The sequence below is a fragment of the Drosophila hydei genome, unplaced genomic scaffold, assembly GCF_003285905.1.
Source record: "Drosophila hydei strain 15085-1641.00,03,60 unplaced genomic scaffold, DhydRS2 tig00008114-arrow-pilon, whole genome shotgun sequence".
Classification (NCBI taxonomy): domain Eukaryota; kingdom Metazoa; phylum Arthropoda; class Insecta; order Diptera; family Drosophilidae; genus Drosophila; species Drosophila hydei.
The window spans coordinates 3,423,004-3,626,813 of NW_022045827.1; the positions used below are offsets into that span (position 1 = coordinate 3,423,004).

Here is a 203,810-nt window from a genome sequence, read left to right on the forward strand (position 1 = left end):
GACTTGACTACAAAAGTTTGAACTTTGTACTATTCAAAGCGAAGTGCTTAATACTTTGGTAGTTTATTGTAACATTACGTATAATTTTGAAATCGATGCATGATTTAAAAGACTATTCCAGAATACATTTGCTTTTACTTCAGATGAAAGTAATATAAAGAAATAAAAGAAGTAAGCAAATCAATCAAAATTTGTATTTTATTAGATGTAAACCTATATATATTTATTTACATATATTTATTTATTTTTAATCGCATAATTGTATTATGCAAATAGAAGAAAATTTGTAGCTCTTTATTTTGCCACTGTAATGCTATTTTTCGTAATCATTGCCGGAATCGCCGCTGGCATTGCTGGTCTCCTGTCATCTCGTGGCGCTCGCAAGATTTGGAATATTCTGCATTTGACCGGGGAGTGAGCGATTCGCATGAATGAATGAGTGAGCAGAGGAGCCAACCGCCGCAACAGCAGCAGTTAGATCTAAAACAAGCGACCCAGAGGCCAGTCGATACCTTCGTCGATCTGCAATGGCATCTTAGAGTATATTTGGTTCTTCAAAATAAAATACAAACCATAGATCGGACGCCCAATCATAGCGTTAGTCGATCGTAAGAGTCATGCATATTTTCCAGGAATTATGACGAGCCTTAAACGAGTGTGAGAGCGAGCAAAACGGACGTATTAGTGAATGAATGAATTTGTTCAGCAGCCGGCCAAACGACCTTACTCCCACTCCCGCCGCACCGCCTCGTTCTGTCACCGACCCACCACACCACAGCTTTGCTCAAGCTGTAGTTGAGAAACCTGTGCCTGGGGAACTCCATGACGCGCTCTTCAAATTTGTTTGTTTGTGCGCTCGCGTCGTCGTGACTCATTCGGTTGTTCAACGGCCGCAAATGACTACGTCACAACGGCGAGCGTAGATAACGACGAATCGCAAGAGAGTCGCAGATCCAAAAGCTTTTAAATTTTTTTTTTGTTATTATTGCGATCCCTCTAGCGAAAAGCGCACCAAAAGCGGTTTGCTATACGTTCGGGCTAGCTAATTGAACAGCGTGCTTAAACAAGGAGAGCAGCCCAAAGAGCGCGAGAGAGGGAGAGCGGAAACTTGTGAGCGAAAGCTTTTTGGCGTTGACGTTATTGACTTCGTCATGACTATCGTGGTACAATTTTGCCGATCATTAACTTGTCATACGCGAACCTGTGCGGATGCTTGCCGATCGCAACGTAACGGTTACTGCAGAGAATTTTCCATAGCGCGATTTTTCGCGATGTAAATTGAACTTCAACCGGCTTTGAATTAATAAAATTTCCAAAAGCCCCCTGTTCCTAATCTAAATAAACGGTGTTTAATACGCGCGTGCATGAAGAAAAATAATTGAAATAATAATAAAAAAAAAATATAGTGTGAATCACCGCGTTGGTTTTTATAAAATCCTAAGTCCGTTTGCAAACAAAGCGGACCTTGGCTCGTGTTTTTCCAGCATCACCACAACAATGACGGGCTCAAAGAAAATCGAGATAAATAGTCTAAGCTGCAGCTGATATTTTGCAGTGTGCCAGTGTTTCAGTGTATAGTCAGTTCCATGGCCATTCTGAGCAGCCAGATTCAAAGTTTAAACTCAAACAAAACGTTAGATAGGCACGTGAGTGGGGCAGTGTGGTCAGTGCGGTCAGTGCTGGTGCCGAGCTCGAATGCCATGCACCAAGATGCCCGACCCAAAGGTGTCGGTGCATCATCATCATCTTCCAAGGCGACAACGGCCGCAGAGACGGCGGCGAAGCAAGCGGCTGATCATCATCGACGACGACGACGACGTCGACGCCGCTGCAGCAGTAGTAGCACAACTACTTCCTCCAACTCGGATACGGATTCAGAGAGCTCCACAAGCAGCAGCAGCAGCAGCAGCAGTGGCAGCAGCAGTCGAAGCAGAACCAGCAGCCACAGCTCTCATTTACCTGCACCGCTGCAGTTATCCTTACCACTCGCTGCCTCCCACCCGCCATCACCTATTCCAGCAGACGCGCCGATTGACTCGGACACAGAGAGTGAACCGGGCACACCTGTGTTGGTGCCCGTGGATCCGCATGCCTGGACCACCGAGGACATTGCCAGCTGGGTGAAGTGGCTGACGCACAAGTTCAAAATCGAACCGGAGCCGGACATCACCCGCTTTCCCAAAGATGGCAAAGAGTTGTGCCAGCTGACTCGCGCCGATTTCTGGGTCTGTGCCGGATCCAGACGCGGCGGCATCCTGCTGGCCAAGCATTTCGCCTTGAGTCTTTACCATGCCACCGGCAGGGAGACAAGTCCCATGCTCAACGAGGACGAGCCAAGTAAGTAGAGGCGTTAGGTGTTCCGTGTTTTTCTTCTTATTTTCGGCACAATCTATGGCCACATAAATCTGATCTGTCCAGATTGAGTTGCTTGTAATTGGCTGCACGTCGGCGATTCCCAGTGGCACGCTTAAGGTCAAACAATGTATAGCAAGGAGCAGCAGCAGCTGCTTTGTTATCCTTTGGTCCTTCTTTGTGGTCGGTCAGGCATCAATTGAATCCTTTTTGCCGCGCTCTCAATGCAACCTAATGGCAACTGATTAAGATGCGGAGGCGTTGATAGCAACGTTACTTATGTCCCTCATTGATTGTTTTTCACACCAACCCCCAAACGGTAGACGAACGTCTTGGCTATTGATAAGGCGTCAAATTAATGCCAACTGGGAGTGGGTATTCGAAAAGGGGTTGGGTATGTGTGTGTGGGTGATATGAGCATGTGTGGATGAAGTCAAGGACAGTCAGGATTAAGCTGACTTTTAATTAGATCTAAGCATTGCAGTAGCAGTTCGTTAACTAGAACTTTTAGATGAAAATTTTTATCGACAGTTCAAATAATTTTTACAATTTTTTTCTTTTTTAAATATTTTGTTTACTTTCATATATAATATATAGGTAGAATATATGTAATAAATAGATGGAGCTTACGCGATAAGGTATATATTCGTGTTCAGTACCAATAGACCAAATAACTTCGGCCTTATTGTCGGTCGGTCCGTCGGTCTACCTCTTCCTCGGTCCGTCGGTCCGTCTCTCCCTCGTCTCAGTCGATCACTCCATCACGATTTCCATGGAATGCACAAATTATATATCAGTCCCATCTTATTTGGGCATAACTCGATTATTTGCGTCAGCAACGTACATTCAAACACACATTCATATATATATATATACTATATATGCAAAGTTGCCAAATTTCTTTTTAATTTTTGAAACCGACTTTCATCAAATAAATCAAAATATATCAAGCTTATATTCAATGGAAAAATAGCTATTAAAACAGAGAACAGTCACAAATAAATCAAATTTAAAAGTAAGATAAGTGACTTAAGTGATTCTGCTAGGCATACTCACAGGATGTTTCCCTCCTAGCAGATTGACTGCACACCTGGAACAACGAGGTAAAGAAAACGTCGCCTTTCGCATTGGGCGTAATTTAACACATACAAACAGTCACATGCGTTTATTCTTTATACAATTCTATTAATAGAATTTCGATTTCAATTCCAATTTAATTTTATTCGATTCGTCTGCGAGACGGTGCAGCTCGAGATAGTGGCTTAACCGCTTTTCTGCGGGTTCAAATCTTCGTAGGAATTTTTTAATCTGACTCAATCCATTGATATGTATGAGTGTATGAAATTATTTTTGTGTGTGCAGTAGTTTTTGAATCCATTTATAGAGATATTATCTTACTTCAATGCATCTTGTTAGACGTTCACTGTTCACTATATTATATATATCTTAATAATAGTATTTCATAATATGTGCATTAAAGGATGGATAAGCGATTAGATTAAACTCTTGTATTTTGATTTAAATTTTTTAATATTTTTGTGAAAATTAACAACTATTAGCATTGAAAACTCACTGAAAATAGGCAGTAAATATTATTTATAACCTGCTACTGTCATATTATAATAAAATAAGCTCAATGCTTATAACAACTCTTAACTTCAGCTGAAGTTAATCAGCTGAACAAAGCGTTTTAATTAGCGAGCTAGCACTGTATCAAGTAGATGTATATATTTATATACTTGCACCTGCTCTGACAGCATCCTTGCGACGTAATCGCGGGCTGCTTACAACTTTTGCCTCATAAACGTAAATCTCTTGAAAAACGCCTTCCCAGCGACCGCAAAGTATGCAACACTTTTTCTCGCAGCTCGCTCGACAGTTATTAACTTCGCCGTTGGGGCGTGTGTGTGTGTGGGCGGGGCTGCGGCTCGAGTGATGAACTTAATAATAAACGATGTAAATATGATAATTTCTCACAGGATGTGGCATCTAATAATAAAATCAAAATAATCCCCGCCAAGCGCCGACGCGCAAAAGTCGCAAAGTCAGAAAATTCAACGCAAACGAAGGCAGGAGCCGGCATTCCTGCCAACTGACAACAGCTCAGCGGGCGGTCAAACGTGTGGGTGGAGTACAATGATGGTCGGTAGGTCGGTCGGTTGGGTGGGGCAGGAAAATATTCAATTCGTTGCATCCTTCCTGAGATTTGGCATTGGTATATGTTAAAGAGTCGCTGTGTCTCTGCCAATTTAATTGATTTGTTTTTTATGCCAAAGAGGATTACATGTTGTTCTGCCAGAGCTTACAGCTGAACTACACGAGGGAGAACGGGAGAGTGGAGGGGGAGTGGCAAAGCTCGGCGAGGGTTGAGTGGCTGCACGTGGCCTTTTGTGACTTTTGGTCCAGCATTTACCACCAGCTGCGCAGGTGAGCTGCGCCTCGGCATTGCTCGTGTCTAGATAGCTATACATCTATATACCATACTACACTATATATATATATATATATATATATATGTGTGTATATATGTCTTTTGATATGGCGCATAGGGCACTGGGCGCCGCTTTGTTTGGCAGCAGTTGCCACATGGAGTTCGTTCGAAACAGTTCGCACTTTGCGCTCTGGCCCCAAACAAATAAAAATATAAATAAATCGCACTCCGTTTAACAAGAATTATGAAAAAATATCCAGTTCTCAATAAATAGACTAAATTTTAAAGTGAAGCCAAGACATAAATTTGTAAATTGTTCACTTTTCGCATTACATAAACAGAAATCAGAAAAATAAAATATAATTGCAATAAGGTCAATTCCGCGCAAACAAACATTTATATATTGTAGAATCGACTGTTTCTGGGAACATGTCGCTGTAGAGTTGCTTGTGTTTCCATTCGATTCAGCGTCTCGACTCTACGCGCTATGAGCGTCAGCGTCGATGTCGGCGTCATGTGGCGCCTCTCGGAGGATTTGAATAGGCGCTTCGGGCTGCGCATGCAGCCTGCACCGCCGGCAACACATCATCCGCACCACCATACAGCCGTGCATCACTATCATCATCAGCACCACCATCATGGCCATGCTGCTGGCACCGCTCATTCCGGCCATAGTTCCATGATCTTCAATGGTAAAAACATCTGGCATTTCCGGACACGAACTGCCATAAGAATAGAAATACCGAAGCTTAATAGAAGTCGAGGAAGCAAATTCCAATCTCTAACTTGCTCGCTCACTCGCTATCGCCAGCTCCCTCGCTCTCGCTTTCTGTCTCTTTTCGCGCGCGTCTCTTGGCGGAACTGTCTTCTCTTAACCATGAGTCACCTGGAATTATGTTGCTTTCGTGCAGCCGATAATATTTTTATATGAGGGGAACTTTCTGTATACCCTAGGCAGATAGCAAATTGATACAAATTAGTTCGATCGAGCACGTAATTAAGTATGCTAAAGTATATAATCTAATGCATATAATTGGCTAAAAATAAACCTAGTTTAGTGCACTAAAGCTTAGTCGAGTACAAAGGGAGCATGGTCTAGTGTCAGATTGATCAGTGACAAACTGATCCCAGTGGCGGTACCTAGCTAAGATTTTGTATGATTCAGTTTAATGGGAGGGCAAATAAGCTTATCTATATTTTTTAAATAAACAACTTACACAAAATCGATAATTTATTTTGTTTACGTATCTTAAAAAATTAAATAAATATTTATGCCACAAGCTAAGTTTTCGTTGCTTAAAGACGTTAAGACTTTAAGAACTTAAATCTAGTAGGCAGATAATATTAAAACAAAAACAATTTCCAACAATTAAACGTTGTTAATTAATTTAATATTATGAATTTGAATTGACATCTTCAAGCACAATCATTTAATACTCAAATATTAAAAAAGTTTGTAAATAACTTAGATAGACCTTAGGCTGTTCAGATCTAGCTTAAACACACCCGCGTTGTTAGTTGACATTTAAGTAGAGAGCTATGCTGCTGCAGGGTATCTTCAGTTAAGATCACTGTTGCATGTGCAGTCTTTGAGCTGACACCTGCTTGAGAGCCTGCTCTAGGCATTTCACGTCTTCTGATGGCGGGAATATCCCAAGCTCTTGTTCGAGGATTTATGTGTGCTTGCGGTTGTTTTTCTGTGGAATCGGGCATGGTCGGCTTATGGTCTTTCATTTGGCTTGCATGCCACGTTACCAACGCCTTGTCAAAGCAGCAACAACCCCGCCCGACCTCGCAACCATTGAGCAGCAAATCTCGTTCCATACGAGTTCTAGCGCCCACTCGCTCACTGTTGTTGCGTTTGTGTGTGTGTGTGTGTACCTATATAAATTTCTGTATGTATTTGTTGCTTGATTGTCTGTTTGTCTCTGTTTGCGGTTTTTTAGATCCATACAAGCTGCTGAACGCTGCCTCGCACCGATTGGTCGCTCAGGGCTCTGGCGGGCAAATACAGTTGTGGCAATTTCTGTTGGAGCTGCTCGCTGATTCGTCGAACGCCAACTACATCTGCTGGGAGGGCCAATCGGGCGAGTTCCGGCTCATCGATCCGGACGAGGTGGCCAAGCGTTGGGGCGAGCGCAAGGCCAAGCCAAACATGAACTACGACAAGCTGAGCAGAGCTCTGCGGTAAGTCTCAACGAACTGGACCAACAATTCCTGCCCACTGAGTCATGCCAAAAACAAGTTTTCAATTGAATCTGTGATTTTTTTTCTGTTTTCATCTCTTTGCAGCTATTACTATGACAAGAATATTATGACCAAGGTGCATGGTAAGCGGTATGCGTACAAATTTGATTTCCATGGCCTGATGGCCGCCTGCCAGGCGCAGGCACAAGGCTGTGATCCGGCTAGCAGCATGATTAGTTCCTATAAGCATCATCATCATCATCATCATTCGCATCCACATGCCGCCGCTGGCGGTGGCCCACATGCGCTGCCCGCGCAGCATTTGCCACATCACTTGGCGCATCATTCCCATCATGGGCATCACCCGCATGTACATCCGCATCAGCTGCTGCATCCACATGCCGCTGCCGCCGCCGCCGCAGCTGCCGCTGGAGAACTCACATCGCCGGCTTCGAATTGCTCCAGTTTGGGATTTCCGTCACCCTCGACAGCCTCGTCGCTGCCCTCACCTGCTCAGGTGTCGTCCGTATTTGCCGGCCCTGGCGGTTACACAAACGTCGTGTCAACTGCCACGGCGGGCTCCAGCCAGTCGTCAGAGCAAGAGCCCCGAACATCCACAGCCTCCTCCAATGTGACCTATGAGCAGCGAATTTAATTGCAATGGCAAATGGCCAACCCCAATTTGTCAGGGGTTGCTTTTTCATATGGGGCGGGGGTCAAGCTTGCGCACGGGCCGCCCGCTGCGCACAAGCCAAGCCAGTTGCTGTATCTCCATCTCGCTCAGGCCGCCAGGAGTCATACTGTAAAAAGGTCATTTCGCTTAATGCCAGCTACTTTTGGTTTAATTACGTAATTTCTCATATGTGATAAATACATGGAGCAATGCAGCCAACAAAAAGAAAAAAAAACACAAACAACAAAAACAAAAATTAAGGAAAAGGAAGCAATACATGTAGAAAGTATCCAGGATCTAACCCGGCCTAACTAATTTGTTACAACGTCTGTTAAATGTTGCTTTTAAGCCTACATACTTTACTTTTAATGCGTGTGTCTATGTATATAGAGCTCTCAACATATTATTTAAATAATTATAATTATTCATAGATTGGACATGAAAAAAAGAAAACAAACACAAAATACACAAATAGAAATACACTCTGAGAAAAAAGAAAAAACTTGTTTCAATTAAAGATCCGAAAATTTAACTACAAGAAAAGTCTTATTTGATATACATATTTCTTATAGCTTATCTTCAATTCGATATATAATTTGTAAATTGCTTAACGTTTATTTAACACGCAATCTTTACATACATTGTTTCTGAGTATAGCAGTAAAAGTTATATAAAAGCGCTATTGTAATGGCATATTTTGGGATCTTAGATAGCGTAAACAATGCTCAACGCTATGAAGACCAGGCTAAAGCAAATGAAACAAATGCGATCGACGGCCGTGGCCAACAGCATCCAGTCGAATTGTAGGGCACGCGCTGAGGGCACCCCAGTAGGATTGATGTCCAACGGATTGGTCACATCGTCCACACTATCGTACAAATTCTCATCCATCTCCTTGGGTACGCCATTGCTTTGCCTTGCAGGCTGCTCAGCCTCATTGGTAAAGTGCGAGAGCAGTAGACAAGTGCCCAGTTTGCCATTCAACAGACGCTTCACTAGGTCCGGCACGCGACGCTTATGCTGTGCCGTGGCCAGGTAGAGCACTACAACCTCTATAATCGTGGATATGCTGATCAGCAACAAGCTGGAGCTATAGAAGACAACTGCAAAGCAGAATAGGTTAAGCAAATAAATACGAAATGGAGTTGTTCAGTTTACCAACGAGCGGCGTATTCCCGCCTAGCACGGGCAGCAGCTGGGCAAAGTACATGAGAAACGCAGCAATCATTAGGATGAGTATGCCATTGAGCAGTATTTTCTCGCCCATCTTCGGTGGCAGCCAGAAAGTGGCCAGCGCCAAGAGCACTATGCAAGAGGCTGGCGTAAAGATAACCGCTGTATACATGGTGGAGCGGCGCTGAGTTGTAAATATAAATTCAACATAGCTATAATAGTCCTGGTGCACAAACCGTGTTCGGCCGCTGACAATTTCCCACTCGCTCGATTGCACCCGATCATCATAATTGATCGCCTTGCTGTAGGCCGCATTGAGATTGCTCACCGACCAGGTGCCAATTTTAAGCTTGCATATCTGTTGATCGTACGGCCAGTTGAGCATGTTCAGAGCGCAATAGGCCGTATAGACAGCTGGTGGCACCCACTGGAAGCTGCCATCATTGGAGAGTATCACCTGTGTGCTCACAGGATAGTTGCCCTCATCGGCAGCGGCATTGAAGATCATAATCTGTGGCTTCCACACTTTGCTGTCTGGTATATGCAACTTGGTAATGTTGTCATACTGCTTTATATTCCATGAACGTTGCTCATCGACCCATTGCTGTAATGGTTGTTATCAACATGGATTTATTGACTGACTAAGCGTGCCTTTGTTACAATCTACACTTACCACGTTCAGCCAACAATGGAGTGTGATCTTGCCGTTCAGCTCATCGATATCTATATAGTTCACCGATAGACCAAGGCTTACGTTTGCCGCTTTGCCTTGAATAGTGGGCTGAACGTTTACATCGTAGTTAACGAAGAGATTCATTTGTAGCCGATCTAGGGTGCTCACATTGGCCGACTTCGTATCAGGAGCATCTATGTTTTCCGGTTTGCCTGATCAGATGTGGGACATAGATAAATGTGTGAAGTATTTATATTTATTGCACTTACAACTGGCGCTTGGCACGGAAACGAGCAGGCACACCAACATCAACAACAGCAGCCTACGACCGGAAATCAACGTTTTTATCTTGGTCGACATTGTTCCTCAAGTTCACAATGTGCCTGTTTTTTGCTTTTTTGTTTTTTTGTGGATCAACAATTTACTTATTCTAATTTTAATGTGAGCTCATCGGTCTCTGGATAACGACTGAGCGTTAAATCGAAAGCCACCAGAGGGTTTCGCACATGGCTGCAGCCTCTGATAAAGCTAGCGGCGTAACTGCCACCGAGAATTATTCAAGATAATACCAGCGCTGACTTATGCAGTCGTCTGTAAGTAGCAGTAGGAGTACGTACAGTGGATAATGGACCCGCCCACACAAAATTATTTGGCAACTAACCATTTCAAAATTAAAGTTTAGGTAATAACGGCTTATTAGATTTAACAGCTGATAATTCTGACAGTGCCATTTTGAGCGTAACACATATATGTTAACGTTTACAATTTATAATTTTCTAAATACTTCTTTAAGTGAGTTGGCTCAGCAGAATTGTAGTACTTGAGTATATTATTATACAAATAATATATTATTATACAAAAAATATACAAATATTAAAATATAATATAAACATACAGTTAATTTTAACCTAAATATATGCTACCGTGCTCTTTTTTACCCCTTGCTGTTTAAATCGATAAGTTATCATGCTATCGACCATCCCTAGCGTTGACGTGTGCGTCGTTTGCAGTTATTGTTGTTGTAGTTGTTGTGTGGCTGCGTGTCACAATTGTTACCCTCTAATCGCGAGCCGAAACGATTTTCAATAGAAATCGTCAACGGCAACGAAAATATAAAGTTAAACTTAGCTGATATAAAGTCAACATAATAGTAGACATGGCGGAGGAAGTCATTGGCACAGTGAAAAATGCAATTAAAGGCATACTGGAGAATGTTAATTCGAATGCAAGTGCTAATAAAAATGAAACAATTACAAACGAAAAGAAGCCATCGACGCCGGAAGGTATCGCCGTGGCGTATGGCAGCCTGGTCATAATGGCCATGCTGCCCATTATTTTTGGCTCCATACGCTCCGTTAAGCTGCACAAACTGAAAAAGGTGTGTGATTGAACTGTTAACCGCCCTTTTTTGCTGCATGCTTTCACTCTCTACTTAATTTTCACGTTTCATAGTCGACGGGCGAGAAGGCAGACACAATGACCAAGAAGGATGCCATGTACTTTCCACTCATCGCGTCAGTGGCGCTGTTTGGGCTGTACATGTTCTTCCAGATCTTTCAGAAGGTCCACATCAACTTGTTGCTAACCGGCTACTTCTTTGTGCTGGGAGTTATTGCGTTGGCCCACCTGCTCAGTCCAGTTATCAACTCGCTAATGCCAGCCGCTGTACCAAAAGTACCATTCCACATACACTTCACAAAGGGCGAAGGCAAACACAAAGAGGATATCATCAACTACAAGTTCTCCACGCACGACATCGTCTGCCTAATCATCTCTTCGGTCATTGGGGTCTGGTATCTACTGAAGAAACACTGGATAGCCAACAATATGTTCGGTCTGGCCTTCGCCATTAACGGCGTCGAGATGTTGCATTTGAATAACTTTGTCACGGGCGTTATATTGTTAAGTGGACTGTTCTTCTACGACATCTTCTGGGTGTTTGGTACCAATGTCATGGTCACAGTTGCCAAGAGCTTTGAGGCGCCTATCAAGCTAGTTTTCCCACAGGACATTCTTGAAAATGGGTTTACTGCCTCGAACTTTGCCATGCTGGGTCTGGGTGATATTGTCATTCCGGGTATCTTTATTGCCCTGCTGCTTCGATTCGATGACAGCAAAAAGCGTAAGACGCGCATCTATTTCTATTCCACGTTAGCTGCATACTTCATGGGTCTCATGGCTACGATCTTTGTGATGCACGTCTTCAAGCATGCACAGCCAGCGCTTCTCTATTTAGTGCCCGCATGCATGGGTACCCCTTTGCTGGTGGCCCTGGTTAGAGGCGAGCTGAAGGTGCTCTTTGCGTAAGTCCCCTCATGAATTAGTATCCATATAGAACCATAAATAAACCTTAAATGTTTGTCCTCCACAGCTATGAAGACCATCCTGAAGAGAAACCGGAAAAGAAAGAGAAAAAAGAGAAGGATGAGAGCGGCAGCAGCAGCGGCAGCAGTAAGAAGAAAGATTCCAAAAAGGCAAAATAATTCATTTAATGAATTGCAAGTGCCGTTCTCTCTCCCGCTTCCCCTTTACAAAACCCGCTTACAAGTCTTCTATTATTAACTAGTAACAAGTAATAAGCAAATCATATATTTTATATTTCGTGATTGAGTTTCTTTATTTAGCCTCTTAAGCTTTGTATTTCTATCAACCGTAAAAAGACGATCTGACTGTTAAGAACTTAGGATTATTCCTTGACAAGGCACAACCACCATTGCGTTCGATTAGGCTTAAACGCTTAGAGATCATAGTTTGCAAATCCTTTTATTTGAACAAAATCAAAAGTCCATAAGTCTATTAAAATGAACTGTAACAAAATTAAGTACACATAAGAACAATAAAATAAATTGAAATATTCCAAATCAGCATCGACAAGCGTTTACACAAATGTTCCGTTGCGAGAAATATCGATAATTAAACAGAAATCAGTGAGACTGAACTTGATTAAGCCAACCTATATATTGTTGTCTGGTATTTTCCGGTTTTTTTGCTCACTCGTAGCCTGGTCACACTTTTTTTGATGTGCAACGTATCGATGTATCAATATTTTCTACCATCCCTAATGCAAGCCGAAGCCGTCAAATTGCGCTAATTTTGTGTAAAAAATTTTCAAGTTTGGTAGAAAAAACACAAAATTGCAAGTAGTTTTAGCTGTTTAAGACAGCAAAGGCAATACGAAGGTATGTATGCAAATTAGGAATGAATAATTTGCAATCTTTTAGCGTTAATAGTGAGCATATTTTTTTTGCACAGACGCAAGCAGCGTGTACATCGTAGGTAGAAGCAGAGAGGCAAAAAGGAGAAACGGCGATAGATTTTACAAAAGCGACAAGCAACAGTAGGTGCAAAACCCACGATGTCTGGAATTGCAATAACACGTTTGGGCGAGGAGCGTAAGGCTTGGCGTAAAGATCATCCGTTTGGGTTTGTGGCACGGCCAGCTAAGAATCCCGATGGCACACTGAATCTCATGATCTGGGAGTGCGCCATTCCCGGAAAGAAATCGACCCCCTGGGAGGGTGGCTTGTACAAGCTACGCATGATCTTTAAGGATGACTATCCAACCTCGCCACCGAAATGCAAATTTGAGCCGCCACTTTTCCATCCCAATGTCTATCCATCAGGCACCGTATGCCTCTCGCTGCTGGACGAGGAGAAGGACTGGCGTCCTGCCATTACAATCAAACAGATTCTTTTGGGCATTCAGGATTTGCTAAACGAGCCCAACATCAAGGATCCAGCACAGGCGGAGGCATACACCATCTACTGTCAGAATCGATTGGAATACGAGAAACGCGTACGTGCTCAGGCGCGTGCCATGGCTGCCACCGAATAGAGTGTAACCCACAACAAGAAAACAGGCATCAACAGAGAATACCGCTACTCTCTAAGAAAGCACACATACACTTACACAAATCAACGTTTATAATGGGCAGGCAGTCAAGTGATCATCCAACACACACACACACATACACAAACAAAAAACATTTAGGAACGAGGCATTTTCGTGAATGCCTCTTCTAATTACAAAACATTTTAATAACTCTTAAGTTGATTTAAAAATAATAAAAAAAAAAAACAAAAACACCATGAAAATTCGGTTTGCACCAATTATAAATTATATATATATGCATATGAATTACATACAATTACAATTACATCATGTAGAATTCCTTATTTCACAGCACTGTAATTTTCGCATTAATTGTGTTTCAATAAATTTATATGATATATGTAATAATAGGCAAACGTTGTTTCAATAGCAATACTATGTAATCATTCGAATTGCACTCCGCATGGCTAACAGAGTCGAAGCTGACGTCACCTTTTGCTAACGTGGCATATATACTTGACCTTTAATGCTCGCCGATAATCTATTTGAGAACATCTCTACAATTGGCTAGTGTTTGATCGAAAGTGGGTAAACGAGTTGCGGGGGTGGTGGGGTTAAAGGAAATTCTTATGAAATTATGATCGAACGCATTAAATTTTATTGCTCACCCTGAAAGTAGGCAACACTAAATTTATTTTTTGGCAGCAAATGAAAATTGATTTAAAACAATTGAAAATTTATTATTGATTTGATGAAAGTAAATAAAAATTTGTTTTTTTTCAGATATTAATTTTCGAAGATAGCCAAGAGTTGAGTTATGAGTTAATATATAAAAGATCAAGGAATGATGCTCTTTTCAAGATATTCGTGAGTCAGTTGAATATATAACTTTGAAATACCAGTTCAGCTGCGATCTTGGTAGTAGGTCGGAAATTTTAATTGGTCGGGGCATATTGAAAATATCACTCAAAAGTGAAGAGCATAACATATCTGAAATACTGCCGACTTAACAAAATATATAGATATCTATAAATGTTAAAATAAATAGGTTTTTATATTTCTAACTTTATAGCTGAAATTTTTTAAAACAGATTATAAAGTATAAAATATAAATCGAAAACCATTTTAAAACACTTCATAATACTTAGTAATACAATTATTATAAATTCCACAGAATTAGTCATAGCAATATTTTGTATAGTTTATTTTGAATAAATTAATTACGTTTATTGTCGCACACTCTTAATAAATACATACAGTACACATACATATATATATACATTGCCTATATGCATATATATATGTATATATATTTAAATTACACAGTTTTATTTGTTATATAAGCTTGAACGCTGTTGGATTTACAATAATTATTATGCATATTATTGGATCTATTAGGATTATATACCGTTTAACCCAACCGTGGAGAGTTTCCACTTGGTTTTTGGGTAGTTCGAGGAGCATACTCCCTAGATATACTATATCTATTTCGATATCGAAAAACTTGTAGTTTCTTGCACTTCAATTGTGATTTCTTCTCTAAGTGGTAAGCTTTGGCATGCATTATATGTCATGATTTCTACAGAGCATATATATATATATATATATATATATATGTCTTTATGTATATCTATATATTGCCTGGATATTATTAATCAGGATCTATCTATCTTCGCAGGGGGAACAGTTGGAGATTCTCCGGAAATACTTTCGATACTGTGTCGGTGGTTGTGGTGTTGGTGGTTGATGTTTGTGGTGGTGATGGTGGTTGCGTTTTGTGGTTGGCTCAGAAGCACTTGTAGTACCATTCCAGTTGCTTGCGCTGCACCTCCCACATCAGCTGGCTCTCTCAAATGGCCGCCTCCTGAAGATTCTCCTTGTTCTTTTGCAGCAACAGCAGCTCGCTGGGCGACTGCAGTGGCATGGCGGTGCCACCAACGCCCACAGTGGGACTGGGGCTGTCACTGGCCTCCGGTCGGTGTAGCTTGCTCTTGCAGTAGAACTGTTTGTGTGCCAAAAAGGTCTTCACATAGTTGAACGATATGTCGCAGGTGGAACAATATTTCTTCATGGCCTCCGCGGCGCTCGGCCCCAGCGGCGAATTCGCCATGGGCGGTGGCAGTGTGGGTGCGGTTAGCTCAATGCCCATGTCCAGCGGCTCGGCTTTGATGTGCGTGTGCGGCGTGCCAATGGGCGAATTGTTGTTCTCATGCACCAGACCCAATGTAGCGACAGGTGGCTCCAAGGGCTCCGACTTAATGTGGAAACTAAAGAAGAAAAATAAGTTAGCTTGAGTTAAGGAATTGTATGTATTGTAAAATACACTAGATACTCTAACTAAGAAACCTATTTCTTGGTTAGGGTATCTTCTAGTTGGCCACTGCCATTAAGAATGCTTACCTGGCCGCCTCGCGCTCGCCATTTACCAGGGCTACCTCGGGCAGGGCATGTGCTGTGGAATCCTGCTCACGGCACTCGGGTGATATGGAGGGCGAGTTGATTGCCACGTGTGGATGCAACAGTTTCATGTGACGCAGCTGTTTGAAGAGAAGATTACAATTACAATTAGAGCTGAGTCCAGCATTGCTGCTAGTCAGGAGTACGCACCACATTGCCTTTGTAGGTGGAGGCATAGTTGCAGTGATCGCAGTTGAAGATCTGTGCCGCGTGCTGTTCCAGCTGTTCCTGGGCCGCTGTCACGGCGGGCAGGTCCAAGCCCATGGCCGGGGGTAGCGGTGCCGCTGCAGCTGCCGCATCCTCCTCGAAGATGCAGGTCATGTAGTGCTCCTCGTTGACATCGCTCGTCTTCTTATCGAAATGGGTGCGTATGTGGGTGCGCATGCCGCGCAGCGTATTGCCCTTATACTGGCAGATGCTGCAACGGAATGCTTTCACCGTGCCGTGCATTTCCATGTGCTTGCGGGCCAGCGCAGCGGTGGGGCTGACCACACCGCAAACGGGACACTTGTTCACGCTATTCGCCACACTGGCCGGCGGCAGCTGGGGCGCGGCTGGGGGCGTGGCACAGGGCTGGCCATGCTCATGCAGTGTCTTGCACTTAACGCACTTCTCCTTGGGCAATGGCAGCTGTGGTGTGGCTGCCTCGGCTGGCGTGGCTGCCGCTCCGCCCTTGGGGCAATAGTAGTTTTGATGTGCGCGCAGATTATCCAGCGAGGTGTACTTGATGCCACAGGCGGCGCAGATCAGCTGCTGATAGGCCACGGGCGTGGTCTCCAGCGCGGAGGCACCGGACCCGGCTACGCCTGGACCCGGTGCGGCGGGCGGTGTCACTGCATTCTTGACGTCACCATCCGCACCTGTGTCCTGGTTGCGCGCGGAGCAGTAGTGCTGCTTGTGCGCCAGATAGTTCTCGTACTTGCAGAAGACTATGTTGCACTCCTTGCACTTGGACACGCCCTGCTTCACATAGATCTGCGGCTGGCTGTTGGACGCGTTGGCTGCCACGCTAGCCACAGCCGGAGGAGGTGCAGGCCCAGTTGCTGGGCTGAAGCCTAGTTTGCTGGCCAGCTCGGCGGGGCTGCTGCCCGCCACAGCTGCAGCGGCGGCTGCTGCCAACTTCAGCGCCAGCTCCGGATTGGTCTTGGCCAGCAGCGATTCGGATAGTGCAAAGTCGGCGGGCAACATTGAGCGCAATTGCAGGTTGTCCAGCAGATGGGGCACTGCCAAGGCTGGCGGCGACATGGAGGAAGCACTACCCGCCCCAGAGCTGCGTGGACTGATCGCACGTCGCTTGGGCGAGGGACTCATCGATGGGCTGCTGGGCAGCGAGGGCGCGCACACAATCTGTTCCGGCGTAACGCTGCCACCAGTTCTGGCGCTGCTCTCCAGGCTCTCCTTGCCGGCGCTGAGCAGCGCCTCCTCCATCAAGCGGTGGCGCTGCAGCAGCGGCGAAATTGGCGAACGACGCAGCGACAAGTCTAGGGGCGTGGTATCGCTGTGCATGGAAGAAAATGCGGAGAGCGCGTAAGTAGAGATCTACGTGGAGTTTAAGTCTGCTTTACTTACCGTACGCCGCTGGCTTCCTTGCGCTTGGGCTCTGGCGGACTGCTCTTGACCTCCGCCTCCAAGACGCTGCTGGCGCTGGGCCGCTCTGGCTCCAGGGCGGGCATGCTCAGCTGATTGCTGCTAGGCATGGGTGTGGGCGTTGGCGTGGGCGTGGCATTGCCTGCCAGCGCATTTATATTGAGCGCCGTGGCCAGCGGCTTGAGTGCTCCATTGTCAAGGGTGAAGCACGTGGACTCCGGATTGACAATACCCGACGTGGAGGTGGTGCTGAAAATGAGGTTAAGACAAGAATCGGTCAAGCAAAGCTCACAAATCTAACAGCTGCAGAAACGACGTCGATGCGTTCGCTGTTGGCTCCAACCAACAGCAAAACCACGGACTAACTTTCAACTTTTTGTGGGCTTTACTCACAGTGGTCCTGGAATGAGGCTGGCTGCGCGTATTAGCGAGCAGGGCACTATGATGATGGGATTGGTGGGCAGCGCCAGGAAGGGCTGCGGCGGTGCCACCTGCAGCGAGGCGGCCGCTGCAGCAGCGGCAGCCGCAGCAGCAGCAGCCGCGACCATAGCAGGCGTCGGCGTCTTGTTGCGCGTCTGCGGACTGTGAGCGCCGCTGTGCTTGGCCGCCGCGGCGGCAACTCCCACTGCAGAGCCTGCCGTGTTGCCAGTGCTGTTCGCCTCGGGCTTGGGCGTCAGCTGGCCGTCGCTGCGACGGGAGCTGCAGTAGTGCTGCTTGTGGGCGCGATAGGTCTTGATGTTGTTGAAGCGTATATCACAGTCGCTGCAGTAGCGATCGATTTGCTGAGAAGGTGCCATGGAAATCGAGTTAGTTTTATTTGGGCTAGACGTTGACTGGCTGGTCAACCAACTCACTTGACTAGAGCTCTCCTCGAGCGCGCTGGCCGCAGCGGCAGCGGCGGCGGCGGCCACAGCCACACCGTTGGCGGCCAACCCGGACAGGCTGTTCAGGGTGGGCGCTGCTGGCGAGGTCTGATGCATGCGCATGTGGCGATTGAGGGAGACCTTCTTGTCGGCGCTGTAGGAACACTGCGTGCAGGCGTACTGCTTGCCCGTGCGCGCTACCTTGGCTGGTGGCTCCGAGCCGGAGCTGCCGCCGCTGGAGCTGTTGCTGGCATTTGGATTGCCGCCGCCAGCAGCTGCGGCTGCTGCCTTGTCGCCGGTGGCCGACTCCTCGTCGGCATCCTTGTTGCGATGCGAGCAGTAGTAGGCCTGGTGCGCCTCCAGCGTTGAAGGCGAGCTGAAAGCTATGCCGCAGGGCAGGCACATAAAACGCGCCGGCTTGAGCAGCGGCTCCACTAGACTGCTTGGATCCGGTAAGCTCTGCTGCTGCTGCGACTGCTCAGGCTTTGCCAGCTGCGGCGGCGGACCGAGCAAGCGTGGCTCCAAATTTAGCTCCTTGGCATCGGGCTTAAGAGCCGGATCGGAAGCGAGCAGCGCATTGAGACGCAGCTTGGGCAGCACCAAGGGCGGCGTGGGCGTTGGTGGCGGACTGGGCGTGGCTGCCACTGAAGGCGGCGTTGCCGGCGAATCGGCACGCTCCAACTTGGGCACGAGTTCAGGTGGCGTGGGACTACGTGGTGGAGTCGTCGAGCTGTCGGCCACATTTTGTTGTTGTGCACTGGCCTCCTGGGCGGCTGCCTGCTCCTCCTCAACCATTTCCTGATCCATGTCAGTCTCCTCGATCTGTTCAGCGGCGTTGCTTGCTTGCTGCTGCTGATCCAGCTGCTCGTCCTCGGGCTGCTCCTCCAGCTGCTGCTGTTGTTTCTCCTCGCTCAGCTCGTGTGCGCCCAAATCTTTGGAATCTGCAAAGATGTTAAAGATGTTGCAATATGAACGAGACTAGTTGAGTAATAGGAGCTGAGACTTGAGACTTGGGATATGTTACTATAAAAACAGTTTCTAAAGCAAGCCAACATGGCCATTTGATATATCTCCTGTTCAAGGCAATTGGATGCAAGTTGAAACGTGGGATCGAGGCGAAGTTGATTGTATTTCGGCCCGCTCCCATGGCAAATGCCATGTATGTGTCAAATGTGACCAGAGGTTAGCAATTATTATCGAACAAATTGTCAGCGATGCGAGAGAGAGCCAAGCGACAGGCAGCTGTGAAAACAATGCGACGTTGTCCCAGTTGAGAATCGACTCTACTCGACTCGCAACTTGAATGCGAGCCAAGCAGCGAGGCTGTCGGCCAAGTCGAACGGTCGAAGTCGAAGTCGAAGTCGCAGTCGAAGTCGAAGACCATTTGGACCGTTTATCCCGCTAACGCATCTCGACGCTGTGCGGATTACGTGGAAAAGCCGGCGAGTGGAAAAGCGCATGGTGGCCAGAGAGTTAGCACACAGTTGATGATTAGAGCGGCCAAGCTGACATCTGATTTGTATTTTCTTTGGTCACAAAATATTATAACGACCAGCGATGCGACGGATAAGCACAAGAGTCGCAGTCGCAGTTGCAGTCGCGGCAGTTGCAGTCAACAGACAACAACATGCCAGCAATAGATATGAAGGCGCCGATAAGCGGCCCACAGAGCTGGCCGCTGGCCGCTGGCCGCTGGTCGCAGCGTACTGTACGCTACTCGTGCGGGCCGCCAATGCGCGTTGACCTGTCAATTGTTGGCTATTGAAATGTCAGCGCAACTTGTTGCCAAGCAGCGAGGCAGCCAGGCAGCCAAGCAGCCAGCAGCTTTCGAGCTTGTTTGCAACTGCAACTGTAATTTGTTGTGCAGCAAGTTCGTCGCCTCAGTCTTTTGATTGCTTAGGACGCATTGACGCGTCGGTTGCGCCCACCGCGCGTTTCGCCCTAATTGCAGTGTCGATTTTCACGAATTCACACAAAATGCTGCACGTGAACAATCAGACAGCATCTGCGTTCGCCATCTCTACCCAAAAACTCTGGAGAAAAAAAGAAGCAAAAACCAAAAACAAAACTGAATTTCAGCTCCATTGAAAGCCAACGATGGCTTCAGCTCTTTTGGGGTCCTCTGTGCATTCCAGCGCATTCTGCTTATTTGTAAGATATTTATTGCCATCGATTGGTGCGCGATAAGCAGCACACGTAAAGTGTTTGCCGGTTACGGCGCAAACTACACGCCAGCAACAGCAACATCAACAGCAGCAGCAGCAGCAGCAGCAGCAGCAGCAGCAGTCGCAGCAAAGGCTGTGCGGGCTAAGCCAAAGCTTAGCTAACAATGGGCCTGGCTAGCAGCCCAAAAGCTGATGTTGCTGTTGCCAGCAACAACTGCTGCTGCTGCTGCTGCTGCGGCTGCTGCTGCTGAGGATTAGCTCTGCTCTGCGTCATTTTATTGTTGTTGCTGTATCGTTTGTTTAGCCATTTCGTAACGTTACGCCACCTCGCACACCTTTGCTACACACACACACACACACACTCACACACACTCACTCGCACACACTTGCATCGCCAACGCCAACAATTGTTTATCAATTTGTTAAATCAGCTGCGCTGCGGCGTTGCCGTCGCAGTTGTGATCGATCCTCGCCGATAAGCGACACACACACAGCTTGAAAACTGTGGCAGAGGCAAGCGCAACGGCAGGGGCAGGGGCAGAGGCAGGGGCCAAGGGGATGCTTCATTTTATCAGCCGGCAGATTATTGTTGCTGGTTTCTCACTTGGCCAGCATTGTTGCCGCTGTCGCTGCTGCCGCTGCTGCTGGTGGGCGTTGTATGCAGCCATAAACAATCGAGCAATTTGGCTTAAACCGGGGCCAGTCTGTAAGTAAAGCAGCGGTTGAGGGGTTGGGGGTCTCCAAGGGTTGAGGGGCAGAGCAAGGCGACCCTTTGTTCATTTGTCGCTGGTGAATGCCGGACCGCCATCGCGGCTAATCGTTGCGAGCCGAAGGTCAGTTAACTCAAAAAAAAAAAAAAAACTAAAGATAGAGTGCTCTAAACGGCAGTAGATAGCTGAAAGATACCCTGTAAAAAGGCTAACATATGCTGCACTTCTGTTTATATCCATTAGCCCCGCGCTTAGAAGCGATATTTATAGATATCGATAACAGGAAATCAGCTATCGATAGTCACAAAACTTGCTCAAAATTGTTAAGATTAATCTCTTTTACATGCTCTGTTATAGGCTATAAAGTCAGGGCATATTAAGCAAGTAATATATATCAACTTCTACATATGCTCAGATTTACAGGGTATCTAAGCCAGCAAATGCAGCTACGCAGCTTCAAGCTGCGTCTTGGAATCTTGATTGTTGTGTGGCGAAGCAGACGCAAGACTGTGCAGCTACGGTCGCCGCCAGTTGGTCTGGTCGGCTCAAGTCTGGGCTGTACTTGCCACGGTTGCACGGGGCGTATGCGTAATGTTGGTTGGGGGGGCGTGCTAAGAGCCGGCTCGCTTTGCATGGGGCGTGGGAGTGGAAGCCGCAGCAGGAGCAACTATTTTAGTTGCTTATAATTAAACAAATTTTCCCAGCGGAAACAAATTGAAAAACGTGAGTTGGCCAATCGCAGCCAGAGCGACGAGAGCGCAGTGGAGTCAGAGCGCTGCTGCCTGATAACGAAAATCTTCATTTTCGCGCGAAAATGTTGCCACCTTGTGGCAATCAACGCCATCAGCAGCGGCAGCAGCAGCAATGGGACTCCACTTGGGCACAGGTTCGCCAGCCTTCGGGGGCCAGCTTTTTATCAATTGTTATTAATCAACAACAAAAGCCAGCAAAAACAAATGCAGAGAGCGCGCTAAATTCAGCAATTCGCCAACTCGCGAAAAAAGGCAAAGAGAATCGCGTTGCGGGCAACATTTCATTTCACACTTTGGCTGCAAGTTCATTGCTAATACCCTGTAGTCTTTGCGAAGGCATGGATGAGTGCAACAAGTGGCAGATCTAATCAGTGAAACTATAAATTATGCAGCAACTTGTGTGGAGATCAGTGACTAAGTTAGTGATCATGTTTATCCCTCATCTCTCAACTTCTAAATATAATTTCGCATACTCGATATTGTGCCTTGTAGATAAACTGATAAATAATAATCTTTCTGTAGAGTTTGTTAAACTTTCATGCACTTTCCACAATTTATACAAAAAAAATTCACATTTTTAACTTTTCATAAAGCTTCTTAGTCATGCAAAGCACATACTTTTCTTTAGGCAGGGTATCTTGCAGTCGACTATTGCATTTGCAAGAGTTGCATCTTGAGCGTTAACCCGTGCAAATAATCAACATTCTCATATCTTGGGGGCTTCGCGGAGCTATTCGTGATTTACTCGCAGTTTGCGTTGAGCTTTTTTTCCTGCTTCTTCTTCATCTTCTCTTATTCAGCACCTCCTTAGCGCTATGGGAAACGGCGGTCCAGTGAAATTCTTTGATCACTGCGATAAGCAATTTAGTTTCACAGTTTTTCGCTCTACGTTTTATAGCCTTATTACATTTCGCTTGAGACACAAATAAATTGTATTTGCTTTATATTTCGAACTTAACATAGTTCGTATAATTTCGATGAATAGAAAAAGGACTTTCTAAATGTGTGCAATGGTAATTGCTGATGGATTATAAATATTTCTGTAAAGTATTCATTGATGTCGTAATTTTAAATTTAATTATACTTTTTTCAATCTACAAATCTATCTTAATTAAGCATTGTAGAGTTTAAACCTTGATCAAGTTACTTAGCTTTGAGCAATGTTTAGCTGTTTAAAACACTCTTTTTAAATAATAATAAAATATTTAATTTATTTATTTATGTGTAAGAATGACCTAGTCCTAAACCTTTCTGCTTCTCCTCTTCAGCTCTTTGACCATACACAAAGTCAAGTCTACTTGCTTTAAAGTACAGCAGATCACTTCGCATTAGTTACTTGCCTCGATGAATAATATGAAGCTCGTCTCACTGCCACTTCGAACGCGAACTGCGATACAGATTTCGACCTAGCCTCTAAAGTTCAGAGCTGGCGACTAATTTAGCGCACGTAGCGCAGCTTCACGTAGATGTCACCAGGCGAATGGGCATACAAAGCATCGACGACTGGTTCAGCGAGGGGGCGGAGGCTAACCATGTACTCCAATCTGCAATCTATAGAAGCTACAAAAACACAAAGTCTGTGTCTGCTTTGGCAGGGCAGACGCGAAACGGAACTGGAGGACGGCAGGCAATTCCTCGAAATCAAGCGAGTCTCCAAACTCTTTTTGATGTCTTAATTAAAAAACGTGCAAATGATGCGACAGGGGCGCGGCAAGGGACGGGGTAAATGTTTGTCTGGGCCTGTGCACAGAGTTCAATGTTGAGCAATTGATGCAACTGTTGAGATGTGTTGCTGTTGCAGCTGTTGTTGTTGCTGCTGCTGCTGCTGCTGCTGCTGCTGCTGCTGTTGCCAGTGCGGCACGGCATGCTGATAAGACTGTAGGGGCTAGCGGGGGCTGCAGGGTTTTGGGTTAAGAAATTGTCGCAGTACTTGAAAATTTCGTGTGAGCACGCTCAGCGTCGATTGTTGCTGTTGCCAGCGCATGATCGCTTGATCAGCAGCAGCCGAAGCAGCAGCAGCAGCAGCAGCAACAGTTGTCGTCTGTTAGCAACACACACACACATACACGCTCGCATTCGGCTGATCAATTGCGATCTACAGTTTCAGCTGCTGTTGCTCCCACTATCTTGTGTGTTGCTGCTGCTGCTGCTGCTGTTGCTGTTTCCGTGCCTGTTGCAACTGTTGCACAAATTTAAATTGACCCAAGTGCAAGTTTGAATGTTGCTAATCTATAATCGCTTTGCCAATCCGCGCGCGTATGTGTGTGTGCTTGTTGCACTAACCATGTTGCTGTTGTCGACTAGCAGCAGCAGCAGCAGCAACATGTTGCTGGCAGTCTCATAATTTGCGTTTATTAAACACGGCCTTCATTTGCATAAACGTCCGCTTGTTTACAGGATTAACATCACAGCGCAATGTTGCTGGGCGCATCAACAACACAAACAGCAGCTGTTGCTGCAGTTGCAACCAGAATCCCTCAGTTCGGCAGCAACATTGCAATTGCTGTAAACAAATCACGCTTCTGGCAGATCAATCAAATACATTTCAGCAGCACAACAAACTCACAATTGTAGCCAGCCATTGCTGACAATTCAATTGTGTGTATTTGCCTCAGCAGCAACAGCAACAGCAACAGCAACTCATAGACACGACAGCAACATAAATAAACTGAGCGGCTATGCAAGGGGAACAAACGGAAATTTCTCTCGCTTGCCCTCGTTTACAGTTACATTAAATTCGTGAGGGCGGTGACACGCCCCACCAAAGTGTCGTAGGCGTGGCTGGAGAGACGGGTTGCAACTGCGAAATCGTGTCTGGCATTGTGTTAACTTCATTGCTTCAGCAATTTTTGATGACTTTGATGAGTTTATCAACCAAAGCAGCCACGACACAGCGAGCGGGACATGGACAGCAGCAGCAAGGGAGTGGTAGGTTGTCCAGTTGTCGAGATATTTTTAGCAGTAAATTAAAGAGGCGCGAACATTGCTGCGAGCTGTGTGAAGAACGCGCACAAAAATTGCAACAAACCAAAGACAAAAACGGACCGCACACACAGAACCGACTAAAGTTGGTAGTGGGGCAGAAGTAGGCGGCAAGTTGCTAACAAGATGCGCGCAGGCAACGACAACGACAGCAACAGCAGCAACAAGCAGTTAGCAAGAGTACAAAGCAAAATGCCGACACGCAGCCGCCCAGAGCCAAGTCCAGTTGGCAAAAAGAACGAACAATATAAAACAGGCCACGCAACATGCGGCAGCAACGAGCAACGAGCAACGAGCTTGCCACCGCGCTCGAGTGACTAACAAAGCGGCGCAGCAGACACATCATTACCTACCAATTAGGCGCCCAAAAAGCGCGCGTGTGTGCGTATGTATGTGCGTGTGTGTCTGTGTGTGTGCTTATGTGTGGCGTAGCAGACGCCGCGCTGCTCTTTTGGTGGCACAATAAACGTTTACAAAGAGCAACAACAACAACGACAACGACAAGGGCAGGTTGACTGACAAGGCAGCCAAGGCGAATAAGCCATAATGCAGGCACAAGCTGAGGCGGCATTAACAACAACAACAACAACAACATACGGTGGAGGCTGGCCTACCTGGCTGCCTCTACTTGCCGCTGCTGCTGTTGATGAAGTGCAAAGTGCTCGCTAACAGCTTGTAATGAGTTCAAAGTGTGGCCTTTTATGCAAAACTTAACGAGCAGCCCAAGAGGCAGATGGAACAGCAGCAACAACAGCTAAGCCAGATGTGTTGCTGATGCTTTTCTCATAAAATGCCGTGTGAGACGACGATGATCAAAGTTGAGCTTAAAAAAAAGCACATGTGTAGTTAAGCGATAATGACTGTAGACTAGGGTCATGCTTAAGCTATATAAATGAGGTGCTTTGCTGATTCAACAGTGGCGCCACCTAGTGATGGATAGAAAAAGTAGCGAAGCAATTTCATTCAAGTTTTTAAATAAACAAAGATTTTAAATAAAAAGTAAACTATTCTTAATTGTTTTATATTTTTGGAAATTTCAGAACACTGTCAGTTCGCTTTTCACACATTTTGCAACACTAATTTCTAAATTCTTAGCCCAACCAAAGTAGTTTAACATTATTTATTCTATTTTCACTAACTTGAAATGAGTTTATTCTGTAGCCACATTTAGTGCACTGTCATTGGGCATTGATCAACACTTAAACTGGTATTTACGCACACTTGCACACATAGAGCTGACTCAACAAATCAGCTCAATCAGCAAATCAGCTACGAATTCAATTTGAAATAATTCGATTTATGTGCGCTACAGTTGCGATTGTTTGCGTTTAGGACGCGCCGCAGAATGTTGCACAAAGCACAGGCACGAATTGTGGCAATCAGAAATGCCAACAAGCAACGTACACAATAAACATATTACAGCTAAACGCCAATTGACGAGGGTCACTCGATAGCATGCAAACAGAAGTGAATTGAGTAAATCGAAGAGGTCTACCGACTTGCGACTAGCTAATTGACAGCCATTTGAATACCCTCGAATGTGACAACGAATGACAAGCATGCCACACATGCCACTCATGCCACTCAAACAATTTATTCACATTCATACATTTTTGTGGCAGGCTGGCAGGCAGTCAAAAAAAAATTAGGAATGATGAAAAGTCAGCCCAAATATAATGCGTCTACTATCACATAAAAAAATTACAACATAAATCTCACACACGCACACACACTCACGGACAGCTTTTGGGCTGCTGTATTAAAAATAATATCGTCGTCTGGTCGACAAAGATAAGAAAATTTATCCAAAGGATTGTGTGGTGTTATGGCCACCGCAGAGAGCAGCCAAGTCGTTTGCCAAGCCAGACAGTTGGGCAGCTACCCCAGGACCTGTACCGAGCCCCAACCCCTAACCGCAACCCTGACACCAGCTAGCACTTGCTTTGTCCGCCCTTAGCCGTCAGCTTTGCTGTGGCAACCGCAAGGACAAGGCCAAGCTGACAACAGCCACCCACACACTCACACTGACACTCACACATTTTATGACCAGTTCAAGTCGAAGTCATCATCATCATCCTGCTCGAAGCTCATCATCCGCCAAGACAGCAGCAGCAGCAGGACTCGAGCCGCTGGCTGTTTGCCGTGCTCCGTGATCTGTGGCCAGCGATAAGCTGTTTTTTTTTTGTTAAAGCGAGCGAATAAATTTCATAAATGCTCGCGCGTAAAAGGATTACGAGGCCAAGTGCCTGCCAGCCCCTACCTCAGCTCCTCCAACACCCTCTACCTCTCTCTGTGTGTGCGCAAATATTTGGACACATGTGCTGCAGCCCTGTGTAATTTATTGTTAAAAACTCAAGTAAATTTTATATGGCATCGCCGCCCCTTCGCAAGGGGGCAACTAGAGCAAGTGGAAAGGGTAGAGCTGTTGCTTGGGGGCTGCCAAACAGTTGATACCCTCATAACTCATTAAATGTCTCCCTAGGCCTAGCCATGTATAAGCTATATAATCTTAACCAAAGTAATCTAATTTTTTATTATTATTTATGGGCATAAGTAGGATATTGTGTAATATATTATTTAAATTTATCAATATTAAATGAAAATGATATACATTTATCAAGCAACTCTAATAATTATAATTTTATATGCAATTTAATTCAGTTAAAATTTGTAGATGCAGCAGCTTGATTCAGGAGATTTCGTTGATTTTTTATTAGAATACGAAAGAAAATGTAATCTACATATATTTAGCTGCTGTTAAAGTTAAAATTAATGTAAAACTCTGAAATAAATGAAAGTTTATTGAAATACCTAAGATAAAATGTATTCATATAGAGACTGCATAGATCTGTGGTTTGGATAATGATCTTAGAGTGCAGCTGTTCTACGGAATCGATATATTCACTATTGTGAAAAATAATAATGTTGATATTAAACATATTTTACAATGTCTAAAGATCTAAAAGATCACTCATAAGCTTTTTCTCTTTTTACTTTATGAGATAATAATTCCAAAAAAAATTGCTTGACTAAAAAGAAAAAAATTTTGAAAAGAGTTTAAGCTTGTTATTACCCTAGATCTCTATTTGGTAAGATTGTAGCCTTTTAAACTATTTTCTTATGTTTGATAATGTATCTTATATATTTAGGATAATATATCTTTTAAATGTTATATATCTTATATGCCCTTTTTTCAGTAAAACTATCTATTTTATATAGCATATTTGCCTTACTTCTATATACATCACGTATAGCTTGCACCTGTATCAAATGTCGCACATATGCCTTTCGATTGCTACGTACAAACACGGCTATATGAATCTGTCCGAAATGAAAAAATATTATTGATTTGCTTTAATAAAAAAGCTCTGGTACAAGTTTAGTGACAAACTCAATTAAACCCTTTCCAAGGCTCCCATTTTTTTGCGCTGTAATCCTTGATATCCCAACACACACAGAGCCACAGCGATGCACTTAATCATAAATACAAAATATGAGCAGGCGCCAGTTTCAATTCGAGCGAAAGTTGCCTTCAGTTCCGTTTCGTTCCACTCACAATTCAGCTCAGTTCAGTTCAGTTCAGTTACCAATGCGGCCACCGTGCGTATGCGTAATGCGAGCTGGAATGTTGTTGTTGGAGACGATGGACGCTTTTGATAAGCCAGGCGCGTAATGGATTTTTGTTTTAGCCATACTGTTGAGCGATTGTTAGGTTTCGTATACATATACATATATATATATATATACTTATTTATTTTGTTTTTTTTGTTTGGTGCAGTGGCTGCTGCGGTTGACTATTTTGTAGCCCGCAGCATGGGTTGCAATGCGTCCCGCATGCCAAACTTGCGCTGTTTTGCTGCCTTCAACTTGGTCGCGATAGTCAACAACAAACAACAAAAAAAAGCAACAAAACCCGAAAAAAAGCAAACAACAAAAAGTCGGCCGTCAAATGATTAATTACATGCCGAAAAGCTATCTAACAATTTGACTTGCTGTCTGTGTGTGTTTTGGATTGTCATTAAGCCAGGCCAAAAGGAAGACAACAACAACAACAGCTCAGGCGAATAATAAAAAATTATGCTTCAGATAAAATGCCATTAGAGTCTGGCGCTCCACTGTGAATGTGTGGGTAGGCAAAGGGGGAGTGCCAGGCAGGCAGGCAGCTCACTTAGCGCCATTAGAAGACAAGCAGCCAGCAGCAGCAGCAGCAGCAGCAACAGCAGCCAAGAGCAACCAACCAAAAAACGCTGCCAACAACAACAGCGGAGGCCAGGCCAGGCGCTGGGTTGCTGCAAGTATGCAATTCTGCCAGATAAGCCGAAGCATTCATGAATTTTATAGATAAAAACCACACACACACATGTACACACATACAGCACACACACATAGAGAGTGAGCAAGTGAGATAGCACAGCTTGTAGATGCGCTTACAGTACATTGCACAGCAGCAACAGCAGCAAATGAAGAGCGGCAAAAGTGAGCAGCAGCAGCATCATCAGCACCAACAACAACAACAACAATCATTGCAAGGTTGCCTCGTTGGGCGGCCACCTCCCTAGTTAGGGGCTGGGCAAGCCACCAGCAACAAACAAAAGCCACAGCTAAGCGCATGTAGGAATGTTACTGTGGGGCGTGCACGACTAACAGTTGAAACGAGCAAGCGCATCGAATAAATACTAAAATAAATACTGAATAAATAATTAATAAATAATAAATAATAAATAATAAATAATAAATAATAAATAATAAATAATAAATAATAAATAATAAATAATAAATAATAAATAATAAATAATAAATAATAAATAATAAATAATAAATAATAAATAATAAATAATAAATAATAAATAATAAATAATAAATAATAAATATAAATAATAAATAATAAATAATAAATAATAAATAATAAATAATAAATAATAAATAATAAATAATAAATAATAAATAATAAATAATAAATAATAAATAATAAATAATAAATAATAAATAATAAATAATAAATATAATATAAAAATAATATAAAAATAATATAATAATAATAAATAAAAAAAGTTTAACGATGATTTATTGAGCTTGCAGAGAATTGTTGCTGTGAATCATAAATTTTAGTTTTTAATCAGCTGTGACTACTCTTGCTTTCACTTCTGATATTACTACACTTCTAGGCTGTATGGATACTGACAATATCGAATGTTAAAAGGAGAATGTCAATGCCTGTTTTAATAAACAAACTAAATACGAACTATGATCATTAGCACTATCCATGCATTGAGCTGTCATTCAGAGTAACAACAGCTGCACAAATGCATAGATTGAATGCACTATAAAACTTTAGACGTAAGCACAATAAGACAGCTTTCGGATGTCAGTGTTGGTTAACGCATAGTGAATTAATTTCCATGCGAAAAACAGACTCAAACTATATTTAATCGTTTTCTTTGAATGTTGATTAGCCACGCTGCAGTTATTCTAAAAGCAAATTCAGATTTCTTGACATTTTGCAACACTAAACTAAGCAAACAGTTGTTAAGGCCCTTCAGGTGTTTTATGCAAAAGGCAAAAGCAGTTATCTGACATTGAACAGGCCAATGGGCAGCTGAGGTAGGGAGAGAGACACTGAGAGCGAGATAGGGCGAGCGACGAGGCTGAAAGCAATGTGACTCTGCGCTTTGCAACACTCTTTTTTTTTGTAAATCTCATTGTTGTTGTTGTTGTTGTTGTTGTTGCTGGTGCTGCTGCTGCTGGTTGGTCTGCTGCGCTGCCATGGAGTGTCAACAGCTAGATAAAGATTAGCGCAGACAAACGCCCACTTTTGGCGCGCTGTTACGCCCACTGGGCCACTCGTACTATCTGTCTGTATGTGTGTCTGCCTCTCTCTCGCTCTCTGTGTGTGTGGCTGCTGCAAATCTTTCACTGACGCAGCACAAAAAGGCCACGTGGTAGGGCCCAAGCGCGGAGGGAGTTAGGGCAGCACCAATGCCTGCCGGCTTGGGGATTATTAATGATGAATGCTTGAGAAGGCAGCGAAATGGCGTGGAATGTGGTGCCAGCTACCCGCAAGCCCGTCTATCCAAACACCCCAGCAAAGGTCGCAGGTTGACCAGCCACACTCACAACGTCGTTATCGTCGTCATCATCATCATTATGAGCAACAACATCATCAGTTGTCCATTGAATGTGAATTGGCTCGAGTTTCAGGTTTTAGGGTTAGGACTGAAGTAGGGCATGCGGCTGGGGTAGGGTTAGGGCTAGGGGTTAGAGTTTAGAGTTTAGGGCCAGGGGTAGGTGTGCGGTTTGCGTTGACATTGCTGATGATTATGAAGTGATATGAAATTGATGCCAATGATGATGCCAGTTAAGTCAAAACACGCACAACTTGACAGACACTTCAGAGCGCGGGGGCTGCCATCCATATCCTGTTACAAAATATATATACAGTTATATAGAAAGGGGTTGTCAACTGTCGCTGCCAGGGTGGCTGCTCGTCCGAAAGGGTTCGCACCAAGTTGAGGTGTCAAAAACGCAACCGCAGTCGCAGCTTAAGCGGGTGGCGCGGGTGGTGCGAGTGGATTGCGGCTTTTGGATTTAGCCGACCAATCAACGCTTTTGGCCTTGCACCACAGCTGATAACGAAGCAACGCAAAAAAACATGAAAAAACGAGGAAGAAGCCAAAGTAGAAGTGGCGAAGTATGAGAAATTGGTATTAAATTAGAAGGATGGCTCGCGCTGACACTGGATATGCGAGCAGATTAAATTTTTATTGGCAAAATATCAGCAGCGCAGCAGGCGACAACTGCGAGAGCCACTCGACACACACACCACACACACGCACACTCACAACAAGCAATTTATGTTTGGCATTAAGCGTTTTGGTGTCTGCCACTGGGAAATGCGCTGCTGACTGCAAACTGATAACAGTTTTTGGCCACTACCAAAGGGGTAATGGGTGGTGGCAGCTGGGTGGGTTGTTAGGTGGGGCTATGGCATGGCAGTTGGGCATAAAGTTGAGGCATATTCAAGCATCACTCACCTCTGCTGTCGACGGTCATCTCTTCTGTGGTATCGGAACAATCACCTGCAATGGCAAAAGAGTTGAAGCGTGTGAGTGAAATGGCACTTGAAATACACTGAGCGAAAATGGGGGGCTTAGGTGTAAGAAGAATTGAAAAATGTATGCAAATTTGAAAATTATTTAATTTAAAAAAAATTATATATAAATATAATATATAATAAAATCATGCAATGAGCAAAAATAATATGCAAATTTGAAAATTATTTAATTATATATATAATTATATATAAATATAATATTTAATAAAATCATGAAATGAGCAAAAATAATATGCAAATTTAAAAATTCTTCAATTAAAAATAAAAATATTATATATTAATAATAAATATAATATATAAACAAATCATGAAATGGTTAAAAATAATATTGTTTTGAACAAAGTTTTATTTTAAAAGATTTTCCTAAAAATACAAAATGTTTAATTATATTTTATAAAGAAGAATCTTATCAGAAATGAGGAGTTAGAATAGAAACATTTTTTATAAAATACTATTGAAGAGAAATCTGCTATTTCTTCCGACATAATGGGCTTAGATCAAAATGTTAACTGGTTAAAATTTGGTTTAATTTATGAGAATATGCGTACTGACGCGCCTCCTTCTGTCTGTTACATACATATTCACAAAACCAATATACCCAACCTAGAGTAAGGCCACAGCCAAATAGCCTCACAGAATTCATTGGAAAAACAATTCCAATATTATGTACAAAGCAACTATCAAGTTATTACCATATATTTTCGCTAAGTGCAACAGTTTTTAGCGGGAAATAAGCTAAATCTATGATAGCTGCAGCCGGAAGATAAAAAATCGAATGCAAACTTTTGTTTTTGCTTTTGTTTTTGTTTTTGTATACATGTTATTCATAATACACAATAATTGCTTCAAGTGAAAACAATGTTTGCTCAATTGTTGTTGTTGTTGTTGTTGGCCATATCGCCATCGTATCTGTTAAGTACGCACAACACAACGCGCGTTTCCAGTAGTTGGCATAGCCAGAGCCAACAGACGCAGACGCAAACGAAGACGAAGACGAAGACCATGTCCAAGTCCAAGTCCAAGCCAGAGCTACACTCGATGTTGTTGTTGTTGTTGTTGTAGTAGTGGTTGTTGTTGTTTTCTCGTTTTGATTATATTTTGCTGATACTCACTTCAAGGAATTATAATAACAATAATAACAACAATCCGCAGAATTCCTCGTCGTTTTTTATTTCTCCTTCATTCGCCAGATTGTAGATATCACACACACACACTCGCACACACACACGTGTGTATGTTTGTCCAGGAATGAATGTGTAGCCACACAGCGCAGATAGTCGACTGATAAGCAAAACCCAAAAGCTGCCTCAACTCAAGCTCTGGGGGGGATACTCTCGGCTTGAGTAGCTGCTGTCTGCGCTTGGAAACTTCAGCCGACAGCGAGAGAGAGAGGGAGAGAGAGGGGGATAGGAAGAGAGAGGAGGGAGAACAACAGATAGGGAGAGGTAGCTGCTTGTTGCACCCACGGATCAACCTTGTCTCACCTTTTGTTGCTGTTGAATGGCTGCTGATCATGGCGCTTCTATATATCCGTTAAAGAAGGGGGACGATTTGCAGGGGCAGAAGAATTACAGCCTAGTTGCAGCTCCAAATTGTGTTGCAGCTCTAAGTTTGTTTAGCACTTGCCACAATGTTGCACATGTTTTATTTGCTTTAGCTACACAGACACAGACACAGACACAGACACACACACGCACGTAATTTCCGCGGCACTCGCGCTTGTTGACGAAACAAAATGATTGACTGATTGAGCGTTTGATTGACGTGCACGGAGCTCGTTGCTGTTCGCTTCGCGTTCTACAGCTAACTGAGCGCAGCCCAAGCGGCTGACTAATGAAATTTTCTGTCTGCGCGCGGTGTTGCTCTCGCTCACGCTCTCTCTTGCTCGCTCTCTCTCTCTCTCACTCTCGTCTGTCTGTCTGTGTATCTGTGAGATACAAATGTGAGATACCGAGGCCAGCCGAATGACGACGACAACAACGACGGCGACGACGCCGCGTCGCAGTCGCCGCGCACAGCTGATGTTTGTTGATGACTGCGCGTTGTTCCCGATACCTCTCCTCTGGCGCCCTCTCTCTCGCTCTCACCGTCCGTCTCCGTCTCCGTCTCCCACTCTTCCTCACTGGCAAAGTTGTTTATCTTTCATTTGCTAGTCTGCCAGTTGCGTCTATCTGCAGCCCTATCTGCCCGCCTGTCCGCCTGCCTAGCAGTCCTATTCGAAGTCGCAGTCGCAGTCGCACTCGTCTCTTGGATTCGTATCTGTATCCGACACACACACACATATACACATTTGCTTGCTTGCTGGCTGACTGAAATAAGATATCTGCTCGCTGCTCTCGCTGCTTCCTTCGCCCAGCCGCAACGAACGTCGTTCGAAATTATTCGAAACAAAAACTGATAAAGCACTGATAAGAGCGCAGCGCGGCGCGCAGTTAGATAACATCGAGCAAGCAAGCGAACCAGCCAGCCAGCCAACCAACCAACCAGTTGGAGAAGCCAGCCGGCACAGGCAACTAGCCCAGCCAGCCCAAGGCAGCCAACCAGCAGCAAAACGGATACACACACACACAAGCACACGCATACAGTTGCAATTTCTGTGCACTTACAGATACAGATACAAAGATACATTCAACAAAGCCAAACGCTGCTGTGTGTGTGTGCTGGTAGATGCTTTTGTGCGATATCGCGTCGCACGGCTAATGGAATTCTGATTATTGCTTAGTGATAAGCGTTTTGTGTTTAATTGTATCTGTGTATCTGTATCTGTTCTCTTTTTTTTTATTTTTGTTTTTTCTTTTTTTGTTGTGAGCTCATATACACTGCGAGAAACGCATGTCTAGCTTTGTATGCGGCTGCTGTTATCAACCCTTTCATTTCTGCAGCGTTAATTTCCTGTCACCCAGCACCTGCCCCCGCTTCTGAGTGGACTCCATACACCACGCTCCTTCGGCTCCAAACGGGGCTTCATTTGCCTGGGGGTCGCTATTCAGTTTTCATTGTGTTTATCAGCAAGCGTTGATCTATTTTAATGTTGATTTGGCTTCCAGCCATACTTCCCTTTCTCCCTCTCTCTCTCTGTCTCTTTGCCTTTCTGGCTTGTATCTCTGGCTCTTATCTGCATTTTGGTTTATTTCATTTGCCTGACTGCTTTTGCAGATGCAAAACATTTGCCAGATGCTTATCAATTGCTCTCACATTCTCTCGCCGCTCTCTGGCCGCTCTCACTCAGCTGTTATCGCTCGATGTTGCGCCTGCGTTGTAGCCAAGCGTTAAAGCCAAACACATCACCTTCCACCCTTCTAGGCAGCTCCTCTAGCCGTACCTTGGCTGCTGTTGTTGCCTTTAATGACGATTATCTCGTTTGCCATTGTTGACTTTTAATTAGATTCATTAAACGTGCCGCTTGCCGACGCCACCGCCGCCCAGCCTTGCCGCCTTTGTACCCTTTTGGCCATGGCAACTGGCAGACACGTAAGCTCACTTATACTCTTAGACATAGAGTACATAAAACTAAGGACAGCGCCAATATATGTCATACAAGTATTTCGAACTGACACTCAAAAAATAATATATATTTTTAATAATCATAAAAATATTCAAAAATTGAAGTTAACTTTTTTATAACCGAAATTTCTGCAAGAAATAGAGTTCATAATTTCAGCATATTAACTAGAGACTATGCTACTAGTTTCGTAAGGGTATCTCAGCTTCGACTTGTCATAGCATTTTCATGTTTTTCTTATAGTTTGGAATACATTTTCACATTTTGGTGGGTGTTTTTCGAGTTTGGGCTGCGATAAACACTTCATGCGTGAATATCTGCAAAAGGTTTTTTCTTTTTGATAAATGCGCTTAACGTTGTAATTGTTGTTGTTGCTAGTTATTATTGTTGGTGTTGTTTCTAGGGTGATGAACTATCAACAAGCCGAGTCGCTTTGGCTGCGGCTGTGGCTGTGGCTGTGGCTGCGTGGCTGCAGTTGCGTTCAGCTCTGAGCAATTGTTTTGCAATTATGTTTATGTTAAGTACAGCTGTCTATGTGTCTCATTGTGTGTGTGTGGGCATGGTGTGTGTAGCTATGTGTGTCATTGTTATTACGTGCTCATTTATTGGCATAAATATGTATGTATTTGCAGCTAAATAAAGTCAGATCAACGTTGGCTGATAAATGTAGGCAAAGCCACGAAAACGGTTTACAAAAATAAGTATGAATGGCAGAATGGAAAGAGTGCTGTGACTTAAACATACCCTGTAAACCAAGAAAAGGTGAATTTTGAAAGAACGATTTCTTAAAATTGTTTCCTTAATTATTTTGAACGATATGCTTAGGTAACTTAATCATATCAATTGTGATTAATCGATATTTATCGATTATTGGTGAGTAATTTGCATATGATAAAGTAGTCAAATAATAGATGTTGGTTCTTAAGCTTGCACACTATAAAATTCGATATTATATGTCAGACTTGTTATTGATTATCGATATATATCGATAATTCGAATTCTCTCAGCATGAACTGCGATCGCTTTAAGAGAAAGAGTCAAGACAAATTCAATTGATCGTAGTTACATTCATTATAATATACCCCTTGATTTCCAATACGTACAGCGTATACACACTTACAGTCATTTGCGCAATTTTACGCTTAATACCCCTCTTTTATTCCTTTTTCTAGAGACTACACAAATATGCTGCAAATAATAAACCAAATCAAGTTGTTGCAGCAATTGCAAATGACGCAGCAGACGCAAACACACACACACACACACACCTAGGCACACCCGCTCACACACACTCACACATACAAAAACGACCCGGCTCGACCTCGATATACGCGGCATGGAGCACAGCACAGAGCAGAGTTTAGCTCAGCTCGAAGCGAAGTCGACGCAGATGCAACCGACTGATTAGATCCTGGCGCTGATAAGACGCCGCAGTTTGGGGGTTATTTCATCAGTTGTTGTTGCTGCTGTTGCTGCTGCATTTGTTGTTTTTCCACACGCTGGCGAGTCGCGTTATTTCATTTCGTTCGCCTCGCAGATGCGTCGTTAAGATTAGCAAAAGCAGCATTTGCCCCATGTTGTTGTTGCTGTGGCAGAGCACATAAAAAAGGGAAACAAAACAACAACAGGCAAACATTTATCATGAAATAAATCTATTTAAGTTTTTTTGTTTCTGTTTTTTTTTTCTTTTTAGTTGTTGTTGCTGTTTCTTGTTTTGTGTTTCTTTGTGGCACAACTTGAACAATTGTTGTTGCCGCGAGTAACTTGAAACTTGCCTCAATGTGCGCAGCTTAATCACCATTGCAGAGTATTATCGCATAATTACGCTCAGCTCTATCGCCACTAAAGGGTATATTTTAGTCGAGTATGCTTAAAGTCATCTGTCCGCTGCCTAATCAGCGTGTAGGGCATCTGTTAGACTCATATAAACAGAAATATGATACAGCTAATGATATTATCTTAAGATAAAAACAGCTTCATCAGCATTAAGAGCAAGAGATAAACTTATTTTCTTTTTATATAAACGAAGCTTAAGCTGCATAGGGTATGCATCTGTCTTATATAATATAATCAGAGTTTATAAACATGATACTACGTATTTTACTTATCCGCAGCTTCAACTTTATAGAGGGTATATTTCAGTCTGATACTTAGGCTTTACTTCTGTTCAAACTCATTTGCTCAGGTGCTTTAACTTTTTTTTTCGAGTTTTCTAGCTGAACTCGTCACGCCCAATTCTCAAATTTCCCACTTTAAACCTTTATTCAGCATATTTACGACGACAACTCCAACTCCAACTCCAACTTCAGCTCAAGCTCGAATGACTTCATTGTAGCAAAATTAAATCAATTAACATAAACACAAGGTGTGACTCCCCGACTTCCCACCTTGAAAGCAAAGCAGCCAGCCAGCCGCACGGCTTTTATTGCTGCCACCGCTCTCTGCCACATTTGCCACCCGCCGACTTGTGCAGCGCCTTTTCTAATCTGGCAATCAATCAAAAATGATTTAAATTTCATGCCGCGTTGCCGAGTCTTCAAGTATTTTAATAATGCCTTATTGCCGAGCCTCGACTAAGTTCTAAGTTCTCAAGTCTGCCAGGGCATACAAGCGCCGTGGCTTAACCACTAAGCACAACAGACTCACAGAGAGTTTCAGACAACACAAACAGCAGGTGTGAGTGTCTGCGAGTGTATTAGTTACTTGTACTAGGGCAGCTGAAAGGCGAGTTTATTTGAATGTTTTGATTGACGAAAGTTATATAGAATTTGATGAGAAAACTCTGTTTGCAATCGTTTAGTAACTCTTCTCATCTGTAGCTCAAGATCAAGTCGATAATAAATATTACACTGCTAGAAATTAATTTAATCATATTTTTGTATAATTTAGAACATTTTTAAAAGTCTTAAAGACCCTTTATATATCATATTTATACTTTTTTTTTTTAAACTTAAATTATATAAAACTTAAAAAGTAAAATTTATCGCAACTTTACAAACATTCTCCAAGCTTTTCTCTCGGTTTGCGACATCTACGCTGATTCATCAATCAAACGGAGTCTCAGAGTTATTTGAATGATTCGTGTTCTTGTTTTATTGAACTCATTTTGTCTTCAACTTATTTTTTATACGTTTATGGTATTTGTTGCTGTTGCTGTTGTTGTCATTCATAGAGCTCTAAGTGGTCATAAAATATGCTTAATGCATCAGGAAGCCGAGGCTATGCGGGTGCCCATTGCAGAGTGCGGGTGCGCTTTGCACAAGCCCCCATACCCCTTGCCCTTTCCACTTGCCCCTCCTCCTGCCGTGCTGGAACGTAGTCAATGTCGTAAAACGTAAAACGTAAAGCGTTATCTACCGGCCGAGCTGGCTGCCCCGCTTGGCCAAAAAGCCGATGCCAACTCATTTTCAGTTGAGTTGAGCTGAGTTGAGTTCAGTTGGGTTCGGTTCGGTCGGTTTGGGTTCGGTTTGGTTCAGTCAGCCGTTGGTAAGTGCGAGATTAAAATATTGGATAAGGCAGCAGCAGAAATGCACACAGCGCGATAACGAAAATCGAAATGGAAATGGAAATGGAAACGTTCCTTATGGGCCAGCAGACGCCGCCGTCGCTTTCGAAATATTTGTGCGTTATCGACATCGCCTGTTTTGAATACGTACGGCTCTTCCGTCTCCAACTACGTCTCCGTCGCCCAACTCGCCGTTTCTCTGTCTGTCCGTAAGTGAGTGATAAACACGAGTTATCGCATCAATTAGTTCGGCGTCAACTTGACGTCGTTAAAGCCAGCACGGCAAGAGACAGAAAGAGAGGCAACGAGCAAAAGAGAGAGAGAGAGAGAGAGAGTGAGTGAGCTGCTGGGACAGAGGCAATTTAAAAACACACGGTTTGAACAGCGAAAGTCAAAAACGCAGTCATAAAAATTCAAGCCCAAACCCAAATTGAGACTCAGACGCAGGCTCAGTCTCAGTCTCAGCCTCAGTCTCCGAATCAAACTTCGACTCAGACACCCAGTCAGAACTTGACAAAAGTGTCAATGATCCTATAACCGATATTGAGACGACGTCAACCGACGCCGACGCTGACGCCGACGCCATACGCAAATTGAGCTCAAAAGTGGCTTGTAAAACAATAAACGTTTATAATACCCTACGAGTAGGGTAACTTGAATTTACCATGAAATATGTAACGAATAGCAGACGATTCTACTGAAGCCTAGATTTATTGACTTGCATAAGAGTTTGCATAGTTTGTATAGATGTGACTATTTGTTGGCTTACTTTGATAGGTTAGTTGTGTCATACAGATCGTATCGACCGAAGACAAAGCTCCTTAGCCTTCCATCTTAAGCAATCTAATGCAAATTTATAATCTTTTTCTATGTTATTAGACATTTACTTAGGTCTACCAGTTTCATATATAAAAAAGTCTTTGCTTGTTAAGATACTTTTCTCAAATGTTGCTTTAACTCCAGCCTAAAAATATTTCAATATTGATATACATTCATTCTATATGTCTGTTAGGGTATTTAATACTCTATATGCTCTATTGTGATTCATTTTCTGCCTTCGAACGGTTCTGATGAGTCGTCGCCAGCATTAAATGAGCAAATGACGGGTGGGTCGCAGGTAGCAACTGTTTGGGTGAGCGAGAAAGAGAAAGAGAGATAGAGAGAGAGCAGAAAGCATAGAGCAGGACTGCATAGTGCCGAAGATGCAGATAGAGCACACACATGGTAACCAAAGCTAATTGCCGTATCAAGGCAAAAGGACCAGCACACAATGGCAAGAGCCTCGCGCTTCCTCCCTCGCACTTTGGTGCGTCAAGATCTCGAGTGGATAACGGTTTTTTGTCGTCGGGCGGGACGCTATCGCAGCCGGAAGTGCCATCATAAAAGGAAGGTGCAATAAAAATATATTTTACACACGCTTCGGCCTCAGACTCAGCTACATCGGCCTCAGACTCAGCTACATCGCCCGGGGTGCCAGCTAAATGCCTAACCGTCTGACTGGTCTGACTGTCTCACTGTCTGACTGCTTGATCATCCGACGGCGACGATGTCAATTGACGGCGGCTGAAATGAAACGATTGACTCAGCACCGAAATTCGAATACACTTACGAAAGGAATTGGTTTTATTTGTATTCAGACAGGATTTCATTATCCAGGCTCGACTGGGAAAGGCTTTTGTCATTCGCTTTGATCAGGCCAATGCAACACTTTGTAATTGGATCACTTGGTATGACAACGTCTTACACAATCTCTCGATTCGACAGCTCGCTGACACCTCTATTTGAGTTATGTCCTACAAACCCATTTGTATAGCAAGAGGATACGCTGTGTGAAGGGCATGCACATATAACAATGTCTCAGTCAAAAGTCTCTGTGAAATGTGCGCCACATGTGATGACAGCCAAGATGTGGCAGCAGCAGGTTGAGGCATGTAGCAATGAAACAGGGGCCGCCGCATCGGAAATGTTGCTCTTGGCTTATCAGTGCACATTCCTTTTGCTGTTTCGTATTGTTGCCAGTCATTTCTTCTGTCTGTCTGTGTGTGTGTGGGTCTTTGCTGGCAGAAGACAGCTCAAAGAGTGCGTGCTGTGGGGGCAAGCTACTTAAAGTGCCAGGCGGTCGTGTGTGAATCATAGCCTAAAGTGTCAGGCAGCATCATAAAAATCATAACCATTTATGTCGACAACTTGGCCCAAAAGGCAGTCCTATGGCCGGCAAGCGCTGACCTGGGCAAGAGGTCAGCAGGGCAAACTTTGGCATGCTTAGCAGGCAGATGCTTATCGAAGTGAGGTTTCTGGCAAATAAAAAAGCAGTTGGCCGTCGCAGAACTTCAAGGATAATAACAATTTTCCTAAATTACAAATTACGCAAGAGTGGGCGTGTATAAGGCTGTATGTAAGTGTGTGTGTGTGGGTAAAGCTGGTCAGGTTCATTAAAGCAAACTCGGACACGCACACACATAAATCGCTTATCCTTTATCCTGTTGCTGCTGCTCTTGCTGTTGCTGTTGCTGTTGGTGCTGCTGTTGGTGCTGCTGCTGTGACTGGGCCATGATAAATTCTCAGTAACTGCGACTGCATGACAAACTGCAAGGAGCACGCAGGACGCAGCTGCCGATAAGCAAAACTGGGCATGGGCCAAGAAAGGCAGGAAGAGGCAGGGTGTACAGCAAGGACAACCGATGCGTTTCTATACGTAGCTGTGCGCGCGGGGCCATTAAATTGACAAAATACCAACACACACACACACAGCAGCCACAAGATAGAGATAGTAAAAGAGAGTGAGAGCGAGGGAGGGCGGTGTCGTGGGGCCAGCAGGGCCAAGCCACAAAAAGGACATTCCTCAGCGCAGAGCAACAGCAACAGCAGAAGCAGCAGCAGAGCCAAGCGCCATATTTTATATTTTACATTCTTATCGCAAACTCTCACTCAGCCATTCAGCAGCGGCAGCGAGCAGGGCAGGGGGCGTGGTACACATACACACAGAGTAAGAGAGCAAGAGAGAGAGAGAGTGAGAGAGGCAGAGCAAAAGCCAAGCACAAAAAAGGAATCACCTCGACTCGCCGGAGCTGGAGCTGGAGCTGGAGCTGATAACACCCGCGCTAATGGGACCAAACAATGCCAAATAGAGCAGCGCAGCAGGCAGTGCAACAGAGAGAGAGAGAGAGAGAGAGAGCAGCAGCAAGGACAACAGAAAACGAGGACACAACAGCCACAGCCACAGCTCCAGCTCCAGCTCCTGCTCCTGCTCCAGCTCCTGCTCCTGCCCCTTACCCAAAGCTAGGCTAGGCCTTATCTATGGCCATCAATCAGGCGAGCAGCGAGCGAGCGATAAGCAAAAAGATTTTAAATGGAGTGCACACACAGCAGGCAGTCAGAGTCCATGTGTAGTTGGGCGGTGCAGGGTGGTGTTGGTCGGTGGGGCATCTGCTTGGGGTATTCACAACAGCGTCGCCTCGCAGCGACTGTTCAGCGAGATAAGCGAGCGAACGCGACAGTGGGCAATGCTAGCTGGCTTTTTAGTGCAGTCTGTTTTGGCCAGGTGGTGCTGCACCACCCAAACAGCCAGCCAGCCGGCTACCCACTAGTCGGGCAAGTGGTAACAGCAGCATGTGCGAGCGTTTCAACATTTTCACTTGCCTTATCAGCGGGCGCACCCGTTGCTGGCCAAGCCAGGCAGCCTGCCAGGATGTGCCGCAGTTGCTTATCGGCAACTCGACACACACACACACGCGCATACGCACACAAAGACTCAGCAGCTGAAACAATGACAGCCAGTTGACAGCAGGTGCGGCGCATTTTCTAGGCATAATGAAGTCCTTTTCAGTGTTGGAAAATGCGCGTTTCGCATTCAATGAAATTGTTTAATGAAATGATTCGCTACGCGCTCTTCACCCATTTGGAGACCTCGTTGTGAACAGCTTTTATGCTTCAGCTCAGGCGCTGTCGATTGATTAACCCCACTCACTCTGTGTATGCGTGTGTATGTGTGTGTGACACGCCCCTGCCTATTTAACGCTGCCTTTACTTAATTAACTGAAGTGAAAATGGCGAACGGCTTTCTGTGTGGGCCATGATAAACAACATTTTGGAAAATCCTGTTTTGGGACTGACTTAAAGTCCCCAAAAACAAGCGACACGAACGGACGCTTGTGAATTAAATACTCTAACCAGAGATATATGGACTTAAGCAGTAAATGTGTAAGGCATTGGAAAATATTTAAAAATTAAGAGAATATAAAGAAAGCATAAAAGAGATTTTGAATAATATAAAACGAACTATTTGTGGCTATGTGAACTCAGGTTTGATTTTAGTTATACATAAAACACAAGCCAGCATCACTCAGATCGAATGACTATATATAACTGAGCTCTTGCAGAAATTTGCTGTTGAAAATGTTGGAAGTCTCAGTCAAGCACTCCTAATTTATATTATATTATTATATAAATCAGTATTATCTTGGCTTCTTTATCTAAATCAAATTTAAATCTAATCGGTTATATGACTTGGCTAATCTTATGACTTATTTAAATAATTTGAATTCCAAGCTTGTAACTTGTAATAATATTATTAATAATATTATTAAAATTTGTTAACAGACATAATTTCCATTGCCATTCAAAAATTGTGCTATTTTCTTTTAGAATCTATTAGAGTATTTCATTGGAGGCCATGTCAAGTCTAAATGCTTTCTTTTTTTCTCTTGTTGTTGCTAGTTGCACTAGCAAGCAGCATGTAGGGTGAGGGGGATGGTGAGATTGTGGCATGTTAGTTGGTTTGGTAGCCTGGCTTATCGCAACGGAATGTGCCAAGCCATTCGAAGCTCGGGGCAAGCGATAAGCAAGCACACACACACACACACAATTACACATATTTAGGACGCAGGACTCACTAGTTTTAGTTCTATTAGGGGGGGAAGTGGGGCATGGGACATATTCTATTTCTTGTGTGCGTGCCTGAGCGATACAAAAGCGCGTCTAACAAAAGGCGGCAGGTGAGCGCACAGCCAGAACAAGAGAGCTAGCGGTGATAGAGAGAGAGAGAGAGAGAGAGAGAGAGAGAGAGAGAGAGAGAGAGAGAGAGAGAGAGAGTATATATATTTTGGGGGCGTTTAGACTTCAGTTCCCAGTTCCTGTTCCTGTTGCCGCCTCTCCGGCTCACACACACGCATTCACGCACACATACAGCCTCACACACGACTTGTGTGTGCGCGTTGTGTTTGTGTGTGTGCCGATGTGTGTTGCGTAGCAGGCGCTCAGCAAATGCTGCAGCAGGATGCCGACTTGTTGTTCCTGCTGCTGCTGCTGTCGCCAGCTACAGATACGCAGATACATTTGTATCTCACACACACTCACGCACACATACGCAGTGATACGAAGTTCAACTACGGATACTCAGCTTGGGCTTTGTTTTGCATGCACACACCACTTGCTACTCCCCTCTTGGAGAGGCATGCCACATGCGCTACGCTTGTTGCTGCGGCATGTGGCATTTGATAGCAGGCAGCCAGGTATTTCGTTGACCCAGATTACGCAATCGACTTGGCTGCACGGTCGGAAAAGAGCGCAGCGCCAAATTTATGCTTAAATTATTGGATTGAGCTTAAGATTAAGAATTACTTAAATCTTAACTTAGGGTTATTAAAATAAATAAAAATAAAAAATATATAATAAAATTAATTTTTAGATACGGCATGAATCTTTAATTTTTAAACTCAAAGTAACAAATTAATTAAGGGATCCATACGTTCTTTAAACTTCAAATGAAAGGCATTCAAAGTCTTAAAATAAAATTGTTTCAATTCAATATTTAGTTGAAATATTTTACTTTTATACCAACTAAATTATTAATCAATTCTAAAATTCCAAACAATTTTTCTTGCAGTGTACACGTGTGTGCTGCGAGATACATGTCGCAGTTGTCGTCAATGATATGTGTTTCGCATACCGCTTGGGCCGAGATAGAGATACATTGAGCTTGTGGCACGTGCAGTCAGCTTGAATTCAGAGGCAGCGGCAACTGATTAGCTCGCAATGCTGGCTCACAGCTGCTAGACATGATTAGCTATCTGCATGTATATATAGATCCCCCTCTCTCTCTGTCTCTCTGTCTTGCTCTGTCAATTGGCCTGCATGCCTCTTCTAATTAGCCAACATCACGAAAACGTTGCCAAAAAGTGAAGCAGCAGCGCAAAGGAAGGGAACATGCTCAGAGCTAGGCCAATTGGCTCGGCAAACTAATCGTTATCGATTATTTCTCAGTCGCTGCTCTGCGCATTGCCCAAGTTTTTAATGATGATTGCCCCTGATTGATAACACGTATTACGATTCGCAGCACCCCGGAGACTGTCGGCCCCCTCCACTCTGACAGCTCGTTTGTATATCATTTCATTTTTATATTTTGTCGTTTTCGCTGGCAAGCCACAAAATAATTTGGTTTATTTTCGGTTGTAATCGATGTTTACCACTGGGCTCGATGCCAGCTGGCGATACGACTGATGGATTCTTTGATGATAAGTCGAGTGGCAGCAGCTACCTCTTCAGCCCGCCAGCCCAACTATCCTTCCATTAATGGTCAAATATAATCGTTGAAGAATGACGAAGCAAAGATACTCTCACCCCTTCAGGCATTCTGTTTAGGTTGTGAGAAATTTCTTATAGGAAAAAATATTTTGACAGTCAATAATTACCCAAACGAGATCGATAGCTACAACAAAGAATCTGCAAGCCATGATACACGGAAATGTTGATAGCCGGTGACCGATAAATATCGATACATGTAAGTTTTTATAAATATATTAGTTGAAAGACTATAAGGAGACCAAGTCATAGAGATTACATTATGAGTAACGCCGTATCGATAAATATCGACAGTTGAAAACCCTAAATATCGATATTTAATCGATGATATCAACAAGTAAAGAGTATAATCAATTCACTTATTGTACAATTGATAAATACCGTTCAAAAATAATTGACAACAATCATCTATAATAATGACCTATGTCGACTATCGAAAGTTTTTATAAATTTAATTGCGAAAAATCAATTGATTAATTGATTTAGATATTTGATATATTTTTGGAGATATCTGCGGATCTGGATATGGATATTGAAACACTTTCGTTTTCGTTTCTCATTAAAATGTAAATCAACTTTCTATGGCCGTCAAATCTCTTGTCCATATAACTAGTGTAACCTAAATTGTAACTTCTATTCGTTTATTTTTTCGATTTTTTTTTTTTTTGCCATAAAGGTAAATTTAATGGGCTCGACTTGAGAGCGGAATTATGTGAATTCATTTCATTTACGACTGCCATAACTTATGCACATATATTTGTGACTTGATTTGAACGTTGTTTTGGACGTTGTTTTGGGTGTTCGATTACACAGGCAACCGAAGGCATTCGAATATCGCTTAATATTGATGAGGCTTCGGTTTGAAGACCTCTCTGGCGCCTCATGACTAAATAACTAAATGTGCCATGAGCAAACAGAGTCATAAACTTCGAGTTTATGACTGCAGACACAAGCACACACACACACACACACACACACGCACACAGGTATACATATCGACGACTATCGAGTGCAGAGCGTGGTGTTTATCGGCTGCAAAGGATCTCTGGGAAAGCCAGAAACGAGTTATCGTCGCTGGGCATCTTTTGGTTTAGTGTTTGGCGGGAGTTTCTACCTTAAATGGAAGCATTGTAGCTGGGTAGCTGGGTAGCTGCCAGCAGGATATTTGCCAATAAAGGCACAACAGCTTTTATAGACACACACACATAAACACAAGCACACACACGTAGCTTTATCAATCAATCTTAATTAATCACAGTGCGCAGATCTCATAAAGTCTGACAGAAGGGGCCTCTTTGGGCGTGGCAGTGGCCTAAAACAAAAAGTTTCTTCGTTCGCAGCAAATCGATGGCAAAAGTTTGAAAAAACTTTGGCGAGAATTTAGCGAGAAATGCGAAACGAAACAGCGCCAGAAATGAAATGTTTGAAATTATTGTTAGGCGGCCCTTATCGGTCGTGCCACAATCGGGGCATGCCACACGGCAACAGCAGCTGCTAAGCCGCAAACAGCTAACTGAATAAAAGTTAACATTATTGATTCCAAGGCAGTTTCTCACTCTGTATGTATGTTTAAATGAGCAAGACGAAGGGTTCGTATTTATACACTTAAAAAAAAAAAAGATAAATCTAAAATTTAGTCGAATTGTAATATATGCTAATCCTATTATTATAAGTATAACTGTCTAATAACTTTTTGGAAAAACTATTTTTAACTAAGAATTTCTTTTAGCTTCTACTTAATTTCGTTTTTTGTCTTTGATTTAAGTAAAAACTTATTTGATTTGATTAAAAATTCAATTTTAGTAAACAACTATAGCATTTTTTCGTCAAGTGTATTCATAATTATTCATATACGGCTTGCCACACCTGCCCCAAATACACAGTGCCACATGGTAGCCGCTGCCGCAGGGCTTAGCCTCGCAGCGTTTATCAAACGCGCGACGCCGTCTGCGGCTGATAATGAAGACGCCAACGCCAGCGACAGCGCCAGCGCCAGGGCCAGCACCAGCAGTTGCAACAACATCAGCGTGTTGCATCAAACGAAGCCGCCGGCAGCGCCAGCACTCGAGCGCCACTTAGATGAGATGTCTTGATGTCTTTCATGCCCATTACCAACCCCCGGCTCAGCTTATCAGTTCACAAAGAAATACGAAAACCAAAAAAAAAAGAAGGTAAATAATTTTCATTAAAATGATTTATGAAAATGCAAAGCGCGCTGACCGAGCAAAGACAACGACGGACGCCAAGCCCAGTGAGCACCTGGCGGGGCACCCGGGGCCACAGTGTGACAAATCGAGGTATTTAGTGGATGAGCTGCAGCGAATGTGAGAGCGATAGAGAGAAAGAGAGAGAGGGAGAGCGACAGCGTCGGCACATAATTAATTACAATTTAGTTTATGAACTATGAAAGTTGGAGCATTGATGGATGCCATCGATAAAGTTGACAAATTTAGCTTTTAGCCGTTACGAACTAACGGAACCGGCAACGACGCCAGACTAAGCAAATGGTCGAGGTTATCTTTAACCAAAAGGCGCCAGCAGCAAAAAAAGACAGAAAAACTTGAAAGCTTCAAGACGCAGGGGGAGGAGAAGAAAAAAAGCGCACAGTCAGCTAGAGCAACAAATCAAGCAAAGCGCACCCCAGTCCAGCCGAAAAGGGCTCAAGGATAACAGTTTTGTGCTGCGCTAAGCGAGAAATATTAAAATATAATAATTTTGTTTATCGCAAGTGAAAAATCGCCATTTAACGGCAAGCAGCAGCAGCAACGACAGCAACCAGCTAAAGGATAAGGCAGTCAAGCGGGCACAGCTGATAAGAGCGCAAGAAAAGGACGCAAGAGCAGACGAGATATATTGTTGTTGGCGTGTTTTGTTTGTGTTTTTGTTGAAATTCGCGACCGGCATGTAACAGGCGCACAGAAAAATACAGAAACGGCAAAATAACAACACATTTGCAGGCGAACCAAAAAGGCATACACAAAGACGACGTCGACGACGAAGGCGCGCCAGGCAATCGCCAAAGTGTCTGAGTGTGAGTGTGTGAGAGCGCGCGCAAAAAAAGAAAACAGCAACAAAGATAAACAACAACGCAAGAACAAACAAACACACGCACGCACACAGACGCAGAGCCGGCGAGAGAAACGGCAACAGCAGCAACAGCAGCAGCAACTGTATTAGCAAACAAACAACAACAGCAACGAGTAAACAAGCAGGCAAGCAAAGGCATACACACACACGCACGCATACACTAACACACACTGTGAGCAAACAACGTAAGCAAAACGTAAACAGCGACCGGCGACGACGGCAGCGCAGCCGAAAAGGCAAACAAAACAAAACAACGACAACAAATGCTTTGCTCACCCACCCATATAAAAAGTGCAAGCAGTCAAAGAACAAGAGTAGCAAAGGTGTGTGCGTGTGCGTGTGAGTGAGTGTGTGCTTATCCTGTTCGTAGGCAAGAGCGAGCGCGAAAGCGTGCGAGAGCTTTTCGCACCGAAGCTGTCGCGCGCGCAATTGTCTTCGTGTCAGCTTCGTGAGCTTCGCACTATTGTTGTTGCTTAGCTGATAAATCTATAAATCAAAGAGAGTGAGAAAGCAAGAGAGTGAGAGTGGGCAGAGAGCGCGTGAAGCGTAATCAACGCTACTAACTTAATAATCATTCGTATTCGTATGATGTATGAATATGCTTCAAAAGGGCTTAACACAAGAAAATATGAAACTGTAAATAAGTATTTAAAGGCGGGCAGAATTTTATGAAACGTAAAACTGGCGATAAGCTAAGTCGCAAGATGCCGCTGCTGCTGTTGCACATGCCGCATCCTGTCATACAAGCAGAGTAACAGCAACAACAAGCCGAATGCACACAGTAGCAAAAGTCGAAGAAGAAGAAGAAGCAGACAGGCAGGCAACTATTATATGCAACGTCATTACGAGTTGATTACGAAGTTTAGACGTTGCCGCAAGGCAAGTGCCGAGGCGTTGCAGGAGTAGGGCGGGGAGGTGTGGAGGGCGGCTGAGTGTGTATGTGCGTCTTGTTGTTGTAGTAAGTGTCGCACAAGGAAGGCAGCAAAAATGATACATTTTAATGCGAATCTTGATAGCAGCACAGATTGCTGTAAAAAGAGGAAACAAAACTCCAACACACTAACACACACACACACACACACATGCATGTGCTGCAAGCGAGTGCACACGAGATAAGCGCGCTGCTCATTCGTGTGACAGCTGAAGAAGTTGTAAGTAGAAGCAGGACCAGCAGCGAGGCGGGGGCGTGCCAAGTTTGCAATCACTTGAATATTGCATTAACAGGCACGTAAAGCGCGCACACTCACTCCCACACACACACCCAGGCATACACATAGCATGCACTGGCAATGAAGACGTTTCAAAAAGAAAAAGTAAACTCTGCGCAACGCGCGTGGCAACCAAAATAAAAAAGTTTGCAGCCACTGTTGCGTATACGTAACATAATATTGCTCATACGCCGCATTTGGCTGCCAACAGAGTGCAATGTGATTTCCTGCACACTGATCGAAAATTCACGTCTAAATTCTAGTACTTGTAGATTGAAATACCAAATGGAATTTCAATATGTATCCTTACTAAACACGAGGGGAGTTTAAAAACTTATTTAGTGAGCGGAATGGAATTTAGATAGGTTTTAGCATTTAAGTAGGCAACTCAAAAGTTTTATGCTTTCTTTAAGAATTTCAAATACCCTGTGACACCATTTAATGCACTGCATTTCTCTACGTGTAAGTTTGAGGCATAAGCAAAAGGGATGTTAGGCGCTGCTGGGTGTTTAAATAGGATGCAAAATGCTTGCAAGTAACTGATTATAAGCTGCTTGCCTGCCGGCCTGTCTGCCTGCCTGGCTTATCAAACAGCCCAAGCACATGCAATGGGATATGCGAATGCACAGAGTTTAACATTGGGTAGTTGGTTAAAATGTGGGGGTGGGGCATATTTTGTAGCTGGCTGCGCCGGCTCGTTAGATAAGCAAAGCTGTGCAAATGATGGCAGTTGTGCTCCACATACACGCACACATATATAGAGCTGTGTATATAGAAAGATATATATTTTCATAGTCGCATATGCTCGTTATTTGAAAAGTTCGCCAATCAGTAGATGAGATGCGCCGATTGCGTTCATTCCGTGTCACACACACACAGACAACACACATGCACAACATCAAAATCGTAAATGAGATCGAAAAGCTGCGTGTTACGCCGCTTGTTTGTCTAATTACACGTATTAACAAGTTAAACTAAGCTAATTTTGAATGTGCAGGACTGCAAGCTACCTTGTGCAGGCCATATTTGATAAGACAATATTTCTTTATTCTGATATATCTCCTGCTCGACTACAATATACCCTACCCACACGTATTCACGTTCAATTAATATAGAGCTTAAACATGATAAAAGTGTGGCTGGGAAGTGGGCTAGTCCGTGGGTGATTGGCTATTTGTTTGAGTGGGTGTTTTTGGGCTGTCAGGACAATGCCTAAAACGCAGCTGGGCTCGCGTTCGTTGTAATTATAGATTATATCTCGATATAAATACAATTTATATAAATTGAATTAAACACAAAACAATTGCGGAATTGTTGATCAAAATGCAATTTAGAATCGAAATTGCTGCCGTTGATTGCGGCCCAGTAATTTGTGATGTTTGCAGCAGCAGCAGCAGCAACAACAACTGCAATTGCAGTCTCCTGAATCATTGTATGTCCGTTCGTCCTGCTGCCCACAATTAAACCCACTGATGTGTAAACTTAAAAATTCCGATAATATTGTCAGCATTTTCAATTTGCGCATACAAAAAGCGTCAGCAGCAGGCGCAGTAGCACGCCTATATTCCCCTACCCACACACACACACAACAGCAGTTGAACAATGCAAGGCGCAACAGTTGGGCAGGTCCTTGTCGAATGTCGCCGAGTTGTCAACACGCCAAAGAAAATCCCAACAACAACAAAAGCTGCGAAATTGAAAAATAAAAGCACAAGTGCGAACTGAATGGCAATATGCGAAAATATAAAAAAGGAAATGAAAACATGTGCTCAAATTCGAAACCTGAATACCCTTCCTTGAATATGTAACATATGTGTGTGTGAGGTGTTAGCTACTTAATAATCATGTGGCAATGATTTGCTAAAGAAGAAATGAATTTGACATTTTGAGAACACAAAATCCTGCTAGATTCATATAGCTATACTTAGCAATACGGAACTATATCAACTTCTCAGTCAAGACACAGTTCATATGCCTCAAGATAGCTACAACAATAAATTACACATTCGCTGACAAATTTACCAGACTTTTCTATTAGGGTATATACAACACAAAATATATAACTGTGAGTTCAAATTAAAATGCAAGCGATACGTGCAACATTTCGTGTGAAGCTTTCAGCAGCCATCGCCGTAGCTTCAGCAGTTTTTTTTTTTTTGGTGCACTCTAGTTTAATCAACAGGCAAGAGGCAAAAGGTCAGCAATATCTTACCTGCAACAGAGAGAAAGAGAGAGTGAGAGAGTACATGAAATAAATGAGAGAGAGAGAGAGAGAGTGAGAAAGAGCTGTGGCTGATAATGTGAGCACAAGCTGTTCAACAGCCTAAGCAAAGGCAAAAAGTAAATCAAATAAAAGAACTGAAAAACTAAACACAAAAACTGAACCACAAAACGTAGGCTGAAAACCAGATTGGGGCGGCGCCACACACTAAAAGAGAGAGAGGGAGATACGTAGATAGGTAGATAGAGAGAGCAAGAGCGCGCGAGAGTAGGCTAGAGAGCGGAAGACTGGGTGCCAGTGGAGCCACCAATCAGGGCCTCGCTCCAATGTCAGCGGTTGAAAAAGAAAAAGAAGAAAAAAAAACACAAATTCAAAATGGTTGACGCGACGGCAGATCCAGCGGCCCGATGCGACGATAAGGCGCTAAGTGCGTCCAGATCAGACAAGACGAACGAGCCAAGGCTTTCCCAGCCCAGTCCCAGCCCAATCCAGACCAGCCCGGTCCAGTGCCAGCCACAGAGCTGGTCCTTGAGACAAGTTTTTGCCTCAACTACAGACATGCCGTGCATATGTATAAACAACTACTCATGCATACATACATACATCCACGTATATATCGTTTTCAAGAAACTCGTTTTGGATCTTTTAGTTGCGCATTTGCATATGTAGTTGACGCTTTTTATGATCTTACAAACAGCCAATTATCGCTGAATCTGTACTCCATGCTCAACTTCGTGTTATTTTCTTTTCTTTTTCGTTTTTGGCTGGCATAGTTCATAGAATTGTTTAATATTTAAATTATAAAATTACATTTAAATGCAAAATTAATAAAATATAAAACATTTTAAAATTTAAAGCATTTTTAAAGATCATAATTTTAAACTTTTTTATTGCCTTGATTTGTGTATAAGATTAATTTGTATTTTATATATAGATATATATAAATTACGTTTAAAAAAAAAAAACAAATAAAAATTAAAAAAATGATGAGAAGATATAATATTTTTAAGGTCTTTTTTTATTAAGTTTTAATTAATTTTATTTGATTTAATTTAATTTTAATTTTAGTTAATTTCTTCTATATCCTAACAGAAGAGAATTAAATATTAATATTGCAAGAAAATTTGCATTTAATATTGATATATTGATATACTGAATTGCAATTCATGCAGAGCAATGCGATCTTAATGAATATAAATTGGATATGGATATAAATGACTGGAACTATAAATCGAAATAAAGACAATATTTCATCAGCTTTTCAGTCTGAAGGCAATTAATTAATTTTGCGCAAAACTAAACTCTTCTAATTTATGCAATCAATTAAATGCTGACTGAAATAAAAATCGTTTTCAATTTCAGAAACACTCAAATTTATCGTACACTTAAGATCAATTTTGAATGCATAGATCATAATGATCAAATTATGATTATAATTATCTTAAACTGGTTCAGTTGAAGCGCGCCAAAGACTGAGGCCAGATGCGAGCTGGAGATAAGCAAAAATAAATAATAAAAAAACAAGACGATGACTTCATGCGCCAATTTCAAATTAAAATTAAAAAAAAACACAATCGAAACAAAAAGCAAATCAAATCGAAACGAATTTTAAATCACACCTCGAATGAAACAAAAATCACTTAAGACCACAATCTGCATACGCTCTTTAAGGCAATGTGTGTGTGTGTGTTGAAGATGCCATAAATTACGAGACAAAATATTTATACGAACAGATATGCAAGCAATTTTATCAAGCTGGCGAATCTTGAAAGCGGCGACGGCGACGGCGCACGCTGCGTATACGGAATTTTATCGTCAATACGACAGGCCGGACGAACAGCAACAACAACAACAACAGCAACAAGACAAAGCATTTGTGTTTTTATCATAGCTGAGCAGCCGAAATAAAAGAGCACAAGCTACACATACACATTGTTTACAAAATATATAAAGATATATATATATAACGATATCTATATATATTAATGGGTATTTCAATAAAATTAGAAATTTATGGAAATTGCGAACATTCGGCAGATAAGAAACTTAAAAGCTTAAAACTAAAATGTGTTGTTAATGCGCCCAGATTGTTGAGCGATGCAAATCGAAATCGATTCGATTTTAGAGAATGGAATATGTAAATCCCAAATGTATACGTAAATATATATATATTTGTAAATATATCTGTGTGCGTGTGTGTGGTGAAACACAGTTAATTTAGGGCCAGGGGCATGCGGGGCTCAGATGCAATCGCGCATCCTTCAGCTGTCAGCAGGGGCAGCATGTAAAAAGCTTGTGCAAATATCACAGCTATAAAACCGACATAAAAACAACAACAACAAACATGAAAAATTAACATAAACTGTGTGTGTGTGTTTTTTGTCAGATATGTGCATATATATATATATATATACATGTATTTGTTTGTCTATATGATTCCGTTGCATCATCTGTCAGTGTCAGCGCAATGGCGTTTTGTCCGCTTCCGTTGTACGCCGCCATTTTACATTTTCCAACACTGTTTTTTGTCTCGCTTTTTGTTTTCTGATTTCCTATTGCATTTGCCTTGTTTTTTAGTATTTTTGCTAAAGAACGCGTTTTTTTTTTGTTTGTGATGATATTTTTCGATGATTTCCATAGGGACTTTAATTTGCTTATATTGCATTCGTTATATATTCATATTAATATTCTTATCAGTCAATTTCGCTTAAATAATACCCAGCATTCCTCAGCGAGAAGTGTATTTATTGTATATCTGCTTCCGTTCCTTTGTTTCTTTATATCATCATCTCAATCGATTCTACGACTGTAAAACTTTTTAAAAAACTCTCTGGCAACTATCAGTTCAGAAACTCTGCGTGTGATACTATTATTTTTAGGTACTACAGGGTATCTACAATCAGTTCTTTGGTTCTTTATGCCTTATCCCAATCTCAATTAATTCTGCAATTGTAAAGCTTAGCTGCAATCATTGCATATATGGATATATCTATATATCAATAAACTATGCCAAACACGCTTCGATAATCCGTTGTTACCGTAGAGTCTCTTTGAACAATTCTTTGGCATTGTAGGGTATCTATCAGTCAATCACTCTGTGTATGAAAAGCCTTCTTACTGTGTTGCAATTTGTGTGTTTTGTAAAGTTTTTAAAATTTCAGTCGCATTATCGTCGCTGTTATCTGCGACTCAGCTGGCTGCTGCGGTTTTTATGTCCGCCCACAAATTTTATGTGACCTGCGATAAGTGCGATATAAAGAGTATGCAAGCACACATATATAAATATATAAATATGTAAGTATATATATATTTATATATAGCATATTAACGATATGCAAATGCTTCCTCTGATCCGAAAGCAAAAGAACTTAAGCGGTTCAAAGGGAAACCCTTCACCCGCATCTAACAACAGCAATTTGAAAAGTCCAAAACAAAATGGCGTCGCTGCTGGCAGTTGATTGGCCCAGAGCGCGCTGCCTTATCAGCGGGAGATATCAGCGCCGGCGCGGAACAGATAAGATAAGCCCCATGCATGGCAATTGATAGGGTATTGTTGGGTGAGAAGCGCCTTCGGGTTGCTTTGGCTGTGTTGACCTAACGAGCGCTTGGCACGCGATATTTTAATTAAAATATTAAGTAGAAAAGCCAAGAAGAGAGAGAAATTATGTTTATGAGAAATGAGCAGCTAATTGGCAGTCGAAATGAGCAGCCCCAAAAGTTGGCAGTGCAATTTATACGGCTTTTGCTACGATGTTGCTGTCGCTGCCATTATTTATCATGCAACAATAGCTGCAGCGGCAACCCAAACAACAACTACAACAGCTTGCAACACGTTGCAAATCCAATCAGAGGCAGCATAAGCCAAATGCAACCACAATCTCCATTGTTGTTATTAGAGTTAAAAAGCAACAACCAAAAAATAGGTACCAAATCGGCATCAATTTAATATGGCAGCTACGCGAGCGGACGGCGTGGAGGGGGGCGTGGCGCAGCCAAAACTGATTTCAATGCAATTCGCACCTCATAAATCACGAAACGTGTCCCAAGTGCACGGCCAGCCAAAAGAAGTTTCGGCTAGAAGAGATTGCAGCAGGTCAGGAAATGGCTGCCCGCCAGATGAGGACGGCAGATGCCAGCAACCAGCTCCAACTGCTAGCAAGCTAAGCTAAGCTGAGTTGGTGCAAATGCAATGCCTGACTCTTACAACAATTTGTTTGGCATGCCGTAGGGAGATCTTCTATGCAACACTATGCAACAAATTTAAAACACGAACATGTGTGGGAACTGCATTTCAAAGGAAGTATTTATTGGAATATTAAGAGTCTGGAGCTTCTGGGAGCTATGTGTGCTTAACCTTTTCTTTAGAGTATTACAAAAGAGAACTACCACAGCTAAGTATTGGTTGAGGTACAAGCAGATAGACTGTATAGAAAACATATATCGGAAGTACAAAAACGACTCCCAGAGTTCTTGACTTCAGGATTTTAGAATTATTTTCAAGACCGACCCGAGTAGAAATTCCTACAGCTGGTGTCTAATATACAGCAATCTCTATTAAAGATTCCTTTTTGGAAGAACTAGTGAAGCTAACAGAAACAGCGACTATGTAGCTAAATATATTTGGGAGATGATGTCAGCTAGTCTCCTTCTCCTTAGTTAAGTCTTCTCACTTTCGAAAGAAACATTGTTTACACTACACTTTATTGATATCATTTCTAATAACTCTATTGATTTCAGCTCCCTGACAAATAAATCACAAAAAACATTAACAGCAGAGACAAGACACATCTGGAAGCCAAACGCCCTTAGCCTACAAGTAACTTTGTCTCTATAACTGCACGAACTCCTTTCGCTACAGCTGTCAATCTCTACGGATAATATGCATATTTAGTAAGATGATCGCCTTAAGTTTAATAGCTCATGCAGTGCAGTGTAGACGTACAGTTAGATTGCCTGCGAGAGCGTCTGCCATTGGCAGACATTGAGGCTGCAGCTGGGACTGGGGCTGGAGCTCTGGAATGTGTGGCCATTAATTGAAAATGCCTGGGCTAGCAAAGCAGTTAAGCAGTTAAGAACCAAAGAAGTTGAGGCTAAAATGAAAGATGGTGTCGAATCGTGCACACACACACACACACACAGGCAGAGAGAGACTCAAATGAGGCAGAGACTGACTTCAGCTGTGATCCATACACACCAATCACGATGGCATGCTAACGTTGCGAGTGTGCAACGCCCCCAAGGCAGCCAAGGCAGTAGACGAGCAGGGAGGGAGCAGCAGGAGGCGAGCAATGAGACAGGAACTAAAACTGGAACTGGAGCTGAAGCTGGAGCTGCTTTAGCTGCTCGTGCTGCTGGCTGGGCTTATAAGCTGCTGATGATCTGCACTGATGCTGTTGCCGCCGTTGATGATGCGGCTGCAACAGTTGCTGCTGCCTGCTGCTGCCACAATGGGACTGGCAACGAGCCGTGAAAGTGTTATAATGGGAAGAGTACACTCGACTCCAGCCGTGGCAGCTGCACGCTGTTTGGCTTTGGCTTTAGTTCTGCTTGTTTCGCTTCCACTGATATCATAATCACAATCGCTAAATAGGCCACGCCCATATCCAGTACGGCCAGCCAAGCTGCACTGCGATAAGCAGCTGTATGGAAATTCGCAATTATTTACACAGCAAGAAAACTAAATATTGTTATAAATTGAAATCCTTAAGCATAGACTTAATATCAATATCAAAAATGTTAGCTTTAACTGAAAGTAAATTCTATTTTGGACAATTTTAATTTGTCTGCGCTAAAAAGTAATAATGAAATTTCATTTTAAAGTCGGCTTAAAGCATGGGTAGCGCCTTGAGCTCAATGCTAGACCCAGATAGAAGTTTTTCATCGACAATTTGAGCTACATTTTGTCTATTTTATATTTGCTTAAGAATATTTTATCTAATATCATGCCAAAAGCTTCACATACTTAAGGACTAAAAGTTCTTAAAGAGTTTTATAACCCATCAGCATTATATTCTCTTCAATGGTGCAGCTCAACTTTTTGCTGTGTAAGCCAGCATCTTGGCCAGGCCCACAGAGAAGAAGAGGAAGCTGCAGCAGCAGCAGCAGCAGCTGTGGCGTAAATCAAAGCCCAAATTCGTATACAAATACAAGCGCCCAGTGGGTGCCCAATTCGTGCCGGCAACGATTTGAAAATCCATCTACAAATTGTCTGCGACTCCCAGAGAAACGAGAGTCCAGAGAGTTGAGGCCAGAGCCTGTTACCTCGGCCTGACCCTTGCTGAACCAGCACGCTCGACGTTCTTTTTTTGCGCTCGTTCGCGTTTTTTTTTTCGTTGCGGTAATAACAACGTGGCTGCAACTATTTGGCCAGAAAATTAACACCTTTTCAGCTGCCTCCTGCTGCTGCTGTTGCTGCACGAGCTGATTTTGCATTTGCGATGAACGGGGAGAAAAGCTGCGATCGCAGCTGTGGCAGTTGCCTAATTGGCATGCTAAACAAGCTGCGTTCAACACGATCTACCAGGCGTATCAGCCAGACAGTCAAACAGTCGGACAAACAGACAGACAGAGAAACGGACAGACACTTCGACTGCTTCTGCAGTGTCATTGTCATTGTTGTGGCTCGTTTGCGCCTTAAATGCGAGCATCGAGACGACATCGAGCACAGTTTCACACGAACGCCCACACAGCAGAGCGGTTCAAACAAAGAGAGAGAGAGAGAGAGAGAGAGCAGGACAAACAGTCAACAAATGCTGAAATGCTGACGATGACCATCGCGCGACCCGCTGCCCAAATCCCAAGCCCAAACCCACACTCACTGCTTGCCGTCGCAGCTTCCCATTGGATACCTCCAGCTCGAGCACAACAGGCATAACAAAAATGAGAGTGAGAAAATTCACAGTTTATCAATTTTCAAGATTCGTATTATTTAAATACACAATACACTGCTAGGCCAGGCAATCTGGAGTATATTGGCTATGCGCAATGCTCGTTGGTATAATTGAGTGAAAGAGTAATCAAACTGCAGCTGCATATGTCAGGGAAACTATCAAGAGCGAGGAGTAATACTTGAAGTGGAAACTAATAAGGGTATTCAGTCTAAGTCTTTATATATTTGTGAACTCTGCACTAGAGGGAAAGGACTTAACTATCATAACTGACATAAATGTGCCAATTAATAAGATCTTTCCATCTTTCTTAAGTCCAAGAAAACTATTGAGAACGATTATCTAACTAAATAATAAGAGCTTCTATAATTATAATAATAAGGGCTTCTATCTGGCTGCGTCTAAAAGTCTTCAGCTAGAGCTGTACATTGTTTATGCACTTCAAAATAAGTATCAGGAAGGTTCTCTAACTTGATATAGCTAATTTTCAGTATATATCAATGCTGGCTCTGTCTGTATCTTTGCAAGTTTTCACATTCAAAGCCAAGACTTTCAGCAGCATGAAGCCAGCTTGGACTTAAAAATTAAGTAAAGTATAAGTCTAGGTTGTACAGATCGCTTAAAGATTCGCAGCTTAAAATATGTGCAAATTCTTTTCATTAATTCAATATTTTACCTTTTGCTTTTTCTGATCTCAGAAATTTGAGAAATCATAGAGCGATTTATTGACTAATACACAAATCGAAAAAAAATCTAGAAAACAGCCAATGTAAAAAATAACAACAAAACGAAGAAAAACTCGGTTAAAATTGCCTACAGAAGCAGCAGAACAAATACTGAGAATTACTTGGCCCCCAAAAGGCAGCGATAAGAGCGAATTTTGTTTTGCAAAGCTGAACTGAGCTGAGCTGGACAGCAGTTTGCCAGTAACTAAGCCACACACACACACACATACTCGCACACACATGTATGGATATGCATGACAGATAACAGCATGAAAAGCGAACAGAAATTGAAGTCTAAAATAAAAATCAGCGCCACAAAATCAGCTGCAGCAAAAAAAAGCCGAGGCGACAGTTGCCAACAACGCGAGAGCAGCGAATCTGCCACAGCTACGCCCCGCACTCTGCACGGGAACACGCCCCTTGCCTTACTGCCTCTACAACTCCCTCATAGTGTACACTAAGAGAAAATGCCAAAACTTTTAAATATGTTTGAGAATTTCTGTATAAGATATTTTATATAGTTTTATCTTATTATGTGAAATGTTCTAATTTTTAAGCTAAAGTCAAGTGATGCGCGTTCCATTCAAGACCTGGGGTAATATTTTAAAATTGAAATTTTACGAGGCCATGAATTCTGCTATTTAGACCATAATATTTCGCTGAGTGCACGCGCACATAGGCTGGACAACGTGGAGTCCAACATTTTGGATAACAAACTTCAGATAGCCACTCACTCAGTCAGCCAAAAGCTGCTTGGCCTTTTTGTTGCTGTTGTTGTTGTTGTTGCTGCTGGTGTTGTTGTTGTCTGTGGACTTTTGCTTTACATTATGATGACGCCGACGTCGACGTTAGCGGCCGCCCAGGTCCACGTCCAATGCCGTGGACTGGGATGCTCTGGAACGCGCGCTTATCGCCTTCTTCTTACTGCTGCACTCAGCGCTAATCTACATGGAATTATCGCCACACACACACACACTCACAGGCAGGCTGGCTATGACTCCGACTCTGTGTGTGTGTGCTGCTGCGAGACATTGAAAATTAGCGTCGCCAAGTGAATCATGCGGCTTGGCATGCCGGTTCACGGATAAGGCAACGCTGCCTGCACTTATAAAATAATTATAAGCAGTCGAATTAGCTCTACCTCACACACACACACACACACAATCTCTCTCTCTCTCTCTCTGTTTCCTTGCTCATATGTCCCACCTGTCGCTAGGGCCTGGCTGGGAGTCTGGCAGCCCGGCGCTAAGTTATCGCCGCGGCCATTTTGAAGAGCTGTTTTTTATCAGCAGCTGAGCTCATACGAGCAAATGGATATGAAAAGTGGATAGTGACATGAAACGATATGCGGGCCATACAAAGCTCTAGGTAAAGTGTCTTGCAGCGAGGGTTACCTCTCAAGCTCTCAAGCACCTTTTACTAACAGCGAGTTCAACATATCGTTTTATTGATATCTAAAAGAAATTGCTTTAAGTTTTAAAGCTACAAGCTTAAAGTCTAAATTATACTGTTGAGATCTTTTCAAAATTTAAATTATTAACTTTCAATTGAGTAGGCGAAATTCTGCTCAAAGAAATGCAATGGTTAAATATTATATTAGCTTTATGGACTTAATGGTCAAGGTCTTGAACGGCAATTGATTTTATTTGGTATTAATTACATCCACGATTTCAGAGGCAACCCGTGTAGAGGAACATTTTCAGAATTGGCCTTTAATTGTATTTTTCTTCTTTTATTTTGGTTTTCGCGCTGTAATCGAAAAATGCCTTTAACTTTTTGACGTTGACGTCGCGGCCTTATCTCTGACCCCGATCTGCACAGAGAGACATTAAACACACACACGCACACAGAGAACGCTACAGTGGGCATGGCAACGAAATGTGATGCCGAAACTGAAATCAAAATCGAAAGCAAACGAAATAATGACAGGCAATGAAAATGAATGTAAAGCACAAAACAAATGCCACGCAATGTACCACGTAAATCATAAATGCTATCAGTCCAAGAGATCGACAAACGGATGCTACAGAAGCAGCTACAACAGCTACAACAAACATAATTAAGAGCAAAGCGACAGCAGACGAAGCTGAAGCACAAAACCAAATGACGACCCAACCAAGCGATAGATGGATGGCTCGACCCCCAGCTACCCGCTCATACTCCCCTACCTAGCTAATGGCAGCCGTATCAGCAGCAGGCCAGGCCATACCATGCCATGGCAAGCCAGACCAAGCCGAAGCACTATTAGCTTGTCTAGATGGCTGCGATAGGCGGCGATAAGCGGAGGGCAAGATGAGCGACTCTGGAGGCTGCCTGCGCGCTGCCTCGTGCTGATATCAGCACGCCAAATACTCAGCATGGAAAGAGAGCACAATACTTGAACGAAGCTGTCGATACCCTAAGCAAATCAGGTATGAAACATAATTGAATAAGGTGCGATGCTTCACAGATGAGTGGCCTATAGAGATAAAGAACTAGCCAGGCAAAGGGGCTTAAAATATTGATTGATTGCTTATAAGTAAATGTTTGTTAAATTAATAAGAATAATAAGTTATATATGGAAAATAATTAAAGATAATAGCTAAAGCTCTTAATGAAAAGGTTTCTTCAACAAATTCATCTCTGCCCGCCCCCAGCTGGATCTTTTTCCAAATGTCCTTAGTAACATCTATAAGCGAGTGTTTTGCTAGGGTATCACAACAAAAGCAATTAGCCCCGAAGAAGCGCGAAAATAAAGGGAGAGTGTGTCTGAAATGGAGAGTGTTTGGGTAAGAGAGCAAAGACTGATGATGGCGACAAAAAGTCTTTATTTATTTTTTTCGTATGCTCAATTTGATTTCCAATGAAATTCATATTTAGCAGCATTCTTATCAGGCTATCAATAAATGAGTGTGCGAAAGAGGAAGAGCAGCTAGCTTGTTTGCATGCCATCATAAGAGCTATAGACTTATCAGCTCGATATTAAATCTATCAATGTTCAGGCTGCAATATGCATCGTTGGCCCTCCATGGCGTATGCGCAACTTTATCTAAATGCCATTTAAGGCTCAAAGACGCGGCCCACTCAAGTGGCAAATGGCAAGTGGCAAGTGGCAAGTGGCAAGTGGCAGGCGGCAAGTGGCAAAGCATAAGCCAAGCGAGCACACCTTTCAACAAGACAGTTGCGCACATTTGTGGGCCATAATTAAAATGTTTTAATACAAGCGGCCAGACACGAGCCGCAGACCCTGCCACTTCCACTTGGCTGACATTCAAATTGCATGCGCGATATCCTTAGTCCGGCGGGTGGAGACTGGGGCAGAGGAGGCGCAGGGTTAGCTGGAACGAACACGTTGTTAACATTAATTTTGCGCCCTGCGGCGACGCGCGCGTCACAGTTGCAACAAACGCGCGGCACAGACGACGCTGGCGACGGCGGCAATTACGCTAAACTGAACAAACAGCGAGGCTGTAAACAAACACGCATCCATCAGCCAAGAGAGACAGAGCGAGTGAGTGAGAGAGAGAGGGAGAGGGAGAGAAGTGTGGCAAGTGAAGCACTGCAGCCGGCTTGCAACAGGTCTCCACTGGAACTCGTTTCATTCTCTGAGCCTCTTTATTTATTTCTTTCATTTTATTCTGCGCGGTTTCGTCTCGCATGCGATTCACTTGGCTCAGGCTTGAGCAGCGCCTAATGGCGCCTGTTGCCATGTAAATTATGCTTCCTCAACACTTCACAGAATACCCTGCAAAAGGCTGATAAGAGCAGCGAGTTACATCAACTGTTGTGACAACTAGAAAAGGGTTAGCTAACCTGATAGGTCAACTATTTGACTGGATTGGTTGATATGCCAGCGTTCACCTAGATATCGACATGAGTTGCAGCTGCAAAACATTTCCATCAAGATATTTGCAGCGACAACTCATTTCACATTGACTATATCGGCAAAAGAGCATCTGAGCTTCGATATCTAGAATCTTTTACAGCTGCTTTAGTTGCATCCATTTGGAGCTGCACTTGGAACTGCAAAGGCGACGCGCTGGCGACGCATTCGATTGCCCGCCAGATATTCGCTGCTCCAAAGTCGCTCCTCATCGCACCTTGCCCATGCAGTCAGCCTGTCCACGTGTGCATATCTGTGTATCATAATGGAAGACGAGACTCTGAGGCTGGCATTTAGATAAGCTCTGACGGCGACTGCAGCGTCAGCTATCAGCCAACGCTCCCCTCTCTTTCTCCCTCTCTCCCCCATCTCTCGCGCTCTTTCTTCGACTCGAATGCAAGTTGGCCATTCAAATGATTACGCCTAAAGTGCTCCAAGTCGAACGAGAGACCCAAACTGAAACGAATCGCATGAGCTGCTCTTAAGAATGAAATCACATGATTGAGTTTGTCAAAATTGGGCAAACAATATTAAAAATTAAAAACGAAAAAGCAGAACAACAAAAAAGACACGAATTTGTCGACTTATCGAAATCTAAAGATCGTCGAGTATCTCTGGCAAGAAACACAATTCGAAATTGAGCTAATGAGATTTTTGTGTGTGCTACGATGACGCGATGCCAAGCCACAAATGTCTTTCATTCTTGTATTTACCCTGCAGCAATTGAAAGTGACTAACGGCAGGGTATGTTGGAAGAGTATATGAGTAAGCAACATCTCATTCGATGTGTTTTCATTAAAATAAAGATAATTGACTGCAACATCGATAAATATCGATTTAATGTTGATTTCTGTTTAAAATATGATTTAATAGTTTATACAGATATATTCCAGAACTGAGATATATATTCTAGATTTTGTAGATATAGAAAATATATAAAAATACAGATCAAGTCTATCTCAATTGTGGAAGGCTTTCAGCGTTACATCAATATACTTATACCTAAATATTTTGTAATAATATTTAAATATTTTTTTTGCTTACACCACATTTAAAACTGCCAAAAAATAACATAAGGTACTTCCCAGTCGACTACACCCGGCTGGCCACTCTTGTTCTTTTATTTTTGGCAAAATTTGCGATTAGAATCTGGTGATATTACTAACCTCCCACCAAGACCCCTCTCTATAGCTGTTGTCTCCGAAAACTCGTTCGTTTCCATTTTGGAACATGAGTGATTCGTTTTTAATCTTTGATTTAATTAGCTGTGTACTTTTCGTTGCGCTGTCTCTCTTGCGATAGACCGCATTGCCTTCCACTACCCCCGCCCCAACCCTGCCTCGTGGGTGCTGCCAACTCGCTTTCAAGACGCTACAGATAAACAAAATGGACGTTTTTGGGGCTGGGCGCTTATCGCAGCGTGTGATCGGCGCAAAGCTAATGGCATAAATAGATTTCATATTGTGCTCCCTTAGCCACAAACCCCCTGCAGACTTAATTACTCACACACACAGGCATACACACACAGAGAGCAGGAGAAGGGGTGTGTGTGGGGCTCGATTGGTTTGTTGTTGTTTTTTGTGCTTCTCTGATCAGCACATAAAATCTAGAAATATATTTTTATGGATTTTTAATCGATTGCCGCCGCTTGCGAGACGCGACGCGCCTGGTGCTGCATTTTGGCCAGGGCCATTGCCACCGCCAAGGGGCTAGGGCAATGTATAGCGTCCCCATCGTAACGCTTAAACTGCCAGCCATTCATTCGATTTGATTGCCTGGTGCGTAGACAAGCCGCATAGAACGTGTGGGCCGATGAGGGGTCTGCAGCACAGATAGAGACATTCGAGACAAACGTCGTCGTGCGTCGTTTATCGTGTAATTAGTTTGCTTTTTAAAGCCAGCTGCAGCTCACCGACCTGCCCGAGCACCTGCAATTGAGACATCCCAATTTTGGTTTAGGCGTAGGCAGTCGTCGCCCACCCCCTGTTGCCTGCCACCCCCTGCTCCGCCTCCATGCCTCCATGTTATCTCTAATGACAAATGTTTGCTTAAAAATCTTTTAATTGCACTTGTTTCGCTTTTCGTATTTCGGGCGGGAGGGCTTTGTCGCTGCCTGATAAGCCAAATTAATCGCAGCACTTAAATTTTCATTTGAAATGTGCCTATGCGCTCCGATTTCGATTCCATTGCGATTGCAACTTGAAGTTGAGTTGTGCGTGTGTGTGAAATTGAAGAAGTATCAGCAAGACAAGTCACTGGGCGTCTTGAAGAGGGAGGCACAAGGGAGTTGAAATGGCTAATGAAGAGGTATTCGAAAAAGTAATCAAAGATTTAACTTTCAGAGGTAGTGAAGTAGTAGCAGAAGCAACCAGACAAGTGCTAAAAGAGAGTATCGAAGAGGGTGTATAAGCAGTATTCGCATAGGCAACGCAAGTCACAATCGAAGAGTTAATCGATGGGATAATCCAAGCAGTAGTAGGAAAAGTATTCGGAGAGGCCATAAAACATTAATCGAAGAACTATTCAAAGAGGTAGTAAAATGTGTAGAATTGGTCTAAGTTAAAGATGAAGAGAAAGGATCTTCAGATATGGAAGGATAAGTCGTAGACATACTAAAAGCAGTAAAAAAGAAATAAAGTCATAAAAGAAATAAAGAAACATTCAGAGATGGGACAAAATATGAAGAGACCAGAAGATAATCGAATAGAAAATCATAGAGCCACATTAAGAAATCGAAAAAGAAGTCGAAGGAGTAATAAGAGATAGCACAACAAGTAATCAAAAATGTAGCTAAACACATACAGGAGCTGATGCTTAAAGGGTAAGCGAAGTGGTACTCGAAAGGAAGGCAAAGAGAGCAACGGTTGGGGGATGGTAGCAAAGTTGTCGCTGTTGTCTGACTGCAAATATAAATTTAATCAATTTATCGCACATACCAGCTGCTGAGTCAGCACAGAGAAGCAGACAGAGTGGAGAGAGGGAGAGAGAGAGAGAGGTTAGGCGGATACGCGGCATCCAGTTGCAGGGGAAAATGTTGTAATTAATAATTGATTGATGAGAAAGCAAAGCTAAGAGTTTGCCAAGACAGGATGCTTGAAAAACTTGCGACCACCAGGGCATTGGATTATCAACTCGAGTTTTTTTGCTGGGATCCAAGGGGTCGCAGGGGTCTAAGAGGTCTACGAGGTGGCCAGCTTAATCAGAGATGTGGTTAGATGAGAAGGAGATGAGAAAGAGAGACAAGACAGCGCAAAACGTTGAGACAGACAGACAAACTGGCCAAGGGGCCTAGGGGCAGGCTTGGTACGGTTCGGTGTGGTACGGCTGGTCAATTAAACGGCGGCTGTCCAGTCGCTGCTGATCGCTGGGAATAGATAATAGGACCTTGGCTGAACTTTATTTCAAGATAAGCGCGAAAAAGATTGATAAAGAAAGGCCGAAATGAAATTGAGCACAGAAGAGAGCCTGACAATGATGAGAAGGCAGTTGAGTTTTAATTAAGTGGGTGGGGAGCACAGCAAGCGCCAGAAAGCGAAACCAAGCAAAGCAACAGATGATAATGAAGACGATGATTATCTAGCTATGTTGGGCCAGCAAATCGGCAAATCGGCCAATCTTAAGTGCCACCAACCAATATAGTCTTGAAGAAGGGTAACTATATGAGCAAAGGCCAAGTGAATTCCTTTTGGGTTATAGAAGTCGCCGACGATAACAATAACGATAACGATTATCAGTGAGTCGGCGACACTTGAAGAAATTCAACTGATGGCGATAAACTGTAGAAATATGAGCAATGAGATTTTCAACATGATATAATAATATTCATAGCCACACACATACACACACAGATAGATGCGTAGCTCTATAGCGGAAGCAATTCCCGTTGATAAAGGCACAGAAATCAGTGCAGCGGTCCGATAGTTATCGCGATAGTGATTAGAGCTCAAGCGTGGAGACAGACTGACTGACGGATTGACGGACCAACTGGCTATCAACAGCTGACAAAGATTTATGACTGGCCGACAGTTGTTATCAATGCCAGGCGACAGCGATTCTTATTTCATATCGCCCCAGTAGGCGGCTACCGACTTCTGATGATTGCTGATTTAGATTTCAAGCGGTTTTTTTTTTTTTTGTTTGGGAGGGAGCGGGGAAGCAACGAATAAAAAGGAGAAAGAAAATGGAACTGATATCTGATGGCATCGCCGCGCTTGCCAAACGAAAATTAATTAGGCGTGCGCAATGATATCGTGGCCCATCCAAAATGCCTCCGCCAACTGCCCCGAAGCCCATCAACTGACAACAGTTGCCAAAATCATCAGCAAAGCGAGGCGAACCAGATCGCTGAGCGATAGCGAAACAAACAATATAACCATATATAAACCAGGTATACCAACACACACACATACATATATGTGTATACATATATTCGTATACTAAATGGTACACTCAGCGAAATACAAGGCTTTAATTAAACACTAATGTTCTTTAGCGCTTAGGAAAGGGGATATTAGCTTTGATTAAGCATTATTCAATATAAACTGCTTAAAGTATGAAGAATGTGCTTGAATAAAGTCTTATAGTTCTTAGTTTAAATAAAGCTTTGCAATTGAATATTATGTTTCTAAAATATGAATCATGCTTTGTTTTCAAAATAGTTCTAGATAAAAAAGTCACAAATTCTTGAAAGAGTTAAAAATAGACAAGAATTTGCATGCTTTAAATAAACATTAAACCATCATGAATGCAATAAAATATTAACTTATTTAAGTGTTATCATAAATTTAAATTGGCAACTTGAAGTATTTCTCTTATCACAAATGTTATGAAATAAATGAAATAAAATAATTTATAAATTTAGCTAAAAATATAAAATTTAAGCATGAGCTGAGAAATTTTTAAATTTAAGTATTCTTTATTTAAGTTAAGCTTCAAAAAGACTAATCTAAGCCAAAGAAAATTATTTATGCACGATTTGAATAGCAAACAAGTCGCCTTTTTCACAGTGTATCCATACATAATCAGCAATTTTCTAGAACAAAGAGCAATATTTCTTAATTATATTTAAAAAAAATATGAAACGTTCTGAAATAAAGATACTCTTCATTTCAATCTTGACCAAGCTCTGACAACATTTGCTCATACATTGTCTACCAAAAATTCCTGTCACTTTTCTCAGTGTATTCAGGTCAAAGAAATGACGTTCTAAGCCTCAAAAATGTTTCTCTTGACCACAATTGAATAAGATTTCCACTAACCATTTTTGTTGTAATTTTTTTCTCAGTGTATCCATATATAATCGCATAGTAGCTGCATACTTGGCGTTGCCGCTGCCCCGGCTACAATCCGACAAGCCAAATCACATTGACATTTTTATCATTTGTTGAAAATCTTTTGAAATTGTTATAAAACAGCCAGACGACGAGCTACAGCTACAGCAACAACAACGACAACTAAAAACTCAAAATACATAAAACAATTTTTGTTGCTTTTGTTGTTTGTTGTTGCTGTTGTTGTTGATGTTATTGGTCTTGTTGTTGTTGCTGTTTCTACAATTTCTGTCGTTGTTTTCAGTTCATTCTCATTTTGAAGCAAAGCGCGACAATCTTGCCATCAGATCAGCTGATAAGCGCGAACTGTACAAATCATACAACAACAAAAGCAACAACAACATGGCTATCTGTACAGCGGACAGCTGTTCAAGTTTGTTGTTTAGCTTTTTCACTCTCCGCTTGTCTCTCAAAACTGACTACAAAACATTATCACAACTCGAGCATCGAATTTCGTATTTATTTCGATTGATATGAAACTGAAAACCTTGATAACGCTTGCTCAGCTCAAATCAGCTGTCTCTGAAAATTGATCACTCACCAAATGGATCTTGAAAAATTCCATACGATAGAGTCATGCAGGCATACCCAGATAAGCGTTATATTTTAAAAATAAAAACTATATATATATATATATATATATATATATTTATATCTATAAGATATTTTAGTGGCAGTCGCCAGTCTTCGTCTTCACACATTTATTTCGAATGACAAATTAAACAAAAATATAAAAAAATGAAAACAAATTTAAAAATAATCAATAATTTATCAGTTCATACATATATATAAAAAGAGCGTTATTTTAGGAATTTTGATTTGACTTTTGATTTTATGATAATAATAAATAATATTTTTTATTAAAAGAATTTACTAAAATATCAATAGCAGTTAGATTAGCATTCGTGACTTAATCTTAAGATAATTATATATTTTAAAGATTGTGATCGTATCTAAGCTTAAATGCATAAGATTAAGAACCAGATGTCGTCAGCGGAAACTTTTTTCATTAAATTTGCTATAAAATAAAAAATTAAATGATTAAAGCTACGATCGAAGCCAAAAGTGAAGCGACACTCTTTGACCTACAGCAAACACATATCATAAGCCAACAAGTAAGAGTGATCTAGTCGGGAGTGTAACATTTACTTGATGCCTGTGCACAGCTGCTATTTCACTTATTTTACGCCTCTTTTATTTATCCATGACAAACAACACATGTACACACACACACACACACCCAAGCACACGCACACGCTCTGCTTACTGCGCAGTTTACGCAGTGACAGCGCTTTGGCTGCAGTATGTGCTTTTAATGAGAAATTATCTTTTTTCATTATTCCTGTTTCATTTCGTTTGGCTTAAGTATTTCCTATTCCTATTCTAAATTTGATATTATAAAGCAAGTGCTTTTTAGCTAGTTCAGTTTCGATAAGCGACTCGACTGGAGTCGATATCGCAATTGTTTACGGGGCTGTGTGACTCAAGACTCAAACGTTCCCAAGTGCCCCCTACTCCCCCGCCCCCTCGCGTGGTAACTGCTTTATCGCAGTTGATATGCAAATGCGCTGTCCAAAAAGCAACAACAAGAATTGAACTTAATGCGAGTACACAAAACGAAAACAACATTTTGTAATTTGTAATGCAAGTTGTTGTTGCTGCTGTTAGTTGTTATTGTTATTTATCTGCTGATATTTCCTGGTACGATTTCACAAACGGTTAATGCAAAAAAAACAAAAACAAAAACAAAAATAAAAATGAAGAGAAAAAAATTAAATAAAATAAAAAATAATAAACATCAGCATTAACAACAAAAGCTTATCGCGCTTTTTAAAACACAATGTCAAAATGGCCAAAGCTCGTATCGAGCTTATCTGCCAGCTGTGCTCGTCTTCCCCTCCCTCTGCCTCTCACGGTCTTTCTCTCAATTGTCGATGGTTCATCATCGTGAGCCGCAGCCGCCGTGGATAACAAGCACAGGGTGCATGGCGGCTACAGGGTGGCCTTGGTAATTGGCTATCTAGCGCAACCTGAGCTTTAACTCTATCAACGGGCTGCAGCAACTGCAATTGCAAACTGCAAATACATATGTACATAGATATGCACACTCACAGACACATGAATGCTGCTATCAACACTGAAATAAGCCGCATGACACGTACCCAGCGATTGCTGACGCGCTCACTCGTTGAGTTGAGTTTTTTCTTTCTTCTTTTTCTTTTCAAGCCCGGAGTTCTACTTGGAAAATTGGAATTGGAAATGAAAATGGAAATGGAAATTGTCGCCCGCATGTTGTTGTGCTGGTCGCGTCTGTTACTCAGCGACTCTTTCTACTTCTACGTTTTGCCTAGATAATAACAGCCAGCGCACAGCTGGCAATTAGCATAAAATTAGTGATAAAAGTTTATTAAAAATTTATAAAAATAAAAACAAACAGTGGATGGAAAATACCAAACGCAATGTTTATCTATTTTGGTCTGTGACCTGCAGCCCAGTTGCGGTTACCAACACTGGGCACGACAACGGCGTTGCCATATCACCCAAGCTAACGGCAATAGCAACAACAACAACAGCAGCAGCGGCAGCTAAGACTTTTGCACAGTTTTCGTTTTCTGCTGCTGCAGTTGTGATAAAAGTTTATCGACTGCGCGCTTTAAAGCTATAGAAAAATGTCAAACAACAACAACAACAGTTAGCAATAAGAACAGCAGCAAATGCGCTTAAGATAAGTATGCAAAACTAACAGAAAAAGAGACAAAGATAGTGAAAGAGAGAGAGAGGGAGAGAGAGGGAGAGGGACACTACTTGGCCTAGCCTGCGATAGTTCGCTGTATGGAAGAAAGCAAACGGCGCAGGTGCAGCAACAACAGCAACAACAGCTGCATAGATAAGCGCGTTAATTTATCGTAACTGTAACCGTTGCTTAGTTGGGCTGTTAAACAGTGTGCACACACACATATACATCACATGCATATTTAATATATGAATGTATGTAAGTGCTGTATAGCTATAATTCTTCCTATTTTTAGAATGTGTGTGGCCATCTCGCAGAAAGGATAAATCGACAAGTTGTAACCAGTGTGTACATACATTTGAATGCTATATTTATATACGTATTTATATGAAGTGTGTACACATTTGAATTGAATGTTCCTTCGGCAGCGTAAACATATTGTATTTTGTGTATATTATATATTAGTTGTTTGAATTATTCCTTTGTTACGCAGTGTGTAAGCATTGAATGTATTTACTCTAATTATGATAAACATCGCAAAGTATACATATTTCAATGAACATCTATCCTACATATTTATTATTGTTGCTCTCCTTACTGAGTTGCATTGTTAACCATATTGACTTTATGTATTATGTCTATGTTTTTGGATAGTGTGTCCGTATTTCATTTAAAGTATATTCCAAATATGTATTATTACTGTACTGCATGTACAGATCTATTGTTAGCTAGGGTGTATTTTTCATAAGCACTTATTTGTTATATAAAAATTCCATTATATATATTTCTATTACCTTTCGATCTTAATGGATGTAAATATATATAAATAAATTGATTAGTTCAGGGAAATTCCATACATAGTCTTTCATTTCATGATCAAGAATACAGTGTATACACGCACATTAAGTTTCAGTCTCCTGTTTATATTAGTATTATACGATCAGTATGTACCCATAAAATTATCGATATATTTAATATCTTCTGTAGAATAGACTTCAGTTACTATTCATGAATAGATAATTCGTTTCTTTTGCATTTTTATCCAATCAGCGTGCACACACACTCCATTTACACCAACTTCGGGTGATATCATTGTTTACAACAAAAACAAAACAACAAAAAAGAAATATAAACATAAATAAATAAGTAGAGAAACAAAAGTACAAGCAAATCCAACTCAACCTGAACCGTGAAACGTGCTCGCGATAAGGAGCGCTCCAACGTTGGAGCCGTTAGCGATTAGCGAAGACTTTTGGCTCGTTGCTTCAGGTGGGGCACGTATTATCGATTCCAAAATGCATTCATTGGTCAAAGCGAATGCTCTGGCTTAGCTCTGGCTCATATATCAAATGACAAACAACGAAATGTAATTAGTTTAATACACATAATAGGGAGTGTTCGATATCCGTCCTAGACCCCTAACCTACCTCCTTCCCTCATCGGTCAGGTGTCTCTAAATGTGTTAACAAAGAAATTTCATTTAAATAAAAAAAAATAAGCTCAAATCTAGTTGACAATCGCATAGCTCATTTTTTTATCATTATTATTATAATTATTTATACATATGTATACATATGTACACATACATTAATACATATCTATATGTTTTTTTTTTGGGTTCAGATCGTTCACATGCTTCACGCGCGTAATGGAAAACCCCAAAACATATATTACGAGCTGACATAGCTGTTTTTTTTTTCTGTATTTGTAGCAGGTGTAAATGGGCGGGGGCGGAGGAGCGGTTCTCACTTACCTTTATTCAACGGCTTTGGATTCGACTGTTTGCGTCGTGACATTGTTTGCTACCAATGCAAAGTTGGTGGGGTTGGGGGCTGCTCCAATGTGTAGAGCTGCGTCCAAGTCGGCGTCTACATCAAATCCGTTTGCCCATTCGACATTCACATTTACCGGCGGAAAATAAAACACGTTAAGCACCTTTATTTCTTTCCAATTGGAATGCAATTCGCATGCAGTTATCAATAATATTTGATTTGATTTGATAATTTATATTTATAATTTCTTTTTAATTATGTACGTGATTTGCATTGACCTTTTAGCGTGCATATTAATAATTAATTAATTTTAAACGAGGCGCGCGACGATCGCGAGTTCATGTAACGGTATCGCTTAAAGGGAATCTGATTGGCAACGCAATGGGCGGGCGTTCTATTCCAATCAACTTATGTGTCTTATTGGCATTACAATTGTTGCTTATAGCTCGAGTTGCTGTTATTATTGTTATTGCTGCTGCTGTTGTCGCGTGTTGCGTCGGCGTCGGCGTAGCGTGGGCGTGCGGCGAACAACGTCCGAACAGTGCAAAGTCTTGCTCACAACTAAATGCTGCCGTCGTCGACGGCGACGTCGTTGCTGCGCTGCTTTTGAAGCTTTTGCCCCAAGCAGCGAACAGCATAGAAACCGGTGAATTCGCTCTCTCTCCCTGGGTCTCTCTATCTCTCTGCTTCGTTGGCTCGCTCAGTTGTTGATTGCGCGCGCATTCTGGCAGCTTTTCCATTTTGTTTTTACTTTATTTTTCATTGCACCGCCCGCTTTGGCCGTCTGTTTCGTCGCATGATAAGAATCAAAACAAAAAGCCGAAACACTACGCACGTTTAACATACAATTAATGCCATTATACACTTCACTTTGCTAACACTTTGCAGCTGTTGCTCTCTACTTTTAATACATTTTAAATGTGTTGTTATAATTATAAATGGCTTATTTATTACACAAATCAAAAAGCATACCGGCAGAGACGCGTACGCGTGTAGCGCGGCGAATTGCACTGCAGCTGTTCGCTGCGCCACAACCTCACCTAATATTGTGAAATATCGCAGCTACTATCGATAGGTAAATTTCTGACAATTGGCAACGCGGCAAATATTAGTTGGCAATGTTAGGTCGTTAACTTAAATATAAAGCATACATTCAGGCTGTTTTATTTTAGAAGAATTGAACATAATTTTGATTCGATTTTTTTGGAAATTGTAATTATCTTATCAGAAGTGGCTATTAATTCTTAGTTTTATTATTTACAACAGTTATTAAAATTAGTTACTTATTCGTGATTAAATCAATAATCTGGAATCAATTTCAAGATTAGAAATATAAATAATTTTTTTTTTCCATTTATTATATCATTTGTGTGAGAAACGTATTGGAATTGTTTAGGTTCCAATTAGATTTAACTGTTGTGTACAGTTATTACCCGTATTTCCAAGGTATTTGCAGTCGTGCACATTTGCTACGCACGGGAGAGCAATTTATTCACAGTTGGTTTTATATATTTCTCAGCTTTTTTTATTTTTTTGAGTTGGGGCTTTTTGTCTTCTAATTTGCACCTATTGCATTTTAATGGAAATTTTTGGTGCTTTGCATTGGACGCTCATAGATTTGAAAATGTCGACAGTGCCGGAAATGAAATGCTTCCTCCTGAGCGCCACGTAACGAAGGCCAGCTAAAAAAAAGGGACATTTGCCAAGGGTCACAGGGAAGGGAAGGTTATGGGCCGGCTGTGACTCGCTTATGCATTGGGCAATAAATATGAAGAAAATGCGGGAAATAATCCGCGGTAACATATGGCGCAGCTGATTAGCCGAAAGCGTTTAACATAACTCTGCTGCATCCTACAACCAACCGCTGCCTGCTTCCCCCGCCCCTGCCTAAACTGCGGTCAACGTCGTTAATGAAGTATTCGCCACGTTGGCCTTCGCTGCGTTCATTCGCCCCGCCTTTTTATGTTTGACTTTTCGGGCAGCGATTGCAATGCAATTCGACATTCGCCCAAAAACCTATAAATATCCAACAAACCGTAAGTAGCTGTAGCGGTAGATGTATCTGTAGCTGCATCTGTATCTGTGTGCTGAACTGCCAATGTATCTGTATCTGCAACTAACTAAGTATCTGTCTCTGTGCCTCCTTTGAACAATGTATCTTTATCTGTATCTTCGCCTGTGCATGTATCTGTGACTACAAATGAGAAAGTATCTAAGGCTGTAGCTCTCAGCATCTCTAATCAAATAGCTGCAGCTGTGTCCTCAACTGCCAATGTACTTGTATCTCCTATAAGAAATGTGTCTGCAACTTCTTTAGACAAAGTATTTGTCGCTAATAGTATAATGGAATTGCAGCTGTATCTGTATCTGTGTCTTCAATTCTTAATGTATCTGCATATTTAACAAAGTATCTGTCTCTGTGGCTCTCATTAATATCTTTATCTGTATTTTCTACCGTGGCGCCCTGTAGTCAATGTATCTGTATCTTTATAGGCAATATATCTGTATCTACAATGTATCTGCATCTCCATCTCCTCAAGCTCAATGTATCTACTTGTCGCAATGTATCTATACTGCTTATCTATCTGAACATCTTGTGAGCAAGCTACGTATATTTGACTCTGACTCATCTAGTAGCTGTCTGTATCCGTATCTGTAGACAACGTATCTAAGATCATGTTTAAGTTTTGGATTATGTTTCCTTATTTATATTTATATATGTCAATAGACACAGCCTTCAGTCTGTTTGTTACTATAGCTTAATCTGTATTTGCGATAGCAACTGCAGCTGTATCTCTGCCAGTGTGTGCATCTGTATCTCTGGCTGCGTACATCTGTGACAGCCTCTATATCTGCTTGGCCATAATCATGGTGCATTACACTCTCGCGGTCAAAACGGGCTGCGGCCACTTCCAGGTCAAGCAACTTCCTCAGTTCCGAGGTTGTCCGCGACTGCCTCGGTTGATGCCTGCCGCTGCCACTGCTGCTGCTGCCATAACTGAATAATTGTATCGCATACGTGACGATATCATTGACCCAAGGGTGCAGTTACCTTGTGCTCCTGTCATTCATTTATATTTTGTACAAATACCCTGAGTCACAGTGTTGCAATGGGGTATATTGAGTGCCAAGCTTTGCTCTTGATTGTAAAAGTGTGTTCTTAGGATAGCTGAAACTCAGATATAGCTTGTAAGCAACAGTGTATCTTAGAGTAGTTATCATAGGGCTAACAACAGAGAGAGAGAGAGAGAAAGGGGGGCGTGTTAATGCTATATCATTAACTAAATTCAAATAGTAATCATCAAGTTGATCAGCTCTTTCATAATGATCGATAAACATATATCTCAGTCACAGTTGGTATTCACAGTTTTGAGTTCATTGAGGAAACTTCATGCACTTTACCCAAGGTATTACGTACCCAACCCTAGTCCAGCTTATCCTCAATTTCTCTAAAATATCTTCTGAAAATATCAATTTGAATGTCCCAAGCTCACAGTTTGTAATTCTTTTACAGTTTTAGAGCCACTTTGGATATTGCTTTCGACTGTATTTAAACGCTGCCCAGCGTATTACGCCGTCTCGACAACCCGTTTTCAACGTTCTGACTGGTTTTTGTTTGTTTCGAAAATGTGTTTCGCCTGGAGTGCGTTGATCCGCTGCCGCTGTGCCAGCCCTGGCGCAGAGGCTGCTTTTAACCTTGTTAGCCAGACAGTTACGGCTACCCCCACGCCTCGACACGCCTGCCACTCATCCAGTCGATCCCTTTCTTTCGAAGAACCAACAACACTCTCGCTGTTGGGCTGCTTCCAAAGAGATCATCACACGCCCCGTTATGATTATCATAATCACGCTCAACTTGATCATCGCTAATGATGCATAAATTAAAAGAGCTGATGAAATTTGCCAGACAATTCGCATAAGCAGCCAAAACTGCATAAAAATATGACCAAAAAAGAAGACAGTTGGCAAAAGCGCAGAAAAAAAACGAAAACAATTAACAAAAAAAAGAGAGAAGCGAAGAAAATAAACTAAAATTATGCAGTTATTTTTACACGCTGTGTTGTTGGCATTACAAGGCGGTCATGCCACGCCCACCCAGAAATGTTGGCCACAAAGTCCATTTGGCCAGGCGCCCTGCCTTTGAGGCTATTTATAAACACCAACAACAACAACAATAATGAGAATAGCAATGCATTAGCCAATGTTGTTCTCAGCAGCTGCTAATTGGCTCTATGTGTGTGTGTGTGTGTGTATGTGTGGGCGGCTGCCATTGCGGTAGGTTCACGCTTGGCACACGCTGCGTATGATCAATACGTATACGTATTTGTTTGCTTTATGGTCAACACGGCATATCACGCATACGACCCGTGTGGCCCTAGCATTGGCTTCCTTTACGCTCCGCTCGCTTATCAAACGAGCCAATTTTAAAGTCAGCTTCGTATCGGCTTAGCTATTTATAGCGAGCGACTTGAAGTGCTTCCACTCATCATAATAAAAATAAAAATTTGCTCGTCTACCAGATGCCCTGTAGCTAGTGTCGAAGTCCAAAGTATTTTCTTTGATTTTATTTGTTTAGTATGTTCAATGTTCAATGCTGTGCCAATGCTAAAGTTAAGCTAATTTGCTTAGAAATCGATATATATCGAGCATTAGGATATCATCATGAGACACTTTTTACCAACCTCTATTCAAAGTTTATATACTTCCCTAATCAATTTATATTTTACAAATCGATAAATAAAAATAAAATAAATAAAAATAAAATAAAATAAATAAAATAAAATAATCGATAAATAAAAATAAATAAAATAAAGTACGTAATCTAGCTACAGGGTATTAAATATAAGAAAAAACATTCTTCAATATTTGAAGATTGCAAATTAGTTTTGAAGCTTGTTTGATCGAAAGTTTCATTGATCAACTGATTGACTAATGGGTTACTTCCTGCTACAGCTAGCGCACCACTGCCCAGACGCATGTTGCACTCCACTTGAGCGGTCTCAAGGGGTTTTCCTCTAATCTGAATATCTGTCTGCGATCGTAAGTCAATGCATGACATCATTCCAAAGTTCAAATCAATATACATTTTGCCAGCTAAATAATTGTTGTTGTTGTTGTCGATGTTGTTGTTACTGTTGCTGATTTGCGACCGGCCTGCTTTACATTTTTTACACTCGAAGCTGGCTCAGGGTCTGGGGCTGGTGGTTCAACGTTTTCTCAATTTTGTTTTGCGCATTGACCTTTTCGCGTAATTTGTTGCTGTTTGTTGTTTATTTCGGGTTTTTGTTGCAATTGTTGCTTCCTCGTCAACGCACATTTGTCCTTGCCAAGTGCCAACGCCTTGCGGCACATGTTTAAAAGGTGATCTTGAGCCTGGGTGTTGCCTTTCAAGTTGAAATATATAGGTTCGCAGTATAGACAACCTTCTCTATCTCTCGCTCTCTCCCCCCTCTCTCTCTCTGTTGCTCTTTAGTTCCCACTCTTTCGGAATGGATCATCCGATCGATTTATGGCCCCCAAAGTCACAACACACGATGCATAATTTGCAAAAATATGTTAATTAGATTTTGTTTGTGCCTTCCTTTGTCATTAGACTCTGCCTCTTCTACGATTTGATTATAAACCGAATTATTCCACGCTATGCGCACTCTGACTGAAATAAACTTATAATAATAATAAAAAAAAAGGGTATATATTTATCTCGCATCTTTTATGACATGCCCTGTAATTTAAAGAAAGTTGTTCGAATATTTATCATATATATGAACTTATTATTCTTTTACTGTTCGGTCTGAAGTTGGCATTTTATCATTTAAAATTTGTAAAATGTCAAAGCCGCACCGAGTGCTTAATTTTAGTAGTTATTGATATCGATAGGCACTGCTTTTTTGAGTACAATAAGCTCTGACGTCATAAATGTATGGGATTTTGCCTAGGTGGCAACGCTGACTTACGATGTGTTGGTGCGTAAATTTGAACAAATCAGGTAAGTAAAAACAAATAAAATGAATATAAAAATATGTTCAAGACTTTAAATATCAAATGAAAATTTAATAATTCAGATAACTGATTTACTGGGTATCTGCGTGTAGTCCATTGGAGCTGGAATCATTATTATTTGTTTATGGAAACGCGTCGCGAGTTGCTAAAAATAAATAAATAATAAATAGACGACTAAATGTTGCTCGTGCTGCGATTAACAACAACAATGATAACAGCAACAACAATAATAAACAGAGAAAATGTGCTAAATTGTTGTTCGCAACGAATTGCATGAGATTCGCAAGACTCGAAGCCGGATCATGCCTTTTAGTGCCCACTGTGACTGGTTTTCGATCGCCGTAGTCGATCAACAATTGATTTTTAATCACAAAATGCGACTTTGTAATATTTTGTTGGTTTTCCTTTTGCTCTTTGCTATAAATAAATGTTTCACATATTTTATAGCCGCCGTCTGCAGGCAAACCTTTCAAAGCTGGTCACTCTGACAAGGCCGCATTTGCGTCACACGCTTTATGGAATTTGAATTTACCTATCTGCTCATTGAAATGAGGCTTTGGACTCATGAAGACCTGTTTTTTTCACATTTGTCCAAGCCAAACCCCTCGCAAAACAGCAGCTCTTTGACCAGTTTGCATTCCAAAAGTTCTAACAAAATGACAGTAAAAATTGACTATAACTGACACACAAACATAATATTATAATGCAGTCGGAAATTGTACTGTCAATTGTAAATTCTTTTAAATTATTGCTAACATCCTATGAACAAACCTAAGACTTCTAAGAACTTTGATCTCGACAAAACAAATTCTTAAACTAGCAATTGTCATTGATAAACCGTTTTTGGGATTACTTTATTCAAATGTTTTCTCTTCATTGATAGCTCTTTATGTTTATATGAAATCATGCACGCATTTGCTAAGGCTCACTCAGTCGAGCAACTGAGCACTCAATAAATGCGTGGATACGTATTATCTCTTCACAGTTATTGGCAGCGATAACGCCTCACCCACACACACAGACATACACATATACACACACATTGATTGCTGTACTCATTGGTGATCGTCATGCGACCACATTCGTCACAGACGAAAAATAAATATCGACTAAACGTCAAGCACTTGAACAAAATGGAATTGTAGTTCATCTCTTAATATGTCAAACCATAAAATACCCTGTAAATTGTTTATCAAAAAGTGCAGTTGAGCAAGTACTAAGTGAGAAAAGTAGAGCACTTATGCAGTGAGAGAAAAGAAACTCTTTTGCTCTTCCTCTAAGAGATATAGGTTTCAGATCTCAAAGACATTCTTCCAATTTTGATTGAAAATAAAAAAATATAAGTATACACTGAAAGTTGTTATTTAATGGAAAAAAACAGCTCAATAACTATAGAAACTTAAAAAGGCGAATATATTTTAAATATGCCAATCGATATTTATCGATTTTATTTTAAGAAAGATTCTTCTGCAGAGACTGTATTTAGCTCAGATTAAAACTCTAATACAAGCTCGACTAGTCAAGCTAGATATAAACTATCTTCAACTGCATGCTTCAATACACCCATTTTCCTTAACTACAGGGTATCAACAATAGCAAAACACTTTGAACAACTGACAAGGTGTGTTTGGGTGGGTATTCATGTCTTGTTGTAGACTAAAGCACTGCGCACTTGGGTTGTTTCCATTGTTGACTGAGCGCGCAACGAGCCTCCAAAGGTACCCACTGGCAACAGCAACAGAGAAGAACAGAAAATCAACAACGCCAAATCCCAGGGGCAGTTATCGACCCACAGTCAACGAGGTCGACACTCAACAACGCCCCTTAAAGCTTGTCAGCGAAATGGCAAACATAAGCCAACGTAGGAGTTGATAAATAAACCCAAAATAAACGCAGTAATAATAGTAATAATAATATTGATGCCTGATTAGATACGCAGTAATTTGCAGCTACCTGCACGAGTAGCGCTAGATAAAAGATTCAACTTCCTCTATGAGAAGTTTTTTCCTGACAAATGATTAACTGTCCGTTGTTCGTCGTTTTCTATGTCCAACATCTTGTCGATTGAGTCACTTGAATGTATTTCGCAACTTAGAACGCCTGTTAGTCACTTCGCGCCTTGTTTGCAAAACAAAGTTTTTTGATTTAGAAGACTTTCTGTGTTTTACTTAAATGTTTAAATTTCAAATATAGATGAAGCGGGTATTTCGAAATTATATAAATAAATGCATATTTATTGTAATCTTCTTAAAAACATGAAGTTTTAGAATTCCCAATTAGTTCAAGACTCACTGGGATTCCCAGTTAGATAAAGACTTTAGAAGTATTAGCCCAAGTCGAACTGCTGAAACCCCAGTTACATACTGCTTGAATAGCTAAAAAACAGCCAACAACTCGCTGATATCAAAGAACTTATGTCGAGCGAATGTTAGACAAGCTGATTGGATCAGCTCTGCTCTAAGTGCCGATTAGCTGCATGTTTATATACCCTATAAATGGTTAATTTGTAGTAGATAATCGCAATCCATTCACCTGTTCGCAGTACAGGAAAGATTCATTCAAAGCAACCAATATTGATATTGCACTCAACAGCTGCATATACCCATTGATGAAGCCACCCCAGCGGGCATATCACTAGTGCAATCGATTGAAAGTATATTTGACCGAATGTTCCGTCGTAGCTTGGGTCGCACGCCGATTTGAATGATGGAGCGTGATAAGCGCGATCGAAGATAAGCCCGCTAACAGCCACGCCCACCTCCTGTATGGGGCGTTGTGCCCATGCGCCGTACAGCTGGTCAGCCTTATCACAGTTCCCGCAATGGGCTTGGCCTTTCACGGGGGAGACGCATCAGCTGTACAATTGTGCCGCACGTCATCCAAATTGTGAATAACGCAATAAGATAGCTCGCTCACTTACTTCCTCTCTCTCGCTATTGCTGAGACACTCCCGCTCTCACTCTCTCTCTCTAGCTGTTAATCTATTTGCATTCACTCTCTCTCTCTCTCTCTCTCTCTCTCTCTTCCTTCGCGCTGTTCACGTTGACTTCACGTGCCAATCAGCCGCAGAATAAGCGACCTCGTCATCATATATACAAACGCTCTATCCGGCGTATGGGGCTAACTACCCCGTATACCTTAAGCTCTATATGCTCACATTTATTTCTGTTTCAGTTTCTACCATACAAATACATATATATATATATATACTTTTATACTCGATTCACAAATATAAACAGTTTATTAGTTTTTGCAATGACCGTATTATTTATAGGTCCGTAATTACATTTCCGCAGTAGGAACAGTATTTTTATCGATAGCTTTTCGCATAGCCACAAATATTCATTTTGGGCTTTCCAGTTATTTTTAGATAACTCGAAAACTTTAAGAGTTACAGACAGCAGATTTGTTATGTAGGTTCACGGAAAGGATACAAAACTGAAGACAATTAGATTTCTTAGATTTCTACTTGCATATTAGTTCATATTGCTGTTAGTCAGCAGCCTAGGGTATCTGCTAGCCGAACACTCAGGTCACTTATTTAATAATTTTTTTTTTGATCTTATTAATGATGTTGTTTGTTGGTTTCCCATTTTGAATACTCACGATTCGCGATCGGCTTATAATATGCACGATAATGTAGATGATCACGATGATGGCAACTACGTCGACATAGGCAAAAATACTAAATAAAACATAAAATATATAAAAAATAATATGAAAGAAAAAAACAAAGAGATCTGCCATTGCCCCATTAAAGGCGTTCAGATGAACCGGTTCAGGGTCAATCGACTGAGTCGTCGGCGTCGTCGTTGTTTGCTCCGTCGTCTTCGTCGCCTGCCTTCCTGCCACGGACAACGACTTTCAAGTTCAGTTGGAACATTTGGCAAGGGCAGGAACTGGGCCAAGGTCGGCCAAGTGGCCAGAATAATGCGGCAAACAGAATAGCAGGTAAAAGGGGAATGCCAAGCCAAGGCAAGCCGATTCATTCCCAACATTATCATCGCCAGCGGCATCTTCATCATGTTGTTCTGGCAGCTGGGTAAAACCTTGACGCCGCTTTGTACGTAAATTTCCACTGGCCTTCGGCTAGAGACCTATGTACATCCGATCGACCCCAAATTGAAGTAAAAAGTTCTCAGCGCAAAGCTATGAAGCGCGATAGAGACGTGAGCATTGGCTAAGCGCAACGCATCGCAACGCGTCAGCCAGCACGTAGGCCGCCGCTAGAAGAGGGATTAGGCGGTACACCAAGCAAATGATATGTCACGGGATAGTTATTATGAAAAACTAAAAATAATAATAATTGCAGTTGAAAGAATACAAAAGTTAACTAACTGAAAACTGGCGAAGGCCAGGCCGAAATCTTTTTTTAGACTTAGCCTCATAGTATATCACAGAAAAAGCCCCTAAAACATCTCAAAACCAATAAACAATAAAATATTTGATCAGATTTGAAAAGCTAATAAATTTTCGTCTTTGTGAATCAGTGCATAAATTTAGTCGCAGCTTTAGAGAAATTGAAAAACAATTTTACGAATTGAAAAGTTTAGAATCAGCTGCTGATGAATTTTCAACTCGAATAGGCCAAAATAACTCAACATTGGAACAGGGCCAACTATTTGTTTAGTTGATCAACAAATTGATTTAGTTAATTTATAATTGCGCTAAACGAAATTTCATTGATTGTATCCGTAGGTGAGGCAACGAGGGTAACGCGCTGCATTGTCACGAGCTGTTTGGAGCTGCCCCTGTTGCTGCTGCTGCTGCTGCTGCTGGGCATGACGTCATGGAGCCAAATTGTGATGAGCATTTTGTGTGGCGCGTGTGAAATAAAAACGCGGCAAAAGACAAGTTCGGGGGTTTTACCCATTCGCATTCGCATTCGCATTCGTATGCCAAGAAAACTCAACAGTAAAAGAAGAAAAAATACAAAATATATGTACATCTATTCAAAAAGCGAAATGTGAATGACTTGAAGTTTGGTGAAAATGAAAATTTGGAAATTTTATGTTGGATTGCCGTTGCCGTGGCGAATTTTAGATTCAATTCAAGCAGAATACTAATGACATGCCCAATAGTAACATTGAACACTCGTTGTGTACATGTTCCGTTTAGCAGCTGACGTCACGCTCACCTGTGATTGACGTCCGCTGCTAAAAGACACACAAACAGCCAGCACACATAACATTTAGCGCTGCTTGGGGCAATGGAGGGAAAAAACACAAAATGTTAGCCAGAAAGCTCGAGTTCATTAATAAGGCATATGGTAGAGGCCTTGAACCATCATCCGTTGGCCCTGCGACGTCATTGGCAACGCTGCTTCTCTGTATGACCTTTGGAGCGCAACAGGAGAAATAGCGTGTGACGTCATTGAGAGCCTGCTGCTGCTACGTAACAATTACATCAGGTTACGTCAATGCGCAAGCTCTTGCGCTCTCTCTAGCTATCGTTCTTATGCTCTCTCTCGCCCATTCTCTGCATCTGGCAACCCTGTGCGTCGGTGGAAACAGCGGCCTACGTGCACTTGAGAAGGTGCGTGGGCACGTGGACTTTGGGTGGTCGTTCGTCCGCCCCTTGTAGCTTGTGGGCTTGCAGTTGGTACGTAGGTGGCCTCCAAATGCGTGTCAAGGCAAAAGGCGTACAAGTCCCGCACTGAACTTGAACTGTCGCCTGGAACCGGAATTCTTGCTAATTTTAGATGCCCTTCGCAATGCTGATTACATTGAAACGTACATAGCTCAATAAACAAACGCAGAAACATATCATAACTATGCTTGTGTTTGTACTTAATTTGTATGGGTGGGCCGCACCTCTCAATGATGGGGTAGGCTTTCAATTGTGTTGTGCTCTGTGCATTCAAAAAAGATAAAAATATAAATAAAAAAATATTTCCACTGCAGCAAAAAGAAGCAGCAGAGGCAGCCCATTTACACACCCACGCAACATTATTATTGCACTTGAGTTCCGTACAAAATTTAATTCCGTTTCCAATAACAAACAAAACACGCAACAACAAATACCCACTCCCGTAAACACTCAAACACGCTCACGTACACACACATAGACACTCACGCACACACACACGCACGCACACAGCCAGCCATAAATAGTGAAACAAGCACGCCGCCTTCTGCTTCGCCCCAGCCCGACCGTCCGCATTGGCCTACAGTAGCTACTGGCTGCGCTGGCAAGTATCAACAAATGTTCACGTGAACATCATGAGGTCAACGCGTGATACACAGTATGATAATTCACAGACACACACACACACAGGCACACTCTCTCGCGCGTGTTTTGTATGGCGTGCTAGTTTCAGTTTCGCTCCCGCTCCCGCTCCGTTGTTTTTGTTGCGCAAGAGCGCCACCATAGTATGAAATAGTCACAGCTGTTTGATGGTGGCTCTCTTTTTGCTCTCCCTCTGTCTCGTTTGTTGTATGGCGCTCTGCCGATTGGCTATAAGTGGCACGAGCCCCTTTTTGCTTGTGAAACTGTTACGAATATAGCCAGCGTTGCCAGACTCAACTGCGTTTGACTAACTCCTTACGAATTAAGTGTAACAGGCTGATAAACGTGCGCATTAATTTATCATATTAATCGCGACAAGCCAAATTATTTGACTCAAGCTGTGCTCAATTTTCCTCACAGCTGGCAACGCTGCGTGCGCTCAACTGGTGAGCGTAACCATAGACTCGGCCCCCCTCTCTCGAACCAACAATCAGGTTTCGTCCATCAATGAAATCTGTCTGTGTCTGGAGTTTTGCACGACTTATTTTGTGTTACCCGCCCCTTGTCGAACAATGCGGCTAATGTACATGCAAATATATGCAGTCGGGCTCAGATATTGCTGATCCAATGTGTCGTCTGTCTGGCCAAAGCCACTGACCAGTCTCAGCTCTAGCCTGTTTCTTCGACGTTTTTATCTTCTGCTCGAAGCGCTTAATCACGAACTTCCGTAGCAACAAATGCGTCAGCCGCAGCTTCAGCTTTGGCCGCGTCGTCAATGGAATGGCCGGGCCTTAGACTCAGCCATGGCTCCGGGGTGTGTCTGTGTAGGCCTCTCGCCACTGCCAACATGCTGCATACATATATGTACATCTATGCATGTGTATGTGCGCGAGAGCTGCCTTTACTTTTCACGCTTTATGTGCATGAACAGCAGCTATGAATAGATAGCTCCATGGAATTTTGTGCTTTCCCTCAAACGCCCCGCGGCCCATTGCCCAGAGGTAAACAGCTGATGACGTACATGCGCTCGTTACGTGCTCTCTCTCTATCCCGCTTCCTCTCTTTCTTATTAAGCCCACCGTGCGTGGGCACAGACCTGACCTTTTGCCGCCAACGCGAGCTCCATGTTTCAGCTAAATGTCAGCCCGCTGCGGAGGCGTACTGTCAAATTCTTAGCTAGATTCGACAGCGTGCCACGATCCTTAACTGAAAGTTAAGCAAATCTTAAGAACAAATTACCTTAACACAAAATGTATACATTAGCTGCAAATCAAGTTTAATAAATTTAAAAAATAAATTCAAATAAAAAAGGTGGCGTCTCGTGCTCGTCATATATGAAACCGTGGGTTTTCGAATTACCTCGTGCTTGGTTCGTGACACACGCACGTCTCTAGTTAGCACTGCCCACGTTGCCAACGCCTGCCCGAAAAGCAGTTACAATTGTGTCCTCCCATTGCACTGGTTGCTTTGCCGACCCATTCGATGACGATTTTTGAAGAGAGACTCCCAGCACACCCGCGCACGTTGAAGAGCAGCCCACTTACAACTGATTACGTCGGCAACATGCGCTCCCACTCTCACACTCTCGCACCGTGTGCGTCTGTGTTTGTGCGCTGCGACTGCGACTGCGACTGCGATGGTCTGGTGGAAGTTCGCAGTCTGTGTTTTGTTCATTCGTCTGTTGAATTCTGAACGCTACGGTTCGCTCACTCGGGCTCCTCTAGCAGCCGCATCAAGTGAAATAAAAGAGAAAGAAAAAACTTTATAAGAAGCCCCTATAGCTTGTGTAAATCAAAAGTGCTAACACCGATTTAGATAAGTGATAAGGCGGACATCAACTGAAAGAGAAATTAAAAATTTAAAAAAAAAAGACTCCAGTGCCCCTGCAACAACTGTTTGTGCAGGTGCCAAAGATAGTGTGAGCAAGTGCAAAGTGCATCTAAGTACAAAAAAGAAAAATAATTTGCCACCCACACAAACACACAATGGACATGGATACGTTGCTGCTGCCATCGCCGCCTGCAACGCCCCCGCTACGGGATAACAAAGTAGAAAATGTAAGTCTAAGTGACTCAGAGCTCGAAAGAGACTGACCTACAATGTGGGGCGTATAAATGAGTGTAACTGAGTGCAGTGCAAACTAATTAAAATTAAATGCGAAAAAATGCAGCCCCCACACACACACACAAATGCACTCGTATATACAGTTACATAGAATTCCCGCATTTTATTCGTGCCCCCAGACAAGACGCCTTCGCTTTTGACAAATCACGCAACAAAAAAAATACATGGCAAGGCAAACCATTAAGTGTAGTGCTTGCTTGCTTGCACTCGCCGTGTTTCTAAAAACAAAAGTCTCGCATCTCGCTCGCACCGCAGTAACGCTATGCGATCACGCAGCGGGCACGCTTTCACGTGAACACCGCATGCACAGCGAGTGATACAGTACATACACACACACATATATAGACCACATGCACACACACAGGGCGAACATTGGACTCCACGGCAATGTGGAATTGTCGTAGTTATTTGCGCGCCTTGCTTGCCATATGTGTATGTGTGTGTGTGTGTGTGGCTTTTTGCTGAGAGCGTCTTAAAGAGAGCCGCCTGCTGACGTAGTCAGAGCGCATTTGTTTGAGAGCATTTGCCTGCATGAGTGTGTGCGTGTGTGAGCAAAAACGGTGCGAAGGTGCGTTGCCAATTAGAAACAGCAAGCGGTAGAAAAACAAACAAAACCAAGCCCCAGACAGGCAGCGACGTGAACAGCGACGCTTCATATAAAATATGTCACATTTTTTTGCTTTCTGGTTATCGGGCGCACAAGCAAGCAAACAAACAAACAAAACAGACACACGCACACCAAGCGAAGGCAACGTGCCGAGCCCATAAAAAAAACAGCGTTGAGCGTTGCTGCCAGCTGCGACGCATGCTGCAGAAATTTTTAGTGCATGCTTTTGGGCTGCGTCTATAATTCGAAGGGCGCCGTCGTGACTTTCGCAAGTTAGACGAGCAGCGAAAAAAGATAATCATACTGACTAGTTGCTACCCTGTAATCAATTCGACTTCACTTAACTGCTCGCTAAAAACAATCGAATTATATTTATTGATAGAGTCCCGCGATTAATTCATAAAATGACTCGTTTCGTATGCCACCCGATTTCAATGCTTACAGGGTATATCAATAAGTCGTAATGTTGCGATGGCATTAACCCCACGTGAGGCGCAGCAAATTTGCGTGGGGGCCGCTGTTGCGGGTTAAGGTTAAAAGTGAACGGCCTTGTCGCTCTTAACCAACGCCAGCGTCGACGTTGACGTCGACGCCCGCGCACATAATTAGCGAATTTTTCTCTGGGGTTTTTTGCACTCGCCAAAAAGTTATTGTAGGTCAACGTCAGACAGGGAAAAAGTGAATGGGAATGCGAATGTATTTTTGGGGCCAGAGGCAGTGAACCCGCCCGCCCATGTCTATTGAACTCAGTTACTAATCGAACTCTTCTCTCTGATCTTTCTTATTCCAGGCCGCTAAGGACAAACAACTGGTCAAGGAGAATCTGCTAAAGGCCAAGCTAAAGTTGGTCGCAAATCAGCAAAGCCAAAAGAATGGCATCATTACGCCCAATCCCTCGGACACCGAGGACGATACCGCCGACGTGCGGCCATGCAAGAAGGCGCGCCTAGAACAGCCAGCGGTAACATTGACGCCTCCGCCAGATCAGCAGCAACAGCTTAAGTCGGAGCACGAACAGGATGCAGATGCACTGGCTCAACGTGTGAGCGTTATAATGCGTGTGAATAGCCTGGGCACCGTCAGCTCATCCAATGAGAACAGTTCCAGCTCCAGCTGTTCGGCTGTTAGCGATATGAATGCCGCACTCGCCACTCCTATTTCCGATGACTACCCCGAGGAGAACGTTTGGCGTAATCTCAAATACAAAATGAATCGCAAACGTGCCGCCGAGGTGGCATTGCCCACACCCGCTTCAACAGCAACAGCAACAGCTACAGCTACAGAACAGCTGCCCTTGGCCACATATGCTACAACAGCTTGTCCTGCCTACACAGCAGCGCCTGCTCCTGATTCACAGCTGCTGATCCTGAGCAACGTGGCAGCCGCTGCAGCCGCCGCTATTGTGCCAGCGCATTGTCAGTCTTCATCCTCGAGTTCCTCATCTACATGCTCCTCTTCCTCATCCTGCTCTTCGGCAGGCAAACGCATTACGGCCGCCCAGGCAGCAGCTACACGCAGCCGCATCTACGAGTGCAGCTTTCCGGATTGCGGCAAGAACTACTTCAAGAGCAGCCATCTGAAAGCCCATCAGCGCGTCCATACGGGTGAGCGTCCATTTATCTGCAAGTGGGACAACTGCGACAAGCGCTTCTCCCGCTCCGATGAGCTCTCACGGCACAAGCGAACACACACCGGCGAAAAGAAGTTCCAGTGCGGCGTCTGCTCCAAGAAGTTCATGCGCAGCGATCATCTGTCCAAGCACGTGAAACGCCACAACAAGGACAAGGCGAACGGTGTTAATCGCAATGTGACCTTCGCCTCAACAGCCGCCGAGGTAGCAGCCGCTGCGGCAGTCATGTGTGAGCCCACGCTGCAGCTGCGGGCCATCGCACCAGCCACCGCCAGCTCCAGCTCCAGCTCCGCCTCAAGTTCAGTACAAACGCCCGCCACATCCAGCCACTCATCCAACAGTTTGCACATCTACAGCGCGCAGGATTTGCTGCGACTGCAGCAGCAAGCGTCCACATTCGTGGGTACCTTTGCCTGCCGATAGGCAATCCAACCACAATCTCATCTCGACACAGTATGACCAGCTCAATCAAGCTAACTCTGGAGCAGATCCACATGCGGGCCAGCTGGCGTAGTCTTAAGTCTAGTTAGGAGCTACTTCTTGTCATCGTTATGTTAGGAGTCACACACAAGTTATACCCATATTAGCAAATGGATATGCCTCACACACATTCACACTCACACGTTTTCATCCACACACACATTTTAGTTTAGAGCTCTTCTGATTATACCTAGTGCATACACTCTATATACATATATAGCTACAAAATCTGTGATACTTAAGTTTTCTTAACACTTTTTCTATTGTACAATAATTATCGCTGCTAAAATTTTTATTCTGAACAAAATTGTATTTATTGCTACATGCGAAGAAAAGATACCTGGCATACTTAAATAGTCTCCAAGGTCTAAATCTCAAGAAAACATAAAAAAACATTTAAAAAAAAAACAAATACAATGCGAAAATATATTTTCCATATAATAATTTAAACCAAGTCTTTCGAATGGGTTCAAAATGTTTCTTATTCTATAGCGGAGAGTCAAGTCGCTTCCTAAACGCACAGCGAAGCTTTCCTAAAGTAATCTAAATCTCTAAACGATTTATAACTCAGCTATTATAACCGTTCAGGCTTCATATGGACTATATCTTATCTTCAGCGGATTACAATATCATATCAGCTTTATCATTAACCTAATTTAGCACATCTATAAAATGTCTGCTATTGTAGTTAGTACTCGTATATACTGAATATAACTATGCATTCCAATCAAATGAGATTCGAGTTATACACCCAGTAGAGTGCTCAGCTCACATATGACTCGTGGCTTGGATTGGGGCGAACAGGCCTGGCGCACGGCCATTTCCCAGGTGTCCAGTAGGTGCGACAGTGAATAATTTTTAGGCAGCTTGGACATGCGGGCGATCAGCGCTTGTTGCACGGTCTGCAGAAACGGAGTAGCCGAGTATTCCTGTTCGGTGAGCGAGCAATCGGGCGATTGCCATGGATACTCCTCTGGAACGCTCACGCTTACCGGCGGAACGCTGGGCAAACACTTATCGTCCAGGCAACAGATCAAACGTATTGTCTTATTATTGTTTTGAGCAGTCGTATCTAGCTTGACCTTGAATTTCGTATCTAAACGCGCAATCTCGCCCTGCAATACATGTGGCACATCTTGATCGAACGGCGATGACTTCTCCTCCAGGTGCGGTTTCTTGGCCGGCACAGGCGCACAAATGTCTGTGCCAAAAAGCAGCTCTAAGCTGGGACGGAAAGTGCGATGCAATGTATGATTAGCCAGCGGACTTTGCAGCGTAGTATTGATGACCTCTAGCAGCGGGTTAGATGATTTCTGTGAATTGATTACAAAGCATTAGCCAATGAGTTTTTCATCAAAAGGTTGACTTACGCCAAACTGCTGACCCGAGTAGGACACTAGATCCATCTTCTCCAGTGCCTTCTCACACTTGAGCAACGTATCCAGCTGTACCCGCTGCGTCGGATTGCAGAGAATTTCCAGTAGCTTGCTCATCTTTGTCATCTTTTCAACATCTGCAAACGGAAAATACAATTATAAAAAATTGTATGTGAACATTATGAAATGAACTCACTGGTTCCATCATTGCTAATCTTGCCCAGCATGCGCTTTAGTGGCTCAATGTATTTGGTTAGCTGCTTGTACTTTTCTCTATACAGCGCTTCCTCTTGTGGATTAAATGGACTGTTGCCCGTCACTTGACCGGGCGTATTGATCGATGCACTTGGCGACTGCTGCCGTATGTTGCGCTGTGTGTTCTGCATCATCATTTGCGGGCTAGACTGGGGCACCAATGCAGGGCTGGGTATCATTTGTGGTGTGGGCATCTGTGGGGTGGGTGGCTGTTGTGTAGGCGTCTGATTACCCACCAATTGTTGTTGTTGCTGCTGTTGTTGTTGCTGCTGCTGCTGCTGCTGTTGCTGCTGCTGCTGCTGTTGTTGCTGCTGCTGTTGTAGCTGCTGCAATTGTTGCTGTTGTTGCAATTGCTGTGCGTCCGCCGGCGAGGGACTGGAGCGCATAAAGGGCTGCTGCGGCTGCTGTTGGCCACCTACAACTCCACCCCGATTGCCCGGAAACATTTGGCCTGCCTGCCCCATTGTCATATTCGGCTTCTGCTGCATGTTTGGTGGCATATTTACATTCATGCCGCCCATGGGATTCATAGCCCCGCCCTGTTGCACTGCATTTGGTGGCAAGCCACCGGGCCCGCCCACCTGTTGCTGCCCAGCCGGGCCACCTACGACATTGTGCTGCTGTTGCATATTAGACGGCATGCCCTGCATGCCTTGATTTAGACGCATCATCGGATTGCCCATGCCCATCTAAATGACCAACATATATTAGTATCTGATCACTACAGAATAGTATCTACTTACCACCATCGGCGACATTTGATTGGGCATACCGCCAACTGCACCGCCCGTAGGTCCACTATTCGGTCCCGGGCCCACCATTTGATTGGGCATGCCGCCTGCATTGCCTACAATCTGTCCCTGGCCTTGCGCCACAGCGGGTCCCATGGCATTTAGCTGCATGCCTCCTGCGCCACCAGGTCCATTACCCCCAGCCATTTGCTGTACTTGAACCATTTGCTGGCCTCCAGCGCCAGCGCCCATTGGCAACTGTCCGCGTATATTCGGCATCGGTTGCATTTGCTGTTGCCCGGGCCTTTGCTGATTCAGCGTCTGCAACAAATTGGAGGCAGTCCCTGGTCCACCAGGACCAGCCATTTGATTTGGACCAGGTGCACCGCCCATTGGCATCAATTGAGGATTCCGATTGCCCTGGCTGGCCAGATTTTGTAATGCATTCAGTGGATCTTGCATTATATTTTGCTGTCCCATCTCTGCATTGGGCGGTGGCTGTTGCTGTTGTTGCAGCTGCTGCTGCTGCTGTTGTTGTTGTTGCTGCTGTTGTGCCTGGGACTTGCGCTGCGACATGTCCTTGTAGTGCATAAACAACTTGGCCACCAGCCCCAAATACTCATCCTTGGTGCGTGACTTGCGAAATATGTGATTTTCCATCATGCTAGCATTTTTATTGGGCTCCGGCCCATTCTGTGGCAACATATCATGGCTGCCAAACACATCAGAAAATGTTAATTAAGTTCCTTATGCGCAGACAAATCAAATACTTACATTTTAGAAATGACATTTTGCCGAAAATTTTGACTCTGCCACTCTTCAGCCATATTTAAATTAATCAATTGTCTTTTAAATAAATAAATGAAAATTGAATTAACAATTCACTCAATCACTGTAATTTATGCTTCGGCTTTCCAGCGTTATCGATAATGCATATCGAAGAAATTTGCTATCGCCAAGTGGCAGCGCTCGGCGTTTGTTTACATTTTGAAACAATTCGTTCCGCTGACGTGGCAACACTACATTTGTTTTATATCAGTCTGGCAGGCTTGCCCTACTCACTAATTTGTGGCGCGCAAATTCGGGACAAAAGAAAATAAGAAATAAACATTTACTAACTAATTATGAGCCAGTGCTCTTGTGTTTTGTTAACTGTAAATACAGAACGACATGTTCAATTAGCACCAACTCAAGCTTATGTATGCCATAGCTGTCAGTCAATTACCTGACTAAAACACCTGTATGAAGTTCTCTGCGACACACCAAGTACATACAAACATTCACACATGCACACATACATACGTAAAACACTGAGAACAGCTCGCGCGCTCTAAACTTTTACTAGCTTTCGTTTTGGCGCGTGCTTCTGCTCCGGCTCACCGTTTTTTTACCGTTGCTCATTCGTATCTTGACTTTCAGACAGAGTGCACGTCCGTTTGCTCGCTCGTTCGGCAGTTAGTTCGTTCGTGAGTGTGTGTTTATTTCTTTGCGTTGTTATTAACTTTTATATTTACTACGTCTACGTTCCTCGTATATACATATATGTATTGTATGTGTCGGTTATATTTAGTTCTCTACAATTTACGCGCTGATATTTCAATTCGCCACGCTGCTGCCACCTGTACAGCGTTCGTTTAGTGTCTTCTGCCGCTGGCCCCTCTCCAACAACAACAAGAATAGCAACAACAATCATAATAATTGGAAACGCTGTCAATGCCGGCTGCATTCAAAGTCGCGATTTGTGTACGTGTATTTGTATCTCTAACTTGAATTCGTGCAAAAAGCGTCGTCGACAGCAGAAGCAGCAGCAGCAGCAGCAGCAGCTGAGGCCACCAAATTACACAAAAATTGTTTCATAAACGTATCTTTTTACAAAACAACAACAGCAGCAGTAACCAAAACAAGTAAAATAGAGTGTATTATCAGTTACCTTGGCGAATGAAAATTTGTGCCAAGCAGCAGCAGAACAGCGGCGTCGCCGTTACCGTCGACGTTCTGCGTTTACATGTGTGGTGCGTAGAAAAATGATAATTGAATGCAATAAATAAAAATTCCCTGCAACAACAATAACAACAACAACAAGAATAATATCAAATTATATCATAACTAATAGTGCACACAACGGAGCACAACAATATAATCAAGCGAAACGACAGATACAAAACAAACACACACAACAACAATAACAAATAACAAACGGCAGAACGTTTAAGTGAGCAGCAGCGACAGCAGCAGCGACGCATCGTCGCGACGTAGGCAGCGACAGCGAAATAGCAACAAAATGTCGAAAAACTGTTGAGGTTTGTATTTGTATGTGTGAGTCTGTAACATTAACTTTGTGTATGCTTTATGAATGCCGTGCACTCTACTATATATATGTGTATGTGTATTTGTATGTGTTTGTATGTGAATACGTGGTTTATTTGCTGCTTCAGTGCATACGCTGGCTTCATGCCCCCTCTGCGTTCTCTTGCACATTCACTCTCTCTTTCTCTGTCTCTCGTGCTCTTCTCCTTCTGTCTCTGCTGTAGAGTGTGGCTTATGCTGCCAGCGCCGCAGTCGACGCAGTCTTGGGGTGCTCTACTTATTCTGTTCTTTTGGCATTTTTTTTGCGCCCCAATAGCGACGATGTTGATTACGGCCTACAGCCCAAAATGCCCCAACACACACGCACACGGACGCGCGCGCACACACACACACACAATCACACGAATTCAGACAAGCCATAACAATGGCAGCGCCAACAGCAAAAGTGTGTTGACATTTTTGTTGTTGTTGCTTTTGTTGTGTTTTTCCGTCTGTTTTGCTCTATATGTATGTATGTGTAGCTGCGTGTGTAAGTATCTCTGCCGCCTGGCAAGGGTAGTGTATGTGTTTAAATTATCAAGCTGAGCTTGTCAGCGCTAGCAGCACGCATGCACATACATACGTACATATGTATATATATGGAAATACAGCTGTATAGCAGTGTGTACACGTGTATACATGTGTATAAGTATGTACATATGTGTGTATATATAAATATTCGTTTGTAACTGTGCCGGTGGGCTGGAACTTGGACTGGTAGTGCGCAAAGGGCTTCAATTCACGACTACAAATGACAAAAAGACAAACAGACGGTGGAGAGAACGCAACCTATTGATTTTCAATCAATATTTATGGTGGCTTCCCTCACCCTGCGCTTCCGCTCGTGGCAAATGTGTCTTTTTCTTTCTGCTTCGGTCTTTTTAGCTTTTGTTGTTGTTTTTTTCTTGTCGTACGCTTTACTGTTCGATTTTTGAATACTGTCTTGCATTTGAATTGCTATTGCTTCTTCTGTGGCTTCGGCGCCAACGCCGCTGTTGCCGTTTTGTTGCTGCTTCTTTTTGCTCTATTCTGGTTTCACCTTTGGGCGACGCGAGACTCACTCACGCATGCATAATCAACAACTGTATTATTTCTGTGTGTGTGTCAGTGCGACTGCGCTGCCAACTTTGCTGCTTTTGCTTTTGCTATTGTTGTTGCTGTCACTGTAATCGCGGCTTTTTATTATCATTTGATTGCGCTGCTTTTATGGTTGCCGTTGTTTTTCATTTTTCTTGCTCTTTTGTCGCCTATTTGTGTGTGTGCTTCATTTTTTTGTCAATTCCCTTTTTGCAACGCAACCGCAAGACCGTTTTTGGCTTTGTTTTTATATCAATTAGTTTCTGTTGCTGTTGCTGCATTACTTTATTTATTTAATTTTCTTTTTTGGCTTTGTACTTATTTAATTTGCTGCGTGGCCACGTTTGGTCCTATATTTTCACCTGGGCTGTCAACGCCATTGGCTCAAATCATTTGCCGTACATTTTCTTAATTTGTATTTTGTTTTGCTTGTTTGTTTGTCTGCTACTTGTCTTGTTTGTTGTTGTAGCGCCGTTCGCCTGTCGCTTGTTTGTCACGCTTCACCATCGAACCGTTAGGCAACGTCGCCTACCGTTAATGGGAGCGTGTACTGCATTTGAGCCGTCGCACAGTGTAGCTCACGCATGGAAAGCCAGGACATAAACTGGGTTATGTTTGCTTTTTGTTTTATCGAGGAGTGAAATAATAGACATATTTTTTATGATATTTACTTAATTATAGCTATCCATTAATGTTGAACTATTTAACAATATTTATTGTTCAACTTAATTTATTAATCATTCATTTGAAAAAGGAAGATTAAAATTCACCTATTTTAAGTTAAATCTTTACAAAAAATATGATTTCGATATCCCTTGATTTTATTATTAAATGAGAGTTTAAGAACGTTTTTTTCTTAATTCCAATGTTTGTCAACGCTGCTCCACTGTGCATCCATGCAACTGTCATGTTTGCTTATGAGTATACGTATTGCATGTGTGTACATGTGTACGCCTTTCATTTCCGCCGGCGCTGTCAAATGTGCAGAGACGTCAGGTACCAGCTATTCCTTCCCACTACCCACCCCGTGAGCCAAACCCTTTGGGGCTATCCAGCCGGCGCTTTAGTTGTGTGCGCCACGTTTTCTCACCACGGCAACCACTTGTTTTCCCAAGCAAAACAACACACACAAACAGACACACACACACATGCTCAGAAAAAGCGCTCACTCATTCACTCTCTCGCACACATAAACCCGCCCTGCTTTAAGCAGGACTTTCCGCTCTGTTTGTATGTGTCGTCTGCGTTGACAGCGGCGCCAGCGTCACAGTTAACGTCAGCATCTGCGTCGACGCCAGCCGCAGCCGCACAATTCACACATTCCGTTGCGTCTCTTACGTCGCGGCAACAGATGAAAAAGTTTCTCGCGCGCAAGCATTCGAAAACCACAAAAACGCTGCGAAAACTTTAAATAGAATTTCGTTGTTGTTTTTGTTGCGTTTGTTATTGGTTTTTATATCGAGTTATTTAATTTACAAATTACGCATACGCAGCGCTCGCAGATTATCAGCCTGTAAATAGACTACACAATCGAGTGCGGTCAAAAAACGTGCACGGTCCATCAACTACAGTAAAATGTAACCTCTCTCTCTCTCTCTCTCTCTGTCTCTCTTGGTGTTTCCCTTTGTGTGTGCGTGAGGCTGTTGCGCGCGTTTTTTCTTGCTCTGTCGCCTTGAACATCAACATATGGCAACATAATTGTCTCGTTTCTGAAGTCGCATTCAATTTGTGCATAAATTGTGTTGTTTACGGTGCAGTTTTGTTGTTTTATTCAACAGTTTGTTTATGGAATAACTCAATTTAATCTAACATCTGGCCTGGTTAACGTTATATACATACATATGTAAAGGAAGAAAACAAGCAGTGCTTTTTGGTTTTAAAGTTCCATTTAAAGTTACTCAAAATACTTTGAAAAGTTTATAAATGTTGTGTGAAGAAATTTATTGTTTTAAATGAAGGAAAATATGAAATTGTAGTAAAAAGTTTTTATATTTATCTATGTGAACTAACGTTTGAGCGAAGCTATACTAATGGCACTTGGTACAGATGCTCTTTTTTTGGGAATGTGCTCAGTGTATGCAGTGGAATCGAGTAGCATAGATTAACTATATCATATAGCTGCTTTATAAATAGATTCGTCATAAAATAAAATTAGTTTTTTTTCAGTGAATTGTCTGGACAATAAAAGCTTAATGACAAGACTTTATATACTATGTAATATCAGCTGTTGAAAAATTGATAGCTTTGATGCTTAAGTTGTTAAGTCCTTAATACCGTTATAGAATATTAGGTAAGAGACTCAAACAGGCTAGTTAGCCACGGCAAACTATACAAAACCTATAGAATATCAAATTTTATGCTACCAGCAAAGATCTTAAAGTGTTTTGTGTCTTCTGTGTCTCAATCGCCATACAACAACTCTTCAGTGTCTATAATACATATTGCATGGTATCATCTAAAATTGCTAAGAGTATTTTAAATTCTGCAGCTTAATGTCAATGGCATTACGATTTTGATCGCGATCTCATTTATCGATTGGCATATAATGATGATGATTTGGCCAATTGGCTACGCTCAATTAGCTTAAAAGCCCATCAATAATTGTGTGTGTGCTGCGTAGTTGACCATTAGGTGATTAGTGCAGGGCATCCAATCCAATCTGTTAGCCATCAACAAGCTAACCAGCTCCTCGGGTCATATATAGCCACATATGGCCGTATAGCAGACGTGTATTCGCGAACAAACGAAAGTGAATTAACATAATGGATTCCGTGTACTACAGTGCTGCAGGGCCGCCTTGCATTTATCATACAAATTGCCAGCGCAGGCGGGCGAGAGGGGGGCGTATACGTGCTGCAGCAACTGAGGGAACGTCGGCTGCAACAGCGGCGGCGGCGGCGGCAGCAACAGCAGCTGCCACTTGCGCTTTCGCTGACCGCTGCCTGCTGCGTCTGCTGGTCACAGGTGGTCAGCGTCGTCGTCGCCATCATCATCATCATTATCGTCGTCGGATTGTGTGTCAGTGGGATAGACTTAAACGCAGTTCATTATTTATGCAGGCAGAGGGCCAGGCAGAGAGGAGGCGGTGGGAGACCGCAATTAATATCTCTACTTTGAAGCACATGTGTGTGCGTGTATGTGTGTGTGTGCGTGTGTGTGGCACACTTTGTTGTGGGCGTTGACATTGAGAGTCGTCCGGCGACACGCCCAATCGTGTAGTCCAGACGTGCTGTCGTCGGCCAACTGTCCCTTGGCACAGTGGATCAAAAGTTCAAGTGCGACAATAAAAAACTGCCTTTTTTTTCATTAAAGGCATACTCAAGCTTAAGCGAAGGCTGTACAATTTTTACGCAAAAATTAGAATATCAGGAATACTTATTCTTCATAGAAAGAACAAAGTTTTCCAATCTGTTCGTCTGTTTAAATGCGTCCAACTCGAAAACTATAAAAACTAACTTAATGAAATTTAAGATATGTATTCTCGCATATATTTTGCAGAGTAGACCATGATTTTTTTTAACTTTTCTTAATTTACTATATACAGACTAACATCTATTTTGGGTATACAAATTTTACAAACTTAATTTCTTGGAAATTTTATATATTACTGAACATGTTCTCTTCTAGACACTTCCACTTAAATACTCCAGTTTTGTAGTCGTATATTACCTACTAGACTACTCAGTGTGAGCTATTTTTTTGTTGAGCTATTGAGTGTTAATTGAATCCACTGTGCATTGTTCATCCGCCATGTTGGCCCTGCGTTTGATGGCAGCAATCGTTAATATTTAATGAACAATCGCATTTCACAAAGTTGACGCGAGTACGTTTCAGTTTTCTGACCTGAACGGGTTGGAGTGTGTCGAATGCAGGGAACGAAGGGGCCTGGGGTATTCCCGTACAGATAGCCAGCATTTAGACATCAACCCCATTGACACACTTGAATGAGGACCTTCGCGTGGCTCGTAGTGCCGCGAAATGCGACATTTATGACCATTAAAGTCGCCAGCAGAAGCAGCTACAACAAAAGCAAAGGTGGAGGGGTTAGGGGGGTTAGTGGCCAGGGGCTTGGGGAGGTTTGGTTTGGGGCTTTTCCATTTTTCATTTAAATGCCATGGAATAATTGCTTTTTCCTGTAGTGCAGCGCACATGTGTTGCCTGCGTGTGTGTGTGTGTGTGCATGTAGGAGGGGTAGAGGAAGGGGCAAATTAGGTACACTGTAAACAAAGCGGGCATTACATACATGCATACACATACACACATACACATATGTGCATGTGTTTGAGTAAACTGTCCACTTTTGTTCTAATGCCCTTCAAAAATAGCATAAATAACAATGTTTCATTATGTCAGCTTAGGCTTAGTCGATGTTTTATGAACTTTGGTACAGGTATATAGAAAAAAGATATATGAGGGATATATGCGAGAAGAAACCAAATTTAAAAGAAATTTATTCACTCTAATTTGCCAGAGATCATATGCATAGTCAGTATATGGAGCAGTTGCACAGAGATGCTGTAGGAGATGAGTTCGTATAGCTCTCTGGAAATGGTTTCAGTAATCTCTCCACATTCCGCCCAGCTGCAGATAGAAATATATAGTATAAAGTCGAAGCTAGTCTTCTAATAAGTTGTTAAATATTTGATGTATTGAATTTCATAGCTTTTCATGTTCTTGAATACATTAATCAAGTATTCTCTTTATTCTGAACATTCCCTTTGGCTTGTAGGGTACTTAGGCTATCTAGCTTTGCCACCTTGTTTCATGTCCTTGGTCAAGTTTTGCTTACCTTTTGTTCTTGTTGTTGTTATTGCAGCTGGCAGCATGGACTCGGCCGCCATGGCCATTGCTGTGGGCAGCAACTCGGGCCCCGGTAGCAGCAGCAGCGCCAGCAGCGGCTATGGCAGTGCCACGACCACGCCCACAACACCGCTAAGCTCCAGCGGCCATTACGAGGGAACGCCAACGCCAATGGCAACCATTGCGACGGTGGCGCCCTTCTACAGCGAAGCGCTGACCAGCTTGGATGCGCAGCAGCGACAGCAGCAGCAGCAGCACCAGCAGCAGCAGCAGCAAACGCACTTTTATCATCAGAATTATAACTATGGTGGAATGGAGGCGTACAACTACAGTGCGTACAACTATAGTGCGCCAGTGGTGCCGCCCAGTGGCTACCAGAAGCTGGCGGCTGTCAAATACAACAGCAGCAGCAGCAGCAATATTGGCAGCAGCAACACAAGCAGCAGCAGCATCAGCAGCAATAACAACCTTAGCAACATAAACAACAGCAGCAACAGCAGCAGCAGCAGCAGCAATATTATGAGCAGCAGCAAGCCGCAGGCGGCAGCCACGCCCTTTTATGCACAGCCCCAAAGCATGTCGATGTCGATGTCCATGTCGATGCCCATGACAGCAGGCAACTATATGAGCCAAGCGAATCCCTATGATGCTTACAAGTACAAGATGCCGACACAGCTGCAGCAGCAGCAACAGCAGCAGCAGCAGCAACAGCAGCAGCAGCAGCAGCTGCAACTGCAGTCAACGCAGCAGTATCACAACTTGAGCATGGCTCAAAAGCAAAGCCAACAGCAGCAACAGCAATTGCAGTCACAGCAGCAACAGCTGCCCGCACAGCAGCAGCTGCAGCAACAGCAACAGCTGCCGCCGCTCGAGCCAAACTATGCTGCAATCAAGCCAAGCAGTCGCTACCAGAACATGCCGCCTGCTCTGTATGGCAGTCCGGGCGCAGCTGGCTCGGGTGCAGCTCCGGCTGCCGCACAGCTGCCCGGCTCCTACTATGACAAGTATGCCATGTCGCTCTACTCGCCCAATGGCGGGCTGAGCTTTGGCGCACCTGCGCCGCTCTACAGTCCGCCGGAGCTGAGCGCTGAGACGGCCTATCGCAAGTCTAGCCACTGGAACGTTGACTACAATGCGGCCAACTGTCGCCCAGTGGGCAACAGCAGCGCCTATCATCATGCAGTGGCGAATGCTCCACCTCCACCTCCGCCCAATGCCAGCAGCAGCGATTTGTACTACAAATACGACAAGTACGCATCGCCTCAGGCGACGGCTACGTATGCCAGCAATCCCTATCAGGCGAACATCACACAGCCGTATGCCACACGCGGCATTTGGCCACCGAATCCTGTGGAGAATGCGCTGCCCAATGCCAGGCAAAACTGCTGCACTCAGGCCTATCCACAGCAGACCTGCTACTATCCTCGCAGCAATGGCTATGGCTCGCAGCCGTCGCAATATGCCGGCGCCCAGACCGGCGGCAGCCACAAGCTCAAGCATCCGACTGATCTCTATGCCTCCTATGAGCCACTCCCGCCCGCACAGCTGGGCTATGGCTACGCTCAGCCAGGCGCTGCGGGCGCACCGCCCAACCCAGCGACGGCCGCCAGCAACAGTCAGCGCTATGTGCCCCAGCTGGGCCTCAACATGGGCCTCAGCATGGGCGTGGGCGTGGGCGTGGGCGTGGGAGTCGGCATGGAGGCTAATGTAAACAGCGCCTACTACAATGATCTCAGCAGTCTGGACAGCTATGGGCCGGTACCTGTGCAGGTGCCAGTGCCCGCACAGCAAACGCATCGCTCTCAGCCATACCAAAGCGCCAGCTCCTTGGAGTACGCCTACAGGAAGCGCGCACCACCAACGACCAGCGGTTGCTATCTGTCGGCAGGTGGTGCGCCGCCGCCTCTGGGCAACCTGGAGGCTCATGTGGACAGCTTTGTGGGCTACGACCTGCATGCAGCTGCGCCTTCGCACTATCAAGCGCAACATCAGAAGTTGCAGTCGCAGTCCCTGGCGCCGCCACTGGCACAGCCCAGCTCGAATAGCTCCAATATACGCGACTTTCTGTCCAGCTGGAACGACGATGAGGAGGAGCAGCCAGCGCCACAACCAGCACGTTTGGAAGCTGAGTCCCTGCTGCCGACGGTGGCTGTGGTTGCGCCAGTTGCACCACCGAGCCAGTCGAGCTTCATCTACGAAACGCTGCCGCCAACAGGTCCGGTGGCCACGGCCGTCATGAACGAGCTGCCGCAGTGCCCCTCGATGAACTTGCCCGACATCATCATCGATCATCATCACGAGAAGTCAGCGTTGGCGCCCGTGGAGGATTCGTTTGGCAGCTTCGATGTGGAAAAGGAGCTGGATGAGCTGCGTCTCAAGAAGTGCGGCGCAGAAGCCAACGAGTCGCCGCCAGGCGATACAGATGCCTTGGCTGAGATACTCCGAGAGCCGGTGGTGTCGCAACCAGAGGAATCACTCGTGCTGCCCCTGCCCCTGCCGCTGTCCAGCCAACTGCTGCCGGACCCGACGGCCATTGAGTTCGATCAGAGCAACAGCAACTCAAATGAGTCCACATTCGAGAAGGAGTATGAGACATTCATAAACAAAAACGAGGGCAGCGACAGCGATCCGGATCCGAATGCTCAGCCTGACAGCGAGTGTCCGGATCATGCGAATCGCTTCAAGTTCTACAAGCGCAAGCGAAAGACAACGGAGCCGGCAGACGAGGCTGCAGCGGAGCCAGCAGTCATGGATAGCGCACCTACGCCCGCTGCTGCAGAAGCTACCTTGGATGTTGCTGCAGTTGCTGCTGCTGCTACTCCAGCTCCAGTTCTCTCTCCTGTCCCTGCTGCTGCTCCCTCAGACATGGCTCCTGCTCCACTGGCGCCCAAAGCAGCGGCACGCGCCAGTCGAATTCGATTGGCGCGCCGACGTCGCAATCGCATCAAGATGTTGAAGATTCTCGAATTTGAAAGTCCCAAGATCAAGCATCGCTTCTATTTCCGTACGCTCAAGCTGCTGCGCCGTCGATTCGCGTTGACCCGCCTGCGGCAGCAGCGTGTCGAACGCATCCGTCGCCATTTGGCACTCAGCAAGGAGCGTCGCCTGCCTCTGATCAAGCGCGAGTCTGCGAAGCAATATAAGGGCTTGGGCACTACGGAGGCCAGCTCGGATCGGGAAACAGTCATCAAGAGTGGCTACGCGCTGCGAGAGACACAGGCTCAGCGTGAGCTGGAGCATGGGAATGGAGACTCCAATCATACGGTGCAGTCCGTAGAGCTGCTGGGCAGCTTCAAGGGCTTCGATGATGTGGAGAATACAAATCTGTCGCCGAAGGCCAAACTGCATTCCGAAACGGAAGTGCAACAGGACACAAGCAAACCTGTTGAAGCAGCGTCCACGAGTGTTGAGGCTAAGCAGCTGGAAATACAGCGCTGGCTGGACCACAGCATGGAGGAGCACCCGGCTGCAATTCAGTCAACTGAAACTGCAGCCACAGTCATCTGCTTGAGCTCATCCTCCGCCTCGTCCTCCTCCTCGTCCTCTTCAACATCATCCTCGGCCAGCTCAACTAGCTCTTCGTCCAGCTCAAGCTCAAGCAGTTCCAGCGAGGAGAGCGACAAAAACGACTCCAGTTCGAGCAACAGCTGCTCCGGCGCGGAGAGTGACTTCAATGAGATGGCCGCACTGGAGAAGGAGCTCTCGCTAACCGATTTGCCAAAGCCTATGACGGATCTGCACAGCAGCGAGAGCTTGATGCAAGCGTCCAACAATGACATAGCGAAGCTCAAGCAAATCCTGGAGAGCGATGGCGACGATGAGGAGCAGCAGCAGCTGGCCAACAACGTACCAAAGCTAAGTGACCTTAGTAAAATTGCCTTAAATAGTTCCTTAAAATCTAGTGACATAGTCAAAGATGCCCGAGAGGCAGCCACTGAGCTGCCGCAAGAACAGCCTCAGCAGCACCGCGAGCTCAGCGTCGAGGAGGCGCTGGCTGAGATGTATCAGCAGATAGGCGTGGCCTCCGATGTCGAGGACAACGAGGAGGAAGCGGTAGCAGATGCCAAGCAGCTGATTGGCGCCGCCGCCGACTCTGGCCAGGACGTGCTGTTGATCAATCTAGCCGAGATTTTCGACAACACCAGCAGCGACCTCTACGTGGTGCAATGCGACATGAACGAGAACATACTGGGCGTGGTCGAGCCGGATGATCTCGAGCAACAGCCGCCGGCAGCTACAGCAGCTACAGAGCAGGCCAATACCCAACAACTGATCGAACTGCTGGCCGAACCGGAGTCGGATCACTTCGGTGCCACGCCCCTCATTCATCACGAGGAGGTGGTGCCCGATGGCAGCAACAAGATCTGCGCACGCCGCCAGTTCCTCAAGTATCTGCACGGCAAATACGTTCAGAACAACGTCAGTCGCTACGATCATGCCCAGCGTGTGCTGCGCAAGTACAAGCGGCGTCTACTGCTCCAGCAGCAGCGGCAGTCGACGCGTGCCACGCCCACAGCGCGTAGGCGTTAACCAAAGATAGCTGCAACAAACAGTGTGAAGGCTTTCCAGCTCAGTTGCTGGCAGGGGGTGGTAGTCGTTGTCGTTCGAGCGTGAAAAATCAACTTGACGTGCCTAATGGATTAGAAATTTAAATTCAAATTATCCACACACACACACACACAGAGACAGATTTACACCTACACACACACACACATTTCGTGAATCTCAAAAGACTTGTTTATATAAAATCAATTTTTTTGGCATTTGTTTAGTGCATACTGTAGTACATATACTAAATCTAATCAATATACATAGTTTTCTTTTTTTCACTAGACGCAATTGTATATAGTTAAAGCATAGCAAAGACTTACTTTTCTAAGACAAAAAGTGACATTTGCAGGCTCAAAAGTTTTTCAGTGTGACAAAAGAAATATAAATTCTTAAAGGCGTTCTATGTGTGCTTGATGTCGTTAACACAAGTTAGAAAGTTCAAGAATGTTAGCAATTCTTAAAAATTATTTTTTCAAACAGCAATTTGGTAATAATATAAATAATAAATAATATAAATTATATTTGCCTTTGTTTCATGTGAAAGTTTCAGTATAAACTGTGAAGCTTTGAGCATTCAAAAATATTCCAAAAATTCAAATTTAAGAATGACTTCTGATTTATAAAAAAAATATATATATATATATATATATATAATATATCAATAATTATTATTAATGTTTACCTAATATGTCAAAAAGCAATTTTCAAGCATAAAAAATTGTTGTTTAAATATTTCGAAATTTTTCATATTTTGTGCAATTTTTTAGAATTTTTTTCTCTATTTAAAGAAAGTCATATAAAATTGGTTCAGCCTGCAAATGTCCATATGACTAAATAAAATATCTAAATATATATATATTTATTTATATACATATTAATCATATATAGTATATATATATATATGGATATACGTATATTTATCAAGTCGTGCAATATTTTTTTTAAATGTGCAATTAATGTGTTTTAAGCTAATTTCTAAATAACAAACATTTTTCAAATTCGAATCTCGTGCAAAGTGAGGCCAGCTTGCGACGAGGCAGCGTGTCAGGGTGCGTACACCTGGCGTATACGCGATTAGAGACATGCATCTGTGTATGCGTGTGACTCAAGCTCGCGTGCAATTAGCTTTCTAAAAAAAAAAAACTAAACAAAAATCGAGCACATATGTCATTTCAGCCATATTAATACTTATCTATATATACTTATAAATTAATATGCTACACTATGAGTGCGAGTGCGACAGAGATAGCTAAATAACATTCATATTTCCATTTTTTTTTATGTATTTGTTTTTGTTTTTATTTTTATCAGTTAAGTGTATCAGCATTTTAGTCGGTGCGGGACAATTTAAAGCCGTCGCTCATCAGAGGTCAAACAGCAGATAGCGAAAGATATATAGTTACAGATATGGACATATATATATATATATATATATATATGTATATATGTATATATGTATATCAAAATCTGTGGCATGTATCTTGCGTGCTAACACACAAATTGTTAACTTGGCTGTGTGTATAATTATGGCCAAGTAAAGCCCTTTTATTTCAAGTTGATGGCCATATGGTTTTAAAAAAAGCGGTTAAATGGACATGACACATCCCCCAAAGAAACGCCCAAAACACCTTGTTGCTCATGCTCTTTGCATACGCTGTTTGTAAACTAATAAAAATAATTGTGCGCCTGCCTGTTTAGATCTATATATATATATATATATATATCCATAAACCATTGAGCTTTCTCCAAGTCTTTCTATAAAACTCTCTGGGAGATCGCCACAGAGTAGGAAGCCTATTGCAGTCTAGAGCATCTAGCAGTCGTTACTTGTCGTTTATCAAACTCTTATTTGGTTTATCATCGTTTTTACATAGCTTCGTTGAGTTTTAGTTAAGATTTTGCCAACTGCCTTTGTTCAATGAAGGCCACCAAAATGCAGCCTAGACCAAAAAATACAACAAAAACAGAATAAGAAGAAGAGTAATATATATACAAATACATATATATATATATATATATATATATATATATAGCAAGAAATACTGTTAGCTTAAGATTGTTAGAGAAAAGCTGTTGGTTCAGTTAGTGCAAGACTTGTTTTTGTTTTTAGTACAATTTACGTTAAGATTGGAAAATTGTTAAACATAGCGAAATTTATATATATATATATGTATATATTTTTAGCTATACAGACATTTTCATATACACACACATATACATAAATATATATATATATAGTATAGTATGTCTGGAAGACTTTTGGTGTAGAACTCTTAAATGGCCTTGTTTTTTCAAAGGGAATTTACACAACTTTGACGAAATATAGTATATAGATCCGGAACTGTAGATAAACCCCCTGTAGAAATTCGCAATGCAGTTGAAATTGGATTTGCTACAGCAGGAATAGCAGACGTAGCACGTTTTAACTATAACTAAAAACCAAAAAACAGAAGGAAACAAAAAACAAATCTAATCATGTGAGACCAACCACCTATAGCTAAACTGCAATTACTTGCAACATCATTTCTTCTAGCAAAACACACATTTTAAAGGACCAAAAAAGAAACACTAAATAATTGTTATTTATAAATGTAATATATATATATGTGAGTAAAAGTAAAAGTAAACAAAAAACACATATTGTTGTTGTGTTTTGTTTCGTTTGTGCAATATTTTTAAATGTGGCAGGCAAATCATATTTAGTTTAATATAATACGCTTAATTTTAGTACAAAAGCAAAAATCAAATGCAAAAAAATGCCCACTTAATGTAATATTTATTATATATTCGCTCTATATCTATATAAACTATATCATCTAAATGTCCTACACACACACACACACACCTTCTCTATCTATGTATAAATTTTAAAGTATAACTAAATATTTATATGCCGTGTACAACTCGAGTTTTTTAGTCCCTAAGCATTATACGATATGTCCAGATTGTGACTAATATATATATATATATATATATATATATATACATATATATATATAAGTGAATGTGAGTGTCTTTTGAGCATATATTAAAATGAAAATTCAATATTATATAGATGAAAAATCAACACCAGCAACAACAACAAATAAATTGTATTGATTGAAATAAATGTTTTATGTACATGTTATTGCAATATAAAAAAATAAGTCTTTTCTTACTAGAAATCTATGTGAACTAAGCTCTAAGTGCAGCTAGCCATTTGAAGTTTTAGTATAGTCCTTTCTTATTGTATTGGCGTAATAATATTGCATATATAGTTAATAATATAGCTAATTATATAGTTAATAATCTAGCAAGTGGGGTTATGCATTGCAAAGAATTTTAAACCTAAGGAATACCTGAAAAGAACTGACCACAAGATGTGTTATAATATATATCAAGCAAGGTCTGCTCAAAAACTAAAGGCTCAAGAAAGAAGACATCGAAGAAGAACCTACTCAAATTAAAAAAAGATTGTTCGATGATATTTGAGTATTAGAAAACACATTGACGCAGGTGTAAGAAAATATCTGATGGGGATACCATTAAAGCGAACAGGCAATAAATAATTAGTGGATAAATAAAAAATTTCTAAAAAAACACAAAATTCGCTAAGCTTTGAGAATAGAACTGGGTTATTTATACATATACATTTAAATATTTGTTCTTTGCAAAAGAAATTGAATTGAACTATTTCAAGATATCAGCAATAACTAGTTAGAGAATCTGCATTGATATTGGATCACATCAAAAGTAAAGCAATTCTATATAGTTTTGAGACATAGTGAAAATAAATCTGCCTTAATAAATTCTAAATTAATTTTCTTTATAATACAGCAATATATATTGCGATTTTATTCGTTTGCTTTTCTGTAGAATTCAAAAATACAGCACAGTTCACAAATCTAGAATTTGCAGGCTAAAGTAAAAAACCAACTGGGTTTAGGTTGCTTCATTGTCCTGCGCACCAAGGACTCGAATAGTATTTGCTTGCGTTTCGTTGCGCTATTCCTCACTCGCCCTCCCTCTCTCGCTCTCTCTTTGGTCCTACTCGTACTTGTCGAAGTAGCGCTTCTTCAGATCCGGCGGATACGTAACATATATGTAGTGCTCGTTCTGTCCACCCACCTCGCTCTGCACGATCTCGTGCGTGGAGGAGGAGGCGCGCAGCGATTGCTGCGAGGCGCCCACATGACGATGCCGCGTCTCCAGCGGCCGTGGATGTGTGTTGTAGTGAACACCACCAATGCCAGCACTAGCTGCACCACCAGAGCTGCTCATGTTGCTCACCACGCTCGTGGCAATTGGCCGGCCGGAGCTACTTGTATAGTCGCGTCGGTCTAAAATGTCCTGTGGGTAAACCAGGCTCGTCGAGTGACGATGCAGCGGCGTATTGGCGTTGGACGAGGACCCCCCCACTTGCCGGACGCCGGCTGACGAGCCGGTTGGGGTACCCTGTCCCGCTGCCGGTGCCGCTGGACGCTGATCGGCGATGTAGTGACGCGGGCTGTGCCGATGATATTGAACCGGTTCGGGATACAAGTCGCGTGCCTGCTGCTGTTGCTGCTGCTGTTGTTGCTGTTGCTGTTGCTGGTAGTATAATTGTTGCTGCTGCTGCTGCTGCTGTTGTTGCTGTTGATAGGGATCGGCAGTCCGACCAGGTATCCCGCCGGCGTCCAGCTGCAGCTCCTGCTGTGTGGCATAGTCGAGATGGTAGTGGTGCGGCGCCGGCATGTAGATGCTGCCGCCGGCTCCGACGCCTGCATAATGGTTGGCATTGATTGTCGTTTCTTCGGAGCTGAAACAAATGACTTGGGTTTGCTCAATCTCACATTGACGGACAGTAGCTTTTGCTGCTGCGGCCACACAGCCACACTTACTCAAACAGTATCCAAATGATGTAGTAGCAGAAGCAGATGCCCGTCGACAGCACAAATATCAGTATGACAATGAGACCCCAGGGAAAGGCACGTGGCTCTAGCGGCCCATCCTCCCAGTACCGATCACAGGTCAGGTACCAGCAGACCGCCTTGTTCATCTCCTCCTCCATCTCCTTGAACGCCTGATCGGACATGGCCAGCAGCAAGCTGCCAATGCAGCTGCGTAGCAGCAGCTCGCAGCGTGCCTTCAGCTTGCTCAACTCCTCCGGCTTGCAATTGGCGCGCACCTTGGCCTGCCCGTTGGCGCCGTCCACAGTCGTGCTGGGATCTGGCTGGCCGCTGCCCTCTGCATCGCCACTGTGTTCAGCTTCGTCCGTTTCGTTTTGCTTGGACTCCGCTGAATTAGATGCATCTGTCTCTGTGCGTTTCAGATGCGTCTGACTGAGCTCCTTCAGCTTCATCAGCAGCTTCTCGCCCGCCGACTTGGGCTTGGCCGCTGAACCATCGCCGGCATTGCTGGCCTCTGCCGGCGATTGTTTCTTAGTAGGGCTTGGCTTCTCTTGGAGTAATTGACGATTTTGTACTTTGACTGCACGAGTGGCACTCAATGTGGAAGTTCTGCAAGGGATTGGTGAATTGCAATCGAGATTTGTGACAGAGCCTTCAACTTGCCTTGGTATTAAACTCAAGTATGCGGCATTCGCTTTGGCCAGGGCGGAGTTCTGACCCAGAGAGTCGCCCCAAACTTCGATATCGGTGACGATGTGCTGATCGCCAAACTTAAGGCTAGAAGCGTCCTCCGTTTGGAATACCTCGCAACGCATTATATCGCAAAAGTCGGCCAAGCAAACGGAGTCCTCTGCCTGCATCAAAAGTGTTATCGAAACTTGTCCATTTACAGCTCTGCACGGGCTTACCTCATTGATGATGTGCTTGTGTCGCGTATCGAAGTGCAAGTCAAGATACTTTTCCTGATAGAAACTCTTGCCACAACGCCGGCAGGTCCACTGCGTGGGTCGATCCCGCTGCTTCTCATCCTGGCGAGGTGCAAACACATCTCTCAGCGGATGCAGCGGACACTCCAAGGGCAGCTTCACCTGGAAAGAACCAAATGCCAGCTATAGTGAGTCATCTTAATCCTCTTTAATCGTGCACTCACCTGATGCTTATCCAAAATAGGCGTCCACTTGGAGCGCACTATCTTGCGCACCAGTCGGCTGTTATCTCGCGAGCAGAGTATCTTGATAACGTTGGATGGTGGCCATGGTATTAGCAATAAAATGAAGATTAGAAATTGCCTGGATGTCATCAAGCAGAGCGTGAGTGAATGCAATCTGTAACGGATACAGATATATACATATATATATATATATATAGTTGTATAGTATAGTAATGCGATGCAATCGGACCTACTGACCGACTGGCCAGTTAATTACGAATGCCGCCCACAAGGCAAGCCCTGAGCACGCAACCCCTGGCTGCGTGCCTGTTTCTTAGTTATGCCTTTTTTTGGGTCACTTCAAGTAATAAAAAAAAGGGCAGCGCGCACAGAAAATCGATAAAGGAATGCGGTCGAGCGGGTTGCCAAGGTGTGTGGGGAGGGTGCAGGGTTATTGGCAGTTACTTGGCTCGTCCTGACAGTATCTAAAAATTGGCAGCAAAACGTACTTGCACTCACCTCGAATTGATGGATAATCAGACGACATTCATTATTTTTCGGCACCTTTTTTGGTCGCTGAAAAATGTTGCTCTTGAATTTTTAATGACAAATTTTAAGGTTAGGTGTGCTTGTAACGGTTTTTATTGCGTGGTCGTTATGAATGAGCTTAAAGTGCGTTAAATGTGCAAAAGAATTAAATTAGCAAATAGATAGCGTTTTTTTTCGTATTGTTATAAATAAAAGCTGCAGCCCCGTTGCTGCACGTTCGCACTGCTGAAAGTTTCTGCACTCTTTAACCCGCAAACGGCGCTCGCTCTCTCTCTCTCTCTATTGGACTTTCGCCTTATTGTCCTGCGCCACATGACAGCTGTTTGGCAGCGTTGCCAGACAGCGCGTTGTGTATTCCCTGCAAAAATATATTCATTGCATACTCTTAGGCAGCACCCATCAAATTCAATTTTTTTGCAATTAAACTTAATTTTTATTTCTTTCTGTTCATGTTGTTGCTACAGTCGCATTTGTGGCATGTGGAACGACCCCGAATTGATTTATATTTTTACAATTACTAGACTACCTTAATGTTTTTTGCGCACAACTTCTTCTGGCAACAAAAGTCTTCACATCTACAATAAATACTACTTAATGTACAGCCCAGATGCATGTCCAAAGATTCACAGTCCATTGTAGACGCGATTAATGGATGACTGTTGGAGTATTTTCTTCAGAGCTAAAAATACAAAAATTTTAAAATAAGAAATTGTAGATTTATATATATCTATTTGACTTTGGAAGTTTCGTAACTCACCTTCTTTGTCCTCCTCCGTCAAGTCCTGCTTGGGGAACTCCACATCGAATGTTATGTAAAGATTGCCCGTCAGATTGTTGTTCTCAAAGTTGGGCATTCCCTCGCCCTTCTTGCGTATGCGTGCACCCGGCCAGGTAATCTTCTCACGCGTTACGCTCACGCTGTGTCCGTCCAGATGCTTAATATCCATTGTAAAACCAATGAGTGCATCCTGCAGACTGATTGTCACATTTGTGTACAAGTCATCGGCCTTGCGTAGGAATCGTGCATGCGGCATCTGCTGCACACGCACAATCAAGTCTCCAGGCTCGCCATCAATGTGCGGCTCGCCTTCGGCCACAAAGCGTGTCTCCTGGCCATCGACCATGCCTTGCTCTACCTCAATCTCTAAGGTGCGCTCCTCGTTGACCAGCTTCACGTTGGGGCACTCATCACAAACGGTTTGCTGTATCATCTGGAAACGTCCGGGCCCCAGATTGCGCGTCACCATCTCCTGACGACAATTGCATTTGCGAGTACCAGAGGCTGGCTTCATTACGGGCTTGTTGCGCACAATTTCCACAAAGTTGCCCGAGTAGAGCTCCTCCAGGGAGACATACATGTTCATCACAATGTCAGCGCCACGGGGCGTATCGTGCTGGTGGGGATCACCATTGCCAAAATGGAACCCAAAGTCGCCAAAAAAACTAGAGAACGGATCGCCGCCATGATCCATCATGCCCTCTTTCTTTAAGCACTCCTCGCCGCAGCGATCGTAGGTTTTGCGTTTATCCGCATTCGAGAGGACTTCATAGGCGGCGCCCAGATCTTGAAATTTGGTGGACGCATCCGGATCATCTTTGTTTTTGTCCGGGTGTAATTCTTTTGCGAGGCGCCGATACGCTTTTTTTATTTCATTCGTGTTGGCATTCCGTTTAACTTTTAGAATTTCGTAAAAGTCTCGCCCCGCCAGCGCCTCGTCTAGTAGAAGCAGCGCCAGCTGCACAAGTAGCATGCCCTTTATTAGCTGCATTATATGTATGTGTCCTTTTGTATATTTTTTTGGCTACGTGGTTAGTATTCTCGCTGCGTGGTTTTTATTCAATTAAACATTATTTCCTTATCTTTTAAATGATTTTCAGCTCGTCAAAACAACACGGCTGGCAAATTTATCAAAAAAACTATCTAAGCTTGTGTGTGTGCATCGTGGTTGCCGTTGATTGGTTGAAACCGGCGGGGCAGTGCTGCCACCTAATGCTATATACCAGCTGTTTGTATTTCTAGTATTTGTGAGCCTTTGCGGTCACACTGAAAACACGTGCACAACAATTATCGATATTAAAAACAATACAAATATTAAGGAAATATTTCAAAACACCAAAATTGACTTCGAAGTTTTTATAACTTTATCATTACCTAATTAGTAGCATTATATTATTAACGGAGTTTTATGTTTCCTATTTTGTAGAAGATATAGTGATTCAAAAGTGAAATATTTTAATTTATAACCATTTTTCATTTCTTTGTACATTGGTTATTGTACATGCCAATTTGATGATTACATAGTAATTATAATTCTCCCACGTGCATTAGAACTCAGCAGCTGTAAATATAACTGCAATTAGATATAGAATAATCAATTGTAAACGCTGTTCTTTCAGTTGTTTACTCGCAAAGCTGTTTTATATCAATCATACGAGCGTGAACCATTAATAAATTACTCATCTCTAATAGCAGTGTTGGTAAATGTTACAAGCTTATAACAAATTTGTTAATCGGTGAGTGTAAGTGTTGATTGTTATTTGTTTAAAGCGGACAAATAGTTCGGCTTTGTTAATTGTTGCTGCCAGCTGCTTATACTTCAGTAGTGTCAATAAAGTATCCTTAAGTACAATTGTGTTTGTTTTTGCTTGCTAAATTCAAGATAATCGCGAAACAAACTGGTAGAAACCTTGCGTTATGCTCAAGGTTAACAATTAAGGGCAACAACTAAACGCAGACAAGGTAGAGGGAGAGAAAACCGTTTGAATATATCAACAAAAAAGTGGTGAGTAATAGATGTATTTAAGTGAGCTGTTGCATTCTCAGCAACTATCGGTGCACTTAAACAACTAAAATTCTTAGTGAATCACCGGCTGAAGCCGGAGTTCAGAGTGCAATATAAGCTGCATTCTTATCGAAAATGTTTTCTTTAGTTTTTCATACATTTCATTATCAACAAAGAACAAGTAATATAGATAATAGCAAACAAAGGAGTGTAAACGACATTTATTGCTTATATGTAGAGATTGTGTCATTCGATGCATTATAGTGAACACGCAGATAATGCTTTAATAATGGACTTTTCTTTCCCTTTGGGTTTTAGCTTTATCAGCAATAATCTTGAGGTTCTGCTAAACAAATATTTTAATTTCTTATCTTTTGTTTTATTTTTATTTTTAAGGCTTTCTCAGTCCAATATCTGAATCATGTACGGTCACAATAAATTGCACTGTAAATTGTTTATGTTAAAGTACATAAAATTGATTTGGGATAAGCTGTTAAGTTATCTATATATACGCGCTGTTATCTTATCTATATCTATATCTATATCTAAAAATATATATAGTTAATGCCCCTATCCTAAGTACTAATCAACACGTTTTATATAGACTATCTTATCATGGTTACAAATAATAAGCCTTACTATTGGGTAAACTAGACCTAAACATCCTATGAAACACGCCCTTTTCAGCAGCGGGATATATATAGTATATATATATATAGTCCTCGTTCTTCTATAATTCAGGCAAGATTAACCTATATATTGCCTGATAAATAAATAAATTTCTATACAGCGTTTTATCGAAAAGCTAAGGTCGAACCAAATTTGTTTTTCAGTCATATATTATATCATTGGACTGTTCCACAAGGCACTATCAATTGCATTCCTAAGTAGCTCATGCTCTTCAGATAAGGATTAGTCGCTGATTAAACAAAGAATTGGTACATTCAAATACGCAAACATCAAGTAATCGACCCACAGTCGTTGCTTGCCTTTGGAAGCGTGCGCGTGTGGACTCGAATTGACGGATCGGGTACTACGTAAGTGGCTGCAAAACCATTTAAGTTTAGCACGCAATCACAGAAGCCCTACAAATACTAGAAAGCGGGGTGCGTGGGCACTCGAGAACTATCAAAGACAAGAAAACTTGCACTCGGTTAATCTGCAGGACGGATATGTCCATTAGCAGATAACATATTTGCTATTTAAATAGCATACTGCGTATCGAGAACTTGAGTCCCAAACGATAAGCCAACAAGTGTCGAACGTATTTACGTGTATTATTAGACCAATGGCACTCAGCAGGGGGCAGCTGGGCAGTTGGGCCCATAAAAAGTGTATTAAACCATTGCGATTAAGATCTTCACGATTAGTTTTATTTACCTGATGATTATACAACGATTTCAATTGAGTTTCCTTCTATTTGCTCTAACTCTGAAAGTAGCTAAGGTTTTCAATACTTCTCTTCATCATGTGCTGTGAGTGCTGCGGCGAAACGCAGCGTAAAAGCTGGGTCTTTGGCATTGGCTCCTTGTTTGCCGTTCTGGGCATAGTCTTGGTTATCATCTGGCCCAATTTGGCGGATAAACTGGTTGAGAATGTAAGTTGATTAATATGCCATATTCGCACCATCTTTAGAAATTTTTAATTGAAGGGCTTAAAACTCGAACCGGGCACCGATACCTACGACAGCTGGCTGGAGGCCCCTATACCCATATACCTGAAATTCTATATGTTTAACTGGACTAATCCCCAGGACATACGCAATCCAAACATCAAACCGCACTTCACCGAAATGGGCCCGTATGTCTTCCTCGAGAAGCACAAAAAGGAGAACTTCACCTTCTTCGAAAATGCGACTGTAGCGTATTATGAGCGCCGCACTTGGTTCTTTGATGAGCAGCAGTCCAATGGCACGTTGCTTGACATGATTACGGCGGCACACGCCATAACGGCCACCGTAGCCGATGAGATGCGTCACTCGAAAAAGTTTATTAAAAAGATTGTTAACTTTATGATGAACACTGAAGGCGGCACTTTGTATACCACAAAGCCCGTGCACGAATGGATATTCGATGGCTATCAGGATGATCTCACGGATTTTCTTAATCTGTTTAACACTTCCAAAATTGATATTCCGTATAAACGTTTCGGCTGGCTTGCGGATCGCAACGGCTCACTGGAATACGATGGTCTTTTTACAATACACACGGGCACCGATGACATCTCAAATTTGGGACGCTTGACCCACTGGAATAAGAAAAACGAGACAGGATTCTATAAGTTGCCTTGCGGCATTGTCAACGGTACCACAGGCGATCTGTTTCCACCTAAAATGAACATTCAAGATGAGATTACTATATTTGCCACCGATGCTTGCCGATTCATGAATCTTCGACCTGAGGGAACCCTAGAGAAGCATGGCCTTACGGCAACACGTTGGGTAGGCACCGAGGAGACTCTCGATTCCGGCGAGAACTATCCAAATCAGGCCTGCTTCTGCGATCCACGCTTGCAGGAATGCCCCAAAACAGGCGTAGTCGAGTGCAAGGAATGTCGCGACAAAGCGCCAATTTACTCATCATTCCCGCATTTCTATTTGGCGGACAAGTCGTATTTGAATGCAGTCAGTGGTCTAAATCCTGAGAAGTCCAAGCACGAATTCGTAATGGCCGTGGAGCCAACCACGGGCGTGCCAGTTCAGGTGCATGGTCGCATTCAGATCAACATGATGCTGGAGCCGGATGATGATTACGAGTATGTCTAAAATTATTATACTTAGCTCATAACTGAAAATAATTTCTTTGTGGTTACAAAACCACAGTACAAATGATCAACTAGATTAGGCTTTATCAGAGTATAAAACGCTCACCTGAATACTATATTATAACATATATATAATACCATGATTTCTATTTTTGTAGCATTTACCGCGGCATTCAGAAGGTGTTGATGCCCATGTTTTGGTTCGATCAGTACGCCGAGCTTAGTCCCGAGCTGGCATCCAAGGCCAAGGTGAGTGTGCTTGCTGATGCACCTCGTATGAGTTCATAATCGAATTTCTTTGCTTTTAGCTGGCCATTAACTTATCGGACTATGGCTTGTACTTCGGCATTGCCTGCATTGTTTTTGGTAGCATCTTTTTGATCACTGGCATAACACTCACAATAACCAAGCGTTGGGTGCGTCGACCCGTCGACGATGAGGACTTATTGACCAATTGAAAGTAGCTGAATAACTTACCAAACTCTAGCCAAATTGTGCCAGGAAACACATTCACACATACACAGACGGACACTCGTTAACTTTGCTAGTTCATCATTTGCCTAAGTTTTGTTGTTTATTGCGTCGTTCGTCATTTTAATAGTTGACACGGCTCCTAATATACGCCGATGTTTATATGTGCTATATGCAGCATTTGTGATATACACACTCTAATTTTAAGTGCAATATACATGAATTTTGTATGTATTAACTTTACGATCTACCAACCGAGATGTTATGTATTTGCTTTAACATTCCTCTGACTGTTTGAAGCTTCAATTTGTAAATTTACTAAACTAAAACAAATAATAAACATTTGTGTACAACTTACAATTACGATAAGAAACAAACATTTTAAATCATGATTTTTATTACTCATATATATATATATAGTACACATACACGTATAGATAGTTATTACTATTTTGGCACCGACTGCTGCATATATATAAATAAATATATACATACAAGCAGTTGCCAGGATATATTGCTAGATTCCGTAAGAAAAACTTAATTGGAATCGCAGCGTTTTGCTATAGCTCTATACTATATGGCCGATTTTGATAACATATAGCTGCAAAGGTGCTTATGTGTGCGTGTGCGCATGTGTGTCGTGTATGTGTGTGTGTTGCCTTTAACTGTGTCACTTGATCATTTAGCCATAGGCTTTTAGACGAGAAAAACCTACGCAAATATTTGTGACGACAGCCAATATACACTATCACACACACACACTAGCACACCTGTCACACTCACACACATGCACACGGGTTAATATAAACATAAAATGAATATGAATATGCATCAAAATCATCAACTTAAAATTCAAAATCATAATCAAAATAATAATTAAAACAGAAGCGTCAACGCTCACTCGCTAAATTCAAAATTCAAATATTAAAATAATAAAACAAACGGTGGGGCAAGGCCTAGGCAATTATTTTATAAATGGCATTCCGAGGGCGCGCACTCGATTTGAGAAAAATCAAAAACAAATTCTTTAGTTCTGCGAAACAGGCAAAGTCAATGAGCGTGGCATAGGAAGATAACTTATTGTACTCACGAGAGAGTAAGATTGCTGCTGCTCACAAGAGCGTAAGATTCTTATCTTTACTCTCAGGGGAGAGTAAAACTTTTGCTCTCTGCGCTGCCTGCGCTCTTTCGTCTGCCTCGCTCATTGGCTCGCCTGTGCTTCGATACGTGGGTATGCATAAATGTGTATGTGTGTGTGTCAAGTATAAGTGGGTTGTGTGAGTTTCTGTTTGTGTGTGTGTGTATTGGGGCGCTCTCTTTAAATGCGAGTTGTTGTCTACATACTAAAAATTTGCATAGTTTTTGTGCGTTTTTCTTTTCTTTGTTGACTATTTGTAATTGGTCTTTTAGTTTTTTTTTTTTTGTAAAGTTAAATTAATAAAAAATAATATCAATCACAGTTGTTTTGGGCGGAAGTAGTTAGTTCTTTCAGCGTTTTATTTTAAGTAATCGCATCTGGGCCTATTCAAGTTCTTAAGCGACCCTCAGATACTGAGAGTCGGCCACTACCTAGCTAATCTAGTCTAAGTATTTTATAAAGTTGTTTTTTTTTTTTGTTTTTTGTTTAGTTTTAGTAAATTAAGTAGTTCGTATTTTATACTTGAGTATTGTTGCTTCCATTTCTCACGTTTGTTTCTTGTCTTTTAAAATTCCTGTTTTGTGTTTCTAGTTTTGTCATTCTACATAGTTGAGTTTCTCTCAGTTTTCCCATACCTAAATTGACTAGACTGGGTTCTGTGTGTGCTATTTGAATGCGTATTTGAGGTTCGTTTTGTTTGTTTGTCTCTTGCTTTTGTTACTTTGTCCTTAACTGTTGTACTGGCTGTTTGTATTCTTTGAAACGTCTCACGATCGTTGTCCTGTGGAAGCGGGCCTGTTGAAACCTGGTGTTCAAACCTACTTTCCAGCCGCCAACACACTGTGATCAACCAATTCGCGTACTATGCAAATTCTGAGCTGGACTTCGCTGACCCACCAACACGATCACCATCAACCATTAACCATCAACCACCACCAATACCAACAACCACATTCACATTCGTAACTAGAGAATTGAGTGGGCTGCTCTGCCTATTTGTGTTCTTGTTTGGTGCTTAGGTCTGCGATTGCGTTTGCGTTTGTGACTGCGAGTTGTAGCTTTTGTGGTGTTTCATAACCACCGCTGGATCCATGACATAGTTGTTGGCCTCCGCCAGCTGGACTGGCAGTGGCGGCAGCTTGTCCTGCGGATGTCGATGACTGATCGTAGCGCTCTTTCGTCCTTTGCTCAGTGTGCCTGTTGTGGGCGTGGCCGTGTTACCATTCATGGCCGGTGGCTGAGCCAGGGATTTGCTGGCGCTGTGATGACCCACACCACAACCAGTCGAGGTGGTTGCAGCGGGTGCCGCAGTGGCTGCAGCGGTGACGACATTGTTGCCCGTTGCAACACTCGTCGTTTGCTTGGCGTTCTTCGGATTGACTATGACCTTGGTCTGCTTGAGCAGCGAGCGATCGTTGCACAGCGCCGAGATGAGCGGCAAATCCAGATGTTTGCTCTTCTCGCGAAGCAACGCTATATCCAGCGGATTGGTCTGGGCATTGGCCGACTGGGACTGGCTGCTGGCGGCCATCGAGGCCTGCAGCTGCGCCAATATGCTGTTGCTATTGCCACGATTCAAGCCCAGACTTAGATCGGGTCGCGGACGCTCACCAGCCCACTGGGCGCCGCTGGATGTCTTGATCAGCGGACTATTGGACTGGTGCGGATTGAGCGTAAGCGGCTTGCGTGGCGGCAGCATGCTCAAGCTGTGATTCGGATTTGGCTTTGAAGGAACTGCAAAAGTGACAGAAATGCAATTGGTTATGATTGATTGATTGATTGGCGACTGATATTTGATAGACTTACTTGGCGGCGGTTGTTCACTGGGCGCCGGCATCGGCGGTTTCTTGTGCCGATTAACGTACGGTGGCGGCGGCGGCGGCGGCAAACGCTTCACTTTGGGCATCGGCATCGAGTCGAGCGAGTTCAGAATATTATCATCTGATCGTGATCGTGCAAAGAGGCTGTTAGCGTTTGCCGCTGCGGCCGCTGCAATCGCTGCCGGATGCAACGGTGGCGGCGGCGGCGGCTCATATGAACTGCACATGCTGGCCATGGATGGGGAGTAGAGCGGCGAGTAGCCGGCGCCGGGCAACTGCACATACGTGTCCGACAGATTCTGCGTGGAAGCGTAGCGCGAGTGCGTGGATAGCGCCAGCGGCAAATACGGCGTACTCCGGTAGATGGCATGACCCTTACAGGTGTCCCAGCCGGCTGAGTAGGCCAGATAGGGCGGATGATGCGGCGGTGCCGGCGCCTGCGCCATGGCGGCCAGCAGCGAACTCTGCTTGGCATCCAGATATTCCTGCTGGCTAACGGCCGGATCCTGTATGGGATAAATGACGTAGTCGACATCACTGTACATCTGTTGCTGGTACAGCTCCAGCTGATTGCGCGCTGCCAGTTGGCTGCTGTAGAGCCCGGCCAGATGATGGGGATGTGTGGGCGGTGGAGGCGGTGGAGGTTGGCGCGGCAAACTGGGCGGCGGTGGCGGCAGAAACTGTCGCGGCTTTATCACTGGCAACAGCACGCACGCCTGCTGTGGCGGCGCCTGCTGGTGGTGCAGCGAGGCGGTGCTCTTATGATGCAGCCCGTAAGGAACTATAGGTATGCCAATCGCAGCCGAGCCCGAATGGCGATGATGCGCGAGCGGCTGCTGCTGTTGCTGCTGATGGTGGTGGTGCTGGTGCTGGTGCTGGTGGTGTTGATGGTGTTGGTGGTGCTGATGGTGCGTGTGGTGTTGGTGATGCAGCGATGCCTGCGAGCCGCCAGCATAATTGGAATTGTGCAATGATTGCTGCGACAGCTGATGGCTGCACACAGATCCACTCGACGAGGCAGCCGAGGAATAGTGCGTGGGTGCGGCATAGCTGGGCTTTGCACCATCTGGGAGCAGGCTTGTGTGCGCCTTGAGGATGCTTATTTGTGGCCGGGTGGTTATAAAGCGCGCCGTTATCTCCTCCGATTTCAGGGAGCTCATTGAGCCCGCGGCACTCGGTGCCGGTGCCGCTGAGGAAGTCATCGAGATTAGCGATGTGGGCCGTGGTTTCATTGATGTGGGATAGGGCGGCGGATCACGTCGACGCAGCGCAGCAGCCGGTGGTGGCGGTGGCGGTGTAGCAACTGACAAAGCTGTTGCGACAACGGCTGTTGCTGTTGGTGGTGGTAAAGCAGGCGCAGCTGGTGGCTCCGGATTCGGCATAGGCATGCTGACTGGCTTGGGCATAGGTGGCACAGGTGGCGGTGGCACCACAGGTGGTCCACACAGACCCGTCTTCTCGTGCCTTGCACTATATGGCGGTGGTGCAGGCGGCTGCACCTGTGCGTCGTTGGGCTCGCCGTCCGCCAGCGGCAGCGTCACATAATCGCAGTCTGAGTGCAAGGTGCTGGACACAGTCTTGCGGCTGGGATAGGTGCCACGACCAACAATCAGATTGGTTAGTTCTTCAGCAGAGAGCAGCGTATGCTTGTTGTCCGTGGGATCACTGCCATCGCCGCGAAAGGAGCTGCTTGTGCTGATATTGGAGTCGGAACGTAAACGGAACTCGTTGCACTTCTTGGCTGAAACACCACCACCGACACCTATGCCGGCTCCAGCGCCACCATCCACCGAGTCGCTGGGCGCATGGCTACCATCGCTCTTAGCTGGCTGGAATATGCCATAGTGTGAGCTCTTCTCAGACTCGGCCAATTCGGAGAATTGGCCAGTGAGCTCGCTGCTGTGCATGGTGTAAACTCCAGATGTCTCCGTGGGTGGTGCCATGCCATGGGCCAATGTGTACACACCAGATACGCCCGAGACACTCTCACTGTCATCACGCACGGATGGTGCCAGGAAATCGTCGGGATTGGACTCGCTTAAGGCGGAGTTCTGTGCCGTGTGACTAAAGCCCAACTCGAGGCTGGACGATGTGGAGTGGACGGCAGCTGGTGGTGCCGGTGGTGTCGTTACCACCACCGTGCTGCACGTTGAAGAGCACTGCGAGCCAATATTATGCTGCGAATTGGGCGAATCTGTGGTCGTTGTGGACGAGTCGTTGGCGGTGTTGATGCTGATGTTGTTGCTAGTCGTGGTTGTCCGTTGACTCCCAGTATTGTTGCTGGCCAGAACTTCAGTGGGTCGCACGCTTACGCTCAGCGCAGCCAGCTGCTCCTCCAAGTCCTTCAGCGACATCTGACCCACCGACGACGTTTGCCGACTCACGCTGGGTCTGTCCAGCAGATGCGCCAAGGCAAGACTCTCTGTGGAGGGCGCAGCAATTGGTGCTGGCGGCGTGTTTATCATAATCTCCAGCTCATCCTCGGAGTGCACGCGATCGCTGACAATGCCCGAGGTGGTATTGGAACTGGTGCTCGAGATGACAGAGATGCGCTGCTCGTTCTTGCTCTTGTATGGCAACAGCAGACTGCGCGAGCAGGCGTAGCTTGCGTGCAGGCATTGCGATTCCGCTTCTTCCTCCTCGCGTTTGCCCACCTCCTTGAGGCGGGCGGCCAGCTTCATGCTCCACTGATGTGTATCCTTGCAGAGCGTCAGCAATAGCTTGTTCTTCTCATCGGAGGCAGCGTAGAGCGTAATGCGACTTTCCCCGGAGCGTATCTCGAACTTCTTGCGCTCGAAGGAGAGTTTAGTTATGTGCGGCCACAGAAAGGTAGCTGGCTCGGTTCCTGTACCACTGCCCAGTATCTTGATGCCTTTCGCATAGATGACAAACCAAGCACTGCCCACTCCCGCCTCGCTCTTCGCCAGCCGCATACGGAACGTGTGTGCATTGATGGTCTCGTACAGACTGCATGCCTGCTGTATGTAGAACAGTTCCGCCTCGGCAGAGGGTAGACCCTGATGCTCCCGATGGCAGGCGTGCAACTCGCTCTTCGCCCAGGCCGTGTGTAGTGTTGCTGGCAAATAGTCTTCCATGCGAAAGTAATCCGTGGAGCTGCTGCAGGGCACTGGGCAGGTGGGAGCGGCTTCACGCTTGGCAGCCGCCTGACTGGTGGAGGTCACATAGGTAGACAGGCGCAGCATTCGCTCATTGTAGCTGCTCAGACGCTTTCGGATCTTGGGCAGCGTTGTGGTCATTCCCGTAGATCTACCATTGCGAGATGTGCCAGCCATTGTCGCCTGCTCCTCGTGCATTTCCTCCTTGCTTTGATGGATTGTAGTTGGGGCTTTTGTTGTTGTTGTTGATAATGTTGTTGTGTTAGCTTCTACAGCCGCTGCTATTGTGGGGGCATCGCCCAGATCCGCCTGCAGCGCGTAGCCAGCGAGCACGACCAAAGCCTGATCGGCATGGTCGCGCGGCAGCTCACGCTGCAGCACATTGTGGCGCAGCTGTAGATAATAGTTGTGCCTGGACGTCTCGTCTTTCAGCATGAACGGGCTCTCGATGTAGAACTGCACGCGAAAGTGTAGCTCGAGGAGAGGACGTCCATTGGCATCCAGGCCCTACAAGCAATACAGATTCGATTACAGATTTGCCTAGCCTTGTTTAGTCTTGTGTACTTACGTGCGTGTGCGAGGAACGCCAGCTTTTCGGGCCGTATTTGGAGAGCTTGCTCTCGGGATCTGCAAACATGTACTCGCCATCTGCAAGAAAGAGGAAGAGAGGCACAGCGGTAAGAAATAGAAAAGCACTTCAAGTATTGATGTTAGATTTTTGGCTCGTAGGAAGTCTTAATCGAGAGAGTCTCATAGAATGCTTTATAAGTGACTGCAAAAATCATTTCTATTGATCAGCTCTGAAAATCAAAGATAATTCCAGCTACGAAGTAAGAACGAGCCAGAAAACTCTCAAAATCATTACCGAATTATCCCTAAGCCCAGCTAGAATTATACATTTGTTAGTTTAGTCGGAAGTCCTGACGCCAAGGTCGCATTCATTCAGACTAATCAAAATTTTAAATGAACTTTCTGCGCTGCCAGCACAAATTCTTTGGCCCGACAAGAACTAAGCGACCCCGCCAGCAAGTCCCTTGCTCCCAGGTCTTGTCAGTTTTTTGTCAGGCAGCAAACAAGCGACCCACTGACGTCAACAGGGCCGATGACGACACGTTCACGTCCACGTCCACGTCCACGTCAGGTTGTCAGCCTGTTGTCGTCCAGCGTTTTCAGTGCACAAGTCCGAATTCGAGTTCGGGGACTCGACTCGGAAACTTGGCCCAAGGGCATGCCGCGTGCTCGAGAATCGATGTGCCTGCTGTAGTTGCTGTTGCTGCTGCTGCTGCTGCTGCTGCTGATGTTGCTGTTATTGTTGTTGTTCTTGTTGTAGTTGTCGAATGTCGGTTGCATGCTTGAAAAACAAAATCAACACACACTTCATCATCGAACGAAAAATTGGAATTCCTGCATACGAAATGAAGCAGCAGCCGCAGCAGCAACAGCAGAAGATGAAAAATAATAATTATGAGCAGCCACATAAAAAATATAGGAGTGCTGCACTCAATAAAGACTGGCTAAGCGATACCCTGTTATTTTGCTAATGTCAATTATTTTTATTAACAAAATTAAACAAGTTTTTTATGCCCATTTTTCAGTTTTGAAACGATTTGTAGTGCATTTAAATCAGAGCTTTAGCTATCTATAACTGTTAAAAAACACATTCAATTATAAAAACATTGAAATAAGTTTATAAAATTATGAATAGCTGGATATGTTCTACCCATTGCTGGAATTTTCACAGTTGTCTAGGGTATGTATAAAGAATAAGATGAAAAAAGATGGAATGGAAATATGTGGGCACACAAGCAGCAGCAGCAGCAGCAACAATATCATAATAATCATCAGCGTCCGAATAAGTGCCTATCAATGACGACGACGACGACGACGATGAGGCCCCAACGGAGTCCAACTCCAAGTCAAAGACGCAGACCAAGTTAAAGTCGCAGCGAGTCGCATACCAAAGAGACCCAAGCCCAAAACGCAGCTCGAAATAAAAAAATAAAGAAAAAGAAAAAACAGGTAGAAACGGGCTGAGCGAGACGAACGGACAGAGCGGACAGGTAAGAGCGCGGCGCAATGTTGCGTTGCGGCAGCTGAAACCCAAGTCAAAAAAAAAAATAAAATAAAATAAAATAAAATGAAAAAAAAAAACCAAGACCAACTCAAAGTCAAAGTCTTCAGCGATTTCTTTTCTTCACGAAACCAAAAAAAACTGAACTCAAACGCAAACGCAACGCATTCAAATTTCACCTCAACAGTTGCAGATCAGGAGCTGATGGATGGATGTGCTCTCAACTGATGCTGCTGCTGCTGCTGCTTCTTCTAAGCGTGAGCAGGTGTGAAGCCTTCAAAGCTGGCCACAAAGCAGCCCATGGCACGCAACGTGCAACCCGCTGTTGCAAGCCTGACGTTGGGCATTTTGGGCCAGCGGCAAAAAGCCTAATAATTAACATATTTTCCAACGCATTCCACAGCGCTTACAATTAACACGCACGCACACAATCTCATTCACACACACACACACTCAGTGAGTAGGGGTAAGCGGGGTTGGGGGAGGCTAAATAAATCTTCAATTTGAAACACATGCAACACAAATTACAGACTCGAATGCGTTGGGATTCCGGCAGCAAGGCAGGCAACAGGCAACACTCATCAAGTGGCCCAAAGACAGACAGAGAGAGAGGGAGTGAGCGAGCTAGAGAGATTCAGGAATTTTACAACAACAAGCCAAAACAGTTATATGCAGTTAACCGAAGACTATTTACTCTTGTCGATAGGAAGTATCTATAGAAATATATATGTATATACCTCATATAAAACTTTGATATAAAGCTGCATAAAATACATAAATATATATATATATATATATATATACATGTAGATATTAAAGTCTTGTTTTAAAGAACAAAAGTAAAGTTTTCAGCTCAGAATAGATGGTCAAGCTATGCAAGATATGATACGATATGAATTCAAAATCACAAAATTTGAAGAAATATTAATATAGTTTCTTTAGCGGTAAAGATCTGCGTTACATTATTCATGATAAAATAAGCATACTCTGTGGGTAAGGGTGTTTATAAGAACACGAGCACAATTCGAGAACGACTCTTGGGCTGGACAGTGGCTGAGCCTCAGAGACCGTTGTCCAGAGCAAAGAGACAGCTGCAACAGCCGTCGCCAAGGCATTCTTCAGATTTATATGCCAAAGGTTTTGAGTAGGCACGCCATAGCCAACCATAGCCATAATAACCCAACAAGCAACAAAATAACCCAAAAAAAACAACAGGCTATCTGTGTGTGTGCTTGTGTGTGTGTGTGTGTATGGAAACAGGCTGAGAGGAAGAAAAAAATAAAGAGAACGAAACAACATAAAACCAAAAGAATTTTAATTTCCGATGTTATCAGATGCACGCAGCTTGGGTTGAGGCAGCGGCTGGGGCAGGCAGCATGTGGCTGCAAGGCCGGTCGTCACAGCATCAGCGGCTAAGGGGGCGTGACAGGGGCCGCAGAACCCGCGAAGACGAAGACGAAGATGAACAAGCCAACGCCATATAATAATGATTATGAGCCATTAACATTAAATGGAAAAGAAAATGCTGGTCTACAGATTACAGCAGCAGCAGCAGCAGCAGCAGCAGCAACAGCACCAGCATCAGCGGGAACAACGACAACAACAACATGCAGCAGTCAAAGGAATGCGGCACTGGAATCCAAGCAATGCGACAGCTAAAAATAACACCAGCAGCAGCAGCTACAACTGAAGGAGTTGCAGCAGCGTAGGAGCAACAGGAGCTGTAGGAAAAACCGAAGTTGCCAAGGCAAGGGAAAATTTACAAGCCAAAGTAGGAGCAGCTTTAAGAGTAGCAATAGTTAAACTAGACAAATATAGAGCAGCTGCTGCAAGAGAAGACAGCGATGCGAAAGCTAAAGGTGTAAAGTTAGCAAACTGATGAAAAGTAGAAAGGAACATAAGCAGCTGGAGCAGGAGTAGTCGAAGAAGAAGAAAGAGTAGAAATAGCCGAAGCTGGTACAATAGATCAGCAAAAAGAAGAAGCGCAGGGAGCAAACAGGTGGCAGAGCAGAAGGAACTACAACTAGCGATAGTAACAGCAGAAGATGCAGCTACAGCTAGACTAGAACTAAAATAAAGAAAAGGCGTTGATTGCTCTAAGGAAAGGCAACGTCTACATATTTAGCATTAAAAGCAACAGCAACAGCATCTGAAGGAGCAAGCTGACCAGCATTGGAAAGCAGCAACAACAGCAGCAGGCGTAAAAGTGGAAGCTGCAGCAAAAACGGCAGCAGCAGAAGGCCGAAAAAAATCAACGCCCATTGTGTTGGCCACTTAACAACAGCAGCAGCAGCAGCAGACGGCCACGGCCAGCAACTGTTGCTGCTGCAGCTGCAACTGTCTGTGACAATGTTGCCAAATTGCCAGCCAGCCCAGCGCAGCGCACTCTGGATAGCTGGCTAGGGGACAAGATGCACCTTTAAGTGTGTGCATCTGAGCAGCGAAAAAATTTGCATAAAGATGAAATTTATTGACGGCTGCGTGGCCATAAAATTTAAATTCATTGGCGACAGCAGCATCAGCAGCAGCAGACACTGAATGGGCAGCGCCCAAAAAGGGCCACAACTACAGCACAAGCAGCAGCAGCAACTGTTGCTGTCGCAGGCTGGCAGCATCCGCTGTGTGTCCTCTAATACGAAAGACTTAAGCAACGAACCCGGCCAACAAATAGTGAGCCACATTTTTAGCGGTGTTTGAACTTTTTGTGTGCAACGCAGTTTTGCCCAAAAGCTAAACTGGCAAATACTATCTATAAAACAACAGCAACAACAACAACAAAGTCAAGGCAGCAGCTACAACAACTACTGCCTCTAAAGGCAATTTCGGTGCAGTGAAAGAGCGCGGCGTGAAATGCTCGAAAGTATGCGACGGCAATGGACGCAAACGCAGCAACAACAGGAACAACAACAGCTACAGCCGCATGCCAGTCATGCTCACACACACACACACACACACGCGGTCAAAATGCTGACTGATATTGGCAAAAATCCTTGCGAGGTAACGCAAAATGCAAACTGCCAATTTCATAGCTGAAGCTAAAGCTAAGGCCGAACTGAAGATTCTTTAGCCGCTGCTCTCTGCTCTTCTCATTCTTATTGCCTGTCTTCTCTTTTTCCCTTGTTGCAGCATCAGCCCATGTGGCAGCGTCTGACGACGCGTACGTTGTTTTTATTCTTGTTGTTGTTGCTGTTGCTGTTGGCATGCCCCCAACTGCATACCAAATTCTTTTTCGCTGAAGATGTTGTGGCAAGTTCTTCGCCTTGCCCCGCGCCTCTTGGGCTGCCACTGCCTCTGCCTCAGCCGCCTCCTTGAAAGTGATGCCCAACTGCTGGCGACCAGATACGAAATTTACGTCTTCTGCTCTTCTCATTTTTTTCTTTACTTTTTTTTCATATACTCTAACCGTTGCAAGGGAAAGATTTGCTAATTAAAGTTGTTTGAATTATATTTCGAATGACTCTACATTTCAATGGCAGCATTTGATGGGACTTGTATAAGGCAGAGAAGTATTATCAGATAATTTGCAAAATTTTAGAGGCACTTTTAACTCATGGTATTTTTGATATATATAAAATATCTTGAAGAAACTATTGATCATTCATAGTCTAACGTTTTCCCAAATTCTAAAATGCTGTAAGCGCATTCAAAGTTTAAGTTTTTCATGACAAGATTGTGTGTGCTCCATGTGGACGCATATATGTATACATATATATATTTATATATATATATATATATATATATATATATCTGAGGCCAATGCCAAAGACGTTTCTTGCTGCTGCCAAAGCCACTACTCGCCTACCAACCAGGCTTGGATGTTGTTGCCTCTTGGCTGGCTGTTCCTGCGTCCCGGTGTTGTTGTTGTTGCTTGAATAGCCCGTGTGTTGGCTCCGCTGGGGCCGCATCTTCGTCGTCGATTCGTTTGTGTTAATGCAACGCGCGACGGCTACCTGAATTACTGAACACGCGTCTTGTGTCTTGTGTCTTCTGTTGGTCGTTGCCTGAAATTGTTTGTTCGCCATCGACGGCGACGCGTTCCTGGCTGCCCTCCTCCTCCTGCTTTACTCCCCTTTTTCCTCCTCATCCTTCTTTTCCATCTCGTTTTTGTTTTTGCAGCGTTTTTTGTTCGTTTTATGTGCCATTTTGCTGTTGCTGTTGTTGTTATTTTGCTGTTAGTATTTTTATGTGTTTCGGCATAGCTGCAGCAGAAAAAAAGTAAGCAAGAGTAACCAGGTCGCACACTGAACGACGAGTTGATACTCTGTAAAGAGCATCTGCTTCAGACTCAAGTATTATTGACAATTCGATATAGATCGATGTAAGTCTAAATCCCATACGCATTGTGTAACACTTGTGGCATGAAATAATATTATGTCTTATCCATTACATACTTTCACACAAGCTAACGATACCCTTTTATTATCGTTTATAAGGGGTATAGAGGTTGTGGCAAGGCAAAGAGGCTGCCACTGCTGTTACTTTTGCTGTTGCTGCCTTTGCCGCTGCTGATGATGATGAGCAGCTTTTAAAAAGACTGGTTTATGTTTATTAGTTGTATTTTTCATGCCTTATCGCATGCCACGACTATGCGGCAGTAGCAGCAGCAGCTGCTGTCCAGACTCAAAACTCTGTTGCCAAGTGGCAAGAGTTAAATGTTTTAGGGCGTTCCACAGACCCAATTCGTTATGCTGCATACGCAGCAGCGGAGGCCAGCGACTCCTCCCCATATCGCCCACACTTGACTCACCTATGAGCACGGCCAGACCGAACAGCTCGGTGTCCTGCATGCCCTGCGTGGCAAAGTGCAGACATGTCTGCGTATAAACCTCTCGGACGCGACTCTTTGCATCGACTAGGAAGTAAAGGGTTTTCGGCTGCTGTTGGCCGAGAAGTCTGCACAGGAAACAAAAGTGAAATATATATGTTAGACCGTTATACAGATATATATATATATATATATATATAGTTATCAACTCACCTCAGTGCCAAAAATCGGGAGCCGGGTGACAGTTGCTCGGCTGAGGACGCGCATACTTCCAGGGGCGCGCTGACGGTGCAAAATGCTCGCATGCTGCATCATTTTCCGTATACAGCGCGCGCGTTCGAAATACGTTGCTGCTGCAAAGAGAGCAGAAAGAAAAGTAGAGGAATTATTATTGATGTCACTCAAATTAGGATCTGTTCAGCTTTTATTTTGCAGAACTATTTTTGAGCAGCTCAAAGTGAATCTTTAGGGAAGACACAAGAAAGCAGAGCTTAAAATTATTCCCTAATGAGTGAGCACGATAAGAAGTGAAAAACCAACAAGTTATTAAGGCGTGATTAATGATCAACTCCTAAGCTATTCTCTCAATTGTGTAGGCTATCTAACGCAATCAAAAAATTACTAATAATAATATTAATATTTAACTTAATGGATTCGATCAAAAACATATTCTTAAATTTGTTCATTTCACTTAAATTCAATCAAATAAAAATCCCCTATTTACATGTTTCTTTTTGTGTACTTTTTAAAATATCTCAAGGCTTTTGTTGACTGCTAGCAGCTTGAAGATGAAGCGATGGAATTTAGAAAGATGGCGCCGAGTTTTAGACAACTGAAGTTGGGGCGGCCGAGGGGTCAGACTATTTGTTGTTGTTGTTTATTTTTTAGCTGGTAACAATTTCACCAATCAATAACGAAAGACTTAGGCGACAAACTTGATTAGGCGGCGGTGCGTGCATGCGTTGCGCATAAAATTATTAAAATTCAGTTAAAGAAAGTTCCAAGCACTCACACAAACACAAACACACACACATACACACAGGCATACTCAAGCTTGCCTCGTGATGAAAGAAAAGCATTTTATGCATAAATTAAAATCAAATCGAATCAAATCAACTTATGGACTAGCCTCCAAATGTCTGTATGTATATATACATATATATATATATATATATACATATATATATATATATATATCTGTGTGTATACATACATATTTGCTTATATGTATTAGATGGTCTTTGGTAGCGTCTCGCCGTGGCCGCATAAATTTCAATATTGGCGCATTTCTGTGCGCGCCGCAGCCGTCTAATAAATTTCAACGTTCCATAAATTTATTCAGAGTCAAGTTGAGAGAGTTTTAAGCGAGACTATATCTATATATCTATATACGTACATATATCTATGCATGTATATACAAATCCAGGCACAGGCTGTGACTGTGACTGCGTCTGCTGCTGTTGGCCACAATTCATGCGGAACCGCCCTGACTTATTATTATGATCGAGTCTCCCCTTTTGTTGGCCTCCCCCCTCTTTAGCATTTCCAGTTGCCCCAATGTCCAGACCATTCCAAAATGGACGCTGCTGCTGTTGCCGCCGCCGCCGCCGCCGCCGCTGCTGCTGATCATCAATCAAAGCTCGCATTTGACATAAATTAGAAACCAAGAATATGTATATGAGTCCACTCTAGACATCCATATATATTCCACAAAATGAATAAAAACAAAAAAAAAAAATAAGTAACAAACACACACACGCGCACACAGACAAAAAATGCTTTTGAAAATCAATTATATCTAAGCCGATTTTCATGCAACGTGAGTGATACAAAAATAGACACAGAAACCGGACCGAAGCCAAAATACAAGAAACAGAAAGCTGAAATTGCTTAACAACTAGCAGAGAGCAAAGGGAGCTCCAGAAGATATTACATTTTTTGGAATTTTTTTCGTTATATATATTGAAAAAAGTAAGTGTGGATTAGCTAAATTCTAAATTCTATTGAAATAATTTTAAATAAGAAATTGCATTTGAGATCTACAATAGAAATGAATCTCGTATAAAATTAAACTAAATCAATTAAATTAAAAATTTATATTCGTAAAATATTTAAGACTATAATTTTTGAATCTACAGCCAAAAGACACTTATTCAATAATAATAACAATAAAAATAAATTCTATTTGGATCATATTTTCTAATTTCTTTTCCCTTACCATCAAGCTTTCCACTAAGCAGCCAAGCCGGATTGCTAGTTATTTAATTAATATTAACTACAGCATATTTAAGATCTAAGATATGCATAAGTCCGGGCCCCTTTTAGTACAGATACATATATAAATAATAAAATCTATACGTGTGTGGGCATTATATAATGATAGCAACCGCAATTATCATTGTTAGCATTAAGTAAGGCAGTAGGCGAGCAGGTTGAAGTCTCTGTGAATGACTCACGACAGCGGGAACGAGAGAAGGAGAGAGAGGGAGACAGAGCTTTAGATATAGCCAAGCTAAGTGGTAGAATGTGTTTTCTTAATTTAAAATGCAAACAAATGAAAAGCATTTAAGAATTTCAATCATAGCAAATTATCCGCATTCCAGGCTATAATGAGAGCAGGCAAAAGACATCAAGAACAACAACAACTAAGAAGAAGATGAAGAAACGTTAATTATAAAAGTCAACAGCAAGACTGCTGGGCGTGGCAGGTCATTTAAAAGAGACTAAGAGCGGCACGCTAAACAACAATTAGGCAAAGGTAATAAATATTAAAAATGTATACATATTTAAAGAGGCTTAGATAGCGTAGTTAAGGGTTGGTGTAGAGAGATGGAGTGAGAGGGGGGTGCACTTAAATGGCGCCACATTCTGCTGGCGGAGCGGAAAAAACAATGCAAACGAAAAGAGTAAAACAAAACGAAATGTTGCGCATACGCCACGTTTTGCAGCGACAGCCGTTGAACTGAATACCCTGCCACAGCTGCTGCTGCTGCTGCTGCGGCTGTTGCTTGGCACCCAGCTCCAATCCGGGGCTGTGTCAACTGCATGCCATTGCAGTGAGCTCATTCGGGGCGTGAGTGTGTGTGTTTGTCAATCGAGTTGGCGATTTTGTAGCGGGTTGGGGTAACACTTTGATAAATGCTTAAGCCTCATGTGCAAACCGTTTGTTGGCAACGCTTAACGAATCAGAAAATATAAATAAACATACACACATATATAGAAAGATATATATGTATATATCAATATAAATGTATGCAGCTATCTGTATGGATTTCATTTTGGAATTGGCATTGGAATGCACAAGTGCCTTCGAGTGCGCACAATGCTCAATAAACATTTGAAATATCAAAAGCCTCAAATGTGGTGAAAAAAAAGTGACATGGACTAAGCGATGCATATATACACTACAAAAGAGTATTCGACTGTTACATAAACCGGTATATAAATAAAAAAGGATGCATATCAAACAAAGAAGCTGTGCCAAGCTTTGTTGCTTGATTTTCATTTGACAGAAGTAAAACGTTTGATCGACAGAAACAGAAATCGTTAAACCAGCTCTAAATTAATGATAATTCCAAAAATTATTAATTATAATTGCCATAAAATATTGATATATACGAATCTAGATCTCTTCGCATTTGGGTTACGGTGTGAACCCAGTAACAAAATATCTCCGATTTTTCTAAATATATCATAAGTTTATATAGAAAAGCGCCTGATCTGTATATAGAAATCTGATGCATATATACATTTATTTTTATATGTATACAGATTTATATATATATATATATATAACTCAAAGTTTATTTAATCAACATTGCTGTTAGCATAGCTAATACACTTTGCCTATGGCTTAGCGTATAAGTACACACACATACACTCGTAAATCTAACAAACACACTTACAGCTAGAGTTATTCTAAGAGTGGTGCGATTTTCGATGCCGAGCGGCTGTTAAAACTGGATTCGTGTTGATTCTATTGAAAGTGTTGCTCGCCAGCGAACTTGAGCCAAAGCTGGAGCTGGAGCTAGAGCTGAAGCTGAAGCTGGAGCCCAGCTAATGAATGACGACGTTTGACGTGGAATTTTTAGCTCATGAGTTGGCTGCGCGGCAGCTCGCATTGACGCGTCTAAAAACGTGTGTCTGGCTTTTTTCTATTTTTTTTTTTAATTACGACAAACGGCAAATTGGCATTCGCTGATCGCCGATCGCCGACGTTCGACAGTTGGCGTCAATGGAGGAAATAGTTTAGAGCGATGGCATTTTCACACGCTCAATCGGAACAGTTGTTAAGCACATACAATACATATGTACATATGATTATACATATATGTGTGTGCTATATATATGTTTGGCCAGCGGATGCGCGTCATGGCAAGTGCGCTATAAAACGGGGCGTGGCCTAGCCTATACGTAAGCCGAATTCGTATCATTTAATGCTAATTGGGAGGCCAAATGGGAGAGGGGGAGTGGAGAGGTGGCTCTGATTGACCGAGCAACGGGCGAGGCACATTTCTCAAATTATTATGCCGATTATGAAGCCAGTTGCTGTCAAATAAATAACTTGGCGTTTTCTTAGCAAATACAAAATCGAATGTGGGCAGAAAACCAAACAAATAACAATGCGGCAAATTTGCTGAGCTGTTGATTCAATTGTTTTTGCTGCTGCTGCTGCTGTTGTTGTTGGCCATGACAGTTATGCCAAACAAATTTTTGATGTGTTCGATATGCGCATGCGCGAAATGTCCCTGCGCTAATCAAAACAGAAATTAAAGAGAACTAAAGAAATCAGACGTGCCCGCACATACGCATGCCACATGGCCTTATATTGGCACACCCTAAGGCTAGTTTATTTATCGATGTGGAATGCTGTTGATTGCAGCTAAAGGCAATCAAACATAAAACGAGCTCTTCAGCTATTTAATTTCACAGAAAACTAACAAATGGAAATAGCGAGCTTGTGAAAATTAATCCTTAATTGATTTAAGGCAATACAACAATACATATACGCTATCAATGTCAGTTTTAGTTAAATAACATTATTTTCAGTCAAATACCCTCAAAAACTGGTTACTGGAATCATTGGAGAACTTTCCAACAAGCTTCCTATCTACTTACAAAGTAATGATTTCCCTTTTAATATCCCTTCTTATATTCGAAGACTGAGAGCACAGACTGACAGGAGGTATTTTAAAATATCCCTAAACCGTTTCTTGTAATGTGCATAGTCAGAGCGAAAGAGAGAGAGAGAGAGAGATGAGAGCATACATAAGAGCGTTAGAAAATATGTCCAAGGAGCACCATTAACAGACGCAAACAAATGCAGAGGCATAGGCGTGAGCATAATCACAGTTACACCTAGGCGAGGTTGCTCTATAATGAGAACAAGCGGTCGGCCAACGTCAACGTCAACGTCGACAGCGGCAGCAACGTGCGACGCATGCTAAATTAAAAGGCGTGCGAAACAATTTGTGTCTTACGTTGCTACGTATGTGTTTGTGTGTGTGTATGTGTGTACATAAATTATGCTGCTGGTTGCGCTGTTAGAGTGGCTGCCTGCCAAATAACTAAGCCCGGCTTCAGGGTAAGCGATCATATCTGCCGCTGCTGCTTCCTCCTCTTATTTTCAGCTGTGTCATTCAATATTTAATTTGCTGTACATTTTAATTGCTTTAAAGCATATTTTTTATTTTAATTTTTTTGTATTCAATGTGCACGCGTGCAGGAATTTGTTTTCGGTATTTTGGAATTGTCAATTGCTATTGTTTTTTGTTGTTATCTAAGGTCAAGCATGCTTATAACCATCTCCTATCCGCTCTGCCCCTCAGCGCTTCATTTGTCAGCCACAGTGGGCGGCTTTCAATTGGCGTAACCGCAAAATAAATAAAACTAGAGAGTGAAAAAACATAGTAAACATCAAAACCAACTACGACAACAAAACAAAACACAACACAAACAGATAGGTACACCGATAAACAACTGTGTATCGATATCGAATCTCTGCGGTGGCAAATCGTTTAACGTTTAACGATTACCGTTTTCTTTTCTTTTAAGCGTTTAACGTGTGTTGCTGCTCATTTGTTTATCAATGCAACTTGTGCCGCAATACAACACCGCAAGTATCAGTTATGACTAGCGCCCCCCACTCCATACAGTGCTGTCGTGTGCCGCTTTTTTCCAGTCAAATAATGCTAACCAATATAGCAATTATGATTAATATTTTAGTATTTTCAAGTGAAATAGTTGAAATCAAGTATGTTTTTCCCATACCAAGTTGTTCTTCTCAAAACCAAATATTAAAAACTTCCGCTTTTAGCTTGCTACTTTGTTTTGGCTTTTTTAAAATGTGGCAACACTGTCAACACACTTGAGCTTAGCCCGTGGCAGCGTACGCTCAATTAGTCGCCTGCTTGTGCCTGCAGCTCCCATTTCCATTTAATTGTTGTGGGCAAATCAGCTGCTCGATTTCAGTGGTCGCCATTTTATAATTGCCTCTCTCCCATGTTGTTGTTTTTGGCATTGGTATTCCCGGTACCCGCATAAAGAGATATTCATGTTCATATGTATATGTATGTATGTGTTTGTGTCTGTAGCTATTTACGACACCTGCTATATACCCCGTTTATTGCCACTCCCCTCGGATTTGGTGCGATGGTTAATTACACAACGAGCGCGCGGACGTGTGAACTTTGAAAAATTTTGCGAACCATCGGAAAGAGTTTTATGGTACAGATAAGACATTTTGCATTATTTTTGTTGTTGCTGCCCTGTCGACTGGAGCAATTAAAATTCCAATGAAATTCCCCAATCGGAAATACTCCAACAAAAATACTCAAAACAAAAAAAACAAAAAAACGTCCCTCAATTTAGGGATTTTTGTTTCTTCAGCTTACCTTATGCACTGCCGTCGTTCGCCGCTGCAGTTGACGGCATTTTGTTTTCGTGTTTGTTGTTGTCAGTGGTGGGGAAAAGTGGGGCGCTTTAAGCGCGTAATCCAAAAATTGAGTGTCGCTGGATATTTTCTATTCACAACTTTTTATAAACAGCGAACTTTCTTTGTTTTTCTTTTTGCACTGAGAATCGATTAACGCCGTTTACTGCGCGATGTCAAAATAACAGTAAATTGTATTGTTGTTTTTGAATTATCGTTGTTTTTTGTTATTGTTGATTCTGCTGCGGCTGCTTCCCGAAAGCTTTAGCTGACCTCTTCGTCAAACACTAACAAAGCGCTGCGACTGCGCAGTCAACGAAGACGGCAACGGCGGGCCGCATTCCAATGGACGGCTCGCGTCTCACGCGCTCTCTCACTGGCGTTTGTGTGGGCGCTCGACGCGATCAGTCAACAATAGAGAGACACCGCGGAGTTTGGGGATAGTACGATTTAATCAAACGGTCGCTGCAGCTCCACACACACAGATAGGACACACAAACATACAAAAAGAGTACAAGCGCGACTGAACGGGAGAGAGCGCTCTGGCGTTTATATTGCTTGTGTTTGTATTGGTGCTGTCCTCTCTTTGGCAACTGCTTTTTGTTGTTGCGCGAAAGAATGCCGTTTGCTTGGTTGTCGTTGTTGCCGTTGTAGTTGTAGTTGCTGTTGTTGCTGGGTCGCAACTTTCTGTGTGGCTATTTGTTTTGACCAGCAGCAACTTGTTGGGAGTCGTTGCTGAGAATTTTTGTCGCTGCCCAAAATGCAAGAAAAAACACAGCACACACAAAAAAACACAATGGAATTGAGCACTTGCGCTTGTAATTCAACGCTACACTTTGAATCTGAATTCGAATCCGAATCCGAAACTAAATCCGAATCTCAAAAACCCAAAATCGAAACGTAACGTAATGAAACCGAAGCGAGGCGAAAAACGCTTAACGAAACGCGCACACTGCGATTGCGACTTCGACTGCGACTGCGACAGCTACAATCGCCAGAGCTCCAATGGGGCCGCGCAGTCGTTGCTATTGCGATCGCGACTGAGCTGGCACTGCGACTGGGCGTGCGTGTGTGTTTGTGAGAGAACGGTCTCAGCGTTCGTGAGACGGTGTGTTTATGTCTTTTTTCAACACCACGCGCAACCTGCTGCCAGTTCAACTGCTTCGTCCAGCTACAAAAATCAAACTGAAGTCCGAGCCGAGAGAGTTTCGTTATGAGAGCGCAACTGTATTACAGAGTGGAGAGTGTAGAGTGTTCACGTGTGTGTGTATGAGTATCTCCCACTGAGATTTAAGATTGGAATGCGCCGTGTACATGATAGCACTCAGTATATGCGTCTATGTGTTTGTGTATACAAGAGAGACAGAGAGAAAGAGAGCCGATCGTTTTTGTAGTGTAGTGCGAGCAGCAGCGACAGCAGCAACGGCGACGGCGGCGGTGGCTCAGCGACCAGGTTGAAATTGATGGCAAAGAATTTGGCTGCGACGGCAAACGCTGCTCGCGCTGCTGTCGCCGTCAGCGCTGGTATGTTCTGCCTGGGCTTATAAGCAGCACAGACTGGAGAATACAATAGAACAACACACCATTCTCTGACAAACACACTCTCACTCACACATATTCGCTGGAAGCACCTTTTTCTCTTGCACCCGTCCTAATACTGATGAAGCATTTGCAAATCTTCCAACTAAGATGCGAACATAAAGCCGCAGTCAAAAAACCAAAGCAACCAAAAACAACAATACGACTGAAAGGTAAATAGTGAGCAAAATAAATAAAAACTTCAAAGGAGAATCCCAGTAGCTAACTGAAATGTCAGTGTGTAAGTGAAATTCCAATGTTTTATCTTGGCAGCACCAGCCGCAAGAACAACAACTATTTGGAGCCCGACACGAAAACAACGAATAAGAACAAGAACAAGCATGGAATAAACAACGGTTAAGAGATGCCCTTATCTGCATTACCAATTACGCATGCCTACTGTCAATATTTTTTATTTTCAATGTGCACCGCAAATTTTTAGACAATAACAAAACTTTAAACTGCAGGGCGTTATTTCATGCGTATTAAATTTAGCAACGCTAGCTTCAAATTGCAATGTTGGAACGGTCACTGCAAGTTTAATTTGCCTATATTTATAAGCATGTACAACCAATTAACATTTTTATAAATAATAACACTTTCTTCGCGTTCAATTTGAAAATGAAATATGTGACATAGCTGATATGCTCGCTTTACAATCGCAGTGTGCGCAAAGCAAAGGAGAAAAGCGCGACGCAAGGCCGCGGCAGAGGCTGAGACGACGGCGACGGCGACGGCGACTTCAGCAACGAAGAACGCGCAAAAGAAATAGCAACACATACACACTCTTATACACTTACATAGATACACACACATACACATTCACACGTACACAGACAAACCTTGGTTACTCGCTTACTGCAAAGGGGCTTGAAGCGGGGTGAAAAGGGAGAGCGTTGCGTTCCGTTGCGCTGCCCGCTGTCCATTTGTAAGAGCGGATTGCGCGGTCGCCGTTCTCTGCTGCTACGATATCGTCACTTGGGCGCATTCCTCAGCATAATGTGAGCTTGATTTGCTGGATTCTTTTTGCCTCTTGCGTTGTCGCTCGCACTGCCGCTGCAGGCCCATCTATTCCAGAGCCCTTGTCTCGCTCACACGCACGCACACTCGAAATTATTTTGTTGCCGTTTTTTTCTGCCTTCCGATTTTTAAGTTTTCTCAAATATGCCGTACACACACACATACATTTATATATATATTTATATATATATATATATTTGTATATATAAATATATATTTTTATATGTGGAGTTGGACACGACGCCGGAGCCATGTTCTTGACAGGTCGGGGGTTTGGGGTCGGGGGTCGCCATGGCCATAACTTGTTGGCCGCGCGACGGGAAAGCAGCACTGGGAACCTGGCGCAAGCTCTTCGATTTCTTCCAGTGTATCTGCTATGCGCCGTTGTTGTTTCTTTGGTTCTAAGACCGGTTGTTGTTGCTGCTACGTTCTTGGTCAACATAGTTTAAGTGAGTGTGTGTGTGTATGTCTGCTTGTCGGACTGAGTGAGTTTATGTGTGGGGATGCTGGAGCCTGTGCCTGTTCTGAGGCCTTGTCTTCAAAACAAAAATATTTTATGCAATTCCTTGAATGCGAGTTGGCTTTTTAGATACCCTGCATCCATCGACAATGGCTAAGAGGGAAGAGTATATTCTGCTGTCCTACAATGATTTGTGGAACACAAAACGATAAAGCTCTTAGCCTATATAGTATAGTATATATTCCATGTTACCTTTAAGGTGAAGAACACAGCGTATCTACTATTCGGTGATCCGTGCACGAGCACACGCCTTTTTCGCATTTTGTTTTGGAAGCTGAATCTTGAATCGAATCTTGACCGAATCTCTGGCAGAATTGGCGCGCAATTTGACAGGGCGCAGGCTTAGCCATTGGTAACGTTTTTTTTTTTCATTTTGTTGACTGCAGCCTGTGCTTAGCATATGAGAAATTCCAATGCTGGGCTAACTTCTCTTTATTGCGAGAATTCGCCACTAATAGGAATTCGGATAGCATAAGAATAGCAACAGTAATGTACCTTCTGTAATTGTTGGTTGGTCTTAATATATATATATATATATATATATATATATATATGTATGTGTGTATGTATGTGTGTGCATGCGTGTAGCTTCGCTTGCGTTACGCTTTATTGGCGTTGTTGTTGTCGCATATTTTGTTTTTATTATGACCGAATATTATTGACCAGTCATGCCGAACCCCCTCCCCTTCCTTCTCTCCGGACAACTGCTCAAATGATAATGTTAATGGATATGGACATTCCTCTCTTTGACTCTCTCGCTCTCTGTGTCTGCCCGCGCCAATCGCCTGTCCCTCTCTGAGTGCTTAAAGTATTTTTATTACTTTTGTTACACTAACTTACTTCGCATTCGCAGTTTTTTGTGGTCGCTTTTGCTCTTTAATTTGAATGTAAATAACAAATCGCATTTGGTTCTCCGTATGCTTCACCCTTTCACCCCTCTCGCCTCTTTCCAACGCACTTCAAATTCTTTGCATGAATGAACGACGTTTCCAGGTAATAATTTGCTTCATGATTTGATTCTTTGGAAGTTATCTACCCTGGCCACGAGCTCGAAATTACTACAGTGAAAGCTCCCACAAGCGAACTCCCACAATTGCAATAGGGAATACGTCTCATCATTGTCTCCTTAAGTGAAGTGGAAGAGCATTAAAAATGGAGTTCGAATTGACAAAATTCTGAACTTTTTGGCCAATCGCTGCGATTGTGGAATGTGGTGTCTCCGTCATTGTGTGTGTGTGTGTGTGTGTGTGTGTGTGCAATGTCCACTGGCTGAGAGTCAGTCGGTGTCTAATCTGCCTACCCTACTTTCACTCCAATTCCAGTCATCGGCATCTCGCTCAATTCAATTTATTCGAGCCAAACTTTTCTCTAGCCGCATGCCAGTAGCAACAACAAAGACAACATCGAATGCTGCTTCAATGGAGCTGCAAAGTGGCGCCGTTGTATTTGTAGTTGCCAGTGGGTGGAGAGAAGGGAGGGGGCTGCTTACTAAACTGCAATGAAATTTCGACTGTTGTTGTTGTTGTTGCTGCTGCTGCTGTTGTTGCTACTGCGTTGGGGGATTTGCCTTTTTGGGCATTGGAATGCCGCGTGTCTGCTGCTGCTGTTGCTGTTATTGTTGTTACTGCTGATGCTGATGCTGCTGCTTAACGTATAACAATAATAACAACAATGCTGCTTTTAAAATGTGTTCTAAATAAATTCCAATGAAATGAAAGAATCGAAGTTGCGCTTAGAGATGAGCGAGTGACGTGCTCCTAAGACAAGCAAAACGTTTCCTCTTTTCCAGGGCTTCTTCTGTCTCTTATTTGTGCAGGCTATTAAAGCTGTGTGATTTTATTGGCTATTTCTGTCAGGCTTTTTCACACACTTTTTCCAGTGGAATTTATCTATGCTTAGCAGCTGCGCGCAATGTTCATGTGAATTTAAAGGAATTTCGAATAGACATACGATTTGGAATATCTGATAACAAAGAACCATCTAGCAGATGTAGTAAAACTTGTTTTATATCACTTTACTTATATATAAATTATTATTTTTGTTGCATTCTGCATTCCTGCGCTTTCGTGCTGTTTCGTGCGTACGCCTGTGTCACGCGGCCAGCGCTAATCGGGCTCGGGGCCGCAGATGTACAAGTAACTCACTCGCCGATACAAATTCTGCGCTGTGCTGCGCTGCGCAGCGCGATTGCAATCTTTAGCGGCGGCGGCAGCAGCAGCAGCGGAAGCAACAACAATGCGGCACGAGACTTGACTGCGACGCAGGCAGCAGCTAGCCCCAAAGGCCCAAAAGCGCGTTGGCTGCGGCAGCGACGTCAGCGTCGCGCGTGCGCTGTCTCAGCGGATGTCTGGGCCAGTGTTGTTGCTGTTGTTGTTTTGGCAATTTCTTGCTTACCTGTTTGCAGGCTGCAGGCTGCAGGCTGTAAACCTCAGCTGCAGCTTTCTTGCGCATTTGCTCTTGCTCTGCTTTAGTCTCTCTTTTCCACATTCTCGCTGCCTCGCTGCCGCTCTGCCTCGCGCCATCTCGCTCTCGCTGCCGTAGGCCTTGCAAAAATCGAAAAAATCAACCAATTGCTGTACAGTAGCTGATGTTTTTTTTTATTTTTTTTAGTTTTTGTTTTTTTTTTTTTATGCTTTTAATGAGCGTTTATATTGCACAGGCAGCCGCTGCATTGGCAGCTCAGTCTATGGGCATTTTGCTGCTGCGGCCAAGTCTTATTCTTCTGCTGCTTCTTCTTCTTCTGCCTGTGCTTCTTGCGGCTGGCCCCGTAGCTAACTATATATTAATTCCATAATTTTCTTTCACATCGAAACATTGAATAGTTTTGATAATAAAAAAAAGGCAAACCGCAAACACTTGAATAAATAATCAATGCGTGAATAATAGTTAAGATTCTCATGACTTGTTGTTGTTGTTGTTGTGCGCTAGTTGTTAACTAACAACAACAACAACAACAACAATATACAACAACATTTATAAAAATTTGTTCGTTCAAATCTATTTTGTGCGCTTCAAACTAATCCCCTTCAGATATTATATAACCAAAGAAATTTCATATTCTGTTAACTTGTTCAGCTACTCCTTTGCTGGCGTCTTTATCTGCTCAATCATTGTGCTTTCATGGACTTCTTCAGTATCAACAAACTACAACAAAATGTCATTTAGTGCTTCCAGCTTAGTTCTTAGCCCGGCCGATTGCTTAATTCTCGAACTTTCGCACACATGTGTCCCACACAGTGTCCGCTCAAATATTTGTGCACGGAATTTTTTACGGGTACAAAAAAAAACTAGTGCACTTTTATTGCTAGACTAGCGCCAGCTGCGGTTCGGCCAAATAATAACATATCTACATATATATATATATATATATATATATATATATATATATCTATGTATATATATCACATATATGAGGTAAAGAAAACAAATGTCCAGCTGACAGCTGGGCCAGCTGATGAAAATGAGACTCGGATTACGTGGAACAGTGCGGGAGATTCGCTTTGTTGCGACGTTCACGGGGCGTATGATTAATGCCAAACATGTCAAAAATGAGCAAAAAAAAGCTCTGTATGTGTGTGTGCGTGTGTGGACTGTGATAAAAGCTAAGTTGGCAATGCTGACGCATTATGGCCAACTGATAAGCAAAGCAAATGCAGCACCAAAAATTTGCTATACTCTGTAAACAAGCGGGCCGTGAGGCATGATGTGCTAGGAAAATTTAAAATTATGTGAAGTTCGAATTTATGCAATGGCAAATCTCTTGTCGACATCTTCTATGCCCTATAAACAGTTGAAGAGGAGACATGCTGTGCTTGTGCTTAGATATGTAACCTTATGAAGTTTGAGTCAAGCTGAGTTAGGATCTCTTACTATAAGCGTATCAAGTGATTAAGCATACCCTTATTATTTCCTTAGCAAGGTATGTAACGTAAATATATTAACGCATAAATACCAAATGTAAATCTTCAGTTGACTTGTATTTGTATGCCGTATACCCTGTAAATTGTTGTACTACGCAGTGCCAGGCCAGCGATATATACCAAATCTATACTTTATTTACAGGGTATTAGCTAGCTGACTACTGCCTTAAGCGAGGGATCTGCCTATGCGGCACAGTGGGAGGATATCTCGCACAAAAGTCAAGTCAAGATACAAGCCCAGATATGAGATACAAGATACGCGCTACATGTGTAGCTTGTCGGCAGATAATGAGCTATAAGTTTTTTTTGTTTTGCCAAATCAACAGACATCAGCATTCACATTTGTATTCACAAACGTATTCTCATATCTGGCATTCCGTATCATTCGAAAGAGCTAGCGAAATGTATTTCGGAAATATCTATTGAAAATTATTCAAATTTAAATTAGCGAGCCGCTGTTTGGGCCGTGGGAGCCAAAGCTAAACTTTAAATTATAAATACAGCTACATTTAGAATCTTGTTATTTATAAATGAGTGTGTGCGTGTGTGAGTGTGTGCGAGGGGGTCGGGGCACATGCACGCAAAGGCCCAGCTAGGCTGATAAATATTTGGCTTTTGCATGCCAGCGCGATGAGTTCAACGTCAACGTGAATGCTTGTTGTTGCTGTCGTTTGTTGGTTATTAGTTGTTGTTGTTGTCGCTTGTTGTTGCCGCTCATTTAATTTCCAAACATTTATCAACAAATATTTGGCGCTTATCATTTGTTCGAGTCAAACAGCAGCGCTCAAGACGGCGTCCGAGCAGCTGCAAGTCTCCTACGCCTGCTCTCCGCTCTGGCGGCAGATGCTGAGGTTCATCAGCAGATTTGCCTTGAACACCTGTCATGCAGCCAGCTTGCCACGCCCTGCCAGCATCGCTGCTTGCTCAAATTTGATTCTATGCCAAATTTTGCATAACATTTGCTTGACTTTAGCTTTTTATTTCGCTTAGTTTGCCAATTGCGAGAAAGGGTTAAGCTTGTGACGGCATTGAGGTAGGTGTGGCAGGTGCCACACAGGTGATGAGCTTAGAAAGATTTAAATTCCAATTTCAAAATGTTAGCTATAGATTAATATGCTGAGCTGATCCTGATCAAGAAGCAAGAGAATCTGAGTTCAGCACTCATACACCAGAGACTTGCTAGAGACTGGAAATTTTTAATAAATATATATATTTATTTTGATAAATAAACATACATATGTACTGATATATTTGTTTATAATTCAGCTAAGTCTCTTTGCTCTCTGCTTATTTTCTTCACTTTAGCTCGGACAACTGGATGATGACATTTTGCTGCTCGCAATCTTTTGAGTTGTTTTTAAATTATTGCCACAGATTAAGAAGCTAAAGAGAACATGTTTATGAAAGGTAAACTTGATATAAAATAGGCTTTTAAAAATAGAAAAAAAAACGGAAAATAATTCTAATGTTTATTTAATTAAGCTTAAGGTCTTTCTTTCTAGCCAACGCTGAGTCAGAGCCACATTTGTTGTGGCTTATTAAATAGCTGTCATGGCAACCGCAATTCCCAGTACCCAAGACCCGGCGACCCAGCGACCGGAAGGCAGAGCGTAACCAAAATTGAGCCCTAGACGCAGGCCACAACAAAGCGAAAGGATTTCTCAAATTAAAACTCATCAACGAAATAAAGGCAAAAGAAATCGAAATAAAAATAAATCAAGGTAGGTACAAATTATGGGAATAGAAAAATTAGAAGAGCTGCAGACGAAATAAAAAAAATATAGCAGCAGCAGAAGGAACCACTAAAAAACATTAGCAGGCAGCAAAGAGCAGAAGCAACAGCAGCAGTAGGAGATGGCAGCGGGGCGTGGCGGTCAAGGAATGACACGCATCCGGTTTTAAAATTCCAGCCCAACCGAGCACAAGTTGAAGAAGACGAAGCAGAGCAGCCAAGCAGCGAGAAGCAGGAGGGCAGCTGCCCAAAGGAATTCAAACACTTGAAATTAAGAGCAGAGCAAAACAAGGCCTTTTTGGTTGGGTGTCCCCGCCAAATGACGCCAGCTGCGACGTCGGCAGCGACGCTGGCCACATTGGAGCTGCAATATTTTCGTGCCGTCTCGCTCTATCGTCGGCGCAGCTACGAGCAATGCGCCGAGGTGTGCAACGCGCTGCTCCAAGCGGGCCACGACAACAATGTCCAAATCTTTGCCAAACATGAGCAACAGCAGCAGCAGGAAGAGGCGCAGCAAGAGCAGCAGCAGACGGAGCACGAGTCGAGCCAGAGCTATAAATACGGTAGCCATTTGCAGCGAATTGGCCCGCGGCGAAGACGCGGCGAAGCGGCAAAGGATGGCGGCACAGGCCAGCCCGTGGCATCCATAATGCCCACTTGGCTGATGGAAGGCGTCTGGCAGCTAAAGATGCGCGCTCTGACGCAGCGCGTCTACTTGGATGATCTCGAGGTGGATGATGCGGACGATGGGGGTAAGCGAAACGAGTGGCACGTTGCAATATATAAGCACAAAGAAACTGTTAAAGAAAACACAGTCTTGTGGAGAAGGCGGAGTAGTGGATCAAAGCTTTGCTAACTATAGGATTTGTGTATTGGAATTTTGTACTTTATATATTACTATATATACTACTATATATACTACTATATACTACTATATAATACTATATACTACTATTTATGCTACTATTTATACTACTATATATACTACTATATATACTACTATATATACTACTATATATACTACTATATACTACTATATATACTACTATTTATTCTACTATATACTGAATAGCATGAATAGCATTGAAGGCATCCACTATGATATAGTTTTGCTTATATTAGAGGAGATCCTCTAATACGTCAAACTTAGTTTTAAATTTAATATATATTTACTAACAAGAAAGATCTCCATACATAACACTTATCAACCGATTTTTTAAGGGAGTGTCGATTTAGTAGTATATATCATAGTAAACAGAAATTCTGTTTTTAATTTTATTACTTGTGTTTTACCCTTTGGCTGATATTTCCTATATCCAACATATGATGGTGTAGTCCCTTGAGTTATACAAGCTGTTCCGCTATTGATCATAAGTTTTTTAACAAGTGAATAACGGAACAATTGAGCAAGCGCGCCGCTCTCTATCATTTTCACATACCCTATATAATATGGAGGCTAACAAAAGTTGCCTTAGTTGACTTAGACTAGGATCTAGAATTTCCATGACTCGACTCAGTTACCTGCACATGGCGTAGCATGTCAAGCAGAAGACTTCCTTTTTGTCAAATATCTATTTTAATTAGCTCTAACGCTCTCGTCTCTTCCAACGCCCAGTCAATGAGGAGGTGGAGTTTGAGCGCATTGCAACGGCAGCGCGACCCGGCACCAGCATCAAGACGGCCTTTCAGCCGCGTCCCAGCACCAGTCAGCGACGTGCAACGGCTCTGAGCCATTCCAGCGGCAGCACACGTCCCGGCTCGGGAGTGACGCGTCCGGGCACGGCTATCAGTCGACCGGGTTCCTCGCTGGGCGCACGTCCCGCCTCGAGATGTGGCACAGCGTCGCGGGTGCGCGCCACCTCAGCGGCAGCCTTCAATGTGGGCGATGCGACGGCCGCGCTGTATCAGGCTTCACGGCTAAATCCCACTATCTATGCGGAAAGAGAGGCGATTGTGAAGGCGCTATTCCAGTTCCTTTACTACCACGAGGCTGATGTGCAGAAAGCGCATTCGCTCTGCGAGGCGGTGCTCGATGTGCAGCGGCAGCGACCAGGACTGACAGCCCTAGCCACGCCTGCGGATGCCGCCCGTACGGATTGGTGGTGGCAGCAGCAGCTGGGCCGCTGTCTGCTGGCTCTGCACTATCCACGTCGTGCCGAGAGCCATCTGCAGCAATCGCTGGCCGCATTTCCGCATCCAGATACGTATCTCCTGCTTTCACGACTGTATCAGAGGCTGCGTCAGCCGGAGCGATCGCTGGTGCTCATTGGCCAGGCAGTGGAGCGACAACCATTCGATGTAACCTACAGGCTGGAGCAGGCACGCGTTCACGCAGCCATGTCACAGCAGGAGGATGCACTGCAGCTGTATCGCCTGGCCGCCCGACTGCAGCCCATCAATGTGGAGGCGTTGGCCAGCATCGCCGTCGGCTATTTCTACGACAACAATCCGGAGATGTCGCTGATGTACTATAGACGCATCCTGTCCCTAGGCGTCCACACCTCGGAGCTGTACTGCAATATAGCTCTCTGCTGTCTATATGGCGGTCAGATTGATCTGGTGCTGCCTTGCTTTCAGCGCGCTTTGCTGATGGCCACGCAGCCGGAGCAGAAGGCAGACATTTGGTACAATCTCAGCTTTGTGGCGTTGGTCAGTATGATAAACAACCAAATACCCTTTATTTATAGCAAATGGATAAACAGAGGGATAAAGTGAAGAGGGTGAAGGGAGTTCATATAGAGCAGGAAAGTATTTTGAAGAAACGATCATTTTTCGCCAATTTCTATGTTATCGATAAATATCGTTCACGTTCCTTGTGCATACTTTGCATATAATAAGATATAAAAAATCACATTTATAGCAGGATTGGGCTTACGACATAGAATCGATAACATTTTCTTGTCCCAGAAATCGATAACTATTGCTTTGAACCAGCTTTTTCACATAGACAGGATAGGCAAAAGTTAAATTGTATTATTTTGTATGAGATTTTCTCACGTTTTATCCAAATCGATATTTATCGATATTAAGTCCCCACACTAATGACATATGAGATGTTCCAAGTGAATTCAATTTCTTGTAGTTGTTAACTAGTTGATCAATATCGACTAGAGCTGTCTATGTTCTCATTACTAATCTCTTATATATTTTTGTAGACATCTGGCGACTTCAACCTGGCCAAACGCTGCCTGCAATTGTGCCTCACTTCCGACGCTCGCGACGGATCTGCTCTGAACAATTTGGCTGTGCTGGCTGCTCATGGCGGGGACATTATGGGTGCCAAGTCTTATTTGAATGCGGCCAAGGATGTGCTGCCCGATGCGGGCGAAGTGACCGCCAATCTGCAGTACATGGATCTCAACTACAAGCTTTAGATTTGAGTTTATTTTGCACAGAAATAAATCTATTAACAGAAACCCAATCAGGGCCTTTGAAGCCACTCATAGATGGTGCTGAGACCCACCTTGGTCACCGCACTGGCCTCTACAATGGTCACCTGTTGCCGTATCTGTTTCTGTAGCTTGGACATTTGCAGCATGAGCAAAGCCTCGTTGCGCATCTGGCGATAGGAATAGTCCATTTTCGTCAGCACGAGGAGTATTTTAACCTTTTGCAGACGTGGTTCCGTGAGAATCGAATAGAAGAGTACGCCTGTAATTAAATCTATTGTGAATGGGTATTTGGTCTTGTTTGTTCTACGCACCCGCAGCTGAGATCTGACACAGGTTAGAGGCATCCACCACATAGACGAGCTTTTTAACATCTTCAAAGTATTGGCTTTGACGCCACAAAGGCGCCATGCTGCCTCCAATTTCTAGCACCTGTATGAACTTAGGCAGGTGTTTGCTGCCACGCGACGTGGCTACGGCATCTGTTGTTGGCGGCGGTGGTTTGTGTCTGTCGGCATTTGCTGACTTTTCAGGAAAATAAATGCGAAAGATGCCTGTACCAATTGTTGGCATCGAATAGCTCGTCTCATCTATAGAGTCTGGCTCCTGGAGGGCCTTGAGCAGATGCGTTTTTCCTGCACGCTTTGGTCCAAGGCAAATGCAAGACATCAGGTCTACTATATTTTTGATTAATTGATTTCATTTATCGATTCAACAACTAAATTAGCCTGGCAACTGTTTTAAAAAAAAGCGTTATATTTTACTGCATCGCCATCTGTTGTCTTGCATAGTATACTGTATATTCCCTGCATTTTAATTTCGATAGTTTCAGTGCAGTACAAAAATACAAATTTTAAGTGTCTTAGCTGCGATAGTTTCAGTGTTGAACAGCGCGTTTTAGTTAATAAACGCCGACTCACTCGGTTAACGTATAGCTGTCTAAAATTCAAATTTGTACATTTTTGTGCTAATTTTTATTTTGTAAATGTATAAAAATTGTGAAAAGTTTAAACAATTTCAATAATACAATATTTTTAACTTAACTTTACGCTAGCCAGTAAACGCAACTCAACCGTTGAGCAACTATTCTTCAACAGTTGACTCTATAAACATATGTTTTTCGAAACAAGAAAAACAGCTTAAGAAAAATAAAGAATTTTATTTGACTGCCGCGAAATGAGCATATTTGAAACAAAAAACAATAAATGTGGATTCCAGAAACAGTTTGCGTTGGACATAAATGGTAATAACACAGAATTCGTATTTCACGAGTTCGAAAACAAATGGATGCTGCTGATCACGCAGCTGGGCAAGTTGCCGGCGTTTTACAACGTAGCATTCGATGTCAAGCGTGACCACAGAGTGTTGCCCTATGCGCACGGCCCAGTGGACGACCCGCAATTTCACGTCTCGGTGCCAGTGACAATGACCTGCCTTATGGGCGTCGACTCCGATGAGATACGCGGCGGTATACAGTTTCTAGTCAACAAGACGGCGATCAACAAGTGTCCCACAGAGCTGATCATCGCATTGGGCCTAAAGAAAGTCGAGTCAGAGGATCTAAGAGCCATAGCCAAGGTGTTGGAAAATGGCATATTTTAAGCGCTGCACTGGATACCGTTTAAACCCAATAAAAATTACAAAAAATCTTGAAATCACTTTAAAGTAAACATTTGTATTTCCTCGCGTTTGTACATTAAAACGTGTACGAAAGTGGGGAGAGTAAAAACCTTACTTCACATACACGGCGGATGTTGTTGCTCCTGTACGTTATTTGTTGCAGTAGTTCGTGCTGCTGCTGCTGCTGCAGTTTAATCGAACAGACCGAAGCCCATGTCGTCGTCGGAGACATCAGACTCCTCTTCCTTCTTCTTCTCCTCCTTCTTGGACTCAGCAGCGGGTGCGGCGGCAGCGGCAGGTGCAGCAGCACCGCCAGCTGGTGCAGCTCCAACACCGGAGCCAATGTTGGTGATCAAGTCCTTGACATTGATGCCCTCCAACGCCTTGGCAAACAGACCGGGCCAGTAGGGTTCCACCTCAACATTGGCGGCCTTCAAAATGGTAGAGATTTTCTCGCCCTACAAATAATGCCAAATGAGAAATACAATTAGCAATCACTCTAAAATATATATATATGAAGCTGCATGCATATATCTGCAGATTAAAAGTTGGGATTGTCGCTGATTTTGCAGATTTGTTTTGATCTCAATTTTCAACAACTTACAGTGACGGCGACATCATCATCAACCAGGATGAGGGAAGCGTAGACGCATGCGAGCTCAGCTTTTGTCGACATTGTTAAACTGTTTGCTTAATTAATAATTGGTGCAAGTTGCCAAAAATTAATGTTTTTATAATAATCGGCCTTAGCTCGCAAGAGAACAAGCACACGGAACAGAATCCTAAACCGGAAAGAACGATTGGTGTTAAGTTGGTCGCGCCTTAAAGTGTTTTGTATAGGTTCGCTGTGAATGGTAATGTTTTCACTTACCAACACTACTATAAAATGTAAACAATATACCTATCGATTAACCGGTAAACAAAAAACGCGCTAAAAATGGAAGATATAGATATTAAACGAGAAAATGAATCTATAATAGATGAAAAGCCAAAAATAGTACAGAAGGAAGAGTCTGTGTGCATTGATAGCATTAGCTCGTTACAGGAACTTGGACCGTTTATTGCTGCCCGCGAAAATAGTAAAAATACAGTTTATTTAAGTGATGTTCCAACAATATGCAAGGATCAGCCCTGCATGTTGGGCGTCGACGAGGCGGGCCGCGGTCCTGTGCTGGGGCCCATGGTATACGGAATTGCCTACTGTCCGCTGGATAGTAAAAATGCTTTGGTTGATTTGGGCTGCGCGGACTCCAAACAATTAACAGAGGAAAAACGCGATATCATATTTAACGATATCAACACTCTGGAGTATGCCAACAGCTGCATTGGCTGGGCTGTGGAAATCATTTCGCCAAATGTTATCAGCAACAGCATGTACCGACGCAGCAAGTGCTCGCTAAACGAGGTATCCATGGATTCTGCCATGGGCCTTATACAACATGCAATCGATGCGGGTGTCAACATAGCTGAGGTCTACGTGGACACTGTGGGTCCACCGGAGAAGTATCAAGAGAAGCTGCTCAAACGGTTTCCAAACTTTAAAATAACTGTTGCCAAAAAGGCCGACTCCACTTATCCGATTGTCTCGGCGGCCAGTATTTGCGCCAAGGTAACCCGTGATCATGCTCTAAAGGTTTGGCAGTTTCCCGAGGGATTGGTCATTAAGGACAATGCGTTTGGCAGTGGCTATCCCGGCGATCCGGTCACCAAACGTTTCCTCACTGAGAACATTGATTTGGTATTCGGCTTTCCGCGTCTGGTGAGGTTCAGTTGGTCAACGGCAGAGAATGCGCTGGCCGATAAGGCCTACGAAATGGAGTTCGATGAGCCTGATACGGAAAAACCCAAGTATGCGGGCGCAAAGCTGACTAAGTTCTTCAAGGGTACCACCAAAACAGGCGAAGTAAAGCGCGAGGAATGCCGCTTCTTCAAACAGTGTCATTTAGACAATGTCACGGATTTTTAAATTATTTATCACAAGTTATTTATAATTAAACAATATGCTCAATAAACATAGGATTAAGAGAGACAAAATCTATTTGCCATATTTATCTTTGATTAACCACATTCCTTGAAATAGGCAGCACGTTTTCCTTAAGACAGACAGTCCGGCCAGCAGCAATTGACTGTAATTGATAGCACTGCATGAGCCCTATTTTCTCATTAAAATAAATTCTCGATTTCCTTAGTTTTGGAGCTTTAATTAATTATAGCTGCTGTTAACGCCATTCTTTATAATTATAATCGTTTACACACTACGTTGGGATCCAGTTACACTGTTCGAATGTAAGCGTAAATCGGGTTGTCATCCATTTAAACTTGGATCCGTTTCCGTTTACCGGCAACTAACTAAACATTTGTTTGCATGCATTTTATATGCTTAGGTCTAAGGATAAAAGGTTATTCAATTAAGACTTAATTGGGACTGGACCATTATACTGCGCTGATGTATAGAAAATAACAAAATGCATCGTGTTATACTAAACGGGGTTCTTTCTGTATAAAAACTTAGAAACATATGGAGCTTACGGCTAAATTAAAAGCGCATTTCCTGCAGCTGGTTGCGAATGTGGCGCAAACTCTGTTTACGACGCCCACGAGCGATAATTCCAGAACACAGAAACGATATTGACTTGAAATTGGAGGTCGAGGGAAACTCATTGAGGGATCGCGGATAGAACATTAAAGTAGACATTCGAAACAGAAGCAAGAAACACATTAGAATTTAAGCTTCAATATACATAACTTAAATGGTGCTGAGAGCTGCTGGAGGCTGTATCAAATGTGATTGCTGTGGATCAGAACTTTCTCAGATCGAGGACAAAAACGCTGCCATCGGATGCACTGGCGCCCACTTTAGTGCCCTTGGAGTTCCAGCACACTTCGAAAATGCCACCAGTTCCCTTATAGCTGTGCACCAACTGTCCGGTCTGAGTGCTCCAGATGTGCACACACTTATCAAAGCTGCCCGAGGCCAGATGCTTGCCATCCGGACTGAAGGCCACCGAATAGACGGGTTCTGTATGCTTCGTTAGCGTGTGTATGCAGCTGCCACGCTCAACGTCCCACAGACGAACCGTCGAATCGAACGAAGCCGACGCGAGAATAAGATTCGTGTTGGGATTGTTGGTACCGGGCCCGGTGGGTGACCATTTTATCGTGTATATCTCCTTGGAATGCGCTTGCAGATCATGACAGCAACGATCACGCGTCATACTCCAGATCTTAAGTGTCATGTCGTCAGAGCAGGAAGCCAATAGCTGACCCTGCGGACACCATTTGATTGCATTCACCTCGTTCGTGTGGCCGCGGAACGTTTTTATGGGCTCGTTCATACCCAGCCGGCATACGTGTATTCGCTGATCTGTGCTGCACGATGCAAACGATTGGTTCGATTGCCAATCAACGTCCAGTGCAGGGGCACTATGGAACGCAAACTGTTGTGTGCACTGGCCCGTGGATGCGTCCCAGATAATTGTTGTTTTATCGACGCCTGCAGACAAAATGTAATTTCCGCATTTGTTCCATTTAAGTGCGAAGATGGGTCCCTTGTGTTGGCCCAATGTGGATGCCAATCGGCCATCCGTCTTCCAAATGCGTGCATAGCCATCGTAACTTCCCGTGGCCAGAAGAGAGCCGTCGCACTACACAAAATAATTAAATTTGATATATGGTAATGTCAGTGTTGCAAGTCGAACGAATGTTAATGATAATTTCTCGATAGCCAAGCGACTTTCTGATCGGCTATCGATATCATTAGACTATCCAATTGACTACTTACATTCCAGTCCAACGAAGTTACATCTTTATTGCTGGGCACCTCAGCGCCACCTTTCTGTATGCAATGTCGCAACACCAACTGACTTGAGTTGGCATTCGCATCGGACATGTCCCAAATGCGTGCAGTGCTGTCGCCAGAGCCACTGGCTAACAGATCTCGGCTGGGATTCCAGGCGCAGATGAACACTTCACTCTCGTGGCCACGCAGCACACGCGCCTTCGATTCAGGTATCTCAATGTTCTGATCAATGTCCATCGCTTCCACAACGGTGCTGCCAGGTGTGCCAGTGCTACCGCCACCGCCGCCACCGGCACCACCACTACCGCCGCCGCCACCTCCTCCGCTACCTGATGTCGTACTACTGGGTACTGCAGTTTGAGCGGTCGTTGGGCAGGTGGTCTGCACATTATTTCCCTGAGCGCCCACTCGTGCTGTCGCTGCACCTCCTGCACCACTAGGTGCCTTGGCACCCGTTGCTGAAGCGCCTGCAGCTGTTGCACCGGTTTCCGCATTGGAGGCTGCGGGAGCAGCGGGCGTAACACCTGTCGCTGGCTGTTCCACGCTGCTGGAATTACTACTGTTGCCATTTGTGGACGTGGATGACGCAGCATCATCTGTGCTCGTTGTATTTGGATAGGCCGTATTGCTGGCTGCTCCCGATTCATTGACGCCCGTCTTTTTGTTAGCGCCAGGAGCTCCGGCGGCACTTTCAGCGTTCGCGCTGGCCGCAGTTGTCGCCGAGTTTGCTGCAGTGCCGGCAGATGTTCCGCTTGCATTATTATTGCCACTAGTGGTGGCATTGCTGTTAGATGTGGTATTGCCACTGGAGTCCACCTCACTGGTGTCGGCGCTGCTGCCGGTAGGTGTGCTGGTGCCCGTGCTGGCATTGGCTCCCTTGCCAGTGGTATTTGCAGCCGTATTACCTGTGCCCGGCTCAATTTTAATCTCAGTTTTTGCATTGCTGTTTGCATTTGCGTTGGCTGGCGTATTGTTATCTACTGCACCCGGTTTGCACGGCTCTGTTTTGACTATTGGCTTGAGCGGCTTCAGTTCTGGCATGGCGGCATCTATCAAACTAAGTCCTTCAATGGGTCTCGCCACCTCACCATCTTCACCCACACTCCACTCCACCTCTGCGTAGAGCAGACCCTTCTGCAGTATGGTAAGCAGGCCAGCTGGAGGCACTATGGCTCCATTAAGGTTACTTTGTGAGATGTGAGACTCGATGCCAAACACATACGCTGAATGCAGAAAGCCTGATAGTAAGGGTATCGGGGGTTATGTTCAATCGGCGTCTTTTAAAAGTTCTCTTCAGACTCACCTGACTCCTGCAGATATCGGAAAACTAGAAAGTTTACCTCGTCGCTGGAAAAACTCATGTTGGAACGTTTTGGCAAACACGCCGACTACCTCCACTGCGGCTCTGGATGCTGTTTCGTATTGATTTGCTAAAAACTTGCAATTCGGTAGCCAGTTTTATGACGGCTGCGTTGATTCTGATGAAAAGACGGCGCTGGCAGTACGTAACACATGCGTAATCGCTTGTAAACAGTTACGTTATATTGTTTGCAGTTGTTGGACTCTCCGCGGTTCGCTTAATGCACTTTAAAATGTAAGAGCATTATATTTATCTGCTTGATGTCAAAAAAAAAGCGTAGATTACTACAAATAGTCGGACGACCACTCGCATATGCAACGCTGTAGCGAAAAATGGCGGAGTTGTAAAGTTGTAGTGTTGGAAATGTGAATACAGTCCGATTGAAACACTATGTAGCACTGGGCTGATAAACGCTTGTGAACGGCCGTTTAACAGCACTGTGTCCGCTAGATGGCTGTTGCATGGAGAGGAGAGTCGAGGAAAAATCAATAGAAATTTTCAGTTCGTGAAATGCCTGGCTGCTCTGCTTGTTTTGCGTTAGTTTACAATTAATAACAGCAATCGAACACAATTGAAATTCACACACGGGTTACATAAAGTGCTGCATCTACCACACATACACGCACGCACACATTCCTCGGCCAACACCCAAAAGAAAACCCAAAAAGCAGCAGCCCCAGCCGCAGCCGTGAGAAAGCCAAACGAAACGACACAAATTCCAGCAAACTCTCTGCAAAAACAATTTGGCTGCATCGTTTCAAAAAGTAAGCAGCAACAGTAACAGTAGTGACTACCTAAATAATTTCGCGACTTGAAACCATTTGTGTGTTATGCCATAAAATATAAAAAATGAAATTTCGGAACGTTTCGTAGTGCTGTTTTTGCGGTCTGTGCAAATAAAACGACTTCGTCATCTTGCGGCCGTTGGTTGTGTGGTTCATATGAAGAGAAAAAGTGACGTCGACTACGACTGCGACTGTGAGACGTGACATGAAAGCGAAATAATTACTGGCCAACAACAAAGGGCTTCAGCCGGTGGCACTGATCTTGCTCTAATCATTTATTTATTTACTTAAACAAGTGCAAACTGTGATAAAAACGTTTCCTTAAGGTCATCAGAATCAAACCGTTATCAGGACTGCAATTGTTGTTGCTCTTTAAAATATATTTAAATATATAAATATATATATATTATATATGTTTACATATACATATATTTATATGTGTATATAGAGGCATTGGAAGTACTGCCAACGCGCTTGCCAAGTAAAAGCGAGTGGGTGGGTTGCGGAGCATTGGAGGGGGCGTATGCTCGCTTGCCAAATGTCAAAAGTTCAAATTGCGCCAAATATGCCTTTAAAGCAATAACAAAATTGTTATCGATATCAATTGATTGCTAAACAAATATATTATTTCCAACAGGTCTTCTGCTGCCGAGAGAGCGATATTGTGAGTGAATGTGAGAGAGCAACGGAACATTATTTTGTTTCTCGCAACCAAATCAAAATTTGTCATTCATCAGTCTCAGCATTGGACTGCAGCAAGTGGAAACGTCGCACAGTTGTCGCCGCTAATACTTACGCCCGCCATTTGTTGTTGTTGGTGCTGCTGTCGTTGTTATTGTAGTCGTTGAGCTTAAGCGATAAGAGCGCCGCATCGACTCGAGCGCTCGAACAGATTTTTCTTCGCCCCGAGTTTGCATAAAACCAGCGAAAATTAACAAGCTAACTACAATGGCGCCGGTGAGGGGGGATGGCATGAGAGGCCTGGCCGTGTTTATATCGGATATAAGAAATTGTAAGTAAATGCTTCAAAAAAATATACATTGGTATAAATGTAATTTTATTGCATACGTAACTCTGTAACAGACGCAAATTATACACTGTATTTAAAGTAAGGAACAAGGGTATGCTAGATTAGCAGGTGGGTGTAATGTCCGTGTCGGAGATAAGTTCTACAGTTATATAAGCACATGTAGGTTTATAAAATGAATCAATATTTCAATTTATTATTTAGTTTCTCTTATAATTGAATGTTAGGTTAATTGATTACAGTGAAAAGGGTATTTTTTAAGTCGGCAAAATGAATTCTCTTAAAGTGTTATTGGTGAATTTTATATTATTTTTAATTTTAATTTTAATTTTGTATTCAATTTATCATGGCTTTTCTTATCCATATATATATATATATATTCATAACTCTCATAGGGGCGTCAATGTCTACGTTTCTTGTTCAATTACGAGAAGAACCACTGTAGCAAAGCGGGGCGGCATTCATATGTGAGTGAGCGTGTATGTGTATGTGTGTGTCCGCAAATTGTTTGTACTCGTGTAGCCTTAACTTGTCGCTTCATTCAGCGCTCACGCTCGATGCTCTTTCATTCATTTATCATACAAATAAATACATAAAGGCCCATTGCTAGTTAACTCACCAGCATATCTAATACGTGAAGGCTCTCTCGATCGCTCAAATCGGTGACTGGTACTAAATGGTGCCTGATTGCCACAGAGAGTATAATTCCAGAGAGTTTTAGTTTCCGGTGAAACATAGTCGATCTATTTTCTCGATCTTTAAAATTGCAGTGGAGTTAATATCTCCGGTCTGCAAAATTTTGAATAAGATATGTTGAAAAAATCCTAAATTCCTGTATATAGTTCATTGTCTTAAGCTAGATATTTTCATTGAGAGCATAGGTCACATAGGTAGGATAGGTCTCGAGCCGGGCGAGACATCTTCAACTTGTGAAGAAATTATGAAGTCGTTGATCTTTTGCCAACACAAGCGAAATTCTAAATTTTTGTCTAGCACAAACAAATTATCATTTACTTTCTTTCACTCATACAGGTAAAAGCAAAGAAGCGGAGGTGAAGCGCATAAACAAAGAATTGGCTAATATTCGTAGCAAATTTAAAGGCGATAAAACGCTCGACGGCTATCAGAAGAAGAAATATGTGTGTAAGCTGCTCTTTATTTTTCTGCTTGGGCATGACATTGACTTTGGGCACATGGAGGCCGTCAATCTGTTGTCCTCCAACAAATACTCAGAGAAGCAAATCGTAAGTGATTTATAATGCAACCCAATTACTAAAGTATACTCAAATAATGTTTCCTTCTTTCAGGGTTATCTGTTCATTTCGGTGCTGGTGAATACGAACAGTGATCTGATCCGCTTGATCATTCAGTCGATCAAGAATGATTTGCAGTCGCGCAATCCGGTGCATGTGAATCTTGCTCTTCAATGCATTGCTAATATTGGTAGCCGTGACATGGCCGAGTCCTTTTCGCATGAAATACCCAAGCTGTTGGTCTCGGGTGATACTATGGATGTGGTCAAGCAGTCTGCGGCATTGTGCCTGCTGCGTCTGTTTCGCTCTTCGCCAGATATAATACCTGGTGGCGAGTGGACTTCACGCATTATACACTTGCTCAATGATCAGCATATGGGCGTGGTTACGGCAGCCACGTCGCTGATTGATGCGTTGGTCAAACGCAATCCGGACGAATATAAGGGCTGCGTTAATTTGGCTGTGTCGAGACTATCACGCATTGTTACTGCCAGCTACACGGATCTGCAGGATTACACTTATTACTTTGTGCCGGCACCGTGGCTATCGGTGAAGCTATTGCGTCTGTTGCAGAACTATAATCCGGTGACTGAGGAAGCCGGCGTGCGGGCACGCCTAAACGAAACGCTGGAAACCATACTGAATAAGGCGCAGGAGCCGCCTAAGAGCAAGAAGGTGCAGCATTCGAATGCCAAGAATGCTGTGCTATTCGAAGCCATCAATCTGATTATACACAGCGACAGCGAACCGAATCTCTTGGTGCGCGCCTGCAACCAGTTGGGCCAGTTCCTCAGCAATCGAGAGACGAATTTGCGCTATCTGGCGCTGGAATCAATGTGTCATCTGGCGACGTCGGAGTTCTCGCATGAAGAGGTCAAGAAGCATCAGGAAGTTGTCATACTTTCTATGAAAATGGAAAAGGATGTTTCGGTGCGCCAAATGGCTGTCGATTTGCTGTATGCCATGTGCGATCGCGGCAATGCCGAAGAGATTGTTCAGGAGATGCTTAACTATCTGGAGACGGCCGATTATTCCATTCGTGAGGAGATGGTACTCAAGGTGGCCATTCTGGCTGAGAAATATGCTACGGACTACACCTGGTAAGTGGTATTTTGCTAAATAAGAAGCCTTTACTATTGATACCACTTATTTACTCACAGGTACGTGGACGTTATACTCAATCTAATACGCATAGCTGGTGATTATGTGTCGGAGGAGGTCTGGTATCGTGTCATACAGATTGTCATCAATCGAGAGGAGGTTCAGGGGTATGCTGCCAAAACCGTCTTCGAGGCGCTGCAGGCGCCCGCCTGCCATGAGAACATGGTTAAGGTGGGCGGGTACATATTGGGCGAGTTTGGTAATCTGATTGCGGGTGATTCTCGTTCGGCGCCACTCGTGCAGTTCAAGCTGCTTCATTCCAAGTATCATTTGTGCTCGCCCATGACGCGCGCTTTGTTGCTCTCCACGTACATTAAGTTCATCAATCTGTTTCCCGAGATACGCACCAATATCCAGGAGGTGTTCAGACAGCACAGCAATTTGCGTTCCGCTGATGCAGAACTGCAGCAGCGCGCAAGCGAATATTTGCAGCTAAGCATTGTGGCGTCAACAGATGTGCTGGCCACGGTGCTGGAGGAGATGCCCTCATTCCCGGAGCGTGAGAGTTCCATTCTGGCCGTGCTCAAGAAAAAGAAACCAGGTCGTGTGCCCGAGAATGAGATACGAGAATCGAAGAGCCCAGCGCCGACATCCATCACACAGAACAATACGCATGTCAATCACAACAATAAACTGAATAGCAATGCCAATGCCAATGCCGATCTGCTGGGCCTCAGCACGCCGCCCGCGAACAATATTAACAATTTGAGCAATAGCAACAACTCGGCGTTGCTTGATGTGCTGGGCGATATCTATGGGAACAACAATGCCGCCGTCTATAACACCAAGAAGTTTCTGTTCAAAAATAATGGTGTGCTCTTTGAGAACGAGATGCTCCAGATTGGCGTCAAGTCCGAATTTAGACAGAATCTAGGCCGCTTGGGACTATTCTACGGCAACAAGACGCAAGTGCCGCTAACGGTGAGCTAGTTGTAGTTGCATCTTTAGTATTTATATAATCGAATATCCTTTGCCGTTTAGAACTTCAATCCCGTACTGCAGTGGTCTGCCGAGGAGGCGCTCAAGTTGAATGTCCAAATGAAGGCCGTGGAGCCAACTCTGGAGGCGGGTGCACAAATCCAACAGTTGCTAACCGCCGAATGTATTGAGGACTACGCCGACGCACCCACCATTGAGATCAGCTTCCGTTACAATGGAACACAGCAAAAGTTTAGCATCAAATTACCACTGAGCGTGAATAAGTTCTTCGAGCCAACCGAAATGAATGCCGAGTCCTTTTTCGCGCGATGGAAGAATCTCAGCGGGTGAGTAGGAAACATTTGGCAAAGCTTAAACTTGTAGCTAATGTGCTTTTTACTTTGCCACACGCTCACAGCGAACAGCAGCGCGCGCAAAAGGTATTCAAAGCCTCACAGCCGCTGGACTTGCCAGGTGCACGCAATAAGCTAATGGGCTTTGGCATGCAGCTGCTCGATCAGGTTGATCCCAATCCAGACAATATGGTCTGTGCGGGCATTATTCACACGCAATCACAACAGGTGGGCTGCCTGCTGCGACTGGAGCCCAACAAGCAGGCGCAGGTAAGCAAACATGACTTAAATTTATGTGCATGTGTTCAATATTAATTGTATGCTTCTCTTTTAGATGTTCCGATTAACCATACGCGCCAGCAAGGAGACAGTGACACGCGTGATCTGCGATCTGTTGGCGGATCAGTTTTAAGCCAGGCTGACTCGAGCAGCAGCTACTTCTCTACGCATGTAATTGGGGATATGTCTAGGAGGGAGCTACTGCAGCGAACCACATTTACAATGCACAATCCTAATCACCTAAAGAATGATATCAAAAACAAAGTATATAATGACATGTTTCCTCAAATCTATATGCGACCTATGTTTAAGCCGTTAATTGTGCTACGTATTTGTATGCTACGACCACACCTCTACACATGTTTACCTCCAACACTAGCACAGACATATGCCTAAACGCCTACACACGTACACTTACACCTACTATACTACTCAGCAATTTGCAGCGAGTTTTATTTCTACCATTTTCGGCGCCTGCAATTTTCCACATGTTTTATATATTTCTTATCGCGCTAGTTGTTAAAATGCGTCTGATTTTCCATTTTCAATATATTTACCATTATTATTATTATTATTTTTTGTAATTGCTAACGAGAGAGAATTCTTTGTAAATGTTAAGCTCAAAAAGTTCATTAGTAAAACATAATTAGATTATGTTGTATGACAAGCATTAGCAGTTGGATATTACTACATATATATATACATATATATATATTTAAATATATATATATATATGTATATATATATATACATTTATATATATAAATATATATTTAAAAAAAAAACAAGATTCATACAAGCATACATACATATACCTAGTATATATATAAATATATGTATATATATATATATATATATAAACATATTTATATATATATGTATATATATATATAAACATTGTTGTAATAAAGCAACAAAAGCTAAAATTATAAACAATTTATAAATGGAATGATATAAATACACAAATCGTTATGTTATTTAACAACAAATTATTACGCATAAAAGCAAAAGTAAAAAAAAAGAAAAATTCAATGTTTAGTGTTTTTTGATTGTGAGACAAGAGTGCGTAGTTTCTTCAGGAAAAAGTAGGCGTTAATGGTGGTAAGAGGCTGGGAGGAAGCCATGCACGCGGTAAATCTCATTAAATGATAGACAAATAATTAGATGGTGAAAATCACATACAAATTTTTCGATTACACACAAACACAAAACACAGACACATATACAAAACATTACGTAAAACATTGTTGAAATTGAACAAACTAATATAATAAAGTATACTACAAATACTACTACAAGTACATATATATTAAAGGACAAGCATTACAACAATTTATTATTATACATATAGCAAAAATTCTCGATTGATCCTGATGAGCATGTACTATGTATTATTTCGTATATGTACCATAGATATGATTGTAAAAAAAAAAAACAAAAAACAAAATATAAACTATATAGAAATTGTTCGAAATTCAAAATGGAGTCGAAGTTTTGTTTGGCATAAGCATAATAAGTACATTAAATATCAATCAGCAAAGTATTAACAATTCCCCCGATGTGCATCTGAAGCGCCATAAAATGTTGCAAGCAGGAAACACAAGAACAAATACAAATAAAAATAAATAAACAATACATTTGAATAATAAATGAATATACATATATAAAAAAATATACACACATTTTTTAAGCTTTTATTTGCATGCAATTTAGAAATTTATTTTCTAAACGCTGCGATAGTTAAATTGTTAAACGAATTCCCCATTTAAAGATACCAGCAAAAACTACGAAGGCAAAAAGCAAAAAACAAACTACAGATAGCAAATGCAGGAATTTAACTGTAAACAAAATGAAATATGTATTTAAAATAAATAAAAATCTATGGAAATTTGAAAAATGTAACTCGAAAATCAACGATTTTGATGTTTCACTGGGAGAACAACTTTATAAAGGGAATATGATATAACAGGTATCCATAAGTCGACATTTTTATAGCAAGTAACTTTATTACAAATATTGAATAGTCAGTTAAAGTTATAATATGCAATAAGTATGTCAACAATTGAATTACTAAGTTTAAATCTGATTAAGCTTGAATCTGGCATTTATATTGACCGAGCTCAGCTCAGTGACCAGAAACTTGAACGAGAAGGGTATTTCGATCATGGAAACGCTGCTGCTTTCGCCGCAGAGTCGACACGTTTCCGGCATGGAGGATAAGCCACCCGTCTCGTTGCGCTTGATAATTTGTTGCAGAGGCGCCAAAATGCTGCCGCATTTGTGGCACACCAACGTGTGTGTTTTGTCCGAATTGTGAAAGAGTCGATCCTGCAGTAGGAATGCGGCACCATGCGAGATCAAGGCATCACGTTCCATCTCACCAAACCGAACACCACCGCCACGTTTGCGTCCCTTGATCGGCTGATTGGTGCGTGCCTCGACTGCGCCCGTCGATCGCACTTGCCACTTATCGAACACCATGTGACGCAATCGCTGATAATGCACCACGCCAAAGAATATATCCGCTGTCATTTCGCGTCCATCAACGCCGGAATATAGACGCTCTGTGCCGTAATAATTGTAGCCTCCTGCCTCCAACATTTTTCCAAAGTAATCGATAGCTGTGTTATCCTCGGAGAAGCGAAACGGTGTCGCATCGTACACGCCGCCATGAAGGGCAGCACTTTTGCCTGCCATGGTCTCGATCATCATGGCGATTGTCATACGAGAGGGGAAACCGTGGGGATTGAACACAATGTCCGGTATGAGTCCGGATTCGGTAAATGGCAAATCCTCAGCCGGATACTTCTGCGAACAGATACCCTTTTGTCCAGCACGCGAGGCGAACTTATCGCCAATCGTTGCAGGACGTGCCACACGCAACGTTATGCACACAGTCTTTCGAGGCATTAACTCAAAGCTACCCAACTGACGCACGCTGTCCACAATGCAATCCTCTTTCTCGTCCATTTTGACTACTTTGAATGTGGAGATCTCGCCATCAAAGTAGCAGTATAAAGGTGAGCCATAGCTTAGCTTGGTGCCTGGATGCGGCAGTCCATCCGTATCCAAATACTTGACCAGTTCTGGCATATGCGGATGACGCGCAAAATAGCTCTGCTTTTTGGACAGCTGTACAAACTTGGATTTGTAGATACTGCCGTAGGCAAATCCCCGCTCATAGGCGGACTTATTGATGATCATGGCGTCCTCCATGTCGTAGCCGGTATATGAAATGACAGCCACAATTGCATTTGTGCCCATGGCAAAGTCATCAAGTTGTATGTTATCATAGTGCACCGGGCGGAACAGCGGCGTCGCTGGTGTCTGTAAGCGGTAAAGCTTATTGGCTGCTTGTTTGGGCCAGTTGAGACAGGGTGTCCCCATTGTCTGCTTGCCCATCTGACACTGATACATGTTACGTGGTGATTGATTGTAGTCAGGCATGGGTATCAAGTTGGCCAAATTGCTCATGAAGTGAGTTTTCGACAATTCAAGATGTGTGGTAAAATCTGGATAAATTTCCTTCTCGTCTATGGCTATTTCCATATACAGTTGTTCCATAGTGCCAATATATTCGACTCGTTGCCATTTCAGATTCCATACGGGACGCATCATGCGAGTGGGGCCTGTAAAAAGAAACAGTCCAGGGAACTGACCATTTTTCTTATAGGGAATGAAACCAATTTCCATCATTTCGGGAACTTGACCCGTGATTTTAGCATAACGCAGATCTTCCACCATTTTGGTAGCATCACTCTGAAATATGTAGCCTAAGTGCTTGCCATCTAGGAATACCACATACAGCTTGGCATTCGGCTGGCCTTGCTGTGATAATGAAATCATGCCCATTTCTAATAGCATAGCGGGAATTGTCTATAAATAAGAATGTTTAATAACTATAGTCGATATAAATGTTTAGTAGACTACTCACCTGCAGCAGCTTGGGATCCGGGCGCTTGGATATCTCACAAGTCAGGGTCAAATGGTTAAGCAGACCACAGGGTGTACCATCAGGCGTATGCACTGGACAAATAAAACCCCAGGCATCGGGCAATAGCTGACGCGCCTCTGTGGTTCGCATAGTAGTAAAATAGGAGCCACGATGAATAGCACGAAAATGGGACATGTACCGCATGCGATTGATATTCTCGGCCATAATTACAAGGCCGGAGTTCTGCATCAGACCTAGACCTGTGCGCGAGGCCACATTGCCCGTGGCCAGGAAGGATTCCATAGCTCTGCCAACGCCGCCCGCTTGTCGCATGCACTGTGACATGATGCTGCTGCTCACCAGAGAATCCGGTGTATTAAGCTTCTTCAGCAGACATTTTCGCAGCTGCAGTAGCCACATCTCAATACGTTCGCCCAAGTACTTTTGGTAGAGATGTCCGGGCAGCAAAACTTCCTGCATCATGGCTGAGTCGACATTCTCAACCTTGTACTTGCCCTGAGCGCATTGGAATAACTTTTGCACCATGAATACAATCAGCTGGAACTTCTCCTCATTTGTGTTTAAATGGACCATAATGCGTTCGCGCATGATAAACTCCGTTACAGCCTCATCTGGCATCCAGTCTGGCACCTCGGGGAAACGGGAACGAAACAGTGTTCCTATAAATGAACGGCATTGAGCAGATGTATAGACACCCTCGTTCTGCACATCGCGCAACATGCTCTGCACACAGGTTGAATAGTATTGATCCGACTCGTAACCCTGAATCAAACAATTATATATCTGCTCGTCTGTATAGTCCATGAGACACTTAAGTATGAGGCAGACGGGCACATAGGAAAGACGCTTGACGTGCGAGAACATAAAACGAGCGGTCCCATTGTTGAGATAATGCAGAACATTAGTCAAGGACATCTCATCGTCTCGCACAGTTTGCACCATGACGCCAAGTTCGCTGAAATTGTGACCTCGATCCTTCCACGAGGAGCGCTTTACACAGATCGGGTAATTGCGTCGCGTCATGATGAGCATGCGCACGATTTTCTCATTGCCGCGTATCACAAAAATGCCGCCCCATTCGCTATCGTGTTCGCCATGCTTTACCATCTCCGCGGGCGATGCGTTGCCCAGATTGCATGCACGTGAGCGCAGCATGACTGGCACTTCGCCTAGATCCATATTGATGGAGGACTTTTCTAGGTCATTCACAGTCCAACCAAGCCTCACGGAGCACACGCCCGAATAGGAAGCGTGTAATTGTCGCGCATCTGTTGGATATACTTCACGTGTGCGCACATCAATCACGTCCATTGGCACTTGCGGTTTGGATATCCAAATGCTGTCAACATTTATGCTAATACGCTCGCCGGCAGGTGTTTGAAATTGCTGTGGCACCATATATTTAGCCACTTGCTCCAGGCCGACACCTATCATTTCATCGAAAGAGTCCACATGCGGTGCACCTAAATTTGCAAGATGCTGCAAGAGAAGTTTTATGAAAAGCTGTATTTAACAGTGCTCATGAATTTACCTTATTCAATGTTTTCGGTATTTGTTTGAACTCAGGCCGTGAATTTGTCAGCACTGGATATTCTTTCATGTTGTTCATTATTCAGGAATTCTTGCACGAATAAAACGTAAACAAAATCAAACGGCTCTTCCCGTTGCACGTGCTGTCAAAGTAATCGATAGGTTGCTTGTGTCTATCGATGGCGCTGCCAACCTGTTGCAGGCCAAGAATGTTGAATTTATGAAGGTAGCTTGTTGAGAGTTTCGTTACGTCACGTTTACCTGATTCTAATTGGATGGTGAATATTGCATACTCGATTTTTGTGACGTTACGCTTAAAATGGAAACCATGCACATGTGCGTAATCTTCATTTTGCATAATGTGCTCAGCTGATGTAAAGTTTTGCGCCAAAATTGTTAGTTATTTAAATATGTGATGTGGCTTACAAGTGTGCTGCAAGTGCAGAGATTAGATAATGTTGACGCAATTGCTATTGCAAGGACACATAAGCACGTAAGTTCTGCAACAATTTGTATGTATAAATGCATGACTACGGAAATGAAGCGTAAGTCGGAAGTGTCAACGTGTTGCTGCTTAATGAAGTTGGCTACTTGCCTTGTTATGATTCTGCTATTACTGCTACTGATGCTGTTGTTGTTGTTGTTCTTGTTGTTGCTTGGCATCCTCCGCCGCAAAATATGCACAAGTTTGTTGCATTAGTTATGCGAGTGTCTGCTGCTTACAAATGTACAGCTTTAAGGCTTGCATCTGGGTCTCAACATTCTAGATTAAGTTAAGGTTTCGGCTAACGTGTATATTGGTCTAAGTTACGTTAATTAGCCACAAGGGCATATACCATACTATATGACAGCCTGTTCTATATGAGCCCGTTTTTGGCATAATGAAGCTGCAAAAGTTTCATTAGTTATTATTAACTTCAGCCAGTCAAAGAATAACTGCTGAAACTTGAGAAAACACGAGAAGCCAAGCGACAACAATAATAATAACAGCAACAAAAACAACAACAACACGAAGAGCTGCAACACAGGCGCTTCGGTTTATTATGCCATTATAATGAACACAATGCACGCTTTCTCAAGCACGCTATCTCGTTCATACGCGCAATGCCCCTCGCTCTCTCCCTCTATCTCCATCTCGGTCACTCTCGCTTGCCTTAGCGTCAACTTTTTGCTGGCACTGTCCTTGCCGCTTGCACATTTGCCTGGCGCAATCTCGACCAAAGTTGATCAAGGCATCCGCCGGTATTGGGGGCGGGACATGGCTCGGTTTTGCCAACTTTGGCAAACGCGCTTCAAGTTTTAGTCGCTTACATTTTATATTATTTTCACTTTTTTTCCTCCTTTCTGGCCAGGCTAACAAAGAGGCAACATGGCAAATTGCATTGTTGATTTTCATTTTCAAGCCTGAGTTGCTCGCTGCTCGCTACTCAGTGTCTCTGCGAGTGTGTCGCTTTACTCCCGCTGCTCTGACGTAGGGCGACACTTAGCAGCAGCAGGAAACCCTACCAAATGTGTGTGCCCTACACCAGCCGCCACCCGCGCCTTGCCTGCACGTTGTGCTCATTCAAAGTCATTGCTGCGTGTTTCCCACTTTTTCAAATGCCGTCGACAATGGGCAAGTTAGCCGAAAAAAAAAAACAGTAGCAGGAAAATTGGCGTTGCCAGTGGAAAAATCTGTTGCAAAATGCATTTTCATTTGAAACTTTTGCCAAAAACTTTTTGGTGGGAGTGCATCTGAAAAAACAATGCAAACACTATAGCATCTGCACAAATGCTACGCCATATAGAAAGTGTATACCAGATATTTTTGCTCTGATTTAAAATACTTGCATTTGTTTGCCTTCCTAATAGGTAATATGCCAGATTGTTTGCAAGTCTCATTAGAGTTAGGTTAAGACCCACAGCTAACGCACATATAATAGAAAGTTTGCTTTGTAATGATTAGTAAATAGTATGAGGGCATAAGGTTAGTAAAGAATATTATAATTCTGAGGCAAATGAAAATGGGAATTGAGGGCAAAATTATTTTAAAAAAGTGTGGCACACGTAAACGGAAGCGTGGCAGACCCGTGAAATCTATATAATCTTGCTCAGGATATCGAGTCTGAGTCGATCTAGCCATGTTCGTCTGTCCGTGCAAGTTAACGATAATTTGGTGTGGGTTTCTAAGCAGTTTTCAGGGCAATTTCTAGTCGGATACTCCCGACTGGGCGCACTCTTATTGTATATTTCGAAAGCACATATTTACGCTCATATAAGGCAGCTCAGTCGACTTTGAACTGTCTATGCACCTATGTGAACTGAGCTGTCTGCAAAGCGGTTTGTATAAAATTTGATTCAGTTGTTTATTTGTATTATATTTTGTATATATATATATTGTATTTATTTGAATCGTCACACCATATGACTTAACTGGCTCGAAAATTGGGCACTTTTATGACAAAATGTTTTATTTCTTTAGATATCTTAAACTTACATTCGAATTTGATAATGCTTCTAAAAACTATATCTTTTAGGATAACTGTTCGAAACTGACTAAAGATAATAATTTGTTTCTGATGGGGTACCACAGCATATGCCTATGATGATTAAATTTCCTTTATCGAATTTATTTAATTTTAAGTTTAATTTGAATAGGATTTAGCATTGAAAGTGCAGTTAATCACATCTATAAATGGTTTTATATAGCATCTAGGGTATTTAATCTTCCATTTAATATAAACTAACTTGTGTTTCTAAATATTTATGCAAGTTGTTGTGTGTAGATGTTTCAGTGCCAAGGCAATGGCTCGCTACTTATTTTGTTGTTGATCAAATGTGGCAACTGTTTTATTTGTCTCTTAGTCATAATCGCACTTGACGTGTCGCAGCTAAATTTAAATCTATTCATGTGACAGATTTGATATGAAATGCACTCGAATATAAACATATAAATCAAGGAATTCGGGGAAAATCCTGTCTCGAACCACAGAGTGGAATCGTCTTCGCTGCTTTCTTTTTTTCTGCCTATTTGACTATGCAACAAAGCGTTTGGGCAGGCAGCCCTGACCGAGAGCCAAGCATAGAGCGCACAGAGCAAGAGAACTTCTGAGTTTTCTTGGTTTTTTTCTTCGGTTTTTTTAAAAATAGCAACCCATTAGAAACTGTTCACTCAGTTTTTCACGAGCTGGCCAAGCGCAAAGTGCCTCGCGACGGAAAACCGAAAATCGAAAATTTTCCATACGAACACGCGTATGCTCTGAGCATATGTATACTAGAGAATTACTTTAAAGTTTTTCGTGCACCTATTTATTAGTTTCTAAACAAAGAAGTATATGAGTTGGCATTATATATATATATAGTATATGTAGCTAAATCAACTAGTATAACTTCTTAGAATTGTGATTCTTGAGAAAAGTGAAAGTCAATAAAAAATTGCGAAATCGCGCGTGCGATAGCAATATATATCTAAATATATATATATATAGATAGATAGATAGAGAGATAGAAGTGTGTGTGCCAAGTTTTTGTTGGCTTTTTTGTTGAAACAGTTCGCCTGATCGAAATTGTGGGAGAAGGCGCAGCTGGCTGGGCGGTCGGCTCTTTGTGTTCTCTGGCTCTTTGACTTGACTCTAGAAGAAGCGTAAAAGAAAAGTCGCATTAACGTAAATCTCAACGGGTGCCACAAAAAGTAAACAGACGCAGTAGCTGACTATAACAACAACAGCAATAAATCGAGTGCATTTGGCATACCAGAAACAGCGCAGCAAGCGGATCGTTTCTTTGTTCTTGGGCCTGCAGCATAAAAAAGCAACGCAAGAATGGGAAATGCAGAGTCAACGAGTCAGTCGGCACATGAATCAGTGCCATCCGCAACGTCCACAGACACGCTCGATGAGCCCTGGTGGCAGCAAATAGAACACGAAAACTTAATACTGCAACAAGTTCAGGAGCAGCTGCAGCCGGCGCACGCTATGGACACGGAACCAACTGGTGCAGCAGAAGCAGCAGAAGCAGAGCCCAAGCCAGAGGCCGATGGCTCCACGCTGGAGGAGTTCCGGGAGCAGTTGGCCACCAAGCGTTTGGCACGCCAAACAGCCGTGCAGGATATGCGTGAGGAGCTGAGCAAATTGCGTGAGCAACTGGCACAGGAGAAGGCGGAAAATCAACGTCTAAGACGACAAACACAGTCGCAGCACGTAGAAGCGCCGCTGGCTGAGGAGTCGCAGCCTGATCCGGATGATGATAATCCCAGTAGTCGCAGTCGGCATGCCAACATTGAGTTGGCCAACGCACAGTTGGCCCTGCAATTGGCCAATGCCGAAAATCTCTCATTACGCAGCGAACAGGATGTTGTTCAACGACAAGTGGGCACCCTTAAGGAGGTCATTTGCTGTTGCAAGCAGATGCTCAGTGTCAAGGAGGAGCAATGTGCACAGGTTAGAGCAGCCCACACAGGAAGCTTGCCATTCGAAAATAACACTAGCTTTCTTTTGCTCGCCCTCAGCTGAAGATGAAGCTGCAGGAGATCGAGAACTCGTTCAGTGAGCGGGAAATGAAGATCATGTCCAACAACTTGCGTCAGGAATACGAACGTCAGCTGGTCAACATACGACAGTTGCGGCAATTGTACGAAGAGCGTCAGCGCGTGGCCGCTGCCGAATATGAGAATCTGCAGCGTCTCATCTCGATTAAGAAGGATGAGCTAATCGCCGAGCAAGAGAAGTAAGTGCGGAGTGGGCGGGGGAGTCTGCTGGCTGTCAGTGTGCATCACTTTCAATTTCCTCTTCGCAGAACAAAGAGCTGCGAGGAACGAAATCAATTGCTGCTCAAGGAGCTGGAAACAGCCAACGATGAGCTGGCCAAGGTGCGCGAGGAGTGCGCCGAGCACAAGTACGAGAAACGTGCCCTCAAGGAGCAAGTGGGCGCAGTTAATTTGGTAGGCATCAGCAACATTTTCAAGCAGACATCCGCGCTGAGTTATATATATATATAGATCAGAGTTATGAAATTATGTAATATCTTATCTTTAGCAACAAAGGAAGCAGCTTAGTAACTGTTAGGCAAGGAAATATAATAAGGAGATACGCTTTCCTATTCCTTTGCCCACAAATCGTTGGCTATTTTCCCTGTTACAAATTGCCCAGGCGAAATACTTGAGTTCTTTATTAAGCAGTAGAAAATATTGGCTTTCAAATTTCCACTGGTAAAAAAGCAGGAATAGTTGGCAGAAGAGTTAGTTGTCCTTCTAGAATAGATGTTTCAAAGTGACCAAATTATCAAAGCCTAGATGAGAGGCTACAATCACTTCTACTTACTGAATGTTAAGAGAGCAATAGAAAGATAATATTTTCAATAAATCAGAAAGGCTTTGCAGATGCGAACAATCAAAGAGAATAGCTTAAAGCAGGGATACCTTCTTAAACATGGTTGACATCACTAGAAATATCCGCAGAGTCAAAGTGTGAATAGAGTGAAATTCTTAATGCATACCCATTCATACACATTCATCTTTATTTGACGACAGCTCTTTAGCCAACTTGTAATGGGCTTCAATGGCAAGAATAATCTGGATATTGATCGCTTGACACAAATGCTGGAGGAGAATCGCGACCTGTTGAACGAGATGACACAGGCGGAGGGCAGCTGCAGCGATGGCGCAACGCTGCCCAAGCTGCTCTTCGAGCTGGTCGAGCAGGCGGCCAAATCGGACGACGTTGAGGCAGAAAGTGACAAAAGTCGCAGTGCAACGCCCACGCCAAACTCGGAAAGTGAGGTCAAAGCTATGGGCGAAGATATCACGGACTCTGTCAAGCCAGAGCCGAGCGTCAGAAGGCATCGCAGGCGCAGTGCCGGAGGAGTGACCGCTACTGCGGCTTCGTTAAAAAGCCATGAGCCCGAAATTATGGGAAAAGTTGCCACGGCCCAAGAAATCATTGGTAACTTGCCAAAAGTTTGGAAAGTGTTGATGGAGCTCTTGAGTCACCACAAAATCGAGCGCGTGCAGTTTGAAGAGCAGCCAGCAGCTGCCGAGGATGCCCACAAGGCAGCGCCAACAGCAGCAGCAGCTACAACAGCAGGAACAACAACATCAGCAGCAGCAGCAGCAGCATCAGCAGGAGGCGCAACAACAACTGCAACTGCAGCTGCAACAGGCAAAGCTCCAGAGCTGAGTGTCAGCAAGACCTACATCAAGCTAAAGGTGAGTATGAAGCGAATGCTGCTGCCGCTGCCGCCGCTCAAGTGCTGCGGACAATCGGGCTTGTTAGCTGTCGTATCCGGTTTGCTGATGAAGTGCAGCAAGTGCAAGTCCCCAGCCTGGCTATGTCCGTGTCTGTGTCGGTCTAGGATCTGGTGTGGCTTCTAGTCGTCGTCGTCGTCGTCGTCGTCGTCGCTCGCAGTCTCGTGCTCGTGCTGGTTCTGCTACTTGTCCTGGGCCGTTGCAAAGTTTTGCATTATTCACTTAAGCGCTTTATTTAGTAAAGTGCAGGCCAAGCAGGCGTAGCTTCATTATTGCTGACGTCCGGGCGGGGGCCCCTGGCTGGCTTTTTCGAGTCAGCAAAGTGGGCGCCAGTTGTTGTGCACATAATTGAATTTATCGGTTGAGCACAAAACATGTTGCACACTCTTTGGCCAGAGTAGACGAGGGTGGGGTGTTGGGCGTCGGGAGGCGGTAGCCGGGAGCCGGGTTGCCTGCTTGTGGATTAGCAAAACGAAAAGCCAACAACAAATCGAAGCCAGTGAGCAAGCATTTCGGCACTCCATTTGGGGGTTTGTGAGAACTTTTAAAGCTCGCCCCAACACAAAGTTACAAACTAAACGTATACCCCATTGAAAGTTGGCTTAAGCAAGCTTGTAGGGATCTAGATAGCTACATAGATGGCATTATGGACTTATGGTAAATAATACTGGAGGTGAGGTGCGCTGGCACTGCTCCATAGGAAGTTTTAATTATAAAAAAAAAAATATGCACTCGCTTGAAGAGAGCAAAGTAGAGAGCTCCTCGGGTTACGATAGACACAAATACGCTTCGATGTATATATAGATGCCACATAGTTATGCTATAATATGCCCTTTCTAGGATCTGATTATGGAAAAGAAATCTCTGGTTAAGGAAACGAATCGTCTGAAGACTCTCAACTGTCATTTGGACAACAGGCTGAACGAGCAGGAAAAGCGTTTGAGTGCGGTCAGCTTGGAGCTGACGAAGACTTGGCATCTGGTTGGCAAAATGCAGCGTCAGCATCGCCAGCTGCACACACAGGAGCAAATACTGCGCTATCAGCTGCAGCAGAAACGGCGTCTGCTCAGCGAGCTGAAGGATGAGCTGGAGTACTGTCGACGCAAATGGGCGGCGGCACGGGCCAAGAACGATGAGAGCCAGGAACAGTGCAATGATTGGCGACGCGAATTTGCGCGACGCAAACTGGAGGATGCCAATCACTCGGCGGAAAGTGGTTACAGCGACTCTGGACCCCAGTCGGATGAGGACACTGCCGCAGCAGCAGGGGCAGTCGCAGCTGTAGCTGATGAAGCGTCAGCTGCGGCTGCGGCTGTGGCAGTGGCTGCAGATGCTGCGCCCCGTCGCAAGCACTTGAGGGATCAGTTTGAACATACACGCAAAATAAAGCGCATGCAGAGCACATCGCCGGGTCGTCAGGCGGCAGCTGCAGCCGGACTGGCGGCGGAGGATGAGGAGATTGTGCTGCGCTGGAATAGTGCACCGCCCACTTGTGGCTGGCGCGAAACGGAGGCGGAGGCGGATGAGGAAGAGGAGGAACAGGAACAGCAGCAACAAGATGTGGCTGGCACATCACGCGGTGCAGTGGCCAGAACCGCACACAGCTCACGCAGCAGGCAGCGTGGCAAGTTGCAAGCAACCACAGGCAACTCCCCACACTCGTCACCCACAGATGCGGGCACAGCCAGTCGCATACAGAAACTGGAACAGCAATGCCAATCGCTGATACAACAGGTGCTGGAGACCTCTGGCAATCGGGAGCGCCTTGAGGTGCAGCTGTGTCGCTTCCAGGACGAGATTGCGCCCGTGCAGCATGCTGTGCCGCTGGACGAGTTCATCAATCGGAAGCGCTTGGAGCGCATGACTCGAGCCAGCTCTGCACCGGTCACGGGCGGAGGCAGCCTAACGCCTCGTGAGGAGGAGTACACGCGCAAACGCTCTGAGCGCCTGGGTCGACTGGAGGAGGAATCACGTCAGCTGCTGTCACGCATCAAGCGCACCACAGATCGTGGACACTATTTGAAGAAATCGCTGGATCGTATTCGACGTGCGCCCAGTCGCGAGGCCAGCTTCGAGAGCAACACCGAGGAGGAGCCCAAGGAAGAGACCGCTGAACCGACCGAGTCGCCCTTAACTGCCGAGGAGCAGGAGTATACTTCGCGTCGTGCCGCCCGTCTGCAGCGCCTGGAACATGAGAGTCAACAACTGATCTCTCAGCTCGCTCGCAACACGGAACGGGGCGAGGGTCTGGCTAATCGACTGGACACGCTGCATGAACGTTACGATGGTCAGGATCAAGCTCAGGCGCAGGCTCAAGCTCAGACTGCGGCCAGCCTTTCACTGACTGTGGAGCAACGCCTGGAAGACATCGAGCGTGTCTCGGCAAATCGAGCGGAGCGTTTGCGTCGCCTCGAACAGCAGGGCGACGAGCTGATAGCACGTCTGAGCAACACATCCGAGCGAGGAACCGCCATGATCAATCGCATAGCACAGCGAGAGGCGAGCCGACGACAGGAGGCAGAGCTGCTCGAGCAGACACTGCCCGTTGGGGAGCAGGTTACCAGCAGCAGCACCAGCATCGTGGATGAGGCCAGTGGCGCCGCTTGCTGTGCGACGGTCACAGCAACAGCCAGTCAGTTGGCCCTGCGTCAATCTACAGGCGCAATACCCAAGACGCCGGCCAGGAGTCAGCCACAGGCGCAGCTCTGCGCCGCCGCAAGGCATGAGGATGCCCACAAGAAGCGCAGCAAGGAGGATAAAGTTGAGGTCGTGACTGAGGCGAAGGCAGAGACACTGGAGGACATGGTTCTGCGATTGCGCTCTTTGCCTTATCCCACAGCGGGTCCCAGCGCGGCAGTGGAGAACGATGGTGAGAAGCTGGAGCAGCTACAAGGTGCTGACGAGCTGGAGAAGCAGGAGGAGCTGGGAGAGGAGCAGCAGACGGAGACACAGACGGAAGCGCAGCTGGTTGAAACTGCAAATTTGGAAATGCAGCAGCCACAGCAGTAGAAGCCAGAAAGCCAGCTGCAAACTCAAGACTTTCGACGATTCCATCTAGCAGCAATGGAATCAGATTGGACTCCTTATAACTATTATATGCAAAAATGTTCATTAGAATTTAAATATAAACTACGAAACTCGCAAGATTAACTGCTCAGCCCGATTACTATAATTACTATGTATATGAATATGAATATATATATTCAGATATATATATTTTCAGATATATATATAGACATATATATATATATACGTTTGTGTTTTATATGATTTCAATTGTACACTCTGGGCGTTTTTTTTTGACTTAAAATAAAATATGTAAAAGTTTGTACTATAACGAGGGTTGCTTGTAACCTTTTGGAAAAAATTGACAAAATGTTAGAAAATGGAATCGAAACTCTTGCACCCTTTTTCACCACACAACGCCTCGAGTAGTTGAACAAAAAGCAGCTGCAGCGGAAGTTATGCGCGAAGAAAGTCAAGACAGCTAATCGCCGGCTATAAATAACGATATTGGCTATAAAGACGTAGAAGAAGTGGCGCAAAAGTATTTCACTTAAGTTCGTATGGAATGTGGGCGGTGCGGGAGGTTCGCTAAGATTCCAGTTATTAGATTCGCATGCATGACAAGAATTTCGCAGATAGATTTACGTGTCGCATTATCCTTTTGCATATGCAGGCAAAAAGTGCGACTAGTTAGCGCAGCTTCTTCTACTGCTGCGTCTCCATGCAAATGCCCTCGAATATAATGCAAATTGGGGTAGGGGGTGGGCTCAGTTGCAGTGGAAAGTAGTCAGGCGTAAAGAAAACACAGTTTCATATGCTTTCAAAAGACGAACAGAGTTTCTACATTAACTTATCCGGAAAATGTCTCTAACATCAGCAGCCAACCATGCACCCCCTTCCTAGCACCTGTCACGCATAACATTGACTGTTAGCTCAACATCGCTGCTCTGTTGCATTTATTCGGCTGTAAAATGTTCACTGATACCAGTCGCTGTTAGCTCCTTAACATTACAGCTCTGTTACATTGCCCCTTCTTTTGCAAAATGAACACTTCCAGATGCAACATGCAACTTGTGTGAGCCAACATGTTGCGCAGGATTAACAGCTCGAGCTGCAACAGGTTTCATTGCATACTTTACAGCGTATAAGAGTGCAGCGCCATCTGCTAACAATTAGCTATACTACATCCAGGCTGCTGAGCTTTTCGTCCAAAGCTCTTTTCCAATTTCGAAATCTTTTGCATTGCTTGCTTTTAGTCTGCCGTTAGCCGTCAACGAGGCAGTGCGGTTAACGAGACGAAGTATGAATGCATTTAAAGTTGCGACCAGCACAGCCAGCGCAAAGCTTTATGTTAAGTGCCTTTAATTTCTGTGGGTGTTGTGCGACACGCCCCCCAAAAGATTGGGCTCGGCTGCTGCCGGCTAAAAATGTATACAAATTGTTGCAGACGGCGCGCAACTCGCGCAGTGACTGCAACTGGAAACGTCAAATTAATAAACAGCCGGACGTACCACAAGCTGTGAAAAAGTAATCTTTGTCTGCGCGTCATTTCCAGGCCAGCTTGGAAGTGCGCCAGAAGCAGCTAGAGATGTGTGCGTGTTGATATTTAATATGAATTAGAAGAACAGGCACGATTGTGCAGCTCTAAAGAATATTAAGTTAATAGCTTGGAAATCATCATAAATGATTAGGGATGTAAATAAATATACTTTAAGTTATTTAATAATATCGAAGTAATTTTAATATATTTTCATTATTCTTTTTCAATTTTCTTAAGTAGTAGTATCAAAAAAATTTTAAAAAATTTCCTATATTTGTAATCTATTTCATTTTATATTTATATTATCAAATCTGAAATATATGTGTATTTGGGAATTTCCTAATCTAATAGAGATATTTATTTTTTTTTTCTAACAATATTATATATTGTTATGAATATAATTTAATTCAAGTTTTAAAAATAAAATTATTTTTAATATTAAGACTTAATTTTAAAATTATTAATTTATAAATAGTTTTTGTTTTTCGTTCTTTGAGCTCATTTTGTTTTAAGTCGTGCTTTTCTCTGGGTGCCTCTCCTAACTTCTCTTCTTTGGTCTTCAGTCGTGTTCCTTTTGTGCGTGCTCGTGTCACATCAGCTGCTTCTTTATTAGAGATTCGTCCTACTCTAGGCTCTGGATGTTCAAGATTTATGCAGTTAGCGCGAAGGAAGCGCCGCTGTCCCTGTTGCTGCCGCCTCCGTTATGCGCAGCAAGGTAATCTAATTTATTAAAAGTGCAGCCTCTGGGGGAGGGGGGCGGTTGGCGGGTGGCGGCGGACTGTGGAGCGCAGCTCGTTTTGGTTTTGATTTACGCTGAAATAAATTAAAATATCATAAAAAGGAAATTAAAATTCACTCACACAACAAAGGCGAAGCGATGCTTGGGACTCCACTTATGAGAGGCCTCTTGTCCCGTCCCCAACTTTAAGTCCGATCTCCAACTCAGTTCGAGTCTCGCCGCGGGCTTTTAACTAATTTTTAAACAAGTAAAAATACAAATAAATATTTTAATGTGTGATTTACGACAATGAGACGCGCAGGGGGTCGCTCACAGCTCGACTTGGCTCGGTTCGGCTTGACTTGGATCTGGTCTGCTCTGCGCTTTTCGGGCCGCCGATCTGCGTCTTCAGCTGCATTTAAATTGGATTTGTGCGCTTCTGGCGCAGCCGACCACGCCCACAGCCCACAATGAAATACAATTTAAGCGCCTTTAATGAACTGCGGGTAGCATGAAAAAAAAAACAAAATAAAATACAAAAAAAAACTATAACAACGTTTACACACAGAGAAAATAATCAAAATTGAAAAGATTCCGAATTGAAATTTCAAATTATTTGGGCTTCGCATTTATTGGCGCATAAAAAGCTTGAATTTAACGAGCGTTGCGCATTTTTATTAATTGAGCATAATTAATTGCGGATTTATGTGGAACGCTTTAAGCAGCACAAAATCAACTATCATAAAATTCACATAAAAAATGTTCTATCAAAAAAAAAAAATAAGAAATAAGTTAGATGGCTAAAGAAGTGCTTAAAAATACTCTGTAATTGGCTTTTCAGTACATAGCTCTTAATATAAATTTAAATATATTTTGAAAGTTTCTTTAATTATTTTATTTATTTTTTCCGATTTTATTTATTTTAAAAGCTTAAACTAGCTTAAAGTTCATCGCTTGCAAGTTAAGCCCTCAGAGAGCTTTGCTCGTATCTGCACACAATACAATGTGCTTCAAGTTTTCAGTAGCTTTTACGTGTAACTTTTATTATTGAAAGTGTTCTTGATTCTTTGTATGCCACATTTGTTGTTGCTTTATGTAAGCTTTATGTATTAATGTCGAAAGCTTTTGATTACATTAAACTTTAAGGCTTTCAAAAAACATAGTTAACTTGTACGTTACACTAGCGTGAGCTTTTATGTACTTTTGGATTATGAAATAAGCTTTTGCTTTTTATAAAATTAAAGTTTCATATAAGATTCAAATCTTTATTATACTTTTGTGCAACATTTGACAGCATTTCTATATTTCGTATGCTTACAACTTTAACGTGCTTTCAAAACGTCAGCTTTTAATTTAAGTTAAATTAAAGCAATCTATAAATTCTATTATATGTCATATAGTATTATAAGAGCAGAACGTGATTGCATTCAATTTATACAAAGTTGTAACCAGTTCTAATTGGCGTATTTTATAGACTTAACAGCAATATCAGAGTACGTCAACTTGGCTGCAGGGCATACGCTTAAATAACATTAAATGCAATTGCATGCAATTAATTAAAAAGCCATTGACATTCATAAAAAGTAAATTGTGGCAACAGGAGCGCCAAAAACATGGCCAAGGGGCAGCTGTGGTTGCCAACAGTTGCCAACAACAACAGCGGCAGCAACTCAGGAAGTCGTCGCCTCATATAATAATGCACGTGTATTAACTGCTGCAGCAACAATTTACAAACACCTCAATACCTCTCCCTCTCCCTCTCTCTCTCCCTCTGTCTCATACACACTTATTTAGTCAGTCTGTCTGTTGGTGGAAATCGAGTACAAGTATTTATTAACAGGCTGAACGATCGATGCCAAAACACCTGCCAAGCACCGATAGTGATGCATCTTCAAAAGATGCTGCAGTCAGCCCCTGCCTGGCGGCTAACGAGCGCGAAAATAATGCGCGAAATGTGGAGCAGAAGCTTTGGCCGGGACTTGAGTCCAGCTACAGCTACAACTACAGCAACAGCTGAAGCTCCATGGGTCCACATCCCGTTGCCCATCGACGGTGGCGACTGACAGAATTATAATCAATTAGCGTAGCGGACGGCGTGAGCGCATAAAATTATATCCGATCGGAGCTGACGGTGCTGTGGCTGTGGCCGCTGCGCAATTTGGTTTAAATTAAAATAAATTCAATTACGAAAACATGAAAATCCATTACGCAAATTATTGTCATTAAAAGCGCAATTTTCGTGCTGCATTTATGAAATTTTTTGATTAAATTTCTGACGCCAGCTGCAGTGAAAAACAAAAGACTTAGGCAACGAACTTGCTATTGCATGTAGTCACACACACTCTCGGTCTCTCTCTCTATGCCTCATCTCTTTCTCTCTTCTTCCTGCTCATCAGAGTAGCTAATTAATTAATTATAAGCCAGGCGATTAGCATGGGCCCCCCTCGCAAACGAAGAAGAAAAAAGATTGGCCAAAGCCAGTCCAGCAGCTGCCTCCGCTTTCATCGTCTGTCCGTCTAGCTGCCTCTGGGATTAGCTCGATGATTACGTCGCATCACATACGACACACGAAAAAAACCGCTTTCATTCATAGATAGACGCCTCGACTCACAGCGGACAAACGGGTTATGAATGTTAAACGATTTAATAGATAAGATATAGCATATATATAGACATATCTGCATATATGTATGTGTGAGACAGTATGTGTGTGTTTTTTTGCCGCTGGGAACACGCTGCCGAGTGTCGCACTTAATTTGTTTAATTTCCTTGACGTTCGCAACTCTCATATCACAGCTTCATACACTGTGCTACAAGTTTGTTTGCATTATATTTCCATTTAAAATAATATAAAATAAATATATTTTATTATTATTATTATTATTATTATTATTATATATATTTAAGTATCTACTCTTAGAAAAGTTAGCTGTGTGTTCTTTTTGAAGCCAAAGTTCTATTTTATAGTTATAGTTATGGGTTTTTCATTCTAATTACTTCTGGCTTGCTCTTACTTTATAAAGAATAATTTTATTAAACGTAATTTTCTAGATACTTTTCTAGCTATTCATAAGCTTTCTTAGATTTGGCTTTGAGTGTCTACAGATCTTGCTTCTGCTACTGCAAGCGACACTCTCTTGAGCTTTAATGAGCTTTTGGTTAATTGGGCTAAGATCTACTGTTCTAGTGATATATTCCATCGGAAATATTTTGTTGCCTGCTGCCTTGCTAAATAGTTGATCATTGCGTATGTAACTATTGACCAGGTCCATGGACCAAGTCCAGCTGCAGTTACGAAAATTGCTAGACCAAACAAAAACCAAACTACTTAGCCGCACACTCGCCTGGTAATTGAAAATCGATAATCTCTTTGAACCAGTTTGGCTCTGGGGCTGCGAGTGCATCAGCCATCCAGCCATCCAGGCATCCAGCCATCCAGCATGTACGCCATGTTGTGTCTTTGTTACACACACACACACGCACACACATAGTGCAACCGCAAGCTGAACCGCAAATCGTCTGCAAATTGCAACCACAAGCTAACTGAGAGGAGGATTCGTGGTCTTGGACCCCAACACACACACACACACACACACATATCTATACAGCGTATGGTGTGCGGGTGTGCGAGGGTTCGATTGATTTTAGCACGCTTAATGGTTATTGGTTTAGGCTATGCCAGGCGAGACCTGGCTCGTTGCCAGTTGTTATTGTTGCTCTTCTTGTTGCTGTTGTTGCTGTTGTTGCTGTTGTTGTTGGGTAGGTAATAACGTCCATTTATTCAACAACTGCCACACCATAAATTACAAATAATTCGATTTACACAAGATTTTCACTCTTAATGGCCGAAAATGGGCAACGAATCAGCGGATCAACGGTTCAGCCGATCAGCCGTGAAAATAATGATGAAAACAAACAAAACTTAATAAGATTTTTGAAGCCAGGTGAAGTAGATGATTGGCGGGGAGGTAATTGCCCCACTGATTGCAAAATCTATATAAAATCCCCAAAGATTCAGCCCGAATGGCACCTGAAATTGTTAATTATCAGCACTTGGGCTATTCGCTGGGCAGCAACTGTGACTTCACTGACTCTCTGCATTAAGCCATTATGTTGGAACTTTTCAGCGGCTGCTTTTCTTGCTTTTGCCTCTGCCTTTGCCTTTGCCTGTCACAAATGCCAGAGATGCCGGCCTAAATGGCAAATTAGTGAGCGGGTCGGTCGGCTGCTCCTTTTTGGGCACGCCTAAAAATGTCCCCGAACTGCCGTGTCTCTCAGCCTCTCTGCGGCTCTCGAGCAGCTGCTGCGGCCTATTTAATTTCACATTTTTCTTATACATACCCTGTAATCAGGAAAATTCACAATGAGGGCATATCATAGAGTTGCTGATGTTAAGAGTGGGACAGGGAGATGGAGATAGAGTAAAGAAGGAGAAAAGAATAAATTGAAAAATATATTAAGGGAAAGATAAATATTCAGGAAGAGAGATATATATAGGGGTATACATATATAAAGAGAGAAAATGAGTGAGAAATTAGCGACTTTTTAACATGTCAGAGATAAGATGGAGGAAAATAATATTTGCTATACTAGCAATTGGTTAACGTGGACATATTGTGGGAGCAAATAAGCTTGAAGCTTATAGACAAAATTTACATCAATTTAGAAGCACTCACTATATTTACAGGGTATTATCAGGTGCAGGACACTGTTTGTAGCACATTCCTGTCAGCTTTATGATGTTGTTCTGGCTTGTCAGATTTTGCGCCGTTTTATATGAGTTGCATGCCACAAATGCCACCAATGGCAATTTTAATTTGTTGCGAGCAGAAATTATAAATCGCATTTCGATTGAGTTAATTATCGGCAATTAGAGGCAACTGCTCTCTCAACTTGATTCGTATAGTTGCAAGTGCGCTATCTAACAGAGCTGACTATTTGCGGGCTTACGCCTCGGCATTCAGCTCATCTTTATCCAGTATGCGTGTGTGTATGACGGAGCTGCTTTTGATGTCTCGTATCCATAGTAGAGATCTCGCTTGGCTGATTAGCCTAATCTAATCTTACACGCCGAACACCTACGCTTCGCTTGACGAGGAGACAAAAAACTGTTCGCCAGCTCATTAGCAGCTGCGTAGGGGCCTATGCAAATGGCCAAAAGCAACAGCAAAAGTCACAGTTTAGGCCCTACACATGTAAATATAGATAAGCTAAGGAGGCGTAGATAATGCCCTCTAGAGTTTTATGCTTCTTTAATATATTTAATTAGTGCATATTTGATTCAAATTATGCATTCAAGCATTTGATAAACGCTACGCTTGAAAACTCGTTAAAAAAAGAGAAGATAAGATCTTTACGATACGAACAAAGCTGAAAAATATAATATATATATTTATTCCAAGCTCCCACCGAGCTTTGACAAAATAAATGCGATTTTGATTTCGACTTTGGATTTCATTCATTTTTAATTTGCCAAATACATTTTTATTTTGTTTTTAATTTGAATAAATGTTGTCTTTCTTGTCTTTTTGTTTGTTTTTTATTTTCGATATATTTTGACCCACTTCCGCTTACTCAAAAATGCTAGATATGACAATGCGGTGAACTTGTAAATATTCCAAGTTCTTATTAAAGACTTTTATTATACTTTTATGGTGGGCTTTATTTATGCTGCAGTTGACGAAGGGAACATCTGTAAACTAACGAAATACATGAATATGTATTAGTTCATGACCAAGTATGAATATAGTTTATTGATTTTTGTATATTTAACTTTTATATATATTGAGATCTTTTATATAAAATTGTGTTTGACCTCAACATTTTGATATATGTTTATTACTGTGGATACCTTCAGCTTCATTCATAGTACTTCAAGTGCGAGAGCAATCTGATATTATGTGAAGTCAATCTTTTAAATATTAATGTTTGTTATGCCTCCGGTGGGCGTGGCATATAGGAAATATCAGGTGATCATCATAAATGTAGCTGCTCCTGTACTAGAATTGAGTTCGTATTATCTACTACTGTGTACTTCTTAATTCTTAGAATCTAGATATAAGTGAATCAATATGTTTTGTGTACACGCACACATACACATCTACTTACATACTACACTGACACACACACACTTATGAACATCAAGTCACATGCGTAGCCCTCTTTAGCTGGTCCGTATCCGCATTGATCTTTGAAGAAAAATGGTTTTTTGCAGCTTGCGTGCTGCTTGTGCCTCGTGTTAAGCTGTTGCAGTAGCGCTGCTGTGGCTACTGTAGCTGACATGTCGATAGGGATCAATGTTTAGCTGGTCTCACTTTTTCAGCATCATGTTTCCCCCTCACTCTCGACAGTGCGTATTCTATCTCGGTGTCTCCCTCTGGCACAGGTTGCCATGATTTGGGGCGTTGCCTGGCAGCAGCTCAGGAGCTGCTGTGCCACTTACACTGGCCACGCGTATGAGTCACTTATATAACGTTTTATTATGTGTTTAAATATCGTATATACATATGTATATAAACAGATAATCCGCATATGGCTTACTTGTTCTTTCTTTCTTTTGGGTGGCTCGAAGAGTGCTTTGACTTTTGCTTGTCAATGCGCGACGTCTTTGATAACTAATTGCTGCGGCGCCAAATGTTTCTCCACTGTCTCGATGCAGTTCGCTCGCTCCCTCTCTCTCTCTCTCTTGTTTGCAGACCCTCCCTCTACCCCCTCTTTCTCCTGCTTCGTCACTGTGTTGTCTCGTGCGTATAATAAAAGTCACGTCGTTACCGTTTGGTCGCTTATAAGGGTCATTCGGCGACTCTCTCTGCATGTGTGTGTGTGTGTGTGGGGGCTCAGCTATAAAGTTAAGTGTGTGTAAAGGTGTGTGTAATGACTTCAACAGAAAAATTTGTAGCACTCGCCAATGAGCTGGGCTGGAAGCCCTATAGCAGCGTGTCACATGCAACACACAAATGCAAAAGTGAGCAATTATGGCAACAAGTTAATTACGCATACAGTAGCAACAACAACAACAAACATGAGCAGCAGGAGCAGTCACAGATGGACAAGCTCCACATGGGCTGCATAGGACCCCGAGGAATTGGCCGCAGTTGCAGCTGCAGCGCCAATTTCAGCGTTAATTTAATTTATGCAGGCGGACAAACCAACAAACAACTTCAGCAACAACAACAACTGCATAATTTCAATCGACAAAAAAAGAGAAACAACAACAGCAACAACTTTTAGGAAAGGCATTTTACATTTTACATAAAGCTTTTTGGTGGAACGCACGTTGAAAGTGTGCCAGGTCGCATAAGGGGCAGGCGTAGCGGTACAAGCTGCATGCCACAGCATCAACATTCAATACATGTAACGCATGTGTCATTGATTTGCGAGTGTTCACTGTCAATGATAAATAGCTTTTACTTCGATATCTCTATTGAATGTGCACAGAAAACATTAACGAAACTTTATTATTTGAATAACATTTTTCAGTTTAATTAAACTTTATTTCTAGGCCGCTAAAAAAGACAATAATATGTAAATCTACATTCCTTGAACTAACAAATATATTAACTTCAACTTAACTAATATATTAACATATAAAGCTCTCCAGAGCTCAGTAATTCTTTCCTTTCTTGACTTCAAACTTCGAAAACATTGTTAAATTTATTTTCCTGATGACATTTGATTTCTCATATGACTCAACTTGTTATTGATTCTTTCTCAAAGAACTCAGAATCCATGAAGGGGAGAGCGAGACGCGTATAACATATAGGACAACTAAAATAGATTCATATATAGAGTGGGTCAGCAAGAGCTGTCTAAATTTAGTTAAATATGTTTTTGGAAACAATAAATTGACAACTTTGCCGAAGCGTGAATAACAAATAAATGCAGCTTGGCAGCTGGTTTTGTTGTGCTTAAGCTTAACTTATGTTTCGTTTGCCCAGTTCGTTGCCTAAGTCTTTTGTTTGGAGTGATTGAATTTATTAAATTAACTTAATGTCGTTCCTCACAATCGCCGACGATGACGATGATGATGTGTATCGCTATGGAAAGTATTTATGTTAGGCAATCTATTAGATAAGCGCACAGCCACGAATATTCATAAGGCATTTATGTATTAATAGCAAATAAAAAACTTTTAAATTTCCGTTTCGTTTGGCAGTCTCAAGCTACTTGTGAATTCTTGCAATATAATTAAATTCTGCATGTGAGCATTTCTTATAGCATTTTTTGCTTTTGTAATTTTCTCTGCGCTCATTTTTTTTTACTTTTTCATCAGCTTTTCCATTTTGTTGGGGTAAAAAAAATTGTTCAATTTTGCAAAGTTTAATCAAAGTGGCGCTAATTAGTTTGAGTCGTTTGGATAATTGCAAATTAAACGCAAAGTTAATTGCGCCGACACACGAAACACACACATACACACAGACAGACATGCAATTACGTATGCAGCAGCAACATTTGGTTTACAAAAAAAAAAGCAGCAGCCGTTGCCGTCGTCAATTCGCGTATCTTAAAGCTGTAGTGGCTTGAATTGCTATTGTTGTATTTAGCTGTTGTTGTTGGCGTTGTAGAGCAGTGCTCATTGCTCATGAAAAACAATTAAGTTGTGTTGAAGTTAAATTGAATTAAAAAGCGTTTTTTATCGAATGTTTGTGCAAATGAAATGCAGCCACAAATAGAGATGTTAACCGGGGTTAGGCCCCCCGCTGCATAGAAGAAGCAGAGGAACAAAAAGAATAACAATTTAAAAATATAAATAAGCAAGTTAAGCATAAATAAAAAAATACATTAACAACAAGCACGCTTTTGTTTACAAAAGCTAATCACTAGCTGGATAGATAAATAGAGAGAGAGAGAGAGAGGGAAGAGTCGATGGGAGGCCATATGATTTGATCGTAATTAAAATGCAGTCTTTTAATGTCAGCGTTAATTAGTCGCTTTAATTAATGATTATTAATATCGGTTGTTGCCCGATATTTTGTATCACATTTCTCAGCCTCTGGCTGTATATAGCTCTCTGCTGTCGCCCTGCCACCTGCGTCCCGCCTCCTTTGTCTGAGACTTGATTATTATGCAAATTAATGGGTAGCTTTTGCATTTGACGAACTCATTGAAATGCATGAAGCGTTGCCACATCGGAGAAGCGACCCTTGAGGGTACCGCTGGTTAAACATGATTATCACAGTTCCACCTTTAGATGCCAATTACCATGCAATGTGCCCCGTTTGTATAGGGGCATCTTTCACAGCCAACCGCAAATATCTGGTAATCGAATTAAGCAGCTTCGTGTTTTATAAATGTTATCATAAATATTCCATTTTATTAATTACCACGCATAATTCAAGCCAAAATTTAAAAAACACAATAACCAAAAACAAAAAGAAAACGTGAACAAAAACCTAGTTAACAGTAAATGACTAGAGAGTTACTCTATATCCATTAATTCATACTTTTTAGATATAAATACCTGAATACTTGTGTAAGTTGCCACACATGAGTATAATAAACAAAATACAATCTGTCAAAATATATTAACCAAGAACGATAAATGTATATATATATCTATAAATGAGCATCAAGAAACCCAACTTTATCTTGGAAGAGATGGAAGATGTTACTGTATTTTTATAAAATATACTTATGAGGTTGGAAGAGATGGAAGATGTTACTGTATTTTTATAAAATATACTTATGAGGTTCGTTGCCTTTATAAAGGAATACCCATATTATATGTTTACAGATTACATATTATATGTTTGTGTTTCAAATATCTTTGAAATTGGCAAAAGTAGAAAACTGCAAGTCTACGCAGCACGTTCGTTGCCTAAATCTTTTGATTTTTGAAAATATATTTCATACTTTTCGAACAGAACAATTAATTTGAAATATCTTTTGCAAGCTCGAATGTATATTTAACAAACGAAACCGTAGCGTACCCCTTGTTCATCTCATTCACAGGGTATACAAAAAGAAGATTCACCTCAAACGAGAGAAATCGCTAAGCGGCGTTCGACATTCGTTTGTGATTCGTTCGATACCTACGTTTCGTTGGGCTGGCTCTCATTAACATACTTAATTTGTTTCTAATTTATTCATAAATTTATATTTGTAGCACCCGCCCGGCCTGTATTTTTGTTTCTTTTTTCTCTCTCTTTATATTTGGCCAGCGCTGATTTATATACAGTCCGCTGATTAATGGCAGCTGACCTGGCTGGTAGCTGTTTGCCCGGCTGTAAATCAGTTGTTGGCTCTGTTAGCGCTCGCTCCTAAGTAGGTGTTGTTACGCACATTAGGGCCAGGCCATTTGTAATGCCCAGCTTAAACACAAATTGTAGGCATTAATTGATTTTGATGAAAAATTAAAAATAGAGAGAGCAACAAAATGAGCGACAGAGAGAGGGAGAGAGAAAGGGAATTTATTTCGGTGTATATCACAAACACTTTGACGTTTGTGCTTGATTTTATTAATGGAAAATCCGTGAATTCTGTTACAAACATAAGATGCAAGGTCCGTTTTCAAATAACTTAAGAGCTTAGAACTACAGCTAACCAAGTGAATTATATTGCTGCTTGGCTAGCTGACCACATCGCCGCTGTGGCCATTCTGCCGCAGCAACTCCAGCTTTAGCTCGTGCTCACGAGCCTTCAGTCGCAGCGCGGCTATGGACGAAGTGCGTCGATCCTCTGGCGGCGTGGACGAACGTGTTGGCGGCGCCAGCTGCCGTTGCGGTGAGAGCGAGTGCGAGTGCGAATGCGAGTGCGCATGAGCCAAGGTCAGGGCAACAGGCGCCGTTTGTGTGGGCGAGCCGGCGGGCGGCGCTTGATGCGTCAGCGAGATGCCAACCAGCTGCTGTGGCGATAGCTGCGCCGGCGGTGGGGGCGGTTGCTGAGATGGCGTCACTGGCGCCGACTGTGACAGCTGTGAGCTGGGCGAGTTGGGCGGTGAGGCCAGCATATGATTGTTGGGCGAATGCAGATCCGGCGAACCCACCAACATCGGCGGCTTGGCAGCTAGGGTGGGCATAGGCGGCGCACGGCCATGAGGCACAGCCGTCATATTGGCCAGCAGCGACTGAAAGGAGCTCGAAGGCGAATACATCGATGCCATGCCCGGCGGCAGCATGTGCGGCGGTGCACTGCAAAGGCTGAACGTTTAGCTAAAGTACCAACAGAAATGAAAGACAGCACTGTGCAAATATCTTACCGCTGGAACTGATTGAAGTAGCCGGATGGTATCATTGGCGCAGCCGACAAGTGCGGATAGCGAAAGGCGGCCAAATTGGCGGGCGCATCGAATGGCTTGCGCAGCTGGAAGCCCAAATGGGTAAACGGATTGGGCGGCAGGGCGGCACCCACCACAGTTTGCATGCTCGCCGCGCCGCTGGGCAGATACGGATTGTATGGATGTGACTGCGGTCCAACCTTCTCCTGCTTGCGCCACTTGGCGCGTCGATTCTGGAACCAGACCTACAGCAACAACAACAAAAGACAAAGAGGGGGAAGATTGAGACTGAGTTGAGTTATGTATTTCGTACAGGCTACTGTGTCCTGCCAGCTTCTGTGGCAGTCAATTAATGGGCGTGACTATTGAAAACGCCCATTTAATTAGTTTTTAACATAACAATCTGAGTTCGTGTCGAGAACGGTGGCTGATTGCAGCCAGACCCAGTCTCAGTCTCAGTCACAGCGCAAGTTGAATTTGATGTTTGAAGTGGATGCTGGAGTCTTGAGTCTGGAGTCCCTTTGGGATCTGGTCTGGCAATTACCGCTAGAAAGTGTACGTAAACAAATAATGTTGTTTAGCATGAGCGGTAATTAAAAACCAGATCAAAGCCAGGCCCCAAAACCGGATCAGCTCTCATAATGACTGGCACTAAAATTTTTTAGCAAGTGGATTTCCCCATGCTCTAATCTATGGCGCTTGAGCTCTGGGCGGCTTGGTCTAGAAGTGTTTTCATTAGGGACGACATGCTCCATTATTTTTCAATTTTCAACATTGTTAACTCCGTTTGAAGCACGCGCATCGAACTAAACCACACAATTGGTTAGACGATTAGGGTGCTGGGCTTTTACCTGAATCCGCGCCTCGGTTAATCCAATTTTCATCGCCAGCTCTTCCCTGCAAGAGAAAAAAAAAACATGATTTACAAATGGTTAAGCATGAGAAGGGCTACGGTTTTCATAGACAGCAATAATCAAGTATCATGTTATTCAATTAATTTTAATATTCAAGTAATAGGGGTATAAAAAGTTACCTTCAATTTGGAACACTAGACATTATTTTGAGAAACTGTTCATATTCTTATATGTCTTCATACCTTATGCTAGAAATTTATTTTATTTGAAACTAGCTTAATCTAGATTAATCAAATAATTGTCTATCGGAAGCTACTCTATATTGCAAATATTCAATGAGCACTATAAGCAATTAAGAATTTAATTTTGCTTAAGGAAATCTAATTGAACCCATTTATTCGACGCTAATTAACCAATGCCTAAGGTTTATCTAACGCCTCATGCTCATTTCTATTACAGTTAATTGGACTTTTGTTGTCGCTCTATGTGATTCTCATGTCAATCAATCAGGGTAAGTGTAAACAAAGTTACTCTGATTTAGTTGCTTAATTAATAGAGAAGCATTTAAACTGGTTGCATTAATGAAATGAAAACCCGACGAGTGCTTACAAAAAGTTGCTCTAATTGTTGTTATTTCAATTTGTTTTTTTTTTTTCTTTTAATTTTATTTTTATTTTGTGCAATTTCCATTAGCGTTAGGCTGTAGACAGTTCTGGTTGTTTTGTCGGCCAGTTAGCGACGGGTTTCTAATTTATGGCAATTATTATTGCAGTTTTTCATATCTTGTTACATTTCTGCATGTTAATTGAATTTTCTTGTACCCTAGGGGATCTCAATTGACACTGATTCGAAAGATCACTGGAGCGTAATTTAAAACCTTGCTCCAAATAGTTTGGGCTCCGCTCGTAAGGGGGTCATATCATATGCATGTCATAGCCACATTTACCATATATCTCGCATATAAAAACCACATTAAACTTTCGGTGCTCCATACACACTAGAGAATCGATTTATGCAAATTTCGTTTATTTTGTTTTATCTTTGGTCATTATGCTTCACACTCACCTCGTAAATACGTCGGGGTAATGGGTGCGCGAGAAGGCCTTCTCCAGCTCCTCCAGCTGAAAGCTGGTAAATGTGGTTCTATATCTTCGCTGCTTGCGCTTGGGTGCATACTCGTCCGCCTCGCAATCGCTGTTGGGGTCCGAGATGGGACTGTTGGTGCCGCCGCTGGCGCCGCTGGGCACCGCACCAGAAGCTGAGACTGCGGCTGATGCCACACCACGTTCGGCCACGGCATCCGGATGTGGGTGTGCTAGCTTGGCTTCTTGCGGTAGTTCCTCCAGCTTGACCTCCTCCGATATGCCCATAATCCAATAGCCAGCAAGTCGGCCAAGTTACCAGCGGTCAGCTGCACATAGCACATGGAGAGAGGGAAGAGAGACAAATGTACAGCGAATTAGTCTCACATTAGAAGCTCGTAATTCAATCATAACTAAACATGTAATTATCGTACACTTTATTACGCCAATTTCTATAATTTTCAATAGCCATGAAGGCTGCAAGTCGACGCTAAGGTTAGCTGCGGTTGCACTGTGCTTCTAATAATTACACCAGGCAGCACACAAAATGAATACTTGATATATGTCGAAGCCATAAATATCGATGTGACGCTTAACAAATTCTCTAGAAAATTCATTTGTCTTTTAAATAAACAATGTCAAAGAACCAATTACAAAAAAAAAAAAAACTCAAACAGTTTTAAGTTAAAATTTCATGAAAGCACTTTAACGCTTTGATTTTGAGAAATTATTTCTCTCACACGCCTTCTCTATCTATTTATCCTCTATCTATCCATTCATATCTCTCTTCCTCCCACACTCTTTTACTCTTTGACACTTTCCTTCCATTTCTCTGAGTCGCACTCACACGGACTCACTCTCCTATTTATTTACTAAAAAACCCAATAAAATGAAAACTCCATGTAAGTTCGATATAGTAACTAAACTTTTAGGCCATTCTCTCTCTTTCTCTCAATTTCTCTCTCATTCTAATCATAGGCTTGATTGATTTTATTTAGTTTTTCTACCTATTTCAATTGTATATGCACTCATATTTAGTTGGGTTTCATTACCCTGTTATACAGTGTTGTTAGTGTCTGCGCTGTATTGCGGTCTGGCCGCGTGCCTTATGAGCATGGTCTGAGCAGCAACAGCAACTGCAACTGCAGTAATAGCAACAGCTGTAGCAGCTGCTCAGTCAATGCAAATCGATGGCATCAGCCGTCAGACTAAAGACAGCCAGACAAATACTTGGGTACATCGAGCTCAGCTGATCTTTCATCAACACGTTTCCTTGAGCTGCGTTTATTTTGTTGGCCATTTCATGTGCAGATCGTTTGGAATTTTAATTAAATTGGGCGGCAACTTCATTTTCATCATCATCAACGGCTGGCGTGAGCAACCGCAACCGGAGTTGGTTGGCTACCCTCTGGCCAGTTGACCAGTTGATCAGATCAAACTGAATACCTGCTATCAGGTGGCAGTTGGGTTGAGTTGCCTCATACGGCGTTTTGTTAATTTTCAACATTTTTGTTAATTTCATGTTTTGCTAATTAATATACAATGTGCCCTAATGACAATTAAGTAAATGGTTAGCTCCAAATTGGAAAACGTCATGCCGCACTGTCTGCAAGTTTTAAAACTTCACTACTTCGGACTTTTCTCTTGTTGTTTTCAATGTTTTTTCTCTCTGTTGCCCATGCCGGGTGCTTCAATGGCTGCTTGATTGATGGCCTCGTCCTTATGTTGGCGTTGTCTTCGTGGCTACCGTTGACATTTCGCCTCGGCCCTGGCTGAATACATATATCAAAATTGTCCAAATACCTTGTTAAATGGCAAATTAGTGTGCTTCTGATTGATTTAGTTGCATTCTTGCGACGAATGAAGTTGCAACCGCTGCAGCAGACAACCAACATCATCAACAGCAACAACATCATTAATGTCCACAACACAATGATCATTGTCCACTGTGTTGCCAAGTCATTCTTTGTGGCTGATTTCAAGTAAGGGCATTCCCACTCTGTGAAGTAATTTGTCAATGCAGTAGAATATAAATTCTCATTGTCTCCTATTGATATTGATTAATCGAACTTATCAAGAAAAATCATTTATAAAATGAAATTTAATTTCTGCTTTATAAATAATCTAAGCGCATTATCGATCGTAAGAATACTTATCATGCTTTGATATTGTAGCATTTATAGATAGGCAAATTTTCGTTATAATTTATAAAGAACCCAAATTTCAAGGTTTTCAAGAAGCTTTATTCTTCTTGATTTTATTCCTGGTAAAAGGTAAGACTCAGCTGATGTCAGCTAAATCGATAATCATCGAATGGAAGTAATTAATCACAATGAAGTTTTTTTTAATTACTCGTATTTAAGAGATGTTCAATAAATGTTATTTTTAATTAATAAAATGTTACTTATGACAATACAAACATATCTCAATAGACATGTGTATATGAAAAACTTAATTTATCTTTAGTATTAGCGTTTGCATAAATTATCGAAGCACTAAATACATTTGAATACCGTTCTCAACTGAATCTCAACTTCAATCAGATTCCATATGTCATTCAACTAGCAGTTTTGTTAGGGCAATCGATATTCGTTGTTGCCACGTAATGGGCTTTTTTATTCCTGTAGTTATTTTTTACACATACATCCGTCAGTTCATAACTCATTTCTCATCATTAATAACTTTTATTATGATTCGCACTGTCAGTTTTCAATGTTGTTAACAAATTCCGCGCATTGACAGCTGACAAACTTAATTTGTGTAAGACTCGGCTGCAAATTATTAAATTAATTGTACGAATTGCAATTATGCTGACGATGAATAAGGAGAGAGCAGTAGAGAGAGATAAATAGAGAGGAGAGAGTGAGAGAGTGAGTGAGGGGCAATTGCAACCCCCACATACTCACCTGTCTAATCACACAACATCAAGATCGTAAAATAGCGCTGATTAATTCATTGCATGCGAACTGTATCTTCGACTACTGTGTGTAGATACAGTGCCAGTACAGTAGACACTCGACTCAACAAAAAAAAAAAGAAAAAACACTGAAGTGTTCGTTCGGTTCGTTGAGTTATGTGGGGAATGTGTGCCGTTTGGCTTTGTTGTCGTACCGCCTTATAATTGTAAACGCGTTACGACTTTATTATTGGAGGATGGGAGTGGACTGGTGCCGAAGGAGTCAGTTGATCCAAACAAACATCAAAGTCTTTCGGACTGATTGACGCCGGTAATTAAAAAACTTTTCAGTCAAACTGTCAACCCACTCGAACGTCCACACGTAGCAGGCATAGCAGCAGCTCTTGGCAATGTTTGTTGCTATTTGGTGCTCATGGCTTTATTTACGAGCTTGGCCAGAACTAATCAAGTTAGCGGCTGCGCTTGCTCTGCTCAACTGCAGATAGTGCGATTTCCCACTATGGTCAATTGGCCATAGCCTTGTGGAGCGAGTCGAGCGGGGGGTTCGGGCTCGTCGTGCCTAACTGTTTGACACACTGTGGCGACTGTCTTGCTTAGGGCTCACATGCTAATCAAGTCAAGCGCCAGTCGCAGGACTGAGTTTTCCAGTCTACAGTCTTTCAGTCTCAGTCACTCAGTCTGTCAGTCACTCTGTCTATCAGTCAGTCAGTCAGTCTGCAGCAGCTGCTTCTTCTTCTTCTTCCTCGTCATCATGCTGGCCAGACTTGTTTGCGGTTGCTTGTTTCGTTTAGAGATAAGCTCCATTAGTGTCTGGAAATTATTTAAGAGCAACTTTTGCTGCCAACATTGTGAGAGCTGCGTGTGGGTTTCCAAGTTTATTATGCTCTGTTCGGCAAGTGAGAAAGAGGAATATTGGCTAAGGTCTATATTAGGCTGCGAGCTGAGTCTCCTAACTAACTTTTGATACGTACGAAGGGAGTTTCATTATTTCGGTGTCATTTTGTGAAAGAATTGATCAGTCTGGTACACCCAACTGGAATACACCTTGTTGTTTTATATACGTTTTTTATGCTGCCCTCCGACAAGTGCAGAAATTAAGAAATTAATTCCTAATAACAAGCAGGCTATATGTGCGTACTCTTTATGCTGCGATGCAGCAGCACAGTTCCATAGGGTCCTCCTGCTGTCATCTCGATAAGCATCAATGTTTTGCTCTGTTCTCGCATCCATTCTTCCACTCTTCCTTTCCTGCCTTTTGCGCCCTGCCCATCCGCCTGCTGTGCTGAGCCATGTCGCTTGGTGTCGTTTTTATGGCTGCACTTTTGTGTTCCACGCTCCTGATGCGGACTGCAACTGGGCATCGCATATTTCATTAAATGGAGAGCAAGTCCAGCCGAGGCAAGACGAGACGAGACGAGACGAGACGACTCGGTCGAGTCGATCGTTGCAGGTAGAGCAGCCCAAACAGAAGCTCATTTCTGGCATTTTGTTAATGCGTCTGCCCGGTCCACTTGGTTCGCTTTGGTATCTGCTGCAGCTTATTTATGGGTTTACATTAGGCTAAACCACTTTAGTCACACTTTGATGATCAGCATTGTAATACCCCTCTGGCAAGCCCACTGATAATGGCGAGCTTTTTGGGTGGCGCCTGCTCGCAAAGCTCAAGCTCATCATATTAACAAAGGTGTGTGGTCCTCCAGCCCCCTCCACACACTCACACACAGTCGCCCTCAAAGAGAAGTTGATGGATTAGAAAGAACCCACCTGCTTTGTCTTTCATTTTACATACTTGATAAAGTCAATTATTAATTTCATATAAGCGCAGACAAGCGACAATTTCGTGAGTCACCCAAAAAACATAAAAATGATAGCAAGAGCAGAGAGACAGCAGAGGGACTGTAGCCGAGGCAGAGGCTGCACCTGAGCTGCTGCGGCTGCGACTGCTGCTGCTGCTGCTGTTGCTTGTGTTGGCGCCGGCTTTGGACGCGCCAGGTGCGATAAGGCAGCATTCTTCTTGTGCCCCAGACGCCGGCAGAGAGTCACAATGCCATCGGTACATTATGGGCCTCTAATGCACACACACTCACATATACATTCACAATTATAATTAGTTTATTCATATCCTGTGTCGAAGTCTCGGCAGCCTCATTTGTTGATGGGGCAATCTTAATTCAATTTACTGCTTATCAACCAAAACCAAAACGACTGATGAATACACTTACAAAAGTCAAAAATGTTTCATATTAAGACAACAAATTTAATAATAATAAAGTCGAAAGTTTTTACTGCTGCAGCTTTATACCTTAGTTAATATACTATTTAGTCTGCTATTTATTTATCTACATGGTCACTTTAAGCTTTGTTAAATATTAAATTCAGTTCATTTTACTTGACTTTTTCAGCTGGAAATATCATAGGTCAGTAGTAGATCGTTTACCTAATATGAAGATTAATTTTATAAAATTATTTCTTAAGTCTAACCTTTTAGTGTCAGTCATGCTAACTCTTAGCTAATTTCACTGTATAATGTAAACTGTTTTTTAATATTATTTCAAAAGTTTTACAGAAAACATTTAAGTTTTCTCCATGTTTACGTTCAGTATACCCAACTGTAGTTAAGAGTATTTGCGCTTCGTTGTAGCATGTGAAGCTTTTCCTTTTCTTGTTTTTCTTGCGCCTTGGCCACCCTAATGGCTGAGTTGTTGACGGTAGCCAAAGGTAGTCGTCGACGCAGGTTCGGAGAGCCGTGACTCAGGTCCAGACGTACCGAGCTGTTGATGTGGATGATGCGAGACCAATTACTCATAAAATGCATGTTAAAAACGTTGACCAAGGAGCTGGAGGAGCGAGAGAGCAACCAAGCGAGCGGCAAGCGGCATGAAGCTGTGTAGTCGAACAACTGTTGTTCGACGCCTGGCGCTGACTTTCTGCTTTGTTGTTGTTGGCCAAGTTTAGTAAGGCTGAGACAGAGGCAGCGACTGAGACTGAGACTGTGACTTGAGCCAAGGCGACTTGGTGCATCCGTGTTTCCGCCCTTTGTCATTGTCTTGTACGTTTTGATAAGCGACGGAGAGCAATTTGGGGACGTGTCTGTGGTTGATATTTCATGCATGTTTGCATGTTCCATTTGGGACCGGACTTTGGATTTGGATTTGGCTTGAATTAATGAAGCATATATACATAGCTCTCAATGAGCTGGACGGGTTCGAACCTTGGCACCAACTCTTATCGCCCCCAAAACCTGAGCGTGGGTGTAGGCCATGCTGCATGGTATTGTATAGTTGTCTAGTCAACGCCTCTTTGGTAGCGCTTTCGACAACTGTAATTGGGAATTGTGATCGCTATTGTACCCAGTACGAAGTCTGATAGATAACAGCCATTGTATCTATTAGATACGAATTGCAGAAAGCGAGACAGAGACGTTATCTGTAGACAAGTTTTAATTGTGTGTTGGCCTAATTGAATTGAGCTGCAAATACCTCAAATGCTATTTTGGCCTCGAAACATATTTTAATTTACCCAAAACCAAAAGAAACGAAGCAATCTACCTAATTAGATGTGAAGATCTTTGGAGGTACTCGCTATCTGCAGCTGATGCTTGGTCATAGATAGGGCTACGAGTTCGATTTGCGTCACAGCTAAACGAAATTGAAAATTGGTTGTGACAAGTCACATGCGCATTATTATTAATTAAATCAGAGCAAAGAAAATGATCGATTATCGCCAGGAAACCGAAACTCTTCAATACGGAAAGAAACGGAACGGTGCGAAACGGAAGGGCAATACAAATTGACGTGACGTTGATATGACTGACGGGGACTTATCTGAACGCTAGTACTCGTATTACTCGACTGACCCAAGCATATCTCAAGCCTATACTGATACTTCGACTAGCTTTTTGACATGATTATCTCTGCCAGATAACTGGGGGCAGTTAATTTCATTTATTTGGTAGGTGTACACATATGTACGAGTGGAAATTTCATTGCTTTGATTAGCAAACATTTTGAAAACATCACAATGACAAAACGTGATTTATTTACCATCGGCTCAGACGCTGACAATATTTTGTACTCTTTTAATGGTGTTTAATTAAAGCCAATCAGCGATAAACCTATCGACCTATCAGCATGTGGCATAGCCTATAAATACACATAGACCATGCAGCTAATGAAAAATAATGAATAATAATAATATTTTGTCGATTGCTTGGGCTAGTTAAGCTCCGTGCTCGTACAAGGCGATACGATATGTCCGAGTAAATTAATCAAATTTAATGATATTTAATTTTCGTTTTCTTAGTCTAATTTTGGAATGGGCTAGAGTACGATGCGGCTGGTGATTGTCGATTACCGATTAGTCGACTTGTGCAATATGTAATAGTATCGGGACGGGACGGGACGAAAATTAGGTCATGTTTAAGACAGAACCCTGAATTGAGCTGATCGTATCATTGAATATTAGATAGAGAAGAAAAGATAGTGAGAGAGATAGAGAGAAAGCGAGAAGGGAGACAGAAGAGTGAGAGAGTATATGTACTGAGTGTTGAAGTAGTGCTGATGAGTAGATCAGATAGTTATAATAGGAGCATCAGATAAGAATATTATTAGCTTTTAAAGAACGTCTAACGGCTTATGAAATATTTTTGGGTAGTCTACAGTTTATTACGAAATATGTATGTTTTGTGCAACATTTTGTCATATAGAATATTTATATTGAAGTGATTCCGTTAGCTAGATGGATAGAGTATTTCTTAAAATCGCAAAGATAATATATTTTTTATTGATATCATTCATATTTTGTTCATCAATTCAGGAAAATTGTGAGAAAGATCTGGTTTTCACATTCTATCTATCCATCGATGTTCTACTAATTTTATTATAATGTGAGGACATTATGAAATCTTGTGAATATGAAGTACAAATTTCGAAATTAGGTGGAAATTAATACAAATATTTTATATTAAATTGTAACATAATTTGAATATTTTAACATTACGTAGTATTTAAATTAAAGTTAAGAAGTTTTCAAAATTTCTCTCAGTTTCTTTTATTATTAAAGCTGCTCTTTACTTATAGTCAGCTAAATAACTCACCTTCTTCTTGTATAAATTTTTACTGAAGTAGATGTTATGTAATATCGCTATGCTGTGATCTTTGGATGATTATTGCAATCTTTATCTTTTTATTTTTTGTTTTTATTTTAAGGAATTTAATATTTGAAAGCACTTGCGATATGAGCACTTGCCGACGGTCTTTGCACAGAAGCCCTATTCCAATTGTTGTCAAGTCAACAGCTAAGCAGTACTCCAATGATGTTTTATATTACTTTTAATCACGTTTGAAGATCTTAAATTTGGGTCTAGTTTAGGCACTTTTCCGCACACACACACAGATACACAAGTAGAAGAACTGCAGCTGAACGGCAGCTAAAACACACTCGGGTTATGCGCGACGACGGCTTCTGGTGACCGGGCTCCGTCAGTGCCGCAAGCGAACTACACAAAGAGCAGGCGGCTGGCAGTTAGGCCGGTACCGAAAAATAATTCAGGTGGGCCGCAGACGCCAACAACCGGTTGTCGGGCTTATGGAGCACTCGTTACCGGCTGCTGAAGCGAGAGAGCACGATACACGATCGTAGCAGGCGCGATCGCAATGAGCGATCGATTGCTGAGGCAGGTGTCGGGCCGGCAGGTGAGCAGCGCAGCAGCGCTCCGCCTCGCTCACTCGTTAGACTACTCTTTCTCGCTCGCCCTCATTCTTTGGTAGCGCAGTGTGAGCGAGAGAGCGCATGCTGCTGTAGCCGCCAATGAGCATTGACCTATGAGAGCAGCCAGCGCTAAGGCGCTCAAATAATGGCGGCTAACCGGCCGCTGCCGGCTCTGTAATGCTGTAAAGCTCGCTCTTCAACCCTACCTCTCTCTCTCTCTAACTCTCTGTCCCTCTCTCTCTCTCTCTGAGTATGCATGTGTGTGAGTGGAGTGGCACGTAATTGAATAAGCCTCGCACAAAGTGCAATAAATTTGATTAGCAAAATGGAAATTTATTTCCCTGACTTTTGTTTGCTTTCGCATACGTTTTCCATCGATGCATTCGCCTGGCTTTGCTGCCTTTTCTTTCTTTTCCCTTTGCTTTGTTGTTGCGGCTCATAAATTAAATAATTTAGCTATCACGCATATGCCGAGAATGGTTGTTGCTGTTGTTGTTGTTGTGTTGGATAGTGTTAAGGGCCTCGTAAATGACTTTGTTGGTTTATTGAATCCAACTGCGAGACGACTGTCAAGGGCCTTAATTGCTTGATATGCTCAGGAGTTAGAGTGAGAGAAAACGGTACGAAGGAAGAAGAAGGTGCCAAGAGCAAAATGACAAACATGAGGATACTTGAAAACAAGCACGTATATATTATCAATGATAATTAAGATATTAAAACTAACAAAGTAAACATGATTCATGCACCGAACGAAATAAAACATTTTTTAACTATCCTTGTTCTAAAATAAATATATATTATATTTTTATCTTAGAATTGTTCCTAGTCATATTATATCATATAATCATTATCATAATCCTTTCATATCACTTCATATTAAATCTATCTGATGCTGATGCTTCAAACTCTTTACTTTCCATATTTTACACTAGGTCAAAATCATTTTTGTCTTTATTGTTTAAACGTTCAACACTATGCCAGCGAACTGTCTTTGAAGAATTTTATAATCCCATTTTTAAACAGCTTCCAGAGCTAACGCATAACACTTCACTGTTTGCTAGTGCTTCGTATGAAGCCCTTCTCCGTATAAATTGAATTCAATTTACTATAGTTATAAATAGCCCTTCCACTCGTATGATTATTTTGTTGGCAACCATTTGTTAGCATTCCATACCAAGCTAACTACTTCATTAAACCTCATCCCAGCTTCAGGCTCAGACTCAGCTCCATTTAACAGCAGACTCCCTGCTTCTCCTTTCCCCTTTCCCCTCTCCCCACACCCCACTGGCTCTCCTCTAGCTGCAATCGTATTGCCCGGCAATAAATAAAGTGTTAATGGCAATTGCATACAAATAGTTTGGTGTTGCCATTATATGGACATTATAGGTATAATACCATTGTCGGGGGCCCATAACAAGAAGTAAACAATGCGACGCAGCAGTCGCTGCACTTTAAGCCAATTTCACGCTTCATTTACAGGCGAAATGCAAACAAAAGGCCAGCCGACTAGTCGACCATTTGCCGGGTTCGAGCTTAAGTTCGGGTTCAATGTACAGCAGGTCGTCTGGGGACGCTATCTGAGAGTCGCTTGGCTAGCGGTACGGCTTTCACGTCCCCATGTGGCCGTGTCAATCAGCTCGTCGCGCAAGGTGTGCGCTCATTTTGGAGTAGCTGCCCAGACGCTGTATACCCTGGTCCCTGGTCCCTGGTCGCTGGTCTCTGGTCAGTCCATATGCTCAGTCCGCGTCAGAGTTGCGCATGCGCGCACGTCCTAATGTAATTATTATCTCAACAATTGAATTTCCGGTCTCGGTCTCGGTCTCGGACTCTGTGTCTGTCTCTGGGTCTGAGGCTTTTGGTCTCTCCCGTTTCGTCTTCGACCTGGGACAGATGTCGCGCAAAACGTTACAAATGTGCACTTAATTGCGCAATTAAATAATTTTATTTCTGCTGCGCGTTTTCCTTGCCTTTCCCCAGCTTTCCTCAGCGCCTCTCGCCCGGCACATTAAGTGCCAGTTGAATGTTGAGAAACGGTCCGAGCCAAACAAATTGCAGCTATGTGCATCCATCCACTCCACTCACTCTATTCTATGCGTCAGTATGTGTGTGTATACCTTATCGCCTGTCCAAGTCGTCCTCTTCATTAAAAAGTTATAAAGCTATAAATTTAACTGCCAGATGGAATGCTGCAAAATATATCCAAATAGATCATGTGTCATTGTATGTCAGTGTTAAGATATTCATTAGATTTAATATAAACCTACTTTAAATCTTTCTACAGCTTAGCTGATTTAATTTAATAGAAATACATCCGATGTAAGTAATGCGACCTTTCCATAGGGCAAGAGCTCAGCTTATGG

General features: G+C 42.9%; 22 protein-coding genes and 1 long non-coding RNA gene across 31 annotated transcripts; 12 read left to right on the forward strand and 11 right to left on the reverse strand.

The window, feature by feature from the left end:
• Window positions 1-1,544: 1,544 nt before the first annotated feature.
• LOC111599082 (DNA-binding protein D-ETS-6) lies at window positions 1,545-7,999 on the forward strand. The gene is made up of 3 exons (XM_023314614.2): window positions 1,545-2,337; window positions 6,730-6,970; window positions 7,076-7,999. The coding sequence occupies exons 1-3, from the start codon at window positions 1,587-1,589 to the stop codon at window positions 7,623-7,625; spliced, it is 1,542 nt and encodes a 513-aa protein (XP_023170382.2). The 5' UTR covers window positions 1,545-1,586; the 3' UTR covers window positions 7,626-7,999.
• A 292-nt stretch (window positions 8,000-8,291) lies between these two features.
• On the reverse strand, window positions 8,292-10,070 carry LOC111599105 (neuronal acetylcholine receptor subunit alpha-7). Its single transcript, XM_023314656.2, has 4 exons — window positions 9,759-10,070; window positions 9,490-9,701; window positions 8,802-9,420; window positions 8,292-8,746 (listed from the first exon to the last, which is right to left on the reverse strand). Exons 1-4 carry the CDS (start codon window positions 9,847-9,849, stop codon window positions 8,349-8,351), a joined length of 1,320 nt encoding a protein of 439 aa, XP_023170424.2. The 5' UTR covers window positions 9,850-10,070; the 3' UTR covers window positions 8,292-8,348.
• Window positions 10,071-10,503: 433 nt separating this feature from the next.
• On the forward strand, window positions 10,504-12,356 carry LOC111599172 (minor histocompatibility antigen H13). The gene is made up of 3 exons (XM_023314754.2): window positions 10,504-10,867; window positions 10,942-11,792; window positions 11,861-12,356. The coding sequence occupies exons 1-3, from the start codon at window positions 10,646-10,648 to the stop codon at window positions 11,970-11,972; spliced, it is 1,185 nt and encodes a 394-aa protein (XP_023170522.1). The 5' UTR covers window positions 10,504-10,645; the 3' UTR covers window positions 11,973-12,356.
• Window positions 12,357-12,509: 153 nt separating this feature from the next.
• Window positions 12,510-13,404, forward strand: LOC111599173 (SUMO-conjugating enzyme UBC9-B). Of its 2 annotated transcripts, none has more exons than XM_023314756.2 (2): window positions 12,510-12,668; window positions 12,720-13,404. In XM_023314756.2, exon 2 carries the CDS (start codon window positions 12,845-12,847, stop codon window positions 13,322-13,324), a length of 480 nt encoding a protein of 159 aa, XP_023170524.1. In that variant the 5' UTR covers window positions 12,510-12,668; window positions 12,720-12,844; the 3' UTR covers window positions 13,325-13,404. The 2 variants fall into 2 exon arrangements, with proteins under 2 accessions (XP_023170524.1, XP_023170523.1); XM_023314755.2 differs by having other exon boundaries at window positions 12,511-12,668; window positions 12,742-13,404.
• Window positions 13,405-14,964: 1,560 nt separating this feature from the next.
• Window positions 14,965-73,581, reverse strand: LOC111599174 (zinc finger protein ush). The gene is made up of 8 exons (XM_023314757.2): window positions 73,342-73,581; window positions 31,869-31,913; window positions 18,220-19,169; window positions 17,759-18,147; window positions 17,348-17,614; window positions 15,929-17,276; window positions 15,722-15,858; window positions 14,965-15,588 (listed from the first exon to the last, which is right to left on the reverse strand). The coding sequence occupies exons 1-8, from the start codon at window positions 73,382-73,384 to the stop codon at window positions 15,171-15,173; spliced, it is 3,597 nt and encodes a 1,198-aa protein (XP_023170525.2). The 5' UTR covers window positions 73,385-73,581; the 3' UTR covers window positions 14,965-15,170.
• A 13,667-nt stretch (window positions 73,582-87,248) lies between these two features.
• Window positions 87,249-90,755, forward strand: LOC111599076 (transcription factor Sp9). The gene is made up of 2 exons (XM_023314607.2): window positions 87,249-87,645; window positions 89,110-90,755. The coding sequence occupies exons 1-2, from the start codon at window positions 87,574-87,576 to the stop codon at window positions 90,370-90,372; spliced, it is 1,335 nt and encodes a 444-aa protein (XP_023170375.2). The 5' UTR covers window positions 87,249-87,573; the 3' UTR covers window positions 90,373-90,755.
• A 233-nt stretch (window positions 90,756-90,988) lies between these two features.
• LOC111599075 (mediator of RNA polymerase II transcription subunit 15) lies at window positions 90,989-93,717 on the reverse strand. 2 transcript variants are annotated; one of them, XM_023314606.2, is made up of 5 exons: window positions 93,566-93,717; window positions 92,807-93,503; window positions 92,002-92,749; window positions 91,800-91,942; window positions 90,989-91,742 (listed from the first exon to the last, which is right to left on the reverse strand). In XM_023314606.2, the coding sequence occupies exons 1-5, from the start codon at window positions 93,616-93,618 to the stop codon at window positions 91,173-91,175; spliced, it is 2,211 nt and encodes a 736-aa protein (XP_023170374.2). In that variant the 5' UTR covers window positions 93,619-93,717; the 3' UTR covers window positions 90,989-91,172. The 2 variants fall into 2 exon arrangements, with proteins under 2 accessions (XP_023170374.2, XP_023170373.2); XM_023314605.2 differs by having other exon boundaries at window positions 90,990-91,742; window positions 92,804-93,503; window positions 93,566-93,716.
• Window positions 93,718-95,054: 1,337 nt separating this feature from the next.
• Window positions 95,055-105,717, forward strand: LOC111599176. Its single transcript, XM_030224533.1, has 3 exons — window positions 95,055-95,091; window positions 101,031-101,467; window positions 101,501-105,717. Exons 2-3 carry the CDS (start codon window positions 101,039-101,041, stop codon window positions 105,542-105,544), a joined length of 4,473 nt encoding a protein of 1,490 aa, XP_030080393.1. The 5' UTR covers window positions 95,055-95,091; window positions 101,031-101,038; the 3' UTR covers window positions 105,545-105,717.
• Window positions 105,718-109,410: 3,693 nt separating this feature from the next.
• Window positions 109,411-112,485, reverse strand: LOC111599051. Of its 3 annotated transcripts, none has more exons than XM_023314569.2 (6): window positions 112,103-112,485; window positions 111,584-111,758; window positions 111,342-111,521; window positions 111,097-111,287; window positions 110,425-111,042; window positions 109,411-110,342 (listed from the first exon to the last, which is right to left on the reverse strand). In XM_023314569.2, the coding sequence occupies exons 2-6, from the start codon at window positions 111,731-111,733 to the stop codon at window positions 109,592-109,594; spliced, it is 1,890 nt and encodes a 629-aa protein (XP_023170337.2). In that variant the 5' UTR covers window positions 111,734-111,758; window positions 112,103-112,485; the 3' UTR covers window positions 109,411-109,591. The 3 variants fall into 3 exon arrangements, with proteins under 3 accessions (XP_023170337.2, XP_023170338.2, XP_023170339.2); XM_023314570.2 differs by lacking the exon at window positions 112,103-112,485 and adding an exon at window positions 111,842-111,930; XM_023314571.2 differs by having other exon boundaries at window positions 109,785-110,355.
• Window positions 112,486-112,541: 56 nt separating this feature from the next.
• On the reverse strand, window positions 112,542-114,109 carry LOC111599053 (dnaJ homolog shv). Its single transcript, XM_023314573.2, has 2 exons — window positions 112,890-114,109; window positions 112,542-112,811 (listed from the first exon to the last, which is right to left on the reverse strand). Exons 1-2 carry the CDS (start codon window positions 113,899-113,901, stop codon window positions 112,756-112,758), a joined length of 1,068 nt encoding a protein of 355 aa, XP_023170341.1. The 5' UTR covers window positions 113,902-114,109; the 3' UTR covers window positions 112,542-112,755.
• Window positions 114,110-114,458: 349 nt separating this feature from the next.
• Window positions 114,459-115,886, forward strand: LOC115483188. Its single transcript, XR_003944273.1, has 3 exons — window positions 114,459-114,473; window positions 114,530-114,915; window positions 115,749-115,886. It is a non-coding gene; the product is annotated as an uncharacterized LOC115483188 (long non-coding RNA).
• Window positions 115,887-116,337: 451 nt separating this feature from the next.
• Window positions 116,338-118,518, forward strand: LOC111599052 (protein croquemort). The gene is made up of 4 exons (XM_030224373.1): window positions 116,338-116,512; window positions 116,567-117,669; window positions 117,837-117,927; window positions 117,987-118,518. The coding sequence occupies exons 1-4, from the start codon at window positions 116,384-116,386 to the stop codon at window positions 118,134-118,136; spliced, it is 1,473 nt and encodes a 490-aa protein (XP_030080233.1). The 5' UTR covers window positions 116,338-116,383; the 3' UTR covers window positions 118,137-118,518.
• A 545-nt stretch (window positions 118,519-119,063) lies between these two features.
• On the reverse strand, window positions 119,064-138,849 carry LOC111599072 (protein expanded). Its single transcript, XM_023314600.2, has 6 exons — window positions 137,953-138,849; window positions 131,273-131,412; window positions 131,042-131,187; window positions 124,792-124,871; window positions 121,094-124,730; window positions 119,064-121,021 (listed from the first exon to the last, which is right to left on the reverse strand). The coding sequence occupies exons 2-6, from the start codon at window positions 131,362-131,364 to the stop codon at window positions 120,303-120,305; spliced, it is 4,674 nt and encodes a 1,557-aa protein (XP_023170368.2). The 5' UTR covers window positions 131,365-131,412; window positions 137,953-138,849; the 3' UTR covers window positions 119,064-120,302.
• Window positions 138,850-146,344: 7,495 nt separating this feature from the next.
• On the forward strand, window positions 146,345-150,185 carry LOC111599088 (tetratricopeptide repeat protein 8). 4 transcript variants are annotated; one of them, XM_023314627.2, is made up of 5 exons: window positions 146,345-146,435; window positions 146,511-146,749; window positions 146,813-147,512; window positions 148,376-149,409; window positions 149,916-150,185. In XM_023314627.2, the coding sequence occupies exons 3-5, from the start codon at window positions 147,080-147,082 to the stop codon at window positions 150,132-150,134; spliced, it is 1,686 nt and encodes a 561-aa protein (XP_023170395.2). In that variant the 5' UTR covers window positions 146,345-146,435; window positions 146,511-146,749; window positions 146,813-147,079; the 3' UTR covers window positions 150,135-150,185. The 4 variants fall into 4 exon arrangements, with proteins under 4 accessions (XP_023170395.2, XP_023170396.2, XP_023170392.2 ...); XM_023314628.2 differs by having other exon boundaries at window positions 146,346-146,435; window positions 146,531-146,749; XM_023314624.2 differs by lacking the exon at window positions 146,345-146,435 and having other exon boundaries at window positions 146,477-146,749.
• Window positions 150,135-150,920, reverse strand: LOC111599090 (ADP-ribosylation factor-like protein 16). The gene is made up of 2 exons (XM_023314630.2): window positions 150,464-150,920; window positions 150,135-150,411 (listed from the first exon to the last, which is right to left on the reverse strand). The coding sequence occupies exons 1-2, from the start codon at window positions 150,816-150,818 to the stop codon at window positions 150,182-150,184; spliced, it is 585 nt and encodes a 194-aa protein (XP_023170398.1). The 5' UTR covers window positions 150,819-150,920; the 3' UTR covers window positions 150,135-150,181.
• A 140-nt stretch (window positions 150,921-151,060) lies between these two features.
• Window positions 151,061-151,771, forward strand: LOC111599091. The gene has a single exon (XM_023314631.2). The coding sequence runs from the start codon at window positions 151,326-151,328 to the stop codon at window positions 151,749-151,751; it is 426 nt and encodes a 141-aa protein (XP_023170399.1). The 5' UTR covers window positions 151,061-151,325; the 3' UTR covers window positions 151,752-151,771.
• A 33-nt stretch (window positions 151,772-151,804) lies between these two features.
• Window positions 151,805-152,572, reverse strand: LOC111599092 (60S acidic ribosomal protein P1). Its single transcript, XM_023314632.2, has 2 exons — window positions 152,374-152,572; window positions 151,805-152,227 (listed from the first exon to the last, which is right to left on the reverse strand). The coding sequence occupies exons 1-2, from the start codon at window positions 152,443-152,445 to the stop codon at window positions 151,961-151,963; spliced, it is 339 nt and encodes a 112-aa protein (XP_023170400.1). The 5' UTR covers window positions 152,446-152,572; the 3' UTR covers window positions 151,805-151,960.
• Window positions 152,573-152,627: 55 nt separating this feature from the next.
• Window positions 152,628-153,792, forward strand: LOC111599089 (ribonuclease H2 subunit A). Its single transcript, XM_023314629.2, has one exon. The coding sequence runs from the start codon at window positions 152,707-152,709 to the stop codon at window positions 153,733-153,735; it is 1,029 nt and encodes a 342-aa protein (XP_023170397.2). The 5' UTR covers window positions 152,628-152,706; the 3' UTR covers window positions 153,736-153,792.
• A 143-nt stretch (window positions 153,793-153,935) lies between these two features.
• On the reverse strand, window positions 153,936-157,271 carry LOC111599043 (F-box-like/WD repeat-containing protein ebi). Its single transcript, XM_023314559.2, has 3 exons — window positions 156,872-157,271; window positions 155,551-156,806; window positions 153,936-155,413 (listed from the first exon to the last, which is right to left on the reverse strand). Exons 1-3 carry the CDS (start codon window positions 156,927-156,929, stop codon window positions 154,568-154,570), a joined length of 2,160 nt encoding a protein of 719 aa, XP_023170327.2. The 5' UTR covers window positions 156,930-157,271; the 3' UTR covers window positions 153,936-154,567.
• A 79-nt stretch (window positions 157,272-157,350) lies between these two features.
• LOC111599042 (AP-2 complex subunit alpha) lies at window positions 157,351-163,298 on the forward strand. Its single transcript, XM_023314558.2, has 8 exons — window positions 157,351-157,692; window positions 158,351-158,725; window positions 159,773-159,984; window positions 160,048-161,093; window positions 161,154-162,075; window positions 162,136-162,419; window positions 162,491-162,695; window positions 162,760-163,298. The coding sequence occupies exons 2-8, from the start codon at window positions 158,662-158,664 to the stop codon at window positions 162,835-162,837; spliced, it is 2,811 nt and encodes a 936-aa protein (XP_023170326.2). The 5' UTR covers window positions 157,351-157,692; window positions 158,351-158,661; the 3' UTR covers window positions 162,838-163,298.
• Window positions 163,299-164,751: 1,453 nt separating this feature from the next.
• Window positions 164,752-168,341, reverse strand: LOC111599179 (DNA-directed RNA polymerase I subunit RPA2). Its single transcript, XM_023314764.2, has 3 exons — window positions 168,191-168,341; window positions 166,639-168,138; window positions 164,752-166,580 (listed from the first exon to the last, which is right to left on the reverse strand). The coding sequence occupies exons 1-3, from the start codon at window positions 168,266-168,268 to the stop codon at window positions 164,781-164,783; spliced, it is 3,378 nt and encodes a 1,125-aa protein (XP_023170532.2). The 5' UTR covers window positions 168,269-168,341; the 3' UTR covers window positions 164,752-164,780.
• Window positions 168,342-171,643: 3,302 nt separating this feature from the next.
• Window positions 171,644-177,567, forward strand: LOC111599137 (myosin-9). Its single transcript, XM_023314700.2, has 5 exons — window positions 171,644-172,607; window positions 172,676-172,893; window positions 172,963-173,107; window positions 173,696-174,370; window positions 175,250-177,567. The coding sequence occupies exons 1-5, from the start codon at window positions 171,990-171,992 to the stop codon at window positions 177,416-177,418; spliced, it is 3,825 nt and encodes a 1,274-aa protein (XP_023170468.2). The 5' UTR covers window positions 171,644-171,989; the 3' UTR covers window positions 177,419-177,567.
• Window positions 177,568-190,093: 12,526 nt separating this feature from the next.
• Window positions 190,094-200,901, reverse strand: LOC111599101 (homeobox protein aristaless). 2 transcript variants are annotated; one of them, XM_023314643.2, is made up of 5 exons: window positions 200,837-200,901; window positions 192,808-193,153; window positions 191,740-191,785; window positions 190,871-191,133; window positions 190,094-190,802 (listed from the first exon to the last, which is right to left on the reverse strand). In XM_023314643.2, the coding sequence occupies exons 2-5, from the start codon at window positions 193,110-193,112 to the stop codon at window positions 190,241-190,243; spliced, it is 1,176 nt and encodes a 391-aa protein (XP_023170411.1). In that variant the 5' UTR covers window positions 193,113-193,153; window positions 200,837-200,901; the 3' UTR covers window positions 190,094-190,240. The 2 variants fall into 2 exon arrangements, with proteins under 2 accessions (XP_023170411.1, XP_023170412.1); XM_023314644.2 differs by lacking the exon at window positions 200,837-200,901 and adding an exon at window positions 194,628-194,669.
• Window positions 200,902-203,810: the final 2,909 nt, after the last annotated feature.

Excerpts from the sequence above, each read along its gene's own strand:
- LOC111599072 (XM_023314600.2), bottom strand. The coding sequence starts at position 131,364 with ATGCGAGCATTTTGCACCGTCAGCGCGCCCCTGGAAGTATGCGCGTCC. Across the intron at positions 131,188-131,272 it reads TCCCGATTTTTGGCACTGAG|ACTTCTCGGCCAACAGCAGC; the intron begins GTGAGTTGATAA and ends TTTCCTGTGCAG. Across the intron at positions 121,022-121,093 it reads CAGTGAACAACCGCCGCCAA|TTCCTTCAAAGCCAAATCCG; the intron begins GTAAGTCTATCA and ends TCACTTTTGCAG.
- LOC111599101 (XM_023314643.2), bottom strand. The coding sequence starts at position 193,112 with ATGGGCATATCGGAGGAGGTCAAGCTGGAGGAACTACCGCAAGAAGCC. Across the intron at positions 191,786-192,807 it reads TACCCCGACGTATTTACGAG|GGAAGAGCTGGCGATGAAAA; the intron begins GTGAGTGTGAAG and ends TTTCTCTTGCAG. Across the intron at positions 191,134-191,739 it reads TAACCGAGGCGCGGATTCAG|GTCTGGTTCCAGAATCGACG; the intron begins GTAAAAGCCCAG and ends TTGTTGCTGTAG.
- LOC111599075 (XM_023314605.2), bottom strand. The coding sequence starts at position 93,618 with ATGGCTGAAGAGTGGCAGAGTCAAAATTTTCGGCAAAATGTCATTTCT. Across the intron at positions 93,504-93,565 it reads CAAAATGTCATTTCTAAAAT|CCATGATATGTTGCCACAGA; the intron begins GTAAGTATTTGA and ends TGTGTTTGGCAG. Across the intron at positions 91,743-91,799 it reads ACTCGGGTCAGCAGTTTGGC|AAATCATCTAACCCGCTGCT; the intron begins GTAAGTCAACCT and ends ATCAATTCACAG.
- LOC111599053 (XM_023314573.2), bottom strand. The coding sequence starts at position 113,901 with ATGCAGCTAATAAAGGGCATGCTACTTGTGCAGCTGGCGCTGCTTCTA. Across the intron at positions 112,812-112,889 it reads GACGGAGGAGGACAAAGAAG|CTCTGAAGAAAATACTCCAA; the intron begins GTGAGTTACGAA and ends TTGTATTTTTAG.
- LOC111599052 (XM_030224373.1), top strand. The coding sequence starts at position 116,384 with ATGTGCTGTGAGTGCTGCGGCGAAACGCAGCGTAAAAGCTGGGTCTTT. Across the intron at positions 117,670-117,836 it reads GAGCCGGATGATGATTACGA|CATTTACCGCGGCATTCAGA; the intron begins GTATGTCTAAAA and ends CTATTTTTGTAG. Across the intron at positions 117,928-117,986 it reads AGCTGGCATCCAAGGCCAAG|CTGGCCATTAACTTATCGGA; the intron begins GTGAGTGTGCTT and ends CTTTGCTTTTAG.
- LOC111599088 (XM_023314627.2), top strand. The coding sequence starts at position 147,080 with ATGACGCCAGCTGCGACGTCGGCAGCGACGCTGGCCACATTGGAGCTG. Across the intron at positions 147,513-148,375 it reads GGATGATGCGGACGATGGGG|TCAATGAGGAGGTGGAGTTT; the intron begins GTAAGCGAAACG and ends TCCAACGCCCAG. Across the intron at positions 149,410-149,915 it reads ATCTCAGCTTTGTGGCGTTG|ACATCTGGCGACTTCAACCT; the intron begins GTCAGTATGATA and ends ATATTTTTGTAG.
- LOC111599091 (XM_023314631.2), top strand. The coding sequence starts at position 151,326 with ATGAGCATATTTGAAACAAAAAACAATAAATGTGGATTCCAGAAACAG.
- LOC111599176 (XM_030224533.1), top strand. The coding sequence starts at position 101,039 with ATGGACTCGGCCGCCATGGCCATTGCTGTGGGCAGCAACTCGGGCCCC. Across the intron at positions 101,468-101,500 it reads ACACAAGCAGCAGCAGCATC|AGCAGCAACAGCAGCAGCAG; the intron begins AGCAGCAATAAC and ends AACATAAACAAC.
- LOC111599173 (XM_023314756.2), top strand. The coding sequence starts at position 12,845 with ATGTCTGGAATTGCAATAACACGTTTGGGCGAGGAGCGTAAGGCTTGG.
- LOC111599172 (XM_023314754.2), top strand. The coding sequence starts at position 10,646 with ATGGCGGAGGAAGTCATTGGCACAGTGAAAAATGCAATTAAAGGCATA. Across the intron at positions 10,868-10,941 it reads AGCTGCACAAACTGAAAAAG|TCGACGGGCGAGAAGGCAGA; the intron begins GTGTGTGATTGA and ends CACGTTTCATAG. Across the intron at positions 11,793-11,860 it reads GAGCTGAAGGTGCTCTTTGC|CTATGAAGACCATCCTGAAG; the intron begins GTAAGTCCCCTC and ends TGTCCTCCACAG.
- LOC111599076 (XM_023314607.2), top strand. The coding sequence starts at position 87,574 with ATGGACATGGATACGTTGCTGCTGCCATCGCCGCCTGCAACGCCCCCG. Across the intron at positions 87,646-89,109 it reads GGGATAACAAAGTAGAAAAT|GCCGCTAAGGACAAACAACT; the intron begins GTAAGTCTAAGT and ends TTCTTATTCCAG.
- LOC111599174 (XM_023314757.2), bottom strand. The coding sequence starts at position 73,384 with ATGTCACGACGCAAACAGTCGAATCCAAAGCCGTTGAATAAAG. Across the intron at positions 18,148-18,219 it reads TCGAGGAGAGCTCTAGTCAA|CAAATCGATCGCTACTGCAG; the intron begins GTGAGTTGGTTG and ends GCACCTTCTCAG. Across the intron at positions 17,615-17,758 it reads AGCCTCATTCCAGGACCACT|CACCACCTCCACGTCGGGTA; the intron begins GTGAGTAAAGCC and ends CCTCATTTTCAG.
- LOC111599082 (XM_023314614.2), top strand. The coding sequence starts at position 1,587 with ATGGCCATTCTGAGCAGCCAGATTCAAAGTTTAAACTCAAACAAAACG. Across the intron at positions 2,338-6,729 it reads GCTCAACGAGGACGAGCCAA|ATCCATACAAGCTGCTGAAC; the intron begins GTAAGTAGAGGC and ends GCGGTTTTTTAG. Across the intron at positions 6,971-7,075 it reads AAGCTGAGCAGAGCTCTGCG|CTATTACTATGACAAGAATA; the intron begins GTAAGTCTCAAC and ends ATCTCTTTGCAG.
- LOC111599089 (XM_023314629.2), top strand. The coding sequence starts at position 152,707 with ATGGAAGATATAGATATTAAACGAGAAAATGAATCTATAATAGATGAA.
- LOC111599137 (XM_023314700.2), top strand. The coding sequence starts at position 171,990 with ATGGGAAATGCAGAGTCAACGAGTCAGTCGGCACATGAATCAGTGCCA. Across the intron at positions 172,608-172,675 it reads AGGAGGAGCAATGTGCACAG|CTGAAGATGAAGCTGCAGGA; the intron begins GTTAGAGCAGCC and ends GCTCGCCCTCAG. Across the intron at positions 173,108-173,695 it reads AAGTGGGCGCAGTTAATTTG|CTCTTTAGCCAACTTGTAAT; the intron begins GTAGGCATCAGC and ends ATTTGACGACAG.
- LOC111599092 (XM_023314632.2), bottom strand. The coding sequence starts at position 152,445 with ATGTCGACAAAAGCTGAGCTCGCATGCGTCTACGCTTCCCTCATCCTG. Across the intron at positions 152,228-152,373 it reads ATGATGATGTCGCCGTCACT|GGCGAGAAAATCTCTACCAT; the intron begins GTAAGTTGTTGA and ends CATTATTTGTAG.
- LOC111599043 (XM_023314559.2), bottom strand. The coding sequence starts at position 156,929 with ATGAGTTTTTCCAGCGACGAGGTAAACTTTCTAGTTTTCCGATATCTG. Across the intron at positions 156,807-156,871 it reads CCGATATCTGCAGGAGTCAG|GCTTTCTGCATTCAGCGTAT; the intron begins GTGAGTCTGAAG and ends CCTTACTATCAG. Across the intron at positions 155,414-155,550 it reads TAACTTCGTTGGACTGGAAT|TGCGACGGCTCTCTTCTGGC; the intron begins GTAAGTAGTCAA and ends TATTTTGTGTAG.
- LOC111599179 (XM_023314764.2), bottom strand. The coding sequence starts at position 168,268 with ATGAACAACATGAAAGAATATCCAGTGCTGACAAATTCACGGCCTGAG. Across the intron at positions 168,139-168,190 it reads TACCGAAAACATTGAATAAG|CATCTTGCAAATTTAGGTGC; the intron begins GTAAATTCATGA and ends CTTCTCTTGCAG. Across the intron at positions 166,581-166,638 it reads CGGATCCCAAGCTGCTGCAG|ACAATTCCCGCTATGCTATT; the intron begins GTGAGTAGTCTA and ends TCTTATTTATAG.
- LOC111599042 (XM_023314558.2), top strand. The coding sequence starts at position 158,662 with ATGGCGCCGGTGAGGGGGGATGGCATGAGAGGCCTGGCCGTGTTTATA. Across the intron at positions 161,094-161,153 it reads TATGCTACGGACTACACCTG|GTACGTGGACGTTATACTCA; the intron begins GTAAGTGGTATT and ends ATTTACTCACAG. Across the intron at positions 162,076-162,135 it reads AGACGCAAGTGCCGCTAACG|AACTTCAATCCCGTACTGCA; the intron begins GTGAGCTAGTTG and ends TTTGCCGTTTAG.
- LOC111599090 (XM_023314630.2), bottom strand. The coding sequence starts at position 150,818 with ATGTCTTGCATTTGCCTTGGACCAAAGCGTGCAGGAAAAACGCATCTG. Across the intron at positions 150,412-150,463 it reads GTGTCAGATCTCAGCTGCGG|GCGTACTCTTCTATTCGATT; the intron begins GTGCGTAGAACA and ends ATTTAATTACAG.
- LOC111599051 (XM_023314569.2), bottom strand. The coding sequence starts at position 111,733 with ATGACATCCAGGCAATTTCTAATCTTCATTTTATTGCTAATACCATGG. Across the intron at positions 111,522-111,583 it reads CTATTTTGGATAAGCATCAG|GTGAAGCTGCCCTTGGAGTG; the intron begins GTGAGTGCACGA and ends GGTTCTTTCCAG. Across the intron at positions 110,343-110,424 it reads ATCATTTGGATACTGTTTGA|CTCCGAAGAAACGACAATCA; the intron begins GTAAGTGTGGCT and ends CATTTGTTTCAG.
- LOC111599105 (XM_023314656.2), bottom strand. The coding sequence starts at position 9,849 with ATGTCGACCAAGATAAAAACGTTGATTTCCGGTCGTAGGCTGCTGTTG. Across the intron at positions 9,702-9,758 it reads TTCCGTGCCAAGCGCCAGTT|GCAAACCGGAAAACATAGAT; the intron begins GTAAGTGCAATA and ends ACATCTGATCAG. Across the intron at positions 9,421-9,489 it reads TCCATTGTTGGCTGAACGTG|CAATGGGTCGATGAGCAACG; the intron begins GTAAGTGTAGAT and ends CAACCATTACAG.